The sequence below is a fragment of the Dasypus novemcinctus genome, chromosome 6 (genome assembly GCF_030445035.2).
Source record: "Dasypus novemcinctus isolate mDasNov1 chromosome 6, mDasNov1.1.hap2, whole genome shotgun sequence".
NCBI lineage: Eukaryota > Metazoa > Chordata > Mammalia > Cingulata > Dasypodidae > Dasypus > Dasypus novemcinctus.
Window position 1 is genome coordinate 66,453,460 of NC_080678.1, and position 246,626 is coordinate 66,700,085.

Below are 246,626 nucleotides of genomic sequence, written 5' to 3' on the forward strand. Positions count from 1 at the left end.
TTAAAAGTGGAGAAAAAGAAAGAAGCCTATTCCTGTGCCCCAACCCGCAGGTGTGCTGACTCAGTAAGTGTGGGTTAAGGTCCAGGCACTTATACTTTTTGAAAGCACCTAGGTGGGTTTAAGACACAGCCAGGGTTGAGTCCCTCTAGGCAAAATACTGGTCATTAGGTGATTACTGAGGACCAACCTGAATCTGAATTTCAATGATGTACAATGAAACATTTCTCTCTGATTATGAGAGAGAAAAACATCCCACAAGTGGCTCTGTTAGCCTAATACTCTTAGGCAAAGATTTGATTTTTAGGATACATGTGTGGGAGGGAGTTCTCCAGGGCACGCATATTGGGTATATAGATATGTTCAGAAGTTCACTGGATACTGACATAGAGGGTAGAGTATCACAAAACAACTGAGAGAGTGTTGAGTTCCCATTCCCAGAAACTCTGTTGCACTTCCCAGTGGAGCAGCAACAATCCCCAAGTACAAGGGCAAAGACCAGAGAATAACGATGGTCCATTGATGGGCCCTTCATACTAATATCCTGCCATAACTCACTGAATGGACCGGGGGCGTATAAACTACAACATAAACTATAGTCCATGCTGTGTAGTAAAGCTCCAAAATGTACTCATGAAATGCAATGAATGTACCACACTAATGAAAGTTGTTGATGTGGGAGGATTGGGGGGGGTAGGGATGGGGTATATGGGAACCTCATTTTTTTTACTGTAACATTTTGTGTGATTTATGTATCTTTTTATAAAAAAAGACAATAAAAATTTTTTAAAGATTTGATTTTTAGTACCAAGCATAATATCAGTGTTTTTCAAATCCAGATTTCATTTTTCTCTTTACTCATCATTGATAAATGAGAGGTTGAGACCCTAGTGACTCCATTCCTCTTCTGAAATGAATTGAAGGGCATCAGAAATGCATCCCCAGCTAAGTCATCAATAAGGTAAAAACATGTTCCCTGTGGATTTCAGAATAGTTGTCTGTTTCAATGGGAACATCCTGTGTGACCTTTGTTAGGGAAGGGGGGTGACTGTGACTATTTAATTAAGAGAGCTCTTTGTTCACCCTCCAAACTCACTCACCAAATCTTAACAAGAGCACGTCTGCCACCTAGTGTTCTAAGCCAGCACAAAATTCTGTCAGCATTCACAGAAAAGTAGCTCCTTTCCACAGCTAAGATCAAATCAAGAATGTTTGGGTATAATAGGGAAAAGTATTGTTTCTGGTTAAAACCTATGAAAATACAAACACCTGCCCTCGTTACTCACTCACTAGAGACTATAAAAATCAATCAAAAAGGGTCATGATCCATTTGCCTGACCCTCAAAATACACATTTGCAGAGCCACACTCTTGTAAGCAATGATACATGGTTTATATATTTGTGTTTATGAACTTGAGAATTTTTGCTCCTCACTGGCTGATGGTAGTCTGGCCAATTACAGAAATTAAACTGTCAACAAGAGGATAACAGGGAAATGGATGTAGCTCAAGCAGTTGGGCTCCCATCTACCATATAGGAGGTTCAGGGTTCAATGCCCAGGGCCTCCTGGTGAAGGCAGGTTGGCCTGCGCAGAATGGCAGCCCACGTGGGAGTGCCTCTCCACGCAGGAATGCCACCCCACGTGGGAGTGCCACCAACATGGAGGGTTGGTGCAGCAAAATGATGAAACAAGAGACACAGAGGAGAGACAATAAGAAGATGTAGCAAAATAGGGTGCTGAGGTGGCACAAGAGAATAATCACCTTTCTCCCACTCTGGAAGGTCCCAAGATCGGTTCTCAGAGCTGCCTAATGAGAATAAAAGCAGACATAGAAGAACACACAGCAAATGGACACAGAGAGCAGACAACTGGGGGAGGGGGGCAGGGGGAGGAGAGGAATAAATAAATAAATCTTAAATAATTTTAATTAAAAAAAGAGGATAACAGTGGGAACTGCCATATTTTTGGTGCTGAAATTCATATTACACAAAATACAGTTCACATCAACATGTTCCATCCCTACATAATGACTCAGACTCACAGCTCAGTCTACTAAACACCCCTCTCTCCCCAGGTGATAAGATACTTACTCATTTACCTGGGTTTCCTCAGCTAGAAAATGATAAGCCTAAATTTACTCACAGGAGGTCTTAGCTATCACATGCAAGGATAAAAGGTCTTGTAGAAGCAAAGATACAGACATATTTTATGTTGTATAAATGCCCTTTCCCACAGCTCTGTATGAGCTGTATTACAGCTAATGTGACTAGAGATTGGTCACCAAGTAATGGATCCAGCACTTTCTCATTGCTCCACCGCTATAATGCAGTCTGTCTTCTTTGCAGCTCCCCAAATCAGAGATAAAATATCTATGGGGGAAAAAAAAGGAATAACGGCCACCATGGGAAGCAACTCAGCCATCATAGTAGAACTAAACTAACCATGACCCTTCCTTTTGTCAAAGGGAACTAACAGGCACCAATCAAGCGTCTGTGCTTTACCTACCTTATTACTCCCATTTTACTAAAGAGATAGCACCAAATCTCTGACCTGAAAGTCTATGCTCTTCCCAATACCCTTTGTATTAGTCAGTCAAAGGGGTGCTGATGCAAAATATCAGAAACTGGTTGGTTTTTATAAAGTGTATTTATTTGGAGTAGGAGCTTACAGATACCAGGCCATAAAGCATAAGTTACTTCCCTTGCCAAAGTCTATTTCCACATGCTGGAGCAAGATGGCAGCCCATGTCTGTGAGGGTTCAGGCTTCCTGGGTTCCTCCCTTCTGGGGTCTTGCTTCTTCCTGGGCTCAGGGTTCCTCTCTTCCTGGGGCTTACTTCTATTTCCTCTGTGAGCTTACTTCCCCGGGCTCCAGCTTAAGGCTTCAGCATCAAACTCCAACATCAAAAACCCTCAACTCTGTCCTTTGCCATGCCTTTTATCTGGGAGTCCCCACCCACCAAGGGGTGGGGACCCAATGCCCTAATGATGTGGCCCAATCAAAGCCCTAATCATAACTTAATCACATCCAGGTACAGACCTAATTACAAACATAATCCAATATCTATTTTTGGAATTCATAACCATATCAAACTGCTATACCCTTCTAGATTGGAAGGATCTAAGGCCTTCCTAATGTCCAGGGAATCCCAGGTTTCCACTTGACACCATGACCCAGCTTTTACCTTAGCTCTAGGCACTAGGGGGAAAAAAAACAGTCTTTGAGAATTCTAAACCAATGTGCCTCAATATTCATGTAATTGTGTGTGTGTGTGTGTGTGTGTGTGTGTATGGTCTGACACCAACAGTTTCATGATCTAAACCCATATGAGCAAGACGGTCACTCAAAGTCCTTTCACCTTATGCCAGGATTTTAGTAATAGCCTCCCAATTGATATCCTTCATACCATGAGTGTTTTCTCCCAATCCAATACGCCCTAAATTGACTTTTCTCCATACCTGCTGCGAACCAGCTCTGCAATAGGTTGGCTCGAAGGGAAGGTGATGCAGAACTTACAGAAATAAAGGACAAAGAGAAAGACACATGAGAGGAGATAAAGATGGGACCAGGGGACTCACAGCTCCTGGAACTGAGAGCCTCGACCCTAGTTTCCACCTCGTATTTATTGGAAACTACCAAGCAGCTGTTTGCTATTCGAACTGCAACATCATTTACAATAACAGGGAACAGCTGCAACATCTGTATAATAAGACAACATCTACAATAGAACAGGTGAAACTCTTTTTCCCACACATAGCTACTTCATCTTAATACTTTCATACTTTCATATTTCTCCTGTACTTCAGGATAAAATCCTAAAATCCAAAATCCTTAATGTGGCATTTGAGGCCCTGCCTATGCTGCTGCTCCATTTTATGAATCTTTCTATTCAGTCTCACATTTCTACTTAAAAGAAAAAATGCCCTTGCTTTCATTGCTCTGCTCTTCCACCTACTATATTCCCCAAATCCAGAGTATCCTCGCCAATCTTTCCTTCTTGTCCAGATGCTTTCCATATTTTTCTAGTCTCAGCTTTAGCAATACCTCCTTTATGAAGTCTTCCACATGAAATCAGCTCTTAATGGTCACTCTGACCGTAGAGCTCCTCCCAGTCCTTATTGTTGGCATCACTCATTGAAGGAATGCATGGGTGTATGTATGTGTGTTCCCAATACACTGAAGCTCCCTTGGGACAGAGAACATATGTCCAATTCAATTTTAAAATACATTTATTGAAACTCTATTCTGTGCTAGGCACTGTATTTTGTGATATTTTATACTTATTTCAACTCCAGACATAACACCTGATAGACAGTTGAGCTTAAAGTAGACATTCAAGAAATATTTGTAGAAGAAAGAAAATTAACACTTTTGAAAGTATAGTGGGGTTGAATGGGACCTCATATATATTTTTTAATGTAATTAAAAAATAATAATAATAAATAAATATTTAAAAAAAAAAAAAAAAAAAAAGTATACACTGAACCAAGCACTGTGGTAGACACCCTACCACAGTTCAAACCCCGGGCCTCCTTGACCCATGTGGAGCTGGCCCATGTGCAGTGCTGATGTGCACAAGGAATGGCACCACACACATGGAGAGCTGATGCAGCAAGATGACACAACAAAAAGAAACACAGATTCCCATGCCGCTGACAACAGAAGCGGACAAAGAAGAACATGCAGCAAATGAACACAGAGAACAGACAACTGGAAGGGGGGAGGGGAAGGGGAAGGGGAGAGAAATAAGTAAATCTTTTAAAAAAATTAAAAAATAAAAGTTTCAGAGTGTATCAGTGGAGTAGCAATGAGAGAAATAGTCAGAATGAACATTTACACCATGAAGCAACTCTGATGCCAAAAGACAGAACTAGACCTCCTAATGTTACAGAGAAACTATCTTTCACCAAAGTTTAACAAACTGACAGCATGAAGCTTTTGTGACTCCCAGAAAAGATAATGTTCTTGGAGCTAATCCATTCCTGTTAGTTTGGGTCCCTCTGTTAGAACTAAATTCAGCTGAGGGCCTTTACTTAGAGTACTTCAGTAAGGCCTGACCCAGGTTGGGTCTCAGCCCTCTTACTGGAGTCCTATATAAACAGGAGAATCATGAAGAGAGACTCATAGAGAACCAGAACTGTAAGTTTTTATCCTGCCATGTGAGAGAGGACTCCAGGGTCACCTACAGCCACAGAAAGACAAACAAACCCCAAGAGGTTGAGAGAGAGGAAAGAAGCTGGAATCAGAAAAGCAGCCAGAAACTGAACAGGCAAAGCCCGGGAAAGACAAGTGTCCTGGTTTGTCTTTTGTAGACCCCAGAAAATTACGTTCTTAAGACAATCCACACCTGTGCCTGTAAACACAGTGTAGATGGGACCTTTTAATTAGATTCAGTTAAGGGATCTTTGATTAGATCACTTGATTAGGTCGCTTTAGTGCTTTTGATTGGTCTATGTCAGTGAGGCATGACCCAGGCTGGGTCTCTGCCCTCTTGCTGGGTCTTACATAACCTAAGAACTGAAAAAAGAACAAACAGAAAAGAGCCACTGCCATCCTGAGAGAGAGGGCTCTAGGTTAATCTAGAGCTGCTGAAAGACAGAAAAGCCCTGAAAGGCTCAAGGAGATAAGGCCCAGGAAGAGAGACCTGATCGCCCACAGCTGAGTTTGGAGGAGAAGACACAGACCAGATACCATTTTGCTTTGCTATGTGGCAGGAGTTCAGGATCAGTGGAGCAGCCAACCTTTGGTGAGACAGCATCTCTGATGATGCCTTGATTTGGACATTTCAGTCTTGGAACTGTAAGATACTACCCTAATAAATTTTCATCATAAAAGCCAACCTAGGGAGCCAGTGTATCTCAGTGGTTGAGTACCATTTCCCACCTATGAGATCCTGGGTTCAATCCCCAGTCCCAGTAAATTAAAAAAAAAAAAAAAAGCCAATCTATTTCTGGTATTTTTCCTTGGTGACCTTTTAGCAAACTAAAATGCAAACAAACAATCAATATATATCAATCTTGACTTTGCCAACTTGAAATTGATTATAATTCACACAGTGGTTGCTTTTTTGGTTTTCTTGTCTATGGAAAATAGTTTATGAAGGAAATCAATAGTGTTAAGCATTTTGAGGAGGGCCTTTTTTAACTTAAAAAATAAAAAGTGCTTGAACACTTTTTAGAATTCTTTTGCAAAAAGTAATAATTGATAGAAGATTACAGGGTCCCAGAAGTGGGAGTGGGGAATGGGGAATTAATCCTTAATGAGTACAGAGTTTCTGTTTGGGGTAATGGAAAATTTTGGTAAGGGAGGGTAGTGATGGTAGCACAATAGTGTGAATTATTAACACCACTAAAGTGTATATTGAAAGTTCTTAAAATGGGAAATTTTATGTTGTATTCATGTTACCACAATAAAAAAAAATGTTTTTAAGTAATAGTCAACAGAAGAAAACACTATTGGCCCATTACTTATTAACATTCATATGCTATTCTTTAGTAGTAGAAGATAAAGGAAGGACTGAAGTGCCATCAGGAGAGTTTCTCCAATCATAGTGAAGCTTTCATCCATCATCATTTTTTCCATGAAGAACCTCCTACTGAACTATCAGTGCTCATCTCTAAGAATAAATAATCCTGACACAGAGGAAAATTAATTGGCCTATTTAAAAAATTAATTGGACTGTGGAGACAGTCCTGGACTAGTAAAAACTGTGCCTGCTTTGATTAGCATATAGTCCTAACCTAAACTAAAACACAGTTCAAACAGTCCTCCTCATTCATCAGTTTATTAGAAACTTTATATACAAACAATGCAACCATTAGACTGGTGGTTTCACTAACTTATCTACTATAAAAGTTAGCCTTCTAGGAGGCTTTGAGTGCAACCAGGCATTTGAAAAAATTCATCTGAAACCATCTGCAATTTCTTTTCAAATTTATCCAATTTACATAGACATTTCCACCCAATTAATCTTAATTAGTAATATGGGGTGTTGAGTTCTGAAGACTTCACCTGGTATGAGCTCTATAAAATGTTTTTTCAGTAATGAGATATATCACAACATGGTTTTTACGTACTTTTCTTTGACTAAAGTGATTATATATACTTTACCATATATTATTTGAAAATAAGCTCCCTCAATGCATTATATATAAACATAATATTTATCAAGGGTGACTAAGGATTTGATCTTGCCACTTTGTCATATGCATTTTATCAAAAGCATTGATGTTCTTAAGTTATCTGGCAAGATGACATCCCAAACAAGGTATGATTTAATAATCAGTATTTGAAAATCATTCAATTTCACATAAGAGTGAGGGAAAAGAAAATACATTAACTGGCAAAGAAGATGCATTTTCCTCTTTAAGAATATTGATTTGCTCATGTGAATTCAAGATCACAGGTTTATTTTACCAAAAGAAATATTTCTCCTGAAACTTTTGAGTCTATTTTGCACTATAATTTCAAACATTTAAAAGTTAAAATTTTCCACTAAGTTGCAAACATATTCTTCTCATGCATCAAAAATTGATTCTTGTTGATATCCTTTTAATTAAAAAATGGACTGAATCCATAGGGTACATTTGTCACATCTGGAGGGAGGGAAATTCGACTAACTTGTTATTTAAAGATGTTGAGAACGGAAGCCTTCTAAGTAACCTCTGATATGTGTTAGATCTCTCTCCCCAGAGAGAAAACAGTAGTTGAGTAAATGTAACAAGAAAAATGTAGAGTTACGGGAAAATGGCGCTGAAGCAGGTAGGCGGAGTCTGATCCTCTCACAGAAAAAGCAAGAGAAAGCAGGGACCTATCAGAGGAGCTTCTTAGGATATATAGAATGGGAAGGTGCTCTGAGTCAACTAGTAGGGTACTGGAAAGATAAAGAAGCCAAAGGAAAGCCATGAGTTGCTTGGCCCTGTGGCTGGAAAGCACACATATACCCTGCCCTCAAGGCAAGTAGCCTAATGTCCCTGGAACTGGAAGGGGCGTTCCCTGGGAGGAAGAGGGTCTAGCAGAGGGTGGAGACTGGTTTCTTTGTTGTGACTTTGGCCCAGATGAGACCCCTTTGAATCGTGGAAGGGATCTCAAATGGATAAGGAGAGGGGAAGGGGGATCCACTCAGGCGGGCTGTTACACCCAGCCACCGGGGGAGGAAAAGCAACTAGATTAGAAAGGAGGCGGGGACAGGTGCTTAATCAGCAGTACTCCAGCAAGCTGTAGAAGTCTAAAACACCTGGGGAAAAGGGGGCATATAGGTCTCTGAAGACTAATTAACCTAAGGAAACAATTAGGTCGGTGGAGGAATTACTGCCTTGCACATATGAGGTCCCTGGTTTAATTCATCCCTTTCTTTAGAGAAGAGATCAAGAGAGTGATCCACCTCGTTATCAAGCATTCAGGTGGTACCTTATGAGAGGGAGCATATAGACATTCTCTTTACTTGAGGTTTTCTTAAATCTCTCTCTTTTTTTTTTTTAGTTTCCTTTTTTTCTTATTTCACTTGCTAAAATCCAGTACATTACCTGCCGAGGGCAGGCTGCAGACTGACTGACTGATGAACACTGGCAGCAGAAAAGCTTCTTAGGAGCCTAAGAGGAAGGTTATTTTTCCTTGCTTGTTTTTTTGTTTTATTTATTTTTTTAGTTGCTGCTGTTTCCTTTTCTGTTTGTTGTGTTTCCCCTTTCATTGTTTCCGCCCTTTTTTTACTTTTCTTTTACTGATATTTTCTACCTACATTATTTATTTCTTCCCTTCATTTTTCTATCTTCTATTTTCTGTTGTTTTTCATTCATTCCACTTCTCTTTGTTTGGTCTTCAATTTTTTTTCTTTTTATTTCTCTCTCTCACTCTTTTTTCTCTGTTTTCTTTTTTTCTCTTTTTTAGTGGGTATTTTTTTTCTTTCATCTTTTTCTTTTCATTTCTTTTCATCTTTCCAGTCCTTTAATTCATTCTATATTTTTTCTCTATTTTGTTTCTCATTTAATTTTTTTCTATTCCACTTACTTATTATTCCTCTGTAACTCTTAGGATTTTTTACTCATGTTAATTATTTATTTTCCTATGTCTTATACAGCTCCTCTTCAACCTTTTTTAAAATTTTTATTACTATTATTCTTTTTCTCTTCTTATCTCTTGCCTTTTCTCTGGTCCTAATTTTTTTCAAGGGAATAAAGCCAACAGCAAGGAAATAGAATAAGAGGAACAAAGTGTCAAAGTGCAACCTTACCACACACACAAAAACAGCAACAAAATAAAAGTCTAGAGTAGAAAGAGAAACTAACCAACCAAATAAACACATCAAGATAAACAGATGCCTAGATACCAACAAAAAATTACAAGCCATACTAAGAAACAGGAAGACATGGCCCAGTCTAATGAACAAACTAAAAAAACAGGGGGAAATGCAGAACATGAAACAACTAATCAGAAATATCCAAACAAATATCATGAATCAACTTAATGAAGTGAAGGAAGAGTTTAAGAATATTAAGAAGACACTGAGAGAACATATTGAAGAAATTGTAACATACATTAAAAGATAACAGGTGTGATGATGATGAACAGCACAATGCAAGAAATAAAAAATACACTTGAAGCACATGACAGCAGATTTGAACAGGCAGAGGAAAGAATCAGCAATGTGGAAGACAGTACATTTGAAATCAGCCAGATTGGAGAACAGATAGATAAAAAGATAGGAAAAAAAAAAACCAGCAGGGATGTAGGGACATGAAAAATTATATGAAATGCACAAATATATGCATTATAGGCATTCTAGGGAAAGAAAAGAAGGAAAAGACAGCAGAAGGATTGTTGGAGGAATCCTTCTGAAAATTTCCCAACTCTATTGAGGGCCATGGACATGCATGTCCAGGAAGTAGAGTGCACCCCAAACAGCATAAATCCTAACAGGCCCACCCCAAGACATATACTTGTCAAATTGCCCAATAGTCAAGACAAAGAAAGAAAACTGAAAGCAATAAGAGAAAAGAGAGTCATCACATACAAGGGAAGCTCAATAAGATTAAGTGCTGATTTCTCATCTGAAACCAGGAAAGCATGAAAGCAGTGGTATGACATCATTAAGGTGCTAAAGGAAAAAATTTCCAGTCAAGAATTCTCTATCCAGCAAAGCTGGCATTCAGAAATGAGGGAGAGTTCAAAATATTCACAGATAAATAGAAATTGAGAGAGTTTGTCAATAAGAAACCTGCCCTTCAGGAAATACTAAAAAGAGTTCTGAGGGTTGAAAGGAAAAAGCAGGAGAGAGTTGGAGGCAAATATAAGAATAAATAAAGAAGCGTACATGGCTCAACTGATAGAGCATATGCCTACCATATAGGAGGTCCAGGGTTCAAACCCAGGGCCTCCTGGCCCAGGTAGTGAGCTGACCCATGTGCAGTGCTGCCACACACAAGGAGTGCCATGCCATGCAGGGGTGTCCCCCATGTAGTGGAGCCCCACACACAAGGAGTGTGCCCTGTGGGGAAAAAAATAACACAGTCCAATACAAAAAATAAAACAAAACACAGCCCACCCAGGAGTGGCACCACACACACAGAGAGCTGACACAGCAAGATGACACAACAACAAAAAAAGAGACACAGATTCCCAGTGCTGCTGAGAATGCAGGTGAACACAGAAGAACACACAGCAAAAGGACACAGAGAGCAGACAATGGGGGGAGGGGAGAAAAATAAATAAAATACATGTTTAAAAAATAAATAAATAAAAAGCCTTTCTTTAAAAAAAAGAATAAATAAAAATATACAAAGAGAAATAAAAACAGCATATGGCAAACATAAACCTAAAGAAAATATGGCTAATGCAAGTAATTCCTTGACACAATAACATTGAATGTTAATGACTTAAAGTCTCCAAGACCACAGATTGGCAGAATGGATAAGGAAATATGACCCATCTATAGGCTGTTTACAAGAAACTCACCTTAGACCCAGGGACAAAAGGAAGCTAAAAGTGAATGGTTGGAAAACAATTTTACATGCAAACAATAATCAAAAAAGTGTGGGAGTAGCTATACTAATATCAGATAAAATAGACTTTAAATGCAAAACTATTGCAAGAGACAAAGAAGGACCCTATATATTAATAAAAGGATAAACCTATCAAGAAGAAAGATCATAAGCATTTATGGACTTAACGAGGGTGCCTCAAATACATAAGGCAAGCATTGAAAACACTAAGTGGAGAAATATTTGCCCCTACAATTATAGTAAGAGGACTTTAAGATACCATTATCACCATTAGACAGAGATTTTGACAAAGAATCAATAAAGAAACAAAGACCTTGAATAATACATTAGAGGATCTGGATCTAATAGACATTACACCCAAATACAGCAGGATATACATTCTTCTCAAGTACACATGGATCATTCTCCAGGATAGACCATATGCTAGGTCACAGAACAATGCTAAATGAATCCAGAAAGATAGAAATTATACAAAGTATTTTCTCTGACCACAATGGAATGAAGCTAGAAATCAGTAAGGGGCAGAGAAGTAGATTAGGCATAAAGGTATGGAAGTTAAACCACACACTCCTTAGACAATCAGTGGGTCAAGGAGGAAATTGCAAAAGAAATCAGTAACTACCTTGAAACAAATGAAAATAACAACACAATATATCAAAACCTATGGGATTCAGCAAAAGCAGTGCTGAGAGGAAAATTCAGTCATAAATGCCTATATTAAAAAAGAAAAAGAGCTAAAATCAAAGACCTAACTGCACATCTGGAGGAATTAGTAAAAGAACAACAAACTAATGACAAAGGAAGTAGACTGAAGGAAATAACAAAGATTAGAGCAGAACTAAATGAAATTGAAAATAAGAAAGCACTAGAAAAAATAAAACCAAAGACTGGTTCTTTGAAAAGATTAATAAAATTGACAAACCCAAAGCTAGACTAATAGAGAAAAAAGAGAGAAGATGCAAATACATAAAATAAGAAATGAGGGAGGGGATATCACCACTGATCCCACTGAAATAAAAAGTATCATAAGAGGATACTTTGAAAAATTTTATACCAACAAGATGAATAATTTAGATGAAATGGACAAATTCCTAGAAACACACAAGCAGCCTACATTGATGAAAGAAGAAATTGATGAACACAACAGAACAATCACAAGTAACAAGATTGAATTAGTCATCAAAAACCTCCCAACTAAGAAGAGCCCTGAACAAGATCAAGTCACAGGTGAATTCTACCGAACAGTCCAGAAAGAACTAATACAAATCTTGCTTAAAGTTTCCAAAAAAAATAGAAGTGGAGGGAACATTGTCTAACTCATACTATGATGCCAACATCACACTAATAACGAAGCCAAACAAAGATGCTGGGAGAAAGGAAAACTATAGAACAATCTCTCTAATGAACCTAGATGCTAAAATCCTCAACAAAATACTTACTAATCATATTAAATAACACATCCAATGAATTATACGCCATGATCAAGTGGGTTTCATCCCTGTTATGCAAGGATGGTTCAACATAAGAAAATCAATCAATGTAATACACCGCATTAACAGATTGAAAGAAAAAAATCACATAATCATCTTTATAGATGCAGAAAAAGCATTTGACAAAATAAGGCACCTTTTCCTGATAAAAACACTTCAAAAGATAGGAATGGAAGGAAACTTCCTCAACATGATAAAGGGTATATGTGAAAAACCCACAGCTAACATCACATTCAATGGTAAAATCCTTAAAGCTTTCCCTCTAAGATCTGGAACACGACAAGAATGACCACTGTCACTGCTCTTATTTAACATTGTGTTAGAAGTACTTGCTCGAGCACATAGGCAAGAAAAAGATATAAAAGACATCCAAATTGGAAAGGAGGAAGTAAAAATTTCTTCCAGATAATATGATCCTATACATAGAAAGCCCTGAGAGGGTCCTCAAGATGGAGGAATAAAATATGGATTAGAGTGGACTTACTGGTATTCTACTATAGAATTATTGTGACTCTAGCAATGGAAGAAATTATATCATTGATTGGAGACAGTGGCCACGGGAGTTGCTGAAGGCAGAGAGAGGGAAAAAGAGGTATGATAGTGGGGCATTTTTGGGACTTAGACTTGTCCTCAGTGATATTGCAGGGATAGATGCAGGACATAATATATCCTGCTATAATTCACTGAATGGAATGGGAGAGAGTGTAAACTACAACATAAACTATAATCCATGCTGTGTAGCAATGCTCCAAAATGTACTCATCAAATGAGTGGGAAGACAGCACACTAATGAAAAAAGTTGCCAGTGTGGAAGGAGTGGGGCGTGTGGGGAATGAGGTATATGGGAACCTCTTATATTTTTTAATGTAAAATTTTGTGTGATCTATGCTTCTTTTTTAAAAAGATTTTAAAAAATGAAGAAAAAAAAGAAAAGAAAGCCCTGAGAAATCTACAACAAAGCTTCTAGAGCTTATAAATGAGTTCAGTAAAGTGGGAGGTTATAAGATTAATGTGCGAAAATCAGTAGCATTTCTGCACACCAATAATGAGCAATCTGAGGAGGAAATCAAGGAAAAAAATACCATTTACAAGAATACCTAAAAGAATTAAATACATAGGAATAAATTTAACTAAATATGGAAATGACTAGTACACAGAAAATGACACAGCAGTGTTAAAGGAAATCAAAGAAGACCTAAGTAAATGGAGGAATATTCCCTGTTCATGGATAGGAAGACTAAACATCATTAAGATGTCTATCCTACCCAAACTGATTCACAGATTTAATGCAATCCCAATAAAAATTACCACATTTTTACTGAACTAGAAAAGCTAATTATGAAATTTTTTGGAAGGGCAAGGGGCCCCAAATAGTAAAGTCTTATTGAAAAAGAAAAACAAAATCAAAGGAATCACATTACCTGACTTTAAAACATACTACCAGGAAGCAGTCTTGGCCCAATGGATGGTGCATCCACCTACCACATGGGAGGTCTGCGGTTCAAACCCCGGGCCTCCTTGACCTGTGTGGAGCTGGCCCATGCGCAGTGCTGACACGCGCAAGGAATGCCGTGCCACGAGGGGTGTCCCCCACATAGGGGAGCCCCGCGCACAAGGAGTGCACTCCGTAAGGAGAGCCACCCAGAGTGAAAAAAGTGCAGCCTGCCCAAGAATGGCACTGCATACACAGAGAGCTGACACAACAAGATCACGCAACAAAAAGAGACACAGATTCCCAGTGCCACTGATAAGGATAGAAGTGGTCACAGAAGAACACACAGAAATGGACACTGCGAGCAGACAACGGGGGGGGAGGGGAGAGAAATTAAAATTAAATAAATCTTTAAAAAATAAAACATACTACCAAGTTACAGTGATCAAAACTGTATGGTATTGGCACAAGAATAGACATACCGACCCATGGAACCAAATTAAGAGTTCTAATATAGATCCTTGCATATACAGTCAACTGCTATTCAACAAGGCCACCCAGCCCACTCAACTGGAAGAGAATAGGCTCTTCAACAAATGGTTCTCAGAGAACTGGATATCCATATCCAAAAGACTGAGAGAGGAACACCATCTCATACCTTAAACAAAAATTAACTCAAGATGGATCAAAGATCTAAATATAAAAGCTGCAATCATAAAGATCTTGGAAGATAATATAGGGAAGCATCCACAACATCTTGTATTAGGACATGTTTCCATGAACGTTACACCCGAAGCACGAACAATGAAAGAAAAAATAGATAAATGGGACATCTCAAAATTTAAAAATTTTGCACCTCAAAGGAGTTTGTCAGGAAAGTGAAAAGGCAGCCTACTCAATGGGAGAAAATATTTGGCAAGCATATCTCTGATAGGGGCCTAATATCCAGCACATATAAAGAAATCCTATACCTCAAAAATAAAAAGACAAACAACCCATTTTAAAAATAGGCAAATGATTTCAATAGACACTTCTCCAAAGAAGAAATACAAATGGTTAAAAAGCACATGAAAAGATTCTCAATATCACTAGCTATTAGGGAAATGCAAATCAAAACTCCAATGAGATATCATCTTACACCCATTAGACTGGCAGCTATTAAAAAAGCAGAGGCAGAGGTGGATGTGGTTCAAATGATTGGGCTCCTTCTTACCGGGTTCAGTTCCTGGTGCCTCCTAAGGAAGACAAGCAAGACAGTGAACTGACATGATGGGCTGACATGATAGGTTGGCACTGCGAACTGATGTGGTGAGCTGGCTCAACAAGAAACACAAAGGAAGAAAACATAATGAGAGATGCAACAAAGCAGGGAGCGGAGGTGGCTCGAGCAATTGGGTGCCTCCCTCCCATGTGGGAGATCCCAGATTTGGTTACTGGTGCCTCCTAAAAACAAAAAAGGAAGACAAACACACAACAAACAGACACAGTGAGCACAAACAACAAGAGGGTGGGGAGAAAAAAACAAAAATAAAAATCTTAAAAAAAAGACTACAAGTATTGGAGAGGATGTGGAGAACAGGAACCCTTATACACTGCTGGTGGGAATGCAGAATGGTGCAACCATTGTGGAAGACAATCTGGCAGTTCCTCAGGAACCTAACGATAGAACTTCCATATGATCCAGCAATCCCACTATTGGATATATACCCAAAATTGAAAGCAGGGACACCAATGTTCATAACGGCATTATTCACTATTGCCAAAAGTTGGAAACAACCCAAATGTCCATCAACAGATGAATGGATAAGCAAACTCTGGCATGTTCATATAATAGCATATTACTCAGCTATAAGAAGGAATGCAGTATTAACACATGGGATAACATGAATGAACCTTGAAAACCTTATGTTGAGTGAAACAAGCCGGGTACTGAAGAACAAATATCACATGAACTCACTGATATGAATTAAACAAACTGAGCAGACTCACAGAACCAGAGTCTGGAAGACTGGTTTACAGGAGACATAAAAGGAGTAGAGCCAATGCCCATATGGGCAAAATCTATGATAAGGTGGAAGGGTATAGTTGTACAGCAGATGGGCATGGGAATGGTGCAATGGTGCTATTGGGTTGGGTGGTGCTGGTCTGTGAGGGGGATAGGGTGGAAGAGTGGGTTGTACTGCTTATGGAGGAGAAGTTCAGGGAAGGGAGCGGATAAACTCTGGGGGTTTGCAGGTATGTGGTTGAAACTACAACACTGGGAATGTTCTTTTGGCAGGGGGGGTTCACCTTGGTCAAGCTTCCAAGGAGTATGTGAGTGTTCATCCTGTCACACTGCCTTTTTTCAGTGGGTGGAGACACACAATGAATGGGAAGGTTTTGGACTCCCATCCTGGGGTGTCCTGCTATGTTCTCAAACAGAGGGATGGGAGTCTTGAGAGCATAAGCAGTGCATAATAGGAGAGGACAGGCCAGCATGTCAAGCCTTCAATGTTGTTGCAAGTTAATATGAAACTTGTTCTTCAAGGAATGAAGTGTGGTGGTGTTAGTTGGTGCCTGGTAGTAATCCCTTGGGAAGGAGAGGGAGGAATAGAATAGATGGAAAATGGGACATTTTGGGGGCACTGGAATTATTCTACATGATCTTGCAATGATGGATATAGGCCATGTTAAATTTCATCAAAATTTATAAAAATGTATGGTCCAAAATGTAAACCATAATGTAAATCATTGACCATGGTTAGTAGAAATGTTTCAATAGTTATACATAAATTGTAACAAATGTACCACCCACATGTAAAATATTAATAGGGGAAAGGGGATATGGGGGAGGATATTGGGTATATGGGTGTCCCCTATATTTTGTATGACTTTTCTGTAACCTAAAGCATCTTTGAAGATAAAATGAAAAAAATAAAACTCTGGGGAAATAAATGGAAATAAATGTCACTGTACATTCAAGACAACAGATCTTAATGTGATGAAAGACATAATACCAACTTTTAAATTTCAAATTCTTTTTAGTTTTTTGTATTTTGTTTGTTATTTCTTAAACTATCATTTTTATTTCATTTTCTTATTAATTTTATTCAGTTATTTTGTTGGCTTCATTTTTTTAAGGAGTTTTGGAACACAGAAAGCTTACAACTGTGGCAGGGGAGGATCATTGGTGTGGGGTGTCAGTGATGGGGGATGCATGGGAGGAGGTTCACCTGGGGCATACCCAGAAGGCATATGAATGAGTTCAAGTTTTCATAGGATATTGCCATAGTGGGTGAAGGTCCACACAATAACTGAAAGAATATTCAATTCCCATCCTAGGGAGTTCTTCCCACATTCTCTAATGTGGGACAGCAAGAATCCCTTGAGTACAGAGGCAGTGACTAGTGAAGGAGGATGGGCCATTGACAGGCCCTATATATTGATAACTGTACTTATGAACCTTTTCTTTTGAAATTGAAATTTAACCAAGTATTATAGTTTGCCTAAGAGTTACCTCCTGAGAGCCTCCTTGTTGCTCAAATGTGACCTCTCTTTAAACTAAAGTCAACATATAAATGCATTACCTTCCCCCCAGCAGGGGACATGACTACTGGGGATGAGCCTCCCTGGCACTAAGGGATTACTACCAAGCACCAACTAAAAACACAACCATGGGAAACGGACTTGGCCAAGTGGTTAGGGCGTCCATCTATCACATGGGAGGTCTGCGGTTCAAACCCCGGGCCTCCTTGACCCATGTGGAGCTGGCCCATGAGCAGTGCTGATGTGCGCAAGGAGTGCCCTGCCACACAAGGGTGCCCCCCGCATAGGGGAGCCCCACGCGCAAGGAGTGTGCCTGTAAGGAGAGCTGCCCAGTGTGAAAGAAAGTGCAGCCTGCCCAGGAATGGTGCCACCCACACTTCCCGTGCCGCTGACGACAACAGAAGCGGACAAAGAAACAAGATGCAGCAAAAAGACACAGAGAACAGACAACCGGGGGAGGGGAGGGGAATAAAATAAATAAATAAATCTTTTAAAAAAAAAAAAAACACAACCTGAAAGACCTTGATGAAAAGGGGGAAAGGAAGAAGACAAATGAGTTTATATGGCTAAGAGACTTCAAAGTGAGTCGGGTGGGTCATTCCAGAAGTTACACTTTTGCATGGCTCAACAGGATCTCATTGACTGGCACAGTAAATATTGCCTCAAATAGCAGAGCTCCTGAGGGTTCTGGAGACATACAGATACTAAAGGCAAGGATGACAGCTCAGGAATTTGGAGTCCTGCCACTGGATCCTACTTTAGATTTTATGCATCCCAGTGTGACAGAGTTGGGATCAGTTGTGGTTTCCCTACACATGACTCTTCTGCCCCTTATATTTGAATCTATAGTTAGTACTAGAGTTGATAGGTTTATGTCCAAGAGACAAATCTTTGGGCTTTTCATGTGCCAGTCAGGCCCTAAATCTCAGCAGAGATGCAACACCTACTCAACAGTTCATTGGACTCACTGATGGACAATGATCATCACAAGGAACAGAGAGTCTACAAGTGCAAGCAAGATAATTCTATACATCTGCCCCATGGGCTCAAAGCCCCCTCTTAATTAGAGACGGGTTGGGCATCACCATCACAGAATCCTCAGGATTAGGGAAGAAACAATGGACTAGAGTAGATTTACTATTATTCTACTATAGGCTTATTGTTATTCTAGCAATGGAAGAACTTTTATCATTGATGTGGAGACAATGGCCACTGGAGGTTCTGAGGTGGGGAGAGGGGAAAAATAGATGTAATATGGGGGAATTTGGGGGATATTTGAATTGTCCTTATTGACATTGCAATGACAGATACAGCCCATTATATACCTTGTCATAACTTTAAAAATTGTGCAGGAGAGAGTTTAAACTATAATGTAAACTATAATCCACTCTTAGTGGCAATCCTCCAAAATGTGTTTATTAATTGTAACAGATGTACCACACTAATGAAGGCTGTTGTTAATGTGGGAATGTGTCCTCTACATTTTTTATGTAACATTTGTGTAATCTAAGTATCTTTAAAAAAAATTGTAACAAATGTACCACACACACACACACAAAACTATATTATGAAAAAGCAAACTCTAGAACTGCCTGAGGAGTAAGAACTAGTTTAAGTGGAAAGGCAACAATCCTGTTGCAAAATTGGAGAAGTGTTTAAGATCTTATGAGGAGTTCTCTTTCCTTCTCAGAAGGCAAACTTCAAGCAGAGGTGATGAGGGTAGCGGTTAATGTGGCAAGGCCAAGCGGCTCTCCATGAAACACTCAAAACAGATGCCATCTTCACCTGCTATAATAAAAGGACAGTGAGACTCATAGTGTAGGAGGAAGAAGAAGCATTTTACCCACTTGGCTTTATTTCATCACTCATGCCATCATTTCATCGACCTTCCATTAAATTTTGGACAGGTTCATCTGTGGCAGTTTTACAGCCTGTGGGGAGCTAATTAATCGTTCAGACAAAGTGAGTGCTTTTCTTTGGGGGAGGATATTGTAGATCAATTGAAGTTGAAATTCTGTTGGGATAATAAATGCTTTTTGAGTGTAAGAGATACTATAAGACCCACACACCTTGAACAACTTGAAGAGCATTAAAGACAGGAAAGTACCCTCATCTGCATTTTTTTATTAGGGGAAAATAGATTTTTAGATGTAAGTTTTGTAGAATTTTAAATTTATTTACTAACTCAGTGCATTTGCTGTCTGAGGGTTCTGCCCCAACTAAATCTGAAATGTCAATAAGGTATCATAAATGCATACACAGAAAAAAGAAAAATGTATCCTATCATTATGTTTTTTTCTGTATGACTCTTGTGAAAAAAGGATAGAAAAAAGTAAGCTTCTTATTAAATAATCACAAGAAATAAAATTACAACCACCCCAGAAATGTTATATATAAAGGCAACTCTTTGGGATCTTAATTGGTGAAGGAAATAAATCTGCATCCTCATCCACTGCAAGATGATCTTTGAGTATATGGTTAATGTAGCATCATATCATGACAGCACTGAAAGAATTGTGCTATTTATTTCATTATTATTTTTAGGAGTTATACCAGTGTTTGAACCCAGGACCTCATATATATGAAGCAGGCACTCAACCACTGAGTGACAGCTGCTCCCCTGAATTGTGTTATTTAAATTACAAGGTATTTTATTATTTTGTGTCTTAGAAATGGATCTTTGGGGCTACCATTCTATTTCACCTCCTTATTTGACAGGTGAGGAAATCAAGGCCTAGGGAAAGTAGGAAAATTGTTCAAGATTACAAACTTAGTGATACAGGAGGGATGAGAACTCAAGAACTCCATGTCTCCTGGCTCTCAACTCAGTGCTCTTTCCAAACCAAATGTCTATCAGCTATGCCAGCTAGCTTGGGGCAAAGGATCTAGCCAACATTTATTGAGCACTTATGAGCAAGGTAAGGAAGCACTGTGTGGGAACACCCTGCAAATTGCATTTGCCTTGGATAGATTTTCCTGATAGGAGGGCTGAAACTCAAGAAAATCTGTCTTCTCACTAGCTGGTTACAAAACCAAGAAACAGACATTTCAGGGAATAAATCCTAAAGCTAAAAATTTTTGTAAAAAGAACATTGTGAAGTAAAAGAGTAAAAGACAAACAAAGAAACAGGAAATGATGGTCCCTCCAAAGGAAGAGGGTAAAAATACAGAAACACAATAGGAGTGTGAACATACTGAACAAAAACTTTTTTAAAATGGTCTTAAATATGTTCAAGGATATGAAGGGAAAAAAGAACTAAAAGAAAAATAACTAAAGGATATCAAGTAAACAATGAATGAAGAATACAAAAGTCTAACTAAAGAGACAGAAAATTGAAAAAGGAATGAAACAGAACTACTGGAGCTGAAGACCACACTAACTAAAATGAAAAGTGCCCAAGAAGGTTTCAGGAGGAGATAGGAGCTGGCAGAAGAAAGAATCAGTGAAATTGAAGATAAACCACTTGAATGCATCAAGCTAAGGAGAATAAAGGGGGAAAAAGAAATATTATAGTCTAAAACACCTCTGGGATACCAGCAAGCACACCAATATACTCATTATAGAAGCCCCAGAAGGAGAAGACAGAAAAAGGCAGATGGAATATTCAAAGAATTAATGGCAGAGAACTTGCCAAACTTAGCAAAAGACATGAATATATACATCCAAGAAGCCAAAAAACCACCAAACAGGATAAACAAGAAAAATACACTCCATCATATATTGACCACACTATCAAATGCAAAGGACAAGGAGAGGGTTCTGAAAGCTGTAAGAGAAAAGCAACATGTTATGTAAAAGGGAGTCCCAATTTAATTGAGTGCTAATATCTCATCAGAAACTATGAAGGTGATCAAAAGGCACTGGTTTGAAATACTTAAAGTGCTGAAAGAAAACAACTGCCCATCAAGAATTTTCTACCCAGCAAAAGTTTCTTTCAAAAATGAGGGAGAGAAGATGAAGGAGCTCCTGGAGTCAGCTCATGCTACAGGGAAATTAATAATCACCCAGAGCTATCTAAAGCATCTGTTTGGGGGCTCCAGGAGATGAGAAGAACATCCTGCAACATCCTTGAAGGAATGCAAAAGAGAAAGGGGAGAAGCTTCATGGATCCCTTGAGCAATGCGGGCAGCTTCAGCCTCCGCAGCTTACAGCACCAACTACATCCTTGGCTCCTACTATACAACCAGCAAGGGGAAAAGGGAAAGAAAGCCCTAAACTAAAGCAAGAAACTGCACTCAGAATAAATTCATCTAGTAAGCCAGATGCCAAGACACCAAAAAAAAATTACAATCCACACCAAGAAACAAGATATGGCCCAGTTAAAGGAAGAAGATAAGCCTCTAGATGAAATAAAGGAGTTGAGACAACTAATCATAGATGTTCAAACAAATCTCCTTAATAAATTCAATGAAATGACTAAAGAGATTAAGGATATTAAGAAGACATTGGATGAACACAAAGAAGAATTTGAAAGCATACATAGAAAAATAGCAGATTTTATGGGAATGCAAGGCACAATAAATGAAATTTTTAAAATATTGGAATCATATAATAGCAGATTTGAGGAGACAGAAGAAAGGATTGGTGAGCTTGAAGGAATGGCCTCTGAAAGTGAACATACAAAAGAACAGATGAAGAAAAGAATGGAAAAATATTGAACAAGGTCTCAGGGAACTAAGTGACAGCAAGAGACCTGCATGGGTGTCCCAAAAGGAGAAGAGAAGGGAAAAGGGGCAGAAGGAATATTTGAAGAAATAATGGTAGAAAATGGTAAAAAAATTTCCCAACCCTATTGAAAGACATAGATATCCATGTCCAAGAAGCACAACACACTCCCATCTGAATAAATCTGAATAGACCAACTCTGAGACACTTAATAATCAGAATGTCAAATGCCAAAGACAAAGAGAGAATTCTGAGAGCAGCAAGAGAAAAGCAATGCATAGCATATAAGGAATACCCTATAAGATTAAGTGCTCATTTCTCATCAGAAACCATGGAGGCAAAAAGAGAGTGGTATGATATATTTAAGATACTACAAGAGAAAAACTGCCAACCAAGAATCTTATATCTGCAAGACTGCCTTTTAAAAATGAGGGTGAGTTTAGAATATTCACAATCAGAAAATGAGAGAGTTTGTAACCAAGAGTCTGGTTTTGCAGAAAATACTAAAGGGTATGCTATAGTCTGAAAAGACAAGATAAGAGAGAGAGACTGGGAAGAAAGTATAGAATGAAGATTATATCATTAAAGGTAACTAAAAGTCTCAAAAGAGTGGTGAAAATAAAATATGACAGATAACACTCAAAGGTCAAAATGTGTGAAAGAAGAAATGCCTTTACAGCAATAACATTGAATGTTAATGGATTAAATTCCTCAATCAAAAGAGACAGACTGACAGAACAGATAAGAAAATATGAGCAACCTATATGTTGTCTGCAAGAGACTCACCTTAGACCCAAGAATACCAATAAATTGAAAGTGAAAGGCTGGAAAAAGACATTCCACACATACAGTAACAAAAAAATAAAAATAAAAAGCCTGAGTGGCTATACCTATATTAGATGAAATAGACTTTAAAAGACACTAGTAAAATAAATAAATAAATAAAAGACACTGGTGAAGCATAATCTGAAGAAGAGGTCAGGGGGAAATTTTTCATATACAATAGAGACTAAAAGAATCAAATATTTTAGGAATAAACTCTTAACCAATGATGTAATGCACTTGTATTCAGAAAACTACAACTCTTTTGTTAAACAGGTGCAGGACATTGTATATCCTGTCAACCCACTGAATGGACTGGAAGAGAGTGTAACCTACTATGTAAACTATAATCCATGCTTCAAAATGTATTCACCAATTGCAATGAATGTACCAACACTAATGAAATAAGTTGTTGACATGGGAAAAGTCAGGGATATAGGGAGTGGGGCATATGGAAGCCTTCTATATTTTTTTAATGTAACATTTTGTGACATCTATATATCTTTTTAAAATAAATGAAAAATATATTAAAAAAAAGAAATCATTTTTTCTTTTTCAATATGTCTTTGGCTACTTGGGGCCTCTTTCCTTTCCAAATAACTTTCATAGTTAGTTTCTCTAGTTCATTAAAGAATGCTGTGTTGATTTTTATTGGGATTGCATTGAATCTATAGATCAGTTTTGGTAGGATAGACATCTTAATAATATTTAGTCTTCCTATGCATGAACAGGGAATATTCTTCCATTTATTTAGGTCTTCTTTGATTTCCTTGAACACTCTTGTGTAGTTTTCTGTGTATAAGTCTTTTATATCCTTAGTTAAATTTATTCCTAGGTATTTGATTTTTTTATTTACTATTGTGACTGGTATTTGATTCCTGATTTCCTCCTCAGATTGCTCATTATTGGTGTACAGAACTGCTACTGATTTTTGCACCTTGATCTTGTAACCTGCAACTTTACTGAACTCATTTATAATTTCTAGAAGCTTTGTTGTAGACTTCTCTGGGTTTTATAGGTATAGGCTCATATCATCTGCAAATAGTGAAATTTTGACTTCTTCCTTTCCAATTTAGATGCTTTCTATGCCTGGTTCTTGCCTCAGTGCTCAAGCAAGTACTTCTAAGACTATGGGCATCCTTGTCTTGTTCCTGATATTAGAGGGAAAGATTTTAGGATTTCACCATTGTAAATGATGTTAGCTATGGGTTTTTCATATATACTCTTTATCATGTTCAGAAAGTTTCCTTCTATTCCTACTTTTGCAGTGTTTTTATCAAGAAAGGGTGCTGTATTTTGTCAAATGCTTTTTCTGCATCTATAGATATGATCATGTGATTTTTTTCCCTTCAATCTGTTTATATGGTGTATTACATTAATTGATTTTCTTATGTTGAATCATCCTTGCATACCAGGAATGAATCCCACTTGGTCATGGTGTTTAATTTGTTTAATGTGTTGTTGAATATGATTAGCAAGTATTTTGTTGAGGATTTTCATGTCTAGGTTCATTAGAGAGATTGGTCTGTAATTTTCCTTTCTTGTGGTGTCTTTGTTTGGCTTTGGTACTAGAGTAATGTTGGCATCATAGAATGAGTTAGGCAATGTTCCTTCTGTTTTGATTTTTTTTTAGGAGTTTAAGCAAGATTAGTATTAGTTCTTTCTGGAATGTTTAGTAGAATTCAACTGTGAAGCCATCTGGCCCAAGGCTCTTCTTAGTTGGGAGGTTTTTAATGACTGATTCTATCTCTTTACTTGTGATTGGTTTGTTGAGATTGTCACTTTTTTCTTTTGTCAATGTAGGCTGCTTATGTGTTTCTAGGAATTTGTCCATTTCCTCTAAATTGTCATTTTTGTTGGAATATAGTTTTTCAAAATATCTTCTTATGATAGTCTTCATTTCTGTGGGGTCAGTGGCGATATCTTCTTTCTCATTTCTTATTTTGTGTATTTGCATCTTCCCTCTTTTTTTCTTTGTTAGTCTAGCTAAGGATATGTTCATTTTATTGATCTTCTCAAAGAACCAGCTCTTGATTTTGTTTATTTTTTCAAGTGCTTTCTTATTTTCTATTTCATTTAGTTCTGCTCTGATTTTTGTTATTTCTTTTTTTCTTCTTCCTTTGGAGTTAGTTTGTTGTTTTTTTACTAATTCCTCCAAGTGTGCAGTTAGTTCTTCAATCTTAGCTCTTTCTTCTTTTTTGATGTATGAATTTATGGCTATAAATTTCCCTCTCAGTACTGCTTTTGCTGCATCCCATAAGTTTGGATATGTTGTGTTATCATTTTCATTAGTTTCAAGGTAGTTATTAATTTATTTTGAGATTTCCTCTTTGACCCACTGTTTTTCTAAGAGTGTGTTGTTTAACTTCCAAATCTTGGTGCAAAATCTGGGTTTCTCCCCTTGCAGATTTCCAGCTTCATTCCACTGTGGTCAGAGAAATTATTTTGTATGATTTCAATCTTTCTGAATTCATTGAGACTTTTTGTGGCCTAGCATGTGGTCTATCTTGGAGAATGATCCATATGCCCTTGAGAAGAATGTATATCCTGCTGTATTTTGGGTGTAATGTTCTGTATATGTCTATTAGGTCCAGCTCCTCTAATATATTGTTCAAAGTCTTTGTTTCTTTATTGACTCTCTTTTGAGATGTTCTGTCCAAAGTTGATAGTGGTGTATTAAAATCCCCCACTATAATTGTAGAGGCATCTATTCCTTCACTTAGTTTTTCCAGTGTTTGCCTTATGTATTTGGAGGTACCCTTGTTAGGAGCATAAATATTTATGATTGTTCTTTCTTCTTGAAAGATTATCCCTTTCACTAATATATAGTGTCCATCTTTGTCTCTCACAATTGTTTCACATTTAAATTCTACTTTGTCTGATATTAAAGTAGCTACTCCTGCCATTTTTGGTTATTGTTTGCTTGTAAGATTGTTTTCCAGCCATTCACTTTCAACCTCCTTGAATCCCTGGGTCTAAGATGTGTTTCTTGTAGACAGCATATAGATGAGTCATATTTCCTTGAATCTCTTGACAGATGAGTTTAATCCATTGACATTCAATGTTATTACTTTCAAGGAATTATTTATATTAGCCATGTTTTCTTTGGATCTGTGTTTGTCATATTTTGTTTGATTTTCTCTTTCTGTTTTTGTCTTTTTAGTTGCTCTTACACTCTCCTCCAACTCTGTCTCTCTTATTTTTTTCTTTCTCAATGCAGAACTCCTTTTAGTATTTCTTGAAGGGCAGGATTCTTGTTGGCATACTCTCTTAGTTTCTGTTTATCAGTGAATATTTTGAACTCTCCATCATTTCTGAATGCTAACTTTGCTGGATAGAGTATTCTTGGTTGGAAATTTTTTCCTTTAATACCTTGACCATGTCATACCACTGCCTTCTTGCCTCCATGGTTTCAGATGAGAAATCAGCACTTAATCTTATGGAGCCTCCTTTGTATGTGGTGGTTCTCTTTTCCTTGCTGCTTATAGAATTTTCTCTTTGTCTTGAGCATTGGCTAATTTGACAAGTTTATGTCTTGGGGTAGGCCAATGACAGCTGAGAGAGTGCTGAGTTCCTGGCCAGGGGAGCTCTATCACATTCCCCAATGGAACAGCAACAATACCCCAAGTGCAATGGCAAGGACCAACAAAGATGGATGGCCCAATGATGAGCCCTTGATACTGATGGCTCCCATTATGAACCTGTGTGCCTGAAATATGAACTAGACCTAGAGCTGCAGGGTACCAAAGAGTTACCTCCTGAGAGCCTCCATGTTGCTCACATGTGGCCACTCTCTAAGTCAAACTCAGCATGTAGATGCATTGCCTACCTCCCAGCATGGGACATGACTCCCAGGGATGAGCCTTCCTGGCAGTGAGGGATTACCACCAAGCTCCAGCTGATGATGTAACTAAAAAAGACCTTGAATAAAGGCATCAACTCAGACTGGCAGAATATCTCAGCCTACATGTAATATCAGGTATTAAAAACTGCTTTTTGACTTTGGATAAAAGGGGGGAAATGGAAAGGACAGGTGAGTTTATATGGCTATGTGTCTCCAAAAATGAGTCAGGATGTCATCAGAGGGATGATGCTTATGCACACCTCAGCAGGGTACCAGAGACAGTTAAGGTAGATGTAAACCCAGGTGCTAGTTCTCCTGATGGCTGCAGAGACCCCTATGGTCATAACAGATGGCTCTGGAGTGCAGGGCCATGTCAGTTGGCCCTACTTTGGAGTTTGTGGTCCTGTGTGTGATGGAGTTGGACTCAGATATGACCGTTCTACACATGACTCTTCTGTTACTTTTACCAGACCTGTGGTTGGCGTTTGGGTTGGTATATACTCAGGAGACCTGAATCTCTGGACTGTCCATATGATGGCCAGGCCCTGGGCCTCAGCAGACTTGCAACTCCTACCCTCTGATTTGTTGGACTTACCCTGGCCAGCTGACAAGAGGTGAAGAGGGTCACCCACCACACGAGGGAGCCAAGAGTGACTATAGCTGCAAGCAGGAGAATTGCACCCATCATCCATGTGGAGTCTAAAGCCCCTCTTGATGTAGAGGAGGACTGGACATAACCATCCCAGGGTCCACAGGATGGAGGAATAGTGTATGGATTAGAGTGGACTTACTGGTGTTCTGCTGGGGAACTATTGTGATAAGTAAGGGAAGAAATTGTAATAGTGATATGGAGAGGGTGGCCATGGTGGCTGCTGATGTTAGGGAGACGGAAGAAGAAATATGGTGTGGGGGCATTTTCAGGATTTGGAGTTGTCCTGGGTGGTGCTGGAGTGACAGATGTTGGACTTTGTGTGTCCTGCCATGGCCCACTGGGTGGACTGGGAGAGTGTGTGGACTACAATGTGGACGACTGTCCATGTGGCACAGCGGTGCTCCAGAATGTATTCGCCAGGTGCAGTGAATGTGCCACAATGATGGAAGAGGTTGTTGATGTGGGAGGGGTGGGGTGGGTGGGATGGGGGGTATATGGGGACCTCATATTTTTTTAATGTAACATTTAAAAGAAAATAAAGAAGAAAAAAATAAAATAAAAGTAATCAAGAGTATTTTCACAAATAACTATTTGAGATCTGTGTTTTAACATTGGTTGTAAATCAATATCAGTATATAGTAGTGAAAAAAAGCATGTATTTTAGTTAGTTTTCACAGCTCACTATGTATATGAATCTTTGAGCATTGTTTGTAAGTCAGTATCAGTACAGAGCAGGGAATAAAGAATGCATTTTTGTTAGTTTTGGAAATGAAAAAAAAAGAAAGAAAGAAATCAAAATGACCTAAATAATTGGAAGAACATTCCATGCTCACAGACTAGAAGACTAAATATCATTAAGATGTCAGTTCTACCCAAATTGATATACAGATTCAATGCAATCCCAGTAAAAATTCCCCCAGCGTTTTTTTAAATAAATGGGAAACATGATTAACAAATCTATTTGGAAAGGTAAGGGGTCTCGAACAGCCAGAAACATTTTAAAAAGGAAAAGTGAAGTGGGAGGACTCTCACTTTCAGACTTTAAATCATATTACCTAGCTACAGTGGTAAAAACAGCATGGTACTGATAAAAAGACAGACACAAAGACCAATGGAACCAAACTGATGGGTCAGAAACAAATCCTAACATCTATCAGCAAGTGATTTTTGACAAGCCTGTCATACCCACCCGGCTTGGGCAGAACAGTCCATTCAACAAATAGTGCTGAGAAAACTGGGTATCCATAGCCAAAAGAAGGAAAGAGGATACCTATCTCACACCTTATACAAAAATTAACTCAAAATGGATCAAAAACCTAAACATAAAAGCAAGAACCATAAAGCTTCTAGAAGAAAACTTAGAAAAACATCTTCAAGATCTGATGGTAGGTGGTGGGTTCTTAAAGGTGATAAGAGGAATACTGAGATGGATACTGATGTTTAATGTATGTAGAAGTTTTAATTAACTTTATTGTAAAAGTGTGGAAATGTATAGAGTTGATGGTAACACATTATAGTGAGTAACAGCAGGTTTTTACGTCAGAATGTGGCTCAAAAGGGTAGTCTAGGTAGTAAATGCCAATCAACAGAAAGCTAGAAAATAATCTAGGGACTGAACAGCACAGTAAACCCAGAGGTGGATGAGAATTGTGGTTGATGGTACAGATGCAAGAGTGTTCTTTGTTAGATAGAGCAAACACTGTTGCAGGATGGTAGGAATGTGGAGAAGCATGGGAAAAATACAACTGGAGTGACCTATGGTCTGTGGTTAACAGTAATAATGTAATATTCATGCATCTATGCCAAAGATGTACTGTGTTGATAATGGGTGAATATGGAAAAAGTATGCCAAATGTACACTATGGACCTGGTAATAGTCTGAGGATATTATCTCATAATCTGTAACAAATGTCCCACAATAGTGTGGTGTGTTCATAGAGGGATGTTGGATGGGAATTCTGCACATGGGCATGATTGTTTTGTAAGTATACAATTTCTGTTATAAAAATATATTTTAAAAATAATAATAGGGTGGATTGGGGGGGGGAATATACCAAATGTAAGATAAAAACTATAGTTAGTAGTAAGATTTTGATGAAATTCTTCAATTACTTGTAACAAATGTTTTACAGCAATGCAAGGTGTTGATAGTGGTTGATGTATGGGACCCCTGTATGATGTTATACATGTTTGCTTTGTAAGTTCACAACTTTTACTATACACTTATTGTTTATGTATTTTCATATAGAAATGATATTAAATAATAATAAGGTGGGTTGGGGTAAAAATACACCAAATGTAAGATACTTTGGTTGGTAATTATATTTTCAGGATGCTCTTTAAGCATTAGTTAAAATGTTTCACAACAATGCAAGGTATTGTTGGTAAGGTGAGTTATGAAAACCCTGTATGATATTACAAATGTTTGTTTTGTAAGTTCACAACTATTACCAAACACTTATTGTTTATGTATGTTTATGCATGAGTAATATAGTTCAATAAATTTTTTAAAAAATATCTTTACAAAGAAAAAAAATAAGGGAGAAATTAAAAACATTATCAGATAAACAAAAGTTGAGGGAGTTCATTACCACCAGACCTGCCCTACAAGTAATGCTAAAAAGAATTCTTCAGACAGAAAGGAAATGACACTAGATAGTGGTTCAAAGTGGCATAAAGAAATAAAGACCTGAGGTAATGGTAACCTGGATAATTACAAATTCTGGTATTACTGTATTGTATTGTTTGGTATGTAACTTCACTTATTACTTCCTACAGAAACTAAAATGCACATATAAGAAAGTAATAATAAATCTATGTTTCTGGATATTAAATATACAAATATACCAGTGGTAAAGGTACAAAAAATGGTCAGGGGACAGTGAGGTGTGGGAAAACTCTATGTGCAGGCTATTGATGTTAATTTGGTATCAAAACAAACATGGTTGTTATATATTTAGAATGTTAACTATTGCCCCTATGGTAACTATAAGGAAATGTGATGAGAAATACATCCAGACTGAAAAAAACAAGCCAAACCAAAAAAAAAAAAAAAAACCAACTCAGGAAAGCCGATGTGGCTCAGTGGTTGAGTGCCAGTTTCCCACATACAAGGTCCTGGGCTCAATCCCTGGCCCCCAGTACCTAAAAAAAAAAAAAAAAAAAAAAAGACACAACATAAAAAATCAAATAAATATAAAAGTAGACATTAGTGCAAGTCAGGGACAAAAATGGTATGAGATTACAAAGACTACATAGTAAAATGACAGACGAAAGACCTATATTATCAGTAGTACCTTTAAATGTAAATGGATTAAACTCTAGTCAAAAGGAAGAAATTGGCAGAATGAATAAAAAAGAATTACCCAACTGTATGCTGTCTGCAAGAGACTTGCCATAAAGTCAAAGATACAAGAGGTCAGGGGTGAAAGGATGGAAAAAATTTATATCATGCAAATAGTAACCATAAGAGAACTGAGGTGATTATGCTAGTATCAAATAAAATAGACAATAAGTCAAAAACAGTTATGAGTAACAAAGGTGGTTATTATATACTGATAGTGGAGACAATTCACCAAGAAGAAATAACAATTATAAATACATATGCACCGTGGCATTTTGATATTATTGATGAATTCCAAAAAGAAATACTGATTATGTTTGTAAACCGGTCTGTTCCTCTGGTCTCATGATAATCCTTAGATTTATTAGATTCAGCTGAGATGTCTGCTGAAATTAAGATTAATAAATAATAAAATATTAAACTCCATCTGAGGGATCTGGTTATGTTCTCAATTAGAGGGGCAAAAATCTCTTGGGAACATAGGCAGCGCCTAATAAAAGAAAACTAACAAATAGGTCAAGCTCTCAATATTATTGCATTCAAATATGAGACATTCTTTAAAAATTGAAATTAGTTTTTACTGTAAGTTACAAGGGGAGAGGGAGTGAAGAATAGAATAGATGGAACATAGGGCAATTTTAGGGCATCAGAATTATTCTCCATGATCTTGCAATAAGGGATGCAGGCTATTTGAAATTTTGTAAGAACTTATAAAATTGTTCAATGAAAAATGTAAACCATAATATAAACCATTCAGCAATGTTCATAGCTATGTTTAATATTTGTATATCAATTGTAAAAAAATGTACCATATATTTGTAAAATGTTATTAATAGGGGAGAGTGGGAGATGGAGAGTTGGTTGGGAATATGGGAATCCCCTAAATTTTCTACGTGACATTTTGTAACTTAAATCTTCTTTGAAGATAAAGTGAAAAAAATTTACCCTGTGGAAACATAGAGAAGAAAATGCTTCTGTACATTAAAAGATAATAGATCTTATGGTGATTAAAAAATAAAAAAAGATTAGGGCTCTGATCCTACCAAGTCATTAGACTGAGATTCAGCATAAAGTCCCTGCCCCTTGGGCTGATAATACAGACTCTCACACCTAAGTAGATACACAGAGTTTGAGTTTTGATGCTGGAGCCCCAGGAATTAAATGCATGGAGAAAGAGACCACAGTGGAAGAGAGACAGTTCATTAGACAGAATCCTGCAGCCCCAGGAAGAGAGATGAGCCATTCATCTGATAGTTTGCAGCTATAGAGACCAGAGCCCTGAGCAGCTGAGCCAAGAGAGAAACTAGCCCAGGGAGAGAGAAGAGACTTATCCCAGCTTCCAGCTGATATTGGAAGAAGCTGGGACCATGAAGCCTTAAGAGGAAGAAGGAAGGCTGAACCGTCACTGACATCATCTGCAGTCTTGCTCCAAAATGTGGCCAATGACTTTGGGTGAGAGAGTACCCCTCATGATACCTTGAGTTGAACTCTCTAGAACCTTGTGACTGTAAGCTTCTACCTCAAATAAATACCCTTTATAAAAACCAACAGATTTCTGGTATTTTGCATCAGCACCCCTTTAGCTGACTAATACATGCACCTAACAACAGAGCCCCAAAATACATGAAGCAAATATTGATAGATTTGAAGGGAGTAATTGACAGTTTCACATTAATATATTAGTTGGAGAATTTAACACACCACTTTCAATAATGGATAGAATATATAGTCAAAAGCTCAATAAGGAAGTTCAAGGCTTGAATGATACTCTAAACCAACTAAATCTAACAGGCATTTAAAGAACACTTCTCTAAAAACAGAATCCAGAGAAGCAGATATGGCTCAAGCAGTTGGGCAACTACCTACCACATGGGAGGTCCCAGGTTCAGTTCCCGGTGCCTCCTAAAGAAGACCAGCAAAACAACAAGTTGATGCAACAGGCTGGTGCAGTGAGTTGATACAACAAGATGACGCAATGAGATGACACAGCAAGGAAACACAATTGGCGAAACAACAAGCAGGAAGTGGAGGTGGCTGAAGTGATTGGGTACCTCCTTCCCACATGGGAGGTCTGAGGTTTAGTTCCTAGTGCCTCCTAAAAAAGAAGATGTGCAGACATAGAGAGCATACAATGAACAGACAGCAAGCACAAACAATGAGGGTATGCAGGGAGAAATAAATAAAATAAAAATTTTAAAACAAAACAGAATGCACATTCTTCTTGAGAGCACATGGATCATTCTCCAGGATAGACCATATGTTGGGTCACAAAACAAAGTTTCAATAAATTCAAAAATATTGAAATTATACAATGTATATTCTCCAACCACAACAGAATAAAGCTAGAAATCAACAGCAAAGGGAGAAAGGGAAAATTCACAAATATGTGGAAATTAAACAACATACTTTTAAACAATCAGTGGGTTAAAGTGGAAATCAGAAGCAAAGTTAAGAAATATGAGGCAAATGAAAAAGAAAATACAACATACCCAAACTTATGGGATGCAGCAAGGCAGTACTGAGAGGGAAATTTATAGGTCTAAATGCTTATATTAAAAAGAATAAAGACTTCCAATCAGAGAATGATATCCATTACTCTGCCCCAGTCACATGCCCAGAATGCACAGGCCACTGGCCTGGTGATCACCTTCTCGCAAACTTCTCAACACTGACCACCACCTGTACTGGTCCCCCCCACTCCCTCTACACACCCTCATGTCCAGGCACCAGTTGCAGTTCATCTGAGCCCCACCTGGTCCCAGAGACTGCAGACTATCTTTGGCTCATACAAACCAATAAGATTCTCTGCCATGCAGTGGGCTGTAACCACACCTTCTCCAAAGAAATAAGAACTCCAGTCCTAAATTGGGGGCTCCCCTTCCAAGTTTTCCTTCCTGTGTAGTTTTCCCAAGTCTAAGAGAGAGGGTTTTTTTATAACTTATGGTCATTCTTTTATCATAGTTTATTCTTTCTATTAAACTTCCCTAGATTAAATCATTTTGTGGTTTCTGTCTACTGACTGGACCAAGACTGGTATACTCTTCCACAGAGATTGAGTCATATCTCAGTCAAATTAAGAAACAGAGAAATGAGTAAAAACTTCCCTTTGCAGATGTAGTACACTGAGCCAAGACCTCTAAAGTGCAAGGCCACTATTCAGCTATACTATAGGGTTCTGTTTTGCTGAATGAAGTACTCAAGCTTGATTGAGAAATTAATTGTTCAGGATCACAGAAAGAATTCTGATGGCCCACAAGTTAAAAGAAATGAAAGAAGAAAAGTAAAGAAAAAAGATTCAAATGCAGAATTTGATTTTTGTGTTAGGCCATGTGGCTGTCCATGCATCCTCAGTAAACTGTTTACATCTCATTAATGCAGGAGGAATTTGAATATGTCTTAAAGATGAATGAGTCCTACCTCAAGGTAGGCCCAGAGCAAGAAGGGAGTCAGCCCACAGGGGCCCAGCTACACAGAGTTACATAAAACTAGAGATTTCTAATTACTATGCAGAAGCCAAAGATGTGCTGCAATAAGTCATGTATAAGCTGAAATATTGATCCTCTGAACCTTTGGGTGAAGATTCAAATAGCCATAACCTCAATCCAGCTGCCTCTGGTTGCAAGGAACTATAGTCTGATCTAGAGGGAATATGAGAGAAACGAAAAAGGAGAGGCAAAACAAGAGCTCTCACAGAAAGTGCAATCTACAGTCAAATTTTGGAAACTTACAGAGCACCTCAAACAACATAATGAAATTACAGAATAAGAGCAAAAAGAATATTTAGAAAAGACAACAGAGTTATTTGCACCCCTTTTGGTTGACTAATACAGATGTCGATTCTACCCAAAGTGATTTACATTTTTGACGCCCATCCCAATCAAAAGCCCAACAACCTTCTTTGCTAAAAATGAAAAGCACAATCATCAAACAATATGGAAAGGTAAGGGGCCTGAGTAGCCAAAGCCATCTTGAAAAAGAAAAACAAAGTTGGAGGACTCATTCTTTCTGATCTTCAAACTTATTACAAAGCCACAGTAACTAAATCAGTATGGTACTGGCACAAGATCAGACATATAGGACAATGGAATCTCATTAAGAGCTCAGAAATCAACCCTCACATTTATGGCCAACTGATTTGACAAGGGGGTAAATACCACTTGCCTTAGTTTCCTAGGCTACTCAAACAAATACTATGAAATGAGTTGGGTTAAACAATGAGAATTTATTCACTCACAGTTTTAAGGCTGGAAAAATGTCCAAATCAAGGTATCATCAGGACCATGTTTTCTCCCCGACATCTGTGGCCTTCTGGGACTGGCTGCCAGGATTCCTTAGTTTCACTGTCACATGGCAAGACACATGGTGGCATCTCCTGATCTCTTCCTTCTCTTCCATGTTCCATTTCAGAGTCTTGCTTCTTGTGGCTCTCCCTTTCTCTTTGTCTGAATTTCATTCTCTTAAAAAAGGACACTTAAAAAAAAAAAAAAAAAAAAAAAAGGAGTCTAGTAGTAGTTTAAGACCAATCCTGATTGAAATGGATCACACCTCAACTGAAGTAGCCTCATCAAAGGTCCTACTAAAATGGGTTCACACCTACAGGAATTGAGGGAGAGGGAGGGAAGAATAGGTGGAACATAAGGCATTGGAATTATTATGATATTGTAGTGACAGATACAGGCCGTTACACCTTTTGTCAAAACCTATAAACCTATACAGTGCAAAATGTAAGCCATAATGTAATAAACTATAGACCTTGGTTAGTAGCAATGCTTCAGTATTTGTTCATCAATTGTAACAAATAAACCACACTAATGTAAGATGTTATTAATAGGGGAAAATGTGGGAGGAGCAAGGAATGAGTTATGTGGGAAACCCCTATATTTTCCCCCTATACTTTTGATGTAACTTTTCTGTAATCTAAAACTTCTCTAAAAAGAAAGTTTATTATATAAGGGGAAAAAAAGAACATGCTTCAAACCACCACACCACTCAATTGGGAAAGAATAGTCTCTTCAACAAATGGTGCTGAGAAAACTGGATTTCCATATACAAAAGAATAAAGGTGGGCCCCTACCTCACACTATATACAAAATCAACTCAAAATGGATCAAAATATAATTATAGGAATATATGTAAACATATATTATAAATATAAGAGCCAGATCTACAAACCACCTAGAAGAAAACAGGGAAGCAACTTCAAAGACCTTTTGTTAGGCAATGGTTTCTTAGACTTTGCACCTTAAAGCACAAGCAACAAAAGAAAAAATAGATAAATGGACCTCATCAAAATTAAAAATTTTGTTCTTCAAAGGACTTTATCATGAAATTAAAAGAGAACCTACAAAATGGTAGCAAATATTTGAAAACCACACATCAAATAAGGGTTTACTACCACAATATGTAAAGAAATCCTTCAATTCAACTGCAAAAGACAAATAACCCAATTAAAAATAGGCAAAAATTCATGTTACTCAAATGTGGCCAGTCTCGAAGCCAAACTCAGCATGTAAATGCAATGCCTTCCCCCCAGCGTGGGACATGACACCCGGGGATGAGCCTCCCTGGCAACGAGGGACCACTATCAACTACCAACTGATGATGCAACTGGAAAATGACCTTATACGGAAGGTTCAATGCGGATCAGCAGAATATCCATGTCTACATAAAATACCATGACTTTAAAATGCTGTTTGACCTAAAGTAAGGGGGAAATGGAAAGGAGAAATGAGTTTATATGGCTACGAGTTTCTAAAAAAGAGTCTGGAGGCTGGCAGAAGGTTTGCCCTCATGCACAACTGAGCAGAGTCAGAGAGACAGATAAAGCAGATACAACCCCCAGATATTGGTTCCTTTGAGGGCTAAAGAGACCCATGGGAGTTATGGTCATGGCCGATGGGGTTAACTACCAGGGCAGATGGCCCCTCTTTGGAAATGGTGTTTATGTGTGATGAATCTGGACTCAGATGGGATCTCCCTTCATAAGACTTTCATGCTAATGTGCTGGAGGTGCAGTTAATGTTGGGGTTTAAGATATATTTAGGGGATTTGAATCTCTGGACTGACAATGTGATAGCCAGATCCTGAGCCTCAACAGACTCCAGCACCTACAATCTGATTTATTGGACTTACCACACTCAGCTAAGATGGAGGTGAAGAAGGACAACCACTACACCATGGAGCCTAGAGTGATTACAACTGAAAATGGGAGGATTGCATCCAGCATCCAGGTGGAATCTGAGCCTCCTCTTGACATAAAGGTGCAATGGACACAACCAATCCAGTGTCCACATAGAAGAGGTGGCATTGGATTGGGAAAAGTGGACATAATGGACAAAGGGTATGGGGAAAGGCAGGAAGAGATGAGAGGTGGAGGCGTCTTCGGGACATGGAGCTGCCCTGGATGGTGCTTCAGAGGTAATCACCGGACATTGTAAATCCTCACAGGGCCTACATAATGGAATAGAGGAGAGTATGGGCCATGATGTGAACCAATGTATATGAGGTGCAGAGGTGCCCAAAGATGTACTTACCAAATCCAATGGATGTGTCATGATGATGGGAACGAGTGTTGCTGGGGGGGGGGGAGAGGGGAGGTGGGGGGGTGGGGTTGAATGGGACCTCACATATATATTTTTAATGTAATATTATTACAAAGTCAATAAAAAATTAAAAAATTAAAAAAAAAAATAGGCAAAAAACGTGAAAAGACATTTCTCCAAAGAGAAAACATAAATGGCCAAAAAGTGCATGAGAAGATGCTCAACATCATTAGCCATTAAGGAAATGCAGATCAAAACCACAATGAGATACCATTTTATACCTACTAGAATGGCTATTACTAAGAAAATGGAAAATTGCAAGTGTTGGAGAGGATGTGTAGAAACTGGAACATTCATTAACAAGTGGGAACGTAAAAAATGATGCTGTTGCTATGAAAGACAGAAGAAAGCTAAGTATAGAATTATTATTTGTCCCAGCAATCCAACTTCTAGGTACATACCCAAATGAATTGAAAGCAGGCAATCTAACTACTATTTGTACACCAATGTTTATAGTGGCATTATTCATAATTGTCAAAAGATGGAAGTATCCCAAGTGTACATCAATGGATGAATAGATAAATAAAATGTAGTACATACACACAATGGAATATTATTCAGTCATAAAAAGGAATAAAGATCTGATATATGTGACAACTTGGATGAACCTTGAAGACATCATGCTGAGTGAAATAATCCAGATACAAAAGGACAAATATTGCATGATGTCATTCATATGAAATAATTAGAATAAGCAAACTCATAGAGACAGAATCTAGAACAAATGTAACCAGGGGATGGGATGAGGGTAAGGAATGCTTAAAATGTACAGAATTTCTATTTGGGATGATTTAAAAGTTTTTGTAGTGGATGGTGGTGATGGTAGCACAACATTGTAATTATCAGAACTGAGTTATACTTTGAATGTGGTTAAAAGGGGAAATTTTAGGTTTTATATAAGTTATCAGAATAAAAATTTTAAAAAACAATACACAGTACTATACAACACAAACAGTAAATTCTAAGTTATACTATAGTTATTAGTACAATTATTAAAAGGTGCTTTCGTCAATTATAACAAATGTACTACACTAATGCCAAATGTTAACAATAAGGCAGAATATGGGAATCCTGTATATTTTATGCATGATTTTTATGTAAAACCACAACTATTCTAATGAAAAAAATAAAATAGGCCAATGAAGCTCTGGGGGAAAAAAAAACAAAGTAGGTATGTAAATATTCTTTTAAGAAAGTCTTGCTATTGTTTTTTTGTAATCCAGCATTTAATTACTTGAAGCATTTTGAGACTTCATCCTTCTTGGAACTTTTGAAGTAATGTTATCGGTGGTGTCTTAGTTTCCTGCCCTCTAAAACAAATATTATACAGTGGGTTGACTTAAACAGTGGAACTTATTTGCTCTCAGTTTTGAGGCTAGGAGAAGTCCAAGATTGAGGCATCAGCAAGGTGGTCCTTTCTCCACCAAAGACTGTGGCATTCTGAGGATGCTGCCTGAGATCCTTGAGGCTCCTTGATTTTCTATCATGTGGCAGAAAAAATTTCCCTTGACTTCTGACTTTTTGCTTCTCTGTGGCTTCCTCTCTGTGGCATCCTGGGCTGCAGCAATAAGATTAACATCCATCCTGATTCAGTTGTTCACACATTAACTAAAACTAGCATCTTCAAAGGACCTCTTTACAATGTTCACACTCACAGGAATGGATTAAAACTAAGAATATGCTTTTTTCTGGGGTACATAACTCAATCTACCAATGGTATTTTAAAGTGGAACTGCTACATAGTTCAAACTCTAGGGATTGATGGCAGCCAACTACTTACAGTTAAAATCAGACTGCATTTCTGCTTATGATATGCCATGATTTACTAATAATTTTATCTGTTCAACTCTTTTCACACCAAAATAACTATAAACCTTCTTAAATGCAATGGGGAAGATTTTTAATACCTCCTTGGTATCAAGAACAAAGTCAAGAAAATTAATGGAATAGGAATGAACTGAAATCCAAAGACTTTCTATTATTTTGCCAAAGCTGAGATAATTGGGGACCAATCCCAAAATACACTCCTTCAGTTTGCTGAATTTACAGCATCATTTTTTACATGACAAATATAGCATTGATCCCAAAGCAGTGGGACACCAACCATTTGACTGGAGATATAGTGCAAGATTTAGGGATGGAAGAAGCTCCCACCCATTCTGAACCTCCCAAATAAGTAAATCAGCCTTGCTTCATGCAGCTGTTCCCCACCTTCTTAAAGACACAGTAATTCCCTTACTTGAGTGAGTCACTTTGCAAAAAGGAAGTCAGTTCTTAATTCCCATGCCCAATCTTCTCCTCTTACCATGACTCCTCACAGTCATCACACGTATTAACCAGAGGATACAGAATACGGGCAGGGACTAAACCATAGAGGAAAAAGCTCAACTGTAGTAGCTTGCTTAAATTTTAGGAAAAATACTATATCATGATGGTTAACCACAGGTTGTGGCACCAAATTGTCTGGACTCAAATATCAGTTGTGCCACTTACTGTGTGATCTCAGTCAGATTCTTTATATATTTGTGCCTCAGTTTCCTCATCGGTAAAACTGAAAGTGTGGGAAGATGGTGATGGACTAACAGGAAGAGCTGAATGCTCTCACAGAAAAACATTGGAAAAAAAGTCAAAAGCAGTCTGAGGGACCTGCTTTGGGGATCGGCAGACCAAGACAAGGCTACACAACTCCCCGGAGGGCGAGGGACAGAGAGAAGACGCTAAAAAGACAAATATGAGTTATGAAACTCTCCCCTGCAACCGAGAAGAGCTCCCATTCCCCACCCCCAAGATATTAATCTAGGATAAAACCCCTATCTCACCGAAGCCATTGAAAGGGCAACAGACATCTTCCTCCCTGTCAGTTGTTTCAAGGGAAAAGGGAGGGAAGGTCAAGGTGCTTTTCTTCAGTGAATTCAGCCAGCAGAGCCCACTTTGAATCTCTGATGTGGAGATTCAACACAGGAACACAGGAAAGCCCAGAAAGAAACACCTCCATGGAAAGGGGCACTGACTAGCACCATCTGCTATCGGGTCTGGAAACTGCATGGACAAAAACTGCTCTGGTTCTCTGTATCCAACTCCTGGGAGAAAATCTGCATCCCACTAAAGAGTTACTGGCCCGATTTTGAAAACTTAAGCTGGGTAATTTTAAAGACTTATAAAAGTTGAACCAAATATAAAAGAAGAGCTTTGGGGGGGGGGGGGGGAACAATAGGCAAGAGAGAGAAATCAGCATCAGCATAAATACACCAACATAATCAGATGCCTAGACATCGCAAAAAATTACAAGCAATACTAGGAAACAGGAAGAGATGGTCCAGACAGAAGAACAAACCAAATATCCCAAAGAGATACAGGATTTAATACAATTAATCAGTGATAATCACACAACTCTCCTAAATCACTTCAAAGAATTTAAAGAAAATATGACTAAAGAAATAAAGGATATTAAGATGACACTGAGAGAGCATAAAGAACAATTTGAAAGCCTGTAAAGAAAAGTAACAGGCTTTATGGGAATGAAAGAAAAGATGGATGAGATAATTGGAAGAATAACAGGTTTTCCCCTTACAATTTTTGTAACAAAATGAATAAACATATATAATGTGCTTAGAACAGTGGTACATAATAGTGCTCTGTCTTAATTATTTTTGTATGCCACATAAAACTACCTTTAGGATATAGTCTGCTTGGGCTCCAACCAACAATTATCCCTTTGTGTAGTTATTATCAGCCTTTTCTGCCACCTGGAATCCATCCTGTTCTGTTTCACACCTTTGGATCACTGTGACTCTCAGCACAGTCAATCTGCACATCTCCTATGCTGAGCAGATGCATGTGGCTAAGGGAACAGGCAATGGTGAAGCTATATAAGCAGCTACCAGATTCATCTTAGTTATACAATGAGACTGAAACAATGAGGGCCAGGTCATAGATCCCCCTTCATTTATAATTGCCAATTATTGATGTCAGTGTGACAGACACTGTGCTTCTTGCTTTACAGGCATTATCCTTTGTCCTTACAACAGTGGATGAGATGAAGTCCCTGCCTTCAGGGAACTTACAGCCTAGTAGTAGATACAGGGTGATTAGGTACTGTGATAGGGAAGTACACCAAGGATAGGAGGGAAGGGATATATAAACTGCCCCTTACCCCACACACCCATAACCCTCTACTAAATACACAGGAAGGAGGTTAGTCCTTTCTTGATGACATCAAACAATGTAATTTGAAAACAATGTCAGATAGGTTTTTTCTCCCATCTTCTCAAGAGCTATGCTTCTGCATTTCTCTCTCCCTCTGTTTCTCTCAATGGAGGAGGAGGGGAGTGTGTGCATGTGTGTGCACATGCATGAGCATATGCATTTCCCTTCATGTCTCCCCTCACCTGCCTCGAACTTCTTGGGAGAGGTTGGACCAGGAATCACCAGTGTCCGGAGGTTTGTAAAGCAATCATTCCTTGTTGAGAGAAGGGGAGGGGTGGTGAACGAGAGATGATGAGGGAGGGAAGGAGGGAAAGAGACAAAGAGAGGGAGACAGAGAGAGAGAGAGAGAGGAGGAGGAGGAGGAAGACGAGGAGGAGGAGGAGGAGGAGGAGGATGGCTTTAGAACCAAGGACAGCACCTGCACCCCACCCCTCCCATAGGTTTAGTTAAGTATCTACAGCAATGGAAGTGGTTTCCCCATCGTCATAGGTTAAGCCATATCTTTCAGACAACATTCTGTGAGAAAATAAAACTGATAATAATATCCAATTTTTATTGAGTGTTTAATATGTACTATGCATGCGTTATTCACTTAATACCCATAACAACCCTATAAGTGAAGTAACATTATAATCCCCATTTTATAATTGAGAAAAAATTTCAGGAGAAGGAGGTAAGGGCTTGAGAATTTGAATCTAAATTAGGCATTTATTATTATTATTATTATCTTATGTAGTATATTTTATTACATAATGCCGTGATAATTATTCTCTGAATATTTTTTCTTTAAATAAAGCACTGTTTTCTAGTAACACCATCTGAATTATGTGCATTTCACCATATGAACTTTACACTATTTGGTCAAGATTTTATTAAATCTTGATAACATGCAGCATCTCCATCAAGGAGTCAAATTGTGAGAATAAGACATGAGAGCCCAATTAACCAACGCCTTCAATCTTAACCTGTCAGTGATGGAGAGCCACTGCTACCAATAGGGAGGAATGGAGGAGAGAACGTATATTTATGGGGAAATTACTATCTTTCGAGGACGTTGCTAGGCATTTTTACTATGTTTGAAAATTCATGTTCCCTTTTAAAAAACAAAGTTTATTACACGTTTTTCAACCCATCAGAAAAATAAAACAAAAGAAAAAAACTCACTCATTTTCCCATACCAGTAGATAACCATTCTGTCTATTTTTCTGTTTCCCTCCAGTCTTTTATTTACAAAGTTAATTTCATTGAGGCAGAGAGGAGGGAGCAAGCAGGCCAGGATCCTGACTTTCAATCCCTGCTTCAACCAGAGTTGCTAAGCATTTATCTGTTAAATATATTGAGGTTCCAAGTAAACTCCTTTGAAGAAAGGATACCATGGCTAAAATTAAAGTCTTAAAATTTTACCTAGTAAGGATTTTAGATACACTTGTGGATATTTTCAAGCTGATTTTCAATTACAAACTATAAATATTTGTAGCTGATGAAAGAATTCTGTAATCTAAGGATTTCAGAACTTCAGTATCAACTTGCTATCTACTTAAATACCACTAGGTGGTACTATGTGATTTCTCTTTTTCCCTCAAATAAGAATTTTTTTGTGTTTTGCCACCTTATGCCCGTTTAGAACAGTAAAAAAGGTGCAAATGGGCTTGAGGGAATTTAGGGGGTGATAGAAAGTTATACGACTGGATTGTAATGATAGTTTACAAATTTATAATTTACTAAGGCATTAAATTTTACCTCAATAAAGTTGTAAAAAGAAAAAAACTAAAATAAACTTTTCCATTTATGATATATCTTGAGAGGATTCATCTATTTTGTCGATATATTCATACATTTCGAATGTAATTAATACCACTGGGTTAAAAGTGATCACTTGAAAGTGATTAAAATGGCAAGTTTTATGTTGCAATATGTTACCACAACTTTTATTATTTTAAATTCACTTAGGTAATCTGAACATGCTTCCCCCACTGTACTGTACCACTTTCATTCTCAATCTGCATCTTTCAAAACTGCTTTACAGCATCAGAAAATCACGGTAATGCTACACATAAATAATTAATTGAAAAAGAAGTATATATATATATAAGTATATATATATATAAGTATATATATATATATAACTTTTTTTCTGATTATATAGTACTCTTCAATAGAAACGATCTGGTTTTTAGTTCTGGCCTTTCAACATCTTCTTTACCATAAAGAGTATCTCCATAAAAAGCAAGAGCTCACAAAACCACATCTTTAATTTGGATGATATTTTGAGAATTTGATCATAGACATTTTTTCGTAAAATGATAGTTCAAGATACAATATACTCGCACTAATCCAGGCATCCTCTGTCAGAGAAGTTAGAAAATGGGGGATAAGTAAATCTAGAGTGGTAGTCAAGCACATTGGCCTCTAAGATCTAGGTTGAAATCAATCCTTTTAACACTTACTAGTTCTGTGAACTTGAACAGGTTACTTAACCTCTCTAGGACTTTTCCTCATTTGTAAACTGGGAATTTGAAAAAAAACTCTCATAAAGATGTGGGATTAATTGGGTTCCACATGTTTAGCATAGAGAATTGTTACTAAAACTGTCAGAGCCAGTTGTGCTTATTAAGTAGACGTCAGTTCATATCAGTGAAACTTAAAGCCTTGTTCTATTTACAGACACCATTGTGAAAAGAATTAAAAACAAAGACTGAACTCTTAAAACCTTCGCTAGTAATGTTAAGCTTAAGATCTGAAGTAGGTAGGCAGTCTGTTGTTCTATAAGGTCATTAACTATTCAGATATAATAAATATTAAAAATTCCTGGGGTTGGAGGACGCACTGAAAGACAGCTTAAAACAAAATGTTTAACATTCTGTTTTAATTTGTTTGCGTTGTTGCAATGTAACCTACTCATTCCCAAAACTTCCCTAAAGCCTGCTACAGATACTAACGGCCTGTGTGAGTAGTTTGAGGGGAAATCAAGGAAAAGGAGCTGACTTTCAGAGCAGAAAGAGGAGCTGCAGAGACAGACAAATCAAGGGCTTAGGAAGAATACGAAAGTAAAACTAGTTCCTGTTGAACAGAAGCCCCTAGGATTTCACATAATTCTTGAGAAGTACAATGATTATGAGGAACAGAAGGCACTAACCAATTATGTTGAAATCCCAAAAGAAAATAATTGGGTTACATATGGAATAATACGTAAATACTTTGTACAGTGACTGCAATAATATTATATAGTATATATATACAGTATGTATGTAGATATGTGCATATATATATATAAACGGACAGAGAATTGTGCAGAACAATAGTTACAAACGCTAAGCCACTAAGGGCTTACAGTTTCATATTCAAGAGCAAAAGCTTTTCACCCCTTTGAGAGCCCCTCACTAATCAATTTGATTATCTGCTTCCCAGCCCACAAAAGTGTTAAGTAAAAAAGAGGAGCGAGGCTGCTAAAAAGTAGGCAAAACAACACTACTAAACAGCACAGCAGTCTAAAGCAATTTATGACCAAACAGCCCTGTAATCATCAAAAGCCCTTAAAGCGCTTTCGGAGTCCAAGGCGCGCCTGAATGCGCCTGCAGCCAGACAGTTCTCTTGGGAGAGGTCGGCGGCGGCCACGTGCGGGTCGGTGGAGCTTGAGGATCCTTCCCCTCTGCCTCTCCTCCAGATGGGCGACTCCCAACACCTGGGAAGGAATCGACGGAAAAGCCCACAGTCCGCCGCGCGTTGTGAGAGCCCCTGCGCCCGCCCCTGCGCCCGCCCCTGCGCCCGCCCCTGCGCCCGCCCCTGCGCCCGCCCCTGCGCCCGCCCCTGCGCCCGCCCCTGCGCCCGCCCCTGCGCCCGCCCCTGCGCCCGCCCCTGCGCCCGCCCCTGCGCCCGCCCCTGCGCCCGCCCCTGCGCCCGCCCCTGCGCCCGCCCCTGCGCCCGCCCCTGCGCCCGCCCCTGCGCCCGCCCCTGCGCCCGCCCCTGCGCCCGCCCCTGCGCCCGCCCCTGCGCCCGCCCCTGCGCCCGCCCCTGCGCCCGCCCCTGCGCCCGCCCCTGCGCCCGCCCCTGCGCCCGCCCCTCAGCTCCGACACCGCCCGGGTGCGGTGCTGCACCGGCTGTCTCTTGCCCCTCCTGCAGCGGGACGACTGGTCGAGAGCACGCGCCGCTGTCCTAAGAGCTTCCGCGCCTGGCCGCCAAGCTGCATCTGGTGCCGTCATCGTTTAGCCACTCTCGCTTTCTACGCCCACTGCGCTGAAAATGCAAATTCAGAACAGTGGAAATCTTTGGACCACCTTGCTCTGTTCTCCATACCTAGATCATGAAGATATTTTTAAATAATTATCTCTGGATGTTGCTTTCATTACTTAATTTTTTAGCGAATGCTGCAGAACGTGAAGAGGTAGCAAAACATGCAATCAAGTTACGTCGAGGAGAAGAAGCTTTCACTCAGAAAGCAATGGGTCCTAGATAATTGTAGAAAGTTCTACGAGCTTCTTTGCAAAAAAAAAAAAAATGTGGTTCTTAAACTGAAAAAAGCAACCAGAGCAGTGGAAAAAGACACTGGACTGTCCAATGAAGAGAATCTATTTCAAGTGCACAGGTTTGAAATTTTGCAAAAGGAGCTGAATGAAAGGGGAAAATTACGGCTTTCGTGCAATCCATGAACTCCGAAGAGCCCTGCAGGGAGATTACAGAAATGTTGTAAACATGAAAGAAAGTAGCAGGCAGCGATTGGAGGCTTTGAGAGAAGCGGCAACAAAGGAAGAGGCAGAATATGTAGAACTTCTGGTGGCAGAAAAATATGGAGTTGAAGCCCTCAGAAATATACAACATCAGAAAAAAAGTTTATCCATGCTTGATGAAATTTTTGAAGATGTAAGAAAGGCAGCAGTTGGTTTAGAGGAGATAGAAGAGCATGCTTTTGGCAATAAATCAGTGAAAGGAGTCAATTTTGAGGCAGTTCTGAGGATGGAAGAAGAGGCCAATTCGAAGCAAAATATAACAAATCGGGAAGTAGATGGTTAAGGTCTTAGTATGCTAATTGACTTGCAAAACGACCCTGTATATTTTGACCAAGCCCAGAGATTCAACAGTACCGCGAGCAGATCACCTCTTTATAAAGGACATTGTTACCATAGGAACGTTGTCTTTACCTTGTGGCTGGCTGTACAACCACAGGATTACCTACAATGTTTGGTTATATTACTGGCAGTACACTTCTGGGACCATCAGGATTAAATAATATTAAGTATAAGCAAGACATTAGGTGAATTTGGTGTGTTCTTTACTCTTTTTCTTGCTGGCTTAGAATTTTCCCCAGAAAAGCTGAGAAAGGTGTGGAAAATATCTGTACAAGGATTATGTTGTATGACACAATTAATGGTTGCATTTGGCTTCCTATAGGAACACTTCTTACAGATCAGACCCACTTAGTGTCTTTAATTCTACTTGTTTCTCTTCATCAAGTACACCCTTAGTGTCAAGATTCCTTATTGGTGGTACTTGCAGTGATAAGAAAAGATTATATAGACTATAGCACTGTGCTTCTTGGTATTCTGGTGATGCAAGATGTACAACTTGGATTATTCCTAACTGTCACGCCAACTCTTAAACAAGCAGGAGCAAGTACATATTCTAGCATTGTGGAAATACTGCGAATACTGGTTTGGGTTGGTCAAATTTTCTTTTCACTAGCTGCTGTGTTTCTTTTATGTCTTGTTATAAAGAGTTATTTCATAGAATTATATTATCAGAAGCTGCATTTAGAGAGTAAAGGGAACAAAGAAACCCTTATTTTGGGAATAATTGCTTTCATCTTTTTAATGTTAAAAGAGATACCAGGATTGAACTCAAGAACTCTTACATTAACAGCAGGTGCTCAGCCACTAAGATACATCCACGCCCCCCAACTGATTTTTTTATCGCCCCCCTACACACATGGCTTTTTTGCAGGCTGTCTGTCTGTGTCCATTTGCTGTGCGTTCTTCTGTGTCTGTATTTATTTCTTTTATTTCCCCTCCCCCCTTGCAGCTTGCTTGCTCTCTGCTCTCTGTCCATTCCCTGTGCGCTCTTCTGTGTTCTTGCCTCCCTTCTTTGTTGCATCACCTTGCTGAGTCAGCTCTCCGTGGTGCTTGCAGGCCAGACGGTGCTCCGCAGAGTGCAGGCAAGCCTGCCTTCACAGAACGCAAACCCAGGGCCTCCAATATGGTAGACGGGAGCTCATCTGATTGAGCCACAGCTGCTTCCTGTCCCCTCAACTGATTTTTGACAAAGGTATAAAAGCAATTCAGCTGAGGAAAAATAGCCTTTTCAACACATGATGCTAAAGCAATTAGACATCCATAGACAAAATAAATGAACTTTCATCTAAATCTCACACTTTAAACAAATGTAACTCAAAATGGACCACAGACTTCAATGCAAAACATAAAACTATGAAACTTTTTGAAAAAACATGAGAGAATCTTCAGGATCTAGGGCTAAGCAAAGAGTACTTAGACTTGACACCAAAAACAATCATAAAAAGGATATAATGAGAAGATTGTGGGAAGATGGTGATGGACTGACAGGCAGAGCTGGAATGCTTTCTCAAAAACAATGCAGAAAGAACCAAAAGCTATCCAGGGGACCTGCTTTGGGGAACAGCAGATGAGGATAGTGCTACACAACTCTGAGGAGGGCAAGGGACAGAGCGATGAAGAAGCCAAAAAGACAAACATAAGTTACCAAGCCACCACAGCAGCCGAGAAGGGCTCCCTTCCCCACTCGTAAGATATTAAGCTGGGGTAACACCCCTGTCTCACTGTAGTCCACTGAGAGGAAAAGATGTCTTCCTACCTGTCAGCTATTTCAAGGGAAAAGAGAGGGGAGGTTGGAGTGATTTTCTTCAGTGATTTTGGCCAGCAGAGCCCACTTTGAATCTCTGATTGGGAGATTCAACACAGGAACACAGGAAAGCACAGACTGAATCACCACCATGGAAAGGGGCACTGACTAACACCATCTGCTGGCAGGTTTGGAAACTACATGGACAAAACCTACTCGTGCTCTCTTTATCCAACCCCTGGGAGAAAATCTGTGCCCCACAGTAAGTCCCTGGCCCCTGATTTTGAAAACTTAAGTTGGGCAATTTTTTTAAAAGATTTTTTTTAATTTATTTCTCTCCCCTTCTCCTCCCCCCAATGTCTGCTCTCTGTGTCCATTCAATGTGTGTTCTTCTGCATCCACTTGCATTATCCAGTGGCACTGGGAAGATGCATTTCTTTTTTGTTGCATCATCTTGCTGTGTCAGCTCTCCATGTGTGCAGCACCACTCCTGGGCAGGCTGTGCTTTTTTCACGTGGGGCGGCTCTCTTTGAGGGGTGCACCCCTTGCATGTGGGGCACCCCTACGTGGGGATGCCCCTGTGTGGCATGGCACTCCTCATGTGCCACAGCACTGTGTGTGGGCCAGCTTACCACATGGGTCAGGAGGCCCTAGGGATCAAACCCTGGACCCTCCATATGGTAGACAGACACTCATCAGTTGAGCCATGTCTGCTTCCCATGTTGGGCAATTTTAAAGATTAAGAATAAAAATTTTTTTAAAAAGACAGAGTAAGTTGAACCAAATATCAAAGTGCTGAGAAAAAGGGGAAAAAAAGCAATAGGCTAGAGAGAGAACTTAGCTATCAGAGTAAGTACACCAACATATTCAGATGCCTAACATCAGAAAAAAATTCCATACCATACTAGGAAACAGGAAGAGATGGCCCAGGCAGAACAAAAAACCAAATATCCTAAAGAGATACAGAAATTAATACAATTAATCAGTAATAATCACACAACTCTCCTAAATCACTTCAAAGAATTTAAAGAAATAAAGGATATTAAGAAGACACTGGGGGAAAAAAAAGAAAAAAGATAAAAATAAATTTTAAAACAACAACAATAACAAAGAAGACACTGGGAAAGCACAAAGAACAATTTGAAAGCCTGCAAAGAAAATTAACAGACCTTATGGGAATGAAAGACACAATGGATGAGATTAAAAATACGTTAGAGGCACATAAGAGCAGATTTTAATTGCTTGAAGAAAAAATTAGTGATTTCGAGGATAGAACATCTGAACTGGAAAAGACAGGAAAACAGAAAGAGAAGAGAATGGAAAAAATGGAACAGAGTGTCAAGGAATTGAATGACAATGCAAAACACACAAATGTTTGCATTAACGGTGTCCCCGAAGGAGAAGAGAATGGAAAAGGGAAAGAAAGAGTATTTTAGGTATAATGACTGAGAAATTCCCAACCCTTATGAAGGACATAAATATCAATATCCAAGAAGGAGAATGCACTCAAACAGAATAAATATGAATAGACCTACCCCAAGACACCTACTATTCAGAATGACAAATATCAGAGATAAAGAGAGAATTTTGAAAGCATCAAGAGAAAAGCAAAACATCACAACAAGGGAAACTCGATAAGATTAAGTGCTGGCCTCTCGTCAGAAACCATGGAGGAAAGAAGAAAGTGGTATGATGTATTTAAGGTACTGAAAGAGAAAAATTGCCAGCCAAGAATCCTGTATCCAGCAAAACTGTCCTTCAAAAGCGAGGGTGAGTTCAAAGTCTTCACAGACAAACAAAAACTGATAGAATATATTACCAAAACACCAGCTTTGCAAGAGATACTAAAGGGGTGCTACAGCCTGAAAGGAAAAACAATGGTGAGAGATTTGGAGAAGAGTTTATCAAAGGCCAATGAAGGAAAATGCATAGCATGAATTTTGTGAATCTATCTTTTTTGACTATCATTTAAAGGTTTAGACACAGGGACATTTATTCTGGAAAAACAGAGCAAAACTCCTCTTTGTAAGATAAGTCTTTCAGATGAAGTATATAAATCTAAGTGGTAGTATTATTGTATAGTATTTGGACTACGCTTTGATAAATTATGGTTTATACTTAAGATTAGAATTCTGAGCATGTTTTTTAGTATAAATTTAATTTAATTCAAATATATGGATGGATACATTTTAAAGACAACATGAAAAGCAAATTCTTGAAAAGAAAAGAATTTGGCCAGTGTTAAAATATTGACTCATTGACTTTTGTTCTATGATAAAGGAAATAAGTGATTGCTTTCTCTCCTAGAAATACAGTGCTATTACTATTCACTCTGTTTTCCTTGCTTCCGTAGAGTAAGTTTGTTGCAAGGCTTAAATGTTTTTAATATGCATTTTAATTTAAAGTTGTGGTTTTATTATATATGGAATCTTCGAAACTTGAGCCAAAAAAGCATGCAACTGTGAACATTATGAAGTTTCTCTTAATTCTGATTTGTTTTGTTTTGTTTTTATTGTTGAAAAGAGACTTAGATTACATAAGTGTTACGTATTAATTCTGATTTGTGCTTAAGTTTTTGACTTTAAAGAAGTTATAATAATGGTAGTTGCCTCCTTCCGTATTTGTTGGAGGTTGAAGTACTGATAAATATCACAATGATGGTTTTATTTTTTAGATTACCACTGTAGGTAGGTTAGTCCTTACCACAAGTGAGTCATTTTTTAAAATGAGCAGATTTTACAGATACATCATAATAAAGAATACTGCTATATTTTTTTAAAAATAGGGATTGATGTGGGAGAGGGAGGGGGTTTCATGGGAATCCCTCATAATTTCTATGTAACTTTTCTGTAATCTAAATCCTCTTTAAAAATAAAATTATATATTTTTTAAAAGATGGAATGGACTTCAACAGAATTAAAAACTTTTACTCTATGAAAGCCCATAGAAAGAGGATAAAAAGAGGTGCTACAGAGTGAGAGAAAATATTTACAAAGTACATATCCATCAAAGGATGAATATCTATATAATGTATAGAACATTCAATACTCAACAGTATAGAAGTCCAATTAGAACATGGGCATAAGTCTTTGAAGATACATTTCACTGAAGAAGATATTCAGATGGTAATGAGTACATGAAAATATGTTCAGTATTCACCATTAGGGAAATACAAATTAAAATAAGTTATCACTAAATTCATACCAAAGTAAGATAAAAAATAGTTACAATAGCAAATGCTGACCAAGATGCAGAGAACCTGGATCAGACCTACTTTGCTTGTGTGAATTATAAAATGGTACAGTTTCTTTGGAAAACAGTTTGGCAGTTTCTTTAAAAACTAAACATACAACCTGGCAATTGTGCTTCTCAACATTTATCCCAGAGAAATTAAGATTTATTTCACATGAAAACTGTACACAAATGTTCACAGCAGCTTGATACATATTAGGCAAAAAGAGTCTAAATGTCCTTTAAAGTTTAAATGGTTAACCTATAGTACATTAATACCATGGAATACTACTCAGCAATGAAATTTTGATAGTACAACAATCTGGGTGAATCTCCATAAAATTATGCTTAGTGATAAAAGCCAAACCCCAAAAGGTACATACTGTATGATTCCATTTTATAACATTCTTGAAATAACAAAATTTGGGGAATGGAGGACAGATTAGTGGTTGCCAGGCCTTAAGGAAGGATTAGGGTAGGAAGAAAGTTGGTATGAATTAAAAAGCATGAGGGATCGCTGTGGTAATAGAAATGTTCCCTATCTTCACTCTATCAATGTCAATATTTTGGTTGTATCATGACTGTATCAATATCAATATCCAGGTTGTGATATGATATAGTTTATCAAGATGTTATCAAAAAAGAAAAAGATGCTATCATTGGGGGAAACTAGGTAAAGGATACATGGGAGTTCTCTGAATTATTTGTAATAACTGCATGTGAATGTATGATTATCTAAAAATTAAACATTTAACTTGAAAAAGTAAATTAACAAGAATTATTTTCTTATTTTTGGTTTAATTATCTGTTAATATTTCCTAATCTCAAGAAAAGATTAAGATTTGCTTCTTTTGCTCAAAACTACTCACAATGATTTTCACTATTTCAAGTACAGCCTTTTAAGATTATTTTACATTGTTTTATCCTTTCTAGACTATTTGTCTTTGAAAATACATCAAGTAAAATTGTCTTGTCCAGATAATTTCCTTGTTGTCTTCCCAATGTCAACATAAATTAATTTTCTATTTTAAAAAAAGAAAGCACCTAAAGTTAGTGTATAACAGGATCATTGAAAGTTTAGTCAGCAAAAAATTTTTTTTACATATTTATATTTTCTTTCAGTAAACATGTGAGCACCTATTCTGTGCCAAGCAGAGTTCTAGGTACTAGGAAAGCAGCAATGAACAAGAACAACAAAACTGCTCTTGAGGAGTTTCCCCTTGTATTGGAAGAGCAAAGGTGGAAAGAGAAATAGACAATAAATTAAAATGGGGAAAAAAAGACAATGTCAGACAGTAATAAGTACTATGAAGAAAAGTTAGGCAGTATAAAATGTTGGAGTAATGAAGAACTGCTATTTTTATTCAGGGAATAACTTTCTATGTGAATAGAGACCTAAAGAAGTATAGGAGAGAACTATGAAAATATGGGGATAGAAAGTTCCAGGTAAAGGCAAGTGAAATTTTCAGAGGTAGGATCAAAGAACTGTAAGGAGAGCAGTGCCAGCTTAGCCAGAGGTCAGTAGGCAAGGGGAAAAATGGTGGGAAATGAGATGAAAGAGGTAGTTGCAAAGTAGTGAATATACTGTCCTTAAAACCACAGTATTTTGGTTTTTGTTCCAGTGTGACAGGAAACCATTGGAGAATTTTGAAGAGAATGAAACAATTTGACTTTGTTCTTAAATAATCATGCTAATTACTATATGGGCAAAGACTATAAGGTGGCAAGAGGGAAAGCAATAGGAGACTAGAGAAACAATTCAGGAAGATAATTGTGGTAAAAAGTCAGATTCTGAATATATTTTAACAGTAGAGCCAACAAGATTTGCTAGTGGAATAGATTTGGGGCATAAAGAAAGAAAGGAGCTAAAGGATGACTTAAAGCAGGGATTTTTAACCAGGGCTCCACAGACCCACAATGGGTCTTTGCAAAGATTTCAAGGGGTCCATGAGCTTGTACTGGAAATTCAGGGAAGCGGATATGGCACAAGTGATTGGGTTCCCATCTACCATATAGGAGATCCAGGGTTCAAGACCCAGGGCCTCCTGGTGAAGGCAAGATTAGGGAATAAAAAGATGAATCTGGGACCTGGAAGAAAAGCACAGCTGTGACACACGTGGCCATGGAGACACCACAAGATGGCTGCTGGAAGAACCACACAAGAACCCCCATTGAGAACAGGATTTTGTCTGGGATCAAGGAAAATCCCGGTTTATTATCAAGGGATCCTGTCATTAGCAGCCACCCACCCCAACCTAGGCAATTGATGGGTGGGGTAGCCAATCAAAACAGCAAGCAACTGGGGTTCCTCCCATGACATTAACAAAGGGGTGGAATACTTAGTGATTAAAAAAAAAACAAGTGTGAAATCTAAATCAGCCTGTTATGTCCTTGCGACGGTTTGCTCCGTCGGTAGAGGTGGGGTCTGGCTGCGGACAAGGGGTCGGTCCCACTTGGGACGAGGGGTCGGTCCGGCAGCAGACAAGGGGTCGGTCTCACAGGGGTTGCGCGGTTCGGCTGACGGGGTCACCCGGCGAAGCCGGCGATGAGGGGGTCGCCCGGAGAAGCAGGCGACAAACTGGGGACAAGGGAGGCCAGGCCCTTGTCGGGGGCTCTCAGGACTGGAGGGCGCACGGCAGAAGAACTACTGCGGAGACAAGGTAAACACGCAAGTCCACTTTATTGAGGGAGAGGCAACAGTTTTATAGGGGCTGGGGAAGGCTGATTGGTCGAAGCCACGCCCTGTTCTGATTGGTTGCCGGCGAAAGGTCAGTGGGCGGTACTGGATGGGGGAGGGGTGGTGGTTAGGGATTGGCTGTCGCTGTTGCTGGGGGAAGGGGCAGGGTTTAGGGATTGGTGGCTGCTGTTGCTGGGGTAGAGGGCAGACTGGAGTTTCCCGCCCACGCCTGGCTGTTGCTGCTGTCGGGGGAAGGGAAAAGGGCAGACTGGAATTTTCCACCCTGCGCCTGCACAGGGAGAAAGAAGAAGAAGGGTGCTGCCCCACAGGCATCATGTGGCGCCATCCAGGAGGAGGGGCGGCCGCGGAAGCATGGCTGCCGAGAAGGGTTGACCCGAGGGCACTCTGCACCCATGCCGAGCTCCCTTCAGGGGTGGCGGTGAGTCCGACCAGCCACCCTATTATGGGGGCAGCGGCTTGGCCTACCACGGCCGCTCCCCCGCCAGGCCAGCAAACCACACTTCAGCCCGAGGGGTGACCGCATGTCCTGTTTTGTCCTTTCTCTCTCTGCCTGGATTAGCACACAAGTAGATCTGGGGATTTGTAATCTTTAATGGGGACTTGTATTCTTTAAATCAGCCCCTTTTACCCCTTTTTCCTCTTTCTGCCTGGACCAACCCACAAGTACACCTGGAACCCATAATCTGTTATTTTCTCCCATTTGCCTTCTCTCATTTTCTTAATAATCCACTGGCCTGACTTAATAATCTTGGTAACATAGCCAAGAAGAACCTAGAGAAAGTCTGGCAGCATTCTTGTATTACATTCCTTACCCTGTCCTTTCCATGTGGGGTCAGATGTATATCACCCTCCCAGCACACCGATGCATGTTATCAGCCATGGAAGCTCCTAGGTGTCCAGAGCTTTTACTGGGGTTCCATTACATACACACGATTGATGCCCACATTGTTTATATCAACATCCAGCACCACCCTTCCCTCAAGGTTGGGAAGCTGGGGCTGGTTATAATGTGGCTCAAAGCCCCAACCCTAAGTCTTGCTAGCATAGGGTTGCTCTTAGGCCCACCATGAATAACAAAATACACTCCTATCATGGAAAATCCCAACAATTTAGAGCAGGGTTCTTAACCAGGGGTGTGTGGAAAGATTTCAGGGGGTCCATAAGCTTGAATTGAAAATTCAAAAAAAATATTATTCTGTGGGGACGTGTTGGTGTGGCTGTGATTTATTAATTAAATAATACGCAGTACAGTGTAGACTTAGAAGTGGTCTGTGTTTTTCACTTGACTGGCAAAGGGGTCGTGAAACAAAAAAGGTTAAAAACCCCTGATTTAGAGGATATCTCCCAGGAACCAGGACAAAGACCAACTAAGTTCTTTATCATACTACAATAGTATATTGATGGGGTAGAGGAGACCAAATTACTTTACTTGGAAGAATGGTACAAAGGAAAGAACTTAACGGATGTTTTTGAAACAACTGAGAAAAAAGGTAAAGGTAAACCCAACAGGCATGCTCTACCTTAGTGACCCCCCAAAGTCACCCCTGTGGCTATAGGGAAGACAGCCTAAGGCTTAGCGCTCATCACTGCCTCCAGAGTGTGCTTGCCAAGGAGAGAAACTGCCAAGCCAGATTGGGAGTGGGGGGCGTCTTGCACGTTAAATATTCTTTGATGGATTTCACCTGCTCACTCTGGTAATGGGATGAAATGAAGCCACACAGGTAGGGATCCATTTTGTCAGTGGCCAGCCCATGCAATTCCAGTAGTGAATGAATTCACCGTTCTTTCCACGTGTGACACATACTTTGTTGCATTCAGCCTACTCTCCCAGTGGTCACCGTCTGGTTTCCCGATAGCCTGAAGGAAGATTTGACAACCTCCTTGGTTCTGGAGCTCTATAAACTTCTCTGCATGCTCCTTCTCCACATAAAAATGGAGAAAAAATTTAGCAAAGTTCATCAACCACATCATCTTTATCAAAGTAGTATGGCACCTAAAGACTGAGTAAAAGGTGACGAACCCCCAGGTTGATTTGGAGGTTGACGGCAGCCAAGGCGTCCTGGTTGTAACTACGGCGCCAGTCTGAGAGGGTTTGGTGGTGACGGTGGGAGATAGACTGCAGGCCAGAGCGCCTGCGCAGGGTGGGGGCGGGAGTGGGGACCGGGCTTTGGGAGGGCCCCACGCTCTGTGAGGAGGCGGGGAGGCCGGGAGGTGGAGAGGACTTGCTCAGAGTTATTTTTAAAAAGGTAACTGTCCAAAGCACCAATAGTGGCAGTGTGTTGTGGGGTTTATAACATATGTAGAAGTACAATGTATGACAATAATGGCCCGTTGCCAAAAGGTGAGGTTATAGAAGTATATTGTTGAAAAGTTCTTAGGCTATATGTGAAGAGTTATAATTCCACTTAAAGTACACATAAATTGGATAAAATGTATATTATAAACCCTAAAACAACCACTAAAATAACAAAACAAAAAATTATAATAAAAGGAGAGGTAAAATGCAATAATAAAAAATAATCCAATAAAAGGCAAAAAAAGAGAAAAATGGGAACAGAGGGGAAAATAGAATACAAATAGCAAGATCATAATTTCTAATTCAACCATACCAATAATACCATTTGAATATAAATTATATAAACATCTCAATTAAAAGAAATTGTCAGAATGGCTAGCAAAGCAAGAATCTAATATATGCTGCCTAAAAGAAACCCACTTTTAATCCAATAACAGAAATAGGTTCTCATTTCATTGCTTAAAAAAAAAGAGGTTAAAAGTAGGTGGAAAAACATATACCATGCTAACAATAATAAAAAGAACTAAGAGAAACAAGATTTCAGACCAAAAAATACAATGGAGAGAGAAGTCCATTTCATAATGATAAAGGAGACAATTCATAAGAGGACATAATAATCCTAACTATTTATGTATGTAATAACAGATTCAACATACATGAGGCAAGAACTGATAGCTATGCAAACAGAAAGTGACAAAGCCACGGTTAAGTCAGAGATTTCAATACCCCTCTTCAATAATCTTAAGTAGATAAAAAATCAGTAGATCAAGAAGATTTGAGCAATAGAAGGATATGCAGAATATGCATTATTTTCCAGTACACTCCATTTATCAAGAAAGACCATATTCTGGATCATAAAACATATATTTAAAAATGATTCAAGTCATTCAAAGTATGTTTTCTGACCACAATGGTATTAAATTAGAAATCAATAATGGAAAGATCCTTTGAAAAATCTCCAAATATTTGGAAATAACTTAGCACACTTCTAAATAACCCATGGCAGGACTGGAAGTAGCTCAAGTGGTTGAGCACCTGCTTCCCACATGGGAGGTCCCAGTTTTGCTTCCAGTGCCTCCTAAAAAAAATAAAAATAAAAAACAAACAGCAAGCAAAACAAATGAAAAAACCAACTCAGGGGAGCTAATGTGGCTCAGTGGTTGAGTGCTGGCTTCCCACATATGAGGTCTTAGGTTCAATTCCCAGTACCTAATAAATAAATAACAAATAAAAAGAAAAGAAAGAGAAAATAGAGTGTGTTTTAGGCTGAATAAAAATGTAAAAACAATATCACAGTGTGTGGTGAACAGAATATAGCTAAAGCAGGATTTATAGGATAATTTATAGCACTAAACACTTATATTAGAAAACAGGAGAGGTATAAAATCAATTATCTCAGGCTCCATCTTAAAAAAACTAGACAAAATAGAAAATAAACTCAAATTAAGCAGAAGAAATGAAATAATAAAGGTCTGAGTAGAAATCAATGAAATGGAAAACAAACAAACAAAAAAACAATAAAGAAAATGAAAGAAACCAAAGCTGGTTCTTTGTAAAGATCAGTAAAATTGATAAATCTCTAATCAGATTTATCAGGAAAGAGAGGTAGAATACTGAAATTAACAATATCAAAAAGAGGTGACATAGCTATAGTCTACAGATATAAAATTAGGATTGGATTGAATCTTGTAGCAGTTTGGTATTGTTTATGAATTCCAAAAATAGATAATGGATTATGTTTATAAACTGGTCTGTTCCTCTGGGTATATTAGACTGTACTAAATTCAGAGTTTTCACTTTTACTTGATTAAATTATAATTAAGGCTTAGATTAGGCCACATCAGTAAGACAGGGACTCAAAGAGAAAACTACACAGCAGAGGAGTTAGTTGGAGTTTTTGATGCTGAAGCCCTGGGAAGTAAACACACAGTGGAAGAACAGAGAGGAATAGAGATGGCTCCATAGACACAGCAGAGGCCCCAGGAAGAAAGACTGATAGTGTACAGCTGACTTTGTGGACAGATGAGAGCAGTTGAGCCTGGAAAGAAACAAACCCTGGGAAAGAGATAAGACTTATCCCAGCCTACAGCTGATACTGTAAGAAGCTGGGACAATGGAGACTTTAGAGGAAGAGGAAGGTTGAACCCTTGCAGACATCGACAGCCATCTTGTTGCAACATGTGGCAACAGACTTTACTGAGGAAAGTAACTTAAGCTTTATGGCCTGGTCAGCTTCTACCCCAAATACCCTTTGTAAAAGCCAACAGATTTCTGGCATTTTGCATCAGCACCCCTTTGGCTAATACAAATCAATACAGCAGTATGGCAAGAAATGATATCTTAAAAACATTGAGTCTTCCATTCCATGAGCATGGTATATCTCTCCATTTATTTCAGTCTTTTTTAGAGTTCTTTCATTAGTGCTTTGTATATTGATTTTAAAAAACTAAATGTAAGTAGATTATATTATCTATAAATTTTAGTTTAGGATAGCAAAGGTGGTATTATAAAGCATTTATTATTAAAAGTCTTACTAGGTCTAGTAGGTTTGAGAATCTCACCAAAAAAATTATTGCATGAAAGAGAGAACTTACCTTCCAGAGTATACCAAAACAAGGAGACTGAAATGTCAAGGAAGCCAAATGAAGGGCATGGTCCAAACTCTGCAAATAAACTCACTACTTCCCCACCATCAATGGGAGACATGACTCCCAGGGATGATCCTCCCTTGGCCCTAAGGGATTAATACCAGGCATTAATCAGTGACATATTCAGAGTAAGACCTTGATCAAAAGGGGTAACTATTAACTAGAGTTTTTATGGATTAAGAGACTTCAGAGAGTTGGGAGGTCATTCTGGAGGTTAAGCTTATGCAGGTCTCAGCCAGATTTCATAAACTTCCATAATAAACAAAGCCTCAAACAAAAGTGCTTCTGGGGGTCCTAGGGATGTCAGAACACCATGGACAAGCCATAAGCCTACATTAAATCAACATCCCTTCTGCAGACTCTACCAGGGAATGAAAAGCTTTATCCCCAATATAACATAGTTATACTCATTTATAAATCTCCCAATCATGATTCTTCTACTTTATTTATTTGAACCTATAATTTTCAATTTACTTATTAAGTTTATTTCTCAGAGATCTGAGGCCTCTGGATTGTTCCTGTGCCAGTAGAGCCCTGAAACCAAAACCAAGAAGGTAGGCAGTCAATTTCCATTCTCAGATGCAAATAACTAAAATCAGAAATGAAAGGTGGGACATTCCTACCAACCCTAAGCAAATAAATAGGATTATTAGAGTATACTATAAATAACTACATGCCAATAAATTACATAATCTAGATGAAATAGGCAAATTGCTAGAAACACATGCTACCTACACTGACTCAAGAAGGATTAGAAGGGAAGTGGATGTGGCCCAAGGGATTGGCTCCTATCTATCATATGAGAGGTGCCAGGTTTGACTTCCAGGGCCCGCATGAAGAGCTGGCCTGCATGGAGAGCTGGCTCACATGGAGGGCTGATGCAACAAGATGACACAACAAAAAAGAGACACAGAGGAAAGGCAGTAAGAGACACAATAAACAAGGGAGCTGAGGTGGCTCAAGCAATTGAGTACCTCTCTCCCACATTGGAAGGTTCCAGGATCAGTTCCCAGTGCCTCCTAAAGAGAAGATGAGAAGACAAGACAGGCAGATACAGAAGAGCACACAGCAAACAGACACAGAGAGCAGATAGTGAGCACAAGCAGCAAGGGGGGTAGGGATAAATAAAATAAATTAAAAAAAAAAAAAGAAATAGAAGATCTCAATAGACCAGTAACAAGGGATTAAATAAGTAATCAAAAGGAGGAAACCTCCCAACAAAGAAAAACTCAGGAATGTCTTCCCTGGCAAATTTTACTAAACATTCCAAGAAGAATTATCACAAATCCTGTTTAAATGCCTTCAAAAAATTCTAAAGGAGGGAATACTTCCTAACTCATTCTATGAGGCTAACATCACCCTAAAACCAAAGCCAGATAAAGGATACCACAAGAAATTAAAAAGGAATATCTCTTATGAATATGAATGCAAGTTCCTCCACAAAATACTGGCATACTGAATGCAACAGCAGCACATTAGAAGATTTGTGCACTATGATCAAGTACACAAGGGTGGTTCAACATAAGAAAATAAATCAATGTAATATACCACAATAATCACATTAATAGGATGAATGAGGGGAAAAACCACATGATCATCTCAATTGATACAGAAAAGGCATTAGATATAATCCAGCACAACTTTTTGACAATAACTTTCAGAAGGAAATTTCCTCAACATGAAAAAGGGCACATAAGAAAAATCCACCAATAGCACTATACTCAATGGTGAGACTGAAAGCTTTTCCTGAACATTAGGAACAAGACAAGGATGCTAACTCTTACCCTGCTATTGAACATTCTACTGGACATTCCAGCCAAAGCAATTAGGCAGGAAAAGTAAAAGGCATTCAATTTGGAAAGGATGAAGTAAAACTTTCCCTATTTTGCAGATGACATGATCCCACAAAGCTCTGAGAACTATAATAATAAATAAATTCAGCAAAGTGGCAGGGTACAAATTCAACTCATAAAAATCAGTAGACTTTCTATACACTAGTAATGAAGAACCTGAAGAGGAAAGCAAGAAAAAAAATTCCCTTTACAATAGCAAATAAATAAGATATCTAGGAATAAATTTAACCAAGGATGTAAAGGATGCATACACAGAAAACTACAAAACATTGCTAAAAGAAATCAAAGACCTAAATAATGACAATCTGTATTCATGGATTGGAAGACTAAATATTGTTAAGATGTCAATTCCACCCAAAGTGATTTACAGATTTAGTGCAATCACAATGAAAATTCCAACAATGTTCTTTGTGGAAATAGAGAAGTCAATCACCAAATTTATATGGAAGGGTAAGGAACCCTGAAGAGCCGAAAACATTTTGAAAAAAGTTAAAAACTTATTATAAAGCTATGGTAATCAAAACAGTATGATTGTAATATTATCTTCTAATTCCCTTTTATCATTAAATAAAAATGTGGCAGGGTCCTAGTAGGGGGCAAGCATACAGACCAATGGAATTGAATTGAGAGTTCATAAATAAACCCCCTCATCTTTGGCCAATTGATTTCTGGCATGAGTGCCAAATTCACTCAATGGGGAAAGAACAGTCGCTTTAACAAGTAGTGCTATGTAAAGTCGATAGACATATCAAAAGAATGAAGATGGGGAGCAGATGTAGCTCAAAGACTTGAGCTCCCACCTCCCACAGAGGTCTTGGGTTCAGTTCCTAGTTACTCCTGAAAAAAAAAAAAAAGCAAAACAAACTATAAAACCAACTCAGGGAAGCCAATGTAGTTCAGTGGTTGAGTGCTGGCTTCTCACATACTGGGTTCTGGGTTTAATCCCTGGCCTCCAGTACCTAAAAAAAAAAATGAAGATGGATCACCCCCCACATGCAACATATACAAAAATTAACTTGAAATTGATCAAAGACCTGAATATAAGAACCAAAACTATAAAACTCCTATAGAAAAACATAGGGAAGCATTTTTTAGACCTTGGGTTGTAGAGACTTTACACCAAAGGCATAAACCACAAAAGACTTAATCAAAATTAGAAACTTTTCTGAATCAAAGGATTTCTTCATGAAAGTAAAAAGACAACCTACAAAATGGTAGAAAATAATGGGAAAACACATACCTGCTAAGGGTTTAATATCCAGAATATATAAAGAAATCCTACAAGTCAATAATAGAAAGACAACCCAATTAAAAAATAGGCCGAAGCCTATGTCAATACAATTTACAACAAAAATTGTACACATTAAACAAAAACAAAAACATATAGCTATGTCATTTAAAAAAATGATGCCAAAATTAAAAACTAGGTCACGGAAAAGATTAAAGCACATTGTTTCTAAGACCTATTAAATTCTTTTGTTGTCTTGAAAATGCATTCCATATAGTTATTGTCTAATTGTGGACATCACTATGTCCTTTGCCTCTTTTTAGCACCTAAAAACGAGTTCCCCTAAACAAAAAGAAAAAAAAAAAAAAAGGCCAAGGACACGAACAAACATAACAGACATTTATCTAAAGAAGATATACAAATGGCCAATAAGCACATTAAAGGATGTTCAACATCATTAACCATTAGGGAAATGCAAATCAAAACTGCAGTATGATACCACTTCATTCCAGTAGAATGGCTATTATTTAAAAAATGGAAAATAACAAGTGTTGGAGAGGATGTGGAAAAATAGGAACATACATTGATTGTTGGTGGGAATGTAAAATGGTATAGCTACTGTGGAAAACAGTTTGGTGTTTCCTCAGAAAGTTAAGTAGAGAATTACCATATGATCTGGCAATCCCACTTCTAGGCATAAAACCGAAAGAATTGAAAGCAAGGACTCAAACATATATTTTCAAACTGATGTTCAGAAGGATTATTCACATTTACCAAAAGATAGGAATAACCCAAGTATCCATTAACCAATGAATGGATGAACAAAATATGGTATATACATACAATGAAATATTATTTATCTATGAAAAGGAATAAAGTTCTGATACATGCAAAAGCATGGATGAACCTTGAAGACATGTTGAGTGAAATAAGCCAGACATAAAAGAACAAATATTGTATGTTCTCACCAATAATAATTAATTAGAATAAGCAAATTCAGAGCCAGAAACTAGAATATAGGTTACCAGGGGCTGGGATTGGGGTAGGGAATGGGGATTTAATGCTTAATTGGTAAGAGTTTGGGTTGATGAAGTGGGTGGTGGTGATAACACAGTATCATGGATATAAATAACTCCACTGAATTATATATTTGAATATGGCTTAAAGGGGGAACTTTTTGGTTGTATATATGTTACTAAGTAAAATTTTTAAAAAAATCATAGGACTGTACAATAGTGAAATGCAATGTGAATGATGGATTATAGTTAATAGTATAATTATAATTATATTGTTTCATCAGTTGTAACAAAGGTACCACAGTAATGCAAAATATTGGAAAACTGTAATGCAGGGTGGAGGGTGGTATATGGCAACTCTACATTTTCTACATGATTTTTCTGTGAACCTACAATGTATCTAATTTAAAATTTTTTTATCAGGTGATAACTGTGCCCATTCCAAGACACATAAAAATTTCAAATTATTTTAACGTCATAATTAGTAATTTAAAAAAAAACGAAAACCTTCCTAACTTCTCTTAAAGACATATTTTTAACATTTTGGGTCATCTGAGTCAATTATACTAAGTTATTTATGCCCAAGGCATCTCTAGAAAGTTGTTAGATGGCAAGTACAATGTAATTAACAAGCACCACAGGATATTCTCTCCAGTTGTCAAGGTAGTCATCATTCACACATAAGGTCAAATAGAAAAAATCAAGTCTACTATTATAGACTTCCCAAGTTGCAGGAGACAAGGTTAAACGATATTATTTAGCTTCCAGGAGAGATGACTGGATGTATCTTGAGCCACTGCTGACTGTATTTTCTTTTATTCTAAGCCCATTTCTTTAGCTGCTATTAGAACACTGTCCTGGTTTTCAAATAGCTCTCTTTGCTCTTTCTGCTCTAAGTTATCCTTGTTCTACTGCAAACCCTCACCCTCAGGAACTTTTTGCAAAACCTGCTACTCAAACTGTGATCCAGACCTCATTCAGGCCTATTGAACCAGAATCCACATTTTAACAAAAAAAACAAGTGATTATTTTTTTGCAATTAAAGTTTGAAAAGCACTAGTTTATAAGAATTCCCTCCTTACAATTCCTATTTAGACCTTACAATAAGCTATAATTTGGGGACTGTGACAGTAGGGTTCCCTCTCATTTTCAGCATATAGGCAGCTAGTGTTAACTTGCAACAGGGGAAGAAATAATTTCATATCTTATTGCTCCTACCCACAGTACACGCATAAGTAGCATAATACACCTTTCTGAAGCATTGAGTCATAATTGCCTATGATGCAATGAAGCACACTCTCTTCTTCCTATTGTATGCTATTAAGTCTGACTCCGCTTGCTTTCATAATCCTGTGGATATTGATAAACGCATTAGTATCCAATAACATTTTATTCCACATTTACATATTTCTCCTCCTTACAAGGCAATACTTATCTTGAGGTAACAAATCTTATTCAGCTTTTTCAAATCTCCAAAGTCAAATATAGTACCTGGTAAAGAGTAGGTGATTGGCAGTACCTGTCCCTCTTTCCTTTAATTAATGAATAACTTGGTCATTGGTTCACTGACTTTTTTTTTTAAGATTCCCCTTCCCCAGTTGTCTGCTCTCTGTGTCCATTCACTGTGTGTTCTTCTCTGTACGTTTGCATTCTTGTTAGCAGCACCGGGTATGTGTGTCTCTTTTTGCTGCATCATCTTGCTGCATCAGTTCTGTGTGTGTGTGGTGCCAATCCTGAACAGGCTGCACTTTTTTTGTGCAGGGCGGCTCTCCTTACTGGGCACACTCCTTCCCCTATGCAGGGGAAACCCCTGCATGGCACGACACTCCTTGCACACATCAGCACTGCACATGTGCCAGCTCACTACAGGGTCAGGCGGCCCTGGGTTTGAACCCTGGACCTCCCATGTGGTAGGCGGAAGCCCTATTAGTTGAGCCAATACCGCTTCCTTCACTGACTCTTAACATTTCAACCACATGCAAAATATTTCCCCTACTTCTACTTTTAGTATATTTTCATAGCCAAGTAAATTTGTTTTTCTTATAGTCTACTTCTCTTACTAGGTTGATGGAGAGTCAAGGACACACTCAGCAGCCATCTTGCTTGTTCTTGCACAAAAATTTGTTTCCACTTGTATTTGTTTGAATGCAGATGTTCAGTATGCTTCTCTTTCCAACCACAGGCAGCTGGGGTAGTGTTACATTTTAACCAGTCTCAGCTGTTTGCCAAGGGCAAAGATTGCTCTTTGGCAGAGCCCCTCCCCCTGTAGTGAATAAAAAACTCAGCACTCAGTGCAGGTGTCCCTAATCTCTGATGTAGAGAGAGGAAGGCATGGGAGCTGCCATCCACTGACCCTCACCTGAGCAACTGGTCTCCCTGGGGGACTGGCTAAGGTGGATCTTTTTCTCTGCTCTTTTGGACCCTTATGTGTATAAGTAATAAAGCAGTTTCTTGCTGAAAGCCTCACTTGTGCCTGAGCCTGTGTTCCCATGATGTACCATATAGCAACTCACTCTACAGTTGATTACAAAATACTTGAGTTCAGGGGTTCTTAACTGTTTTTGTTCTATGGAGACCTTCTGCCAGTCAGATGAAAACCATGGACCTTTACTAAGTCCACACTATACTGGGTATTATTTACTGCTTTAGTTCACGATACAGAAAATTAAATATTCCTATAAAATAGTTTACATACTTTACCCCAAATGATTCTACATAGAATTCACTCAAGTATTTGTCAAATGAATAGTTATTTTTAAGCTACCATGAGGCATGTTGCACTTAATGAAAAAAAGCTCCAGTGCGAAACATTTTAATAAGTTGTCAAATATACAATTAGTTATCTAAATATCACTTAAATTATAAAAATCAGTATATCACATTAGATGATTATATAAAACAACACAAATCACACATTAACAGTAACTCCTGCAGTCCAAGGATACCCCCATCAATACAAATTACTAATACATTTAAAAAAGAAAAACTAGAGACATTTAAACGAAGATAACTGAGAGTAGACTAAGTACATTAAGTACATTCATTCATCAAGTACAATAAATTTAGCATTGCTGCTTAGTCACTAATAACACAATTTTAGGTGCAATTTCACATGCTTTCATAAATCTTCCAGTACAGTTCCCATAATAAAGTGTCTCTGTGCACACCATTGTCATTTATATGTAGGTGCATCATACATCAAACTTCAGAATATTTCACTTCATAGTTAAATTGTTTATATTAAGTGAACACCAAGTCAAAATTTAGCCCCAATGATGACAAAGTTTAAAAATTTTCAAAATGAGAGTATATACCAATTTGTTTAATCACATAAATACTATTCTTACTAGATGCTAACAAAATTAGTAAGAATCTAAACAGTAACTCCTTTAAAAAGGAAGGCTTAAACATTCCTAAAATATTAACAAGCATTCTAAGTAACAATAAAATCATTCTGTAAATTGAAAAGTAATTTCATATTCATTGCCAAATTTAAAATACCACTGGTTTGAAGATAAGTATGAGGCCTAAAATATTGGTATTAAATTGTAAAAAAAAAAAAAATGTATAGTAATTTGCTTGTGAATATATAATGGAATGTTCTTCACTGTAATGTTATGTAAAGCACTACTCTGAATGGACAGTCCAATTAAACAAACCTTTACTGAGAAGAAAAGTGAAAAATGAAGGCCTCTGTATGCTCTCTAATTACTACACAAACTCAAAAAGTAAATAGAGTTTACAATGCTGCAAAATATTAACATCTCTAACATACTATTAGTTGCTTCATCCTGATGCAATACTTATTACCTTATCTTTACACCTACCCAAATGCTAGTTATCTTTATTAGCATTAAATGCATAAAGTTCCTCTATACACACCATCTAGACAAAATGCTGGAAATGATTAGGAACTTGTGTGATTGATTCACAACTAAAAATGCTTGGCACATGGTAAACATCCAATAAACATTTTTAAATGAACTAAGAAGCTTGGTCGCCAAAGGCAGTCCTACCTGTTTTTAGCAAAGCATTAATACACAATTACTACCTCTTCAGATAAACTGTCAAAAAATTTTTAAAAGCTGGTCTCCTAGACCATGAAAACAACATTATAGGATGTAAAAGAAAGGTTAATTAGGCTACAAATAAATCAAACTTGTTAAAGGCACTGAATAAAAAAAATTATTACAAAATATTGTAAACCATTTTAAAGCAAATCAAGTTTTAAGTAACAAATGCCAAACTGCTAAAGAAAATGGTACTAAAATGAAAACACTTGAAGATAGTGGACCCAATTTCTATAATTTCAAAAATAATATCCTTGCATTGCTTTACCTTTTTCCTTTATCCTAGGTCTTCTGTAATATTCCAAAAACTAGAAACAAGTGTATTTTCACTTGCAAGAAACAATAACTGCAACTGAAATAGTTCTAGAAATTAATTCCTTTATATAGATGATATAAAAAAACATCATCTTGCGAATCATAAAATACTTTAAAAAAAAAACTATATTTAATAAAAATCCTCCAAAAAAGTTCTTACTCAGTTGAACACAATCTAATAACAAATTGTAGTGTTAAGAGAAATAAGTACAATCTTTCCTGACATAAAACAAAGAGTAATGAACAGTGAGTTGAAAATACCACAAGCTCCATATTAGAGCCATTTAATATATACATTTTCATAATTGTTTCTTAGAAAACTATTTAGATAAAATAATTATCATTTTATTGATTTTTCATTTATTCTTATTTATGCAACTTCCATCCATATTAAAATATCAATTGATGTAAATACTTTATTATAAAACTATTATACAATTTGAATTTATTAGAGGAATGTATAATTCACTATTAATTTCTCAAAGTCCATTTTATAATCTCATTCCATAAGAAATACACTAAAATCATTTTTATGTTTCCTGGGGCGGGGTGGGGTATGATAATCTTATGAACCCAAACTATAACCTTATTTTACATTCCTTAGACATTTACATGTTCAAATATGCTTAGTAAGTAGTGAACATTCATCCCCCTAGTGGTCAAATTCAGCATAATCTTAAATGTCTGGATTAGATAGTAAAAATCACGTGTAGATTGTATAAATTGATACTAATTCTATGTAATTTCACTTATAAAGTAACATAAAATGGGCCTTGGTTAACAGTAATGTAAATATGTAAACAGAATTAAATGTTAATCTCTTCCCTGAAAAACAAAAAGGCAAAAAACTCGTTTTTTTTAAATAAAACAAAAAAGAAACATGATCTATTGTATAAAAAAAAAGAAGACATTAATTCTATAAACCTCTATTTCCTAATATGGAAAAAGAAAGTCTGGAACAGCTGATTCAGATTTTACTGAACTAAATGTGCAAAATACCTGAAAATACTTTAGTTTATTAAACTCATTGTATATAGGCTGATGCCATCCCGTATTTCTTTAAAAAGCCTCTTGTCTTGTTAAGTAAGACTCAAAATGGTGTTTAATTATCAGAGTTTAAGATTTATTGAGCCATTTTTCAAACAACAACAACAACAAAAGTCCATATTGCAGGGGGAGAAAGTATAGTTTATAATTTTCTGACTATATTGCTTTGAAATTCATCCCATAAAAAAAGCTACAGCTAAGTTCACAACTTCTGTAATAAGGGAAAAAACAAGTGAAAAAAAAAAGCTGCAGTTAATAACCACTTAGGCAATAGAGAAAAGCATGAAATCTCAATGAAAAATATTACACTGAGTCTAAATAATAAAAAGCAATCAAATTTTGCTATAACAAAATGCATATGAATTTAAAAGTTATTCAGGTTTAGTTAAGTTTACTAAGCATAGAATTCATAAAACATATGGTACTTCTATTTGGACTCAAGTATTTGCAAAGTGCCCTAAAAGAGAGATGAAAAGGTGAGATAAACATAAAATTGTGAAACTTTTCCCCACAATACAAAAAAGGTGTTCAGATTTAAAAGTTTAATTTTTAATTATGGGGTAGGGGAGGGAAAAAGAACAATTTATTTATACCTCAAAAACATTTCCAGAAATATGGGAAAATTATTCAACTACTTAGAAGTGTTATTAGTGACTCAAAATGCAAGCAATGAAAACAAAAACATCAAACACTTGCAAATTTATTTCAAAGTTTTAAATGTTTTTAATGACAAATAACTTTTTTAAAAAGGTAATGGGTGTGAAACAGACAATACCTGAAAACCTATTTTTTCCAGGAAAAGTAGCACTGCCCCCCCACCCCGAAAGAATTATAGTAAATTTCTTTGCGGAATATGACATAAAACTGTTTTGAATAAGCATGAAATGGAAGGATTTGGATATGCACCCAACTCTATATGACTAATTAACAAATAAAAGATAGTATTTTAACCCTTACAGTACTGGATGTTGTAATACTTTGCTTATTAGAATTTTGAGAATACTATTTAGTAACATATGTTTATAATACTATAGGAGGGCATATAAAAATTCAGAAATTATTTAAAGGAGATATGAGACAAAGCTTCAATTACCTACCTTTTCTAAGATGCAATTAGAGAAAAAGGTATATGGTATACAACACTTTTCATAATGTATTAAACATAGATTTCAATTTTCCCATAAGTGAAAGTCCATAAGTGCAAATAACCTCTCCTAATCCTAGCAAGAATAAGGGCCATTAATTTCAAGATTTTTGTTGTTGTTGTTGTTCATTTCAATTATCTTTTTTATGAAGTATTTACACTTTTTGAAATACATACAAATGGAAATTAAGGGGAAAGCCTGATTTTGGAATGCAGTAATTCTAAATCATTTCACTGAGAAGCACCTTTTGATTTGCTGGTCTGAATGTTTAATATAGAACCTAAACAGTACTTCTTTCTGAAGTAGAATTTTCTCCAGTTTTATTAACTTCATACATAGCAATACCACAGACATCAAACTGTACTTTCTAGATTTCTATAAGTATTTTAATAATTTAATAGTTTAGATATGGCTCATTGTCAAGGTTGGGTGGACTGAGATTTCATGGTAAATTGGCTGCGGAAAGCTAACTAACTTCTTAATGATTGAATAATGGTTTGTATTTTGTTTGAATCAAATAAATGTTTAAGCCATGTACCACCATATTCCCGGCTTACTGCTAAACATTCCTAAGTTTCTTTATTCTTCATAGTTTTCTAATGAACAAATAATTAGGTTTCCTGAGTAAGATTATAAAAAAGTTAACCCTTCTACCAAAAGTATAAAGACAAATAAAATGTAGATTCACAATACAAATTTTTTACATAGCATTATAAGTGCAGAGATATTGACTGTTGCTCTTCATAATGATTGGCCCACCCTTTAAAAAGATTGCAGCAAAGGATTCAGTTGTCTAAAATACTTTGCAATACAGTAATTAAATGTTTTAGCCCATAAACATATCCCTCATCTTCAGTGTTGCTAGGGAACACATGAGCAAAATCTATCATTCGCACTTCTACTTCTGCAACCTCTTGGCAACCAGTGGGAAGGTGGTAAAAAACTTTTTCCAGTTTGGAAAGTACGTTTCCATTTAAATGTTCCTGTGACATGCTTTTCCACCCATTGTCCTGCTCCATATTTTCAACTTTCAATGAAGTCTGACTGTGATGCCTTTTTGAATACATTTTTCTGTGACGAGCACACATTTTAGACAAGCTTTTGCCCACTGCAGCCTCTATTTTTCCGTTTGCCATGGAACTTAAAACATGAAAATTATTATTGTACTCCAGTACTTCTGTGTCTAACTGCTGTCCTTTGGACAAAAATTTTTCTGCCAAAGTTCTGTCATTTGATTTTGTAGTGGTTGTCTGAGATGAACCTTCATAAACAAACAGTAATGAACTTGCGTAAAAATTAAGCTGCTTCTGGCTTTCAAACCACTGTAGAATTTTCTCAATCTTCTGAATACTGGCAGCAACAGCATCTTTTCTTAAGCAGAACCCATTATGAAAAAACCTGGAGACTCCTATTAAAAGGAAAATTTTAGAATTATAATGAAATTATGAAATAACTCATTTGAGAAGTAAACTCATCTTAGAGACAATTCTTCAATTTTTTCCCCATCATTCCTTTCAATTAATTGAACTGGCAAAATTAGAGTCAGACACAGAAATCTGGACTTCCACTTAATTTCTGGTGAAGATGCTCTTACTAGAAAACATTTAGGTGACACGTAAAGTGAAATCTATACAGATAAAAAAGAAATTCAGTATGGTAGACTGGTAGTTTAGTTCTCCCTCTCTATTCTCTTGGGGATTATGATTCCTCTAAGATTTGTTTCATTTGCTATTGTGAGGGATTTTGTAGAAAAGGATTGTTTGCTAAAATCACATTCAAGAGGTAATCTAAAACCTAGATTCAAATTATAACCATTTCTGAAAGTGTCAACAAGCCTATTATCCAAATGCCAAACCATAACCCTACTAAATTTTTATTCGATCTCAATATCATTGACTAAATCCATCTTTTCACAAAAATCAAGCTCACTTTTCGAATTTAAGACTATTCCAACATAAGCATTTTATACAAATTTGAGACTTAATGGTTTAGTCAGATTAGTCAGACACTTTAAAAATTATTTATTCCAATTTTATTATGTTTGAGAATTTAGAGGTATACACAATTTGATTTCCACTTTTAAAAAGCCCCTCCCTCACTCAGGGACAGAAGCTGTTAAAAATTATATTCACATAAGACCACACTGTTAACCTGAGAAAATATTATAAAATCTAATTTAAATATTCTCTTACTATTGGTTAAATATACCAAGGCAAACACCAATTATTATGATAACAATTGTGGATGTTTGATTTCTATAAGTGAAATAAAAATTCTTCAGACTTTTTACACTACACCTAATAAGCTCTTCCCCATCTTAGATGGAGCTGAGACTAAACATCTAACAGAATATTATTTCTAGAAATTTTCCTTTTCTAGGATATCTTTACTTTGTAGTATCTTGGCCACAAATATTTCAGACACACATATGCTAATAAATCTTAGTTAACGCCATTTGGTTATCTATTATGTGGTTCAAGAAGCTTATAATATACAGCTCAATTATAAATGTGGAATTTCAATGAAAATACACTACATACTTAAAAACATTTTTAAGTCTCTTATGTAACATGTAGTAATTATATATTATTATCTACAATGTTTACTGGAAAAACTACTTTAGTGATAATCTTCAATTGTAGTAACTGGACTAGATGGTGGATTCACAGATTTTATTAAATTTTCAAAATTTATATTAATATAAAGTATATTAAATAAAAAGTAAAAGGGGCATGCATGGAAAAATGGTTTTGATGTGTCATGAACCAAGGATTATGATTAATTCTGAGAACCTAAAATCTATATAAAATAAAATTCTTAACCATGTGCTGAATCACTATGCCAAAGGAGAATGAAAACAAATACCTAAAGGAGAGCAGATTAACTCAAGTGGTTGAGCACCTGCTTCTCATGTACAAGGTCTCCAGTTTGTTCCCTGGTACCTCCTAAAAATAGAACAAGCAAAAAACCCAACTCTCATGGGAGAGTGAGGTAACCCAGTGGTTGAGCACCTGCTTCCCAAGCATGAGGTCCTGGGTTCAATCCCTGGTACCTCCTAAAAACAAACAAAAAGCCAAACATACATAGATTTATTTTGGTAGCTGTCCAATAATAGAAGCTTTGAAATATATATATTTTTAATCCTTACCATCCTTTATTGTTTCTTTTGTTAAGCTTCTTCCATAGTGCTGGTTCTCTGTCTCATAGCTATCAGAATGAACATGATAGACCTGTTCAAAAAAAGCATTAAATATTACACCTTAAGAATATGGATGCAAAACTCCCCAACAAAATACTAGCAAACCAAAACAAACAGCACATTAAAAGGATTATAGTGTATAACCTAGTGTGATTTATCCATGAATGTAATAGTTCAATATAAGAAAATCAAGTAACGTAATACACTCCCCATCACTATAATGGAAGAAAACAAAACAAAAGATCATCTCAATTGTGGTAGAAAAGGCATGATAAAATCTAGCACCCTTTCTTGATAAAAAAGCACTTGGAGGACTTCCGGCAAGATGGTGGCTGAGTGAGCTTGCCTTGCCGTCTCTCCTGGGAAGAGGCAGCTGGGCACCGCCGGAGGTTCTCTGGGACAAGGCTTTTTTGGGATTTTTGCAGGACAGGAAGTGTCTGGACATCGATTTGGTGGGAAGGTAATGGAGAGGATTGGTCTATAAGATATAATTTGGGTTCTATTGCCCGGAGGTGAGACCTGCACACGGGTTGCTCCCTCCTTGGGGGTGGGTGGAGCCGCGGAACCCGTACTGCAGCCGCACTTTTTGGTGGCTCTGCGGTGTTGGGGAATTCGCGAGTCCTGGCCGCGCTTTTTGGTGGCTCTGCGGTGTTGGGGAATTCGCGAGTCCTGGGCGGGCTGTTGGGGGGTTGATGGGACGGGACGCCTTTGCGGATTGATTCGGGGAGACAGACGGTGTTTGTTGTGAAGCGGGGGAATTTTTGATTGTGGACACAAATAATAGCGCTTCCGCCTGGAGCCCCGCCCCCACAGGCCCGGCTGCCGATCTGAAACGGAATCAGATTGTTGGCAATAAAGGGACGTAATTGGGAGGTTGTTACAGGGTGCGGCGAGGGAGGGGGACACGTCTGGAAGCCGATTGGGGAATATTTTGCGAAGCTTGGGAATTCCGGATGTGGAATCTGTTTTCGGCGTTTCCAACTGGAGCCCAACCCACGGGCTGGGCTCCAGACCTGCGTCATTAAATTGGCTGCGGTGCAGAGGCGCCCCCAGGTGGCCGTTTTGTAGGATCATAGGGCGGGAGCGGTCCAAAAGCTGAATTGACAAAATATCCACAAAAATAAACTCTAGTGAGTAAGTGAATTGCAGGGTTCAGACATAATATAGAGTTTGCGGATGTGACTTCCCCCATAGGGCTGGCACCCAGCTGCGGGGATTCCTGAGGGCTGTGTTACACTGAGGGGCTCCTAGGCTTCCTGTTGACCAGATTAGAGGTTGCCTAAACTCTGGTGGCCCACACCCCAGAGACTCACACCTCTTGAGTCTTCAATATCTCAGACTTTCCACCCCTGAATCCATCACACCCTGAGGTCCATGTGAGGTCCCTGAATGCCCTAGCCTTCAACGTTTGCATTTTTTCTTTACCGTTTCATTTTGTTTTGTTTTTATTTTCATTTTATCTTATTTTTTAGTTTTTTTAATGTCCTGACGGCTAATATTGCATTATCCCCTAGTCTTTTCTCCCAGCGTATCCCCCAAAGTCTTTTTTTTAAATTCAGTTATTTAGGCTATTTTTTGTTGTTGTTATAGTTGGTGTTGCAATTGTGGTTCGCGTATATCTGGTTTTTTCTTACCCCTACCTGTCCCCCACCCTTTGTCCAACCCCCTTTTTCTTTTTTCCTTTCTTCTCTTCTTTTTTTTTTCTTTTTTTTTTTCTTTTTCTGTTTTTGCTCTCCCTCTTGTCCCTCATTTTCTACTTATTTTATTCTAACTCAATTATACAATAGGTGCTGCAGGGAACACCTCACATTTGCTGGGTTTTCTCATCCTCCACTGCCTCATTTCTAAGTGAACTGATTTAGGCTACCTACACTATCCCCTTTCGCCTACATCTTGATATCTGCCATCATCTACTGTCTCTCCTATATTCCACCTCCCATCTCCCTTCCTTTGCTCCACAAAGTATCTAACTCTTAATTCCTAATACCCTTGTTTTGTTTTCTGTCTGTTATCCACTCTTGAAACTATTACCTTTCTTTTCTCTTTCCCTCTCTCACGAAAACAATAGCTTTTTAGCTCATACCATATTCCTCCCATATTCAGTCAGCTACCTCATAATAGGTACTCTATCTACTGCTATAACTCTACACAATTTTACATGAATCTAACCTCCATCCTCCCAGATCTCATATTCTTGCTTTGTTAACATATATCACCAATACTACCTTACACTTCTTCCTTGCTTACACAATTACCTTTCCCCGGCACTAATACTTTCCTTTAAAGTGAACATAACCAGCAACAAGAAATTAGAATAAGAAGAACAAACTGACAAAGAGAAGATATAACACTTAACGCAAAAACAAAAGCTAATTAATCTCCAAGAATAGACAAAGAAGCTAAGGAACTGATTAAACCTGTCAAGATAAAATGATGACCAGACAGCAACAAAAACCTACACCAAACCAGTAATGAGGAAAACATGACTGAATCCAATCAACAAACTAAAAATCAGGAAGGGGAACAGAACTTCGCTCAAGCAATGAAAGATTTTTTTTAAAAATTAATTAATTTATTTAATTCCCCCAAGGCTCCCCTAAAAGGGGAACACCTCTGTGTGGCATGGCACTCCTTGCGTGCATCAGCACTGCGCATGGGCCAGCTCCACACGGGTCAAGGAGGCCTGGGGTTTGAACCGAGGACCTCCCATGTGGTAGACGGACGCCCTAACCACTGGGCCAAGTCCGTTTCCCAAGCAATGAAAGATTTCAGAACATTTATCACCGACAAATTTGATGAAGTAATGAAAGAGGTTAACAACATGAAGACAACTCTCGGAGGGGAAATTGCAGACATATGCAAAAAAGATAACAGATATGATGGGAATGAACACCATAGTTCAAGAAATCAAAAATACACTTGCAGCAAATATCAGCAGACTAGAAGAGGCAGAGCAGAGAATTAGTGATGTGGAAGACAGTACATCAGAAATCAAACAGATAGTAGAAGGGGTCGATAAAAAGATAGAAAAAATACAGCTAGGACTTAGGGACATGAATGACAATGCAAAACGCTCAAACATACATATTATAGGCATTCCAGAAGGAGAAGAGAAAGGAAAGGGGTCAGAAGGAGTGTTGCAGGAAATAATGGCTGAAAACTTCCCAAATCTACTGAAAGAGACAGATGTACATATCCAAGAAGCACAGCGCACTCCACTAGTCATAAACCCCAACAGGCCCACCCCAAGACACATACTTGTCAAATTATCCAATGCTCAAGACAAAGAGAAAATCCTAAAAGCAGCAAGAGAAAAGAAAACCATCACATACAAGGGAAGCTTCATAAGATTAAGTGCTGATTTCTCATCTGAAACCATGGAGGCAAGAAGGCAGTGGTATGATATAATCAAAGTACTAAAGGAAAAAAATTTCCAACCAAGAATACTCTATCCAGCTAAACTAGCATTCAAACATGATGGACAGTTCAAAATATTTGCAGATAAACAGAAACTGAAAGAGTATACCAACAAGAAACCTCCCCTTCAAGAAATTCTAAAGGGAGTTCTGCAAGAAGAAAGGAAAAAACAGGACAGGCAGAGTTGGAGGAGAGTATAAGAGCAACAAAAAAAGACAAAAATAGAAGGGGAAAAAATACAAACAAAATATGACAAACACAAAACCAATCAAAATATGGCTAACACAAATAAATCCTTGAAAGTAATAACACTGAATGTCAACGGATTAAACTCACCTGTCAAAAGATTCAGACTGGGACATTGGATAAGGAAATATGACCCATCCGTATGCTGTCTACAAGAGACACATCTTAGACCCAGAGACGCATGGAGATTGAAAGTGAATGGCTGGAAAACAATCATACAAGCAAACAATAACCAAAAAAAGGCAGGAGTAACTATATTAATATCAGACAAAATAAGACTTTAAAGGTGAAACAATTGTGAGAGACAAAGAAGGATACTACATTTTAGTGAAAGGGAAAATCTGTCAAGAAGCTCGAACAATCATAAATATTTATGCTCCTAACAAGGGTGCCTCTAAATATGTGAGGCAAATGCGGGAAAAACTAAGTGAAACAATAGATGCATCTACAATTATAGTGGGGGATTTTAATACACCACTATCTACCTTGGACAGAACATCTCAAAAGAGAATCACTAAAGAAACAAAACACTTGAACAGTATATTAGAGGAGCTGGATCTAATAGCCATACATAGATCATTACACCCAAACACAGCAGGATATACATTTTTCTCAAGTGCACATGGATCATTCTCCAAGATAGACCATATGCTAGGCCACAAAGAAAAGCTTAATGAATTCAGAAAGATTGAAATCATACAAAACAATATCTCTGACCACAGTGGAGTCAAGCTGGAAATTTGCAAGGGACAGAGGCCCAGGTTTCACACCACGATTTGGAAATTAAACAGCACAATCTTAGAAAAACAGTGGGTGAAAGAGGAAATATCAAAAGAAACCAATGACTACCTTGAAACAAATGATAATGATAACACAACATACCAAAATTTATGGGATGCAGCAAAAGCAGTTCTGAGAGGGAAATTTATAGCCATAAATTCATATATCAAAAAAGAAGAGCAAAAACTGAAGAACTAACTGCACATTTGAAGGAATTAGAAAAACAACAACAAAGTAACCCAACAGGAAAAAGGAAGGAAATAACAAAGATAAGAGCAGAACTAAATGAAATAGAAAATAAGAAAGCACTTGAAAAGATAAACAAGACCAAGAGCTGGTTTTTTGAGAAGATCAACAAAATTGACAAACCTTTAGCGAGACTAACAAAGAAAAAAAGAGAGAAGATGAAAATACACAAAATAAGAAATGAGAAAGGTGATATCACCACTGACCCCACAGAAATAAAGACTATCATAAGAGGATACTTTGAAAAACTATATTCCAACAAAAATGACAATTTAGAGGAAATGGACAAATTCCTAGAAACACATAAACAACCCATATTGACGAAAGAAGAAATTGATGATCTTAACAAACCAATCACAAGCAGAGAGATAGAATCAGTCATTACAAATCTCCCAACTAAGAAGAGCCCAGGGCCAGACGGCTTCACAGGTGAATTCTACAATACATTCCGGAAAGAACTAACACCAATCCTGCGGAAATTATTCCAAAAAATCGAAACAGAAGGAACATTGCCGAACTCCTTCTATGATGCCAACATTACCCTAGTACCAAAGCCAAACAAAGATACCACAAGAAAGGAAAATTACAGACCAATTTCTCTAATGAACCTAGAAGCAAAAATACTTAACAAAATACTTGCTAATCGTATCCAACAACACATTAAACGAATTATACACCACGACCAAGTGGGATTTATTCCAGGTATGCAAGGATGGTTCAACATAAGAAAATCAATCAACGTAATACAACATATAAACAGACTGGAGGAAAAAAATCACGATTATATCTACAGATGCAGAAAAAGCATTTGACAAAATACAGCACCCTTTCTTGATAAAAACACTCCAAAGGACTGGAATACAAGGAAATTTTCTGAACATGATAAAGAGTATATACGAAAAGCCTAAAGCCAACATTGTTTACAACGGAGAAATTCTACAATCCTTCCCTCTAAACTCAGGAACAAGACAAGGATGCCCATTGTCTCCGCTCCTATTTAACATTGTCTTAGAAGTACTTGCTCCTGCACTGAGGCAAGAACCAGATATAAAAGGCATTCAAATCGGAAAGGAAGAAGTCAAAATTTCACTATTTGCAGATGACATGATCCTATACATAGAAAACCCTGAGCGATCTACAACAAAGCTTCTAGAACTCATAAATTAGTTTAGTAAAGTCGCAGGTTATAAGATCAATGCGTAAAAATCGGTAGCATTTCTGTACACCAATAATGAGCAAGATCAGGAGGAAATCAAGAAACAAATACCATTCACAATAGTAAATTAAAAAATCAAATACTTAGGAATAAATTTAACTAAAGAGGTAAAAAACTTATACACCGAGAACTATACAAGACTGTTCAAGGAAATCAAAGAAGACCTAAATAAATGGAAGGATATTCCTTGTTCATGGATAGGAAGACTGAATATTATTAAGATGTCTATCCTACCAAAACTGATCTACACATTCAATGCAATCCCAATAAAAATCAACACAGCCTTCTTTAAGGAACTAGAAAAACTAACTATGAAATTTATTTGGAAAGGAAAGAGACCCCGAATAGCCAAAGACATACTGAAAAAGAAAAACGAAATTGGAGGAATCACACTACCTGACTTCAAAACATACTACAAAGCTACGGTGGTGAAAACAGCATGGTATTGGCATAAGGAGAGACACACAGACCAATGGAATCGAATTGAAAGCTCTGATATAGAACCTCACATATATACCCACATAATATTCGATAAAGCCACCAAACCCTCTCAACTGGGAGAGAGTGGCCTATTCAACAAATGGTGTCTGGAGAACTGGATAGCTATATGTAGAAGAATGAAAGAGGATTACCATCTCACACCTTATACAAAGATCAACTCAAGATGGATCAAAGACCTAAATATAAGAGCCAAGACCATAAAAACCTTAGAAAGCAGTGTAGGGAAACATCTACAGGACCTTGTAATAGGAAATGGATTCATGAATATCACACCTAAAGCACGAGCCGCAAAAGAACTAATAGATAAATGGGACTTCCTCAAAATTAAAGCCTTCTGCACCTCAAAGGAGTTTGTCAAGAAAGTAAAAAGGGAGCCCACACAGTGGGAGAAAATATTTGGCAACCATATATCTGATAAGAAACTTATAACTTGCATATATAAAGAACTCCTATATCTTGAAAATAAAAAGATAAACAACCCATTTAAAAAATGGGAAAAAGATTTAAACAGACACTTCTCCAAAGAAGAAATACAAATGGCTAAAAAGCACATGAAAAAATGCTCCAAATCTCTAGCTATCAGGGAAATGCAAATCAAAAGTGCAATGAGATACCATCTTGCTCCCATAAGATTGGCAGCAATGAAAAAATCAGAAGAATACAAATGCTGGAGAGGATGTGAAGAAAGGGGAACACTCATCCACTGCTGGTGGGAATGCAGAAGGATCCAACCACTCTGGAGGACAGTTTGGCGGTTTCTCAAAAAACTAACCATAGATTTGCCATATGACCGAGCAATACCACTGCTGGGTATATACCCAGCAGAACTGAATACAAGGACACAAACCGATATATGTACACCAATGTTCATAGCAGCATTGTTCACTATCGTCAAAAGTTGGAATCAACCCAAATGCCCATCAACAGATGAGTGGATCAATAAAATGTGGTATATACACACAATGGAATACTACTCGGCTGTAAGAACAAATACACTACAAACACATGTGATAACTTGGATGAATCTTGAGAACCTTATGTTGAGTGAAGCAACCCAGGCATTGAAGGACAAATTCTACATGAACTCAATGATATGAAATAAGAAAACTGCCTCAGAGAGCTAAAGACTGAACGATAGGCTTACAGGAAATCGGGGGGTGGAGGAAGGATGTGAGCCGACGTCTGCAGGGGTGGAATTTATGACGAGCTGGTGGTAAGTATGAACACAAAGAAGAGATAAAATGGGGGCAAGGGGTTGCCTTTGGGTGGGGCTTTGCGGGTTTGAGGGGGGCTGGGGATGGGCGGATGGTAATATTGCCCAAAAGTGGGGGGAGGGAGGGGTAGCATATGAACATAGGAGAGTGTCAGCTGTTGGTCGAGAGTAAAACGCTGAGAAAATCATATCAAAATATAATTAAGAGGGTTGCCTGTTTAGGATGCTCGGAGGGGATGGTCGGATGCGAGACGGGCTCCTGGGGAATGTCTGAATGCTCATTTTGCCAGAGTGGGTGGCACCATTGGGTAGAGACCCAAGTAATGAGAGTGGGGGTGGACCCACATCCTGGGGAGGACTAATGCCATCAGATAGAGGGAACTGTATCTCTCACGAGAAGGGTGGCTCCCAGGGCATTGGGGTAGTTGAGCAAGTTAGGCCCTGAACACTGTTGCAAGTATCTCTGGACGGGGCTCCTCGGGAAATGGAGGTTGGCTGTCGCTGTGGGCACCAAGGGGATGGGAAAATGGATGTTAAATGTGTGGAACCAAAGTAAACGTGGGGTAAGGGAGGAGTTTCACAAGAGTACACAAAGATGGATATAAAACATGTAATATTACACCATAAACATATAGGGGACGACAGACTAATAAAGTAAACCACAATGTAAAACATAGGATAACTAAAAATTTAGAAAACTGTATATCCTAATGTATGGAACACAATGTAAGCACGGATGCCACCTTGTTTGAAAGCTATTGTCTCAGAGTCTGTACATCACTTTAAGTAAATATGATATGAATAAGTTATAAGAATATCACTGTGGAAGGGAAAAGGTTTAATGGTAGATGTGGGGGAGTACTGCATATTGTATATATGAATTACTGTGGACTAGGGCTCTTGTGAAGAGAAGTTCAATAATTAGGGAAAAAAAAGAAAAAAGAAAAAGATAAGATGTAGAATTTTTCCAAGTCAACGCATATTCTATATCTAACCTTTAAACCCATCGCTATATGCCATTTTACTAGTAAGGGAACCTGGCATTATACTGGGCTTCAATTTTCAGGAAGTTTGGATCACAGAGTGGTTCAACAATGGCAGCAGAGGAATACTGGTATAGGATACTATCGACAGGTGATATATGACTGACAGGGAGCTGTACAGGGCATATGTCCAGGGTACATGGTAATGTTTGAATATACTCATAGTGGCAACAATTAAGAACTACAGCTGGGGGGGTACTGAGTTCCTGGCCGGAGGTGCTCTGTCTCGTGGTCCCTAGGGGAACAGCGGCAATCCCCCAGGTGCAACGGTAAGGACCAGGAAGGAATGAGGGTCCAACAGGGAGAGCATGATACTAATGACTATGCTCGTGAGCCTATATGCCTGAAATAAGACAAAGCCTAGAGCAGCACTGTGCCTGGGAATTTCCTCCTGACAGCCTTCATGTTACTCAAATGTGGCCAGTCTAGAAGCTAAACTCAGCATGTAGATGCAGTGCATTCCCCCCAGCGTGGGACATGACACCCGGGGATGAGCCTCCCTGGCACCGAGGGATCACTACCAAATACCAGCTGAAGATGCAACTAGAAAATGACCTTGAATTAAAGGTTCAATGCGGATCAGCAGAATATCCCTGTCTACATATAATAACATGACTTTAAAATGCTGTTTGATCTAATGTAAGGGGGAAATGGAAAGCAGAAATGAGTTTATATGGCTACGAGTCTCTAAAAAAGAGTCTGGAGGCTGTCAGAAGATTGCCCCTGTGCACAGCTGAGCAGAGTCTGGGAGACAGATGGAGTGGATGCAATCCCCAGGTTTTGGCTCCTTTGAGGGCTAAAGAGACCCACGGGTTCTATGGTCATGGCAGACGGGGTTCACTGCCATGTCAGATGGCCCTTCTTTGGAGCTGGTGTTTCTGCGTGATGGAACTGGACTCAGATGCGATCTCTTTTCATAAGACTTTCATCCTACTATACTGGAATTGTAGTTGGTGTTGGGGTTTAAGATATATTTAGGGGATTTGAATCTCTGGACTGACAATAGGATAGCCAGGCCCTGAGCGTCAACAGACTCAGCTCCTACAATCTGATTTATTGGACTCACCTCACTCAGCTAAGATGGAGATGAAGAAGGACAACCACCACACCATGGAGCCTAGAGTGCCTACAACTGAAAGCAGGAGGATTGCATCCAGTATCCACGTGGAATCTGAGCCTCCTCCTGACATAGAGGTGCAACAGACACAACGAATCCAAGGCCCACAGAGAAAAGGTGGCATTGGAATGGGAAAAGTGGACATGGTGGCTGATGGATATGGGGAATGGCAGGAAGAGATGAGATGTGGAGGCACCTTTGGGACTTGGGAGTTGCCCTGGATGGTGCTTCAGGGGCAATCACCGGACATTGTAAATCCTCCCAGGGCCCACTGGATGGAATGTGGGAGAGTATGGGCCATGATGTGGACCATTGACCATGAGGTGCAGAGATGCCCAGAGATGTACTTACCAAATGCAATGGATGTGTCATGATGAAGGGAGTGAGTGTTGCTGGGGGGGGAGTGGTGGGGTGGGGGTGGTGGGGTTGAATGGGACCTCATATAATTTTTTTTTTAATGTAATATTTTTACAAAATCAATAAAAATTAAAAAAAAAAAAAGCACTTGGAAAACTAGGATTAGAAGAAAACGTCCTCGACATGTTTAACAGCATACATGAAAAAGCCACAGGTACTTCTTACCCTGCTGCATGCCCACATCTACATCTCAAATTCTGTACACTTTTCTTGTTTCTTAATAAACTCTTTACTCCCTTGCCTAACCTATGGCATGTTCTTAAATTCTTTTATGCAACATAAGCCACGAACCTAGAAGCCCAGAACCCACAGCCTTCTGCTAACATATTTGGTGAGCCAAGCCAGGAGACAAGGAGGCAAGTAATGTTCCCAACCCCTGCCGAAGACTGATGAGTTTTTGATTAAAGCCTGTCTATGCCCTCTTTTATTAGTGAGTCCTCTGAAACTCTCACGTTGGGCTGTGCCCAGAGGTTTGTTCCTTACGAAGTCCCAGGGAGGCCCTGAAGTTCCTCTTAATCCATTATCTTCGGGGCCCCTGAGGCTGTTTGCCTATAAGCCACAGATCAGTCTCTGCTTCTATCATGCCTCTTAATGTCCAGTTTAACTGCAAACTTGGTCCCTGGCAGTGGTCTCTCAGAGAGTGGTCTGTAAGGTCTCTTTCTGAGACCTCTGCAGGAGAAAGAAAGGTTTCAAACTAGCCCCCTTTGGGGGGCTTTGGTAGCTTTGGACTGGAACCTAGGTCTGGACATCGCCCAAGTCTTAGCTCATCCAGGTGACACCCGGGCGCATGGTCTCTGCCATTTGCAGGACACCGGGAATCAGAGAGCAACTCGAAATGTCCCCCAAGACTTAAGCAGCTTGGGCCCTTTGGTTTGGAGGGTAAAAGTTCAGTCAGGCCGGGATCTGGGATGCTGGATTGGATCCAGCACTTTTTTCCATTACTCCCTAGAACACTGGGCATGGCTTCTCTAGCATTTCAGCAGAATCCTCACTGGGGTCTCTTCTCAGGAATTGGAACACCTTACCTACTGATGGTCTAAAAAGGAAGAGGCTAATCTCTTTCTGCCACACCATGTGGCCGCAGTATGGCCAAGAATGGTCTCTGCATGGGACCTTGAATTCTAGTTAAACCTGTGTAAGAAAAGAGGAGAGGACAAGCAGATCTGACGGAAATTACTAAGAGGCAGAACCTAGAACCTATCCTTATTTCAAGGAAAGCTGGTGGACAGCAGTCTGCTCTGAGTCTACAAACTTCCATTCACTCTGGAAACATCTTTCTCAGTTTTCAACAATTGAGACCCTGCTACCATGACAGAGCAGGTGACGGGGGGCAGGCATAGGGTCCAGAAGTAGGCTTGCCTTTTAACTGCTGCTGTTAAAGGCACTGTCTCTTCAGGGATACCTGAATCAAGGCTCCACCTGCCCCATGCTGCCTCACCACCTGCAAGGGTCATCACCCCAGGAGAGGACTAAAGGGGCCTGAAGCCAAGCATGAAGCATCAACCAGAGGAAGCCTCAGGGACCCGACATGGCAGAAAAGATTTTTTTGAGATACCAGGACCAGGGATTGAACCTGGACCATGTATGTGGGAAGCCAGCACTCAACCACTGAGCCACACTGACTCCCCTGTATTGGCCCTCTTGTCTGTTTGATTGTTTTCCTTAGAAGGCACAGGGAACTGAAACCAGGACCTTCCATGTGGGAGGGGGGCGCTCAACTGTTTTAGCCACATCTGCTCCAAGGTAAGAGTCTTTATTTCTTAATTAACATGGGAGCCAATTATTCAGTCCTAGCCTGCACTTCAGACCTCTCTAGCTTCAGTTGTGCCTAATAAGCAGAGTAAATGGGGAAGCAAAATCGAGGCCATTTACTAAACCTCTCTTCTATAGAATAAGGAACCCTCTTCAATTCAGATTAAAAAGTTCCTAAAGAATGGTTTCCATAAGGTCTTTCCCTATGCTGTGTGTAAACTTCTCTTCTATCTTCTAAGCTGTGCTTAACATTGTGTTTACCTTTTAAAATCTGTATTCTTTGTGTTTAAATCTGTGTTTACCTTTGTCAGTACGCGTGTACCTAGGAAATCAGTTTGGGGATTGCATATTACAAATTGGATGACAGTGAAAGTAACCTAAAAATGAGTCTTTAAATGTCAATACTATCTTGCAATTAAATTTGATGTATAAAAGAAATCACAGGTAGAATTAGTTTGGCTGCTGGAAAAGCAGGAAAACTTAGCAGCATTGTTACTAATAAAATTGTTTTAGTTGTTTAGTTAATAAAAAGTGTACAGTTTCTTAAAACTTTATAGATTTAATAGAAAATACAAATAATTAAAAATAAAAGGAAAAGAGTTGAATAAAAACACATTCTTCAATTAAATGACAGGATATGTATAAAAATTTTTTTGAATCATATGTTACACAGTATATTTGGTTCATAGTAATGCAATCATACAGTATTTATCCTTTTGTGCCTGGCTTGCTTCACTCAACATAATGTCCTCCAGGTTCATCCATGTTGTCAGATGCTTTATGACTTCATTTATTCTTACAGCTGCATAGTATTCCATTGTGTGAATACACCAAAGTTTATCCAGTCATTGGTTAATGGACACACGCATTGTTCCCAACTTTTGACAATCGTTACTAAAGCAATGAACATAGGTGTGCAGATGTCTATTTGTGTCATGGCTATCAAGTTCTTCTGGGTTTATACCCAGTAGTGATACTGCAGAGACACGTGGCAAATCTATAATCAACTCCTTTAGGAACAGTGGCTGTAACATTCTACATTGACACCAACAGTGAATAAGTGTTCCTATCTTTCCACATCCTCTCCAACACTTGCAGTTCTGTCTTTTTAATAGTGGCCGTTCTGATAGGTATGAAATGATATCTCACTGTAGTTTTGATATGCATTTCCCTAAACATTAGTGATGTTGAGCAGTTTTTCATGTGTTTTTTTGCCATTTGTATATCTTCTTTGGAAAAATGTCTATTTAAGTCTTTTGCCCATTTTAAAATCGGGTTGTCTTTTTATTATTGATTTGTAACATCTCTTTATATTTCTGGATATTAAAATCTTATTGGGGAAGTGGATATGGCTCAACAGATAGAGCTTCCGCCTACAATATAGGAGGTCCAGGGTTCGATACCCAGGACCTTCTGGTCTGTGTGGTGAGCTGGCCCATATGGAGAGCAGCCCTGTGCAGGAGGGCTGACCACCCAGGAGTGGTTCAGCCCACACCGAGAGCTGACGCAGCAAGATGATGCAACAAAAGAGAGATGCAGAGAAGAGACAATATGAGACACAGCAAACTAGGGAGCTGAGGTGGAGCAAGAAAATGGTCGCCTCTCTCCCACTCTGGAAGGTCCCAGGATGGGTTCCCAGAGCCACCTAATGAGAATACAACAGACACAGAAGAACACACAGCAAATGGACAGAGAGAACAGACAACTGGGGTTGGGGAGGGGGGAGAAGGGGAGAAATAAGAGGAAAAAAAAACCTTATTGGACATACGATTTCCAAATATTTTCTCCTACTGAGTTAGATACCTTTTTTACCCTTTTGAGAGAGTACTGGGAGGTACAAAAGTGTTTAATTTTGAAGAGGTTCCATTTATGTATTTTTTTGTTGTTGCGTGTGATTTGGGTATAAGGTCCAAGAAACCAACACCTACCAGAAGGTCTTGAAGATGTTTCCCTACATTTTCTTCTAGTAGTTTTATGGTCCTGGCTTTTATATTTAGGTCTTTGATTCATTTTGGGTTGATTCTTGTACAGGGAATGAGATAGGGGTCCTCTTTCATTCTTTTGGTTATAGATATCCAGTTCTCCCAGCACCATTTGCTGAAGAGGCTGTTTTGTACTGTTAACATGGACTTGGGGGAAGTATATTTGGCTCAACTGATAGAGCACCCACCTACCATATAGGAGGTCCAGCATTCAAACCAAGGCCTCCTGACCCATGTGGTGAGCTGGCCCACACACAGTGCTGATGCATGCAAGGAGGGTGGTGCCACACAGGGGTGTCCCCTGTGTAGGGGTGTCCCCCGCGTAAGGGAACCCCACGCGCAAGGAGTGTGCCCTGCAAGGAGAGCCACCCCACATGAAAAAAGCACAGCCTGCCCAGGAGAGCTGCACACAGAGAGCTGACACAACAAAAAGAGATACAGATTCCCAGTGCTGCTGACAAGAACGCAAGCAGACACAGAACACAGAGCAAATGGACACAGAGAGCAGACAACAGGGGGAGGAGGGGGAGAGAAGGGGAGAGAAATAAAAAATATATTTTAAAACACACACACACACACATACATACATATATATATATGTTTATATATATATGTATATATATATGTTTATATATATATATGTATATATATGTATATATGTTTATATATATATAAAAACAAAACAAAAACATGGACTTGGTAGGTCTGTCAAAAGCCAGTTGACCGTATAGGTGAGGGTTTATTTTCAGATTCTCAATTCCATTCCACTGATCAATGTGTCTATCTTTATGCCAGTACCGTGCTGTTTTGACCACTGTAGCTTTGTAATATGTTTCAAGGTCAGGCAGTGAAATTCCTCCCATGTCACTCTTCTTTTTTAGAATGCTTTTGGCTATTTGGGTGCATTTTCCCTTTCAAATGAATTTGGTAATTGCCTTTTCTAAATCCATAAAGAAGGCTGTTGGAATTTTGATTGGTAATGCTTTGAATCTATAAATCAGTGTGGGTAGAACTGACACCTTCATGATATTTATTCTTCCAATCCATGAACATAGAATGTCTTTGCATTTGTCTCCAATGATTTCTTTTAGCGTTGTTTTGCAGCTTTCTGCATAGAGGTCCTGTAGTTCTTTGGTTAAATTAATTTCTAAGATTTTGAGTATTTTTGTTGCTACTGTAAATGGAATTTCCCCCAATTTCTGCCTCAGATTGTTTAGTACCAGTGTACCAAAACATTAGTGATTTTTGAACATTGATCTTGTATCCTTCCACTCTACTGAACTCATTCATTAGCTCAAGTAGCTTTTTCATGGATTCTTCTGAATTTTCTAAATACAGGATTATGTCATCCACAAATAAAGTTTTCTTCCTCTTTTCCTGTTTGGATGCCTTTAATTTTTTTTCTTGTCTAATCACCCTAGCTAGAACTTTTAGTATAATATTGAATAACAATGGTGACAATGGGCATCCTTGTCATGCTCCCAATCTGAGAGAGAAATCTTTCAACATTTCGCCATTGAGAATGTGGCTGGCTGGGAATTTTTCATATGTGTGCTTTATAATATTGAGAAATTTTCCTTCTATTCCTATCTTTTGAAGTGTTTTTATCAAAAAAAAGATTCTGGGTTTTGTCCAATACCTTTTTTGTGTCGACTGAAATGATCATGTGGTTTTTTCCCTTAAACTTGTTAATGTGATGTATTATGTTGATTGATTTTCTTATGTTAAACCAGCCCTGCACATCAGGAATAAATCCCACTTGGTCATGGTGCATAATTTTTTTGATATGCTGTTGGATTCTATTTGTAAATATTTTGTTGAACATTTTGCATCTATGTTCATTAGTTAGATTGGTCTGTAATTTTATTTCTTGTAGTATCTTTACCTGGCTTTGGTATTTGGGTGATGCTGGCTACATAAAATATGTTGAGTAATTTTCCCTCCTTTTCAAATTCTGGAGAGTTTAAACAGGATTGGTGTTGATTCTTCTCAAAATGCGTGCTAGAATTCACCCATGAAGCCATCTGGTCCTAGATTTTTCTTTGCTGGGAGATTTTTTTATGACAAATTCAATCTCTTTAAATGTCATTGGTTTGTTAAGTTCTTGTATTTCCTGTAGCATCAGTGAAGGCTGTGCATTTCTAGGACTTTGTCCAATTCATCTAGGTTGTCTAGTTTGTTGGCACATAGTTTCTCATTCTATCCTTGTATGCTCCTTTTTATTTCTCAGGGAGAGCCATAACTTCCCATTTTATTTCTGATGTATTTATTTGCATCTTCTCTCTTTTTGTCTTTGTTAGTCTAACTAGAGGTGTGTCAATTTATTGATCTTCCTAAAGAACCAACTTCTGATTTTGTTTGATTTTCTCTACTGTTTTCTCGTTCTCAGTTTCCCTTATTTCTGCTCTAATCTTTATTATTTCTTTCCTTCTGCTTGTTTTGGGATTGATTTGATGTTCTTTTTTTAGTTTCTGTAGTTGTTCAGTTAAATCTTTGAGTTTAGTGCTTTTTTTTAATTATAGGCATTTAGGGCTATGAATTTCCCTCTCAGCACTGCCTTTGCTGTATCCCTTAAGTTTTTTTTTTAAAAGATTTATTTTATTTCTTTCTTTCTCCTTCCTCCCCACCCCAGTTGTCTGTTCTCTGCGTCTATTCACTGTGTGTTCTTCTTTGTCCGCTTCTGTTGTTGTCGGCGGCACAGGAATCTGTGTTTCTTTTTGTTGTGTCATCTTGCTGCGTCAGCTCTCCATGTGTGCAGCGCCATTCCTCAGCAGGCTGCACTTTCTTTCGCACTGGGCAGCTCTCCTTATGAGGCACACTCCCTGCGCGTGGGGCTCCCCTATGCGGAGACACCCCTGCATGGTAGGGCACTCCCTGCACGCATCAGCACTGTGCGTGGGCCAGCTGCACACGGGTCAAGGAGGCCCGGGGTTTGAACTGTGGACCTCCCATGTGGTAGACGGACGCCCCAACCACTGGGCCAAGTCCGATTCCCATCCCTTAAGTTTTGATATGTTGTGTTTTCATTTTCATTTGTCTCAATTTACCTACTGATTTCACTTGAAATTTCTTCTTTGATCCACTGATTATTTAGTAGTGTGTTGTTTAGCCTCCACGCATTTGCAAATTTACTTTTTTCCTGTCTATTATTGATTTCCAGTTTCATTCCATTATGATCTCAGAAGGTACATTGTAAAATTTCAATCTTTGTATATTTATTGAGAGCTGCATTGTGCCTTAACATGTGGTCTATTCACATGGGCACTTGAGTAGAATGCATAACCCACTGAGTATGGATGCAGCATTCTGTATATGTCTATAAGGTCTAACTCGTTGATGTTCTATGTCTCCTTGTTGATCTTCTGTGAAGTTGTTCTATCTAATGACATGAGTAGGGTGTTGAATTCTCTAATGATTCTTGTAGAGATGTTCTTTTCTCCCTGCAGTTTTCCCAGAATTAGTCTTATGTATTTTGGGGCACCCTGGTTAGATGACAGATATTTATATGATGGTTATATTTTCCTGGATTGTCCCTTTTATTAATAATGGTGGCATTCTATATCTCTTATAATTTTTTTTACATTTAGTCTGTAGCATAGCTACCCATGCTCTTTTTTGGTTACTAAAGGCATGGAGTATCTTTTTCCAACCTTTCACTTTCAGCCAGTTTGTATCCCTGGGTCTAAGGTGGGTTTCTGGTAAGCAGCATACGGGTGAGGTCTTTTTTTTAATTTATTTTTTATCCATTCTGTTAATCCGTGTCTTTTTATTGGGGAGTTTAGTCCATTCACCTTCAATGATATTACTGTAAATGCATTATTTACTTGCCCTACTTTATTCTTTGTTTTTTTCATATATCATTTTTTGTTTTTTTTTGTCTGTCTTTTTATTTTTTGGTTATCCTTTCTACTATTCTTTTTTCTATACTCTCCTCCAGGCCTCTCTCTCCTGTCTTTTTCTTTCAGGTTCTAAGGTTCATTTAATATTTCTTGCAAAGGTGGATTCTTTATTGCAAACTCTTTTAGTTTGTGAATATTTTATACTCACCTTCATATCTGAAGGACAATTTTGCTGGATAAAAAATTCTCGGCTGGTAGTTTTTATCTTTCAGCAACCTGATTATATCAAACCACTGTCTTCTTGCCTCCATGGCTTCTGATGAGAAATCCATGCTAAGTTTTACATGGCATCACTTTTGTGTGATGGTTTGCTTCTCCCTTGCTGCTCTTAGAATTTTCTCTTTATCTTTTAAATTTGACATTCTGAGTAGTATGTGTCTTGGAGTAAATCTATTTGTGTTTATTCTGATTGGGGTATACTGTGCTTCTTGGACATATAAGTTCATTATTTTTGTGAGAGTTGGGAAATTTTCAGCTATTATTTCCTCAAATACTTTCTGTCCCTTCTCTCCTCTTTTCTCCTTCTGAAACCCCCATGACACATATGCTGTTGCATTTTGTGTTGTCATTCAACTCTGAGCCCCTGCTCAATTTTTTCCATTGTTTTCTCCCTTCAATTTCAGCTGTTCTATGCTCTCTATCAATTATTCTTCCTTCTATCATTTTGAGTCTGCTGTTATATGCCTCTAATGTGTTTAAAAATTTTTATTTCTCTATTTTTTACTTTTGTATTGTTACCTTAAATTACTATATTTATTTTTTTATTCCAACACTGCCCCCACCCTGAGATGGCTCCCTCATATGCCTGCTCATTGTCTATTCATCTTTTTTCAGAAGCACTGGGAACTGAACCCAGGACCTCCCATGTGGGAGGTGGGCGCCCAATTGCTTGAGCTACATCTGCTCCCCCTGAAATATTTTGATCTCACCCTATTTTATCTTTCATTCCCATGAACTTTACTACTTTTCTGTTCAGGATTTCAAATTCTTCTTAGTGCTCACTCAATGTCTTCTTGATGTCATTTATCTCTTTAGCCATATTGCCTTTCAACTCATTAATTTTGATAATTTGTGCACATCTTGCTACTTAGTTCTCTCAATTCCTGTGTCTCTTCTGGGGCTCTGATAATATACCTTTTCTTGGGCCATGTCTTCCCTTTTCTTAGTATGGTTCATAATTTTTTGCTGATGTCTAGGCATCTGATTATTTGTAGTTTACTTGGATGCTCAATTTCTTTCTCTCGTAGGGATTTAGTGGCAGGAGGCTGTGTATTACTGCTCCTGTTTGATTCTTGGCTCAACGTGGATCATGAGGATTGTTCCTGCTAGTTGCTCAAAACTGGGTTCTGGACCCATAATTGGTTGCAGACCCAATTCCTAGGGCCTTGGGGAGGGAGGCTATAAAGGCCAGAAAAAGCCTCTCATTTTTATTTTCTCACATGCACTTCCTTGGTCTGCCAGCAGATGGCATTCTTTGGCAGCCCTCTCATTTCAATGCCTGGGTGGGGGTGGGGGGGGCGGTGTTTGTTGGAACACAGGTGGGATCAATGTGCTAGAGCTTCCTGCCTGGAGGTTAAGAGCCTTGTGATTCAATCTTTCTCAGAGACAGTTCTCAGGCCTTCTCTGGCAGCCCCCACGCTTTTCCTGAGTAGGAAATATTTCCACTCCCCTCTGAGTCCTCAACAATCAGTCCTGGTTAGTAGAGAAGGAGATTGGGAGGGTGGTATATCCTTAGCCCTTTGCCAGCTCCCAAGGCTAAAACAATGGCATGGCCCCATCTGGCCTGGAAGGGCTGGTGGGACACAGGAGACCAAATCTGTGGGTCAGAAGCTGAGTCAACCTTAGGCTGTGACCCTTTCCCTCCCTTTTTCTGGGGTGGTGGATCCCACCCTTTTGTAGGTGCAGACCCAGAAGCCTGAGTATTCTAAATTATCTTCAGTGTGGGGGAGCGTGACAAGAGCAGCAGCCACTGGTTTCAACTCACAGTTCTGTCGATTCCCCTCCTTTGTCCCCCTCTTCTCTGGGCAGTGTCCAGCCTTCGCCTGATGTCCTAAATCCCAGAAGATCTTTTTCCAGGCTGTTTCAGCCTGTCCTCTAGCTATTTTTCTGGAGAAGAGAGTCCTGTGCCTTTCTAGTCCTCCATCTTTCTGGTAATCCCAATTTGTTTTAATGTGAAAACTTACTAGAAACTGTAACTCAGAGTTAAAACAAAATCATTACATAAATGGCTTCATATTATAAAACAGTAAAAAGATGATATCTGACATTGCTGTAATGTGTGGATTTAGCCCAGAACTACTATTTTTAATTTTTATTTTTTTCTTATTCCCCACCCCCCTGCCCCATTGTCTGGTCTCTGTGTCCATTCGCTGTGTGTTCTTCTGCGTCTGTTGTATTCTCATTAGATAGTGCCAGGAAGCCATCCTTGGATCTTCTGGAGTGGGAAAGAGGCACTCATTCTCTTACTCCACCTCAGCTCCCTAGTTCACTGCGTCTTGTACTGTTGAATCATCTTGCTGCATCAGCTCTCCATGTGGGCAGCACCACTCCTGGGTGGTCTGCTCTACTGCACGGGGCTACACTCCTTGTGTGGGGCGATACTCCTTGCATGCAGCAGCACTCCATGTGGTCCAGCTTGCCACATGGGCCAGGAGGCCCTGGGTATCAAACCGTGGACCTCCTACATGGTAGGCAGAAGCTCTATCCATTGAGCCATATCTGCTTCCTATTTTTATTTTTTGAGGTACCAGGGGCCCGGTATTGAACCCTGGACTTTGTGTGTGGGAAGTCGGCGCTTATTAACTGGTGAGCCACACTGGCTTCCCTCAGTTGGTATTTAATTTGTCTTTTTTTAAAATTAGGTAGGTACAGGGAACTAGAAAGGGGCAGGCCCACAACTGCTTAAGCATATTTGCTCACTAGACCTACGATTGTGATGGTAATCTGATACTAAATTACTTTGTCTATGATTACTTCAAGTCTAGTCTCATCCTTACTTGTGCTTGCTATAGTAATAGTAATTATAAACTGAACTTACCTTTGAATATAGTTATTTTGAGTCTAGCTTCTCCCCTGGATCTACTATTGTGATGGTAATTCTAAACTGAGTTTGTCTTTCCTCATGGTTATTTAAGGACTGGCCTCATCCTTTGTGATGCTACTCTATACTTTTGTTTGTAGTAAGGCAATTTCTGCCTCCAATGGCTCAGGAAAAGGCAAATTTGCGACACCATTGTCTCCTGTCCTTCCACTGGTATTAATAGCCCAGCTTTCTCTCATTATTATCCAGGTGTGGACTCCAATTTACCTCTATGGGCAAGAGCCCAGAGGGACCCCATGACCTTTGAATAAATAGCTGCATGGTGGGAATCCTTGTAACTCGGGGTCGGACATCCATTCTTCCAGTCCAGCAGCTGCTAGAGTCCTATAATCTCCGAGGACTGGGGAATGGGGGACCTCTCACCTTGAGCATCAAGAATTCTGAAAGCAGCAGGTCATGAGGAAAAAAAAAAAAACAGTTTTCCCTGAGACTTCAATGGCCTCAGTGAAAGTATTCTGGAATTAGTGTTGCTTATTCAAGGTCTGTCAAAGTCAAAATGGAAAATAAGCAGAGCTCCAAAGTAAAGGAAAATGTTATAGATTGTACTTTAAAAACATTGGGGACAATTTGGTTATAAGCCAATAATTAAATGGAATGAAGTTCTTGTGCAAAACTGCATGGTCACATTGCAAATTAGAATAATCAGAAAAGCCTTCAAAGAGACCTTCTGAATGTTATTTTACAGCTAAACTTATTTTGTAAGAGAATGAAAATTCTAAGTAAATTTAGTGAGTTGTTTTTGTGTTTAATTTATCTGCCTATTTGCTCAGTGTGTAACTTCATACATTAGGATGGTAATGTTAAATTAAGAAATGAAAATTCTTAAAAGACTTCTTTTCAAATTGTTAAAAATTAAATGAGCACTTACTAGGCCAGGGGATTAAAAATCATAGCTGTCCTGTAATTCCCCAATTTAAACATTTTAACAGCCTTATAATAAGGGTGGGTAAAAATCCTATCGTCAAATTTCAGTAATTAGGAGAAGTCCTTTAAAACTATGGAAAGATCTTTTCTAAATTATGATTAAAAACAATTATTTAGCTTGGATGTAATCTCCCTAGGTTTATAGGATACTAATACAATAAATTAACATTATTATGTATTAAATCTTTAAAATAAAAATTGCAAGTTTGTGTTTAATGATATATAAATCTGTCCTAAAGTGAAATGACTCATTTTCACAGAACAGAATGTAAAATAAGACTTTTAAATGGATAAAGGAAAATTTCATTGGTCGCTAATTGTAATTTAATAAGCTTATTTAAAGGTAAAGTAATTACTATATGTGGTTAGAGTTAATTATAAGATGTTTGTAAAAGCAATGTCTAATCTGAAGTACTCAAATGGCTAATTCCAGAAAGCCATTATTAAATAGAAACCTAAATTGACATTGATAGCAAAAAGTAACTTTGTAACAGGGAAACCTCTCAGAGGCCACCTCAATCTGCATGTTAAAGTGGTGGTAAGGGAAAGTTAACCTTGATTCCACTGAGGATCTTAGGTCTTCATAAAATAATGTAGAAAGTAATTTTTCCTGTACTGCTAAAGTAAAATACCTGCTAATGTAATCATGGCAAAAGTGTAGAAGTAAAACATAAAGTACTAAAATTGTTAAGTTCCTTTAGTATGTTATAAACTGCATTGGAAGTATTTAGAAAGTGTGTAAAAATTAAGAGATAGACTTCAATATTGTCAAACTCTCTTGAATATTTAAACCATGTCTCAGTACACTGCATGGTGTCTCTCCATTTGAGTTATTGGCTAGTACAACAGTGTATACAGTACAACAAATGTATGTACTACATCTCTGGTTATGCTCCTGAAGTGGATGGAGAGTATGTTACAGTTTTGGGCTCCTACAGTAGCCAGTTATAGCTCAATATGGCTAGATTTACAATGGACATTGCCTCCAGACAGGGTCTGATCTCATAGTGCCAAAGGGCAGTATGTACCAGGCTGGTTAAACACTGAAGACTACCTTCCTTGCCCCTCTCTAGGATCAAAAGTGTTGCAGCACCCTGGCTGTGTGAAGGACATACCAAGTGGAGCAATAATTACCAGAGTAATGTGAGTAGAACTTAAACATAATTGTCATTATGGCCTGCTGCCATGAAGAGACAACATGTATATTATTACATACCTGTAGCTTAGATCTCTTAACTGCAGCTCGAAGAGAAACTGTGCATTGAATAGTATTAAGTACTGTACCTACATGCCTGATGAATATAATATCGCTTCTATTCTAGATCATATGCAGAGGGATACTGAACATATTAGAAGTCTTAGTAAACCTAACTCATTTTCTAAGTAGTTAATGAACATGCTTATAAGATGAAAGAAAGTCTATCTTAAGTACTACCTTTATTTTGCTTGCCATGTGCTTGTCTGGTTGCCTATACTATCTTTGTGAGTTCACATCTAGGGCAGTGTCTCTCTCCATACCTCTCCTAGCTGTCCTAAGCATAACCACCATTGTGGGAACTGGGGTTGGCAGTTTATATCAACCCAGCAGGTTTGGTATAATTTCTCTCTAGAGTTAACCAACAGCATAAAATAACTCAAGGAAGAATGCTGTTTACCATCAACTTTGGGAGGATACAGCCTCTGAAGGCACCTGCCCATTCTTGCTCCCATGGTCCAGTATGTCACATTTCACTCCTGGTTTGAGGCCTGATTACCACTATCTTCATCTTTTAAGCAGGAACATGCATCTTAAATTCTAACTAAGTTTATTTCTTCCCGAATCAACACCTTAACAGAACAAGGTCATGAGGGGATTTCATTTAGTTCCAACCATGATGCTGGACCCCTCTTCCCTCAAACTCAATAGAACAGCCAGAGGGTTTTACATTCTGCCAGGCAAGGCCTACTCGCCCTAACCAGCAGGAAGCACCTACAAAAGAATTGCCATCGCCCTTCAGCTCCTCCTTAAGAATAAGGATGTAAACTCTCTGAGGGGAAGTTGAGGTAGGTTAGAATAGGGAAAGAGGGAAGGCAGCAGAGACCTGGCAGAGAACATGGCCATGAGACCCCACTCAGAAACCTCCTGAGGGTAAGGCTCCTATAAAGAACAAAGCTAGAAAGACCGCGTGAGACCCCAGCCACAAGATCCCATTTGGAACTCTTTCTGGGGCCAAGGGGAAGCCCCAGATAACTCCACACAGGCCTCCCATTGGTCCCCTGAGAGCTAAGAGGCAGGAATCATAAGGCAACCAATCAGAACAACAAACAGCTAGGGTACCTCACCAACATTAGGAAGGGGGAGGAGGAAAGTCCTTAAAAAGCCTAACCAGGGTCCACATGAGTGTGTCTCACTCTTCAGCATGCATGCACCTATGCCTCAGATTGTGTTCTCTTCTTGTTTCTTAATAACTCTTCACTTACCAAAAAAAAGAAAGAAAAGAAAAAAAAGCCACAACTAACATACTCAACAGTAAAAGAGTAACACTTTCCCCCTTAAGATCAGGAAAAAGATGAGGATGCCCACTTTTACCACTTCTTTCAACATATTACCAGAGCAATTAGGAAAGGAAGAAAGGGAGGTAGGGAAGGAAAGAAATAAAACTTTACCTAATCAAATATCACCTATTTCTACATATAGAAAATCCCAAAGAATCTACAAGAATGCTATCAGAGCTAATAAATGAATTCAGCAAAGTGGGAGGATACAAATCAGCACAAAAAAGGAGTGGTATTTCTATACACCAGCAATGAACAATATGAAAAGACGATCAAGAAAATGATCCCATTTACAACTAAAAGAATCAATTATCTAGGAATAAATCTAACCAAGGATATAAAGGTCATGCATGCAGAAAACTACAAAACATTGTTGAAAGAAATTAATAACAATCTAGATGAGTGGAAATATAGTCTGTGTTCATGGATTGGAAAATTAAATATTAAGATGTCAATACTACCTAAAGCAATGTACAGATTCAACACAATCCCAATAAAAATTCAGAAGTCTTTTTCACAGAAATGGAAAAGTCATCAAATTTATATGGAAAGGCAAGGGCATCAAAGAGCCAAACCATGCTGAAAAAGAACAAAGTTGGAAGACTCACACTTCTCAATTTCAAAACTTATTACAATGCTATGATAATCAAAACAGTGTTGTAGACTTAAAAATGGTTAAAAGGGCAAATTTTGAGTTGTATATATCTTACTAGAATAAAAAAAATTTTAAGTAGTTCATGAGGGGAAATCAACAACAGTGGTATTGACACAAGGACAGACCTATAGACCAACGGAATGGAAGTTAGAGTTCAGAAATAATTGAATAAAATTAGTCCTTACATCTTTGGCAAATTCATTTTTGACAAGGGTGCCAAGACCACTCAATGGAGAAAGAAGTCTCTTTAAAATGGTGCTGGAAGAACTCTATATCCACATGCAAAACAATGAAATTGAATCTCTACTTCATACTGTCGACAAAATTAACTCAAATGGATCAACAACCAAAATATAGGAATGAAAACTAAAAAACTCCTAGGAGAAAACATAGGAGAATATCTTTAAGACCTTGTATTAGGCAATGGATTCTTAGACTTGACATCAAAAGCACAAGCAAGAGAAGAAAAAACTATACAAGTGGGAATCCATTAAAATTAAAAAGGACATTATCAGAAAGTGAAAAGATGGGAGAAAATATTTAGAAGCCATATGTCTGATAATGGTTTAGTAAAGAATTGCCACAATGCAACAACAAAAATATGGACAGCCCAGTAAAAAATGGGACCAAGAACTGAATGGACATTTCACCAAAGATATACAAATGGCCAATAAGCACACGGAAAGATGCTTGACATCATTAGCCATTAGGACAATGCAAATCAAAACCACAATGACATACCATTTTACATCCAGTAGAATGACCATTATCTAAACAACTACAGTAGAAAAATAACAAATGTTGGTGAGAATACAGTAAAAGAGGTAATTTCATGCATTGTTTAGGAATGTAAAATGATACAGCCACTGTGGAAAACAGTTTGCAGTTCTTCACAAAGTCAAGTATAGAATTATCACATTACCTAATTACTATCTATCTCAAACCCTTCAAATACAACCATCTTCTAAACACAAATATACAAACAGCCTATTTAAGAGATAATTCATCTTGAACAAAATATTACTATGAATTGAAGATACTTTATAAACACCAAAAATTACATTTTATTTTAGGATAAATTATTTTATAAGAAAAGCTCAGTATATTAAATCTTGTTTTAAGAAACCTTATATACTCATACACTCAATGTTTAAAAGAGGATTCTCAAAATAAAAATTCTCACCATTCTATTACTCAGGGTACATTGTTTGAGCAAAATGAAATTTCACATATAGAATATAAATAGTTTCAGTGAACCTCCTTTGTCGATTTTTTTTTTTTTTTTTTTGAGGTACCAGGACTAGAGATTCAACCTGGGACCTTCTAAGTGGGAAGCTAATGCTCAATCACTGAGTCACATAGGCTCCCCTGAGTTGGTTTTCTCATTTGTTTGCTTGTTCTTTGTCTTTTTTGTTTTTAGGAGGCACTGGGAACCAAACCCATGTGGTAAGCAGGCACTCGACCACCTAACCACATCCTCCCCTCTGTTGATATTCTTAATTCCTCTGTTTATGTCTACTTTGGTACCTGAAGATGGAATGGAATGAGATCTGAGTTTCTCCAATCTCTATTCATTGCCTAGACTTGGACAGTAGCAAAAACATTTGTAAATCAAAAGTTACATTCCTGGGGGAGTGAATATGTCTCAAGCAATTGAGCACCAGCCTCCCACAGGTTTCTGGTGCCTCTTAAAGAAGAGAAACAAACAATGAACAGATGAGAAAAAAAAAAAAGGAGCAGACAAGAAAAAACAACAAGAAAAAACAACAAGCAAATGAGGGAGTCATGGGGGAGGGGAGGTGGAGTTACATTCCTGGATACAAGCTCATAGAACAGATACCTCAGAGGCTAAATTACAGTGACAATACACTAAAAGCACCCAAGTGTCCCAGGTTTCAACCTAAGATTATAAAACAGGAAGCAATGGCTGAGGCAGAGAAGATTAAAGCATTCAAGGAGGAAGACCAGAACTGGGACATACCAGACAAAGATTAAAAAAAAAGAAATCCTAAATATGTTCAAATAGGTAAATAAAATCACAGAAAAAGAACTAAAGGAAATTGGGAAAACAGTAAAATGAATACAAACAGAATATCAATAGAGATATGGAAATCATGAAAAGGAACCAAAGAGAGCTGAAAAAAACAGAAATTTAAAATTCCTAAAAGGGTTTCAACAGCAGATTGGAGCTGGCAGGGACTCACAGAGAAATGACACTTGTAGAGGAGAGAGTTTTAGCTTTTGATGCTGTAGTCCCAGGAAATAAAGGCACAGAGAAGAACACAGAAGTTTCTACTCCAAATAAATACCCTTTATAAAAGGGGTACTTTGCATCAGCACACCTTTAGCTAACTAATACAGCAAGTTAATGCAAGTTAATGTAGGGTTTCTGTTTGGGGTGAAGGGAAAATGATAGTAATGGATGGTGGTGAGATACTGCAACATTGTGAATATGATTAATCCCACTGAATGGTATGCTTGGGAGAGTTTGGGATGGAAAGAATGATATTGTATATATGTTTCTACAATTAAAAAAGAAACAGAAATTAAAGAGATAGTGACAAATAAATATAATACATCATTCTGGATCAGATTTAAGAATGAAAGAGAAATGGCTCAAAGGGACTTTATTGGGACCTAAGAAAAAATTGGAAGATAGAATGTAAGCTTTATATCAACACTGAATTTCCTGAACTTGGTGACTGCACTTAAGGTGACCAAAGGAAGTATTTTGTGTTCAAAGAGTATGATATGTGCTACCTGTTCTCAAATGTTTGGAAGATGGATGGATAGGTAGATAGATAAATAGATGATAGATGGATGGAATGATACAGCAAAGGTGACAAAATGCTGGAATTGGTAGCTCTGAGTATCTGGGGTTTGGATATTTTGGAGTTCTCTCTATGGGGTTTGTATTGTTTTTGCTACTGTCCTATAAAGTTTGAAATTATTTCAAAATAAAAAATTAAATAAGCTTCAGCTCTCCTAGCATAAATCATCACCCTAGAGACTGGTTTGTTTTTTGTGAATTTATGTCAGGAACAAACAATTCAAACATCTTTAACAAAGTTTGTTTCATATAAGATCAATTTATGAGAAAGAAAGTTTGAAATGTTATTGTCACTATTATAAAGGAAAAAGAAATGCATAAGGAAGTGTGTGTAGCTTCAGTGGTTGAGCACCTGTTTTGCATGTATGAGGTCCTGGGTTCAATCCCCGGTACCTCCTCCTAAAAAACAAACAAAAAACAAAGATAGAAAGTGTCTGATTTTTAAACAACATGATAAAAATATCCTTTCCACAATGATTAGGAAAGGTTACCTCTCTCTAAAGGGTAAATATTTCCTTGTCAAAAATTTTAGTTATTTGCAAAATGTACTGGGACATCTAAAATTTTGTATTACATTAAAAAAACTTTTTCAGGTAAATTTTTACATATTATATTTCAGTTATTTTTGGTAAATAGAGATAATAATGAATCCCTATAATTACATAGCATAGAGTCAATAAAACACTGGAAAATTAAACAAAAATGTATATAACTGTTAACCCATAAGGATACTATTTTTTAAAAAACAATGAGTTCCAAAGCAACTTGCTGATATATTAACTTCTTTCAAGTCTGCACCCATATATAGCATATTCTAGTCACCTTATATAAACTCTTAGCTATTTCATAAATATGTTCTGCTTCTTTTTTTTTTTTTTTTTTTTTTTTTTTTTAAAGATTTATTTATTTATTTAATTTCCCCCCCTCCCCTGGTTGTCTGTTCTTGGTGTCTATTTGCTGCGTCTTGTTTCTTTGTCCGCTTCTGTTGTCATCAGCGGCATGGAAAAATATGGAACGCTTCACGAATTTGCGTGTCATCCTTGCGCAGGGGCCATGCTAATCTTCTCTGTATCGTTCCAATTTTAGTATATGTGCTGCCGAAGCGAGCACTATGTTCTGCTTCTTGATTTATTCACCAATTAATTTTAAAAAATCCACCTTTCCCCTTCAACCGCTCTTGACTCCTTTGTTCCCTCAGGTCATATTCTATTTCTACATCTACTTAGCATAGCATTTACTTCAATAAATCTCATAATTAAATGGTAAATCTTAACATTCTACAGCATCTCAGTATCAAGAAAACACAGTATAATTGCTTAAAAATAAAGAATTCATAAATCATAGTAGAAAACCCCTTCTACTACTGGTTAAACATGATAAAAAAATATATTAAAAATTATGTTCTTGGTCAACTTGACAGTCTATATAGATATGAATGGATATTTTATTTAAAGGCTTGACCGTCCTTCAGGAGGGATCTGAAGTGGAAGAAATTTGGATGGGGTCAGACACCAGAATAAGCCAGAGAATAAACACAGATCACAATGTGGTTGAAGTAGAGATGCAAGCCAACTGAACCACAAGATGCCAGCAAGAAAGCACCAGAAGTCTACAGACCCCGGGACAAAGCATGGCCCATCAAGACCTTGGTGTTGGACTTCTGGACTCTGAAATCATGAGGCCATAAATTTCTGTTGTTTAAACCAACCAATTTTTTGGTATATATATATTATAGCAGACCTTGTAAACTAAGACAATGACTTAAATTTCAACTTCCCTTTTTTATTTTAAAAAATAGGAAAATTACTTAATATATAAACTTAGCCCTTTTCTCATGGGAAAATCATAAATAATATCATGTTTAATGTTAACCTTTTTGCAGCTAAACTTAAAAGGACATCTTTAATTGTTAAGAGAATAACGTGTAAAGAGAAATGTGTATAGTATACTAATAATTACTCTTACCCTCATGCCAAGCACCAAAAACCCAATCTCTTCCATCAATGGGTACTTGCTGACCTGTTGCTGAATCTTCTCAGATGAAGCAAAAGGATCATAGCTTTTCTGCCCTATCTTTACATCCATTATACAGGGCTTATTGAATTTATGTGTCACATCTTCCAGTTTTAGGTATAAATCTGTTATTGAAGAAAAATCTTAGTTAGTAATAGGCAAACATTTTACTACTAAGGTAAATGCCAGGGAAAACCAAAATGAGGAAATTCTAAAAACAGAGAAAGAAGTTAAAACAAATCCAGATTCAACAATTATTATTATTCCACCTAAAAAAAACTGGCTGATCAACAAATTCATAACAAGTATAAATATCACTCTGGCAGGAAGTGGGTTATTTACCATTTAACATGTAACAAAATATATATATGTGTGACAGATATAGCATTACCAAAGACATCAAGAAGGCCATGAGATTTCAAAATTTGCTCCAGAAATACATTCTCCTTTTGAATATTATTTAAGTCATATTTCTGTACGTTTCTTAGTAAACTTTTTTCTAAGTATCTTAGTACAATATTTTTCTTAAAAGCTTATTAATTTAAAATTGGTAACAGGAATAAATCCTTTCCACAGAGTATACAACAGAGGTATAAGATAAGAAAGGCAAATCAATCCAAATGATAAAGAGAAGATATAACATTTTATCTGTTCGTCAAAGGAAGATTGGGGGAAGGATATGGCTGGAGGGAACTAAGGAAATTAAGCCCAAATCTGACAAAAAAAGAAAATGCAGTTCAAGAGCACAGTACTAGCATACAAAAAGGAGCTGCATAGTTAAAGGCTCTCACAGACAGACATTTTCAACAGGATAAGAGAAAATAAAAAGGTCTGGACATAGACATGAAACTGCTGGCAGTGAAAGGTGGAAGGAACATCCTGACTGAGAAGCTGGAATCCACCCAAGCTTCTTGCTTTAAAAGATAACTGAAATGAGATGCAGGACAGTCCCTTTCAGATCCTCCCACCTCCAGTTACCTTGAGCAAAATGGAAGGAAAGAGACCCATTCTCTCTAGATAGCAGGGTTCCTTAACCTTTTTTTGTTACAGGGATCCCCTTGCCAGTCAGGTGAAAACCATGGACCCCTTACTAAGTCTACACTCTACTGTGTATTATTTAATAAATACATCATACCCGCACCAACACGTCCCCACAAAAATAATGTTTTGAATTTCAATTCAAGTTCAAGGACCCCTTGTTAAGAACCCCTGCTCAAGAGGATCCCATAGATCTTACTGAGGTGAAGTTACACATAGGAGAATAAAGATATTGAGTGAGCTTAGGCAACTATCCAGCATTTATACCTCAGTGTAGGGTTATTTTCTTCTTGTCAATTTGGCAGTTATTAATAACAATTAAAACAAACAAACAAAAATGTTTCTAAGTGATACAAAGAGATGGCATAAACTAGATTTTGAAAGCCAGAATATAAAATCCCTTACTTCCTCCTCTTCTTGGGAATTACAAGCATGAATTCTATACACAGTAGGAATATAATAAATGTTTGCTGAATGACTGTTTGCCCTTCCCATTCCTACTTCCCACTGGGACTTTGGACTTGACCTTCCTCACACCATAATAAATTGAGTCATTCTTCCCCTAAAGTCATTACTCTACGTAAACAGGCCTGAGTATTATGGGTTTTATTTGACATCTACTTCAGTAGGCCAAATATATTTTCCTTTACCTCAATTTCAGGCACTTGATGTACTGCAGACGCTACGAATTACCAAATGTCTGCAGATTATTGTTAACCTTCAGAAATGAAACCTTAATTTAAGGCCTGGTTTGGTGTTTCCTTTTAGTTCTCTGAACTCAGCGTTTTTTGTTTTAGGTGAAAAGAATACGTGATTTTCATTTTTAGCTTCAATTTATTTTAAAAACCCTCGAAACCTGCTTGAAACATGTAGAATTCTGACACCCACTTTATTAGAGAAGTTGTAGGTTTATAAAACAATCATGCATAAAATACAGGATTCCCATATACCACCCTATTAGTATTTAGATTGGTGTGGAATATCTGTTACACATAGAGTTCATAAGAAAGAATATGATTCTATGCATCTAGCAGCATAGCATAAAAGTACTTATAAATGAGATAAATCAGAAAATGGGGGCGTGATCTGAGCACTAAGCTCTTTACTGGTTTTTTTTTCTTTTTACAGGGTGTTCCCACTAAAAATAAATCTGAATACTACAACCACTCTGGGACAAAAAAGTTTTAGCAAATTCTCTAGAATAGAGCTTAATTAAAGGTAGATCAACCTTAAGATTCAGTTACTTAAATGATCAAAGACATTTCCCACAGGGCAGCTTCACTTATAAAGCAATGGAACAGATTTATAACAAAGAACATTATTTCAGCTCTGGCTCTCTGGGTATAGAGTAGAACAGTATTTTTCAATTTGTAGGTTACAAACCATAACTAGAGTGTGAGTTCGACCTATTGGGATTTTTGAATGAAAGAGAAAATAGACTATTTCACACATAAGTATTGTCATATGGTTTCATCTCAATTTTATATACGTTGAATTGCAATGTGAAATATATTTTTTTATTACATATTATAGACAAAAAAAAGTTTTTAAACATTTGAATAAGTGGAATGTCAATGTTTCTCTGTGGTATCTACCCAACTCTAGAGCTATCCTTAGACTCACTGGATTGGTCCCTTTGGAGCCATAATCATAACATGGGACCATCAGCCCCTTGGCTATAGCCACTGGAACAGAGATGAATATCTGATCCAAGCTTAGCCAGTCTTGCTGGCCTGATGGAACTGAGACTTAGAGATAACTATTATTCTTGGTGGGTACCTGGTATTCTAACATGTAAATCCCTGGGGGAGTATGTGAGGTGGGAATGGGGATGTGATGTGCAGAGCAGAAAGAAGGCAGAGAGAAGAGGCGGGATTAAGGAAATGAAATGGACATGGCAAAGAGAGATCTACCTGGGTTATCACAGATTTTCATTTTCATTTTCTTGGACCCAGCTGTTCAGCCCTCCTTGGCTTTCACAAGATACTCCTGTATCCTTAAAATAAAATCTTCCTTTTTGTTTAATCTAATTTGTTTATTTCTATAACTTGCACCCAAAGACTCTTAACCAAAATGACAGAATTTAACACAATGGCTTTGAAAACAGAGAAAGTAGAATCAAATCGAAACAAAACAGATTAAAAATCCCTACCTCTACAGAGCTTCTGTTTAGAATTATATTTAGCAAATTTGGTACTCACTAAGCATGTATTAAATTTACCAGTACATAAATACTCAACATGCATGCCACTGCTAATATAATAGGTCAAATGTGTTGGGTCACTAGTAGATAGATCCAGGTTTATGTTCAATATTCAGTTTTTAAAAATATAATTCTCCAGAGACTACCTTTATTCATCCATATAAGACAAGTTTAAATTAAAAACGAAAAAATAAAAAGATGTAGTCGCAACTCAGTTAGGTGTTTAATACTGATTATTCCCCAGCCCTCAGATCACACCAAACGTCAGCCTGCAGTTAAATATTAACAAGAACATCTATTTATTACATATTGATTTTATCACAAATTAAAATAACCTGTTGCTCCGTGTGGCGTAGCTGGTAAACACACTCAATGATGATCACTAACCTCTAGCTAGCCTGTAAAGCTGCTGAACTATCATACTGTATTTCTCAAATCTATTCACTTTTCTATCCTCCAAGACTACTATTTCATAAGCTTCCATCTTCCAAGACTACTATTTCATAAGCTTCCTTCCTCATCCATAATCCCAGCTTACTTCTATATATTTTTTAATTCTATAGAAGAAAAGGTTACAGATTAGTTAATATTACAGATGGTAAAGAGAGCTGTTTTGTTCTTTTTGTTTTACATTAATGATAAAAAGCAAATGATAATGGTGAAGAGAAAGTATGTTCTAATATCCATCCAAAAAAATCTGAAGGGCTAGAATAAAATCATGCCTATAAATTAGATATTTACGTGACTAATAAGATTGTATCTTCACTCTATCTTCACTAGAAGTAATTAAAATAGATATGTTCTATCTGGAATAGTTAGGTTCACCCTGAAAAACAAAGTCAATATTTACATATACTGTATATGTAGATGTATGTGTGAATATATAAATCATAAAGTAGACAGCATAATAACTGGATTTACTTTTTCAATTCTGGGAAGCTTTATTTAGGACAACTGATTCTCATAAACCCTGCGTGTCACAGGTCGAGGGTCTGGCATTTGTAAACCTGAGATCTATGACAGATAATCTGTAACGCTTGATGTTGGTATCTGTATAATAAATAAAAGGAAATCAACTTTTTATAAAAATGTGGAGTTCATTACAAGAGGTCACACTGGCTAGAAATAGTTAATTTTAAGAGGCTACAGCTAATAATCTATTTTTTATTATTAATAATTTACAAAAATATATGTAGATTTTCTATAGTTCCTTAATTCTTTGAGGTAAAGATCATGAAAATAACTACCAGGTGTTCCACAATGCAACATTTCAAGCAGTTCCAAGCAATTAGGCAAGATTCCTCTGTGGCTTTTACCAAGGACATTTTTAGCATGCTCAAAATATTTACATACTTCATGTTGTTGATGATAGTGTAAGATTATACAAATGAAAGAAGCGTTATTATTTTGTTAAATATAAAGCAGAGTAAAGCAAAACACAGTACTATACTAAAATTTAAGAAAATATCTTTTTTCATGATCTAGTAGCTGCAAATTTTTTTTCATTAACAACTGAAAGCATGAAAACAGAAACAAGATTCCATGAAGTTTCTAGCAAAACCATGAGAAACAATCTGCATGGTACAACTGTTTTGTCTAACTTCTTGAAGGACTAACAGGGTGGGAAAGGAATAGGAAATCCCCTGAGGCAATTTTGGTGCTACTGCAATGCTCTATATCACGTGTAGTTGTTGGTTTGTTATTTTCTTTTTAACTTCCTGTCTTTTTTTTTGTTTTTACATGCATTTTCTCCTCTCATCTCTTTTTTTCCTTGTCTCATCTCAGAATTATCTCCAGTTCTATTCAAATAAGAGTGTTAAGAGTTTACAAAGCATTCTCACATAAATTATTGCATCTTCACAGGAAATATGTGATATTATTTTCAATTTACAGAAGAAAAAGTACAGGATCAAAGACGTTAATGAGTTGGGCAAGTTCACAAAACTTGTAAATAACAAAGGTAGAATGTGAATCCTAGACTTTTGATTTCAGTTATAGTTCTTTCTATGTTAAGAGATGACTCTCAAGATTATTTAGTATTGATAACCAAAAAGATTGTTGATGGCAAGCAAGTACTTGCTTTGTTATTTAAATCATGCTACCATAACTCTAAACTATAAAATGTTAACTTTCTAATAAAATATTTCCTCTTATGCAAATTCCTCCTCTAAACTTTTCAAAGTGATAAATGTTGTGTTTACTCAAACTACCCCTTCCAAACAAACATCTTAAACTGAGCATTTAGTTATCTAGATACCTAATCCAACACCATGGTAAGCAATTGAAGCAGGCTAGATAGGAAATCAATAGACGGATCTGTAATCTAGCAAGAAGCCCACGTGGACATCAATAACACCAAGATGACTGCTGGAAGACTCTTTCGAGAAATCCGATTCAGAACAAGATTTCCTCTGGAAGCGAGAAGTCCCGGATATTCTCCAGGGGCCTTATTATTGGATCCTCATAGGTGGTTGACGGATGGAGTAATCAATCAAAACAGCAAACAGCTGGAACTCCTCCCCTGCCATTAGCAAGGGGGTGGAATGATTAATGGTTTAAAAAGCAAGCACAAATGCTTTGCTTGCTCTCTGCCTTTGGACCCCTTCTGCACTCTGCTCTTGCTGTGTTCCCTGCATGGATCAACATACAAGTAAAACCTGGGCATTTATAATCTATAATAGAAAACTGTAATCTGTAAATCAGTCCACTTTATCACTTTTCAGCCCCTTCCTCTCTACCTGGGACCCAGGATCTATTAATTTCTCTCATTTCTCTTCCCTCCCTACCTTAATAAATTACTGAACTAACTAACCTGACGTGCTCTTGAAATTCATTTCTGCAGCACAGTCAAGAACCTAGACAAAATCCGGTTACACAACATCTGTTAATCATTATATTATTTATAGTGTCACCTTGCTGAGGAATAATAACTCACTCCAAGACAAACAGTATCTATGGAACAAAGTTAATCAAATCTAGGTGAGGCAGGCTAGTTTAAGGAATGGGAAGACGAATCTAAAACCTGGCAGAAAAACACAGCCATGAAACACATGGCCATGGAACCCCACTCGAAATCTCCCTCAGGGAAAAACCACACCAGAAGGCTGCCATGAGACTCCCACCATGAGAACTTCATTTGGAACAAGATTTCACCCGGGATCAAGGAAAAGCATTGGATACCCACAAGGGGCCTTATCATTGCCCCCCCACCCCCACCCCAGGAACTGACTGGTTGGGTAATCAATCTTAACAGCAAACAGCTGGGAACCCTCCCCCAAATATTAGCAAGGGGAGGAATAATTAATGGCTTAAAAAGTAACCACACAAGCCAAATCTCTCTCTCTGCCTAGAGCAGCCCGTAACTACTTCTGGGGATCCATAATCTTATTATTTTCTCCTAAATTTATTTTCTTCTCCCATTTTCCTTAATAAACTCCTACCTAACTAAACCAGCATGTTCTTAAATTCTTTTATACAACATAGATAGCCAAGAACCTAGAGGAATCTAGCTTCAAAGATATTTTATTTTCTCCTTTCTTTTAGCTCATAGATAGCAAAACCAAACAAGCAAACAAACAATACAAAACGGGGGTGGGGGGTATTACAATTGGAAACTCTCTTGCAAAATTGTCTAACAAGAACATGTCCAATAGTATATATGGAATGAATGAAAACCAAAAAGACAATTACAATGATCTGTAAAATAGTTTAGACAAGTGCTGATCTGAGTCATAGACAATATATTTGGAAATGAATGGACTTTAAACACACACACAAAAGTAAAAGTTAACAAAGCATACTTTACTTTTGTCATACAATTTAATTACAGGAGAATGCCAATACCCAAGGGAGCTATCAATTTACTATTTCCTAACTGAGGAGATAACCATGATTTTCTGCTAATAAAACCAGGCACACATAATCAATGAATGCAAGGAAAACAATCGAGGAAAGGAACAAACTCAAGCAGCAGCCCTCTCCTAGTTCTCAAAACTTGGTTCAAGAGCTCTCTACATCAAAATAGACTATAGCTTTTATGTAACAAGCACAACACTGAACTCTACCATAGACCTGCATAATCAGAATAATGGGGAGTGAACCTAGAAATTTGCATTTTAACAGTCAACGGCTATTCTTAAACCCATTCAAATTTGGAATATATTTCCCAGATTTCACCACAGTCAGAGGTTAAGTAGTCATGCTGCTTGTTAAAAGTCTGTCTGGCAGCGGACTTGGCCCAGTGGTTAGGGCGTCCGCCTACCACATGGGAGGTCTGCGGTTCAAACCCCGGGGCCTCCTTGACCCGTGTGTAGCTGGCCTATGTGCAGTGCTGATGCGCACAAGGAGTGCCGTGCCACGCAGGGGTGCCCCACACGCAAGGAGTGTGCCGCATAAGGAGAGCCGCCCAGCAGAAAGAAAGTGCAGCCTGCCCAGAAATGGCACCGCACACACGGAGAGCTGACACAACAGGATGACACAACAAAAAGGAACACAGATTTCCAGGCCACTGACAAAAACAGAAGCAGAAGACCACGCAGCAAATAGACACAGAGAACTGGGGTGGGGGGGAAAGGGGAGAGAAATAAATAAATTAATTAATTAAAAAAAAAAAAGTCTGTCTGCTCTGACAAAGGCCTTTAAGTGGAAAATACTGCTTCAGGTAAAATGCTCACTAACTGACAAGAAAATGGCTATGCCCTTAAAATTTGCCTCTTACTAGGAAACTTACCAGTGGTTTCAAAAGACTGCAATTTTAGACCTGTAGGTTGAAGATGAAAGGATAGAAGCTAGGGAGGAAGTCATACATAAAAATATTTTTCTTGGGAAAGCAGATTTGGCTCAACTGATAGAGCATCTGCCTACCACACGGGAGTTTCAAGGTTCAAACCCAGGGCCTCCTGAACCATGTGGTAAGCTGACCCATGCACAGTGCTGATGTGTACAAGGAGTGCCCTGCTACACAGGGGTGTCATAGGGGAGCCCCACACACAAGGAGTGCACCCCGTAAGGAGAGCTGCCCCACATGAAAAAAAAAAAAAGCAGCCTGCCCAGGAGTGGTGCCGCACACACAGAGAGCTGACGCAGCAACATGACGCAACAAAAAGAGACACAAATTCCTGGTGCCGCTGACAAGAAGGCAAGCAGACACAGAAAAACATACAGTGAATGCGCAGAGAGAGCAGACAAGTGGGGGTTGGGGGGAGAGAAATAAGTACTAACATATATACTTGCAATCAATCATAACATGCTGGTCATTTACATGTATACCATTTAAGAAATTGGTTTTGAAAATCAAAAGTATTAATAAGTTTATCTTACAAAGTAAAAGAGGATTAGAGAAACACATTTTTTTTGTATTTTTATAAAACTAGGCTTGATTTTATATAACACCTTTTAAAAAGGCACTCACTCTCATGAATTAAGACCAGAAGATGGATTTTTAAGAAAAGATTACCATTTGGTGCAGTGGGAGGTGACCAGATGCCATAATATTTTGGTAAATATTTTCGTAGCTCTAGAAGAACATTGTCACTACAATCAGCAGCATATACCTGAAACAAAGGTAAATATAACATTTGCAAGTTAGTTTCTTAAAATGATTGCATGTTATAATGCTTGCATGGTAAGTTTCCTATAATATTAAGTTTCTTATAAATGAGTTTAAAATGCCCTGCACATTTCTCAAATAAAACACAGCATATATGAGTCATAACTTATGAGGGTATGAACTTCAACTGGAAGTAAATTAGGAATAAACAGAAAAGATCACTGGTAGTCTCCAACTACATTGTTTAGAGCATAAATTTTCCTGCTTGTTTATCTGATTCTAGCCTTTCAATGTCCTTGAATTATTTTATAACTCTGTAAATTGTACATAACTGACAGCGATGCAAAAGAATTCTTTTCCATAAAGAAGAAAATATATCTGGTCAGTGGAATTTGAACTGATTTCCCTCCATGCCCCATGGGAAAGGGGAGGAGTTTAGTTTCCATATGTAAATCAATTTCAACCTCCCTTTATTCCATATACATTTGGGCTTCTTTGACTTCTCTTTGAAACAGTTTTAACATCTTGATATTGAGCAAAAGCCAGCTCTAGACACCAGGGTTTTAAAGAGAGAGTTTTACTAGTTGTGCAAGCATTGGGGCACTGCAGTCTCTGGTCCAAAACTGCCTCTCTGAGCTACAGAAATTCTCGTATTTTATAACATCACGGTGCTAATAAATAATTGGGGTAGAGTGAACAGTTTCCTTCATTAATAAACATTAAGGGGCTGAACAGGATGAGGATAGGGATTTGTGGGTGGAGTAGCAAACAAGGGTGAGTCACAAGGATCTGGGATAGAGGTGTACAGAACAGATGTCAGTTACAAGGCCTTTCATACGGATATTAAACAGAGGTGGGTGGAGTAGTTACCATCCCAATATTAAGCATATAGGAGGGTGAGCTCAGTCACAAGGGTGAGGCTAAGTCTAGAGAATAAATATAAACAGGGTGAGACCATTCTAGCCAGCTTCAGTAATTTCAGGAATTAACCTTTTGGTATTTTATAATATAAAGGCATCTATATAATGACTTAGTAATAATTATTTGTTAATTCTTATCCCTTGGTTACAATCTGCCCAGTCCCCTCATTACATAATGAGTTAAATAAAATCTTTAACCAGTATATATTTTATATTTATATGGGTGTCATGATTTTATCTTAAAAATATGTATCATTTAACAATCTAAGTCTACTGCTCATTTAATTTCTTAGTTAACAATAATTCTAGAAGATATTAAAAATTTCTAAATATTCTGAAGTCAAGATTCTAGTATATACTGAAAGAGAGAAAAAATATTTTTGGTTTAAACACAATTTGTAAGACATTTTATCCAATGACTCTCCAAATATGGTCTATTTAATTATCAAAACCATTAGAGTTAACTGCTGTTAAATGTTTATGAAAGCTCAGTATTAGAATTCTAATTATATATATATATCTAACCATATCTATGTCAACCAGTTACATAAAAGATAATTCCAAAGAACAAACTCAAGTGTGGCAGAGATACAACAAATATCCATGTACTACATTGTATTTCTGAGTCTTCCCGTTGCTACTCCTTAAGGCCCATGTCTTCTCCCTAAATTACCTTCCCTGGGTTCAAGAAACCACTCCTTCTCCTTTCCCCTTAAAGCACAGGGATGGTACAAATTTATCTCTGGCAGGTTGCCTTAAACTCTAACCACACCTTTGTAAATAGCTCCTTTATTTTAAACTGCCTGAGTGGACCACTTGTTTCTTGATTAGGGCCTTCACTCATGCTGAAGGTGATTTCTTTATTCTGATAGTTATCTACCCAAAATTTAGGAGTCATGCTTCAATGGAAAATGTCAGAAGCATTTCTACTAAATGAGGAATATGCCCCCATTATTACATCTATTCAGCCCTGAAATGGAGATCCTGGACAGCACTACGTGGATTTGAAAGGAACACACAAAAGTACCAATCACAGAATATATAGTTGTCTATATAGAAAACACCAAATAACCTCAGATAAATATGAATTAATAAGAGTTCACCACGGGAAACGGACTTGGCCCAGTGGTTAGGCCATCTGTCTACCACATGGGAGGTCCGCGGTTCAAACCCCGAGCCTCCTTGACCCGTGTGGAGCTGGCCCATGCACAGTGCTGATGCGCGCAAGGAGTGCCGCACCACTCAGGGGTGTCTCCGGCGTAGGGGAGCCCCACGTGCAAGGAGTGCACCCGTAAGGAGAGCCGCCCAGCGCGAAAGAAAAGTGCAGCCTGCCCAGGAATGGCGCCGCCCACACTTCCCGTGCTGCTGACGACAACAGAAGCGGACAAAGAAACAAGACGCAACAAACAGACACAGAGAACAGACAACCGCGGGGAGGGGGGTAATTAAATAAATAAATCTTTAAAAAAAAAAAAAGAGTTCACAAAGACTGCTAAAGGTAAGACTAAGTCAAATCTATTTCAGTCATACATATTAACCATAATTGGAAAACAATTTTTAAAAATACTATTTACAAGGGAAGCTAAAAATACCTAGAATAAATCCAAAAAATTATGTACAAGACTTGTATAAATAAAACATTTTACTCAAAAAAGAGGCAGTATGTAGTGGTTAAAAGCATAGACTCTGGAGCTGACTGCCTAAGTAAAATCTTAGGGCCATTCTTATTTACTATTTGAATGAGCTTGGTCAAGTTATTAAAACTCATTATGCCTCAGTGTGCATACTTAAAGTAAAATGGGGATAATAACTTTACCTAACTCACAGGTTGTTGTAAAGATTAAATGAGTGTATAGTGGTACAGCATGTACAATAGTACTTGGCACAAGATGTTATGTAAATGTTAAACAGAGACACTGAAGACAAAATAGGGATAACTGGATAGGAAGATTCAAAATAGGAAAAATATCAATTCTCTTCAAATTAATCAGATTTATAAATATTATAAATGATATCATAACATACCTCTAATAAATAGTTGATAACATTTCAATAAAAGGAGAAAAACCTAATAAAAAAATTAGTGAAGGATATAAATAGGAAATTCATACACTATAAATATGTAACTCCACTTTTTATTTCTTAAAGGTTTTAAAGTGCAAATGCATAAAAAGTAATGCTAAATCAATGGTTTTGGACATAAATATATAACAATATAAATTGTAACAAGTACAAAAAAAGGTGGAGGGACAGAGGATATAGGAACAGTATATATGCATGCTATTGAAGTCAGTAACAAATCAAACATGATTGTTAAACATTTAGGATATTAAATTTAAACACCATGGCAAACACAAAGAAATTATCTGCAAAATATATACAAAAAGAAACGTGAAGGCTGTAAATGGTATAATATAAAAAGTCAAATAAAGATTAATGGTGGCATTACTGGAAGAGTTGAGCAACAAAAAAGCATAAGGCTTACAAAGACAAAACAGCAAATGGCAGAAGAAAGTCTTGCATCATCGGTGGTTACTTTAAATGTAAACTGATTGGAAAGCAGATGTCGCTCAAGCAGTTGGGTATCCGCCTACCACATGGTTGGTGTGGGAGGTCCTGGGTTCATTCCTGGTGCCTTCTAAAGAAGAAGAGCAAGACAGTGAACCTATGCAACAAGATGATGCAATGAGGATACACGATGAGAAAACACAATGAAAGAAACAACAAGCAGGGAGCAGACGTGACTCAAGTAATTGGGTTTGGTTCTCAGTGCCTCCTAAAAAGACAACGGGCAGACACAGAGAGCACACTACAAACAGACACAGAAAGCAGACAGTGAGAGGAAACAATAATGGGGGCGGGGAGGTGGGAGAAATAAAATAAAAATAAATTTTTTAAAAAAGTAAATGAATTAAACTCTACAGTCAAATCAGAGATTGACAGAATGGATAAAATAGTGTCACCCAACTGTAATACATAAAATAGATTTTAAGTCAGAAACTATAATGAGGAACTAAGAAGATCACTATATATTGATAAAAAGGAATCAATGCGGCAAGAAGATATAATACACACACATACATACACACACACACTTAATGGCATAGATCCAAAACATAAAAGTAAATATTGACAGATTGGAAGGGAGAAATATATGAGTCTACATTAAAAGTTGGAGGTTTCAATAACACTTTCAATAATGGTGGACAGAACATCTAGACAGAAGATCAATAAGGAAACAGAAGACTTTATCAACTAGACCTAACAGGAATATATAGAAAACCTCACCCAAGAGCAGCAGAATATACATTCTTTTCTAGTATACATGGGTCATTCTCCAGGATAGAAGATAAGGTAGGTCACAAAACAAGTGTCAACAAATTCAAAAATATTGAAATCATACATTATACCATTTCTTTTTTTTTGTCTTTATTCATTTTTTTAATATTACATTAAAAAAATATGAGGTCCCCATATACCCTCCACCCCCCTCACTCCACTCCTCCCCCCATAGCAACATTCTCCTCCATCATCATGAGACATTCATTGCATTTAGTGAATACATCTCTGAGCCCCACTGCACCTCATGGTCAATAGTCCACATCATAGCCCACACTCTCCTACGTTCTGTCCAGTGGGCCATGGGAGGACCTACAATGTCTAGTAATTGTCCCTGCAGCACCACCCAGGACAACTCCAAGTCCTGAAAATGCCTCCACATCTTATCTCTTCCTCCCATTCCCCACACCCAGCAGCCACCATGGCCACTTTCTCCAAACCAATGCCACATTTTCTTCGATTACCAATCACAATAGTTCATGAATAGAAAGAATATCAGTAAGTCCACTCTAATCCATATTCTATTCCTCCATCCTGTGGACCTTGGATTGGTTGTATCCACTCCACATCTATATCAAGATGGGGCTTAGATTCCACATGGATGCTGGATGCAATTCTCCTGCTTTCAGCTGTAGACACTCTTGGCTCCATGGTGTGGTGGTTGACCTTCTTCACCCCCATGTTAGCTGAGTGGGGTAAGTCCAATAAACCAGAGTGTAGGAGCTGAAGTCTGTTGAGGCTCAGGGTCTGGCTATCATATGGTTAGTCCAGAAATTCAGATCCCCTGGGTATATATTAAACCCCAGCACCAACTACAATTCTGGTAAAGTAACAGGAAAGGCTTGTGAGAAAAGATCACATCTGAGTCCAGCTCCATCACACAGAAACACAAACTCCAAAGTAGGGCCAACTGACATGGCACTGAACTCCATCTGCTATGACCACAGAACCTGTGGGTCTCTGTAGCCCTCAGAAGAACCAATACCCGGGGTTGTATCTACTTTATCTGACTCTGGGACTCTGCTGAGGTGTGCATAAGGGCAACCCCTCTGATAACCTCCTGGCTCTTTTTTGGAGACTCATGGCCATATGAACTCATTTGTCCTTTCCATTTCCCCCTTGATTCAGGTCAAAAAGCATTTTTAACTCCTGTTATTATATGTAGACTGAGATATTCTGCTGGTCTGAGTTAAACCTTTTATTCAAGGTCCTTTTCTAGTTACATCATCAGCAGGTACTTGGTAGTAATCCCTCGGCGCCAGGGAAGCTCATCCCTGGGAGTCATGTCCCACTCTGGGGGGAACATTATATCATTTCTAACCACAATGGAATGAAGCTAGAAATCAAGAACAGAGGGGGAACTGGAAAATTCGCAAATACATGAACATTAAACAACACACCCTTAAACAAACAATGGGTCAAAGAAGAAATTACAAGGGAGATTAGTAAATATCTTTAGGTTCAAGGTGCTAATAATAGGGTGGGGAGTATATGGGAAATCTGTAGTTTCTGCATTATTTTTCTGTAAACCTACAACTTCTCAGAATCTTCTCCCCCCCAACACACACACAAGAGAACTGTACAACTTAAACAGTGAACTCTAATGTGAACCAAGTACTATAATTAATAGCATAATTATAATATTGTTCCACTGACTGTAACAAAGGTACCACACTAAAGCAAAGTGTTAATAATAGGGTAAAACTGTGAGTATAAGGTGAGGGGGATATATGAGAGTTCTGTATTTTATTCAGATTTATCTCTAACCCTACAACTTCTCTAATAATAATTATTTAAAGAGGCTCCCCAAATAAAAGAATATGTAATGTATAGCTGCCCAAATATTTATGCCCACCTAACCCATCTCCTTTTATAGCAAAGACTAACAAAGGACAAAGAAACAAATACTATCCAACCATATAGCCAATTATCCCAGATATAATACAATGTCTAATCCAATGACCTACTTTTCAGGTATCCCCAATATTACAATTTCCTACAATTAATGGTCGCTTAGACTTCTTATGTATAACAGGCACTTTTACCCTGACAGGTAGATTACATTATTCTTAAACTGTTTGATTGGGAGGAAGAGAAGCCCCTTCCTTTATGGTGAAGTCTAAACTGCAAATGAATTTACAAGAAAGCCTATTTATACAGCTCAAATCCCAATACAGCAAACTTCCTAGGACATTCAAACTATAATAAAACTTTATTTTATCAGAAACCGAGTTTAAAATCTACAAGGAGAGGAAAAGAATGTATGTTTCTGTCTCTCCAAGAAAGCAGCCTTGAAAAAGTGAATACACAAAAAAGAAATGATTTGTAGTAAGCAGACTGAAATGTGGCACCATTTGATAAGCATTAACTCTGGATCATGTCATGCCACCTCACTCTCTTTAGAATCTATAAATTATTAACATTTCCTTTGAGGTTATAAAGCTTGAAGAAAATAAATTATAGTCCACAGCCATACAACTAAATGGCAGAAACAGGATTAGAAGATTTGCACAATTCCAAAAAGTGAACTTTATAACACGAAGAGTAAAGCTTAATATAATCAAATTTTTAAAAATTATTTAGGAAGTTGGGGGAATCCTAGCAAAGAATACAGAATAGGAAAAGAAAATCAACTGTATTACAAATATATGAAACCACCTCACTGAATGGGGTGGGGAGAAAGGTGATGATCTAATTAACTTTGGAAATGAATGGAGTCTGTAAGACTAAAGGCAAAAGGAACTATACCTAAGTACTGTACTCTAGTTGATAAAACTGTTTCCTACAGGGGAAATAAGTTATCAATTCTCATACTCTTATGCATATATATACAACTAAACAAATAAACGCAGGGCAGATGTGGGAAGCAGATTTCTCACTGTTGGAAAGCCAATTTACACATTAAAAAGGGGTGCAGACTAAAATGATACATGTGGTAATGGAACAGAACTAGAAACATTTGTTATCTCATATTTAACTTAATATAGATGGAGATGGCTACATACAGTATTTTTAGCTATGTGTATATACACAGGTTAGTAGCGATTCATGTATTTCTTTTTTCTGTCAGCTGAGAAGGCCTAAAAAAAACGATATCCTAGTAACTATACGCACACCTAATATCCAGATCTATGTTTATAATATCCTACAATAAAAGGAACCAAGGCACCTTGAAAAAATGGCTGATTCTAGAACTGGGGCATAAAGTATAAAAAATGACCCTGGGGAAAGCATATGTGGCTCAAGCGAATGAGCTACCACCTACCACATGGAAGGTCCTGGGTTCTGTTCCTGTTGCCTCCTAAAGAAGACAAGCAAGAGAGTGAGCTGACATGAAGGGCTGGTGCAGCAAGGTGATGAAACAGGATGAAGCAACAAGAGGCAAAAGGAGGAAAATATAATGAGACACAACAAAGCAGGGAATGGAGGTGATTCAAGCAATTAAGCGCCTCCTTCCCACATGGGAGGTCCCAGGTTTGGTTCCTGGTGCCTTGTAAAAGGAAGACAAGCACACAGCGGGTGCAAACGGGGGGAGAAATAAATAAATAAATCTTTAAAAAAAAAAATTACTCTGGCTATCTTGTAGTTCCAGAAAGTAAGAAAATGTTGGGAATCAAACCAACTACACACAATTGAGACATCTGTCAAAGTGGCACAGGACCTAACTGAAAAAGCTCCCAAAGGCCAAAACTAGAACAATCTGAGCAACCTCAACAGTCATAAATCACGTTGCTAGCATATGCCTTAATATAATGTGAAGAACATGGCACTTTTCTTTTGTGGTCCTCCTCTCCAAAACCCATAAGTCCCATGAGAAAAACACCAGAAAAATTCTAATATACCTGGATGGGAATCTAGGGGAAAAAAGGTCATTGGGCAAAAACTAAGAAAATGTAAATAATGATTTTAGTTAATTGTAATGTATGATTATTGGTTTTTTAATTGTACCAATGAACCATTCTAATGTAAGATATTAATAACGGAAACTGGATGTGACGGGTATATGGAACTATCAGTAAGTACTATCTACTCAATTTCCTGTAAACCTAAAACTGTTCTAAAAAAAGCCCCTATTAATAAAAAATGAAAACTACAAACCAATGACACTTTTTAATATAGACATAAAAATCCTCAACAAGATACCAGTAAACTCAATCGTGAAAACATACTAAATAAGACAGTCACAAAGGACCACATGTGTATGATTCCAGTTATATAAAATGTTCAGAATATGTGTATGTATAGAAACTGAAAGATTAATTGCTTAATGGTTAGTGGTTGCCTTGAGCTGGCGAGATTAGAGGAAATAGGGAATGACTGCTAACAAATACAGGGTTTCTTGCTGGGGCAATTGACTGTGATGATTCAACTCTCTTAAATATACTAAAAATTACTGAATTGTACATTTTAAATGGGTGAAATGATTGATATGTGAATTACATGGCAATAAGGCCGTTATATAAAAAATTAGCTGATATTTCATATTATTTACAAGCATTTCAAGTCAAAATTTTTATAACTCTTCTAATCAAGAAAGTGAAGACTTATTAAAGTAATCATCTTTTCCTTAATCAAATAAAAAAAAAGTTGACCATAAAAATGCTCATTTCTCTTCTCTGATAAAAACTTCAATAATAACTGACTAGTACCTTTAACTCATAATATATAAAGATTGATAAACTGTATGTCATGGTTTGCCAGAGCTGCTACAACAAATACCAGATAATGGATTGGCATAAACAACAGGTATTGACTCACAGTTTCAGAGACTAGAGTCCAAAATCAAGAAACTGGCAAGAATATGCTTCCTTTGGAGTCAGTAATACTCTGGTTATGATAGTCCCCCATCACATGGCAATGTTCTTATTCTTTCATGTGCTTTCTCTGATTTCTGGCTTTTATATCTTCTGTCATCTTCTCTTGTTTCTATTGTGTCCAAATTTCCTCTCTGTGTCCAAAGTTCTCCAGTAATACAGATTAAGACCTACCCTGATTCAATCTGGCCACACATTAGCTAATAATAACATCTTCAAAAGGTTCTATTTACAAATGGGTTCACACCCTTAGGATCATGGATTACGATTGAGAGCATGTCTTTTGTTGCAGTATGATTCAATCTACCATACCATATTACTGTACATTTTTCTCCCAAAAGGTGTAACTTCACAACTCTTTAAAATTAAAACATTTTCCTAAAAACAGTTCATTTCTTTGTCTATGAAGAGTCTCTCAGTTAAGTGTTTTGAACTTGTAGGTCACAATCCATTAACTAAAATCAGTTTAGTGGTTCAGAATAAGGAACTTTAAAATAAATAATACAGACTTTGGGAAAATGGGGGACTACAAGACACAGGATTCTTCTCTCCCAGAAAAAAAGCTAGAAGACAGGCAGAAATGGATTGGAAAAAACCTAGGGTTTAGAACACCAGGGGAAGGTTGGATACCGCCTGCAGACAGGAACGAAGGAAAAGAATTCATAGAGCAGGAAGCGGACTTGGCCCAGTGGTTAGGGTGTCCGTCTACCACATGGGAGGTCTGCGGTTCAAACCCTGGGCCTCCTTGACCCGTGTGGAGCTGGCCCACATGCAGTGCTGATGCGTGCAAGGAGTGCCGTGCCACGTAGGGGTGTCCCCCGTGTAAGGGAGCCCGATGCTCTCCGTAAGGAGAGCCACCCAGCGTGACAGAAAGTGCAGCCTGTCCAAGAATGGCACCGCCCACACGGAGAGCTGAAACAACAAGATGACACGACAAAAAGAAACAGATTCCCATGCTCCTGACAACAACAGAAGTGGACAAAGAAGACGACGCAGCAAATAGACACAGAGAACAGACAACCAGGGTGGGGGGCATGGAGGGGAAAGGGGAGAGAAATAAATAAATAAAATCTTTAAGGAAAAAAAAAAAGAATTCATAGAGCAAAACTGAGTTAAAAGCAGCAGTGCAACTGCCACTGTGTTCCTGCATGCTAGACACTTCTAACACTTCCAAATTCTCAGGCCTACTGGTCTGGGACAACAGACAAAGGAACCCCAGGGATCCATCTTCCCAGGAAAGGGGAGAGAAAGGGACACAGCCTATGGCTGACCCAGCTTTTGACACACAAATTTTGTCTGCTTTTTTCCCAGGAGCCCTTCCAGGCTGGTTGAGGCCCTGCCATTGTTTGCACTGAGAACTAAAGAGATCCGAGACTAAAAATCTACCACTCTCAATCTCTATTGACCAGGACTGGTTGGTTGAGGATGAAGAGGGGAGTGGAATTATTTCCTATGTGGCAAAAGGGAGGGGGCTGCCAGCAAAGGTTGGAGAAATGCCTCTAAGAAAGTTTGAATAGGCCCCAAGCAGGATCCTCAGGTCCCTATTGCAGCAAACATTCCCTAACCACGCACTAAACTGAGAAGGCTGCCAAAGAGTGCCATCTGCTGGCAGACCAAGGAAGTGCACATGAGGAAATTAAAAGTAAATAAGGGAAGCAGACTTGGCCCAGTGGTTAGGGCGTCCATCTACCACATGAGAGGTCCGCGGTTCAAATCCCGGGCCTCCTTGACCTGTGTGAACCTGGCCCATGTGCAATGCTGATGTGCACAAAGAGTGCCATGCACACAGGGGTGTCCCTGCGTAGGGGAGCCCCACTTGCAAGGAGTGCGCCCTGTAAGGAGAGCCTCTCAGCACAAAAGAAAGTTCAGCCTGCCCAGGAATGAGTCCGCACACATGGAGAGCTGACACAGCAAGATGACACAACAAAAAGAAACAGATTCCCATGCCGCTGACAACAACAGAAGTGGACAAAGAAAAACATGTAGCAAATAGACACAGAGAACATACAACTGGGCGGGGGGGATAAGTGAAAAATAAACTAAAGAAATAAATAAATAAAAGTAAATAAGTGGCCTTTTCTGGCCTTTACAACCTCCCTCACCAAGGCCTAAGAAGTGGATCTGCAACCCATTATTGGGTTCACTGCCCAGTTTTGAGCAAATAACAGAAACAATCCTAAAGTCCTAGAACAGGTTGAACCAAACATCAAAGAACATCAATAACACAACTTTCTGCCACTAAATCCCAATGAAAGAGGGAAAAATTAAACATGAGTAAACTTACCATTTTAATCAGATGCCTACACATCAGCAAAAAATTACAAGTCACACTAAAATAATGGAAGAAAAAGCCCAAGAAAAGGAATATATCAAAGTGCCAGAATAGACACAGGATTTGAGACAACTAATCAAAAAGATACATGCAAATTTTCAAAATCAAAAATCAAATTAATAAGCTGAAAGAACATAAGGTTAAAGAGATAAAGGACATCAAGAAGACACTGAGTGAGCACAAAGAAGATTTTGAACCTGAATAGAAAAGAAACAGAATTCATGGGAATGAAAGATAATAGGTGGGATCAAAAACACATTAGAGGCATACAACAGAACCTCAAAATGACAGAAGAAAGTGCTATCAAAGACAGAACATCTGGAAACTGGAGAAAGAAATGAACAAGGAGAGAAAAGAATAGAAAAAATTTAGCAGGAGTTCAGAGTGTAGAATGATAACAAGAAATGCAACAACGTATGTGTCATGGGAGTTCCAAAGAAGAAAAGAGAAAAGGGCAGAAAGACTATTTGAGGACATACTAGCAGAAAATGTCTCAATTCTCACAAAAGAAATGAATTTACATGTGCAAGAATAAATCTGAATAAATCTTCAAAAAACTAAAGTCAAAGAAAAAGAGAAAATTTTGAGAGCAGCAAGAGAGAAGCAAATCATCACATACAAGGATGCACACTAAGACTTAGTGTGGATTTTTCATCAGAAACAAGGAAGGCAAGAAGACAGTGGTATGATACAATTAGAATATTTAAAGAGAAAAACTACCAGCTGAGAATTCTTCATAAAACAAAACTGTCCTCCAAATATGAAGATGAGTTTAAATATTCACAAACAAAAACTAAGAGTTTGTAAAAAAAAGAATCCACATTTGGAGGAATTAAAGGAAGCCTTAGGGCCTGAAAGAAAGAAACAGGAGAGAGAGGCCTGGAGGAGAGTACAGAAGAAAGAATACCAGAAAGGATAACCAAAAAATAAAGTGACAGTCGAAAATAATATATGACATACGAAAAACCAAAGAATAACATGGTGGAAGTAAATAATGCATTTACAGTAATACTGAATGTGAATGGATTAAACTCCCCAATCAAAAGATAGCAGCTGAGACAGCAAGATGGCAGCGGAGTAAGGAGCTCCTAGGGTCAGCTCCTGCTACAGGGCAGTTAGTAAACACCCAGAGCTCTCTGGAGCTACTGAAGCACCTGTTTGGGGGCTTCAGGAGGCCAGAAGGGCATCCTGCCACAACCTTGAAGGAATGGAAGGAGGAGGTTGACCATCTGCAGAGAAGACTCGTAAGTAGAGTGCTCCACGCCACGGAGGCCGGTGCCTATCCTCCACTGGAGGCACAAGCCTCCTTGGGAGCTGTTCTGTGGCTGGAATCCAAAGCTCCACTTCCCAAAAACGGGGGAGGAAGAGATGGTTGGCACCAATTTCAGGTCTGATGAGTAAATTCAGTGAGCTATAGTATGATCCTGAGAACAGCTAAGGTTTGAGTCTGTCCAGGTCAGAAAGAGGCTGGGATGCCATCTTAACTCTACGCCTGGCACAAGGGGAAGCAGGGTGGACTGAAAATCCCAGTGCTGGCGGAGACCAGCTTCTTCCCATCCAGATCATATTACAGCTCAAGCCTAGGCACAGTGCCACCTCCAGCAGGGAGGAAGCTGTGGGGACCTGTGCCAGCCTCTCTGGGAAGTTACTGGTCAAACTGTGCAAGCTGGGGATTATCCTATTCTGGCAGCGTGAGCTACCCCAGGAGCTGTTCTGTGACAGGAATTAGAAGCTCTATTTCCCAGAAACGGGAGGAGGAGATGGTTGGCTGCTGATCAGCTACTGATTGGGAGACTTGGCTGGCTAAGTTATAACCCCGGGAACAGCTGGGGTGAGAACCAGCCCAAGTCAGAAAGAGGCCAGTAGCCACCATTCTGACTCCACCCCCAGCCTTAGGGGAAGCCAGGCCGACAGTTTATTTCCCCCAGATCAGCCTGCAGCCTGCCTAGGCTTCAGCCCCACCTCTGGCAGGGAGGACTGGCATAGACTGAAAATCGGAAGTCTACCAGGGCAACTGCGGTCATCTTAGGAACCGCACTGCATAGACTGCTGCCCACACCTGCAACTCCATACCTGCACCAGGCAGGAGAGAAAGGGATGTAAAGTTCATCAGTCTCTCCGGGCAACTATAGTCTAGGCCTGCACGTGGATTATTCCACATAGCTGAGACTCTGTCCCTACCCCTGGCAAAGGAGAAAGTTGGGAGAAGCTTTTTAGTCCCTGGGGCAATTGAGGGCATCTTGAGCCTCCACAGTTTATAGCACCAATTACATCCTTGGCTACTACTGCACAACCAGCAAGGGAGAAAGGGCAGGAAGCCCTAAAGTAAAGAGAAAAACTGTACCCAGAATAAATACTCTAGTAATCCAGATGCCAAGACACCAATCAAAAATTACAATCCTCACCAAGAAAAAGGAAGCTATGGCCCAGTTAAAGGAACAAGATAAGCCTCCAGATGACATAAAGTAGTTGAGACAACTAATTATAGATGTTCAAACAAATCTCCTTAATCAATTCAATGAGATGGCTAAAGAGATTAGGATATTAAGAAGACATTGGGGCGGTGGACTTGACCCAGTGGATTGAGCGTCCGTCTACCACATGGGAGGTCGGCGGTTCAAACCCCGGGCCTCCTTGACCGGTGTGGAGCTGGCCCCATGTGCAGTGCTGATGCACGCAAGGAGTGCCCTGCCACGCAGGGGTGTCCCAGCGCAGGGGAGCCCCACGCACAAGGAGTGTGCCCCATAAGGAGAGCCGTCCAGCACGAAAGAAAGTGCAGCCTGCCCAGAAATGGTGTCGCACATACCGAGAGCTGACACAAGATGACGCAGCAAAAAGAAACACAGATTCCCGTGCTGCTGACAACAACAGAAGCGGACAACGAAGATGCAGCAAATAAACACAAAGAACAGACAACCGGGGTGGGGGTGGGGGAACGGGAGAGAAATAAATAAATAAATCTTTAAAAAAAAAAAAAGACATTAGAAGAGCACAAAGAATTTGAAAGCATACATAGAAAAATAGCAGATCTTACAGGAATGAAAGGTGCAATCAATGAAATTAAAAAAACATTGGAATCATATAATAGCAGATTTGCAGAGGCAGAAGAAAGGATTGGTGACCTTGAAGAAATGGCCTCTGAAAGTGAACATACAAAAGAACAGATGAAAAAAAGAATGGAAAAAATTGAACAAGGTCTCAGGGAACTAAATGACAGCCAGAGATGTGCAAACATACATGTCATGGGTGTCCCAGAAGGAGAAGAGAAGGGAAAAGGGGCAGAAGGAATATTTAAAGAAATAATGGTAGAAAATTTCCCAACCCTATTGAAAGACATAGATACCCTTGTCCAAAAAGTACAACGTATTCCCATCTGAAAAAATCTGAATAGACCAACTCTGAGACACATACTAATCAGAATGTAAATGCCAAAGACAGAGAGAGAATTCTGAGAACAGCAAGAGAAAAGCAATGCATAACATATAAGGGATATCCAATAAGATTAAGTGCTGATTTCTCACCAGAAACCATGGAGGCAAAAATAGTGTCTGATATATTTGAAATTCTACAAAGAAAAACTTCCAGCCAAGAATCTTATATCCAGCAAGACTGTTTTTCAAAAATGAGGGCAAGATTCGAATATTCACAGATGAACAGAAACTGAGAGAATTTCTAAGCAAGAGACCAGATTTTCAGGAAATACTAAAGGGTGTGCTAGAGCCTGAAAAGAAAAGACAGGAGAGAGAGGCCTGCAAGAGGATCTAGAAATGAAGATTATGTCAATAAAAGTAACTAAAAGTTTCAAAAGAGTGGTGAAAATAAAATATGACAGATGAAACTCAAATAGTCAGGAATAAACTTAACCAATGATATAAAGCACTTTATTCAGAAAACTGCAACCCAATGTTAAAAGAAATAAAAAAAGTCCTAAATAACTGGAAGAACATTCCATGCTCATGGACTGGAAGACTAAATATCATTAAGATGTCAATTCTACTCAAATTGATACACAGATTCAATGCAACCCTAATAAAAATTCTACCAGTATTAAAAAAAAAAAATTGAAAACACAATTAGTAAATTTATGTGGAAGGTTAAGGGGCTCTGAATAGCCAGAAACATCACAAAAGGAAAAGCGAATCCCCTCTCCGGACTTTAAATCATACTCCCAAGCTATAGCATTAAAATCAGCATGGTGCTAGTATAAGGACAGATACAAAGACCAATGGAACCAAGTTGATGGCCTCACAAGTACGGTCAAGTGATTTTTGATTAGCCTGTCAAACCCACACAGCTCGAGCAGAATAGTCCATTAAGCAAAATGGTGCTGACAGAACTGGATATCTATAGGCAAAAGAAGGAAAGAGGACCTCTGTCTCACACCTTATCCAAAAATTAATTCAAAATGGATCAAAACCTAAAAATAAAAGCAAGAACCAAAAAACTTCTAGAAGAAATTGTAGGAAAGCATCTTCAAGACTTGGTGGTAGGTGGTGGATTCTCAATGGAGATAAGAGAAGGACTGAGATGGAATACTGATGTTTAATGCATGTAGAAGTTTTAATTAGCTTTACTGTAAAAGTGTGGACATGTATAGAATGGATGGTAAAAATAATAATAGCTAATTTATAAATAGGGATGTGGCTAAAAGAGAAAAGTTGGAATAGATACTCCACAAAAATTGTAACCAAAACGGTAGTCTAGGGATGTAAATGCCAACTGACAGAATGTTTGAGAATAATCTAGGAACTGAATAGCACAGGAAACTAAAAGGTGAATGAGAATTGTGGTTGATGGTACAGATGCAAGCGTGTCCTTTGTGAGCTACAGCAAATGTATATCACTACTTCAGGGTGTTGGGAACGCATGGGAAAAATACAACTGGAATGACCTATGGACTGTGGTTAACAGTAATGATAAAATATTCTTGCATCTATGCCAAAGATGTACTGTGTTGATAATGGGGCAGTATGGAAAATGTGAGCCAAATGTATTCTATTCTATGGACATGGTAACAATCAGATAATATTATTTTATCTGTAACAAATGTTTCACCAGTGTGGTGTGCTGATAGATGGGCATTCCTTGAGAATTCTGCATATGTGCACGATTGTTTTATAAGTTTACAACTTCTATCATAAAAAATATATTTAAAAAATAATAATAAGGCGTGTTTGGGGAAAACACACCAAATGTCAGATAAGGACTATGATTACTATTAAGATTTTTACAATGTTCTTTCATAGTTTGTAACAAACGTCTCATGACAATGCAAGGTGTTGGTGGAGGGTTGTTGTATGGGACCCCAGTATGATGTTATGCATGTTTGCTTTGTAAGTTCACAACTTTTAATATACATTTAATTGTTTATGTATGTTCATGTAACATAAATGACATAAAGATAATAGGAGAGTTGGGTGGAAATACTTTGGTTAGTAGTGATATTTTGACAACACTTTTTAATCATTAGTTAAAAAGGCTTAATAACAATGTAAGGTGTTGGTGGTAGGGTGAGTTATGAGAGTCCTGTATGATGTTATATATGTTTGTTTTGTAAGTTCACAACTATTACTATACACTTACCGTTTATGTATGTTTGTGTTTGGGTGATATATTTCAACAAATTAATTTTAAAAAAAAGAGAGAGAGAGAGGCTAAGAGAAAGCTGTTTACAAGAGACTCACTTTAGACCCAGGAATACAAACTGGCTGAAAGAGAAAGGTTGGAATAGATTCTCCACAAAAATTATAACCAAAAAAGAGTAGCAGTAGCTATACTAATACCAGTCAAAACAGACTTTAAATCCAAAAAAGTTATGAGATACAGAAGGCCATTATATATTAGCAAAATGGACAATCCACCAGGAAGATATAACTGTCATAAATATCTATGCATCTAACCAGGATGCCCAAAAATACACAAGACAAACTCCAGCAAAACTGAAGGGAGAAATGGACATCTCCACAATAATAGTTGGAGACTTCAACATGCTACTCACATCATTAAATAGAAAAACTAGACAGAAAATTAATAAGAAAACAGATAACTTGAACAATCTGATCAACTCAGTGGGTTATACATTCTTTCCAAATGATGATGGATCTTTCTCCAGGATAGACAACATATTAGGTCACAATGCAGCTCTCAATAAATCTAAAAAGACTGAAATTATACAAAGCACCTTCTCAGATTATAATAGAATTAAACTGGAAATGAATAACATAAGAAAGAAGTAAATTCACAAATGTGTAGAGGCTAAACAACATACTCCTAAATAACCAATGGGGGGTCAAAGATGAAATTGCAAATGAAATCAGTAAATATATTGAGACAAATGAAAATGAGAACACAACTTAACAAAATTTATGGGATGCAGCGAAGGCAGTTCTGAGGGGGAAATTTATAGCCTAAACACCTATATTAAAAAGAAGAGCCAGGAAGCAGATTTGGCCCACAGACAGGGCATATGCCTACCATACAGGAGGTCCAAGGTTCAAACCCAGGGCCTCCTGACCCATGTGATGAGCTGGCCCACGCACAGTGCTGATGTGCACAAGGAGTGCTGTGCCACACAGGGGTGTCCCCTACATTGGGGAGCCCACGCACAAGGAGTGCTCCCCATAACGAGAGCCACCGGCCACGAAAGAAAAAAGTGCAGCCTGCCCAGGAATGGTGCCACACACATGGAGAGCTGATGCAGCAAGATGATGCAACAAAACAAGACACAGATTCTGGGTGCTGCTGACAAGAACACAAGTGGACACAGAAGAACACACAGCAAATGGACACAGGAAGCAGACAACTGGGGGGTGGGGAAGGGGAGAGAAATAAATAAAAAATAAATCTTTAAAAAAATTAAATTAAAAAAGAATTTAAAAAACGCAGAGCCAAAATCAAAGATCCAACTGAACAACTGGGGAAACTAGGAAAAGAACAGCAAATCAATCCCAAAGCAAGCAGATGGAAAGAAATAATAAATATTAGAGCAGAAATAAAGGAAATTAAGAACAAAAAATAAATAAAAATAGAGAAAACCAACAAGATCAAAAGCTGGTTCTTTGAGAAGATCAATAAAATTGACAAACCCTTAGAGAGACTAACAAGGAGAAAGAGAGAAGATGCAAATAAATAAAATCAGAAATGAAAAGGGAAGTTATGACTGACCCCACAGAAATAAAAAGGATCATAAGAGGATATTATGAGAAACCGTATGCCAAAAAACTAGACAACTTAGATGAAAATGACAAATTCCTATATTTCACAAACAACCTACACTGATACTACAAGAAATACAAGAACTTAACAAACCAGTCACACTGAAAGAGATTGAATCAGTCATCAGAAATCTCCCAAAGAAGAAAATCCCAGGACTGGATGGCTTCACATGTGAATTCTACCCAAGCATTTCGAGAAGAATTTTTTTCTTTTGTCTTTATTTAGTTTTTTAATGTTACAATCAGAAAATATGAGGTCCCCGTGTACCCCCCCCCCACTCCTCCCTCCGTAACAACAACCTTCTTCATCATCATCAGACATTCATTGCACTTGGTGAATACATCTCTGAGCACTGCTGCACCTCATGGTCAATGGTCCACACCATAGGCCACACTCTCCCACAGTCCACCCAGGGGGCCATGGGAGGACATACAATGTCTGGTAACTGTCCCTGCAGCATCACCCAGGACAACTCCAAGTCCCGAAAACGCCCCACATCACATCTCTTCCTCCCATTCCCCACACCTAGCAGCCACCATGGCCACTTTCTCCAAACCAATGCCACATTTTCTTTGATTACTAATCACAATAGTTCATGAACAGAATATCAGTAAGTCCACTCTAGTCCATACTCTATTCCTCCATCCTGTGGACCTTGGAATGGTTGTGTCCACTCCACATCTATATCAAGAGGGGGCTTAGATTCCACATGGATGCTGGATGCGATTCTCCTGCTTTCAGCTGTAGGCACTCTTAGCTCGCTGGTGTGGTGGTTGACCTTCACCTCCATGTTAGCTGAGTGGGGTAAGTCCAATAAACCAGAGTGTAGGAGCTGAAGTCTGTTGAGGCTCAGGGCCTGGCTATCATATGGTCAGTCCAGAAATTCAGATCCCCTGGGTATATATTAAACCCCAGCACCAACTACAATTCTGGTAAAGTAACAGGAAAGGCTTGTGAGAAAAGATCACATCTGAGTCCAGCTCCATCACACAGAAACACAAATTTCAAAGTAGGACAACTGACATGGCACTGAACTCCATCTGCTATAACCATAGAACCTGTGGGTCTCTGTAGCCCTCAGAAGAACCTATACCTGAGGTTGTATCTACTTTATCTGTCTCTGGGACTCTGTGTGCATAAGGGCGACCCCTCTGATAACCTCCTGGCTCTTTTTGGAGACTCATAGCCATATAAACTCATTTGTCCTTTCCGAGAAGAATTAACACCAATCCTTTTAAACTCTTTCAAAAAATTGAAGAGGAGGGAAAATTATCCAATATATTTTATGAAGCCAACATTACCCTAATACCAAAGCCAGATAAAGACACTACAAGAAAAGAAAACTGCAGACCAATCTCTTTAATGAACATAGATGCAAAAACTCTCAAAAAAATACTTCCAAATAGAATCCAAGGAAGCAGATATAGCTCAAGTGACTGAGCTCCTGCTTTCCACATGGGAAGTCTCTAGTTCGGATCCCAGTGCCTCCTAAAGAAGACAGCAAGCTGGCACGATGGGCAGGCACAGCCAGCTGATACAACAAGAGACACAAGAAGAAAAACATAATGAGAGACACAACAGTGCAGGGAGCAGAGGTTCCCCATGCCTCCTAAAATAGAGGATGAGCAAGACAGAGCTGGTGTGATGGGCAGGTGGCAAGCTGACACAACAAGATGACGCAGCAAGAGATACAAGAAGAAAAACACAATGAGAGACACAACAAAGCAGTGGCTCAAAGCAATTAGGTGTCTCTCTTCCATATCGGAGGTTGCAGATTCGGTTCCCAGTACAGCGAGTACAAACAATGAGGGTGTGGGGAGAAATAAAAAAATAAAATAAATCTTAAAAAAAAAAAATCCAACTGCATATCAAAAGACATATACAACATGACCAAGTGGGATTTATTCCTGATATTCAAGGATAGTTCAACATAAGAAAAACAACTAATGATAATTAACATAATATACATTAACAAATTATATAGAGAAAAAAAATATATGATCATCTCAATCAATGCAGAAAAGGTATTTGACAAAATCAAGCATAGTTTCTTTTTTTTTTTTTTCCCAGGAGGCACTGGGAATCAAACCTGGGACCTCCCATGTGGGAGGTGGGAGCTCAAACACTTCAGCCCCAGCCACTACCTGTTTCAGCATCCTCTATTGATAAAAATTCTCCAAAAGATAGGAATAGAAGGAAAATTCCTCAATATGATAAAGAGTATGTATGAAAAACCCACAGCCAATATCATACTCAATGGAGAAATGTGAGAGCATTCCCTCTAAGAACGGGAACAAGACAAGGAAGCCCACTGTTACAACTGTTATTCAACATTGTGCTAGAAGTTCCAGCTAGAGCAATTAGACAAGAAAAAAATAAATAAATAAAAGACATCCAAATAGGAAAAGGAAAACTCTCACTTTTTGCAGATGACATAATACTATATTTAGAAAATTCTGAAATGTCTACAACAAAGATAACTGAGCTAATAGCTCAGCAAAGCGGCACAAGACAAGATCACACAAAAATCAGTAATGTTTCTGTACACTAGTATTGAACAATCTGAGGAGGAAATCTGAGGGACAATCTGAGGGTAAAGTTCTATTTCCAACAGCAACAAAAAGATTCAAATACATAGGAAAAAATTTAACCAAAGACCTATATGCAAAAAACTAAAAAACACCGCTAAAAGAAATCAACAAAGACGTAAACAAATGGAAAGACATTCTGTGTTCATGGAATGGAAGGCTATGTATGGTGAAGATAGTAATCCTATCCAAACTGACTTATAGATTCAAGCAATACTAATCAAAATTCCAACAGCCTATGTTACAGAAATAGAAAAGGCAATTAGCAAATTCATTTGGAAGGGAAAGTACACCTGAACAGCCTAAAGTATTCTAAAAAAGAAGACCAACGTGTAAGGAATTTCACTGCATGATCTTGAAAGATATTATAAAGTGGCACTGGCCAAAACAGCATGGTTTTTGTGTGATCTTTGTATCTTAAAAAAATAAACAAAAAACAGCATGGTATTGGCATGAAGACAGACACATCAATCAGTGGAACAGAACTGAAGAGAAAAGAAATAAACCCTCACCTCTACAACCACTGACCACTGAAAGCCATGTTAACAGGACAAAAGAAAGAGTCTCTTTGCAAATGGTGCTGGGAAAACTTGATATCCACAACAAAAAGACTGAAAGAGGACCCCAAAAAGGATCAAAGACCTAAGTGTAAAAGCCAGGACCACAGAACTACTGGAAGAAAATGTAGGGAAACATCTTAAAGCCCTTGTGTTAGGTGGCGATTTTTTGGACCTTACACTCAAATCACAAGCAATGAAAGAAAAAACAGATAAATGGGACTTCCTCAAAATTAAACATGTTTGTACCTCAAAGGATTTTCTCAAAAGGGTGAAAAGGCAGCTAACTCAATGGGAGAAATTATTTGGAAATTACAAATCTGATAAGGGTTTAATATACATGATATATAGGGAGATGTTAAAACTCAACAATAGAAAGACAAACAACCCGAGTAAAAAATGGGCAAAAGACTTGCACAGACATTTGTCTAAAGAAGAAATACAAATGGCAGAAAAACACAAGAAAATTTTTCAACATTACTAGTGATTAGGGAAATGCACATTAACACTACAATTAGATATCATTTCACACCATTTAGAATGGCCACTATTAAAAAAGAATTACTAGTGTTGAAGAGGATGTGGAAAGATAGGAACACTTATTCACTTTTGGTGGGAATGTAGAATGGTACAGCCACTGGGACGGATTGTCTGGCAGTTTTTAAAGAAACTGAATATAGATTTGCCACGTGACCTGGCAGAACCACTACCGGGTAAATACCCAGAAGAACTGAAAGCAGTGACCCAAAAAGACATCTGCACACTGATGTTCATAGTAAACGATTGCCAAAAGTTGGAAACAACCCAAGTGTCCATCAACCGATGAATGGATAAACAAAATAGTGATTTCACACAGTGAAATATTATGCAGCTATAAGAAGAAATGAAGTCATAAAGCATATGACAACATGGATGAACCTGGAGCACATTATGTTGGGTGACACAAGCCAGACACAAAAGGACAAATACTGTAGGTTTGTGCTACCATGAACTATATTGTGTAATCTCTTGGAGTTAACTTGAATTTCAGTCACCAGAAAATAGACTGAGGTTAGAAAGTGGAAATCTGAGGGTTAACTTGTACAGAATTGGTGAAAAGGATGTGTAATATTTGAAAATGAATTGAAAAGGTTTAAGTCCAATATAATGTTTGTACTAGCAGTATGTGGATATGAAAAGGGTTTAAAGGCAAAGTCTAAGGTCATATATATTACTAAAAGAAAACTAAAAAAATGTAACATGGAACTGTAATAGCATAGTAAAACCACACGTGAAAGACGAATATAGGTAGAATTGAATATAGAAGACTGTTTTTCTTCGAAATTGAACAAATGTATGTTAATATTACAAGATGTTAATATCAGAAAAAAAAATTATGCTAAGTGAAAGAAACCAGACACAAAGTACTACATATTGTATGATTCCAATTATATAAAATGTAAATATAAATCAATTTATAAAGAGGAACTTTGATTAGTAGTTATGTAGGGTTAGGGAAAGAATGCTAAGGGGTATGGAGTTATTTTCTTTGGAGTAATAAAATAACACTAAATTTTTTTTCGAGATGATGAATGCACAACATTGTTATTATACTAAAAGTCAGTGACTTTACACTTTAGATAGATGATATAGTATGTGAATATATCTCAATAAAACTACTTAATAAATAAATAAATAATTGTGCAAGAATAGCCAGAAATAGCAGCTATGTACAGCAGGGGAAAGAGAGATTGAGAGGTAAAGATTTTCTTGTTTGCTTATTATTATTATTATTGAAATAATGAAGATGCTCTAATGATGACTGAGGTGATTAATGCACAATTATGTGATTATATCAAATACCACTGATTGTACACTTGGGATGAACTGTATGTTTTATTAATATGTACCAATACAATTGATTTGTAAAAAAAATGAAACAGCAGAAAATGCTAGAATGCATCACAAATAGTAAAGATAAGTGTTGTTTTTCATGAAGCTTTTGTTTCAGTTATACACATATAATTTAATAAGACATGCTGTAAATGTAGTTATTACTGTAAGTTACCACCAGAAAACTCTGAAAAACACTTTGAATACAACAAAACCGTTCTTACCTCACTTACCATATTATAGAATTCTAGCTCTCTAGGACCCCGTGGAGGGGGCTGTAACTGTTTCAAAACTGTGCCATCTGGATGTTGCAGTATACCTAAGAGACAAAAATCAGAAATTTTTAGATATCTTAATAATAGTGTACCTTGCGTCATAGGATTGATTTTTTTCTTGAAGTTACATATAAACCACCGCATAAATACAAGAATTTTCCTTTACTTAATTTGAAACATTTTAATATTCACCCAATATATTTCAATGCTTGTTATATAGAAGTACTGGAAAACAAATTCTACATAACTTGGTGCTGTCCTCTCCAACCATCATCTCTATTCTGAGTACCTCAGGCCTTCTAGTAGAACATACGTATAAATTTTTACAGAAATTCTTCCATAGTAAATTTTCATTAAGATGTTAATTTGTCATTAAACAAGTACCTGGTTAAAAACAGCATAAACTCATCCCATTTATATAAGAAGAAAAAAAATACATGTTAACAGTGACCACGTGCGAATTAACTACTTGATACATTTTTAAAGTTTCTCTCATCTGTTATAAGAAAGCAACTAAAAAAATTCCTGAATCAGAGAAAAGGTATATGGTTGTACAAATAGTAAAAAGGCCACTATCCCATAGCTAAGGGGATAAGTAAGGACTGAAATCAGGTACAAAGACTGGAGCTCTGACAGGTGGCAGGAAGGTGCACCTTTTCAAAATCTGTCTATTCAAAGAATAAGTCTGTTTTCTAAAGTCACCATACATGCACTAGCACTAGCCCTGTTTTTGTAGCATGAAGACTTATTCACAAGTTTTTATGTTAAAAACCTCACTTAAATCTTCACATATTGGGATTTCAGAAAATCATGCACAGAATAGTACTCACAACAGAGTTCAAATCTATCTAAAATTTTGATAAAATATGTTACTTGGATTTCTGTCTCTTTTTACCAAGTGTCAGAAATTTTAATCATGGCAAAAATGCCACAGAAAGTCTCAATATAAGATACAGTGATCTAATTTGGTTAAGACCAAGGCAATATAATAGCAGGAACGTAAATATTAAGCTATATGGTTATTAAGACTGGTAAGCAGTGCAAAGATTCTGTGACTTCAAGGTGTAGCCAATATAGCTAAAAATCACTGAAGAGAATTTATGCTTCTGAAGGTTAGGATATAGAACAAGAAAGGCCTTCACTCCCATGATAATGACATTTTCTATGGATCTAATGAAGAGTAGTATATGAGAGGACCTTGCTGACCTCAATTCCAGAGGAAAAAATGAGGCATTCTTAAATGAGAAGAGAAAGATGGCAGCTTCCATACCTTGAGGCAAGCACCTGGTCAGGATATAGATGGGCCTGCCATTAGGGCAGTGTTTTGCTGGCAAGCAGAAATTAGCCAAACTGTGAAGAGTGTGGGGTAGCATAATGGATTACAGACTAAAATAGCCCCCAGCAAAAAATAGACTGTTTTATCCAACAATTCTCTACCCCCAACACAACCCCTCCAATTTTCTGAGAAAGCAACTGTAGAGAAGAAATCCCAGGCATTCCCAACAAGTGGAATCCAGGGTCCAAAAGTAAACCAATGGTTTCTGAAACAGCAGTCAAATCCCTCCTAGCTAAAACCTGTCAAGGTAAACAAGGACACAGCTTTGGAGGGTCGAGCCACTAACTTATGAACCAAATCTAATTTAGGGCGGTAACTGGACATTAGCTCAAATAAACTCTAAGAGGAATATGTTTAGTGTTTAGCCCCTTATCCTAAACACTAAACAAAGAAAAGGCCTTGGGTTCTACGGGAAGCAGCAAAACAAATTTTTAAAAAATATTACACTTCAATGTTATTTAAATATAATGTTCAAAATTCAATAAAAAATTATGACATTAAAAATTCATAAAAAATGTGATATAAGAGAAAAGCTGACACACAGATGACAAAGTGATTGGAATTAGTAAACAAGGATTTTAAAAATAATATAAACATGCTAAAAAATTACAGTAAAGTATGGATATAAATACTGACAAAATGAAGTATTTCAGGAGAGGAATGGAAATTCTAAAATGGAACCAGAAGAAATTCTATAAGGGAAAAGATATAATGTCTGAAATAAAAAATTCAACTGACAGGATTCAGGATAGGCAATCACAGAAGAAAGGAGCAATGAACATTAAGAAAGATCAATAGAAATGTCTAAATTAAAGCAAAGAAAAGAGAATGTATCTAAACAACAAAAAAGAAACAGAGCATTAGAAACCTATAGGATAATATCAAACATTCTAGCAAACATGTAATTAGAGGGAGAAGAAAGAATGTTCTGGTTTTCCAGTTTTCACCTAGAAAGAAGGAAAGAACATCACTCCCACCTAAAAATATGAAGCCAGATAATACACAAAATTCTAATTTTTCTTGAAACCATCAAAGAGCTAAGATCACAAACAAACATGAAATCTAATGAAAGGCATGCATCACTAAGAAAAGGCAGGATGGTAGGTAGTACTGGCTCACTTGTGGCAGAGTATGGGAAGAATGTTGGGGCCGCCTTACCTTGGAAGTTGCAAATATTTGCAGCATCTTCACCAAGGACCTACCTTCCAGGCACTCAAGAAAAAAAATGGGGAAAAATCAGAAAAGCAGAGAAAGTGACCCTCAGAAGTACAGGGCTTGAGGAATGGAGACACTACTACCACAGGAACAAAGACCTTCCCAGACTATTCTTCCCTGTAAAATAAAAGTCTTAAGCTACTGGTGTACGGGCAGCAAATCATGTTGCATGACCCCTCCTGCTAGCACAGGAAGGGACCCACTGTATATGGGGTAAGGTTTAAAAAATTAAAATTAAAATTGAAAAAGAAGGGAACAGATGTGGCTCAAGTGGTTAGCTTCCAAGTACCTGTTTCCCACATGGGAGGTCCTGGGATCAGTACCTCCTAAAAACAAAAACAAACAACAAGCAAACAAACCAAAACAGACAACTCATGGGAGCTGATATAGCTCAGTGGTTGAGCACCAGCTTCCTGCATATGAGGTCCTAGGTTCAATCTCCAGCCAGGGTACCTCAAAAACAAAACAAACAAACAAAAAAAAACCTTCTAAGTTTGGGGGAGGGCAGGGCAGGAAGCCATATCACAAATGAACATACCCAGAGAGATTTTTAAAAAAACTATTCTAAGTCTAGTTAGAATAGTTTATCATGACCCTGTGGCCTTTATTCCAGGAATGCAAGACTGGTTTAAATATTTCAAAATGAATAAATATACTGATGTCTTAGAGTGTCAGTATTCTCAAAGAAAGGAGATAAAAATCTAGAATAGGACAGGTAAAAGAAGAACCCTGTGGTATTAAGTTTCAACTACTGATATGAATATGAACTCAAAATTTTTAAGGATGTTAAATTATATGTTTTCTATTACAGTCTACTGAAAGAGCAGACAGCAACCACACCCCAGGAGGAGTGAGCACACCTAGTGCTCAGATCTTGGTTTCTGAACACCGTTTAGCCCTAAAGGAACAAGTGTTCTTCGAAGAAAAATGGTTCATTCCAGGCCTGGGGCTGGGGAAAGTACAAAATGAACATGGAACATCATTTTATGACAAAGTAAGAAAATACTTTAAAAGAAAAATCAGGAGTCTATGGCCATACCACCCTGAACGCGCCCAATCTCATCTGATCTTGGAAGCTAAGCAGGGTCGGGCCTGGTTAGTAGCTGGATGGGAGACCACCTGGGAATAACGGGTGCTGTAGGCTTTCTCATGTTGAAAAGAAAAAAAAGAAAAGAAAAATCAGGAAACATTAAAAGACAGAAGCCAGTCTGAAGAAACTCCTACTGCCCAAATGTGAGAGGACTTGAGCATCAAATAAAGCAGCAACAACAATGCGTAATAGCAATTCATATAACTTTTTAAAAAATCCACTAGACTATCTTAATAATGAATGAATTAATGAATGAGACAAGAAACGTATTCCTTAAAGTAGAATACCAACTAACAAATGTAACAGCAATGACAGAAAATTACTATTTTGCAACTGTCAGAGTAGTATGTGAGTCAGTCAAATATTGTCAATGGATGTGAATACCATTGCATGAAAAGTTTGATGACAAGCAATATATTTTACAGTCTCAAAGTGTTCCTCTGAAAGTACTTAATTACACCAGGTAAAATATTAACTTTATGGTCGAAAAACCTGGCAGTCATCACTTAACTAGGCATCAAAGTTACATCACCTATAATTGAACAAACTGACATAGTTTACTTACTTTATGATGTGATACTTTAAGGACATACAGAATTTATAATAGTCTGACCAAAAATGCAGAATCTGAATCTAATCATGAGGGAACAGATAAACCTAATTTAAAGCATACGCTATAAAGTCATAAGCCTATATTCCTAAAAAATTTCATAGTTATAAAAGTAAAGAAAAAAAATAAAGAACTGCTCCAAATGACAAGCAATTAAAGAGTCCATGACAACTAAATGCAATGTGTGATCCTGAATGGGGAAAATATGGCTATAAAGAATATTATTGGAACAATGGTAAAAAAAAAAAAAGTTAAATATTCTGAATTTGATAACTTTACCATGTTTATATAATAAAATGTTCTTGTTTTTAACATCCTAAAATATTTAGAGGAAAGAGTCATGATGTCTGCAATTTAGTCTTGAATGATTTTGTAATAAACAATATCATGTACAGAGAATGATAAATCAAATGTGGCAAAATTGTAACAGTAGGTAAATCTAGATGAATGGTATAAATTAGTGTATTGTACTTATTCCTGTAACTTTTCTGTAAGTTCAACATTTTTTCAAAGTAAAAAAATTTTTTTTAAAGTCTGTACAATTTACAGTAGCATCAAATATAAAATATCTAGTGACCACTGTGTGTAGAGTATGATCATTCTACAAATAACTGAAATTAGAGACTTAGAAAAATGGAGATATACCATTTCCAAGTTTTGGAAGACAGTAAGATAAAGAAATCAATTCTCACCAAAACAATTAATTCAATTAATTCCCAAAGAAAATCTCATCAGGTTTCTTGGGGAAAATGACAGGCTGATTTAAAATCCATATGGAGAGAAGCAGATGTGGCTCAAGGGACTGGGCCTCCACCTACCACACAAGAGGTCCCAGGTTTGGTTCCTGGTGCCTCCTACAGAAGGTAAGCTGGTACAGCGGGCAGGAGCAGCTAGCTGAGACAAGATAATGCAACAAATGAGACACAGAGGAAAGACATGAGAGAGACAACAAACCAGGGAGCTGAGGTGGCTCAGGTGATTGAGTGCCTCTCTTCCACATAGGAAGCCGGGGTTCGGTTCCCAATGCCTCCTAAAGAGAACACACAGCAAGTATACTCAGAGAGCAGACAGTGACCGCAAACAATGGGAGGGAGAGGGGGAGAGAGGATAAACAAATAAAATAAATCTTAAAAAAAATAAAATAAAACCATATGGAAATGCAAAGGGCCAGAAAAAGTCAAGACGATCTTGAAAAAGAAAGTGGGACACGTACTATATCATTTATCAAGACTTATAAAACAACTTTAATTAAAACAGTGAACTACTATCGCTAGGATAAATAAGCCAATGAAAATTAATAAAAGTACAAAAACAAATCCAGGAAATTGGTTGAATAAATTAGTGTGCATACATACAATGGAGTACAATCTAACTGTAAAAACATGATGTAGAAGAGCTTTATGAACTGATAACAGTGATTTCTAGGATAAATTGTGAAATTAAAAAAGCAAAGGACAAAACAGTATATACAGTATAATTAATATTTTTTGTCTCTGAAAGAAAGGGAAATAAGAAATTTATATAGATCTGGCTTGGTGTTGTGACAAGAAACTCAAAAAGGATAAATCAGAAAACAATGAAATTGGGTTACCTACAAGGGATGCCGAGGAATAGATTGGAAATGATAGGGAAGGGAATGACAATTCCATTATAAATTTCTAGATAATTTTGGCTTTTGGAAACATGTTAATGTTATAAAGATCCAAAAATATATAATTAAGTCAACAAAAAAGGAGCAAGTGGAAGGGACTGCATTTAAACAAACAGATCAACTTTATTTCAAATAGATAATGTTACCATAGGGAAGAGGGGAAAAAAATAACACAGAAAACCTAATTTAAACACCTTTTGAACACAGTTTCTAACCAGATACCCTCAGTATTAGGGAAAAACCCATCTTTCACTCTTTATTGAATGTTTGTTTTTGCATTGCTATACATATAGAAATTGACACTTCTTTTTGTCTGACAGGATAGAGCTAAAGAATAAATGTATTGATAACGTTTAGAGCAAAAGTTCTCACTATGTGGAAGAAAGAAAATACAAATTTGTTATCAGGAATGGAAAGGAAGAACTACACAGCTAGACCAGACTGGAGGTATCATTACGAAATAATGATTTCTAGAATATTTTACATATTTTTTTAGTTATGTTTACTGAAATGGCTTGGAAGCAATGAACACAACTACTATCATTTAAAAACAGGGAAGCAGGCGTGGCTCAACCAACTGAGCACCCGTCTACCACATTAGAGGTCCCGGGTTTGTGTCTCACTGTCTCCTAAAGAAGACAAGCAGATGCCACACCTGCCTGCAACAAGCTAGACACCACACTGCTACAACTAACAGATGCCACAAGGCAGCAGACGACGCAGTCTCCGGGGAAAGGATATGGCTCAGGCCACTGGGCATATGCCTCCCATGTGGGAGGTCCCAGGTTCCATTCCAGGTGCCTACTGGAGAAGGAGAGCAAAAAATGAGCAGACAGAGAGAACCATGGCGGGGTTGGGGGGGAGGATAAAAAAATAAAAGAGCCAGGGCTCCTTGAAGAAATGGTTTATTCTAGGGTTGGGGAATGGAAGGTAGGAAAAGAAGTCTAAAATATCTTGTGACAGAAAGGAATGCTCCCACCAGTCAAATCTGGGACAATTTGAACAGCAAAATAGGAATTCATGAGTCCAAACTGATACTTTATGAAGACAAACATACATATACCTGAGTAAAGGGAGGACCCTTCCTCATAACAGATTGCTGACTGATAAAAATAAGGGAGTAGAAGAAACAGGAAAATCACCATGTTGCAAATATCAGTTTAGTTTTAGAAGATTATCTAATAAAGTTAGAACCATAAGCCAAAATAGTATTACCCCACCATAAAATCAATTTAAATCCTTGTTTTCCCTGTAGATTATCTCATTTCTATATCCTAAACTGAATCCAGCAACCATTTGTTTAAAACTTTAAAGATTTTTGAGAAAGAAATTAATGCTACTAGTTAAATATTAAAACAGAAAAAAAATTTCATTCTAACTTTGGAGCCCTTTACAAAACTTTCTTAGAGAAATGGCTGCACAATATGCAAGATATACCATAATGTAAAAAACATGTTTAGTACATTATTTATAAGAAAATCTAAAAATCTATCACTAGGTAAATAGTTAAATAAATTATGATACAACCATAATATAGAATACAACAATTTTTTAAAAGAATTGAGTATCTCATAAGCACAAATTTGGATACATATGATTATTATACTAGACTGTAAAAAAAAAAGTTGCTGTTATATCTATTTCATGAAAAATCAAAATTGTGTTAATGTTTTGTGCCTAGAAACAAATGTCTGAAAGGATTCAATCCAAATAATAAAGTGATTGCCTCTGAAAGAGTGAGAGCAGGGGGAAAGGGACTACTATACTGTTTACATTTTTTTCCTATAAAAACCGAATACTTATTATTCCTAGACCTAAGATTTAAAGGCACTTTGATGAAATAAGATTTCAGTGAAGAACATAAAATATAATTTTGATATCAGAATTACTAACATTCTTGTTACTTAACTATAATGATTATTCAAGTACTTTTGTCTAATTGTTTCATATTTTTTATTTTTAAAGTTAACAAAGCTAACGATTACATTTTGGAAGTAGAAAAGTTACCAATTCTAAATGGAAAAATCCAGAATACTTAATGATAGCAGCAAAACAAAACCAAAAAAAGAATATTCACAGAATGTCATTAACAGTGCTTACTCTGAGAATTATTTTAATTGCCAGGCCACACCAGGTATAATCTAAACACTGTACTTTAAAACTGTAAGTGGTTTATGATAGCGGAAGGACATAATAAATTGTTGAACTTTGAATTCCTGGCTATTTTGTTATCCCTTTCATGAACAGTGAAGATTATCATCATTCACATATCCTTTTACTAACAATATATGCAGTATTGTGTACATATCTGAGAATTAAGTTCAATAAATATTTATTAGGTTGCTAGAATAGTATGTATATGAGTCAGCCAAAGGGGTGCTGATATAAAATACCAGAAATTAGTTGGTTTTATAAAGGGTATTTATTTGGAGTAGGAACTTACAAATACCAGGCGATAAAGCGTAAGTTACTTCCCTTACCAAAGTCTATTTCCACCGGTTGGAGCAAGATGGCTGCCAAGGTCTGCAAGGGGTCAGGTTTCCAGGGTTCCTCCCTTTCTCAAGCTTCTTTTTCCTGGGTTCAGGGTTTCTCTCTTCCTGGGGCTTGCTTCTGTTTGCTCTGTGAGCTTACTGCCCAGGGCTCCAGTTTAAGGCTTCAGCATCAACTCCAACATCAAAACTCCAACATCAAAAACTCACAACTCTGTCCTTTGCCATGTCTTTTATCTGTGAGTCCCCACCCACTAAGGGTGGGGGCTCAATGCCCTACTGGCACAAGAGGTTCACTTGATTACTTAATTGAGAAAACCGCTGAATCAAATATAATCTAATATGCCCAGAGGAAAAGACCAGTTTACAAACATAATCCAATATTTCTTTTTGGAATTCATCAATAATATCAAACTGCTACAGTATGTTCAGCGCATTGTACACTCATGGTACAATGGCAGTCCCTAATCAAAAGAATCGTACAGAATTGAAAAAGGGTATTTTAAATTTAACACAAAAATAAGAAATTAACTATTCTAGAATCTAAACTACTCCTTTAAGTAGACAAACTGCATAAAAAATTAACTTTTTCAGCCATTGCAGGCACTGCAGTTTTAAATCATATTCAGGGTATATTTATAATTAGTCAGAGATTACTGTCTAAAAGGGATCACTATTACATACTTTTTTTCTTCTTTTATTATATACTTTTGATAAGCAATTGTTACACTCCTGATTGGGATCGTTTTTATTTATTGTAGGATCTTTTTGTTTGTCTATTCTCCTTTGCACATAATTCAATCTCTAGGAACCCTTAGAGAAACAATTACTTTTTCAGGGTTCTAAAATATTATTAGGTGCATTACCATTACAGTTCATAATGAAATCAACAGGCATGCTTCTATTAACAGTAACTCCATGATGACTCTAAATATTCATTGCCAGAAATAACACATACAAGAGAAAATGTCTATGCTAAGCTCCTTGAGAATGTTACTTGTTTTCTTATCTCATTGTATTAAAAGAACTGTCAAATTTCACTCTTTGAATATTTATTGAGTGTAACTGAGCACAGATGTATGTACAAAATTATTTGGCTTCTAACTTCAAGGAAATCACAATCTAGTTGGGGAGAAAGGACCACAATTTACATGACAACTTCACTGATGTCTAACATCCAACAATAGGAAAGAAGTAGTAGAGATAAAAATTGCAGTGAGAGAGAAGTAGATGTGGTTCAAGCAGCTGGGTTCACACCTACCACCTGGGAGTCCCGGGTTTGGTTCTCTGTGCCTCCTAAAGAAGACAAGCAAGACAGTGAGCTGACATGACAGGCTGGCACGGCAAGATGATGCAACCAGATAACACAGTGAGATGATGCAACCAAGAGACAATGAGAAAACATAATGAGAGACACAACAAACAGGGAGGGGAGAACAAACGGGGAGACAAGGTGGCTCAAGCAATTAGGCACCTCCCTCCTACTTGGGAGGCCCCAGGTTAGGTTCCCAGAGCCTCCAAAAAGAAGATAAGCAGACAACAAGGGCAAACAATAAGGGGAGAGAAATAAATCTTTGAAAAAAATTGTAGGGAGAGAAGTTAGTCTTTGATAAATAAATACTGGATAACAATGTTTAACTCTATCGACATATATAAGATACATAAGGAAAACGGTGACATTTTTTGTACTTAGCATATATGTTGGAAGAAAAGCCAAAGTAGCCATATAAACCTAGGTTTCTATAAAATCAGTCTTGTTAAATTTTACAACTGGCTTCTACATTTTTAAAAATTTTAAATTTAGTATTATTTTGAGTGAAGATTCTTAGTTCATAAATTTGCAGGACTGTGAATCAAACGGCAGAAATTTCAAATGTCATACCTAAACTGGTCAGCTCAAAAAAGATACAAGAGTGAGCAGATGTGGCTCAAGCAATTGACTACCCACCTCCCACATGGGAGGTCCGGGTTCAGTTCCAACGCCTCCTGAAAAAAACACAAAAAACAAAAAACAAAAAAACAAAAACAAAACAAAACAATCAGGGACTTAAGCCAATGTGACTCAGTGGTTGAGCACCAGCTTCTGACATATGAGGTCCCAGGTTCAATGCATGGCCCCAGTTCCTCAAAAAAAAATTAAATTAAACAAACAAGAAACATTCCATGTGTTTTGTGATAATTAAAATGAAACCAGGAATAGCAAGGGGGTTTGTTCTACTCCTTAAGCCAGTAAGTTTCAAGTACTTGCTTCTCTGAGACATGGCTGACTACCAGTCAAACAAGAAATCAAGTTACTCTGGTAAAGAAACATCTTCCCCATCATTGTCATGTAGCTCCTCCTTCCTCTCCCAAAAGTATTTCCTATCTCCAGGAAGGGCACCCTACCCATCTTGTTTCAAATGTTTCAAAGCCATAAATAAGCCATAGGAGTCATGCTAGGTACACGTTTTTCTTCATCTCTCCTTCCCACAAACCTAATCTATTACTAATTCCCATCAATTTTACCTTCCAAATTTCTCTCAACTTCTTCCATGTATACTCCACCAGCTTGGTCTAAGCTATAGTCATCTCTCAACAGTAGTGAAAAAAGTACCTAGTCTCCTTGCAGAACTGTGTCTCCCTCCTCCAATCCCCTTTCTCTATTAAGTCATTCTCCACATTCTGGATAGAGTTATTATTGTGATTGAAACACAAAGGTCTTTTTTTTTATAGTTCTTTGATTTTGGGATAAGAAACAAAGATCCTTAACCCACAAGACTTTACACAATCCGGCCCCATCTACCTCTCCAGCCTCTCACTGTCAGACTCCCTTTTTTTCCTTTTCCTAACCACATAACAGTTTCCCATTGCCTTTAATGTTCTCCCAATCTTCTCTAGCTTGGTTAAATCCTAGATTTACTTTAGATCACAGTTTCTTTCTTTCCAGAGGAAGTCTTCTCTCATTTCCCTGACCAGGTCATTTTCCAACTCACCCCCCTCCTATTTCCCACTGTGACAACATAATTTACTTCCTTTTTGTATCACTTTGTAGCAGCCATGATTTTATATTAATGTAATTCATCTCACTAGACAAAAAGTGCATTATGACAAGTATTGTATCCATTTTGGAATTTTCTCATAATTGTTTCCACAGTGCCTAGGACAGTACAGGGAAAATAACAGACACTCAATAAACACTTGTTGCAAGGCCATTCTGTACCACATTTAATTCTATTTGCCACTGTTCTTCAACTCAATTCTCACAGGTCAGAGCAATATAAAAATCAGAGGATAGCAATTCCTCATCACATTAAATAATAAAGATCTCAAAATATAATAGGTGAACGTTTACACTTTTAAATACCAATCCCTAACATGCTTGGTAATGTTGCTAAGTTTCTATTATTTTCAACATATTAAAGTCCTATGAAGGTAGTTAAATAATACCGAAAATTATACATTTGAATGACTGATAACCAGAACCATATTCAATTACTTTTTAAACCCAAAATTTAAATAAAGAATCTTTATACATAAAGGTAAACAGTGCTTGGCATCAGCATAAAAACAAATCACTTAGGATAACTGGCTTAAATCAGGGGTTCTTAACAAGGAGTCATTGAGCTTGAATTTAAAAAAAAAGCAATATTCTTGTGGGGGACATGTTGGTGCAGTGTGATATATTAAATAATAAACAGTACAGTGTGGACTTAGTAAGGGTCCACAGTGTTCACCTAACTGGCAAAGGGGGCTGTGGAGCAAAAGGTTAAGAACCCCCGGCTTAAATGGCTAAAAACTATAAAAGTGGCTCTGTAAAAATCCACTGTTTCATTAATTTCTGGGAAATTTGAGAAAACAAATGGCCTAAAGTTTAAAGGCTCAAGTCCCTAAATAGGAGTCTGATTTCTTAATTAAACCAAGCAAAAACAAAAACTATAAAAACTAGAGATAACCAAACTCATTATAATTGCCAAAGAACATTTCCATTACTAATGGAAATTTCATATTTAACCACAAACATTGTTTTTTCATAAAATAACAGACATAGTTACAGACACAGTCACATTAGTTTGTCAGTCTTGGTTTTTTCAGCAATGCTTCTTCCTTCTCCAGAAAAGACTTTATTTGGGGCATTTCTTTACAATTGTCAGTTCCCAGAGAAAAGAAACATAGAACATAGTGTTGCAAATACATATTGCTTATGCTTTCAGAATAAGTATATAATAAGATCAAGACTCCTCTCAAAAAAAACCTTCAGGTTGGGCTCCCCTCTCCTTCCACCACTCCTCACCTCCTAATTCCAAATTCTGTGGATATTATTTTTGCTAAAGGGAGTTCTAAAGCAGCAACTTTGAAAAGTTTTGGAGTTGAAAGGGGTCTTGGGGATTACTGATTCATTGTTTTCTTGTATGGGCGAAGTAATCCTAAAAGTTCAAATGAGTTATCCAAGTTCACAATGCTAGATAGTAGTAGAACTGGTATTTAAACCAAACATTCTTAATCTGTCCAGCACATTTTTCAATTTCCCACAGTACACAACAAAAATTGTACTTTATGTATAACTAGTTTCATACTTCATATAGTCAGTTTCTTTTTCGTTTTCTTTTTTTGTTGTTGTTTTTGGACAATGTTGAGCCCTCAGGAAGCATACCACTTACTGTGGTGGCTAATGTAATTTTATATAGCTATGACATGGTTTTAAAAGATCATGTACTAAATGATCCTTATTAGGAAAAGATAGCTAATTTCATATTGAAGTCTCCACTTAACACCCATGTTCCACTAAAACTACATGACCGAGTGAATGTGGCTAGAGCAGTTGAGCACCTGCTTCCCATATAGGAGGTCTGCAGTTGGGCTCTCAGTGACTCCTAAAAATAAAACAAGGAAAAAGCAACTCAGAAAAGCAGATATGGCTCAGTGGTTGAGTGCTGCTGGCTTCCCCTATACGAAGTGTGGGATTCAATCCCTTACCCCAGTACAACAACAACAACAACAAAACCTGGATGAAACTCCTACTCTTCCTGTTAATATATACGTTTATTTACAGCAGAAATTCTTTTCACCAAAACTAGTCTTCCCTTGCCATCTAATATCCCTAAAAATCAATTGGCATTTCAGGTTCAGGGAAAGGAAAAAAAAACCCACAATTCTTAGCCTGGGTAAAACAATTTCCTATATATACCTATCAGTTAGTTTATTGCATTTCTTACTATGTTTGCCACATCTTCCCTCAGTGGTTTGTTAGCACATCTGATTACAAGAGCAGGCTGAAATCAAAGGTTTAGTTTGTATGACTCATTGTATTTCACATATACATTCAAATTAATACTCATCCATTTTCAAAAAGCCTTGTTTGAGGAATTGTTTCTGCAAGCAGAGTATTTAAAAACAAACAAAAAACAAACCAACAAGAACAATGTTCAGAGGCAGGATCCTTAGTTCACAACTCTTACCACATAGTCATTGCGTGATTTTAGGCTTGTCACTTAACCAGGCTTGGCCTCAGCCACCTCACATGAAAATGTCAGTATTATCTTACTAGCCTAAATCTGAATCATCTTACCAGCATAAACCAAATTTCATCTAGTGACCATTCCAAGTCTAAGATCATCTAAGATCAATACTCACATACTCATCCATCAGATTCCAGGTAATCATGGCCCAGGGAAACAGTGGAGTAAGCTAGGTGAATTATACAGTTCCTAAACTGAACTTTACATTATCAAGAGAATAAAGTGAGATAGGCCCTATATTGTGCTTGAAAAGTTGTGAACTTACAAAATATATTATATATATAATTTTATAAAGATGACCAAGAATTACAACTGTATGTCTAATTTGTGTATCCTTCTAGTTCAACAGCAGAATATATTTCCTACCATGAATACGACATTATTCATTACTGGAACTACAGGTACCTGAGAAATCTGGGAGATACACAAAAAAATCTCAAGGGGCAGGATGAAATCCCGCATGAGCCAAGACAAGCTATTTTAAAAAGTCAAAACCAAACCAAACAAAAAAACCATGTTTTTTCTTCCCCTCCAGCTATGCAGCTGCACCCATAAGAGAACCACTAGATTAGCATCATCTGCATTTCATTCCTTTTCTTTTGCAATAGCTACTTGCCTATAAAAACAGGTCTGGTGCTCAGGGGAGAATTCACTTCCCCGTCCAGTAAAAATGAAGTTCCTTATTTTCACCCAGAGTGGCGGCTCCAATCAACACCCACCCTCCCTGAGGAGAGCAAGTGCTCTTCTCCCCGCTACCCCTGCTGCATGCCTGACTCCCCACTTTTCCAAGCCCCTTCGGCACTGGTCGCGAGGCTCCCGGTGAAGGCGTGAGAGGCCCGGGGGGCGTCCAGCTCCGCCCGAGAGCACCTGACTCCTTCGGCCGATCAGGGGGCTCTCGAAGGCGGAAAGGGAGCGGCGAGTCCCGCACCACCCCCACTTACCCACTTTGTCCTTCCCGTACATGTGCCCGGCCACCTGATGCGAGAGGGGCACGCAGCCGTTGAGAAAGCGGAGCCTGCCGCCCGCCGACTGCAGGGTGCCCTCGGGGGCGGCCTCGCTCGCCGGCGGGGTCCTCATTTCTGGGGGGCCCGGCGCCTCAAGCCGGAGCGGGGATCGCGGCTCCGTTGCCATAACAGAGAACTGAAAGAGTGGCGGCGGCTAAAGGAGAAAAAGGGGAGAAGGGAGGGTGCGCCGGGGAGCGCCGGGGGTCGCTCAGGCTCGGCCGCGAGGAGGCCTGGGGGTTCCCGCCGCTGGTGCCCACCGAGGCCCACGGAGGGGGCCCATGACGCCGCGGAGCCTCGGGCGCTCCCCTGCACCAACTCTCAGCGGAGCGCAGCTCCCGGCTCCCGCCGCGGCCACCGACCCTGGCGCTGCCCTGAAGACGGAACCGAGCCGAGGAGCGGCAGCGGCGGCGGCGCCCCGCACTCCCTGGGGCCCGGACGGTGACGGCAGCCCCACCTCCCGCGCCCCCGCCCCCTCCCGCCGTCCTCCAGTCCCCTCCGCAGCCGCGCGCGCGTCAGCGCCGCCTGTACCGCCGCGGCCGCCGCCAGCTTCCGACTGCGCGACCCGCGGCCGCCACTGAGCATGCTCAGACCCCGGCGGCTAGGCGAGAGCTTGCGGTCCTTCACACCCCCACCCGGCGCTTGCGTTAGGATGCCGCCGGTGCTATTGTGCCTTCACTTATTCAACGCGGGTTCCAGGGCTTTCCGTGGGCCGGCGCAAAAACGCCAGGGGCTTCCAGTTTTGAGGAGTAGTCATCTATTAGAGTTGGGAGGCAGTAGCAATGCCAAGGATGACTAGGGAGGACGCTCCTTTTCAATCAACTCTCTCCAACTCTCAATCGGCACAAAAATATAGAAGTAAAAACGGGCAACTGATTAGATGAGGCACCTTCAGGACACCCTTCAAGTTTACCCCAGCCTCCCTACCCAGATTGCTGCACTATAGATTTAGCCGCTGTGTGGAACGCGACACTGATTTGAGGATGTAGCAGAGTATGATATTTAAGTGACAAATTTTTTTTGAAGAAATGAGCAGTTTTTTTCCCACTCTCTCGCCCGACCCTTGGATAGCGCAGGTTCCAAGATCCTGAATAGTTGCCTAACCAGGCCAACTGCAGAGAAAAAGAATGTACATCCAGAGCTAGGGAAGTTTTGGAATGGGACTCTACCATTGATTTCTGTGTGCCTACTAAGGGCAGCTTATATGAAAACTGGCCTTGCAGGTATCGGATTGAGCAAGAAAATGTTGAGTAAAACCTGAGATATCTCAATATGGCCAGAGTCCTACCACCACCTGTCCTCTCGGCCCCTAGAAATGCACATACCTGGAAGAGACGTAAAACCTGGCCTGGATTCCACATTCCCAGGGCTCCTGGGCCCCGCCCCTCAGTTGCGCAAACTCACTTACTACCTCTGGATCCCGCTTCAACCTCTCAGCTCCGGAGACTACCAAAACCCGTACTCTAGACTCCCTGAAGGCCGGGTACAGAGGCTGGCTCCACGCATGCTCAGCATAAACCAGGGGGCAATAGCACACACGTGCTTAAGGCCCGCTGCGGCGCCTGCGCAGTAGCAGCCTGATGTCCTTGTCCTTTGTACGCGTCTCGCACCTGGACTCCGATTGTGTTCGCGAGCCCTGTTAGTGCTCAGTGTCCTGTGCCTTGCAAACTCCGACGCCATGAGTCTGACTTCCAGTTCCAGCATAAGAGGTGAAGTGGGGCCTGGGAGCGGGTGAGGCTAGCGGCCTGCGCACCGGTTGCAGCGTACTCAGCTTCTCCCTGGGCTGTTACCGGTGCCCTGCGCGTCCATGGGTCCTGTAACCTTGAAATGCAGAAGGGCAAGCGCTTGGCCTTCCTCCTGGCTTTGGGCGAACAGGAAAGGGGAGCAAGGTGAGGGTATGAATTGGCGGTATAACGGGCAGAAGCGACGAAAGGGCCATGTAGGCATCTACCCAAGCCTGTACCACGTTTCCCTCACCACCCGAACCCTGAAACCTAATAATGCTGTTGCTAGCTTCCTTTTCTCCCCTAAATAGCCTCTGTGTCCTTAAGTCAGAGAGCCTGGAATAAAGAAGAGTGGAGGGAAGAAACCGCACGTTCCCCCTTCTCGCGTTTAAATCAACGTAGACTCGGAATGTTGATTCCTTGCAACCCTGAAGTGATATGACTAATCACATTTTAGTTTTTTACTTTTTTTTTTTTTAAGGAAGAAACCCAATCCGAGATCTCCATTTTCCCACTTTTTAATTATGCCTCTGGCATCTGGCTCTCTATGGCTGTAGTCCAGGAGGGAGGATTGAAAACCAAGCTTGTTGAGCCTTCAGCTTTCTCAGCCTGGCTTCCTTGGTGCTGGTACCTAGCGTTTGAAAACTACACTGCGTAGAAGGTCCAGTTAAAAGGAAGAGACTGGATGTGGTTTGGTGCGGGATTTCACTTTATAATGATTCGTGTCGGTGGTATAATTGTTGGTGTAATACTGTGCACCAGCCTCGTGTTATGTTTGCTCTCTCTGCCCAGGTATAAAACGCCACACTCCACGGTTTTGTTATCGGTAACAGGAGTTGAGTAAGGATAAAGAGATAGTCCAAAAAAAAAGAACAAATAATAAAAATAAAATGATAGTTAAGAAGTTAAGTAGAAATAGCCCGTTGATTCATTTGATGAATATTGGGTATCTATAATGACAAGTACTGTAACAGGTCCCTACTAACTCCAACTCCAGTCCTCATTTTGTAATACAGTGATAGAGTCTATAAATTGGAGAATTCCACTTCTGTTGCCAAATTTTACACATAGAGTAAAATTAGAGTAAAAATAGTGATAATCCATGGCATTTTAAAGTTAGAATGTGGTACATAAGGTGGTGATTATTTGCAAAAATTATTTCCGAGTATACTCATCTTTTTTTTTAGTTTTTAAAGTATACTTATCTTAAGGTTCCTTTAAATAGAGGCACCTTGGTGTATTTCAAAGAGTGGTTTTCATTTGTATTTTTGTTAAATAAAAACAAACTATATGTTTGGGGAAGAAGACTGCTCTGTAAGATAAAATGTTCATGTGACTTATGTCACTGATATTTTCTATCTTAATAGTATACTGTTAGTGACATCACTATCTGCTGGTTAATCAGTCTGGAAATCGACAAATTGTTTTTTTGTTTTTAATTTCCCATTAGTTTGTCATTTTCTAAGGGGGAGGAAATTGCTTGATGGAGCACGTTATTGGCTTAAACATGAAGTACTCAACTTTGTTATGAGTATCTACTTTCTTTTCACCTAAAAACATAAAAGATTGTCTTGAGGACTATGGGGAGAGGCTCAAAGCCTTTGGAAATCTCTTCTGCTAACACCTGCCTCCTGCAGTGGTGGGACAGCAGAAAATGTTTTGGGAATCTACCTTGTAATGTTTAAATCTTATAAAATTTGGTTCCACTCTGTTTTTAAACCAAGCCTCTTAATTCACATAGGTTGAAAAGCAACTTAAATCTTTTAGTTTGGGGAAAATAAATAGGGAATGATCATACCTCTTCACAATGAAATGTGTTAATACTTATAAAAGGGCTTCAAATGATGCTAGTGGTAAACATTACATCGTAAGTATTTGTAAATTAAAAAGTGCCATGTTCACATAAAATTCTTGTTTATATTCAGAAGAAATATAATAGGTAAGTTAGAAATAAAAAGGAATGGGATCAAAACCAGGGTTTGAATCCAGGGAGAGGCAATGAGAGGCAATAAGAATGAGTGATGGGATGGTTCTTGAAAGCAGTTTGATTGAAGATACCGTTAGTTTACTATAGTTTCTGATTTTAATTGTTAAGGTCTTCACTGCCATGGACTCCTTCATGCTATTAAATGTCCTACTCCTTGGTACTTACAGAATTCATTGAATTTGCTCTCATCCTTAACCTTTTCCTTTCTGTTTTGGGAGTGTGTAACAGCCATTCTTTTTCATGTCCACCCAGAAAACACTCTCTTCTGCATCCTTAAGTTCTTTCTTGATAATACCTATTGCTCCTAAATCTTCAGTTCCCTCACTGGAAGGGTTTTTTTCTTTTCAGTGTAAAGTCTTTCATATCTACCCTCATTTAAAAAAAAAAAAAAAAAGAATTGAAAAGAAACAAATCAAATATTTCAAAAGGTCTCCTTTAACTTACCTTCCCCTCAAATCACCTTTTTTCCTTTGCTTTATTCTCAAGTAACAAAATAGGGATTTGTCCACCTTGGTGCTTTGTTATCCATCCCAAATCCTAACACTACAATGTCGTGTAGCCAAAACTACTACATTTCATAAGTTCTTTCTTTCTGACTTTTATATCCTTGTGTAGTTTATTGAAACTAATTCATAATTTTCCAATTCATTTAACCTCAACATACGGAAATATAATTTGGATTCTGTAAATTCATTGAATCATTTAAGAGTTTGATTTTGTCTAAGAAGGAAAGTACAGGTCTTACTAAGAATAAAGGAAATAGCTCCTATAGGTTATTAAAAATAATGGGAATTTGGGGTTATAAATAAATCAACATTGGCTATAAGTTAATACTTGTTGGACTTGGGCAATGGGTAAATTCAGGTTCACTGTACTATTGCCTAAACTTTTATAAATATCTGAGAAGTTCCATAATAAAAAACTTAAAAAAAAAAAATCTAAAAGTTAAATTCTACACTTTTATACAGTAGGTTAAGATGTGACCAGAGGTTACTCACCTAACATTAACTACCACCTATAGGCCATGTCTTAAGAGAAAAATATTAAAAATGTGTAATTTTACAATCTATGAAAGACCTCAGGGAAGGAAAGATTTAAACACAGTTCTCCTCCCCCTCCCCTGAGAAAAGAGGAGCATTCTGATTCTGTGGCAGTTGACAGAGAGCAGGAGAACGCAGTTTTGGGGCAGAAAAGGGCTAAAAGAAAACAAAGCAGGGTGAGATTTCTAAATGAAAGCAAAATAGTCCCCACAGTACAAAAAAAAAAGCCTAGGAATGGATAATAAAGGTTTGAGAAAAGGTTCCTGTTTTCTCAATCTCTGGATAATTTTAAGAGAGAAACCCAAAAACTATACAATTGTAAAACAATGGAAGGGCTAGAAATAGGGAAATTATTTAGAAATGTTACCTTTCTCTCTATTTTTGTTTTTTATATTACCTTATTAATGGTATATGTGTAGATAGAAAGCATTGTTAAACAAGATTGGGTAGGGTGGGATTTGGATCTCTGTAGGATTAACTATACCTTGAGAGATGTCTTTGGAAAAGGAGAGTGAGGTAAACCAGAAGGTACAAAGTTAATGCTCAGGAATTTTCTGGACCCCAATTCAAAAACAGTATCTGAAAGGTGCCAACAAAAATGAAGTATCTTGACAAACTAGGTCTTACTTTCTTCTGGTTTTCAGCCTTTCTTCTTTTTTTTTAAAACAATTTCTTTTTTTCTTTTAAGATTTATTTTATTGATTTATTTTTCCCCACCCTCTTGTTGTTTTGGCCCTTGCTGCGTCTATTCATATTCATTATTTCTTGGAGAGGCACCAGGAACCAAACCCAAGACCTCCGATGTGGGAGAGAGGTGCCTAATCTCTTGAGCCACCTCTGTTCCCTGCTTCGTTGTGTCTCTCATTATGTTTTTCTTTTGTCTCTTGTGTCAGTTCGCTGAACCTTCTGGTCACACCAGCTCACTGTCTTCTTTAGGAGTCACTGGGAACCCAACCAGGGAACTCCCATGTGGTAGGTGGAGCTCGACTGCCTGAGCTACATCTGCTTCCCAGCCTTTATTCTAATTGCTGACTTTTGAATCCATCATCATCTTTGTGTATCTCTGTATAGTTTCCTTTTTTTCCCTAGTGTTATCAGTGGCATCCATAGCTGTTGCCAGAAAAGACTGATTCAGGCTGCAGTAATGAAATGATAAAATAGCAACATTTCTTTTACTCCTGGGGACTCTTATATTTGTCCTTAATGAGACTAGGGAATTAGTATTTGCAAAGGAGAAAAAAAAGAAATGGAAATTCTTTTCTTAACACCTTACCTAGCTCTGTGATTCTTAACAACTCAGTTGGAGTAAATACAAAGCTATTTTACCTAGCATACATAAATCATTTGTATGTGAAAGAGTCATAAGTGACCCTTTTTATGGGGCAGGGTCACAGAGTATGTGTTTTGTTTCCCCATGGAGCAGCCACACTTGGGCAATATCTAGGGTCAGCTCCCATTTCTTTAGATGATGCCTTTGCTATTGTCTCTTTTTGCTATTGTCTCTTTTTCTGTATTGTCATTTCTTCCTCTGTCAAAAAAACAGGTTAAAAAGAAAACAGTCACCATATGGACCATTGGTAATATGAGAAGAGAGATTAGAAGCATGTTTTAAATGGCCTAACATGAGTTTCAGGCAGAATAGGATTCTCTTTTTCCATCAGTAGACAATTTAATAATAGCTGAATGCAGTTGTTTTTTGGGTCTCAGAACTTTTTGCAATATGTAGTCACCATAAGAACAGGTATGTTAGAGAGTACTTCATAATGTAACTAAGATCAAGCAGCATATAGGAACTTGTGTTATTTTAGTCTTGAGAGGATATTTTTTCCCTTTTAAATTCATAGTAAAGATCACAAACAATATTGAGCATATACCATAGATATATTAGCTATTCACAATGACTTTCCATTAGCTAAGGAGTGGATTGCTATACCTCCTATTATAAGGAATATCTTCTGAAGGGAGTTCCATGGTAAATAATACCTCAAAAGGGAAAATTGTGAATCAAGAAATAAGAGTTAAATTACAGCCTTGCTTGGAATTGCCACAGGGTAATATGAGGCAGCACTAAAATTCCAAACAAATCTGTTCAAAACATGTAATTTTAATACTCCCTCAGTCAAAGGTTTGAAGCCATCAGATGACTTACTTATTTAACTTGTTTTCTGAGTCAGGTAGCACCTGGGGAGGGCATAAGATTAGTATTTAGTTATTTTCAGGATTGGCAATAAAGGAATGGAAATGTGGGAAGGAAACAAACTAAATTACTTTGTAGAGAAAAATACTTCAGTGGTTGAAAGTAGAATCCAAAGAACATGCTTATCAGAAACATTTGATAAAAACTCAAGTATTAAATAAGTGAAGACCAAGATAAAAGGAACTAAGTGTCAGATTAGTTGTCCCTTTCCTTTAGAATTATATTAAGAGTTCCAGCTTTATGTAAGGTACTGTTAGGTATTATGGTCGCTCACATTCATGAAATAAGAAATTTGACTCAATAGTGCAAATAAGCCATACAGTTAGTTAATTATTCATTATGCATATGTGTATATTTGGCCTCAGGATGTGTTTGTTTTTGTTTTGTTTTTTGGTTGTGTTTTTTTTTGTTTTTGTTTTTGTTTTGGTACTTCTCTCTCTAGGGCTTTATTTGATAGTCTGGGAACTTATTTCAAACACTGAAAATCTGACTCAGGAAATGCTGGAAAATAGTCCAGTATGTTTATCCTGACTCCTGTTCAACTTCTTTCTGCAGCCCACTCCATGCTGGGAATAGACAACTCTCCTCAGAGGCTGAGGCTAACCAGACTATGCCGAACTTCCTTCTCTCCAACATTCTCTGGAGCTGGGGTAGTTGTTAAGTGCTTGGGTTTCTAAGAGCTCCTAGAAAAACTGCACACAAAGACTAAATAGATGACCTGGTAGTCAAGCAAGTAAATGCTCAGAATAATGTCATTACATTTAAATGAAGTTTGCAGAGAATTCAAATAATCATCCACTGGTGAATAATAGAAATATAGAATTTATTAAATGAGAATTTTGGCTATAATTTTATTAATCTTGTTATAAAATTAATACATTCATATTTTTGTTTTAATAAAGGCATTTTGAAATTTAAGAAAAACAACTTTTGAATGATTGCTTGTGGTTATACTTTATGCAGAAGATGCTATTGAATTTTGGTAAATTATTTAAAAATCACTAAGGAACCTTGCTATTTAAATGAACTCTGATGAGTTTTTTTAAAAAAACATAATCACCTCCTGGTTTTTTGTTGTTTTGTTTATAATCCAAATTTTAACCTTTCAGGTTTTTCAGGTTTTTTTTTTTAAAGCAATAGGCACCTGAAAGCTTACATGTTACATTAAACCTATTTATGAGCACTTTAAGAAAGACTACTATGCCTTGTTTTTCATTCAGCTATAAAATAATTTTTGTTTCTCTCTTCTCTCATAATTCAGCTTTCATCACTCCATAGAAAATACAGTTGCCTCAGTAACAGGAAAAATCTTAACAAAGAATTCTTACACCAATGTGTTCTGATTATTTCTGTTAACATAAAAACTTTGTCTGTTGGGACACTTAATACTTAAAAACTGGGATTTCATGAACATTCATGTTAGGGTATTAGTATATATTTTGGTTTTGATAATTCCTCTTTTCTTTTTCTGCTCTAGTTGAATGGATTGCAGCAGTTACCATTGCTGCTGGAACAGCTGCAATTGGTTATCTAGCTTACAAAAGATTGTATGTTAAAGATCATCGCAACAAATCTATGGTGAACCTTCACATCCAGAAAGACAACCCCAAGGTAGTACATGCTTTTGACATGGAAGATTTGGGAGATAAAGCTGTGTACTGCCGTTGTTGGAGATCCAAAAAGGTAAGGAAAACAAATCCTTTACATTGTGCCATTTTTAATTTAACATTTCTTTTCAAACTATTATTCCAAACTTTTACCACCAGATATTGTCAAGATATACTATCTATCTATCTTTATTTATTTATTTATAATGGAAACTGGTCTCTGTTTTCCAGTTCTCTTCTGGAATATATTTACTAAAATGCATAACCACTCTGTGGTAAAACTACATCATACCCTCATAGGGTTCAGGTAAATTTAACTGTATTTTTGGCCAAAGAAGAGAGAAAAAGTGCCTTTATTTATTCTTAGGATTTTTAAGGCCCTGGATTCTAGGACATGTTTTAGAAATTTCAAGACAAACTTTTAAATTTAAATTTTCAATTTATAAATAAATATATTAATTCTGTTTATAAATAAATGTATTAACTCTATATCCTAAGCCTTCTTTGAGCTGCAGCCTTATAGTTAAATATCTAAGAACATAATGAAAAGAAAATTTTATTTCCTTTTGTGAGAATTGCATTTCATCAGATTCTATTTGAAAATGTTATCTATAAAACCTGCAGCTTTTAGACAATGATGAAAGCTATAGTGATCTGAAGATGGTAAAATGCTTTCCTAAGGTCATATTGAAAGAGTACATGCACTGAATGACTTCAGACTTTCAGGTGTATTTGAGAAAGGTGGTGAAAATACTACATGTACTGCCCCTATTAGCATTCAAATGTAATTGATTTCATTAAAGATAACACTAAAAGGCCCAAGAAAATAGACAATAGAAATAAAGTATTTCTGGAAGCACTTTATGTTTGGGACCTCTTCCCACAGGGGAGTGCCATTACATCACACATATGGAAGAAGCCACATACCAAGTACTAGAAAGCGATACTGCTACCCTCTCCTCCTTTTTCCAATATGATTGATATTGTTGTGTAATCCAGTGATACAGTGTTTAGATTGTCATTGTGTCTAAAAAATCCTTGATAATCATATGAAATAAGCTCCTTACAACAATCTGTACCTTAGGAAGAGTATTGGCCCACTGGGTGGACTATGGGAAAGTGTGGGCTATGGTGTGGACCATTCTGCAGCGGTGCTCAGAGATGTATTCACCAAATGCAGTGAATGTCTCATGATGATGGAGGAGGTGGTTGTTATGGGCAGAGGAGTGGGGTGAGGGAGGTAGGGGGTATATGGGGACTTCATATTATTTTAGTGTAACCTTAAAAAAATAAATAAAAAGAAGAGTATTATTCATTTGGAATGTGGCATTATTAGTAGTAGGTATTACTGGGGTTGCTAGAAAATAATCTCTCAATAATATTCCATAGCCTAGACCTGACTTATTTTTAAAACACCTATCTATAATAGCTCAAATCTTTTGTTGCTCTACAAAACATAGAAAGTAATGTCTCTAGAAATCATGGAATTTTTTAGTCAGAGTTCAATAGTCTTTAGTCAGTGATCTTCAAATAGTTCATTTAGTGTCTACTATGTATACATGCAGAATAAAAGTTAAATAATAAAACAGCACTTATCAGATGTATAGAACCCATAAGTCCTCTAAATAAAAAAGAAGATGAAAGGGAGCACTTATACCATGGGCGAGAAGTTTCTGGAAAGGCATAGTGATGTAAGTAAGAGTTAAATTGCCCCTGGAAAGATAGGTAGCATTTTAATAAGTTAGCAAGTATTGGGGACTCTGTCTCAAAATCTGCTAAAAGGGCCTCATGTGAACAAAGGTGGGATCCATAAAAGTATATATAGTCTGGTCTTTGCATCACAACCACCAGCCTACCCTCCTGAAAAAGTTCAAATCAAGTAGGGTCTTGAGTGCCAGTGGGGCAAGTGTGTACCTCCAGACATGGTAGAACTATTAATACTTGGCAGGGGTTTCAGACATAAAGGTTATGATAATTATACCAGGGTACTGGCAGTTGGGATGAAAAAAAAAAAAAAGAATTACATGAAATAAATATATTTAATAAAATTTCTCAAAAGAGAGAAGGATCAGCCAAATGTGATGACAGATTTGGATGAAAAATAACAGGGAGAAACTACTGCTTTTTGAAGGACCTAAGCATGGAAATTAGAAGAGGGGTGGTACCATTAACAGAAATGAGGAATTCAGGGTAAAAAGCTGATTTTTCAGTGCAGTGATAGGCATCCATTCCAAAATGAGAGTGAATTTGTGATGACAGTTGAATGGAAATGTACAATTTGCAATCTGAAATGTGGGACTAAAATTAAAACATCACAGTGGAGATAGAGTTCAGCAAAACTGGTGAGTCAAGTGTAGAAATGCAAGAGATTTTTGATCCAGATGGGAATCAAGGCTTATAGTCTGTATTTGAATTTTTTCATACATCCCAATAATGTCCCTTTGAGCCTTCTCACCTCCCTTGTTAAATTTTGTGCAGAATGATGTATTGTCCTTGCATTGCCTCTTTAGTAGACCTTGAGAAAACAAAACAAAACAAAATACAAGCTTTGCATCTCAACCACTTCCAAGCACACTATTGAATGGGATTTACTATTTGTGATACCCTCACCACCTTCCATCCCTAAAACTCAATTCCAATCTCCCAAAACAGAAACCCTGCACACATTTTGCAATAACTTCCCATTCTCTCTAGCCTCTGCCCCTAGTAATCTGTACTCCAATTTCTGTCTTAATGAGTTTACATGGTCTCTTTGTAGTTACCATAGGGCTTATATTTAACATTCTAAATCTGTAACAATCTTGTTTGCTTTATGTCAACTTACCTTCAGTAGTGCACAGTTTCCTATACTCCTTTGTCTTCCCACCTTTATGTAGTTTTTGTCACAAATTACATGTTTACATGTTATGAGTCAATAAACCACTGATTTCACATTACATTTTATGCGTTTGCCTTTTAGATTCTGTAGGAAGTAAAAAGTGAACTTATAAACCAAAAATACTGGAGTGCTAGTATTTACATTTACCCCTGTCATTACCCTTACCATAGATATTTACTTCTTCGTGTAGGTTTGATTTAGTGTCTACTATCTTTTCCTTTCAACCTGCAGAACTCTCTTCACCATCTCTCATACAGCTAGTCTAGTGGTGATGAACTTCCTCACCTTTTGATTATTGGAATGTTCTAATCTCTCATTTTTGAAAGACTGTTTTGCCGGCTATAGAATTCTTGGTGACATATTTTTGCTTTCAGCACTTGAAATATGCCATCCCACTGCCTTATTGCTGCCATGGTTTCCAATGAGAAATTGGTATTTACTCTCCCTTGTACATTAGCTGTTGCTTCTCTCTTGTGGCTTTCAAAATTCTCTCTTTATCATTGACATTCAACAGTTTGATTATAATATGCCTTGGCATGGGTCTATATTTGTTTATCTTCTTTGGAGTTCATTGAGTGTCTTGGATGTGTGTATTCATCCTTAAATTTGGAAAGTTCTCAGCCATTAATTCTTTGAGTATTTTCTCTGCCCCATTCTCTCCTTCAGCTCCTTCTAGGACTTCCACAACGTATCTATTGACTTTTTTCACTTTTCTTCATTCTTCCTTCTCCTCTTCAAACTGGATGATTTTGATTATCTTACCTTTAATTTCACAGATTCTTCTTCTAGCCAGCTCAATCTGCTCTGGAACCCTTCAAGGGAAATTTTTAATTTCTGTTACTTTGGTCTTTGACTCTGTTTGGTTCCTTTTTATTCATCTATTGTTTTCCTGATTTCCATTAGTTCTTTTTTTTTTTTTTTTAGATGTATTTATCCCCCCTCTCCCTCCCCCGTTGTCTGTTCTCTGTGTCCATTTGCTGTGTGTTCTTCTGTGTCCGCTTGTATTCTCATCAGGCGGCACTGGGGATCTGTGTCTCTTTTTGTTGTGTCATCTTGCTGTGTCATCTCTCTGTGTGTGTGGCACCATACCTGGGTGGACTGCAGTTTCACATGGGATGGCTCTCCTTATGCAGGGGCCACTCCTTGTGCAGGCAGCACCCTTACACAGGGCCATTCCTGCATGGGCCAGCACTCTTGCATGCAGCAACACTGCACATGGGCCAGCTCACCACATGAGCCAGGAGGCCCTGGGTATTAAACCCTTGAATGTTCTTATCTGGTGAACCACTCCGCTTCCCTTCCTTAGTTCTTTGTTCATGTTTTCATTCATTTAGCTCTTTCAGTGTATTTAGGACCATTACCTTTTTTTTTTTTTTTTTTTTTGGTCTTTGCCTGGTATGTCCCAGCTCTGGTTGTCCTTGTTGATGGGATCTAATGCTTTAATTTTCTTCTTTGCTTGGGCTATTGCTTCCTCTTTCTTTGTATGTTGTATAATGTTTTGTTGAAATCTGGGCATTTTTATATTTTAATGTATTATCACTGGAATTTAGACTCTGAAGGGCCTGATCCCTAAACTTGTATCTAGCTAATGTTATGATAGAGGTTTCCTTGAATGCTATAGAGTGAAGAAAAAAGGAAAACAACTTTCCAGATTGACATGTGCAAGAGCTCTCCTTCTAAGCTTATCTATTTAATGAGTTTAGAGAATAGCTTGAGGTCAAAATCTAAGGGCCAACCTGATTCTGTCTGCTCATGCATATTAGACATGCACAGTATGGCCCTGGGAATACCCCCATTTATACAGATACAAATTTTTCCTCTTCTTTACCACTTTCCTCACAGTCCTAGACACAGCACTCTATGTGCTGTAGCCAGCAAGTCCTTGTCCTAACCAGCATAGCTTGACTGTTCTCCCACAGCCTTCTACATGCTGAGCAAGTTTGGGGACAGCAAATCCCCCAGGCCACTACCAGACAGATTGGGTCAGACATCCATGCTCTCAGTATGTACACAAGTAATACTCTGCCCAGTCTTGATGTGGGACCAGGGATTCACACTGGCACACAGGCCGGCTCTGTGCCAAGCTGGCGAGTGATGCAGGAGGGGCCAGCCAGCATACCTGAGATCCTACTGCTGCTTGAGTGGCCTTTTTCTTGAATCAATGTTTACTCTATTACTGCAGTTCTTTAACTATGTTCAGGGGCTTTGAGAAAGTTGCTTCTTCCAGTTCTTTTTCGTTGTTCAGAGCTTCTGTGGGAGGACAGAGCACTCCATTATCTTTGGATTCACTCTTATCTCATTGTGTTTTTTATTTGCAAGAAATTGCTTTTTTTTTTTTTTAAAGATTTATTTATTTATTTAATTTCCCCCCTCCCCTGGTTGTCTGTTCTCGGTGTCTATTTGCTGCGTCTTGTTTCTTTGTCCGCTTCTGTTGTCGTCAGCGGCACGGGAAGTGTGGGCGGCGCCATTCCTGGGCAGGCTGCTCTTTCTTTTCACGCTGGGCGGCTTTCCTCACGGGCGCACTCCTTGCGCGTGGGGCTCCCCCACGCAGGGGACACCCTTGGGTGGCACGGCACTCCTTGCGCACATCAGCGCTGCGCATGGCCAGCTCCACACGGGTCAAGGAGGCCCGGGGTTTGAACCGCAGACCTCCCATATGGTAGACGGACGCCCTAACCACTGGGCCAAAGTCCGTTTCCCAGAAATTGCTTTTTTTAACACACTCCGTTCCTCTTCTTTTCCTCACAGGATTAGCATGCTCTCTGCTGTTGTATAACAGTGACCTATTTTATAGATTTCACAAAAGTGCTGACCATATTTGAAGTGAAAATAAAGAGGAAATGATTAAAGCAACAATAGGGAAAAATAGTATTTGAGAGAGTGGTTTCTTGAAAGAGGGTGGAAGGAAATGGTAGTAAGAGCACAGACATAAGAATCAACCTTTCAAAAGAAGAAATAGTCTTACTTTCGAAACTTTGATGTACTGGGAAGAGTATGCAACAATCTTGAGAGATTCCCATCTCCCCACCCACTCACCCCTGGTGTTTATCATTTGTAGAGTTGTGTAATGGCTGCCTAAGAGGCAGAAGAATATGAACCGGGAAAGCAAAGGAATCAAATATAGAGGAAAGTCTTGCCAGTTAGTGTCAGGAGTCCAAATAAAATTAAAATGAAATGCAGCTGGATATATATGTTGAATGTTTTTCTTTCATTTACAATTTTGGGATTTGAGTTTATTTACCATCTTATATTTTGTCAAAGCAAATACATAAGCATGATACAAAATCTCATACTGTTCTCCAAGGTGGTTTCAAATATCTCATTACTCTAACTTCCTTTCTCCATCAAAACAAGCATGCATCTCATAGGAAATTATGGTAATGAGCCAAAATGGCCCCAGTCAACTTCCTTGGGAAATATAATCAAAGTTCTCACTAAAAATACAAAATTTCAAGACTAAAACTAATTTTTAAAAGAAGTATTGCTCATAGATTTGTTGGTTACCATCCCGAATCACCCTAAACATGGTCACATCACATATTGAGGTGTTAGGTCATTAAATATAAACATAGTCTGTTTTTTTTGTGAAGATCCTGGTAGTGTTGCTCGCTTTCCAGTGGAGAGCAAGGATCTCCAGAACTTTTTCTCCTAAACTTTATTCCAACCTCTCCTCCCAGCCCTTTCTTCCTCAGTTATTAAGATATTTAGCCAATACATTTTTTAAGCAATTTTATCAAGACATATATCATATACCATACAGTCTTTCCAAAGTGTACAACCAGCAGCTTTTAGTATTATCACAAAGTTGTGCATTCATCACCACAATCAATTTTAGAACATTTTCATTATTCCAAAAAGAAAAACCCCTTACCCCTTAGTAGTCACCTAGCAATTGCTATCCTTTCCCAGCCATATATAACCACTCATCTAATTCCATCTTATTAAATTTATTTTATTTACTTTTTATGTAAATGGAGTCAAACAATATTGTAGTATTTTTGTGTCTAGTTTCTTTTACTTAGCATAATGCTTTTTCTCCTTTTTTCTTTTTTTTTACAACTATTGGGAGAATATTAATATTTTACTATTCACTATAGTCCATAGTTTGCTTTAGGTATATTTTACCTATATACCACTATATCATTAACACCTTGTAATAATAATGTACATTTATTCTAATTCATAAAAGAACATTTTTATATTTGTACTATTGACCACACTTCTCATCTGTAACAGCATTCACAATGTTTTACAGCCCATGTTTCATCCTCTAGCTTTCCTTCTAGTGACATACATGACCTTAAACTTCCCTTTTGAACTACAATGTCAGTGCTCTTAATTATACTCACTATAATGTGCTACAATCACATCTATCCATTTCCAAATATTTACAATCAAGCTTATTAAAATTCTGCACAAATTAGCATAAGCTCCCCATTCTTTCTTCTGGTGATGTATATTCTAGATATTAATTCCATGAGTTTGCTCATTATATTTAGTTCATATTAGTGAGATCTAAAAGGACACAGTAATTTGTCCTTTTGTGTCTGACTTGTTTCACTTAACATAATGGGCTCAAGTTTCATCCGTGTTGCATGTATCAAGACTTCATTTCTTCTTACAGTTGAATATATTCCATCATATGTATATACCACATTTTGTTTATCCATTCATTGATGGATGGACACTTGGATTATTTACATCTTTTGACAATTGTGAATAATGCCATTATGAACATTGGCGTGCAAATGTCTGTTCATTTTCCTGCTTTCAGTTCTTCTGAGTATATGCCTACCAGAGGGATTGCCAGATCATAGTGTGCATTTATATATTTAGCTTCCTGAGGAACCATCAGGCTGTCTTCCACAGTGGCTATACCATTCTACATTCCCACCACCAGTGAATAAATGTTCCTGTTTCTCCACATCCTCTCTAGTGCTTGTAGTTTCTGTTTTTTTAATAATGGCCATTCTAGTAGATGCGAAATGATATCTCATTGTTGTTTTGATTTTTCTCTCCCTAATAACTAGTAATATTGAACATCTTTTTATGTGTTTTTTAGCAATTTATATTTTGGAAAAATGTCTATTCAAATCTTTTTTCGTTTTTTAAATTGGGTTGCTGCAAAGTATCAGAATTCTGTTGGCATTTATAAAGGGTATTTATTTGGGGTAGAAGCGTACAGTCACAAGGCCATAAAGCGTAAGTTACTTGCCTCACCAAAGTCTGTTGCCACATGTTGGAGCAAGATGGCTACTGGTGTCTGAAGTTTCAGCCTCCCTTTTCCTCCTAAGGCTGTGTGGTCCCAACTCCTTCCTTTCTCAGCTGTAGGTAAACATAAGGCTTGCCTATCTTCCCAGGCTCAATTCTCTCCAGGCTCAGCTCTGCTTGCTCCACAAGGCCAGCTGTAAACTATCAAGCCAAGGGCTCATCTCTCTTCCTTGAGCCTCTGTCATATCTAATGGAACCTTCTCTCTTTCCTCACATAACTGCTTCTCTGTGTTTACTATCCAGGGATCCAGCATCAAAAACTCCCACTTTCTCCTCTACTACATCATTTTCTCTGTGAGTCCCTGCCTACCAAGGGGGCAGGTACTCAGTGTCCTACTGGCATGGCTCAATCAAAGCCTTAATCATAATTTAATCAAGTTAAAATGAAACTTCTGGGTCTAATACAATCTGATACGCCCAGAGGAACAGACCAGTTTACAAACATAATCCAATTTCTATTTTTGGAATTCATAAACAATACCAAAGTGCTATATTTGTCTTTATAATTGTTGAATTGTATGATCTCTTTATATAAGATGGATAGCAAACCCTTGCAGTTATGTGGTTTCCAAATATTTTCTCCCATTGAGTAGGTTGCCTTTTTACCTTCTTGACAAAGTCACTTGAAGCATAAAAATATTCAGTTTTGAGGAGATCCCATTTATCTAATTTTTTCTTTTTCATTGCTTGTACTTTGGGTGTAAGGCCTAAGAAACCACCTCAGTATTAGTTTACTAAAGGTTGCCAACGAAATATATCAGAAATGGGTTGGCTTTTATAAAGGGAATTTATTTGGGGTAAAAGCTTACAGGTCCAAAGCTGGAAAAGTGTCCAAATCAAGGCATCATCAGAAATAACTTTCTCACCAAAAGTCAGCTGCTGGCAGATCCTGGAATCCTGCCACATGGCTTGGCAAGATGTCTCTCTGCTTTCTCCTGGAGCTTAGCTGGAGGTGAACCTCCTCCAAGCATCTCTCCTGGGCCTTGTCTCCTTGAGCCTCTCAGGACTTCTGTCTTTCTGCAGCTGTAGGTGAACCTGGAGTCCTATGTCTCATCTGGCTGCGTCAAAATGTCAGCACTCCCTTTCTCTGTGTCTCTGCTTCCAGTTCTTAGGGTTTATATAAGACCCTAGCAAGAGGCCTCAGACCCAACCTGGGTCAGGCCCTCACTGACATAGTCTAATCAAAAACCCTAAAGTGATCAAATCACGTGATCTGATCAAAGGTCCCTTAATGGAATTTAGTGCAATCAAAGGGCCCCACCCTCACAGGAATGGATTAGTTCAAGAACATAACCTTTTTAGGTATTCACAAATTTCAAACTGTCACAACCTCCTACCATAAGATCTTTGTTCGTTTTTGTTTGTTTGTTTGTTTCTTAGGAGGTACCAGGGATTGAACCAAGGATCTTGTACATGGGAAGCAGGCCCCCAACCACTGAGCTACATCTGCTCCCCTATAAGATCTGAAAGATGCTTCCCAACATTTTCTTCTTCTAAGAGTTTTATGGTCCTGGCTCTTATATTTAGGTCTCTGATCTATTTTGAGTTAATTTTTGTTTAATGTGTAAGAGAGAGGACCTTTTTCATTCTTCTGCATATGGATATACAGTTCTCCGAGCACCATTTGTTGAAGAGATGTTCTGTCCCAGTTGGATGGACTTGGCAGCCTTGTTAAAAATCAGTTAACCTTAGTTGTGAAAGTCTATTTCTGAACTCTCAATTCAATTAAATTTGAGATTTTATGCCTCTAATCTTTTAAATGGGAAGATCTGCCTTCTTGTAATACCTATTCAATCCCTAGTTTACCCCCCAAAAAAAACCCATATTCAACCTTAAATATAAACACCCATGTAACTAGAATCTAGAGCAAGAAATGACCATTAGAGGTTGTCCATGCACCAAGTTTATCATTATCCTGACCTACTAAACCATGAATTAGTTTTGCACATTGTTGAAATTCCTCTGAATAGAATCATACAGCATTTGCCCTTTTATGCTCTCTTTTTTTGATAAACATTAGAGTTGTGTGATTCATCCCTATTATTGTGTGCAGTTCTAATGTATTCATTCTTACTGCTATATCGTGATACATGCATGATTTTTTAAAATGTCTTATTTTGAAAAACATTTAAACTTACATGGAAGTTATAAAAATAATATAAACCACATTCAGACAATTTCCTACCCGTCCAGATATCCAGATCCACCAATTTTTGCATTTTGCCACATTTGCCATATCTTTCTATCTATCTCTGAATCTGTCAGTCCATCTATCTATTAATCCGTTTTCTGAACACTTGAGTATACATCATTCTCCTTGTACAATTAATACTTAACACGTATATTTCTAAGAGCAAGGATATTCACTTGTGTCTCCAACTTCAATGCAGTTAACTAACAAGTTCAAGAGATTTAACATTGATATAGAACTTATAGACTATATTCCAATTTTTGCATGTCTCAGTAATGTCTCTTTGAGTCTTCTTTCCACTTTAGTTAGATCCCGTCAAGAATTATGTATTGCCCTTGCCATTGTCTCCTTAGTAGATTGTGTATGTGTGGAACATTTAATACAACCTAAGATTTCCTATCTCAACCACTGCCAAACATACCATTCACTGGGATTAATTACATTCAGTATGTTATATTACCCTCACCACCTTCTATCACTGAAACTTGATTCCAGTCTCCCCTAACAGAAATGCTACACACATTTTGCATTAACTCTGCATTCTCCCTGGCTCCCATCCTGTACTCTTAATTTTTGTCTTCAAGAGCTTGTATGTTTTCTATTTTCTTTGTAGTTACCATGGGGCTTAAATTTAACATTCTAAATCTGTAATAATCTCATTTGATCTGGTGCCAACTTAACTTCAATAGTATGCACAATGTTCTTATACCCTTCTTCCCCTCACCTTTGTGTAGTCCTTATCACAAATTACATGTTTATACATTATAGGTGCAGAACCACAGATTTTTCATTACATTTTATGCATTTGCCTTTTAGATCTTGTAGGAAATAAAAGCGAAGTTAAAAAACAATAGTACAGTAGTTCTGGCATTTATAATTTACCCCTGTCATTACCCTTACTGAGATATTTACTTTTTCATATGGTTTCACTTTATTGTCTATTGCCTTTCTTTCAACTTGCAGAACTCCCTTTAGCATCTTTTGTAGGGCTAGTCTAGTGGTGGAAAAATCCCTTAACTTTTATTTACCTAAGAAAGTCCTAATCTCTCCCTCATTTTTGAAAGACAGTTTTGCTACAAATAGTATTCTTGGTTGGCATATAAATATGACATCACACTGCCATGCCAATAACACCATGGTTTCTAATGAAAAATCAGTACTTAATCTCATAAAGCCTCCCTTATGTGTTAAGTGTTGCTTCCCTCTTGCCATTTTCAGAATTCTCTGTCTTTTCAGTCAATGGTTTGATTATAAAATGCCATGACATGGATCTCTGGCTTTATCCTTTTTGGAGTTCATTGAGCATCTTGGATGTGTATAATCATGTCTTTCATTAAATTTGGGAAATTTTCAGCCATTTCTTTGAATATTCTCTCTGCTTCATTCTCTCTTCTCCTCCTAGGACTCCTACATTGCATATATTGGTGCTCTTGGTGGTATCCTACAGATTCCTCAGCCTTCTTCACTTTTCTTTGTTCTTCTTCTACACTTCAGGCTAGATGATTTCAGTTGTCTTATCTTAAAGTTCTCTGATACTTTCTTCTGCCAGTTCAATCTGCTGTTGAACCCTTCAGGAGAATTTTTAATTTCTATTTTTAGCTCTTCAGCTTTGTTTGGTTCTTTTACATAATTTCCATCCTCTCAATTCATATTCTCTTTGTATTCATCTGTTACTTTCCTGATTTCCTTTGGTTCTTTATCCATGTTCTCCTTTAGTTCTTTTTTTTTTTTAGGAGGTATGAGGCTTGAACCTGGGACCTTGTCCGTGCAAAGTGCTCAGCCACTGAGCTATACCCACTTGAGTCTTTGTCCAGTATGTCCCAGGTCTGGTCCTCCACATTGATGGTTTTAAAATGCTTATAATCTCCCTTACCTGGGCCATTGCTTCTTGTTTCTTTGTATGTTTTGTAATCTTTTGTTGTTTTGAAGTTTTAATGTATATTGTTGGAATTTTAGACTCTGAGACATCTTTTCCTTAAGCCTGTATCCAACTAGTGTTATGACAGAGCTTTCCTTGAATGCCATGAACTAACAACAACAAAAAATAGAGAGAGAAGAAGAAGAAGGTAAAAAAACATCTTTCCCAGTTTTTCCACTTTGGCCTATACAAGTGCCCTCTTTCCAGGCTTATCCATCTAATGAATGTATACTAGCTGGAGGTCAAAGCATAGGGACCACCCTGATCCTTTCTGGGCATGCCTTTAGGGCATGTACATATGGCCTTGGGAATTGTAACCTTTACATAGATAAGAATGTCCCCTCTTTCCTACACTTTCCTCATGGTCTGGACACTACCTCTCTGTCCTATAGCCAGCAGTCCCTTGACCTAGGAAGTACAATTTGACTGTTCTGCCACAGTGCTCTTTAGGAAAGCTAAGTGAGCTGCCTTCTACATGCATGGCAAGTTTTGGATCTGCGAGTCCCTCAGGCCGTCACCATGCAGTCTGAGTCACACATGCATGCTTCCAGTATGTTCATAAGGGTTACTCTGCTCTCTCTGGAACTGAGACCAGGGATCCATGCTAGGAGCCCAGGCCAACTCTGTACCAAGCCAGTGAGGGTATGGGAAGGACCAGTAAGGGTGCTGAGAGATCCTACAGCTTTTAAATGACCTTTTCCTTGATTTGGCACTTGGAATCCTTTTAACTATTTTCTGGATCTTTGAGAAATGTTCCTGCTAGTTCTTGCCAGTTATTCAAAGCTTCTGCAGGAAGATGGAGCCCTGAAGCATCTCACTTGGCCATCTTCATTTGGAGATCAACCAAATTTTATTTTAATCTTAGGATTGAAATGTGGTTATCAAAGTTTAGAATTATATACCATCATTGTCTAGTTTCAGGTATCTAAACTATACTCCCTTTACCGTTAATAATGAGGTGGTTATTACTTAAATAATGCCAAGACTCTTGTTACTTTACTGTTCTAAATAGCTTCCTTCAATGCAGAACTGTTCTTTATACTAAACTGAAAATCTAGAATCTAGGTGCATTCAAGACATCAAAAATAAAACAAATGCTAACTGTTGTTTAGCCTGAAAACTAAGGGGTTACCTGAAAACATAGTTGCAGTCTTGCTGTTATTGTTTAACAACAGGGAGGATATGCTTGCAAAAATCATTAAGGTATATATAGAGATATGTAGCATAGCAAGATTAATCAGCTATGCAAACATACCTAATTATAACAACCATAAAAATATGTAAAATAAGGGGAAATATGAGACCTTAAGAAGAAAACAAGAGAAATAAAGTAGGACTTAACAAAAAAAAAAAATCTACTGTTTATCTGGAAGAAGAGATAAAGTTTAATAAAGGTAAATAAATAAGGAAAGTTCTCAAAAAGAAGAGTAATGAAGGAAAACTAGCCTTACCAAATATTGAAACATTTTTTAAACAATTGTTATCCCCATGTACTGATATAATAATACAGAACCTATAGACTTTTCATATAAAGAATTTATTAGGATACTATTATGAATAGAGGTATAAAAATTTAGAAAGCAATTTAGTATTTTAAATTATAATAAAGTATGCTGTGATTCAGGAGGTCTACGTGATACAGTATGTGGTTGTTTTTTCTTTGTTTGTTTTTAGGAGATACTGGGGAATTAAACCAGGACCTCAAACATTGGGAAGTGGGCACTAAATCGCTGAGCTACATCCATTCCCCAATGCGAGTTGGTTTTTTTAGTTTTTTTTTAGTAGGTACCAGGGATCGAACCCAGGACCTTGTACATGGGAAACAGATGCTCAACCACTTGAGCTAAATCTACTCTTTTAAACACAGAATGACATCAAAGTAAAACATCTTTCAGGGCCTGTCTTCTCTGGAACACACTGGGAAGCACTATGTTAGACATTCAGTTTAATCCTTTTACCTTCCTCTGGACAACAAAATGTCAGTTACATCTATTAATAAATCAGAAAAAGAATGGGAATTTTGTACTTATTATGACCCTAGAAAAGAAGTCTCCATGAAGGAAACTATTCACAAGTTTATGTGAAAATGAAGAAATTAAGGATATGAAAAAATAAGCAAAATGAAATGATTTGCCGCAAAGATTATCAAAAAAGGGATAATTTACAAATTGATTTTAGAAGAATGAACTTAGACTCTTACAAATAAGCAGTAGATTAGAAAGGATTTATAACTTGTGTAAACATGAAAAATGTTTTCAACATCCATAATCGAACATCATAATGGAAATAGAATTATTAATCTCCATATTATCCACAAATTGATATCTGCTTCTATGTTGTATATTTATTCTGCATATGCTCATTATGAAAGCCCATAAGATAGCCAGAGAAATCTTTATTTTGAGTTATCACATTATATATGTGGATTAAGCATTGCCCTCCCTGCCAAGCAAAATATTGATTTTACTGTTAGACATTTTATCTTCTTTCTCTTTTTTCTCTAGTTCCCACTCTGTGATGGGTCTCACACAAAACACAATGAAGAGACTGGAGACAACGTGGGACCTCTGATCATCAAGAAAAAAGAAGCTTAAGTGGACAGTTTGGATGCTGCAGACTAACTTGTCATAATATTACCTGATTGTTCAATTAGAATGAATACCACTTCTGTGTAATTCACATCCCCTAGGTTCTAGATGTGGTATAACGCAAACTGCAGCTTTCACATTAATAGCATTTGCCTTACTTGTTGAAACATCGTGGTGCACATTTGTTTAAAAAAAAGGAAAAAGGAAAAACCAACCTCATGGCCTGTGGGTTATTTTAGTCTTGTAAGGAACCATTTCTTTAAATTTAAAATAAGGACACAAGAATATAGTGTGGCGTTTTGTTTTGTTTTGTTTTTTGGGTTTTTTTTTTCATTATTTAGAATATAGTTATATGTTCAAGTTAATATATTAAATTATTCTCAATATCGTGTATATACAGATCATACTTGTAAGTTTCAAAGAAAAATTATCACCTCTTCATATTACTTAGTTAACCTAGAAAGTAAATTGGTTGTAATTAATCTATATTAATTTCTTAATACAATCTAGGAAAAATCTTATGACCTTGATTTTCTTCTTGACAGTAGTAACAACACTAAGAAAATGTGGCTTCTGTGTTTTTAGTTTTCAACCAAAACTAACAATGTCATTCTGTTTAATTATGAGCCAGGTTAATAATGAAGGGGTGGTAACTTCTTGGTATTCATCTTCAGGGATATTTAATTGATCCATTTAAGTAACCAATAGTGGATATTTAGATGAAAGTGATATTAGATTTAAAGTTGTTGTGATGGATCTCTTAATATTTAATGTTCTGTTCTGGAATTCTAGTCCAAGGAGCAACAGGCATTTGAACTGGGGACAGACATTGAAGGAATTGGGGGAGGATGTAATGTCATGTCTCTTTAATGCAAAGCCACACATACATCCATGACATAAGTAGTAATCACAAGTCTAGATCAAAGGTGTGGGAAGATTTTTTTCCTCATTTGGGCTAATATGGTACATGGCTGATACTAGTAGAAAAACTATTTTGAAGAAAAAATTAAGAATTACATCCTCCTCTGAATTGTATGATCTTTTCTTAAAAGCCAAAATTTGAAGATAATTTTTTATGTAATATTCTTCTTCAAAGACGGACTAGAATCCTTGCATTCATAACTGATTCAGAAAAAAGTATCAAAACTGAAAATAACTAGTAACAAATGAATTAAGACAGGAGTTAAATATATACTGTTTGAGATTTTATAGATTAAAAGGGAAAAAAAAGACCATATATGTATTTAAGTAAAACATTATTTGAGATTGGCAAAAATATTCAAACAGGTAAATGTACCCATTATTCTAATATAATTGAATTCTCAGTTGTAGTCAATCAAGTTACCTTGGAACTCTCAAGAATCCATGAAACTAGATACTAATATTCCTGTTATATATATATATTTATAATCACTGATATTTTAAAAATATATAGTTATGTATTACAGTATTTATGTAGATAAAGTTGATAGCAGAATTGTGTACACTGGTTTCAAGTAATCTTTGTGACTTAAATTTTAACATAATTTTAAGGCATATCAAAAGCCCCAAATCTGAAGTTCTACAAATCCTGATTCAACCTATCAGATTCTTCTGGGGAATTTTCTGCATGCTTCTCCCCACAACCCCCAATCTTTTTTTCTAAAGAAGTTGAATGAATCAGCAAAAGGTAGTTTAAAAGAATAAAGAACTTCCATGAACTACTTTCCAAAGTTTCTGATAAACCTTCTTTAACCTGATAAACTAAACTAATCTTAATTTTGAATTTGATATTAGAGAAGTTGTAGATTTACAGAAAAATCATGCATAAAATAGAGTTCCCATATACTATCCTATTAACACCTAGTGCTACATTTGTTAACAGTTCACAGAATATTTTTATTATTGTACTATTAATATTAACTATAGTCCATCATTTACAATAGTGTTCTATTTCAGCATTCTGATTTTCAAAAATAATTAGGTGCGTGTATTTTCAGGTTCATGTTAAAATTCTATTGTATGCTTTAGATCTAAAATTCCTTCAGGATATTAAAACCTTTTCATGTTACTAAGTTGATCTAAAAAGTAAAGTGAATGTGATTAAGTTAATGTGAATTTTTTTCACACAAAAATCATTGTGTTTGATTACCCTAAATTCTAATTGCTTTATTATTTGATGTGATAGCTACAAGATAGATTGCCAAATTAGTTCTTTTTTATCAGATAAGTGGGTCCCCTCCCACATCACTCCTCCCATCGCTTCCTTCCAGATCTTTAATTATGATCTTTTTTCTCTTTTATCATTTTTGTTCCAGTGGTTTCTTAAGTAAGATTTTGTGCTGGGTTGAGAAGTTTTCATGTTGTGAAGAAATTTGTCTTTCAGTGATTAAAGTGATATTCATTTATTCATACAACAGACATTTATTAATCATCTGTGGGCTTTGAGAATGAAACCTGAATTAGAAGCTCACAGTTTAGATCATATAGTTTATGTTGTAGGTTATATAATTAAAGTAACATGATTTGGGGTGAATTTTCTTGACAAATTGTAACACTTATAGTTGTGTATATCAAGGATGATTATTTGATTTTATATTAGTTTAGGAAGTTTTTGTTTTGTTTTAAGATAACATTGACTAAGATTCCTAATGAGCAATATATTTAGTGCTTGGTTATCTGTAAGGGTAGATTCCTCTACTAGTGTCAGATCCAATGCTTTCTCTCCTTGAGTGTAACATTAACTGACTTCATGCAAAGCCCTTCACCTCTCAGTCTTTTAATTTGAAGTGATTGAACTAAGTGGCATTTTAGGCAATTGTTCCAAGAAATTCCAGGCTCAGATTAAATATTCAGCAGTCTACAAAGGGAAAAAAAAAAGACTAATAGAAGATTATGAACTCTAATTTTTATTATAAGGTTTTTCAAATTTTTGTAGTATTAAAGCATCCTTTCTTTTATGAAGTGCTGTTGATACTAGATATTGGTTGCTTTAAATACCCTTACTTGGGGGAAGTAAATGTGGCTCAAACAATTTGGCTCCCATCTACCATATGGGAGGCCCTGGGTTCGATTCCCAGAGCCTTCTAGTGAAGGCAGGCTGGTCCATGCTGCGGAGACCTGGCACAGCAAGATGATGAAAGAAAGGTAGACAAGCAAACACCCAAAAGAACACACAGCAAATGGACACAGAGCAGACAGCGCAAGCGACAAGAGGTGTGAGAATAAATCTTTAAAAAGAAAAAACAAAACCCTTACTTGGCAAAATAAAAGCTGGCAGCCCTATGCTGGGCCCACTTTTTTTTTAACTGTTCCACTGGGAACCCTTAAGGCCTTTTCTAAAGTTCTGAGACTTATTAAACATTTCATTAAGGTTTTAAAATATATTTGTTGATTTTTATATTTAGTGTGCATATTTTTTCCCCTATATTATTAGCTCAGTCTTCATGGAAAGTTATATATGTAAAAAAAAATTGGTTTTTACTTTCATCCAGGTTAGCATCAGACCAAAACTAAGAGTAATGCCAGTCCATTCTACACCCTTACAACTTTAAGTGATCAAATAAAAATATACAACCTAAGTAAAGAACTATTTCATAAACAAAGGAATTACATGAACTGTTTGAAGTTGCCAGGAATCATGCCAAAAGGGAAAGATTGGGAATAACTTTTAATCAGTATATTAGTGAAGAGACATAATTAAGATTAGAAATTAGGCGGTGGATTTGGCCCAGTGGTTAGGGCGTCCGCCTACCACATGGGAGATCCGCGGTTCAAACCTTGGCCTCCTTGACCCGTGGGGAGCTGGCTCATGCGCAGTGCTGATGCGCGCAAGGAGTGCCCTGCCACGCAGGGGTGTCCACCGCGTAGGGGAGCCCCACGCGCAAGGAGTGCACTCTGTAAGGAGAGCCGCCCAGCGCAAAAGAAATTTCAGCCTGCCCAGGAATGGCCCTGCACATAGGGAGAGCTGACACAACAAGATGACTCAACAAAAAGAAACACAGATTCCTGTGCTGATCACAACAACAGAAGTAGACAAGACGCAGCAAGTAGACACAGAACAGACAACCGGGTTGGGGTCGGGGAAGGGGAGAGAAATAAATCTGAAAAAAAGGATGTATTTAAGGTATCAGCATGGTGGTACTCATTGGATCTCTGAACAACAAAAAAAGACATTTCAACCTCAAACATGAAACTAGAAGAATGCAAAGCTTAAAATGTCAGGGCATGTGTAAACTAGATGTTCTTTACTTTTAGTAATACATGATCTCTGAGAACAGTCTATTTCTTGCTAACTCTTTCAGCCTATCGCTTATTGAGAGCTTGAAGTTAATTTCTGTCAAGATCAGTTTTTTCAAGTGCTACTTCAAAAGTTGTTTTCATTTGTAAGCATGCAGAGTTGTATAGATTTCCAGGTTTATTACATATTTAAAATAAGTTTGAGCTTTACCCACCTGCCTACATGCTTATTGAGAGAGAAATTATTTTTCTGCTGGTAATACAAACAATTGCCTCATCTAACTATATGCAAGATAAAGAAGAGATGATGCCTCTTCTGGCTCAGTCATCCATTACCTTAACTAAATATGTTCAAGTTATTTCAAAATCTCCCAGATATGAAAGGTACTCCCTCCTCTGTGCAGTAATCCTGTTTCTTTATCCTCAATGTTCTTAACACAGGTTAACACAGGCTCCCTCGTTTTATTCTAGACAAGCCTTCATCTTCCAAACTTGGAGACTGTCCTGTAGTTTTTATGGGAATGGGTTTCTGTATCTCTTCACCTCCTCATCCCATCAAACAAAGAGCATTTTGGTCATCAGTTAAAGCAACTTCATCCCTTTCCTACTTACTCCCTTACAATCCACAGGGAAGGTGCTTCTAGCAAAAAGCTAAAATAGGGGCTTTCCTTTGCTGGTTACTGCTTCCATCCTGGCCCCGGGCGCCACCTAGTGTAGAGTCTCTGCTGAGGAAATAAATAAACCATAAATTTAAATTTCTCTTGAGCAATGCCATCAAGTATGTGCACTTGAGTTAAGTCGCTGAGCCTGAAGTACCTTTTTGCCTTCAAAAGTTTGGTCATTTGCAGCAGAGTTTACAGTTCTATATCTAGTTTGGCAAGTTGTAATGTTCCAGGACTCACTTTTAAGTGCTGAGAAAAAAAAGAAAAATGTTTCAAATCTTTTGCTGTCTGTGTTGTCTTCTCATTTTCTCTCCGCTAGGATTCACTGGGATTTGATCCTGGGGACCTCTGATTTGGAGAGAGTTTCCCTGTCAATTGCACCAGCTCAGTTCCTGGTCTCTGTGGCACTTCACCTTTACTCTCCCCTTGTCTCTGTTTTGTTGCGTCATCCTCTTGCTGCATGACTCACTTGCATGAACACTGACTCACCAGGTGGGCACTTACATGGGCACTGGCTCACCACACAGGTGCTTGCACTCATCATGCAGGCAGTTATGCTCACCACGTGGGCACTGGCATGGGCACTGGCTCGCCACGCAGGCACGCTTTCCCTTCTTTTTCATCAGGAGGCCCCATGGATCAAACCCGGGTCCTCCCATATGGTAGGCAGGAGCTCTATCACTTGAACCACATCCACTTCCCTGTTTCAAATTTTGATCATAAAATGTATTCCTATTGCCCAGAGCAGTTAGTTGTAGATACAGAATAAGTCTTCAATAAATATTTTTAATTAATATAAAATTTGAATAACTTTAAAAGGACAAAAAGGTAATTACCCATAAATTGATATTTCTGCCTTGTTCAGCCCCCAAACTCTGATTTTTTTTTCAAATCTGATCCTCTACTACATCCCACATTCTAGACTTTTGAATACACCTATTAGGAAAATGTGCTGAAAAGCCATCTAATCCTGACAATATTAGCTGTAATTTAATCTACATAGTATACCTTTTTAGCTAAATTTGTAGTAAAAAAAAAAAACTTTATATTTTTTTAAGGAAGTATGCATGTGGTGGTCTGGATATTTCAACTCTGTGGACACTGCTCTGGGAGAAGAGAAAGAACTGCCATGGGGAAAAAGCAGAGGTTCTGGTGTTTGTCAACCTGAAAGGCCTGTAAATTATATTTATTACCTCCCTGGGTGCAGGGCAGGATGGTGGAACAATCATGGACTTCTAACTCAGACTTAAGTTCAAATGCTTGTTCTGCCACTAATTGAGACCTTGAAGAAATTATTTTCTCTGGTATGCTTTTTTTTTTTCCTAACACATGTAAAATGGGGACTGTGCCTACACTGTGAGGATTGAAGATAATGATAATGAATTTAAGTGTCTATCAAATAATAGATAAATTAATGTGTATATAATAAATTACCTGGCAAATAATAGGTACTAACATGGCTTTCTTACTCTAAAATTATGTCCCCTGACAAAAGTGGTAGAGAAAGAGATTGAGTTTTCTCCAAAAATAATAGAGAAATGATTGGACATTGGCAAACTTCTTTTAACATTCCCAAGACAATTTCCTAAATGTTCCCCTATTTTTCAGCATAAGAGAAAAAGTTCAATATTTTCAATTAAAGGTTCTTTCTACAAACAATCATTACTGTTTGCCAGGCTCCAAATAACAAGACTGAAACAGTCCCTGCCCTTAAGGAGTTGAATCAATTCCCCCTCTGCCCCAGGAGGGGGAAGATCAGTGTTCCAGATGAGTAATCAGACCATTACTAATCAATGTGATCAGACGTGTGAGGTGGGGGAGGTAAGTACAAAGAGAACAATCCCGGGACCAGAGGTTGGGGTAATAAGAAATGAAGACTGAATAAGAGTCTGAAGGGGAAGGGGGGGAAGCAAGTTTCATGACTGAGAGACTTGGCCCTTATTGGTTCTACCACTTTATTTCTGCCATGCACCTTCCTGTGGAATATTACTAATAGTATTTTTTTCCTGACTTTTAATATGCTAGATGAATTCCAGTTGTCATCCCTGACTCATTAATAGAAGGCAAGATAAAGTCATAATCAAACCCAAGTAGAAGAGGTTGACTCTCATGATCTTAACCAAAATTTTAAAGGCCTTATATTCAACCATCCAACCATGATCACTTCAGTATGTTAGCAGAATACTCCAGGCTTCTAGATTCTTGGCTATGTCACATAAAGGAATTTAAGGACACACTATAGGGTAGCCAAGGGAGTAAAGTTATTAAGATGCGAGAAAAGGAAAGTTACACGCCTGAGACATGGGTGTGGGCCTTACTAGAGGGTGAGATGCACCATGGGGTCCTGACGAAGGCCTTTTGAAGCACTTTCTTCCTCCTGCTTTTCCATATTAGGGAGTGATGTCAACTGTTTGCTGTCCTGATTCTATCTTCACCTGTTAGCTTTCCGGGAAATAGGGAGACCTTTCTGTTTGGAGTTATTCAGGCCTTCTTTTGAGCCTGGGAGTTTCAAATGTGACCTCATGACCAGGGTCTTTGGTCAGCCTTTCAGCTTTGTTCTCAATCGGCTGCCTTCTCTCAGGGGGTTCCTGGGCAAGTCTCATGTTCATGTTCAAACCAGTGAGGTCCATGTTGTTAGGGCTTTATTCTGGCCCACTGCTTTCCCTCATATCCTGTACTAATCTGCCTCAACCAGACAACTCAAAAGTTAAGTCAATATTGGTTAGGTATTGTCATCATTGCCCACTGAAGCAATATCTAATCCAGATGACAATGTTTCAAATCTTGGTACAAATAGTGATGTTTTCAATTATGCTGTACCATAATGTACTTTTGAAAAGGAGGGCTAAGTGGGTGTGTATACCAAAACCATTCTCAGTATTGCTGCCCCCTAATGAACATCCTGGAGGGTCCCTAGCAAATCAAAAAAGCTAAGGACTACCTCTTCTGCTTAATAGCTATATAACTTTGTACAGGTCACTTAACATCTCTAAGTGTAACAGTACTATCTCACTGACATATCATAATAATTAGATGCATATGAAGCATTTTACACTGCCCAACACCTAAGTGTGCTCAGTTGTTCATTATTGTCCATTACTGTTCAGCAGTTCGACTGCATATCCAAATGCTATAAGAGGGGAGTGGATGTGGCTCAAGTGATTGGGCTCCTGTCTACCATATGGGAGGTCCAGGGTTTGATACCTGGAGACACCTGGTGAAGGCAAGCTAGCCTGCATGGAGAGGTGGCACAGCAAGATCATGCAACAAAAAGAGACACAGAGGAGAGAAAATAAGGGACACAGCACAGCAGACCAGGGAGATAAGGTGGCACAAGAAATTAAACACCTCTTTCCCACTCTGGAAGGTCCCAGGATCAGTTCCCAGTGCCGTCTAAAGAGAGGAGAAAGAGACACAGAAGAATGCACAGTGAATGGACACAGAGTAGGGGGAGTGGGGGGGGGGGGGGGCAGGGATAAATACATCTTTTTAAAAAAATGCTCTAGGAATCTTTGCTAGTGAATAATAATGACCGTTTCAATTCAAAGAAGCCATTGTCTTGATCAGAAACTAGCTTGGTCAGAACTGTAGTCAATCAACTATAGTTGGTTTAGAGAATAAGATTCCTTTGGTTGTTAAAATCCTTGTTTTATCAACCCTATCTAAACACCCAGAAGAAGAAACTGGAGAACAGAAGCAATAAACACACAACACAAAGTTGAAGGGATTGGAAAAGTTGTACTGGGAAAAGTAACCCAAGCATTCCTACAGTTTCTCCTTCCCCTTTTAACCTTGGCCTCTTTATCTGCTCCTTAAAATGAAAGCCAACCACCCATGAAATGCAAAATTTTAGAGAGCACTGTCTACTTGTTACCATGCCTGCAAAGGAGGGTGTGCTAGCCACACCTTTCCATCATAAGGTAGTAGGTATAGTGGATCAAAGTCTCTTTTCAGTAAATTTCTCATTTTCGTTTAATCAAAATTAGAAAAACTGCAGTACTGTTGACTAATGGGAGTGTACCACTTGATTTCAAAGAAGCACTTTCAACCAGCTTACTTTTTATTGGTGTCCTAAGGAGGTGAATGTAAACCCTAAGGGCAACATCAAACAAGGACAGTGAGCCAATCAAAGCAAACTGATCTCAGACTGTTCTTTTATCAGTAGGTGCAGAGAAAGGCACACTTATTGGTTAAGAGCTCTAAGAAACTGCACATGCAATATTAAATAAGATTTCTAATATCGTGTTGCCTTTAAGTACATCTTAACCTAGAAAATGTTTAAAGTAATGCACTTTCTAAGTGAAGCATATTTCTCTAGCCATAATCTCATTTTTCTAAAAGTAATGATACTTTCTGCTGCTTGGTAAGAAGAATTCCATATATTCATAATTCTTTAGTAGGTAAAATCCAGAGTCAACTATATATTTATTGGTATTTATATATGTGATAAATATTTGTGATGTCTTATAAGTATCAACTGCAAACTAAAAAGTCCCTTTACAGATAAAAATTTTTAAGTATGAAGTATGCAATTACAGAAGAAGTAAACAAGCCTTTGGAGATTCTAATATCTACTGGAAAGTTAATTGTACAAGCAGGAATTAAGGAAAGGGAGAGGAGTCCTTTGGGTTTCAATTGTTGGAAAAGATTGCATGAGGAAAATCAACCATAAGCAGGGCCTTCAAATCCCACAATAGGGAAAGAAAGACCTGCCATAGCTGTCTGTTCAACTGCAGAAGCACGAATAAATAGCCTCACCCTCAAGAATGTTTGAGCATGGGTTCAAATCCGTAGAAGAATTCAGTGTGAAAAGAAATTTCATGACAAGCTTCTATGCTAATACAATCATATTTTCTTAACCTCCACTTACCACTGGGACAACTAGTTTGAACCAGATGAATTCATTAGAATATGCTAACTAATAAATATTATCTTATGTCTGCATAGGATTTTATGGAGATTATAAAATACTCATAAACCATTTCAGTTGAGCATCATAGCAACCCCATAAAGCAGGTAGTGTTTATTGATCCTCATTTTATGGATGGCCTGAAAAGTTACCTTTGTATCTGGCAAAGGTTACACTATTAATAGAGAAGAAACAGGAGTCAAACTCCAGCATGCTGACTTCTGAAATCCCATGTGCTTTCTGAAACAAAAGATTACCTCTTCCCAGACATGGAACTGTGGTTAATTTTCATTCATTTTTTTCTCTTCTGCATCTTCCTCTACTTCCATCCTTGCTTTTTTTTTTTTTTTAAGTTTCTTTCCTCTCTTTTTCCTAAAGTCTACAAAATTCTCCCACTTAGTTATCCCTTTATTCTTTGTATATCTCTTAGCCCTCGACCTGAACTTCCCTTTGCAAGAATCTCAATAATGTCTGTTTTTTCTTTTCTTATTTACTCCTCCTCATCCTTGTTCTGTTCTGACTCTACAGGCAACAGGCCATTTGGCATAGATTATATGTGTTCATTGGCGCCTTCCATGCTTATTTGAGGCACTTTTTTTTTCTTGTTATCTGAGGCATTTAAACATGTAGTGACCCATACATGCTCCCTGGACATCCATTCATGACCTAGCCCACAGCTTCACAGCATCTAAAAATATCACACTATAACTGGGTATATAAGGCTTAGGAGTGTTTATTTCAGCATTCACTTATCACAGTGCCACCATACTTTCATATTCCCAGGTCCACATATCAAAACATCTGCCCCAGATTATACTTTGCTGATAGGTTCTACCCCCTAATTATCTCCAAAAACCATTTCATTCTTAAATAATGAAGTATGTGAGCAATCCTTGGTGTTACTGCTTAATGCTATTTCCTGTAAAAACTAGTCCTGAGATCTCATTATTCCTTCAGGTATTTTTTTCACACATAAACCATAAACATTAAATCACACTCCTTTGTTACAGTATGTCTAAAACTTGGCAAAATGGTATTTTACACCAAAGTTTCACCTATGTATTCCTTGAGAATCACCTGACTCTGAAACAAATCCTAGCAACAGATAATTTTTTTGTATAGATTTCTGATCTAAAGTTTTCCCCCAGAGACTCTGCTGACCTTCTTTTTTTTTATACCAGTAAACTTAGGGGAATAAACAGATATCCCAAAAGTATCAGTAGTTTCTTTGACCTTTCCACTTTCTCTTCCTACTCTTTTTCTGTTCCACTCTTCATTTGTTGCAGGAAAAAGACACTACAACATTTCTTATTCTTCTCTTTCTACTACCTATTTAACTCTGAGACAGATGAGGAGGAGGATTCCCTTTGTCCTTCTGCACACACTAATACAAAGAATGAAAACTGGAGGACAAAAGAACACAGACAGATTTTATTTATCTCTTTAAGATAATACTGAAAAAAAACCATGAAATTTTATATAATGAGATGGGTTTCTGGCTTCTCTTGAAAAAATATGGCAACCCTGGGACTATATTCTCAGAAATGAGGAGGAGCTGTTTTGTTTGTTTTTTCAATAGGGCATTAACCCTCACACTTACCAGTTTATATTTTAAATAAACTTATTTCAGTTAAGAAATGAGTTACTTTAAAGAAAAATGTAAGGGGAAAACTGTGTAGCACTTGGATATGGCTTGTGAAGGTGAGAGTAAATAAATGGCTCAAAGACATAGAGCCTGCTCATGGGGACCCTAGGTTCTCTACCACTGCCAACCTGCTACCCCTCCTGTACTAGAGTTTTCCAAAGAAACAGACAGGATACATGGGAGGGGTTGGGGACATTTATTGTAGGAATTGGCTCACATGACTGAGGGGATTGGCAAGTCCAAATTCCATAAGGCAGGCCACAACTGGGGATTCCAATAAAGGTTTCCATGAATTACTCAGGAGAAGCTAGCTGGTGGAAGTGGAGATAAAAATCCTTCTTTCTGACTGCTGAAATAACCAGTTCTCTCTTTAAGGCTTTCAACTGTCTGAATGAGACTTCTCTCATTGCTGAAGACGATCTCCTTTGTTGATTGTAGATATAATCAACTACTAATGATTTAAATCCACAAAACACCCTCATAGTAACAATCTGGTGCTTATTTGACCAAACAACTGCACATCAGAGCATTGTCAAGTTGACACATGACCTTAATCGTCACACCACTTCCAACCTCCAGGAATCTTAGTCAAATTATACAAATAATTTGGATATATCTGTAAGACCTACATTTTATATTACACCCTTTATAAAGTGACTTTTTTATAATTTTTTCCAGATTTTAATCTTACCTGATGTTAATATTGCAAACTTTACTTCCTTTTTGTGTGTATGTTCCTAGAATGTCTTTGTTTATCCTTTAATTTTCAACGTTTATGAGTAATTTTTACTTAGTGCTCTATTTAAAGATATGCAATGTAGAATATTTCCTTTATAATACAGCCACATTTTTATGTTTTCTTTCTTACTTTTAACTGCATTTTTATAATATTTCACTCCATGTTCTGTGCTTGTTTTTTGTGTGTTTCTTTTGCTATTTTGGCAAGTTTGTATTTTAGTGGTTACGTTTATTATGAAATATACTTAATCTTCTATTGTTTAGATAGCATCTAGCTAATACATATTAAAAAATGATTACATGGGAATATTTACACTTCACTGTTCTTCTCTCTCTGCCACCCAGCTAAATGGATTTCTGACAAAAGCAAGTTTCAGGTAGAGGGGAAACCAGTGTAAAAGCCAGGGATATATTACACTTTCTTTCTTTATGTCTTAGTTTCCTAGGGAGCCATAACAAAGTACCCCAAATTAAGTGGCTTAAAATAACAGAAATTTATTTTCTCACATTCCTGGAGCCCACGCTCTGAAATCCAGGTATCAGCAGGATCATGTTCCCTCCAAAGTCTCTAGGGGAGGCTCCTTACTTGCCTCTTCCCAGATTCTGGTAGTTGTCAGCAATCCTTGGCATTACTTGCCTTGTAGCTACATCACTCTAATTTCTGCATTGTCGTCACATGGCTGTTTTCTCTCTGTATGGATCTGTGTATCTCTGTATCTCCTCTTCTTAGAAGAACAGCAGTTGTATTGCAATTACGGCCCACTTTCCTCCAGTATGGCCTCATTATAACTAATTCGACCTGGTAAGACCCTAATTCCAAAGAAGGTCTCATTCTGAGGTTCTGGGTAGATACAAATTTGGAGGGACACTATTCACCCCAGTACAATGTGTTTGAAGAATAGCAAGGAGATCCCTGAGGCTGATGCTTACTGAAGTACAAAGTTGGAAATGATAAGGTCAGAGAGGTCATTAGAACCATTTAGGTCAAAGGTGAGGACTTGGCTTTTCCTTGGAGTAAGACTGAATGCTATTGGAGGGTTTATGAGCAGGCAAATGCATCTGATTTATATATAATAGAAAAACCCAGGCTTCTGCGTGGAGAGTAAACGGTGGGGGCAACAAGGGCAGAAGCAAGGTAACTGTTTACAAGATGTTATAACAACAGAGGTGAGAGATGATGGTGGCTTCATCTAGGATGGAGTGGTAGAGAAGCAGTCAGATTCAGGATATATTTTGAAGGTTGAATGGATGAAATTTACTGATGAATTAGGTTTACTTTGTGAGAGAACAGGAAAGGATTACTATAAGGCTTTTGACCTGAACATTTAGTGAAATATTTGCCAGAATACTGTAGGAAGATAGCAAAACCTATTGTTAAACCCCAAATTAGCAACCCCAGATAATTAAACCTATTATTAAACTACAATCATAATCAAATCAAAATGGTATGGTAATGAAGCATGAGTTTTTAAAATCTATGAAAAATCTATAAGAAATCTATGAAAAATATCCAAGAGATAAGTCTATGAAAATTCTATGAGAGTTCTGGGAGAAAAGATAGGAAAAATATTTTTAACTCTTGAAGTGTTTGAGAATTCGTTTTTATTTTTATTTTAAGATTTATTTTTATTTATTCCCCCCCCCCCCCCCCCCCAGTTGTCTGCTCTCTGTGTCCATTCGCTGTGTGTTCTTCTGTGACCACTTCTATCCTTATCAGCAGCACCGGGAAACTGTGTTTCTTTTCAGTGCATCATCTTGTGTCAGCTCTCCTTGTGTCCGGCACCATTCTTGGGCAGGCTGCACTTTCTTTCATGCTGGGCAGCTCTCCTTATGGGGTGCACTCCTTGCACGTGGGACTCCCCTAAGTGGGGTTACCGCTGCATGGCACGGCATCCCTTGTGCGCATCAGCACTGCACATGGGCCAGCTCCACACAGGTTAAGGAGGCCTGGGGTTTGAACTGTAGACCTCCCATGTGGTAGGCAGATGCCCTATCCATTGGGCCAAGTCCGCTTCCCAAGATTTCATTTTTAAAAGTCTGCATAACAAACACCCAATAAATAAAATCAAAAGCTAACCTGGGGACTTTTTACAAAGTAGGTGCAGAAAATGCCTCTCCTAAAACCAAAGCCAAAGCAAAGGCAAGAAAACAGTACTGAAGGGCTTCCACAGCCACAGACAAAAAAAGAAGATCCACACATCACCCACCTTCCACAGGCCCAAAGCACTGCACCTCAGAAAACAGCCCAGGTATCCTCGGAAGGGCACCTCCAGGAGAAACAAGCTTTATCACTATGCAATCATCGAGTTCCTTCTGACCACTGAGTTAGCCATGAAGAAGAATGATGACAACAACACATGTGTTCATTGTGGATGCCACAGCCAACAAGCACCAGATCAAACAGGCTGTGAAGAAGCTCTATGACAGTGACGTGGCCAAGGTGAACACTCTCGTCAGGCTGGATGGAGAGAAGAAGACATAAGTTCAGTTGGTTCCTAACTATGATGACTTGGAAGTTGCCAACATAATTGGGATCATCTAAACTGAGTCCAGCTGGCTAATTCTAAATATTAGTATTTTGACCATTAAAAAAAAAAAAGCTGACCAGGAAAGAGGATAGAGGAGATAGAAGGTGGGGTATTTGCAACTCATATTGAAGATAAAAATGGTATTATTTTTCAACTTTTCTATAATAAGAAACAGTTTTGTTTTTTTAAAAATTCCATAATAAAAATATTAAGAAGAAAAACAGAATCCTACAGAGATTCAGCAATTGAGTGCACCTTTGAACATGAATTGGGTAAGAGTGAGGGACACTAAAATCAAGAGGATAGATAAAATATCTGGCTAAGGAGCTGTAAATCGCCCCCCACCAGAACCCATGTCAGGCCCACAAAGTCAGATGATTGCTCCCTTTGTCCCCCAAACCCTCTTCCCCCCTCTCAGAAAGATGATGAGAGGTTTACTCTGTGGAGAGGTTATCATAAACTCCTGAATTCTAGACGTGATAAGGGGCTGGATTACAAACAGGAAGGCCAAGTTAAAATCTGTGTATTAAATGGCAAGGCCTGCAACTCTTTTCCCAATGAGTTGCTTATAACTTCTTCCCACATCCTCATCCCCCAGCATCCACACCAGCACTTGTTATTTTCTATTTTCTTAATAACAGCCATTCTAGTAGGTATAAAGTGGTATCTCATTGTGGTTTTGATTTGCATTTCCCTAATGGCTAGTGATGTTAAGCATCTTTTCATGTGCTTATCAGCCATCTTTGTATCTTCTTTGAAGAAATGTTGATTCAAGTCCTTTGTCCATTTTTTAATTGGGTTATGTTCTTTTGTTGTTGAGTTGTAAGATTTCTTTATATATTCTGAATATTAAACCATTATCACATATAGTTTCCAAATATTTTCTCCCATTCTGTGTGGTTTTTTTTTTTTTCATTTTCTTGGTAATGTCCAGTGATGCACAAAAGTTTTTAATTTTGATGAAGTCTTATGGTCTATTTTTTGTTGTTGCTGTGCATGCTTTTGATAAAAAGTCAGAATTCATTGCCTAATACAAGATCCTGAAGATATTCCCCTATGCTTTCTTTTAGGAGTTTTTATAGTTTTAGTTCTTATGTTTAGGTTTTTTATCTATTTCGAACTAATTTTTGTATATGATGTTTGAAAGGGGTCCACTTTCATTCTTTGGCATGTAGATATTCAGTTTTCTCAAGACCATTTGTTGAAGAGAGTATTCTTTCCCCACTGAGTGAATTTGACACACTTCTCAAAAATCAATTGGCCATAGATGTGAAGGTATTACAAAGATATTTAAAACTTCTGTTTGACAAAAGACAACTTATCTAGTACTAAGATTATATATGGAACTTCTAAAATTCATAAGGGAAAAAGAAAAATTGGCAAAAGATATGAAAAGGGAATTCACAGACAAGGACATCCAAGTGGTTAGTAATCAGGTAAAAGATTGCTCAACCTCACAAGTAATCAGGGAAATGTAGATTTAAAAACAGTAATATAATAATAAAATACCTCTTGACACATATCTGATTATCAAAATTCTCATAATACTACCAAATATAGGGAAAGGATGATGGAATGCAGGTTAACACAACAAGCTTAGAGAGAAATTTGGCAATAATGAGTGAAATTGAAGATATACATATTCTATGGCCCATCAATTCTACTTCTAAAATTTAATACAAAAAAAGTTCAGTGATGTAATATTTAAAGAGCAAAAACCATTAGTGGAACATTATTAGTAATAGTAAAAACCTGATACAATCTAAATGTCCACTGATATGAACTTGTAGTAAAAATAAACTGATATATTAATATATAATATAAACTATTAAAATCACTTAGGGGGGAGTGAATGTGGCTCAAGTGGTTGAGCTCCTGTCTTCCACATGGGAGGTCCAAGGTTTGGTTCCTGGTGCCTCATGAGAAAACAAAAACAAACAACAAGAGAAACAAATGAAATAAACCAATCCAGGGAAGCTGATATGGCTCAGTGGTTGAGTGCCAGCTTCCCACATATGAGGTCCTGGGTTCTATCCCTGACCCCCAATACCTCAAAAAAAAATTACTTAGCAATTTTTCCCAAGAAGAGTAAGTCTTGGTAAGACAGTATCTCAGACTTCTGGGAAATGGCAGACTAGAAAGACATGGGACTCTCTTCTCTCCCAGGAAAATAACTAGAGGACAGGCAGAATCAGCCTGGAAAAAAATCTTCTAGGGTTTAGGACACCAGGGGACAGCCCAGAAGAGAGAGGGACAAAGGAAAAGAATTGTGAAAACAAAACTGTGAATTAAAAGTGGCAGCTGCTACTGCCAGCAACCTCTCCCACACTATAGAAACTTATCAATTCACAGGACTCAGGACAATGGCTACAGGCAAAGGGGGCCCCAGGGATCCACCTCCCTAGGAAAAGGCAAAGAGAGGGGTACAGCCTAAGGCTGTCTCAGTTTTTGACCCACAAATTTAATCTGCTGTGTCCCACAAGCCCTTCCAGGTCAGGTGGGGCTGTGCCATTGTTTGCATTGGGAGCCTGCACGGGACTAAAGAGATCCTACTCATTCTCCCTCTCTGCTGACTGGGACTGATTGTTGAGGACATCAAGAGGCATGGGATTACTTCATACCTGGGAAAAGGGAGGGGCTGCCAGCAAAGGTTGGAGAACTGCTTCAGAGAAAGTTTGAAGTACAAGGCTCTTAGACACTAGGCAGGAATGTCTGTCACATTGATCCAATCCATCTTGAAGTAAACACACTCCAACCAGGCATTAAAATGAGAGGGCTGCCAAAAAGTGCTATCTGCTGGCAGACCAAGGAAGTACATATGAGGAAATTTTAAAAGAGAAGCTTTTCTTGGACTTTATAGCCTCCCTTCCCAAGGCCCTAGGAAGCAGGTCTACAACCCATTACTGGGTCCAGGACCCAGATTTGAGCAATTAACAGGGACAGTCCTAAAAACCCAGAAGAGGATGAACCAAGAATCAAAGAACAGCAGTAACACACACAGTGTGGCAGGAGCCACTAAAATCCTACAAAAGAGAGAAATTGAACATCTGAGTAAACTCACCACCCTAATCAGATGACTAGATATAGGCAAAAGATTACAAGTCATACTAAAAAAAATGGAAGAAATGGCTCAAGAAAAGGAACATATCAAAGTCCCAGAACAGACACCAGGATTTGAAACAATTAATTAATGAGATACACAAAATTTCCAAAATCAAATTAATGAGTTGAAAGACAATATGGCTAAAAAGATAAAGGACAACAAGAAGACACTGAGTGGAAAGTGGATATGGTTCAAGCACTTGAGCTACCACCAACCACATAGGAGGTCTGTGATTTGGTTCCTGGTACCTCCTAAAGAAGACAGTGAGCTGGCACAACAGGTGGGTATGGCAAGCTGACTCAACAAGATGACACAATGAGGGATGCAAGAAGAAAAACATAATGAGAGACACAACAACAGCAGGGACTGGGGGTGGATCAAGTGATTCAGTGCCTCCTCCCACATTGGAGGTCCCAGATTCAGTTCCCAGTCCCTCCCAAGGCAAAAGGAAGGCAAACAGACACAGCAAGTGCAAACAATGAGCCGGTGGAGAGAAATAAATATTAATAAATAAAATAAAAAGAAGACACTGTGTGAGCACAAAGAAGAATTTGAAAACCTGAATAATAAAGTAACAGAGCTCATGGGAAAGAAAGACATGATAGGTGAGATTAAAAGCACATTAGAGGCTCATCTTACCCTCTAGCATGGCCCACAAAATGTATACTTCTCTTTTTTATAATTTCTTAACAAACTTTTAAAAATTAAAAAAAACATACACATTAAAGGCATACAAGAGCAGATTCAAAATAATAGAAGAAAGAATAAGTGACAATGAAGACAGAACAGTTGAAATTAGAGAGAAAAGAACAAAGAAAATAATGGAAAAAATAGAACAGGTACTCAGGGAGTTGAAGTATAACATGAAAGCCACCAACATTCATGTAATGGGAGATCCAGAAGAAGAAAAGAAGGGAAAAGGGACAGAAAGTATTTGAGGAAACAATAGCTGAAAATTTCCCAACTCTCACAAAAGAAATGAACTTGCATGTCCAAGAAGCACAGCATACCTCAATTAGAATAAATCCAATAGACCTATTCCAAGACACATACTACTTGGAATGTCAAATGTCAGAGATAAATAGAAAATTCTGAGAGAAGCAAGGGAGAAACAAACCATCACATATAAGGGACACCCAGGAAGATTCAGTGTGTATTTCTCATCAGAAGCCATGGAGGCAAGAAGACAGTGGCATCAGACAATTAGGATACTGAAAGAAAAAAAGTGAAACCAAGAATTCTTTATCCATCAAAATTGTCCTTCAAATATGAAGATGAGTTTAAAACATTCACAAACAAACAGAAACTAAGAGAGTTCAAAGAAAAAGAATCCACCTTTACAGAAAATATTAAAGGAAGCCTTGCAGCCTAAAAGAAAAAGACAGGGCAGAGAGGCTTGGAGGAGAATACAGTAGAAAGAAAAGCAGAGAGGATAACCAAAAGGTGAAAAGACAGACAAAACTAAGATATGATATATGAAAAGCAAAATAAAATGGTGAAAGTAAATAATGTGCTTACATTAATATTATTGAATGTGAACGGTTTAAACTCCCCAATCAAAGATATAGACTAGGAGCAGATGTAGCTCAAGCAGTTGAGTGCATACCTCCCATATGGGAGGTCCTGGGTTCAGATCTCAGTGTTTCCTGATAAACTAAAACAAACCATCAGCAGAACAAATGAGAAAACCAAATCAGGGAAGCTGAGGTGGCTCAGTGGATGAGTGCCAGCTCCCAAATATGAAGTCCCAGGTTCAATCCCTGGATGCTGGTACCTAAAAAAAAAAAAAAAGATATAGGTTGACAGAATGGATTAAAAAAAAAACATGAACCATCCAAATGCTGCTCACAAGAGACTCACCTTAGACTCAGAGATAGAAACCAGCTGAAAGTGAAAGGTTGGAAAAAGATACTCCCCACAAATATTAACCAAAAAAGAGCAGCATTAGTTATACTAACATCAGACAATACAGACTTTAAATGAAATACATTCTAAAAGATGCAGAAAGGCCTTATATAGTAATAAAAGGCACCATCCATCAGGAAGAACTAACAGACATAAATATCTATGCATCTAAACCAGGGTGCCCCAAAAGACATGAGACAAACCCTGGCAAAACTGAAGGGAGAAATAGACATCTCCACAATAATAGTTGGAGAATACAACATACCACATACATCAATAGACAGAACAACTAGAAAAAGATCAACAAGAAAACAGAGAACTTGAACAATATAATAAATGAGTTAGACCTAATAGCCATATATAGAACACTGCATCCAAACTCAGTGAGTTACACATTCTTTTCAAGTGCCCATGGATCTTTCTCCAGGATAGACCACATGTTAGGGCACAAAGCAGCTCTCAGTAAGTATAAAAAGATTGAAATTACACAAAGAACCTGCTCAGATCCTAATGGAATGAAAGTGGAAATCAATAATAGACAAGAAAGAGGAAAATTCACAAATGTGTGGAAGTTAAATAACATACTCCAAAATAATCAGTGGGTCAAAGAAGAAATTGCAAGTGAAATCAGTAAATATTTTGGGACAAATGAAAACAAGAACACAACTTTTCAAAACTTATGGGATATAGTGAAGGCAGTGCTGAGAGGGAAATTTATAGCCCTAAATGCCTATAATAAAAAAGAAAAAGAGCTAAAATCAAAGATCTAACTGAACAGCTGGAGAAACTAGAAAAAGAAGTGCAAACCATTGCCAAAGCAAGCAGAAAGAATGAAATAATAAAGATTAGAGCAGTAATAAATGAAATTGAGGGGAAAAAAAGGAGGAAATCAACAAAATCAAAAATTGGTTCTTTGAGAATATCAGTAAAATGGACAAACCCTTAGGTAGACTAACAAGGAAAAAAAGGAGAAAATATGCAAATAAATAACACCGGAAATGAAAAGGGGGAAGTTACAACTTACCCCACAAAAATAAAAAGGATCAAACAAGGATATTATAAGAAATTGTATATCAACAAAATAGACAACCTAGATGAAATGGACAAATTCCTAGAAATACACAAACACTCTACACTGATGCTAAAAGACATACAAGAACTTAACAAATCAATCACATTCAAAGAGATTGTCATCAAAAATCTCCCAGCAGAGAGGGAAGAAGAGATATGGTGTGGGAGCATTTTCAGGACTTGGAGTTGTCCTGGGTGGTAGTGCAGGGACAGATGCTGGACATTGTATGTCCTGCCATGGCCCACTGGGTGGACTGGGGAAGAGTGTATAATATAAACCATTATCTATGTGGTGCAGCAGTGCTCTAAAATGTATTCACCAAATGCAATGAATGTCCCACAATGATGAAAGGGGTTGTTGATGTGGGAGGAGTGTGGTGAGGGGGGTGGGGGGTATATGGGGACCTCATATATTTTTAATGTAACATTTTTAAAAAATAAAGAGAGAAAAAATAAAATAAAATACATTTGGAAAAAACAAAACAAACAAACAAAATATTTCCCAGCAAAGAAAAGTCCAGGACCAGATGGCTTCACAGGTGAATTCTACCAAGCATTTAAAGAAGAATTAAATACTGTTTAAACTCTTCTAAAAAACTGAAAAGGAGGGAAAATTACCCAACACATTTTATGAAGCCAACATCACCCTAATATTAAAGCCAAATAAAGATATTACAAGAAAAGAAAATTACAAACCAAACTCTCCAATGAACACAGATGCAAAAATTATCAACAAAATTCTTACAAATCAAATCCAACAGCGTATCAAAAGACTTATACGTCATGACCAAGTGGGATTTATTCTTGGTATGCAAGGCTGGTTCAACAAAAGAAAATCAATCAATGTAATATACCACATTAAAAATTGAAGAAAAACAACCACATGATCATCTTAATCACCACAGAAAATGCACTCAACAAAATCCAGCATTCTTTTTTGATTAAAAAAAAAAATCCACTTCAAAAGATAGGAACAAATGGAAAATTCCTCAGTTTGATAAAAGGCATACATGAAAAACCCACAGTCAACATCATACTCAATGGGAAATGGTTGAAAACTTTCCCTCTAAGATCCAGAACAAGACAAGGATGCCCACTGTCACCACTGCTATTCAGAAGTTCTAGCTAGGGCAATTAGACAAGAAAAAAATTAAAGGCATCAAAATAGGAAAAGAGGAAGTAAAATTCTCATTGCTTGCGGATGACATGATCCTGTATTTAGAACATCCCGAAGTATCCATGACAAAGCTACTTGAACAAATAAATGAATTCAGCAAAGTGGCAGGATACAAGATCAACACGCAAAAATCAGCACTGTTTTTGTATACTAGTACTGAACAATCCAAGGAGGAAATCAGGGGAAAAATTTCATTTTCAATAGCAACAAAAAGACTCAAATACCTAGGAATTAATTTAACCAAAAAGTATAGGACCTACATACAGAAAACAACAAAACAATGCTAATTTTTTTTAAAAGGCCTAAACAAATGGAAAGACATTCTGTGTTCATAGATTGGAAGAACAAATATTGTGAGGATGACAATCTTACCCAAACTGATTTATACATTCAATGCAATGCCAATCAATACTCCAACAGCTTGCTTTACGAATTAGAAAAGGCAATATCCAAATTTGTTTGGAAGGGAAAATACCTCTGAATGGCTAACACATTCTAAAAAAAGAAGAGCAACATGAGAGGAATTTCTCTGCCTGATCTTGAAACATGTTAGAAAGCTACAGTTGTCAAAACAGCATGGTACTGGCATACAGCTAGACATATCAATCAGTGGAATAGAATTGAGAATCCAGAAATAAACCCTCACCTATATGGTCAACTGGTTTTTGACAAACCTATTAAGTCTATGTTAAAAGGATAAAACAGTTTCTTCAACAAATAATGCTGGGAGAACTGGATATCTATAGCCAAAAGAATGAAAGAGGACCCCTATCCCACTCCCAATACAAGAATCAACTAAAATGAATCAAAGACCTAAATATAAAGGCCAGGAACACAGAACTACTAGAAGAAAATATAGGGGAAAATCTTCAAGACCTTGTAATAGGTGGTGGTTTCTTGACTTTACTCCCAAAGCATGCGCAACAAAATAAAAGTAGATAAATGGGGCCTCCTCAAATTAAACACTTTTGCACCTCACAGGATTTTGTCAAAGGGGTGAAAAGACTGCTAACTCAATGGGAGAAAATATTTGGAAATCACATGTCAGATAAGGGCTTAATATCCATGATACATAAAGAGTTGCTATGACTCAACAATGAAAAGACTAACTACCCTATTTAAAAATGGGTAAAGGATTGAATAGGCATTTGTCCAAAGAATAAATACAGGTGGCAAAAAAGTACATGAAAAAATGTTCAACATCACTAGTGATTAGAGAAATGCAAATCAAAACTACCATGAAATATCATTTCACACCCAATCAGAAAGGCTATTATTAAAAAGAAAGAGAACTGCAAGTGTTGGACAGGATGTGAAGAGATAGGAATGCTTATTAACTGTTGGTGGGAATATAGAATGGTAAGGTCACTGTGGAAGACTGTGTGGCAGTTCCTAAAGAAGTTGAATATAGATTTGCCACCTGACCCAGCAATATCTCTACTGGGTATTTACCCAGATGAATTGGCACAAACAGACATCTGCATACCTATGTTCGTAGTGACATACTTTATAACTGCCAAAATTTGGAAACAACCCAGGTGTCCATCAACAGATGAATGGATAAACAAACCATGGTCTGTTCTCATGATGGAATATTATGTAGCTGTAAGAAGAAATGAGGTTGGAAGCATGTGACAACATGGATGAACCTGGAGGACATTATGTTGAGTGAAGCAAGCTAGACACAAAAGGACAGATATTATATGATTGTGCTACTATGACCTAAATATATTGTGTAATTTCATGGAGTTACTACTTGAATATGGGTCACCAGAAAATAGAATGATTTTAAAGAGCAGAAAGCTGAGGGTTAACTTGCACAGAATTGGTAAAAAGAATGTGTTAATCTTTGGAATCGAATAGAAAAGGTGAAAAATTGTTAATATCAGACAAAAGAAAACATTATGCTAAGTGAAAGAAACCATGCACAAGGTACTACATATTGTGTGATTCCGTTTATTTAAAATATAAAGATAAATCAATTTATAAAGATCAAATTAGATTAGCAGTTACGTAGCGCTGGGGAAGGATAGAGGAATGAGAGGTGACTGCTAAGGGGTGTGGAGTTTTTCTTTGTGAAATTGTTCTAAAATTTTTTTGTGTTGATGAATGCACAATATTATAACATTGAAAGCCATTGATTATACACTTTATATAGATCATATAGTATGTAAATATATCTCAGTAAAACTGCTTAATGAATAAATAAACTATTACAAAAGAATAGCCAGAAATAGCAGCTATGTACACCAGGGGAAACAGAGACTGAGAGGTGAAGAATTTTTTTGTTTGTTTGTCTGTTCCTATTTATTATTATTTATTATTGAAATAATGAAAATGCTCTAATAATGATTGAATGATTGAAGTGAATGCACAACTATATGATTATACCAATATTTGTACACTTTGGATGAATTGTGTGCTTTATTAATATGTATCAGTAAAATTGATTTCTTTAAAAAGTTACTTAACAAGCTCTATGTGCATCAAAATGAATAAAACTCAAAAAGTTTGTTGAGCAAAGAAGAGAAGTTTCAATGAATACCGTGTGATACCATTAATGTACAATTTTAAGACTCAAATAAATTCTATATATAGTAATGTGTTTCCTTTAAAGTGTGTGTTTATGTGTGTGTAAGGAAAGATAGTGATAACATTTCAACACTTGTTTACAGTTGGCTCAAAAACAGAAAATAATAGTGAAAAGGGGTATTTGATCCAATGGCTAAGCCACTCACCCCACTAGCTCCAGGTAAATAAGGTAAGAACATGATGGGGCTCCTGGGAGGATGACTGGAACAGGGTGGTAGGGCTGATGTTCAGCCGAGGAAGCACCAGGACAGCCATGATGCATGTTAAATTACTTATTTCCTCCAGAGGGTGAGGTCTCCCAGAGACCACCCTCTCCACTGATGTCCCAGCTTCCCCTCTTCCTCCAGATTGCCTTCTCCGATCCCGTTCCCTATGATCCAATAACCAAAGGGCCTCTATAACACTTCTCAAATATTATAGTCCTAAAGAATGACCAAAAAAAAATCTCTACTATTCTACTTTAGCCTTTCATCTTTTCCCACACCTTCATTAGACCCTTTCCTACTGGATAAACCCTTTTTTTCCTTTCTGTATGTACTTCCCATTTCTAGCACTTACTTTCTCTCTTCACTTGCCTCAACTGAGCCTATCTTCTCAAAATTACCTTTCTGAGACTAAGAACCAAGGACCATCTAATTCTAGTCTGGGAATCTCCTGTGAAAGAGAAATGCCCAGAACAGAAACCCCATCCAGTTTTTAGGGGGTCTTAGATCAGCATATACAGCTCTTGAGAGTGCTTAAGAATGGAGCTCCCCCCCAAAACTGCCCTTTTCCTTCCTTTCCTTTCATCTCTGATTTGTTTTCTTTACCAGATCTTTTATTCCTTTGTTTGTCTCCACTACTCAGAAGCTAAGGAAACAGGGACCACCAAGCCCTAGAGTGCAGGCCTGGAGGTCCTGGGGCATCTGGCCTTAAACTTGGCCTTTTATTTCCTGCTGTCCTTCTGTTGGGTGTAGGAATACTGCAGACTTCTCTTCTGTTTTATCTTGTCTTTTTAAGCAAAAAGGAATGTTTTTTTTCTTCCTTAACATATTCAGCTACTTTCCTTTAAAAAATATTTTCAACTTCCCTCTCATTTTTAGGACAGCTAACCAAACAAACCAAACAAAGTGTTTTGCCCATAATAGACACAGGAAGTACTCTTTGAGTGAATGGTGTGTGTTCCAATAGAATCTGCCAAAATGTTGGCAATTCTCTGTTTTAAACATTCATTACAAAGGTCAAATAAAAGTAAAGTTGAAATCTGTTATTTCAAGATGTAAAATGAAATATGTAAACTCTTACCCATCCCCAAATAAATATTTAAGTAAATTTTCTTATAAAAAATATCCAGAAATTTAAATTTAATATCCAATGGCTATTTTCCCCCCAGATGATAGGAGTGACTTTTTAAATAGTGACTCCTTTCATATATAACACTATTTACCACTAGCTGACATTATCACAATCTGCTGTTGCAAATCAGGAACACATATTAATATTTAGAGTCTCCCTTGTACCAAGCAGCTTGATTATAAGCCAACTCCTGAAATTCAAAGCTTCTGCACTGGTTCACTGTTTTTATACCCATTTTACTGCAAATAAAGCTCAGGGAGATTAAATAACTTGCCCAAATTAACATAGCTTTTTGGCAGAAGGGTCAGGATTCAAATCAAGGCTCTCCAACCAAAAATCCAAGCTTTTTAACACAATTCTATTTTTCACTCAATCCTAGAGTAAGATGAATGCTGATGTTATTACTTGCTGGATTTCAAGAAGGAAGAAAGCATTCTACACTCTGGCCAAAACATCAGTTTGAAGGAAGAGAGAGAAAAAGGGAGGAAAAAGAAGAAAGAGAAAAGAGATAATTCAAAAGAAAAGATTAATAGAGAGGAAGAAAAGATGAATAGGAAGAGAAAGATGGAAGGGGAGAGCATTAGTTATATCGTGCTACATAACAATATTACCACAATTTTAAAAGTTAAAACAACAGTTATTATTTCTCAGCCTCTGTGGATGAGGAGAACCAGCACAATTTAGTTTCAGGATTTCACTAGGTTGAAATAAAGGTGTCAAGTCAGCAAGGTCCAGGCTCATTGTTAAGGTTCAAATGGAGAAGGATCTGCTTTCAAAATCAGATGATTGTTGGCAGAAACCAGTTATTTATGGCCTTTTGGATGGAAAGCCTGTTTTTTTGTGGGCTGTATACTGGCTGGAAGCGGGCCTCACTTCTGGTCTGGTAGTTGGCCAAACAATACCCTCAGTTTCTTGCCATATGTGCCTACCCAATATGGCCCTCTGCTTCCTTGAGGCCAGCAAGGGAGAGTGTGGCAGTTTGAAATTATTTTTTGAATCCCAAAAAGAGAAATACTGTGTTTGTAAATTAATCTTTTTCTCTGGGTGTGATATCTTTTGATTGCATTAAATTCAGCTGAGGAGACTTTGATCAGATTACTTGATAAGATTGCTTTAGAGATTTTTATTGGAATGTGTCAGTGAGGTGAGAATCAGGTCCCTCTTGCTGGAACTGATATAAACAGACTCACACAGACAGACAAGGAAAAAGGGGGCCAACATATTTTGATTCTGCAATGTGAGAGAAAGGATGTTTAAGCACAAAGCTCCCAAGAGGCTGGGCTCACGGAGCAGCTCAAGAGGAGACCAGCCCTGCTATAAGCCTGATAGCTTAGATCTGAATGTGGGAAGCCTGATAGCTTGGATCTGAATGTGGGAAGAAAACTGGAACAGCCAAGACTGATACAGGAGTTGAACTTTTCATGGCCTTCCAACCGTAAGCTTTTATACCAAATAAATACCTCTTATAAAAGTCAACACATTTCTGATACTTTGCATTGGCATCACTTTGGCAAACTATAACATAGTAGATCCATGAGCACTTGAAAACAATATGCAGCCCACTGAGTTGGGATGCAACATTACATATATGTCTGTTAGGTCAAACTTGCTTATCCTACTGTTCAAGTTCTTTGTTTCCTTGTTGATCTTCTGTGTCGTTGTTCTATCTCTTGAACTGAATGGTGTGTTGAAGTCTCCAACTATTATTGTGGAGAGGTCTATTTCTCCCTTCAGTTTTGCCAGAGTTTGCCTCATGTGTTTTGGAGCACACTGGTTAGGTGAATAGATATTATGTCTATTACTTCTTTCTCATTGAAGGTACCTTTTATTAATATATAGTGTCCTGCATCTTTTATTATAACTTTATTTTTTCAGCAGAGAATGAACTTTTATTTTTAAAGAAAGTTGGCATTCTTATGCAACTGTTATACTAGATTTATCTTAAATGAGTTAATCTAAAATGTGTTAAAATTACATGAAATATTTGTACATATATTGTTCAAATTTTCAGTACAGTTTAAAACTTTGTTTTAAAAAAATACAAATTTTCAGAATATATGCCATGCTATACCTCCCTGTTGCACTTGGAGGAAAAGCCAAAGTCCCTGTAATGATCTGTGGGGTCATACACATGTGCCTGCTCACCTTACCTTTCTGACCTTATGCTCTCACAATCTCACCCTGGTCTTTCACTTCCAGCCACACAGCCTTCTTTGCTGCTCTTAGAACCCAGTGGACTGACTCCCAACTCAAGGTCTTGCTGGTCCACAGCTATGTGTATTCTTTCCCAGAGAACTGAATGACTGGACCCCTCACTTCCTTCAGATCTTTAGTCAAAATTCACCCTCTAAATGGCTGTGCCCGTCTACCATATTTAAACTTAATAACCCCCTCCAGGATTTTCTATTCCATCTTCTCTAATATAAGTTTTCTTCCTTGAGCTTTTTGCTGTTTACCATAATGTACAATTTAATTATTTATCTTGTTACTATCTTCTCCACTAAAATATATGTTTTATGAAGGCAGGGAGGGTTATTTATTTATTTATTTTTAATTTCATTTTTATTTTATTTTTTTATTAAATTGTCTTTTTTTTCAGATACATAGATAACAAAAAATGTTACAATTAAAAAATATGGGGGAAACGGACTTTGGCCCAGTGGTTAGGGCATCCGTCTACCACATGGGAGGTCCGCGGTTCAAGCCCCGGGCCTCCTTGACCCGTGTGGAGCTGGCCCATGCGCAGTGCTGATGCGCGCAAGGAGTGCCCTGCCACGCAGGGGTGTCCCCCGCGTAGGGGAGCCCCACGCGCAAGGAGTGCGCCCCGTAAGGAGAGCCACCCAGCGCGAAGGAGGGAGCAGCCTGCTGAGGAATGGCACCGCCCACGCTTCCCATGCCGCTGACGACAACAGAAGCGGACAAAGAAACAAGACACAGCAAAAAAGACAAGAAAACAGACAACCGGGGGAGGGGAGGGGAATTAAATAAATAAAAAATAAATCTTTAAAAAAAAAAAAAGTATGGGGCCTTGCCAATTTGCATACAGGGCAACCTTTATTGCAGTGATGGAAGGCGAAACATCAAAAACAAAGCTTTTACATTTTTAAATTTTTTGATACCTCAATTTATTTTTACCTTAATTTTTCTAAATTAATATGTATTCTATATCTAACCTTTAAACTCATCACTATATTCCATTTTATTATTAATGGAACCTGGCAATATATTGGGCTTCACTTTTCAGGAAGTTTTGGATCACAGAGAAGTTCAACAATGGCAGGGGAGGAATACTGGTGTAGGATGTTATTGACAGGGGACACATGGTTGGGAGGGAGTTCTCCAGGGCACATATCCAGGGTACATAAAATGTTTGGATATTTTCATAGTGGATACAATTAAAAACAACAACTGAGGGAGTGCTGAGTTCCTAGCCAGGGGAGTTCTATCACAGTCCCTAAAGGAACAGCAACAATCCCCCAAGTGCAATGGCAAAGACCAAAAAAGAAGGAAGGTCCAACAGTGAGCCCTTGAAACTAATGACTATGCTTGTGAGCCTGTGCACCTGAAATAAGAACAAGGCCTAGAGCTGCAGGGTGCCTAAGAGTTACCTCCTGAGAGCCTCCATGTTGCTCAAATGTGGCCAGTCTCAAAGCCAAACTCAGCATGTAAATGCATTGCTTTCCCCCCAGTGTGGGACATGACTCCTGGGGATGAGCCTCCCTGGCGCCGAGGGATTACTACCAAGTACCCGCTGATGATGTAACTAGAAAATGACCTTGAATAAAAGTGTCAACTCGGACCAGCAGAATATCTCAATCTACATATAATACCAGGAGTTAAAAATGCTTTTTGACCTGAATCAAAGGGGGAAATGGAAAGGAAAAATGAGTTTATATGGCTATGAGTCTCCAAAAAGAGCCGGGAGGTTATCAGAGGGGTCACCCTTATGCACACCTGAGCAGAGTCCCAAAGACAGATAAAGTAGATACAACCCTGGGTATTGGTTCTTCTGAGGGCTACAGAGACCCACAGGTTCTATGGTCATGGCAGATGGAGTTCAGTGCCATGTCAGTTGGCCCTACTTTGGAGTTTGTGTTTCTGTGTGATGGAGCTGAACTCAGATGTGATCTTTGTTCACAAGCCTCTCCTGTTACTTTTACCAGAACTGTAGTTGGTGCTGGGGTTTAATATATATCCAGGGGACCTGAATCTCTCTGGACTGACCATGTGATAGCCAGGCCCTGAGCCTCAACAGACTTCAGCTCCTACACTCTGGTTTATTGGACTTACCCCACTCAGCTAACGTGGAGTTGAAGAAGGTCAACCACCACACCAGGGAGCCAAGAGTGCCTACAGCTGAAAGCAGGAGGATTGCATCCAGCATCCATGTGGAATCTAAGCCCCCTCTTGATATAGAAGTGGAGTGGACACAGCCATTCCAAGGTCCACAGGATGGAGGAATAGAGTATGGATTAGAGTGGACTTACTGATATTCTATTCATGAACTATTGTGATTAGTAATCGAAGAAAATATGGCATTGGTGTGGAGAAAGTGGCCATGGTGGCTGCTGGGGGTAGGGACTGGGAGGAAGAGATGAGATGTGGGTTTTTTTTCAGGACTTGGAGTTTTCCTGGGTGGTGCTGCAGGGACAGTTACCAGACACTGTATGTCCTCCCATGACCCACTGGGTGGACTGTGGGAGAGTGTGGGATATGATGTGGACCACTGACCATGAGGTACAGCAGGGCTCAGAGATGTATTCACCAAATGCAATGAATGTCTCTTGATGATGGAGGAGAATGTTGTTATGGGGGGAGGAGTGGGGTGAAGGGGATGGGGGGGTATATGGGGACCTGATATTTTTTTAATGTAATATTTAAAAAATAAATAAAGACAAAAAAAAATTTAAAAATTAAAAAAATATGGGGGGAAGCAGCTGTGGCTCATCTACCATATGCGAGGCCCTGGGTTCGCATCACAGGGCCTCCTTGTGAAGGCAAGCTGGCCCATGTGCCATGGACAGCTGGTGCAGCAAGACGGTGCAGCAAAGGGAGACAAGCAGATGAAGAAAAAACGCACAACGAATGGACACAGAGAAGAAACAGCAAAGAATGTAACAAGCCGCAAGATGGGGAATAAATAAATAAAATAATCTTTAAAAAAAAATACATATATAAGAGGTTCCCACATACCCCCCACACCCCCCACCCCACTCCTCCCACATCAACAACCTCTTTCATCATTGTGGCACATACATTGCATTTGGGGAATATGTTTTGGAACACTGCTGCTCCGCATGGCTTATAGTTTACTTTGTAGTTTACACTCTCCCCCAGTACATTCAGTGGGTTATGGCAGGATATATAATGTCCAGCATCTGTCCCTACAATATCATTCAGGACAACTCCAAGTCTCAAAAATGCCCCCACATCTCATCTCCTCTTCCCTCTCCCTGCCCTCAGCAACTCTTGTGGCCACTTTCTCCAGATCAATGCTACAGTTTCTTTCAGTATTAGTCAAAATTGTTCTACAGTAAAATACCAGTAAGTTCACTCTAATCCATATTTTATTTCTCCATCCTGTGGACCCTGGGTTGGTAATGTCCACTCCACCTCTATATCAAGAAGGGGCTTAGATTCCACATGATGATAGATGTGATTCTCCTGCTTGCAGTTGTAGGCACTCTTCGTTCCCTGGTGTGGTGGTTGACCATCTTCACCTTCTTATTAGCTGACCTGTGCAAGTCCAACAAACCAGAGAATAGTAGCTGCAACTCTGCTGAGGCTCAGGGCCCAGCTGGCACATGGCCAGTCCAAAGATTGTAGTCTCTGGGTATGCACCAACCTCAGCTCCCACCACAGGTTCAGTAAAAGTGACAGAAGAGTCATGTGTAGAAAGTTCACATCTGAGTCCAGCTCCATCACACTCAAGAGCACAAATTCCAAAGTAGGGCTCACTGACAAGGCCTTGAACTCCAGAGTCACCTGCCATTACCATAGAACCTGTGTGTCTCCATAGTCCTCAGGAGCACCAGAACCTGGGATTGTATCTACTTTGGCTGTCTCTGGGATCCTGCTGAGGCATGCGTAAGTGCAACCCCTCTAATCCCTTTTTTGAAGACTCTTAGCCATATAAACGCATTTTAACTTTTTTATAACTTTTTTGCATTTAAAGTCTGTTTTGTCTGATTTTTTTTTTAAAGATTTATTTTTATTTTTATTTAATTCCCCTCCCCTCCCCCGGTTGTCTGTTTTCTGTGTCTTTTTGCTGCGTCTTGTTTCTTTGTCCGCTTCTGTTGTCAGCGGCACAGGAAGTGTGGGCAGTGCCATTCCTCGGCAGGCTGCTCCCTCCTTCGCGCTGGGCGGCTCTCCCTATGGGTGCACTCCTTGCGCGTGGGGCTCCTCTACGCGGGGGACACCCCTGTGTGGAATGGCACTTCTTGCGCGCATCAGCACTGCGCATGGGCCAGCTCCACACGGGTCAAGGAAGCCCGGGGCTTGAACCACGGACCTCCCATGTGGTAGACCAACGCCCTAACCACTGGGCCAAAGTCGGTTTCTCTTGTCTGATATTATTATAGCTATCCCTGCTTTGTTTTGGCTACTGTTTGCATGGAATATCTTTTTCCAACCTCTCACTTTCAGATTATTTGTATCCTGGATCTTAGGTGAGTTTCTTGTAGAGAGCATTTGGTTGGTATATGTTTTCAAATCCATTCTGTCAGCCTATTTCTTTTGATTGGAGAGTTTAATCCATTCACATTCAATGATATTATTGTAAATGAATTATTTATTTCTACCACTTTATTTTTTGGCTTTAATATGTCATATCTTACTTTCATATGTCATTTACCCTTCTGGTTATCCTTTCTGATAGTCTTTCCTTCCATACTCTCTCTCCTGTCTTTTCTTTTTGGGCTATAGGGCCCCCTTTAATGCTTCTTTCAAAGCCAGATTCTTTTTTTTTTTTTTTTTAACTAACTCTCTTAGTTTCTGTTTGTTTGTGAATATTTCGAACTCATCTTCATATTGGAAGGACAATTTTGCTGGATAAAAAATTCTCTGCTGGCAATTTTTCTCTTTCAATATCCTAAGTATATCATACCACTGTCTTCTCACCTCCATGGTTTCTGATGAGAAACCTACACTAAGTCTTACTGGGCATCCCTTTTATGTGATGATTTGCTTCTCCCTTGCTGCTTTTAGAATTTTTTCTTTATCTTTGCTGCTTGACATTCTGAGTATGTGTCTTGGAGTGGTTCTACTGGGATTTATTCTTTTTTTTTTTTAACTTTATTTTGTACATTTAATAATTGAAAATATAAACAATTAAAAACTAAAAAGAAAGCACAGTTGAATAAAAGCATACATTTCTCATTTAAATGTACTGAATGACTAAATTTTTTTTGAATCATACAATATGTTACATAATATATTTGGTTCATAGCAATGCAATCATACAGTATTTTTCCTTTTGTGTCTGGCTTGCTTTGCTCAACATAATGTCCTCCAGGTTCATCTATGTTGTCATATGCATTATGAGCTTCATTTCTTCTTACAGCTACATTATTTCCCATCATGTAAAAAGACCACTTTGTTTATCCATTCATATTTATCACATGTTTATCCATGTTGATGTACACCTGATTTCCAACTTTTGGCAATTGTGAAATGTTGCTGTGAGCATTGGTATGCAGATGTCTGTTCATGTCACTGCTCTCAGTTCTTCTGGATATATACCCAGTAGTGATATTGCAGGATCACATGGCAACTCTATATTCAACTTCTTTAGGAACTGCCATACAGTCCTCCAGAGTGACTGTACCATTTTACATTCCCACCAAAAATGAATTAGTGATCCTATCTCTCCACATCATCTCCAACACTTGTAGATCTCTGTCTTTTTAATAGTGGCCATTCTGATGAGTGTGAAATGATATCTCATAGTTTTGATTTGCATTTCCCTAGTCATTAGTGATGTTGAGCAGTTCTTCATGTGTGTTTGTTTGTTGTGTTTTTTTTGCCATTTGTATTTTTTCTTTGCACAAATGTCTATTCAAGTCTTTTGCCCATTTTTTAATTGGGTTGTTTGTCTTTTATTGTTGAGTTGTAACATCACTTTATATATTCTGGATATTAAACCCTTATTGGATATGGAATTTCCAAATATTTTCTTCCATTGAGTTAGCTGCCTTTTCACCCTTTTGACAAAGTCCTGTGAGGTGCAAAGTGTTTAATTTTGAGGAGGTCCCATTTGTCTATTTTTTCTTTTGTTGCACATGTTTTGGGTGTACGGTCCAAGAAGCCACTGACTACAAGGTCTTGAAGATATTTTCCTACATTTTCTTCCAATAGTCTTATGGTCCTGGCTTTTATATTTTATATTTAGGTCTTTGAACCATTTTAGTTGATTCTCGTATAGGGAATGAGATAGGGGTCATCTTTCATTCTTTTCTTGTAAATATCCAGTTTCCCAGCATCATTTGTTGAAGAGACTGTTTTGTCCCATTAACATGGACTTAGTAGGTTTGTAAAAAAAAGAAAACAACAGTCAACAGTATATGTGAGGGTTTATTTCTGGGTTCTCATTTCTCTTCCACTGATCAATGTGTCCAACTTTATGCCAGTGCCATGCTCTTTTGACCACTGTAGCTTTGTAATATGTTTCAATGTCAGGCAGTAAGATTCCTCCTACATCACTCTACTTTTTTAGAAAGCTTGTGGCTTTTCAGGTGCACTTTTCCTTCCAAAGAATTTGGTACTTGCCTTTTCTATTTCTGTAAATTAAGTTGCTGGGATTTTGATTGGTATTGCATTGAATCTAGTAATCAGTTTGGGTAAGATTGACATCTTCATGATATTTATTCTTCTAACCCAGGAATGTGGAATGTCTTTCCATTTGTTTAGGTCTTTTAAATTTTCTTTTAGCATTGTTTTGTAGTTTTCTGCATATATGTCCTGTATGTCAAATTAATTCCTAGGTATTTGAGTTTTTTTGTTGCTATTGAAAATGGAATTTTCCCCTGGATTTCCTCCTCAGATTGTTCACTACTAGCGTACAAAAACATTACTGATTTTTGTATGTTGATCTTGTATCCTGCCAATTTGCTGAACTCATTTATTAGTTCAAGTAGCTTTGTAGTGGATACTTCAGAATGTTCTAAATAAAGGATCATGTCATCCGCAAACAGTGAGAATTTTACTTCCTGTTTTCCTATTTGGATGCCTTTAATTTTTTCTTGTCTAATTGCCCTAATTGCCAATATTCTAGTACAAATTGAATAACAATGGTAACAGTAGGCATCTTTGTCTTGTTCTGGATCTTCGAGGGAAAGCTTTCAACAATTCTCCATTGATTGTAATGTTGGCTGTGGGTTTTTCATGTATGCTTTTTATCAGATTGAAGAACTTTCCTCCTATTCCTCTCTTTTGAAGTGTTTTTATCAAAAAAAAAGATGTTGAATTTTGCCAAATGCCTTTTCTGTGTTGAGATTGTCATGTGATTTTTTTCTTCAACTTGTTAATGTAGTATATGCGTTGATTGATTTTCTTATGTTGAACAGCCTTGCATACCAGGAATAAATCCCACTTGGTTATGATGTATAAGTCTTGATATGCTGTTGGATTTGATTTGCAAGTATTTTGTGGAGAATTTTTGCATCTGTGTTAATTGGAGAAATTGGTCTGTAATTTTCTTTTCTTGTAATATCTTTATCTGACTTTGGTATTAGGGTGATGTTAGCTTCATAAAATGTGTTGTTATTTTCCCTTCTCTTCAACTTTTTGAAAGAGTTTAATCACGATTTGTGTTCATTCTTTTTGAAATGCTTGGTAAAATTCACCTGGAAGTCATCTGATCCTGAGCTTTTCTTTGCTGCGAGATTTTTGATGACAGATTCCATCTCCTTATATGTGATTGGTTTGTTAAGTTCTTGTATTTCTTATAGTGTCAGTGTAGGTTGGTTGTGCATTTCTAGGAATTTGTCCATTTCATCAAGGTTGTCCAGTTTGTTGGCATACAGTTTATCATCATATCTTCTTAAGATTCTTTTTAGGAAACGGACTTGGCCCAGAGGTTAGGGCGTCCGTCTACCACATGGGAGGTCCGTGGTTCAAATCCCGGGCCTCCTTGACCCGTGTGGAGCTGGCCCATGCGCAGTGCTGATGCGCACAAGGAGTGCTGTGCCACGCAGGGTGTCCCCCGTGTAGGGGAGCCCCACGCGCAAGGAGTGAACCCATAAGGAGAGCTGCCCAGGGCGAAAGAAAGTGTGGCCTGCCCAGAAATGGTGCCACCCACTCTTCCTGTGCCGCTGACGACAACAGAAGCGGACAAAGAAACAAGACACAGCAAATAGACACAGAGAACAGACAACCGTGGGGAGGGGGGGAATTAAATAAATAAATAAATCTTTAAAAAAAAAGGTTCTTTTTATTTCTGTGGGATCATTTGTAACTTCTCCCTTTCATTTTTCATTGTATTTATTTGCAGCTTTTCTCTTTTTTTCCTTTGTTAGTCTAGCTAGGGGTTCGTCAATTTTATTGATCTTCTCAATGAACCAGTTTTTGGTTTTCTTGGTTTTCTCTATAGGTTTGTTCTTGGTTTCATTTATTTCTGCTCTAATCTTTATTACTTCTTTCCTTCTGCTTGTTTTGGGATCGGTTTGATGTTCTTTTTCTAGTTTTGCTAGTTGTTCAGTTAAATCTGTGAGTTTAGCTCCTTTTTTTTTTTTTTTATAGGCATTTAGGGCTATAAATTTCCCTCTCAGCACTGCCTTTGCTATAGCCCTTAAGTTTTGATATGTTGTGTTCTTGTCTTCATTTGTCTCAATATATCTACTGATTTCACTTGCAATTTCTTCTTTGATCCACTGATTACTTAGTAGTGTGTTGTTTAGCCTCCACACATTTGTGACTTTACTTTTCTCCTATTAATAATAATTTCCAGTTTCATTTCGTTAGGATCTGAGAAGGTGCTTTGTATAATTTCATTCTTTTTCTATTTATTGAGAGATGCATTGTGTCCTAACAAGTGGTCTGCCCTGGATAAAGATCCATGGGTACTTGAGAAGAATGTATAACCTGCTGAGTTTGGATGCAGTATTCTGTATATACCTGTTAGGTCTAACTTGTTTATCATATTTTTCAAGTTCTCTGTTTTCTTGTTGATCTTCTGTCTAGTTGTTCTATCTAATGATGTAAGTAGGGTGTTGAAGTCTCCAACGATTATTATAGAGAAGTCTATTTCTCCCTGCTGTTTTCCCAAAGTAGGTCCCATGTACTTTGGGGCACCCTGGTTAGGTGCATAGATGTATATGACTCTTATATATTCCTGGTGGATTTTCCCTTTTTTAATATATAGTGGCATTCTGTATCTCTTACAACTTTTTTGCATTTAAAGTTTGTATTATCTGATATTAGTATAGCTACCCCTGCTCTTTTCTGGTTACTATTCATGTAGAGTATCTTTTCCCCTCCTTTCACTTTCAGTTGGTTTGTATCCCTGGGTCTAAGGTGAGTTTCTTTTAAGCAGCATATGGTTAGCTCATATTTTTTTTTATCCATTCTGTCAGCTGGTTTAATCCATTCACATCCAATGATATTACTATAAATGCACTATTTACACTCTCCATTTTATTCTTTGGTTTTCATATGTCATGTCCTATTTTTGTCTGCCTTTTTACTCTTTTGGTTATCCTTTCTCCTGTTCTTTCTTCTATACTCTCCTCCAAGACTGACTCTCCTGTCTTTTTCTTTCAGGTTCTAAGGCTTCCTTTAATATTTCCTGTAAAGGTGGATTCTTTTTTGCAAACTCTCTTTGTTTCTGTTTGTTTGTGAATATTTTATACTCACCGTATATTTGAAGGAAATTTTGCCGGATAAAGAATTCTTGGCTGGCAGTTTTCTTCTTTCTTCTTTCTTCTAAAATTAGGATAAAATTAGGATATTTTATCATACCACTGTCTTTTTGTATCCATGGTTTCTGAGGAGAAACCTGCGGTAAGGCTTACTGGATGGTCTTTATGTGATGATTTGCTTCCCCCTTGCTGCTTTTAGAATTTTCTCTTTATCTTTGGTGCTTGATATTCTGAGTAGTATGTGTCTTGGAGTGTGTCTATTTGGATTTATTCCGATTGGAGTACTCTGAATTTCATGTAAATTTATTTCCTTCATGAGATTGGAAAATTTTCTGCCATTATTTCCTCAAGTACTCTTTCTGCCCTTTTCCCTTGTCTTATCCTTCTGGGACTCCCATGACACATATATTGCTGTGCTTCATGTTATCATTCAAATCCCCGAGCTCCTGCTCATTTTTTTTTCCATTTTTTTCTCTCTCTTCAATTTCAGCTGTTCTGTCTTCAGCATCACTTATTCTTTCTTCCACGATTTTTAGTCTGCTGTTGTATGCCTCTAATTTTTTTTTAAATTTCACCTACTGTATCTTTCATTCCCATGAGCTCTGTTATTTTCCTATTCCAGTTTTAAAATTCTTCTTTGTGCTCATCCAGTGTCCACTTGATGTCCTTTATCTCTTTAGTCATACTGTCTTTCAGCTTGTTGGTTTTACTTTGGAGATTTGCATGAGCCTTGTTAATTAGTTGTCTCAAGTTCTGTGTTTAATCTGGGGCTTTGATATATATTTCTTTGCTTAAGCTGTACCTTCCTTTTTGTTAGTATGGATTGTAATTTTTTACTGATATCTAGGCATCCAATTATGGTTGTGAGTTTACTCTGATGCTCAGTTTATCTCTTTAGTGTAGCAATTTTGTGGCAGAAGTCTGTGTGTTATTGCTGTTCTTCGAATCTTGGTACAACCTGTTAGTGCTTTAGGGTTTTCCATTTGGTTGTTCAAATCTGGGCCATGGACCCAGTAATGAGTTGCAAACCCACTTCCAAGGGCCTTGGGGAGTGAGACTGGAAAGGCCTGAAAGAGCCTCTTCAATTTATTTACTTTTATTTGCCTTGCACGCATTTCCTTGATTTGCCAGCAGATGGTGCTCATTGACACACCTCTCAGCTCAATTTCTGGTCAAAGGTATTTACTGTAACTCTGACTGGAACAATGTGACAGAGGATGCTGCCTCAAGGGTATTCAGAGCCTTGCAAATCTGACTTTCTCAGGAGCTATTCTCTTCCCTTTATAAGCATTTCCCTCCCTTTTCCCAGGTAGGAATTAATTCCACTCTTCTCTGCATCCTCAACCACCAGTCCCAGTCAGTAGGGAGGGTGTTTGAGACAGTTAGATCTCTTTAATCCCATGCCAGCAACCAGGACAAACAGTGGCACAGTCCCACCTGGCCAGGAAGGACTTGTAGGACACAGCAGACCAAATTTGTTGTCCAAATTTGGGAGGCCTTTGGCTATATCCCTCTCTTCCCACTTTTCTGGGCAGGTGGACGCCTGTGGTCCTTTCTGTCCATAGTCACAGACAGAGGCTGGGGCTCAAAACTATCTGCTCTGGGGGGAGGGGGCCTCTGGCAGCTGCATGTGCAGCTTTTACTCACAGAGATTTCCCACTGAGATTCTTTTTTTTTTTGCCCTTCTCTCTTTTGGGTGGTGTCCAGCCTTCCCCTAGTGTCCTTAGAACATTTTTCCAGGTCATTCCTGCCCGTCCTCTAGCTATTTTTTTTGTGAGAGAGCTAAGTCCTGTGTCTCTCTAATCTTCCATCTTCCCAGAAGTCCTGCTCTCTTCTTTTTAATATAGGCATTCATAAGTATAAATTTCCCTCTGAGCACTGCCTTTGCTGTATCCCATAAGTTTTGGTATTTGTTTCTTTGTTTTCATTTGTCTCTATTTTCTAATTTCTCTTGTAATTTCTTCTTTAACCCATTGTTTTAAGAATGTGCTGTCTTATTTCCACATGTTTATAAATTTTCTAGTTTTCCTCCTATTATTGATTTCTAACTTCATTCCACTGTTGTCAGAGAGGTTACTTTTATGACTTAAGTATTTTTAAATTTATTGATTCTCCACTTATGCCCTAACATTTGGTTTATCTTAGAGAGTAATTTGCATACATTTGGAAAGAATGCATTTCTGCTATCATTGGATGAAGTATTCTATATATGTTGGTTAGACTTAGTTGGTTTATCATGTTGTTCAGGTTCTTTATTTTCTTATGTAGATATTCTTCTATGTAGATATTCTATCCAGTGTCCAAAGAGGTTTATTGTAATCTCCAACTTTTATTGTAAAACTGTCTTTTTCTCCTTTCAGGTCTGTCAAAGTTTGCTTCATGTATTTTGGTGCTATGCTGTTTGGTACATACGTTTATAATGGTTGGATCTTCTTATTTTTTACCCTTTTATTGATATATAATGTCCTTAATTTCTTGTAACAGTTTTGAAAGAAAGTCTATCTTGTATAATATTTATATAGTCACCCCCCACTCTCTTTTGTATACTGTTTGCACTTTCACTTTCAACTTATTTGTATCTAAGGATATAAGATGCATCTCTTGTAATCAGCACATAGTTGGGTCATGTTTTTTATCTATTCTGCCAAACTTTGCCTTTTGATCAGAGAGTATAAGTCTAGTGGTCCAGTGGTAATGAACTCACTCAGTTTTTGTCTGTCTTGAAATGCTTTAATTTCTCCCTCATTTTTGAAGTAAAATTCTGCCAGGTATATTCTTCTTGGGTAGCATGTTTTTGTTTTCTCTTTCAGCATGCACTTTAAATAAGTCCTCCCTCAACCTTTTGGCATTTGTGGTTTTAATTGAGAAACTTGATGTCAGTCTTGTTAAGGATCCCTCATATATTGACATCACACTTTTCTTTTGCTGTTTTTGAGATTCTGTCTTTGTGTTTGGCATTAGATAGTTTGGTCATGTATTTCTATGTTGATCACTTAGGTCCATCATGCCTGGCATTTGTTGAGCATCTTGGATTTGTCTATTCATATCTTTCATCAGATTTGGGAATTTTTCTGCCATTATTTCTTAAGATTTTCCCCCTTGGCCCTTTATTTCTCTTCTTCTGGAACTCATATAATGTAAATATTGGTACCCTTGGTTGTGTCCCACAGAGTTCTCAGGCTTTGTTCATTTTTTTTTTTCATTCTTTTTTCTTTCTTTCCTCAGCTGGGACAATTTCAATCATTGTCTTTGAATTCACTGGTTTGTTCTTAGGCTACCTCTTCCAATCTGCTCTATTGAATTTTTCACTTTAGTTATTGTACTTTTGGGTTACAGAATTTCTTTTTGGTGCTTTTTAAAAATATCTATCTCATTATTGAAATTCTCATTTTGTTCATATATTATTTTCCTATTTCCTTTAGTTCTTTTCCCATATTTCCATTTAGTTAATAATTCTATTAATGAGAGTTGTTCTAAGATTTTTGATTAGTAATTCCAGGACTGCACTTTCTCTAGAATATTTTCCACTGAATTCTTTTTTTTTTTTCCTGCAACTAAGTTATAAGTTCATGTCTCCTTGTATTTTTTATAATTATTTGTTGAGAACTGTCTATTCTGATTTTTATGATGTGTTGATTCTAGAAATCTAGTTCTCCCACTTTTCAGTCCACCAGACTAAGTCCAAGAAGAAAAGAAAGGAAGTAAAGAAAGGAAGAAAAGAGGGGGGGAAAGAAAAGGAGAGGGAAGCAGACATGGCTCAACTGATAGAGTGTCCGTCTACCATATGGAACGTCCAGGGTTTGATCCCCACGGCCTCCTGACCTGTGTGGTAAGCTGGTCCATGCGCAGTGCTGCCACACACAAGGAGTGTCGTGCCATGCAGGGGTGCCCCATGCTCAAGGAGTGCACCCCATAAGGAGAGCCACCCCACATGAAAAAAGTGCAGCATGCCCAGGAGTGGCACCAAACGCATGGCGAGCTGACACAGCAAGATGACGCAACAAAAAAGAGATGCAGTTTCCCAGTGCTGCCAGATAATGCAAGCAGATGCAGAAGAACCCATAGCAAATAGACACAGAGAACAGACAATGGGGGGAAAGGGAGAGAAATAAATAAAATAAATCTTAAAAAAAAAATAAAAGAAAAAAGAAAAGGAGAAAAAATGCTAACAAACAGATACAACACCTACCCACCCCACCAAAAAAAAAACAAAGAAAAAAATAATAAAGTGCACTTCCTCTCTAAGTCTCTTATGTGCCATAGGGAAACCAGAAGCTGCTGTTTTTAAGGCCCAAATGTATGCTAGCATCCCTGCTTTTTACTCAGGGATCCACCACACCCAAAGATATGAGACAAAGAAAGAAAAAGCCATCCAGCCAAGAGAGGGGGAGAGAGAGAGAAAGAGAAAGAAAAAGAGACAGAGATACAGTGGCTCTTTATGTTCCTGTTGATGTTGGTGTAAATCCAAAGACACTGCTTCTGAGAGAAACCCAGAATAGCATCTGCACTGGGCTTTCAGGGATCCACCAACTTAAACAAAACAAGAAAGAGAAAGAAGAAACCCAATCAATGAGCAAGAGCACTGGATCTTTAAGTCCTGGTAGATGTTGGTGTGAGGCCAGTTACAGCTGCTGAAGAAAAGGTTGAAACCAAGGCTATAGTCTTTGCTTTGCCCTCAGGGACCAGACCAAGAAAGGCATACACCTAGAAGGAAACATAGAAAACCACTAGCTCTTTAAGTCCAGGTGGATGCAAGTGAGAGGCTGTAAGCACTGCTGCCCAGAGGACTGAAATTGAGATGGGCTGATAAACTGGTCCCTCAGGGATCCCCCATACAGACCTCTATCCTCAACCCCAACTTTCAGAGAAGGAGGTTTCCTCTGCCAGCCCTGGCTCCAGCTGGCTGCTCCTGGAATCACAGCCACATTTCCCCAGCCAAGCAGATGTTTCCACAGCTGCTGCCAAAGGGCTGCGCAATGGGGTTTCATGCTTTCACTTACGAGATGTGAACTCTCCACAGTATCTCATATCCTCTGGCACTCCTGTAGTTCTAAATGTCTATTCTGGTTCCAGGGTTACCACTTAGTTAATTCCACTCTCTTTTTCCAGTAATTTTTTTTTATTTTTCCAGTGGAGGGAACAATTTGTAAAACGTCCTACACTGCCATTTTGCCTGTACAAAGATTTATTCATACCTATCATGCTCTAAATATCCATTGCATGGAATGTAGTGGCATTAGCTTCTGAAACCCAAGCCTAATCTTGAAGATGCATGGAAATGATCAGGTCTCCATTAGCCAAGCATATAATGAAAGTAAGTAGCCAGCACCTGCAGGGACAAAAAACTAGAAATTTGCCTTATTTATATAGATAGACCAATAGAATACAAACTTTCACTTTGCTTTAAGCAGGGCTAGCTATATCAACTAAAGTCAGTTTTTAGAGTCCTGACAGGCCAGGACATTTACTAATCTTTCCTTACTTCCCTCCCTCCCTTCCTCCTTCCTTTTCTTTCTGTTTCTTTCTTTTCTGTTAGTGTTATGGTACCTAGCACCATTTTTTTATTAGCTTCTTAATCATCATCTGGAAAGAAAACATTCTAGAATAATGTCATTAAAAACAGGTCTTCACACAATGGAATATTATGCAGCTGTAAGAAGAAATGAAATCATAAAGCACATGACAACATGGATGAACCTGGAGGACATTATGTTGAGCAAAAGCAAGCCAGACACAAAAAGACAAATACTGTATGATTCCGTGACTATGAACCAAATATATTGTGTAACATATTGTACTATTAAAAAAAATTATATGTATCCAGTACATCTAATTGAGAAATGTATGTTTTTTTTAACTGTTTTCTTTTTAGTTTTTAATTGTTTATATTTTCAATTTTTAAAGTACAAAATAAAGTTTAAAAAAAACACAGGTCTGGAGAAGTAGATGTGGCTCAAATGGCTGGGCTCCCACCTACAACATGGGAGGTACTGGGTTTGCTTCCTGGTGCCTCCTAAAGAAGACAAGCAAGATAGCGACCTGATGCAACAGGCTGGCGGGGTGAGCTGACACAACAAGATGACACAGTGAGATGACACAACCAAAAGATACAGAGAGGAAACACAATGAGAGAGACACAACAAACAGGGAGTGGAGGTGGCTCAAGCGATTGGGCACCTCCCTCCCTCATGGGAAGCCCCGGGTTTGGTTTCCAGCACCTCTTTTAAAAAAAAAGAAGACAAGCAGACAGCAACCACAAACAATGATGGGGGAGAAATAATAATAATTTAAAAAGCAGTTCTCATATAGTACCATCACTACTACATATCATAAAGCAGATACAAGACATTTTACAGTCACAGAGGTATGATACAGGATATTCCTAAATCTGTAATACTAAATGATACAATTAAAAAGACATTATTTGAAGTCACAGCTGGGACGTGGCAGAGAACAGGGCCCTGAGACGCCTCCTGGAACACACCTGAGGAAAGCCACAACTAAGAACAAATTGGCAAAGACCCGGCTGAGACCCTGGCCATGAGGTCCCATTTGGAACTCTTTCCAGGGTCAAGGGGAAGCCTCAGATAGCTCCAGACAGGTCTCCCATTGGTCCTGGATAACTACAAACAAAAGACCTCATCTTTGGTCCCCCGAGAGATAGCAGGTGGGGACTGAAAGCAACCAATCAGAACAGCAAACAGCTGGGGTCTCTCTCCAACATTAGGAAAGGGGAGGAGGAAAGGTCTTAAAAAGGCTTACCCTTAGGGCCCCGTTTGTGCATCTCACCCTGCAGCACGCCTGCACCTGTGTCTGGGGTTGTGTCCTTTTTCTCTTTTCTTGTTTCTTAATAAACTCTTTACACCCTTCAAAAAAAGAGGGGGGGAAGGCATTATTTGAGACTTTATTCTACTTTTTCAGGGCCCAAAGGATGGTATGACACAGCTCTGGTAAGGAAATGCACCTTCTTAGATAGGACTCTCTTTAATTAACAGCACAGTTCTATAGACATTGTTCTTCGTGAATATCAGTCGAAAACCATAAAAAAAGTGGGGGGGGGGGTGGCGGGAAGGGAAGGGGAGGGAAAGGGAGGGGCGATTGGATTCATACAAAAATGGTGGAGTGAAGGCAAGCAGGATCCAACCTAGCTAGTATTTTACCAAATCTGTCATGTTTGAATAGTGAAAGCTCCATGAAAGAAAGGATAGGCCAAGTAGGAATTCAAAGCTTAGTCCCACAACCAAAACATAGCATCAAAACATAGGAAAAAAAAACACTATCACACTTATATGTTAGTGCTACTAATCAAAAATCCTATGACACACTTTCACCATTTCTATTCATTTCCAAACATATACAAACAACTTTTCACCAATTTTGCACAGATTAAACTTCAGTTTTCCATTCTCTAACCGCATTCTGTTCTGGTGACTTATATTCTATTAACACCAAGAGTTTGCTAATAAAAAGTTCATAAAAGTGAAATCATACAATATTTGTCCTTTTGTGCCTGGCTTGCTTCACTCAACCTAATGTCCTCTAGGTTCATCCATGTTGCCATATGCTTCATGATTTCATTTCTTCTTACAAAGGAATAATATTCTATTGCATGGATACACTACGATTTGTTTATCCATTCATCTGCTGATGGCACCTGGGTTGTTTCTATCTTTTGGCAATTGTGAATAATGTTGCTATGAATGTCAGTATGCAAATGTCTCTTTGTGTCACTGCTCTCAGTTTTTCTGGGTATATACCTGGTAGTAATATTGGTGGGTCACATGGTAGATTAATATCTAACTTCCTTAGGAACTACCAAACAGATTTCCACAGTGGCTGTGCCATTCTACATTCCCACCAACAATTAATAAGTTATTCCTATCTCTCCACATCCTCTCCAACACTTGTAGTTCTCTGTCTTTTTAATAGTAGCCATTCTAACCAGTGTGAAATGATATCTCATTGTAGCTTCGATTTGCATTTCTCTAATCACTAGTGATGTTGAACATTTATTCATGTGTTGCTGTATTTTTGCCATTTTTATTTCTTCTTTGAATACATGTCTGTTCAAGACATTTTTTCTAAAGGCCATTTTTTTAATCAGGTCATTGTTGAGTTGTAGCCTCTCTTTATATATCAAGGATATTAAACAGTTATCAGATATGTGATTTCCATATATTTTCTCACATTGAGTTTGCTTCCTTTTCATTCTTTTGACAAAGTCCTGAGAGGGGCTAAAGTATTAATTTTGTGGAGGTCTCATTTATCTATTTTTTTCTTTTGATGTTCACGCAAGGTCCAAGAAACCACCACCTATCACAAGGTCTCTAAGATGTTTCTCTACATTTTTTTTCTAGTAATTCTATGATCCTGGCTTTTATATTTAGGTCTTTGAATCAATTTGAGTTGATTCTTGTACTGGGAGTGATACAGGGGTCCTCTTCCATTCTTTTGGTTATGGAAATCCAGTTCTCCCAGCACCATTTGTTGAAGAGACTGTTTTGTCCCATTATGATGACTTCGGTAGGTTTGTTGAAAACCTGTTTGTCATAGAGATGAGGTTTATTTCTGAACTCTCAATTCTATTCCACTGATCAATGTGTCTATCTTTATGCCACTACCATACTGTTTTGACCACTGTAGCTTTGTAATAGGGTTCAAGCTCAGGCAGTGAAATTTCTCTCACATTACACTTCTTTTTCAGAATGCTTTTGACTATTTGGGTTCACTTTCCCCTCTAAATGAATTTGGAAATTGCCGTTTGTATTTCTGCAAAATAAATGTTGGAATTTTGATTGGTAATGCTTTGAATCTATAAATCAGTTTGAATAGTTTGACATCTTCACAATATTTAGTCTCCCAATCTATGAATTCAGAATATCTTCCCATTTTTTTAGGTTTTCATTGATTTCTTTTAAAATTGTTTTGTAGTTTCCTGCATATAGGTCCTGTATTTCTTTGATTGAATTGAGTCTTAGGAATTTGAGTCTTTTTTTGCTGTTGTAAATGGAATTTTTTCCCTTGATTTCCTCCTCAGGTTGTTCAATATTAGTGTACAGAAACATTACTGATTTTTGCCTGTTGATCTTGTATCCTGACATTTTGCTGAACTCATTGATTAGTTCAAGTATCTTTGCTGAAGACATTTCAGAATGTTCTAAATATAGGATTATGTCATCAGTGTATAGTGAAAGTTTTACTTCTTTCACTATTTGGATGCCTTTTTTTCTTGTCTAATTGCTCTAGCTAGAACCTCTAGCACAATGTTGAGTAACAATGGTGACAGTGGACATCGTTGTCTTATTCTTGATCTTACAGTGGAAATTTTCAATCTCTCCCCATTGAGTACAATGTTGTGTGTGAGTTTTTCATATATGCATTTTTTCATGTTGAAGAATTTTCCTTCTATTCCTAAATTTCAAAGAGATTTTATCAAAATAGGATGCTGGATTTTGTCAAATGCCTTTTCTGCATCAGTCAAGATGATCATGTGGTTTTTCCTTTCAATTTGTTAATGTGGTGTATTACATTAATTGATTTTCTTATGTTGAACCACCCTTGCATGTCAGGAACAAATCCCACTTGGTCATGGTGTATAATTCTTTGGATATGCTGTTGAATTCTAATTGCAAGTAATTTGTTGAGAATGTTTGCATCTATGTTCAATAGAGATTGGTCTGTAATTTTCTTTCTTGTAATATTGTTACCAGGCTTTGGTATTAGGGTGAAGTTGGCTTCATAAAATGAATTGGATACTTTTCCTTCCTCTTCAATTTTTTGGAAGATTTAAGCAAGATTGGTGGTGGTGGACTTGGCCCAGTGATTAGGGCATCCGTCTATCACATGAGAGGTCCGCAGTTCAAACCCCAGGCCTCCTTGACCCATGTGGAGCTGGCCCATGCACAGTGCTGATGCGCACAAGGAGTGCCCTGCCACACAGGGTGTCCCCGCGTAGGGAAGCTCCACATGCAAGGAGTGTGCCCCGTAAGGAGAGCCGCCCAGCGTGAAGGAAAGTGCAGCCTGCCCAGGAATGGTGCCACACACATGGAGAACTGACACAACAAGATGAGGCAACAAAAAGAAACACAGATTCCTGTGCTGCTGACAACAACAGAAGCAGACAAAGAATACACAGCAAATAGACACAGAGAACAGACAACCGGGTGGGGAGGGGGGGAAGGGAGAGAAATAAATAAATAAATCTTTAAAAAAAAATAAACAAGATTGGTGTTTATTCTTCTCAAAATGCTTGGTAGAACTCACCTGTGAAGCTATCTTGTCCTGGAGGCTTCCTTGCTGGAAGGTTTTTGATAATGGATTCAGTCTCTTTCAATGTGGTTGGTTTGTTAAGTTCTTGTATTTCTTGTAGAGTCACTGTAGGTTGTTTGTGCATTTCTAGGAATTTGTCCATTTCATCTAGGTTGTCTAATTTGTTGGCATACTGTTTCTCATTATATCCTCTTACGATCCTTTCTATTTCTCAGGTGTCAGTCATCAATTTCCTCTTTCTATTTCTGATTTTACTTATTTGCATCTTCTTTCTTTTTTTCATTGTTAGTCTAGCTAATGGTTTGTCAATTTTATTGATCTTCTCAAAGAACCATCTTTTGGTTTTGTTGATTTTCTCTATTGTTTTTTGTTCTCAATTTCCCTGGGTCTAAGGTGAATCTCTTGTAAACTGCATATGGATGGCTCATGTTTTTTTTTAAATCCATTCTGTCAGCCTATATATTTTGATTGGTGAGTTTACTCCATTCACATTCAATGATGTTACTGTAAATGCATTAGTTATTTCCACCATTTTATTCTTTGGTTTTCATAAGTCATATCTTATTTTGTCTGTCTTTTTACTCATTTGACTATCTTTGCTGCTATTCTTTTCTTCTATACTCTCCTTGAAGCCTCCCTCTCCTGTCTTTTCTGCCTGGAAAACTCCCTTTAGTGTTTCTTGCAAAGCTGGATTCTTTTTTTATGAGCTCTCTCAGTATCTGTTTATCTGCAAATATTTTAAGCTCACTGACATACTGAAGGACAGTTTTGCTGGATAAAGAATTCCTGGTTGGCAGTTTTACTCTTTCAGTACATTAATTATATCCATGGTTTCTGGAGAGAAACCTACACTAAGCTTTAATGGATGCCCCTTATAAATGATGTTTCATTTTTCCCTAGCTGTTGTCAGAATTTTCTACATATCCATTTGACATTCTGAATATCATGTGTCTTGGGGTAGGTAAGTCTATTTGTATTTATTCTAATTGGAGTATGCTGTGCTTCCTGGACACATACAGTCATGTCTTTCATTAGAGTTGCAAAATTTTCTGCTGTTATTTCCTCAAATACTCTTTCTATTCCCTTTCCCTTCTTATCTCCTTTTCTTTTTTAGATTTTTTATTTATTGCTCTCTGCTTCCCCCCCTCCTCCCCTCCAGTTGTCTTCTCTCTGTGTCCATTCGCCGTGCCGTGTGTTCTTCTGTGACCGCATCTATCCTTATCAGCAGCACCGGCAATCTGTGTCTCTTTCTGTTGTGTCAGCTTGCTGTGTCAGCTCTCTGTGTGTGCAGCGCCATTCCTGGGCAGGCTGCACTTTCTTTCACACCCTCCTTACAGGGTGCACTTCTTGCACATGAGTCTCCCCTACATGGGGGACACCCCTGCATGGCAGGGCACTCCTTGCATGCATCAGCACTGTGCAAGGGCCAGCTCCACATGGGTCAAGGAGGCCCGGGGTTTGAACCACAGACCTCCAATGTGGTAGGCGGATGCCCTATCCATTGGACCAAGTCTGCTTCCCCTTATCTCCTTTTGGAACTCCCATAAAACATATGTTGGTGTTCTACATTTGTCATTCCTCTCCCTGAGCCCATGCTCAATTTTCCATTCTTCTCTCTTTTTATTCTTTTCTCTTTATAATTCCAGTTTTTCTTTCGTCTACATCACTGATTCTTTCTTCCATGATTTCAAATATGCTGATATGTGCCTCTATTGTGTTATTTAATCTCATTTATTGTGTCTTTCATTCCAATAACTACCAGTATTTTTTTATCCAAGATTTCAATTCTTTGTGCTCACCCAGTGTCTTCTTTTTTTAATATATCAATTTTATTGATAGATACATATTAATAAAGCATATAATTCATCCAAAGTGTACAACCAATGGTATTTAGTATAATCACATAATTGTGCATTCATTACTCAGTGCCTTTTTTTTTTTAAGATTTATTTTTTTATTTATTTCTCTCCCCTTCCCCCCCCCCCCCCCAGTTGTCTGCTCTCTGTGTCCATTCGCTGTGTGTTCTTCTGTGGCCGCTTCTATCCTTATCAGTGGCACCGGGAATCTGTGTCTCTTTCTGTTGTGTCATCTTGCTGCGTCAGCTCTGTGTGTGTGTGGCACCATTCCTGGACAGGCAGCACTTTCTTTCGCACTGGGTGGCTTTCCCCTTATGGGGCACACCCCCTGTGCGTGGGGCTCCCCTATGCAGGGGACACCCCTTCGTGGCACAGCACCCCTTGCACACATCAGCACTGCGCATGGGCCAGCTCCACATGGGTCAAGGAGGTCCGGAGTTTGAACTGTGGACCTCGCATATGGTAGGCGGATGCCCTATCCATTGGGCTAAGTCCATTTCCCCAGTGTCTTCTTAATATCTTTTATTTTTTTAACCACATTGTCCTACAACTCCATGATTTGATTTAGGAGACTTGTATGAATATCATTGATTAGCTGCTTCAGGTCCTGGGTCTCATCTGTAGCTTTTATTTTTTCCTTTGCCTGAGTAATATCTTCCTTTTTCTTGTATGACTTATAATTTTTTGCTGATGCCTAGGCAGCTGATTCTGATGCTGAGTTTACTCTGATGTTCAGTTTCTCTCTTGCCTAGGGACTTACTATTAAGTAGCTGTTTGCTACACTGTTGTTATTTGACTCTTGGTTTGACTATTCAGGGTATTTAGGATTGCCCCTGTTTAACTGCTCAGACCATGACTAAGAACCCACTAATGGGGTGCAGACCAGTTTCCAAGGAGCTTAGAGAGCAGGGCAGTAAAGGCATCTGTTTGCCTCTATTATTTATTTTTTATTATTTTTCCCTTTTCATGAACTTTTCTAGTCTGGCCAGCAATGGTGCTCTTTGGCAGATCTCTCAGCTCAGACCAAAGGTGTCAGGAGGGAATGCATTCAGTATAACTCCTTGGGTGGGTGGATAGTACAGAAGCAATGTCCTCAAGGCTGGCAAAAACTCACAAAAAAACTTTCTCAGATGGTGTCTCCTCCCATGTCCAGCCACACCATTCCTCCCTCTGCCTCCTCAACAACCAGTTAAGGCAGTAGGGAGTGTGTTTGAAAAGGCAAATTATCTTGCCAGCTTTCAGTGCAATGTCATGGCCCTACCCAGTCTGGAAGCTTGCCACCCTCCCCCCCCCCCCCCCCCCCCAATGCAATGGGCCAAGTTCACTGCCAAAATCTGAATTGCCTGTAGGTTGTGTCCCTCCCTCTCCCTCTTCTCGGGGAAGAGGACTCCTGCAACCCCCCCCCCCTCCAGTCTGCAGCCATGGCAGTCCACAGCCACCGCAGTCTGCAGACTGCTTTTTGCAATAAGGGTGGGGGGATGGGCACCCACTACTGCTTTTGCAGCTTTATTCACAGGATTTTTCAGCCAACTGAGACTCCTTTCCTTCGCCCTTCTCTCTTCCTTGCCTTCCCCTGGTGTCCTGAGACCCAGATTAGCCCTCCAGAGTTTCCACCTACCCTCCAGCTATTTTTCCCTGGGAAAGAAGTGATTGCTCTGTCCTTCTAATACTCCATCTCTCCCCATTTTCTTTTAAAGTTCTGTATTTAAATAATCCTTTTGAGGCCCTGCTAGACCCTTCTCTGATAAAAACCTTCTCAAACTGTGAGAGTCCCTAGCGATGATTCCCTTTCCTGACCTAAGAGAGATCTTGGTTCAGTCTGTACTTGGCACTTAGTATACATAATTTATGTCATTTTACTTTCTTATCTTCATTTATTCTGTATTCCCAATTAGACTGTAAACACCTGCAAAACAATATCACTTTTTGAAGATAGTGCAGATTCAAATCCACTTGTTAAAAATCACAAGTTACAATGTAATCTTCCTTACTTTGTTAAGTCTTTCTAATCCTCATCTATAAAATGAAAGTAATAAAACTTACTTCATAGACTTTTTGTAATAATTAAATCCAGCAACTTATGAGAAACTCCCTTTTGTGGCAGCTGATGCACAGCAGATGCATGTCATGCTGCCCCAGGTTCTAAAGAGTAATTTGCATGAAGGAAACCAAAAAAAATATATTTATAATAACATCATTTTTCTAAAAAAGAAACCACAAATAAAATATATTTTCAAAAGCAATCTGTGTAGTGTTACAATATATTTGCAGATAGTTTCTTTTAACACTTCCCTCTTTATATGACAAAATTATTTTCAGTAATAGTCATAAAAGGAAATGAAAATAATAATGGCCAGAAAAGAAATGGGTCCTGGGAAAAATTTTTTATTGAACTTTGTATATATAATAACTCCAGTAAAAATAACACTAATTAAATATATCAATAAAGGAAAGGAAAAAAGTAAAGAATTGATACTTTTAAATTATATTAATGTAATTTTTGAAAAAAGAGGAATTGGTCTCTAGTAGTACTGAATAATATTACATTTTCAAGTTTTGAGTGATAACTTTAAAAATTTGTCTGTCAATGGCTTCATTAAATTTGATCTTTATATCTTCACACTCAGTCTATAGTATAGCCAGATTTGTTGCTCTAGCTTCAGAACAAACGTGTTTTCTTGCCGGTTTTTTTTTTATAAAGAGTATTTATTTGGGGTAGGAGCTTACAGTTACCAGGCCATAAAGTATGTTACTTCCCTCACCAAAGCCTTTTGCCATGTGACAAACATGTTTTAATAATTCTAATTTTGAAAGAGTTCCTTCATATGAAACAACAGACATACAAAGCAGTTAGGCAAAGTCTTAAACATAAGAATAAATTTGGCAGAAAGGCATAAAAATCAATTTCATGACAAACTCCAGAAATTGCAAAACCTGCTCACGTCTTTGTCTTTAAGATCAATTCTAGTGTCTTAGGCACCCTGCAGCTCTAGGCTTAGTTCTTATTTAGGCGCACAAGCTCACAAGCGTAGTTATTAGTATCAAGGGCTCATTGTTGGACCATCCTTCTTTTTTGGTCTTTGCCATTGCACTTGGGGGATTGTTGCTGTTCCTTTAGGGAATGTGATAGAGCTCCCCTGGCTAGGAACTCAGCACTCCCTCAGTTGTCATTTTAAACTGTAACCACTATGAAAATATCCAAACATTTTTATGTACCCTGGATATATGCCGTGGAGAACTCCCTGCCAACCATGTGTCCCCTATCAATAACACCCCACACCAGTATTCCTCCCCTGCCATTGTTGAACCTCTCTGTGATCCAAAACTTCTTTGAAAATGAAGCCCAATATGTTGCCAGGTTCCATAAATAGTAAAATGGAATATAGTGATGAGTTTAAAGGTTAGATATAGAATACATACTAATTTAGAGAAATTAAAGTGAAAATGAATTGGGGTATCAAAAACTTTAAAAATGAAAAAGCTTTGTTTTTGATGTTTTGCCTTCCATAACTGCAATAAGTGTTGCCATGTATGCACATTGGCAAGGCAACTTCTTCCATCTCTTCCTCAGTGTCTACGTCCTTTCTTTTTCTTTTTGCTTTTTCTAATTATTAAGCTCGTCTTCACAAAAATTTTAGATCACAGTAATTCATATATAGCTTACATCTTTTGATTGTGGGGTTTAATCTATTTACATTCAATCATATTACTGAAAATGCATTATTTACTTCCACCATTTTATTCTTTGGTTTTCATATGACATATCTTTTTTTATTTTTATTTTTATCTGCTTTTTTACTCTCTTGGTTCTCTTAGATATCCTTTTTGCTATTCTTGCCTTTTGCACTCTCCTTCAAGTCTCTCTCTCCATCTTTTCCTTTCGTATTGTAAGACTCCTTTTAATATTTCCTGCAAAAGCTAATTCTTTTTTATGAACTCTCTTAGTTTCTGTTTATTTGTGAATATTTTTAACTTACCTTCATATTTTAGGGATAATTTTGCTGGATAAAAAATTCTCAGCTGGTAATTTTTCTCTTTTAGTATCCTAATTATATCATACCTCTCTGTCTTCTTGCCTCCATGGTTTCTGATAAGAAATCCACACTAAGTCTTACTGGGCATCCCTTGTATGTGATGGTTTGCTTCTCCCTTGCTGCTCTCAGAGTTTTTTTTTCTATCCTTGATGTTTGACATTCTGAATTGTTTGTGTCTTGGTTTAGGTCTATTACATTTATTCTGATGGGGGTGTTCTGCATTTGTTGGACATGTAAATTCATTTCCTTTATGAGAGTTGGAAAATTTTCTGCCATTATTTCCTCAAATACTATTTCTTCCCCTTTTCCCTTCTCTTCTCCTTCTGGAGCCCCCATGACACATATTTTGTCGCACTTCATGTTATTCAACTACTTGACCCCTGCTCAATTTTTTTCCATTCTTTTCTCTCTGTGTCCTTATACCTCTTCAATTTCAGCTGTTCTGTCTCAACATCCCTTATTCTTTCATCTATGATTTCAAGTCTCCTGTTGTATGTCTCTAATGTGGTTTTAATTTTTATACTATTTTTAAACTTTATTTTGTATATCTAATAATTGAAAATATAAACAATTCAAAAAGAAAAAGAAAACAGTTGAATAAAAACACATTTCTCAATTAAATGTACTGTATACATACAAAAAAAATCTTAATCACATTTTTCTTTGTGCTGACCCAGTATCTTCTTCATGTCCTTTATCTCCTTGGTCATATTGTCTTTCATCTGACCAGGTCAAATAGCACAGCTTTTTTTCCTGTGTGTCTCTTCATCTGCATTCTCAGTTTATATAAGACCCAGCAAGAGAGTGGAAACCCAACCTGGGTCATGCCTCACTGACATAGTCCAATCAAAAACCCTCGAGTGATCTAATCAAGTGATCTAATCAAAGCCCTCTTACTGTATTTAATGCAATCAAAGGGCCCCATACCCACAAGAATGGATTAGTTCAAGAATAATCTTTTCTGGTATTCACAAAATTCAAACTGTCATATCATTCTATCATCTATCTATCTATCTATTTACCTACCTACCTATCATTTTCTAAACATTTGAGAATAGGTTGTATCATGCTCCTTTAATATTTCCATGTACATTTTCTAGGAACAAACTCATTTATGTAACCATTTAAGTACAGCCATCAAGTTCAAGAAATTTAACATTGACATAGAGCTTACAGCCTAATCTCCAATTTTTCATATGTCCCAATAATATCTATTTGGACACTTTCTTCTCTATTTTTAGTTCCAGTCCAAGATTATGTATTGCATTTGATTGTTGTTGTCTCTTTAGTCTCTCTTTCTTTTTTTAATTGTGGTGACATATATATAATATAAAATTTCTCCTCTGAACCATTCCCAAGCATACAATTCAGTGAAATTAATTCTTTCACAATGTTGTGCTACCATCAATACCATCTATTATCAAAACTTTCCTTCACCTGAAACAGAAAACATGACTCACTATGAATAACTTCCCTTTTCCCCTTCCCACTGCCCCTTGTAACCTGTACTCTATGGTCTGTCTCCATGAATTTGTATTTTCTACTTATTTCATATAAGTGGAATCATATAATATCTGTTCTTTTGTGCCTCTTGCAGTTCTGAGTGCAGGAAAGGGAGAGGGAAGAAAAGTAAGAGAATAGAAGTAGAAAGAGGATATTAGAAATAAAATCCTGAAAAGAAGGAAGTACAGAAAGGACTCAGGAATACACACTTTATCACAAAGTTTTGCCCAAGGTAAACTCAACCACAAACTCTCTTTGGCGGTCACAAGTAATCACCTTTCTGCCTTTCACTTAATTCATGTATATTTGGCTCTGCATTTACTGTCTATAATTAGATCCTGCTGGGCTTTGCGGAAAATTATATCCAACCATGATTCAGGGCACTTGGAAATAAATTGTGTGTTAAAAGGCTGTGTTGTATAGACTTATTTAACAACTTTTACAGAATTACCATGTTTAATATTGTTTATACTGGGCAGTAAAATTACAAACATCCCTTTTTCTCAGTAAATTGCAACATATTGTCCTTAAATAGCTTAGAGAATCAATAGAGTGGGGTACTCATTTATTGACACTTAAGAAAAGGCTTTACTGTTATGTGGCAATATCAGATATAAAGTGTACAATAATTGTAACACAGGGCAGAATCTCTCAGAGTGACAAAATGTGGGACTGGGGGGTGAAAGGTTTAGTCCAGAATATCTATATCCTAGTCCAATATGACAATTAATATTGAAGGAGAGGCACTAAGTTTCTGAAAATGCCTGTGAAGCGCCAGAAGATTTCCAGGCATAGGGAAAAACTATAACGTAATTGAAAAGAGAGAGAGAACTGAAAAGGAAGAACTCTACAGAAGAGCAGAAGGCATCTAATTAGGAAATACCATTCTCTCTACATATAATTTTCTGCTCTAGATTATCACTGTCTAAATCTTTTTTTTTTTTTTTTTTCAGCTACCGGGGCAAGGGATTGAACCCAAGGACCTTGTATGTGGGAAGCCTACACTCAACCACTGAGCCACATCAGCTTCCTTAATTTTTTTTACATAAAAAAAATTTGAACTGAGTTGATTGGGGACATTTTCTCATGGAATCATATTTTTCATTCTAGAAATCAATGGGGAAAATTGCTGTGTTGTCATTGTTGCATCTTTTTAAAAATATTAATGTAGATGAATTCACATACATTTCATATAATTTATCATATAATTTATCAAGTTTTTCAATCTTTCTTAAATGATGGAGATGAGTCAAACCAGTGATTTCCAAAACTGTCCTTAATGTACTGGAATCTGAATTTCTAACAAAATCTAATGTGGGCTCCAACCACAATAGTAAGAAAACATTTTTCTGAAAATGTACTGTGCTCCCCACACTTTGTTAAGTATACCATATACATTACTTTGTTTCAGTGATTATATGAGGGAGGTACAATTAGACTTTTCTTTCTTGTTCTGTTTTGATTTGTTTTTAATTGCACAAGTAAAAAGAATTTATTGGGAAATGGGAGGAAAGAACAGAGCTTGCTGAAAAATGGAAGAGAAGGATGGAAATACACACCAAGATTTGGTGCGGGCTCCTCTAGGCGGAGAGAGTGAGCTCTAGGTTGTGTGGTTACCCTTTAAGCTATTAATTATAACTCCCCTTGCTAATGCTAGGGGGAGCGGCCTCAGCTGTTACTGGCTACCCCATCAATGTATTGCACCATTTTTATAGGAAGAAACTTACCCAAGGCCACTCAGCTGATTTAGAAAAACAAAGAAATATTGAACTGCTCCAATTAAAGCTGAGGGTGAGGTGGACTGAGTCGAGTCTTGTTCACTTACCTGCCTTCACCATCACCTTATCCTAGTGCTCACCATCCCAGTCCTAAGTTCCTGGAACATCAGTAAAATGGCTCTCTGCTCCACTTTGCCTTGTCAGGAGCCCTTCCCCGGGGACTGGGCTGAAGAATAGGGTGGTGCAGCTGCCCAGTTGAAGAAGAGTTCTAGCTAGCCAGGGCTGCTCAGAACCTTATTAAAATAATTAAGACCAGAACCATTTCCTTCTCACACCTCACCAATCAAAAACAAACAAACAAAAACCCTTTCAGTCTTCTGCTTACTGTTTGGTGCTCAAAATGGATTTTTAAATTAACGATGAAAAAAAAATCTACGAAATAGAGGAATGGTCTTGAAGGGTACAGCTAACAGAAACACCCTTGCAGGAGGCGTCACTACCGAGTTTATGGTTGGCTTCATCACTGTTCCAGTTCCACTCTGTGCCTTTCCCAGGCTTGGTTCCAGCCTGGTTTCAACCACAGACTCCTCAAACATGGGTTGTAACCCTACAGAGATTTGCTGGGAGGCAAAGAAGTTCATGTATCAACCACAGGCCCTACCCAGGAACAGCCCCTGAGATCTCATGGCCTGAGGTGGACGGGAATGCTTGAGGGGTGAGGAAAGGGCTTGTGAGCCAACAATCCAGCCAGCTGTTCTGAAATAGGACACAATGAAGGAAGCTTGACCTACATGTGTGCCAAACACTTGTTCTGATCCATTCCCAACTCTCCTGACTGGGGTTCACCTTCCAGTGTTTCAGTTATAGAACTACAGGTTCATAAGGGAGGAAAGGCCCTGTGATATCTGTAGACCAGCGTGGCCTTTAAGCCTGGAACCACCCCAAGATAAATGAGTGGTCTCACCAGTACAAAGAAAGTATTCATGAATCAAAAGAGTTGGGAACACTTGGATGGAGAGGCCCTCTCCTGACAGGGTGAAGAGCCACAGAGAGGCACAAAGAGAACACAGAAAGGAGCTCCTAAGTTTGAAAGGACATCTTCATAGAGAAGTGGGAGACAAGCAAAACTATCAGCCAGAAGATTGCCTCCAGCAGTACCCGAGAAACCAGGGAACTTGTATTCCAGAGTTGGTGGTGCTGGTTAAGCCAGCACAGGCAGTCCTTGCTGTCCTCTCTCTCCACCAGGGCCAAATTGAAGTTCCAGGACCGCGGTCCCTGGACTCCTGGCTGATGCCCTGCCCCAAGTCACACTCAGCCAGGAATGCCTGAATTTTTTTTTTAACCTATCCTTTCCTGTTCACTCTATTCACTTCGTAATTTTCTGTTAGAACTGGTGTGTCAGTTTTCTCTAAGGTCTTCATAAAACTCCTCCATTGTCACTTTCCCTCTCTTATTGGGTGTACAGAGAGGCTCAGCCAGCAAATCCTAGGCCAGAAAATCTTGCCTGATCCCAGGGCGCTCTTTATGCACGTCTTGCACTGCATCAGCCCTCCTCTCCACACATTTCTCCGAATCTGCCATCCTCCTTAATTCACCTTCTCCCCCTGGACCATTTTGCCCCTGATTAACACCCGGCAACCACCGTATATTTCAAGTGCTCACAGTGGCTGCTCCATTGCTGCAGAGATTTCCCCTTAAATACGAGTTCCTCAAAAGGTAATAGAATCCCTGTGGCCTTTCCAACAAACTGAACCAGGCCTTGGAGAACGATTCGCTGCACCCCCTCTGCGGGATGGCAGGAAGGTCCGGCTTTTCTTTGCTGTGAGTGCCGGTCACGCGGAGACCAGATCCTGCAACGCCCTTGCTCCGGGCAGGGCCGGGGAAGCGCAGGCTGCCTGCCGCGGGGACTGTTCTGGCCCCGCAGGCGGCGCCTTCGGGAAGCAGGCGGCGGGCGGGGCCTCTCCGCGCAGCAACCCGCCTGGCCAGCGGTGGAGCCGCCCAGGCCGTTTCTCCTGGCTTCCCTTCCTCAATCGGGATATCTAAAAAGTGATTTCAGTTAAACAGGTGCACAGCCAGGGTGGAGAACTACTTTATAGGTTTTGGGGATGGAGGGTTCTCAGAAGATCTTTTCTTTCTTATTTGAATGGGGTGGAATTAAAGAAATAGCAACCTTAAGAAGGCAGTTTTCCATGGGACTGACCTCAGAAGAATCCGGAAGAAAGAGTGACAGTACTGAGGCCAACTTGTTTCAAATCCCACTGTGGACAGAACTAATTTTTTAAAACAGCTTTATTGAGATACAATTGCATACTATACACCCATTTAATTTAAAGTGTGCAATTCAATGCTTTTAGGTAAATTTAGAGGGTTCTGCAACCATCACCATAATCTAATAATAGAGCATTTTCATCAAACCCAAAAGAAACCTCCTACCCGAGCAGTCTCCATCTTTAGGCAATTACTTCCTATTACTGTAGATTTGCCTATTCTGGGCATTTTGTATAAATAGTATCATACTATATGTGGTCTTTTGTGATTGGTTTCTTTAATTTCCCATGATGTTTTTGAGGTTTATTCACATTGTAGCATGTATCATCAGTAATTCCTTCCTTTTTATTGCTGAATAATATTCCATTGTAGAGATATACCACATTTTGTTTTTTCCATTCATGATTTGATGGATATTTGGTTTGTTTCCACTTTTTGGTTATTATGAATTATTCTACTGTAAACATTCCTGTACAAGCTTTTATGTGGTACATGTTTTCCTTTCTCTTGGATAGACAGTGGAATTGCTGGGTCCTATGGTAATTCTGTTTTTAGGATTTTGAGAAACTGTCAAATTGTCCCAAGTGACTACAACAATTTACATTCCCATCAGGAATGTATGTGGGTTCCACTTTCTCCACATCCACTCTGCCTTAGTTTGCCAGAGCTGCTATGACAAATAGCACATACTAGTTGGCTTAAACAACAGGAATTTAAAGTTTTACAATTTTGAAGACTAGAAGTCCAAAATCAAGGTATCATCAGCCCATCCATGCTTTCTTCCAGAGTCTATAGAGTTCTGGTGCTGGCTTGCCAGCAATCCTCTGTGTTCCTTAGCTTGTAAATGCATCTCTGCTTCCATTACATGGTGTGGTGGTTTGAAGGTGTATGTACCCTAGAAAAACATATTCTTAAATTTAATTCATTTCTATGCGTATGAACCCATTGTAAGTAGGACTTTTCATGAGGCTGCTTCAGTTAAGGTGTGGTCTATCTCAATCAGGATAGGTCTTAACCCTATTACTTGAGCCCTTTATAAATGGAATGAATTCAAACATGAGAGAGAGAAAGCCACAGGAAGCAAAAAGCTGAAACAGAACCTGGAAAAGAAGGAAGAGATCAGGAAATGCCCCCAATGTGCCTGGTCATGTGACAAGGTAAGGACCAAGGATCACAAACAGGGAAGTGGACTTGGCCCAGTGGTTAGGGCGTCCGTCTACCACATGGGAGGTCCGTGGTTCAAACCCCGCACCTCCTTGACCCATGTAGAGCCGGCCCATGTGCAGTGCTGATGCACGCAAGGAGTGCTGTGCCACACAGGGGTGTCCCCGCGCAGGGGAGCACCACGCGCAAGGAGTGTGCCCCATAAGGAGAACTGCCCACCGCAAAAGAAAGTGCAGCCTGTCCAAGAATGGCACCTCACACACGGAGAGCTGACACAACAAGATGACGCAACAAAAAAGAAACACAGATTTCCATGCCACTGACAACAACAGAAGCAGACAAAGAACACACAGCAAATAGACACAGAGAACAGACAACTGGGATGGGGAGAAGGGAAGAGAAATAAATAAATAAATACATCTTTTAAAAAAAAAAAAAGGATCACAAACAGCCAGCCCCAAAATGCCACCATCTTGGGAAGAAAGTATCGCCCTGATAATTCCTTGATTTGGATATTTTCCCAGCCTCAAAACCATAAACTATTAAATTCTCATTACTTAAACCAACCCATTTCATGGTATTTGATTCAGCAGCCTAGGAAACTAAAAAACATACTGATCTCTCTTTCCTTCTCTTGGCTTCTACTTTGGTGTCCAATTTCTTTTGCTTATAAGGACTTCGACCATATTTGATCAAGGCCCACCTTCATTCAGTTTGACCATACCTTACTCAAATCTTCAAAGATCTTATTTACAAATGGGTTCACAACCAGAGGACTAGGGGCTAGGACTTGAACATGAATTTATGGGGACCTGATTCAATTCCTAAGAGTGGCAACATTTGTTGCAATTGAGGAAAGAATATTATTATAATGACTGTAATTGTACTATTATCTATAGTCCATAGATTACATTAGGGTTCACTGCTTTTGTTGTATAGTCCTATGGTTATTTATTTTTAACTTTTTATTCTACCAATATTGATACAACTTAAAATTTTCCCCTTTTAGCCACATTCAAATATATATTTCAATGGTGTTAATTACCTTCACAATGTGCTACCATCACCAACACCCATTACCAAAACTTTTCTATCACACCAAATAGAAACTTTGTATCGATTAAGCATTTACTTGCCATATCCTCCCCACTTACCCTGGCCCCTGGTAATCTGTATTACACTTTCTGACTCTATGAATTTGCTTATTCTAATTATTTCATATGAATGAGATCAAACAATATTTTTACTTTTGTGTTTAACCTATTTCACTCAACGGGATGTCTTCAAAGTTCATCCATGTTGTCACATGTATTAGAACGTCATCTCTTTTTAATGCTAAATAGTATTTCATTGCAACTACACAAAATTTTGTTAATCCATTTATTTGGTTGCTGGACCCTTGGGTTGTTTCCATCTTTTGGCAACTGTGAATAATGCTGCTTTGAACATCAGTGTACAAATATCTGAATCTCTACTTTCAATTCTTTTGAGTGTATATCTAGAAGCCAACTGGTAATTAACTTTCTGGGGAATTGCCAAACTGTTTCCACAGCAGCTGCACCATTTTACATTTTACATGGTGCCAACAATGAATGAGTGTTCGTATTTCTCCACATCCTTTCTAACACTTGTAATTTTCCATTTTTAAAAATTCACACACCCCTGAGATGGCTCCCTCATCTGCTTGCTTATTTTTGCTCTTTGTCTCTTTGTTTTCTCTTTTACGAGGCACCAGGAACTGAACCTGGGACTTTCCGTGTAGGAGGTGGGCACTCAACTGCTTGAGCCACATCTGCTTACTCCATTTATTTTTAGGAGGAACTGGGGATTGAAACCAGGACCTCTTATGTGGGAAGCCGCTGCTCAACCACTTGAGCTACAGTCACTCTGCTCCATTTTTTAAAAGATTTATTTTATGTATTTATATATTTCTCACCCCCCCCCCCCCTTGTTGTTTGCACTCACTGTCTGCTCTCTGTTCCATCTTCTTTTTCTTTTTCTTTTTAGGAGACACTGGAAACTGAACCCAGGACCTCCCATGTGGGAGGGAGGCCCCCAGTCACTTGAGCCACCATTGCTTCCTCCTTGCTTTGTCTCTCCTTGTGTTTCCTTGCTACCTCTTCATTGCATAATCTTGCTCGGTCATCTTGTTTTGTCAGCTCGCCATGCCAACCCATCACATCAACTTGCTGTCTTGCTTGTCTCCTTTAGGAGGCACCAGGAGCCAAACCCAGGACCTCCCATGTGGTAGGCAGGCACCTCGCTGCTTGAGTCACATCCACTTTCCTCTGTTTTCCAATAGTAGCCATTCTAGTGAGTGTGAAATGGTATCTCATTGTAGTTTTGATTTGAATTTCCCTAATGGCTAATGATATTGAGCATTTTGAATGTACTCTTTGGCCATTTGTATATTGTCTATATCTATTCAAGGCTTTTGTCCCTTTTAAAATAGGATTGTCTTTTTGTTGTTGACTTGTAGGATTTCTTCATATATTCTCAAAGTTAAATCCGTATTGGATAAGTGACTCCCAAATATTTTATCCTATCCTTTATGTTGATTTTTATGTTCATGATAAATTCCTTTGATGCACAAAATTTTTTAATCTTGTTGATGTTACATTTATCTACTTTTTCTTTGTTTCTCATGCATTGGGTATAAAGTCTAAGTAACCACTGTCTAACACAAGGTCCTGTAGAAGCTAGATGTTACCCTATGTTTTCTTCTAGGATTTTTACAGTTCTAGCTCTTATATTTAAGTCTTTGATCTTTTTGAAATTGATTTTTATATATGTTGAGAGATAAGGGTCCACTTTCAATCTTTTAAGACTCTTCTTTCTTCATTCTTTTTCTGTTTATTTTTGTTTTATTTACTTCTATTTTATGTATTTTTTTTTAAAGATTTATTTTATTTATTTCTCTCCCCTTCTCCTCCCCTCCGCCCCAGTTGTCTGTTCTCTGTGTCCATTTGTTTCGTGTTCTTTTGTCCGCTTCTGTTGTCAGCAGCATGGGAATCTGTGTTTCTTTTTATTGTGTCATCTTGCTGTGTCAGCTCTCTGTGTGTGTGGCACCATTCCTGGGCAGGCTGCACTTTTTTCGCGCTGGGCGGCTCTCCTTATGGGGTGCACTCCTTGCGCGTGTGGCTCCCCTATGTGGGGGACACCCCTGCGTGGCATGACACTCCTTGCGTGCATCAGCACTGCGCATGGGCCAGCTCCACACAGGTCAAGGAGGCCCGGGGTTTGAACCGTGGACCTCCCATGTGGTAGGCAGATGCCCTAACCACTGGGCCAAGTCCACTTCCCTATATGTATTTTTTTTTTAAAGATTTCTTTCTTTCTTTATTTCTCTTCCTTCCCCCCTTCCCCCCCCCCCCGGTTGTCTGTTATCTGTGTCTATTTGTTGTGTCTTCTTTGTCTGCTTCTGTTGTTGTCAGCAGCACGGGAATCTATGTTTCTTTTGTTGCGTCATCTTGTGTCAGCTCTCTGTGTGTTTGGCACCATTCCTGGGCAGGTTGCGCTTTCTTTCGTGCTGGGCGGCTCTCCTTACAAGGTGCACTCCTTGCACGTGGGGCTCCCCTGTGTGGCACGGCACTCCTTGCACGCATCAGCACTGCACATGGGCCAGCTCCACATGGGTCAAGTAGGCCCGGGGTTTGAACCACGGACGTCTCTTGTGGTAGACGGACACCCTAACCACTGGGCCAAGTCCATTTCCTGGTAATATGATTTAAAGTGTGAAAGTGAGAGTCCTCCAACTTCACTTTTCCTTTTTAAGATGTTTCTGGCTATTCAGTGCCCCTTACCCTTCCAAATAAAGTTGATAATTGTGTTTTCTGTTTGTTTAAAAAATGCTGGTGTATTTTTTTTTTCGGGATTGCATTGAATCTGTATATCAATTTGAGGAATGAATTCCCACTAATCCCATGCAAGTGGTTAATCAAATATCATTTGTATAAATTTTATAGGTTAATGGGAATCAAAATATCACGTTAAAATAATGAAGACCCTTCAGTAGAAATTGACAAACTAACAAGAAAATGGGTAGTGATAGAAGTCAGGGAGACTGTGGGAGTTGTGTCTGAGTTCGTTTTCTAGGGCTACACTCTAGAAACCCCTTCCCTTGAACCCAGTGAATACAATGAAACTATCACTCTCTGGATCAATTTGTGAAAAGTAAGACTCCTTCTTAGCAATAGAGATATAGACTCTTCAGCTGGTTTTGAAGAAATAAGCTGCTGGATACTGAGGGGACCAACTGGCTAGGATCTGAGAGCAGCCTTTAGGAACTAAGAGTTTCACCTGGCTGTCAACCAGCTAGAAAACGAGGACATCAGTCCTACAACTACAAGGAATTGAATGCTGCCTTCAAACTGAATAAAGCCGGAAGAGCGACTTCAAGATCCAGATGGGAGGGCAGAACTTGATTTCAGTTCTTCTGTATGAAGGAAAAAATGATATCAGATGAAAACTCAGATGGACGTGAAGAAACTAAAGAGCATCAAAATTGTAAACACATGGGCAAATATAAAAGACTGTTCTTTTTCTGTTTAATGCAAAATTATAGCATGTGTCATAGAGATCACAATGTTTGTAAGTGTAAATCATATCACAATAGCACAAAGAACAGAGAATTATGACATTATAAGTTCTTGTACTTTGTTTGAGGTGGTACAATATTAACTCTGGATAGCTTCTGATAAGTTTAAGATACATATTTTAATTCCTAGAGCAAATACTAAAAAAACAAACAAAAACAAAACAATGTAAGAAGGAATAGCTAAGAATCTATAACAGGGTTTTCCATCTTCCTTTTCCTCCTCCTTTTTTCCCAAGCATTCTTGCAATTCAGACCTTAAGCAGACAGATGGGAGGGGGATTGGGGCAAGAAAGGTAGGTGTGTATGCCAGAGTTAAGAGAAACACAGTGATGTCAGAGTTCAATTAGGGCGATGAGGGTGTCCATGTGGGAGAAAATGGAGGAAGTTGTAGAAGGTAGAATTCTGTGATGGCCTCCCAGTTTCACTCCCTAATAAATTAACAGGCTATGAGACCCTGAAGCAGAGAACCCTATGTGCTGTGCCTGGATTTCCGACCTACCAAAAACTTAACTTTATTATGACGATATATATATAAAATAAAATTTGCTCATTTAACTACTTTTAGGTATACAACTTAGTGGCATTAATTACCTTCACAATGTTTTGCTACCTTCACCACCTTTTATTATTAAAATTTTTTCATCACCCAAAACAGAAACTCTTTACCCTTTAAGCAATAACTCTCCATTCCTTCTTACACTCTGTCCCTGGTAACAGCTAATGCATTTTCTCTATGATTTTGCTTAATATAGACATTTCGTATAAGTGGAATCACAGAATATTTGTCATTTTGTGTTTGCTACTCCCCCCCACACACACCCTCACACCCCCATCCCCATTGTCTGCTTTCTGTGTCCATTTGCTGTGCATTCTTCTGTGTCTGCTTATCTTCTCATCAAACCAGAAACCAATCCTGGGACCTTCTAGACTGGGAGAGAGATGCTCAATCTCCTGTGCTACCTCAGCTCCCTGGTCTGTTGTGTCCCTTATTGTACCTGCTCTGTGTCTTTTTTGTTGTGTCATCTTTCTGTGCCAGCTGTCCACTTGGGCCAGCTTTCCACTCAGGCCAGCACTCCTGCACAGGCCAGTTATCTGCTCAGGCCAGCTCACCAGGCAGGCCAGCACTACACGTGGGCCAGCTTGCCTTTATCAGGAGGCCCAGGAATTGAACACTGGACCTCCCATATGGTAGACGGGAGCCCAATTACTTGAGCCATATTCGCTTCCCTTTGTGTTTGCTTTTTTCTTTTTTTTTTTCTTTTTTTAAGGATTTATTTATTTATTTCTCTTCCCTTCCCCCCGTCCCCTCTGCCCTGGTTGTCTGTTCTCCATGTCTATTTGCTGCATCTTCCTCTTTGTCCACTTCTGTTGTTGTCAGTGGCATGGGAATCTGTGTTTCTTTTTGTTGTGTCAAGTTGTGTCAACTCTCTGTGTGGGTGGTGCCATTCCTGGGCAGGCTGTACTTTCTTTTGCGCTGGGCAGCTCTCCTTAAGGGGCGCACTCCTTGCGCGTGGGGCTCTCCAGCGCGGGGACACCCCTGCGTGGCAGGGCACTCTTTGCGCTCATCAGCACTGTGCATGGGCCAGCTCCACACGGGTCGAGGAGGCCCGGGGTTTGAACCGCGGACCTCCCATGTGGTAGGTGGACGCCCTAACCACTGGGCCAAGTCCACTTCCCGTGTTTGTTTTTTTCATGTAGCATAATGTTTTCGAAATTTATCCATGTTGTAGCATGTATCAGAACTTCATTCCTCTTTATGACTGAATATCATTATGTGATTGTACCACGTTTTGTTATCCACTCATCTGTAATGGAAATTTGGGTTGTTTTCACCTTTTGGCTATTGCAAATAATGCTGCTATGAACAATGATGTACAAGCATCTGTTTAAGTCCCTGCTTCCAATTCTTTAGAGTATATACCTAATAGAGGGATTCCTGGGTCATACGGTAATTCTATGCTTAACTTTTTGAGGCATCCCATAGGTTTTTTTAAAAAGATTAATTAAATTAATTTATTTCTCTCTATCTCCTCATTGTTTGCATTTGCTGTGTCTGTTTCTTGTGTGCTGGGCTTCTTTTTAGGAGGTCCTGCGAACCAAACCTGGGACCTCTGATGTGAGGGGGAGGCACCCTGTCCCTTGAGCCACCTCCACTCCCTGCTTTGTTGTGGCACTCATTATGTTTTCCTCATGTCTCTTTTTGCATTATCTTGTTGTGTCAGCTCATATGCCTGCCTGCCATGTCAACTCGCTGTCTTACTCGTCTTCTTTAGGAGGCCCTGGAAAATGAACCTGGAACCTCCCATGTGATAGTTGGGAGCTCAAGTGCTTGAGCCATGTTTGCTTCCCCCATAAGTTTTGATATGTTGTATTTTTGTTCTTATTCATCTCTTGTATTTTCTACATCCCTGGTGATTTCTTCTTTGAACCATTGGTTATTTAAGAATGTGATGTTTAATTTCCACATTTGTGAATTTTCCAGTTTTCCTTCTGTTATTAATTTCTAGCTTCTTTCAATTGTGATCAGAGAAGATTCATTGTATGGATTTCATCCTTTAAAATTTATTGAGGGAAGCGGACTTGGCCCAATGGATAGGGCATCCACTTACCACATGGTAGGTACATGGTTCAAGCCCCGGGCCTCCTTGAACTGTGCGGAGCTGGCCTATGTGCAGTGCTGATGCGCGCAAGGAGTGCTGTGCCATGCAGGGGTGTCCCCCGCGTAGGGGAGCTCCACATGCAAGGAGTGTGCTCCATAAGGAGAGCCGCCCAGCACGAAAGAAAGTGTAGCCTGCCCAAGAATGGCACCACACACATGGAGAGTTGACACAACAAGATGACTCAACAAAAAGAAACACAGATTCCCGGTGCCGCTGGTAAGTATAGGAGCGGTCACAGAAGAACACGCAATGAATGGACACAGAGAGCAGACAACTGGAGGGGGGTGGGGGGAGGAGAGAGAAATAATTAAATAAATCTTAAAAAAAAATTTATTGAGACTGGTTTTGTGACCTAACATATGTTCCATCCTGGGGAATGATTCATGTGCACTTGAGAAGAAAGTATATTCTGCTGTTGTTGTATGAAGTATTTTACATATGTCTGCTAGGTCTAGCTGTTCAAGTCCTTTACTACCTTATTGATGTTCCATTTAGATGTCTTATTAATTATTAAAAATGGTGTTATGAAGTCTCCCACCGTTATTGTAGAACTATTTCTCCCTTCAGTTCTGTCAATGTTTGCTTCCTATAATCTCAAGCTCTTTTGTTAAGCACATATATGTTTACAATTGTTATATCTTCTTGATTAATTGAAACTTTTTATCAGAATATAATATCCTGGGAAGCAGATGTGGCTCAAGCATTTGGGAGCCCACCTACCACATGGGAGGTTCCAAGTTCAATTCCCAGTGCCTCCTAAAAAGAAGACAAGCAGACACAGAGAGCACACAACAAATGGACACAGAGAGCAGTGAGACCAAACAATGAGATAGAGGGGGGGAATAAATAAATAAAATAAATCTTTATTAATTATATATATACATATACCTATATATATATATATATATATATATATATATAATATCCTTCTTTGTCTCTTGCAAGGGTTTTAGACTTTTAAGTTTATTTTGTCTGATAGTACAGCCAACATAGCTCACTTTTGGTTATAAGTGTGGAAAATTTTTTTCAATCTTTTCATTTTTAACCTATTTATGCCTTTGAATTTAAGGTGAGCCCTTTGTAGTCAGCATATGTTGGGTCTTGATTTTTGTCATCCATTCTACCAATCTCTGCCTTTTGACTGGAGAGTTTAAACCATTTACCTTTAAACTAATTAACTATAAGGTAGGACTTTCTTCTGTCATTTTGCAGCTTAGTTTCTTTTTGTAGGTTTTATACCTTTTTTGTCCCTCATTTTATCCATTACTGCCTATGCTGTGTTTAGTTGATCTTTTGTAGTGAACCAATTAAAATCCCTTCTCACTTCCTTTTGTGTATATATTTTTGGATATTTTCCATGGGGCTTAAATTTAACATCCTAAATCTATAACAATCTAATTTGAATTAATACCAAATTAAATAGCTTAAACATACTACCCTCCTAGCCCCTCCCCCCTTTTTATGTTGTTCTTTTAAAAATTACTTCTTTATATATTGTGCAACTGTTATGGTTTGAATTGTGTCCCCTTCCCAAAAGATATGCTGAAATCCTAATCCCTAGTACCTCAAAATATAACCTAATTTGGAAATAAAGTCATTAAGTATGGAATTAAGGAATTTAAAGTAAGGTGATATTGGCAAAGGGTAAGCCCGTAATCCAATATGACTGGTGCCCTCGTCAAAAGAAATAATGGTAGATAGACTGACAGAGGGGAGAATACCACGGAACAATTGAGGCAGAGAACATCATGGATTGCTGACAAGCCACTGCCAGAAGCCAGGAGAAAAGCATAGAATAGATTCTTCCTTACAGACTTCAGATGAAGCATGACCCTTCTAAGATAATGATTGTGGATTTCTAATATCTATAACTGTGAAACAATAAATTTTTGTTGCTTTAAGTCATCCAGTTTGTGGACAATAGCCCTAGGAAATGAATAAAATCACCACATTAATTTAAGAAATTAAATTAAAAAATCATCTCAGGCCCAGAAGATTTAACTGGTAAATTCTATCAAACACTTAAGGAAGAGATTTGACCAATTTTAAATACTTACAGAAAGTGGAGGAGGAGGGAACACTTGTGAACTCATTTTATGAGGCCAGCATAATTCTGATAACAAAAATGACAATTAATTTTAGAGAAGACCAATATCCTTAATGAATATAGGTGCAAAAATTCTTATGCAATATTAGCAAATCAAATTCAGCAAGATAGAAATAAGATATAGCGGATGGGGTATGTGGGAATCCCCCTATATTTTCAAAGTAACATTTATGTTGAAAGCTTCTTTCAAAATGAAAAAAAAAACTCTTAAAAAAAAGAAATAAGAAAATACATCATAACTGAACGGAGTTTATTGCAGGAATGGAAAGTTCTTTTAGTATTCTAAATTCAACCAATGTAATCCATCATATTAACATAACAGTGGAGAAAAACACACTGTCATCTCAATACATTCAGAAAAATCATTTAGGAAAATTCAGCAGCCATTTATGATTAAAAAAAAAAAAAACTTTTAGAAAACCAGGAATAGAAGGGAACTTCCTTTTATGTCAAAGGGCATCTATGTAAAACCAACAACTAGCATCAAGTTTAGTGGTAAAAGACTATATATTTTCCCCCTAAGATATGGAACAAGATAAGGATTTCACTCTCACGCTTGTATTCAGCATTATATTGGATGTCCTAGCCAACAATGCAAAAAGCAAAAGAAATAAAAAGACAAACTGGAAAAAGAATTTAACAAGATCACAGGATTCAAGGTCAATATATCAAAGTCAAGTTTATTTCTATACCTTGACATCAAATATTATGAATATATAATTAAAATACAACTCCATTTATAATAACATTAAAAAAATAAATAGGCCATTCCCTCATCAAGATGGCAGAGTGAGACACTTCAAGCCTCTGCCCCCCAATAGAAGCTTTGTATAGCCAGAGAAAACTGGCAGAAACCTTTTTCCCAAAGCTCCAGAAAACACTTAAAGAAGTGCAGCAAAAGGACAAGCACCAAATCAAGAAAAAGGCTCCTTAAAAGCAGTAGGATCAAATGGCACATTGGCTCACCCTTTCCCACCTCTCAACAGTTCAGTGTGGATTGTTCAATGCTCCCAGTGCGGATCCCTGCCCCCAGTTCCAGAGGTTAGCACAGTAACCCTTGTGCACATACTAGGAATATGTACATCTGGTCCAACCTTTCCAGTGGTGTCCTGAGGACCTCACCTTCCCAGAATATGGCTGCATGAGAAAGGCAGCTCACAGAGCTCTCTTTCAAAACACTGTAGGAGAGCAGTGAAGTGGCTGCCTCGACAATGGATTGCTGGCTATAGAAAAGAGAGTGCAATGCCCAGGACTTTGAAGAGGGGACATTTGTATCTGTGAAAATTGGGGGAGTCCCAGGGCTGCATGTGTATGTACAAGATAAGAGGCATGTGTAGAAAGGATCACTATGATCCCTACACTTTGGTCTCAAGCTATTCTCTAAACCTATTGTATGGATAAGACCTGAGGGAAAGCACTAGCAAAGGTTGATCTACATTGAGAAAGATATTTCCTTCCTTCCTACCTCCCTCCCTCCCTTTCCTTCCTCCCTCCCTTCTTTCTTTCTTTCTTTCTTTCTTTCTTTCTTTCTTTCTTTCTTTCTTTCTTTCTTTCTTTCTTTCTTTCTTTCTTTCTTTCTTTCTTTTCTTTCTTTCTTTCTTTCTTTTCTTTCTTTCTTGTTAGCTCCTGGCATTTAAGGAAATTTCTTTCATAACATTAGCTGGATACATGCTTAAGGAACAGATGCTTCAGAGTCTAAATTCCACCAATAACACATTTTAAAAAATATATTTTTAAATTTATTTTTAAGAGATACATAGATCACACAAAATGTTACATTAAAAATATAGGAGATTCTCATATGCCCCACTCCCACTACCACCCTCTTTTCTCACATCAACAACTTCTTTCATTAGTGTGGTACATTCATTGCATTTGCTGAATACATTTTGGAGCACTGCTACACAGATAGATTTTAGTTTACATTGTAGTTTACACCCTTTCCCAGTCCATTTAGTGGATTATGGCAGGATATTTAATGTCCTCCAGCAATAGCACATTAACATATCAAAATGTCCAGGTTTCAACAAGAGATTACAAAACATGCAAATAAACAGGAAGTGATGGCCTAGGCAAAGGAGAAAAGTAAAGAATTAGAAACCATCAATGAGGATGACCAGACCTGTACATACCAGACAGAGACTTTTAAAAAAATGATTCTAAATATGCATAGAGAACTAAAGGAAAACATGGACAAAGAATTAAGGAAAATCAGGAAAACAATCAATGAATACAAGGAAAATATCAACAGAGAGATGGAAATAATGAAAAGGATTCAGATTGAAGACTGCAGTTACAGAAATAAAAAATTCCCTAGAGGGGTTCCAGAGCAGACTGGAGCTAGCAGAAGAAAGTATCAGTGAACTTGAAGATAAGACAATTGAAATCATCCAGTCTGAGGAATGGAAGGAAGAAAGAATGAAGAAAAGTGAACAAACCCTGAGGAAACTGTGGGACACTATCAAATGTATCAATATATGCATTGTGGGAATCCTAGAAGGAGAGGAAAGGGAAAGGAGCAGAGATACTATTCAAATGTAAAAATAACAGAAAACATCCCAAACTTAATGAAACACATGAATATATACCTCCAAGATGCTTAATGAACAAGCAGGAGAAACCCAAATAGATCCACAGTATAGTATATTATAATCAAACAGTTGAATGACAAAGATAGAAAATTCTGAAAAGTTGCCAGAGAGAAACAAC

At 38.1% G+C, this 246,626-nt stretch overlaps 2 protein-coding genes, 2 non-coding genes and 1 pseudogene across 7 annotated transcripts; 3 read left to right on the top strand and 2 right to left on the bottom strand.

Moving 5' to 3' along the window:
• Positions 1-45,875: 45,875 nt before the first annotated feature.
• LOC101443626 (transmembrane and coiled-coil domain-containing protein 3 pseudogene) lies at positions 45,876-50,451 on the top strand (annotated as a pseudogene).
• A 15,697-nt stretch (positions 50,452-66,148) lies between these two features.
• On the bottom strand, positions 66,149-151,082 carry IPMK (inositol polyphosphate multikinase). Of its 4 annotated transcripts, none has more exons than XM_023583020.3 (6): positions 150,543-151,082; positions 135,674-135,759; positions 111,711-111,807; positions 102,967-103,139; positions 73,078-73,159; positions 66,149-71,337 (listed from the first exon to the last, which is right to left on the bottom strand). In XM_023583020.3, the coding sequence occupies exons 1-6, from the start codon at positions 150,730-150,732 to the stop codon at positions 70,715-70,717; spliced, it is 1,251 nt and encodes a 416-aa protein (XP_023438788.2). In that variant the 5' UTR covers positions 150,733-151,082; the 3' UTR covers positions 66,149-70,714. The 4 variants fall into 4 exon arrangements, with proteins under 4 accessions (XP_023438788.2, XP_023438787.2, XP_058154860.1 ...); XM_023583019.2 differs by having other exon boundaries at positions 135,665-135,759; positions 150,543-151,070; XM_058298877.2 differs by having other exon boundaries at positions 103,021-103,139; positions 150,543-151,031.
• Positions 102,005-102,111, bottom strand: LOC131279067 (U6 spliceosomal RNA). Its single transcript, XR_009186399.1, has one exon. It is a non-coding gene; the product is annotated as a U6 spliceosomal RNA (small nuclear RNA).
• LOC111759085 (5S ribosomal RNA) lies at positions 139,292-139,410 on the top strand. Its single transcript, XR_002793174.1, has one exon. It is a non-coding gene; the product is annotated as a 5S ribosomal RNA (ribosomal RNA).
• Positions 151,083-151,998: 916 nt separating the features above from the next.
• Positions 151,999-179,164, top strand: CISD1 (CDGSH iron sulfur domain 1). Its single transcript, XM_004473195.5, has 3 exons — positions 151,999-152,311; positions 159,028-159,233; positions 173,920-179,164. The coding sequence occupies exons 1-3, from the start codon at positions 152,281-152,283 to the stop codon at positions 174,007-174,009; spliced, it is 327 nt and encodes a 108-aa protein (XP_004473252.1). The 5' UTR covers positions 151,999-152,280; the 3' UTR covers positions 174,010-179,164.
• Positions 179,165-246,626: the final 67,462 nt, after the last annotated feature.

Excerpts from the sequence above, each read along its gene's own strand:
- IPMK (XM_023583019.2), bottom strand. The coding sequence starts at position 150,732 with ATGGCAACGGAGCCGCGATCCCCGCTCCGGCTTGAGGCGCCGGGCCCC. Across the intron at positions 111,808-135,664 it reads TCTATAATATGGTAAGTGAG|GTATATGCTGCTGATTGTAG; the intron begins GTAAGAACGGTT and ends CCTTTGTTTCAG. Across the intron at positions 71,338-73,077 it reads AAAAGAAACAATAAAGGATG|GAGTCTCCAGGTTTTTTCAT; the intron begins GTAAGGATTAAA and ends TCCTTTTAATAG.
- CISD1 (XM_004473195.5), top strand. The coding sequence starts at position 152,281 with ATGAGTCTGACTTCCAGTTCCAGCATAAGAG. Across the intron at positions 152,312-159,027 it reads TTCCAGTTCCAGCATAAGAG|TTGAATGGATTGCAGCAGTT; the intron begins GTGAAGTGGGGC and ends TTTCTGCTCTAG. Across the intron at positions 159,234-173,919 it reads GTTGTTGGAGATCCAAAAAG|TTCCCACTCTGTGATGGGTC; the intron begins GTAAGGAAAACA and ends TTTTTTCTCTAG.